The 235236-nt window shown below is 51.2% G+C and overlaps 4 protein-coding genes across 18 annotated transcripts; 1 reads left to right on the top strand and 3 right to left on the bottom strand.

The window, feature by feature from the left end:
- The first annotated feature begins 366 nt into the window (after positions 1-366).
- PAX7 (paired box 7) lies at positions 367-128542 on the top strand. Of its 13 annotated transcripts, none has more exons than XM_053281485.1 (11): positions 367-646; positions 2903-3011; positions 13924-14159; positions 15323-15452; positions 18782-18916; positions 71903-72102; positions 83304-83469; positions 84502-84698; positions 115931-115969; positions 118581-118827; positions 123503-128542. In XM_053281485.1, the coding sequence occupies exons 2-11, from the start codon at positions 2948-2950 to the stop codon at positions 123616-123618; spliced, it is 1530 nt and encodes a 509-aa protein (XP_053137460.1). In that variant the 5' UTR covers positions 367-646; positions 2903-2947; the 3' UTR covers positions 123619-128542. The 13 variants fall into 13 exon arrangements, with proteins under 13 accessions (XP_053137460.1, XP_053137455.1, XP_053137453.1 ...); XM_053281480.1 differs by having other exon boundaries at positions 2853-3011; positions 15326-15452; positions 18788-18916; XM_053281478.1 differs by having other exon boundaries at positions 2853-3011; positions 15326-15452.
- A 26383-nt stretch (positions 128543-154925) lies between these two features.
- On the bottom strand, positions 154926-164363 carry TAS1R2 (taste 1 receptor member 2). The gene is made up of 6 exons (XM_053281204.1): positions 164292-164363; positions 163055-163355; positions 161449-162213; positions 160534-160746; positions 158934-159054; positions 154926-157919 (listed from the first exon to the last, which is right to left on the bottom strand). Exons 2-6 carry the CDS (start codon positions 163313-163315, stop codon positions 156991-156993), a joined length of 2289 nt encoding a protein of 762 aa, XP_053137179.1. The 5' UTR covers positions 163316-163355; positions 164292-164363; the 3' UTR covers positions 154926-156990.
- Positions 164364-164727: 364 nt separating this feature from the next.
- On the bottom strand, positions 164728-184695 carry ALDH4A1 (aldehyde dehydrogenase 4 family member A1). The gene is made up of 15 exons (XM_053281378.1): positions 184401-184695; positions 180268-180361; positions 179656-179748; positions 179289-179336; positions 179012-179167; positions 178124-178273; positions 177195-177269; positions 176192-176379; positions 173941-174014; positions 173089-173285; positions 171721-171768; positions 169462-169614; positions 168631-168752; positions 168197-168315; positions 164728-167150 (listed from the first exon to the last, which is right to left on the bottom strand). The coding sequence occupies exons 1-15, from the start codon at positions 184664-184666 to the stop codon at positions 167038-167040; spliced, it is 1896 nt and encodes a 631-aa protein (XP_053137353.1). The 5' UTR covers positions 184667-184695; the 3' UTR covers positions 164728-167037.
- Positions 184696-186246: 1551 nt separating this feature from the next.
- Positions 186247-226381, bottom strand: IFFO2 (intermediate filament family orphan 2). 3 transcript variants are annotated; one of them, XM_053281078.1, is made up of 9 exons: positions 225188-226380; positions 201739-201799; positions 201076-201171; positions 198864-199004; positions 197388-197530; positions 194564-194684; positions 192994-193083; positions 192688-192818; positions 186247-192473 (listed from the first exon to the last, which is right to left on the bottom strand). In XM_053281078.1, the coding sequence occupies exons 1-9, from the start codon at positions 225910-225912 to the stop codon at positions 192368-192370; spliced, it is 1614 nt and encodes a 537-aa protein (XP_053137053.1). In that variant the 5' UTR covers positions 225913-226380; the 3' UTR covers positions 186247-192367. The 3 variants fall into 3 exon arrangements, with proteins under 3 accessions (XP_053137053.1, XP_053137052.1, XP_053137054.1); XM_053281077.1 differs by having other exon boundaries at positions 192994-193086; positions 225188-226377; XM_053281079.1 differs by lacking the exon at positions 198864-199004 and having other exon boundaries at positions 192994-193086; positions 225188-226381.
- Between the last annotated feature and the right edge of the window lie 8855 nt (positions 226382-235236).

Below are 235236 nucleotides of genomic sequence, written 5' to 3'. Positions count from 1 at the left end.
GCCGGCCAGCAGAACAAGCAGGAGAGACGGCGAAGAGGGCAAGTGGCTGAGAGGCTATGGGGCTGGGCAGGGGGCAATGGGGAGTCACATGAGGTGCCTCTGGGGGGCCCCTCCAGGCAGTGGGGCCCCCAGACAACTGTCTCCCCTTGCCCTATCATTGTTACGCGCCTGATACCCTCCAACCTCGCTTCCACATAATCACTTCTACTCAGGTTTTCCTCCTAGCTTGCTTCCACACAAAATTGGGAGCACAGCTCTCAAACCTTGGTAGAAGACAGTTTTTGATTGTGTGAATGACCTTGTGGAGTTTTTAGCATGGGTTTCTGACTAAAACCAGCCCTTCCTTTTCCCTAGGTATAAAAATGTTTGTCCACATCATCATCAGTCATCAGTTGTGGTCGTCATCATCATCATCATCATCATCATCATGCTATTCCTAAGTGCCCAAGGTGCTTCGCATCCTTTAAAAGCAAGACTCACATAACTACTGGAAGATGCTCCAAATCTGGGGTAAAATGTCGGTTTTAGACCTGGAGAACAACCACCAGCAACCAGATCTACCAGAAGATCCAGATTCCAGTGATCAAACACCACCTTGATGCTCTGATTAAGAGGTTGCCCTCCGCTGAGTTTGGGACCAGTTCAGGTATGTCACTTGTTGCTTGTGAAAGATGCACTGTTAGTTGTGTGAACTGTCTCCATCCAAAAAAAAAAAAAAAAGGAGGCCGTGGAAAGTTCTTTCTCTCACACTGGCCTCTGCGATGAACTCCTTCACACAGGCAAGTCAGCCCAAGCAATGGGGAAAGTGTATGAATCGGTGCCCATAGGAAGCCACAGTTCATGGGAGCCTCTCGCAGTTTTGCAGTTCCATGAAAAATGTTTGAACAGTTAAAAAGGCTGAGGAAGACCTGTGTTGGAATCCCTCCTCAATCGTGATCTCCTCAAGTGGTCCGAGGCCATGCCCTGCCTCTCAGCCTCACTTTCCCTGTCTGTAAAATGGGGTTAATAGTTCTGATCTCCCTTACAGGGCTGTTGGGAGCTAACTAGCTAATGGGCATAACTGTTAAGAAAAACAGCTGAGCTTTAAGATCACCAGCTGGGTCACTGCATCTGGTCTCACCACTCTTAGAGATGGGCCTGATGTTGACCCAGGACAGGATCCTGCAAGGGGGGGCAGTTAATTGTGGGGTTTTGGGGGGTTTATAATTGTGGAATGTTCCCCCTTTGAAGACTTGTCCCTTTGTTGGAGAATATCCCTCCTTTTTGATTATCCTGTGCTGTCAGACAGGATCTCCCTGCCTCCCACAACCAGATTGTTTCAGTTGCTGTCCTGTACTTTTATTGTTTAATTTCCACTGAAATTGTTTTTGTTAACTAAAAGTTTTTTAAAAATTGACTTTTTTTGGTAGAAGGTTGTGTCCTGGGCACACTTCTTAGGGTGTAAGCCCCACTGAATACAGTTGCATTTACTTCTCTGAGTGCATAGGGACTGCACAGGGAATTTGCTGCTTTAATACGAGACGGGGATACAAAAGCATCTCTAGGGCACTCATTAAAACTCATCAGTGATCATTCAAACAAAGTTGTCCAGCTAAGGGAGACGCTTGCCCCCCCCGCCCCCACCTCACGTATATCGGAAGACGTTGCTTGTATCGAATGTTAAACGTTGCGCTAAAATTCAGGTTGCAAAAGGTCAAAACTGATCCCTCAACCAGAAGTATCAATGGATTTCTGGAAATGTCCTTTTATGGAAACAGAACAACTGGAACTCCATGGCATGGGGACAGAAGGCTGGATTTGGGGAGGAGGAGACCATCCACTTTTTTCAGCATCTGATTTCTCCTTTCCCCCCGCCCCCTCTCCCCAACTCAGGAACTTAGTTTCTCCAAGGGTGGGGTGGAGTGGGAGGTGTCAGTTAAATTTATCCCCCAAGAAACAAATCATGGGAAACTCTGGAGAGTTGGTATATGGGGAGAATCTCACTGAAGATGGAATAGGATTTTAAGAAGTTGCAGCTTGATCCTATGTGTGTTTACTTGGAATATAGTAAGCCCTTCTTACTCCCTAGTAGGAACATAAGAACAGCCCGGCTGGATCAGGCCCAAAGCCTCTCCAGCCTCCTGTTTCCCACAGTGGCCCACCAGATGCCTCTGGGAAGCCCACAGGCAAGAGATGAAGGCCTGCCCTCTCTCCTGCTGCTGTTGCTCCCCTGCAACTGGGATTTTTGAGAGGCATTGTGCCTCGGAGGCTGGAGGTGGCCCATAGTCACCAGACTAGTAGCCATTGATAGTCCTGACCACCATGAATTTGCCCAAGCTAGTAGTGGGTCATTCTGGAGTTTTGTGGCACCCACTCCTGGGCAATGAAGAATCTTAGCCATGAATTCCACTGGCTTCAGTTGGGTCTACTCTTCAAGAAAGTGTGCCTAAGAGGTCTTCTTTCTTTGAACTCTTATGGGGAGGGGGTGTATTGGGGAATGGAGGGAGGTTGGCTATTCACTTGATGCCCTCTTATAACTTATTATTGGGGGCGCCCTAGAGATAAAGCGGAAGCTGAAGGGATGTCGTTTAGAATATTTATTGTTCACCCCCTTGCATGCCAGGATGGGACCCAAGCGACATACAGATGTTTTAATTAATTAATGACCAAAATAAAGAGATTTGATTTGATTGATTGATTAATACAAATGTTTTAATTAAATAAATATTGATACAAATGCTTTAATTAAATATTTTCATTCATTCATTCATTCATTAGTGCCACTGTTTTAATGTATTAATGTAAGGCTGCAATCCTAGGCAGACTTACTCAGGATTAAGCCTTACTTAAACGCACTGGGACTTCCCCCTCAGACAGGGGTTCCAGTCTGATGTCGTTGGACTACAACTCCTATCATCCGCAGCCACGGCGGCCTTTACTCTGGAACCGACCTCTGGCTGAAGTCGACATGCTTTGGACTGCATCATTGCAAGACTTCGCTTCACTCGGAAGTCGGTCAGCTCATCTCTTAGGTAAGCCTGCGTGTCGGGTGGTCATAGGAAGGTAGGAAGCTGCCACCTGTTGACTGAGTCAGGCCCTTAGTCCAGCTCGCTCAGGATTGTCCGCACTGACTGGCAGCGGCTTCTCCGAGGGTGCAGGCAGGAATCTCTCCCAGCCCTGTCTGTCTGGAGATGCTGCGGTGCTGGGGACGGATCCGGAGACCTTCTGGACCTGCAAAGCAGATGCCCTTCCAGTGAGTTAGGGCTCCCTCCGTCCCTGTTTAAAGCCAGATGACCCACAGCCAAGCTGAAAACCCCAAACAGCAGATGGCAAAACGCAGGAGGCTGCCTCATTTGTATGGGGCGCACTGAGTCACGCAGTAGGAGACCCCCTCCCTCCCTCCCTCCTTACCTCTCTCTGCTGGAGTGCTCAGGTATTCCCCCCACCCCCATTTTTCATCACACCCCTCTCTCTCCTCTGGCCACCTCTAGATGTGAAATTGGCATTTCATCCCTTTCACGCTGCTTAATTGCTGGGGTGAGGGGGGCGGCGTGTGGGGGGGGGGGGCGGGCGGAATAATTTTTTTGTTTAAAGTTATGGAGGAAATCCTCAGCACACGCCTAACAACCCCCTCCCGCCCCTAAAAATGCCCCCCACTCATTAACACTCCCCTCCCCTGATTTCCTTACGCTGGGGTGGTGTTGTTTTCCCTGAGTGGCTCATGCCCCACTCCTGTCCTCTCCCGCACCCCCCCCGCCCCCAATTTTCCAGTAAAGTAAAAAATCAAATCAAATAAAGCACTCCTTAAAAGACCACCACAAAGTCCCGAAGGGACAGCTGCGAATTAACCCTTCCTGCGGTTTGAACCAGCTGCCTCGCCATCCTCCAGGGGGGGTTTCGGACTCTGGGCCCCATTCGGAATGACGCTGAGGGGTTCATCCTGCTGCTGCTGCTGCTGCTGCTGCCACTTTCCTCTGCCAAGGCCCCAGCGTTCCCACCCTCCCAAAAATCTGGAGTGGCCGTTTTCTTATCACTATTCTTTGCATTGCATCCTGGAATCTGTGGCTAGCATTGTTAGTATCATCAGGATGCACCTTATGGTGCAACTCTTTCTTCTAGGAACATAGGACGCTGCCTTGTCAGAGTCAGGCCCTTGGTCCATCTGGCTCAGTATTGTCTGCACTGACTGGCAGCAGCTTCTCCCAGATTTCCGGCAGGGGTACCAGCCCCCGCTTGGAGGTGCTGACAGGGACTGAACCTGGGACCCTCTGCATGGATAGCTGATGCTTTTTCCACTGGGCTATAGCCCCATGCCCTAAGGGGAACAGTTTACAACCCTCACGTTTGTTTGTTGTTTGATTTATATATCTCTTTTCATTATACTCATCTCAAAGCAGTTTACAATATAGTTAACAGTGCACAGTTAAAATAAAGAACGGACAGTTATTAATATAAATATAAACAATCTCTATTAAAAAATTTAAAAACCCATATAAAACAATAATACGCACAACACAGAGCAGCAGAAGTAAAAACTAATCTCATTTACAAGCCTGGGTGAGGAGCAACGTCTTTACTTGTTTCCTAAAAACTCTGGTGGGAGCTGAGGAGAGGATGCCAGCGGGGAAAGCGTTCCGGGGGGGGGGGCAAGGACTGTAGCCTCCCATCAAAATGCAAACCAAGGCAGACTCTGCTTAGCAAAGGGGACAGTTCGTGCTCGGTGCCATAGGGCCAGCTCTCCTTCCCACTTTAGGAATATTTAGATACCGCTTTTCAACAAAAGTTCTCAGCATGGTTTACCTAGAAACATAAATAATACGTAAGATGATTTGCTGTCCCCAAAAGGCTCACAGTCTAAAAAGAAACATAAGGTAGACAGCAGCAACAGCTATCCCTGAAGGGATGCTGTGCTGGGCTTCTTCTGTACCCTTGGATTAATATAATATAATATAATATAATATAATATAATATAATATAATATAATATAATATATAATAGATGCTTAATGGGAGATTGGTCTTCTCTTGGTATATGATTCCAGAAACACATTATTCCCAGGCAGAAGAGTTGGATTTGTTTGTTTCTGGTCACGACTAACACAGGTAGCAAACTTGGGAAGTAGCATTGTGTATCCTCGAGACTGACTGTCCCCAGTAATAATGTGTGCTTAGTAGCTAGGCTTCGTTGATCACAGGGCACAATCCAGGGGGAAGTTTCTCTGTGCTGTCTCAGTCGCCCGGTCGGAAAGCATTAGACCTGCACCGGATGCTGTCATCTTATGCTTTGCCAGTGCGGTTTTTACCCAAGCACCCTGTGGGTACCATGCTGCCAAAGGTGCACAGCAGCAATCCAGGCATGCTTACTCAGAATCAAGTTCCATGGAGTTCCCAAGACGTGTGTTTAAGAATGCATCCCTCTCAGCTCCATTGGTGCGTGGGAAACTGATTCAGTTTTGTTGCTGGATCAGTCCCAGTTTGGGCCCGGCGTGCCTGAATCTCTTGAGAGCGTATAGATACATTTATTCATGATCTACCTTTCTAATCCATCAATATCATCATCTTCAGAGATCTTGCTCTTTCACGTCCTTTGGGTGTCGTTTGTGTGTGTTTGTGTGTTTGTTGAAATGACATCTCTTGTGCTTCCCCACATTTCTCTCCTCCCCCACCCAAACCCCTGCCCCCAAAGAAATGGGGAAAAAAAAAAAAACTTCTAGCGGAACAGAAGCCAGCTGCCAGCCTGGCATGAATTCCTTCCGTCTTCTTGGTCACTTTCATCAAAATCGGCCTCCCTCTGATTTCTTGAGAAATCCAGCTGTCCTGGGCGGAAGCAGAGGTGGGGGAGGGGTCATGTCAGGCTCTGGCTTGGAGACCCCAGCAAGAGAGATTTCAAATGGGCTGGGGAGGTGGGAAGAGGAACACCTTGGCGGAAAGAAGGCACTGGAGAAAGAAGCGGCGGGCAAGAAAGAGCTGGCGAAAGAGAGGTCCTCCTTTGGGGGTTTCCCTTCTGGCCAGCGCAAAGTCTCTTTCCCCTTTTGTGACCACCGTTGTTGCCCCCAAAGGAACCGCAGTTCGCATTTGGGTATCGCCCTTGTGGGTGTTCACCTCGCTTCGGACACGACACTCTCCTTAAGGGCATCTGAGGCATCGCCTCCCTTGCTTCTCTTCTCTCGCATGGGAAGTTGGGAAGCGTTGGGAAGGAGCCGGGCGCTTTCTGCGGGATGCCTTCTTTGGCTAGGCGGCTCCAGACTGTCCCTTCGGAGAGAGATCGGCTACCGCAGCAGAGGGTGTGTGTGTGTGTGTGTGTGTGTGTGTGTGTGTGTGTGTGTGTGTGTGTGTGTGTGTGTGTGTGTGTGTGTCCTTCCATGCACCTTTGGTGTGGAGGGGAGGGCACCCCCAACCACTGCAACCTGCCTTTCTGGTGGCTGCACTGCCTTTAGAGTGAGGCAGGGTGACACGCAAAATGAAACCCACCCTCTACTGATTCGTTTGCAATCCGCCTCCTTCTCCGCACCCCAAAACTTGATGATCTTCCTTTCCGGGTATGGAAGATTTTGAGAGTTAGCGGGGAGACCAAAGACAGGCAGCTCTGATCAATGGGCAGGATTAATCCCTTCCCTCTCCCACCTCCTGGCGCACCTCCACCTCTCATTAATGAATAATTAACCATCACCACCACCACCCAAGGGGTTAGGGGGGAAATACCTATTGAGCAGAAGGGTGTAAAAGAGGGGGGTTTATAGAAATAAGTGAGTGTAATATTTTTCTAGCCGGTGGTCCAGTAAGATGGAAGAGGGAGAAGACCCTCAAAGCGCATCCTGTGGGCGGTGGGGTTTTGTTTTGCAACCCCCACCCACCCACTCCCAAAAAAGTTTGCCGTTGAAACGTAGAACAAAGCGGAGTCTGGAGTCCTAGTGGCCTCGATGCCTGCTGAGAAGGAGGGAACGAATCCTCCTCCTTCAAGGCGCAGGGAGGCGACAAGCAGCTGCTGTTGGGTGCCCCCCTCCCGGGTGTCTCCTCTGGGGGCGGGCATGGCTTGGAGATGATGGAGCTCGAGGCCGGAGAAAGAAACCCCCAGAAGCCGCCCCGGTGAAACCTCTGGATAAAGTTGACCAAACCCCCGACGTGAAATGGAGAAAACAAAAAAGCCGGGTGAAATCCCGATTCGCGTTTCCACCCAAAGATTGTGTTTTTGCTCCTCTTGTGCTACGCTGAACAGGGGCGCGGGGGGTGTGTGCTTGCTTTCGAGGGCGAATGCAGCCGCAGAGAAAAGCTACCCAAAGTAGGAAAGGGGGGCATGCGAAAGAAAGGCCTGAGCCCCGCAACCCGGGCTGCCCTCCTGTGCGCAATTATGCCGGAGTCCCGCTGACTTCCACCGCCTCAGTAAACCCGCCCAGAAGCGGGGTGCAAATCCCTGCGCTGCACCCTTGACTTGGCAGCAAGGCCTTCTAGACTCCCCGGGGACTTACTTGCGAGGAAACAAGCTCTACGCGCACCCTGAAGACTGTGTACCTTCAGGCAGGACTATTTTCTTCGCTATCAGCAGCGGTGTCTGTCTGCATTCGGAGAAGCCGAGTTTTAGACTAGGGGTTGCGGAGTTGCGATCCGCAAAGGACCTTTCCCGTTGCCCACAAGAGCTACGCCGCGAATGGGTACCCTTGAGTGTTGGGGTCTCGAGAAATCCAAGAATATCTGCCCTCTTTATTTCCTTGGAAGGAGTTGATATTCCCAGCGGCAAAGGAAAGCTACCCAAAGTAGGAAAGGCGAGCCACGAGGAAAGGCCTGAGCCCCCCAGCCCGATGTTCACTCTGAAGCAAGTCGCCCGGCGGGGGGGGGGGGAAGTTGTCTTCCTTCCAAGGAAATCCTTGGCGGAACTTTACTGGGAAGGAAGTCCCACGAAGTAGGCAGAGCAGTGTCGATCCCTTGCTTGCTGCTTAGCTTAAATGATTTGTGTGTGCGCCCCCCCCCCCGCGCTGTGACAGACAGTCATCTGCACTCCCCAGGTGTGGAGAGGGTCTGGTGTGAAGTCATTGACAGAACAACACCTGTCGAAGCTGGGAAGAGAAAGATGGCGAAGAAAACCTTCCTGCTACCGGAAGCATCTGGGACGTCGATGCCGGTGGAGGCAAAGGGAGACACCCATTCTGAGGGGCACGCGTGGGCAGTTCTTGGGCGGCCCCCTTGCATAAGCTGTGACCCTTTACACCTTAGGGGGTGGGGCCGCCGCTCATTGTGGAAGGGAACCTGCCTGCTTGCACGCAGAAGGCCCCAGGTTCAATCCCTGGTATCTCCAAGAGAGCGCTGAGAGAGACTCCTGCCTGTAACTTTGGAGAAGCCGCTGCCAGTCTGTGCAGACAATACTGAGCTAGATGGACCAAAGGTCTGACTCGGTCTATGGCAGCTGCCTAGGTTCTTGTGTCATCTCCTCCTTCCTAAGATCTTCTGTGGAGAGGCATTCTCTGTAGTATAAGCCACACAAGCAGATCACTGCAAGGATTCAGCCTGGATTTGGGGGTCCAGTGAACAACCCACCCACCCCCAACCTCCCCTCTCTGGGTTGGTTGTGGAGGGAGAAGGGTTGTCTTTCAGAGCCCCTGGAAACCACCGGGTGGCTACCATGAATGTGTGGAAACCTTCAACAGAGAAGAAGTGGACCCAGAAGGCGCTAGGGCGTTAGCGAAGAACCGGCGGTGTGGGGCTGTTTTAGGGTCTAGGAAAGGCCGGCGGAGGGTGGGGCTTGCCGCGGCCTTTAGAGGGAACCCCCAAGTCTTCAGTGGTGCCTGCTGGTCTCCAAAAGCGCTCCTCCCGCCTCTTTGGATGAAAGTTGTGTATCCCCCTGGGGGGGGGGGACCGTGACTGGAACAGGCAACCTTCCTGGGAAAGGGAGGGGGGAGAGGGGGCAGAAGAAGCCCCCCTCCCCGGAGAACTTTTCTCTCTCCAAGAGACCCCGCTTGCTCTCTCTCCCTTTCTTTCTCTGGGAGTGTGTTTTTAAAATCCTCGCGATCTGTATCTGCGCGTCTGGAAAGGGGCCCTTCGCGATTGGCTCGCGAGCCTCGGAGTGAAATCTCCCTTCTCTGCCCTCATGAATAAAAAGGCGCTTGCGGGGGGGGGGACCGCCCCTCCAGAGCCTATCAGAGCTCTCTCGGCGCTCTCCTTTCACTCCCCGATGCGCCAAAGTTCAACGCGCCTTCACAACTTCCAGCCCTTCCTATCCTCGCGGCCATCGCGCCCCCCGCCCCAGCCTCCCTCCTTCGCCGCCTCCTCCTCCTCCTCCTCCTCCCCCCCGCCACAAAAACGCGAAAAAGGAGAGGCAACACACGCACACAAAATAAAAGAGTGGGGAACAGGGAGAAAAGCACCCGGCAGCCGCCAACTCCTGCGCCCCAGCAGCCTAGCCCCGCCGCTGCCGGCCTTCTCCTCCGGGGCGCATTCCCGCCGGAGGCGCTCTCGGTTGCAGCCGGCCCTGTTCAAATCTCCTACTGCCCCCCGCCCCCGGGGAAAAGGAAAAAAAAAACACCTCTGGTGGTTGGGGGGCTTCTGGAGCCCGGGGGGGCAGACTGGGCAGAGGCGAGCGCCTGACTCTTGCCAAGAGGGGAGAGACTCCAGGCGGGGTTTCTTCGCCCCCCGGTTTTTGCGAAAGAGTTGAGCCCCTCTCCTTCTCCTTCTCCTTCTCCTTCTGCCTTCTTGCTTGCAATCTTCCATTCCGCCGGCCCGCCCCGCCCCGTCCATCCCAGCAGCCTCGACTGGAGCATGGCTGCCCTCCCTGGGACCGTACCAAGGATGATGCGCCCAGCACCCGGACAGAATTATCCCCGCACCGGTTTCCCCTTGGAAGGTAAGCGCTTCTTTCCTTTCACCTGGGAGACCTGCGGGTCTCTCGGGTCAGTCCCGTCTCTCCCCGCTGCGGGCCTGTTTGAGGGTGCTTTTTCCCCCCCAGCTTCCATCCCCTGCGCGAGGTCGGGGTCTTCTTGTTTTCTTGCTAAGGGGTGGGGGGGACGCCCAAACTATATATGGAACCACTAGGAAGTTCAGTGCTTTTGGAAATTAGCTGAAGGCGGCACACTTAATGGGAAGGAAGCAGTCCTGAAGTCAGAGGGGCTTACTTGTGAGTAGCTACAGTTAGGATCCGGCTGCAGGGCTGACATCCTATACACATTTTTTTTAAAAAACAAAACTGAACAAAGCTTACTTTCGGACTAATATACCCAGGACTGAGACGGAGGTGACTTTCTGATTTTCCCTTCAAGTTCGGGAAAAGAGACTCATTTCCAAATGACCTGTTCTCACTATTTATTTTTTTAAATTATTTTGTGGGTGGGTGGGGAGGGTTTGCGTTTTGACCAACCCCTCACAGCCAATTTCGGAAGGAGCTTGGAAGGAAATAGAGTTGAGAGTTCTGGGGATCTTTCCTTTCCCTTATTGAAGGGTCTGTCGCTTCCCTCGCTCCCCAACCAAGCGGGGAAAGAAAGAATCTCTCTTCTTTCCAAGAGAAAGGAGGCGGCCTGTAGCTGCGCCGGGGGTCTCTCCGGATCTGTTCCTCTCCTGCTCCTGGTCAGCGTCTTCCCTTCTCCACCCCACTCCCTCTCTGAGTGTGTGTGTGCGCGCAAGAAAGCCGAAGATGGCTCTCCAATATTTCCTTACCCCCGCGCAAAAAACAAAACAAAAAACAACCCCCTAGCCCCCCGCCCATATACCCGATTCCTTGCACGAAAACTCTCCGAGCGAGGCCAGCGCAGAATTAAACCTGCCGCAGGTCCCCTTCTCTCTGCATTTATTAAAGCAAAGCTTGCTCAGCCCGCGCGTGCTCAAGTGGCCGAGTTTCGAGGCCCGGGAGGGGCGCGGGGAGCCGGGGACCCACGCAGGCTGCGAAAACCCACACGCCGCGGGGATTTGGGTGGAGGGCCTCTCTTCGGCAGCAAATGAAGTGAAGCAGGCTGCGAGGGGGAAAAGGGATCAAAGGATTACCAAAATATTTGTACAACATGACTGGGAATAATGACGAGGCGGCGCGGGCGCGGGGTGCCAGCGCCGGATGGGCCACTTCAACTTGAGCTGTGGCGAATGCTGGCCATAGCCGAGTGACTTCGAATTAGCGGCGCGTGATTCTTGATTAAACCGCGAGGCGAGGGCTGGAATCTGCTTTTCGCCGCCGTTCGCCAGGGGAGGAGGGGGAGGGGGACGCCAGCCCCTGCCGCCCCCCCCCCGCGCGTTTCTTTATCACCATCTATTAAGCAGCCAATTTCTGCCGTTTTAACTTGTCATTAATCCGCAAAACATACAATGCATGGGAGAAAAGCGCCCCCTCCCCATCCATCTGCTTGGTTTTGCGGTGCGAGAAAATTGAGGAGATATTACCTTAGATAACCCCTCCCAACCACGCAAGGACTTGTTTAACTGTTGGGGGAATTGTTCTGAAATTACGCACCGGCGCCTTTGAGTAGGCATGGGTAAAATCGGTGCTTAAGAACCCGACCAGGACACCAGGCCCTTAAACGAATTTCAAAGTTTAGATCGAGTGGGTTGTTTTTTAAAAAATTTATTTTATGATTTAGTAACTTTAAAAAGCTCTTAGAAATTTAAACATCTGAATGTGTGCGTCTAAATCGTGCTGCTTTCCACAGCCCCCTGGGTTTGCAAGCAAACACAGCCGCATCTGTTTTCTTAAAGCGGGGTGAGAAGGGGGAGAAATGTAAGGTCCTCTTTTGGAAGCTGGTTCCCCGGGAGCTTTGGGAAGAAAAAAAGGAGGGCGGCTTGTCGTCTTTCAAAAGGAAAACGTGTTTCTCAAAAACTAGACCAAAACGCCAAGGCCAGGAAAACCAGAGAGCGAGAGAGAGATCCAGACAGCTGCGGAGAAAAGGCAAGCAGATGTTGGCGTCTGGGAAGGCGCCGAGGGGGAAACTGAGGCTATATATTGGGGCGAAGGTGGGAGCAAACGAGGAAGGCCGCCGCAGTTTGGAACCAGTTCCGAAGGAACGCAGGCAGGGAGGTGGGAATCTCTCTCTCTCTCTCTCTCTCTCTCTCTCTCTCTCTCTCTCTCTCTCTCTCTCTCTCTCTGGGGATGGAAAGGGACCGATTCTGAGCAGAAGCCTTGGAAGCGGGTCCCAAGACTCTTCTGACCGCGGCGTCCTAGGCAGGGTTCCTCGGAAGTAAGCCTCTCGGACTGGAGCTCCTTCCGAGGAGCTCTGGCTAGGATCTTCCGCCCCCGCGAGTTGGCTTGGGAGTGGATGTCGTGGATCATGTCAAAGTGGCGCTGCCTTCCGAGGAAACCTGCCTAGCTTGGTTACAGGTAGACGGGCCAGGTAGGATGGCTCTGATCCCCCGGGCACGGAAGCCGGTCCAACCCATGGTGTTACTTTCAGGCCAAAAGTGATAGGGTTGCGACGTCCGCAGACAGAAAAAAAAGAACTCAAACCTTGGTTAGTTTCACCGAAAGTTCTCAAACTTTTGGGGGGTGGAGCGGGAGATTTTCATCTTCTCTCCCGCCAGTTCAGATCAGGCTGTTTTCTTACTTCCACACCCTTATGCTTGACCCCATTGAGCCTATGGGAGCTTACTTCCGAGGAGACATGGCCAGTCTCCAGCTGCGATCCTCAGCCCTGGCTTCCATGCGGGTCCCTGGAAAGCAGGTTTTAGGATCGCAGTCTTTGGAAAGGGCTGAAAACGAATAATTCATTTAATAAAAGCTTTACTTCTCAAGCATATCGCTTGAATGCAAACTGTTGGTTTAAAATAATACTTTCCCCCCTTGCCTATTAGGAGGGGCGGCGGAGAAGCACTGAGCACCCATTCAGTGTTGTGTCCCACGATGTAGGTCCAGGAGATTTTTGTCCCCTGGGGCGTGGGGGTGCAGGAAAGCTGCGATCCACCGTCACCCTGCTCAGCCGAAATCTTTGGCGACCAAGAAATAAACCCAAGACTCTGTTGGGGGGGACGACACCAAACTTCCTATAGGGAAGGTGGGAAAAGGTCGCCTGTCTCCTCGAGGTCTGCTGCTTAACTGGGTTAAGGATTAGGCCCCTGAAGGATTAGGCTTCGGGTACGGCTCCCTAGAGCACCCCAAGACTCTCCAGCCCAGAGGCCTAGGCGATGGGCGCTTGCTTCTAATTCTATAGCAAAGGGTATAGAATTCCACTTCCACTCCTCTTCTAGAGCCGGGTTCCACTGAGAAAGCCCAAGGGGATTTTCTTACAGGTAAACGTAGTTAGGAGGATTGGGATCCGGGGGTGTGAATCCTCCCGAGCAGGCATCCCCACCAAAACTGGGAAGTGACTTGTAGCCTTTGTACAGTACGGCCCTCTCTGCTCCGGAGCATGCCCCACAAGCCTGGAAATTGGATTTACTAGGAAACAAATCCCACCGGCTCCAGATTTCCTCCCCATCGCCACCGGAGTAAGACCGGAGCCTAACTGCTCCGCAACCCTGTTGAGAATAACAAGGCTATTTTGAGAGCACCAGATACTTCGAATTTATAAAAACCGAAATGGATCCAGCGTGGTTTCTTCTCAGGTGTGGGTTTCAGCCCAAATGGGTGCGGGAAAGAAACTGATCTCTAAGTGCCCACGGACTCTTCCAGATGACAGGATGTTCCTAGATCTGTAGACAGGAGTCGTGCCGAGCAAATGGAGGGCAGAGAAGCCTTCCCAAATGTACCTAATCCGATCGATATCGACACAAATCTACCTTGTACACCCCTATCCATACAGCGACTTACGCACGACTATGGGGATTCGTTTATTCACTTCTGCTTTATTAAATCCGTAGAGGGGGAGAGTATCCATGGGGTGGGGCGAAGAAGGTGTTGGGGGAAATAGATCACACACACACACACACACACACACACACACACACACCCGTCCGCCCCCCCAGAAGGGGAACTTACAGTGGGTCGAAGCGGGCTTTTGGACCGGATTTTGACTTTCCTCTCCCCCTTCGGTTCTCTGCCCCGCAGTCTCTACTCCTCTGGGCCAGGGCCGAGTCAACCAGCTCGGGGGAGTCTTCATCAACGGGCGGCCGCTGCCCAACCACATCCGCCACAAAATCGTGGAAATGGCCCACCACGGGATCCGGCCCTGCGTCATCTCCAGGCAGCTCCGCGTCTCTCACGGCTGCGTCTCCAAAATCCTCTGCCGCTACCAGGAGACCGGCTCCATCCGACCCGGGGCCATCGGCGGCAGCAAGCCCAGGGTGAGTGAGGGAAAGCCAGGGGGGGCGGGTTGCGATTGGGGCGGTCTTCTCTCCCTACAAGCGCCCCATAAGAGACATTTCCCCGCCATGCCACCTTAGGCGCACTGAAAGCTGAGTCCCCCCCTAACCCCTGTTGAGTATAGTGGGACTTACGTCGGAGTCAACAAGCACAGGATCGGGCGCGAGGCTGCAGTCACTCCTAGGAACCCCTCACCCGATCCTTTGTGGCTTTACTCAGCAATGTGCCCCACACTATTAAATGGGATTTATTTCCAAGTCACAATGGCACAGTCTGTTGAAGGACTGCCTTCCGCACACAGGATCGGACTGGGTGGCTCAGACTTTCTTGGGAGTAAGTCGCATGGAAGCCAGTGGGACTTGATTCGGAGTAGGCATCGGTTGGGCAAAGTAACTCCGGTTTACTGGGCTGCTGCTCCGGTTTCCAGGCCGGTACGAATTTCACAAAGGTGGTTTGATGACCGAACACGATGTAAATTCTCTATCTATCTATCTATCTCACACGGTTTTTATACCGCCCAAAATTTATGTCTCTGGGCGGTCAGCAACAATCTAGCCAATATATCTAGCCAAGTAATTTCCTTGGGGGCTTTAAAAAGAAAAAGTTTGAGGAAAAGTAGGAAGGCGAGTGTCTGTTCTGGGCATGTTTACTCGGAAGTAATCCCGACTGGAAACAATGGAACTGACTCTTGAGTATGGCTAGGAAAGAGCTAAATTTGCACCCAAGTACGCTTACTCCCAGGTGGGTGTGCACAACCTGTCAGCCCGATCCTAGCGTGTTTATTCGAAAGTAAATCCTATGGTGTTTTACCAGGTTTCCTCCCCAGAGGACTGCAGCCTTCACGTGCAAACAGACGCTTAAAAACTTGGATTTGGATCCATCGTGGACGGCTTTAAAACGCGCCCCCTCCCCGATTAAAATCTTGCACCAAGGCGTGGGGTGGGGGCGTCTTAGATGGACCTTTGAAAGGGGGAGGGGCTTAAGCCGTCCCTGCGCGAAGTTAGGGCAGGATGAACTTCCTGTGTGAACACCTTCAATTTAAAAGCGGATTGCTCTCCCTCTCCCCCCCCCCCACGCCCCCTCCCCACTTACCCGCCTCTCCTCTTACCCCACCCCGCTCCCGGCCACGCGTTGGTCCCAAAAGCAGGTCGCGACTCCTGATGTGGAAAAGAAAATCGAGGAGTACAAGCGGGAAAACCCCGGGATGTTCAGCTGGGAAATCCGGGACCGGCTCTTGAAGGATGGCCACTGCGACAGAAGCACGGTGCCCTCAGGTGAGAAGGCTGCCTGGCTGGAGGCGGGCGGGGCGGGGCGGGGGTTAAATCCCACAGGAACGGATCTAGGGGGCCGTTGATCTACAAGCAGCCCCGCTGGGGGTCGCCCCATCGTTGCCTTTCAGGCCAAGAGTGGGTGGGGGAGATCCATCCCGGCCGGTTGCTTCCTTTTCCTGCTTCCCAAGGAAGCGTTCTGTGAAACTCCAAAGCCGGCATAGCCTTGACCCAGTCCTGTCCTCACCAGCCAATAGTATTTGGGCCAGGGGTGTATAGCTATAATTAGGGAACCTAGGCAGCTGCCATCTACTGAGTCAGACCACAGGTCCATCTAGCTCCGTATTGTCTTCACAGACTGGCAGCAGCTTCTCCAAGGTGGCAGGCAGGAATCTTTGTGCTTCGGTAACTTACTGCATGCTTTGGTAGTTTGTTGGTTCAATTAAAAAAAAAATCTTGTCCTATTTAAAAAATAAAATAAAATCTTGTCCTATCTTGGAGATGCTGCCAGGGAGGGAACTTGGGACCTAGATGCTCTTCCCAGAGCGGCTCCATCCCCTGAGGGGAATTTCTTGCAGTGCTCACACTTCTAGTCTCCCGTTCATATGCAACCAGGGCAGACCCTGCCTAGCATAGGGGACAATTCATGCTTGCAACCACGAAACCAACTCTCTTCTTTTGAGCAGATGGGTTCAAAGAACCCGGCCCCCAGCTCCACCCCTCCCTGTTTTCTTCATTATCTCCCTCACTCCATGGGGCTCTTGGGGAGAGGGGCAAACATGGCTCCCCTCATCTAGCTACGCCCCTGATTTGAGCTGTGACATTTCTTTGATCCAGGGTCCCCCTCAGTGAATGCTTGGGTGTGAACGCAGCACCCACTGAAGCATTTGGGGCTAACCCTAACCCTCTACCTGGAATGGTCCAGCTCTGCTTATATCAGCCCAAAAGCCCCAGTCCAGCATCCTCTTACCAGCAGTGGCCAGCCTGAAGCGGTACAGTCCAGAATTAAGTGGTATAGTCCAGAAGGGTGCCTTCAGAGTGCAGTCTTCCTCCTCTCCATGATTTCTTGGAAGTAACCCCCCCCACACACACAAACTCATTCAATGGGGGCAGACCTGCAAGATAATTGGTAGAGTTGAAGGGGACAATGGTTCTCCCCACCCTGCCCCCAGTATTTGGAAATCAGAGGTTTGTTTTTTTTAATGATGATCCTTCAAAAATATGAAGGTGATGAATTCATCTCATTCAAAGGTAAAATTTGGAAGTCTAATTGTAACTTTAGCTGTACTGCTACCACCACGACAGATGGCCTTTCAGCAGAAGTTTTCAAAGCAGTTTACATTAGAAAATTAAGAAATGAGATGATATCCCTATCCCACGAAGGGCTCACAGTCTAAACAGAAACAGAAGCTAGACCCCAGCAACAGCCACTGAAGGGATGCTGTGCTGGGGACGGAGAGGGCCAGTTGCTAAACCTCTTTTAAAAGTGCCTCTTTGCCCAGTGAGCAGACTCCAAGGACATTTGTCCAAAACAGGTAACATGTCAAGGGGTCTTCCAAACACGGATTCCAAACATTCAGTGGGAGGAATACTCAGAAATTCCCTATATCCTAATAAAATGTGTATGGTCCTAGATTTCCTATTCGTTCAGGGGTGCTAGAAAAGAATAAGTTCTCTACCATGGCTGAATTAATAGAGAATCTAGGCAAAATTCCCCACCCCCTGCTCAAATAATGGAAGAAAAGTTGGGGGTGGGGGTTAATGATATCCACAAGCCCTATATCCAACTCTCCCCAATTATGGCTTATACCAAAAAAAAAGTTATAAGCACACCGAGCTGTGGAGTATAGGGCCTGTATCAGTGTTAGCATAGACAGATACCTGCCTTCAGAGGGGCTTGCTGGGGACCCCCCCCCCACCTCCTTTGTGCCCATGGAACCATCTTGGGGTGGGAGCAGAGATTTCCTCAGAGACCACCCAGCTAGGCAAAGGGCCCCATTGATTGCAATTTGCAGAATTTGGCCTGTGGATGAAGTCTAGTCAAAGTCCCCAGGTTAGGATGGGGCAAGCCCGAAGGGGTACATAAAGCCCATTCCACTTCAGGACTCTACCACCCTATTCTGCTACATCTCAGTCAGGCCGGACTGTACCACTTTGGACAGCTGGTGGGGAGTTGGATCTTCAAATGTTCTCTTAACTTTTTTCCTTTTCAACCTCCTTGCAGGCATCCGATTGAGCTATAGTATTATTTCCCCTGATATATTAGTTTCCTACATTTCACATTTGATATCTCCCCAGTTGATATCTCCCCAGAAATATCAGCATGAAATGGTATAGTCCTTCACTCTCCCAGTCACTGTACCATCTCACTCCCCTGCATGGGTCCCATAGGGCATGGTTAGTCTCCCCTGCCTGGTTTTAAGTTGTGAGTAGTGTGTAGTTAAGCTGATCAGACCCAGTGAGAGTTCAGAAACAAAAGTGTTTGTCCTGACAGAGGGTAGGATCAACCCTACTAGGGAGGCTATATATATATTTAAATATGGCTGTCATTCTAAGCAGGTTTGTTCAGAAGTAAGCATCACTTAAAAGCTATGAGACAGAGTTCCCTGTAAGTAAACTGGTCTAGGGTCAGGTTGCCAGCTAAAGTAATGTTCTCTCTTCCTGGTGGATGTATGTTGTTTCCAGAGAGCTGCAATCCAAAGAAAGTTAAGTAAGACACAGCCCTACTGAAATCACTGGGGTGGGATCTGAGAATAGAGTGTGTGTTTAGGTCCCATAGATTCCAGTGGGACTTTACCACAACAAAGCTTTCTCTCTGGATTGCCCTCTAGGGGTGTGTGTTTATGGTGTGGATGTGTAGTTAAGATAAAGATTTGGAGAGAGGGGAGTACTTTGGTCTTTTAATTATATGCGTCTGGGGCGGGGGAGCGGAAGATATCTTGTTAATGCGGGCTTTCTGCTTTCACCGAATGCTTCTTCAGCCAGAACACGGCAAAGCATTCTGTGTAACTTGGAAGTCTAGTATGTTTGTATGTTTCCAAATATGTCTGTTTCCAAAGTGCTGTTTTAGGGTAGTAGTATAGCAATACACACGTAGTAAGGAGCTGTGCTGGCTGGGGGCCCCCACGCCTCGAGGGGCCCCCCAGAGGCAAGTCACATGTGAGTGTGTGTGTGTGTCAGCGAGGGGCCCATTTTAAAATTTTGTCTCTGGGCCCACTCCAGCCTTCTTATGCCCCTGGTGTGAATAATGGGCTTCAGCCTCGTTCCCTCTCACTCCCCACCCCCTCTCTTCCATACCAGCTTATATTTTCTTTTTCTGTCTTTGACTGTCTGAGGTTTAGTGAGTTCGATTAGCCGGGTGCTCCGAATCAAGTTCGGGAAGAAAGAGGAAGAGGAAGACTGTGAAAAGAAAGAGGAGGATGGCGAGAAGAAAACCAAACACAGCATTGATGGCATCTTGGGCGACAAAGGTAGAGAGAGTGCGGCTGACTTTTCCTTTCCCACCCACCCACCCCTTGCGCAAATCCCTCAGTTCTGTCCTGAATTCCTCCTGTTACATGCGGACTGTGCTGATTGACAGAGCACCGCAAACCTCCTGTATAGAGTCTCTGCCCCAAGGTCTTTGCAATTTAAAATCGGAACATCCGGGAGGAAGACAGAGGCAAGGGTCAACAAAGGAAGAAATTGACTTATTTCAGTTCCCTTATACTTAAGCTCAGTTTCAGGAGAGAATGCAAACTTGGAGATTGTTTCCAAAGGTTCAGAGAGAAAAAAGGGAGTTTTGAGGAGAATAAATGCTCCCCGCCCCCTTCCCAAAAATCACAAGGTAATTTTTGGACACTTAATGTAAGGCAAGGTTTTACTTTTTAAGACAAGGTTGGCAATGAGAGCCTCGGCCTCCTTTTCTAGTTTCCAAGATAGACTTACGGAAAGGATTCTGTACCTTAGCAGAATGTCTTGGACGTTATGGAACCTTGCCTAGCCATTGAGAGAGTCTCTTTGCGGGGGTTCCAAAAGAAGGCCATTCTAAACACCTTGGCTAGGAACAGAGAGAAATGTCACTGAAATCTTGCTTCTGCATAAACATGCTTAGAATTGCACTGCAAAAAGAACTATATTAGATTCTGATATGTGTTCGTCCTTCAAGAGTAATTTGAGATTTTCTGTGGCTTGCATAAATTATGAATCGTCTTTTCATTAGCATAGCCTCATTTTACATAATATATCCTGGATTTTCTCCTCAAGGGAGAGGCAAGATGCGACACTAACCATACACCCCCGACTACTGATCGTATTCTTTTTTCCTTTCCTTTTTAAAATGTAAATTCTACACCTATTCGCATTCTGCGTTTATTCCTGTGCTTCTGCAAAAATCCAGCATCCCATAATACATCAACTTGTGGTGTGGTTCCCTGTGTGGGAGAGTTTTTTTGACCCAGATGTCTTCCCCCCCCCCCCCGCCTGCCCCCGCGTAATTCTGTGCCTCAAAAAAAAAAAAGCCTTGCATTAAAATGTCCATGGGTTTCTTTAGTGGGACTAATCAATGCCCAAAAAGTGTTTGGCAAGTTTTGGAGTTATGCAGCACTCTTCTTCAGTTGCCTTGGGGGACAGAAAATGAAGCAAACCAGGTTGCTGGGTGGAAAACCTAATTAGGATTAATTAATTAGGATCTTTGGCTGTCTTTTGGTTGTCCAGAATTCTGAAGGTGGTTCCCCCAGCTTGGTGGTCTTTGGGACGTTTGCAAATGAATAGATAATCAGAGAATTGTGCTTTAAAACTGGTGATTTATGGCTAAGACAGGAATATTGAGAATTTTTCAGGACCTGGAATAACGTTGTGTGTTTAAGTTTTCGTTCTGATATGATGTGATGCTATTTTTAAAAATGTATGGCTGGACACACTAAGTGTATCCTAGGCCTGATGAAAACTTCATAATAGCTACTCTGCCAGCATCTGAAAGAATATCATGACAAATCTTCGGCTATCATGCAGAAAGTGGATCAAATATTCTTCTTTTAAAACTCCGCATTCCTTAAGTCAAAGGAGAGGAGAAAACGAACCTCAGGTGTCCCTTTCATTTTCCACACACACCCCGGTCTTAAAAAGAAAATTGCAGGAGACGCAAATTGTCCCCCAGAGAAAAATATCCTTCCTTTTTCAAAGCTTGATTGATCTTTGAAGACAAGTCTTGAATGTTGGGAGGGTGTTAATAAAATTAGAGGACTGCTTGGAGAGCAGAATTGGGGGGGCGGGTGGAGTTGAAGTGGCAGGCAGGCAAGTTGGCGGGGGGAGTTTGAAGTGCTAATTTGTTACCTGTCCAACAGGGATGGTTTGATTTGGGGTGGGTGGAGAGCGAGCGAGCGGTTATTGAAACTCCCTCTGAAAGGCAGACGTGGACGCCGGGGCTTGAGAGCCGGAGTCACTCCGGATCAGTTACTGAAGGACTTGAAGTGCGGGGGGGGAGGGGAGGGGAGCGAAGAGAGACAGGTTCCCTAAATGAATTTGTTAAACAGATCGCTTTCCTCTCTGCCTTCCGCTGTTCGCTAAACGGTCCCCTGAAACCTCGTTTGACAGCTGACTGATGGGGAATCAGTTTCAATTATCTGTGGGTCTCGGGGATATGGGGTTGGGTAAGAGAAGAGAGGAGAGGAGGCGAGCTGGAAAGTGGGGTGAGAATCTCCCCTTACTCCTTTTCTATGCTAAACTCCGTTTATTTAAAACGCGTCTTCTATCGGTCGATTTTGGGTGTGTGTGAATTTGGCTCTCTCTCTCTTTTTCTTTTCAATCCCCAGCCTCCTTTTCCCCTCAAGAGAGGGGACCCTGTTGGATACTGTGGTGGCGGTGGCCCCCTCTCCAAAGTTTTAAAAAATAGGTTGCCATTAACCCTTCCCCAGGAAATGTAGAGAACAAAAGCGCGATGGCGTTTGGGTTTTGATGCGGTGTTGGGGACGGTGCAGCGAGGCGTCGGCGTCCTAGTCAAGGATCCATCCTGTCTCTGGCAGCGAGATCCTGCGTTTGGGGAGGTCCTCAGGCTTTCCTGGTTTTCGTTGGGCGGGGGGAGGGGGAGCTTCGCTTCTCCTTAATTACCTTTTTGGGGACTGTAGGCACACGCAGCTGGGCGCTAAGATGGGGAGAAGGATTTGGAGAGGTCTGCTTATCCCCTCCATTTCCAAAGGAAAATTTCACTTTTAAAAAAATTTCTCCCACACTGGAGGAGTGTGTGTGATATCTTTTATCCAAATATTGCAAACCATGCAATTGAGGTCGCCACCCTATGCTCGCTGACCTAGGAGTAAACTCCCCGCCCCCACCGGCTGACTTTCGTGTAAACGTATCTAGGGGTTGCTTTGTACTTTCCATCGATGGGCTTTACTTCCGAGAAAGGCCCCGGGATGTGTGGCTTCTTTTAACCCGCTTTGGGCTGGGGGGAAAGAAGGAAATCACTGGGTTTATTTCAGGGGGTGTAAATTACCATCTCCCCCCGCCCCCAGGAGAACGCGCCTTTAAATTCCCACCCACCCCTCCATCTCGCAAACGAGTTTGTAACATTAATTTGCCTTTTTGAAAATACATTTTCGACCGTACAGGGCCCGGCTAAAGAGGAAAAATCCCTACCATCCGTTCAAAAATAATTTTTTAAAAATCGTTTAGATCTTCTAAACATTCTCCCGAACTTTACAACAAATACGCATGCACTAATACATCCCGCATTGTGTGTGTGTTGTAGTGCGTTAATTATTATCATTATTATTTTGCCAATTCTACTTCAAACAAACAAAAAAATTAAGACGAAACGTTTTGCAACAAAGAAGCAGCGATCGAGCGATTCTTAACCTTGGAGATGAACTTCAGTGGCAAAGACTTTCCAAGTCCATTGAAGCTTTAAATCAGGAGAGAGAGAAAAGACTCCCCGATCACAAAAGCAAACAGATTTTTTTTAAGGGCGACTAAGCGGTGTCTCTCCCCCCGCTCCCCTTCAACCTCCCCCCGCTTTAGAAAAATGTGGGGCGAAAAAGGAGGGGAGAGGCCAAGCCGCCGCCGCCCCCGCGTCCCATTCAGGATTTTGCAAGGCGCACAGAGAAGTTGGGGGCAGCAGAAAAAGGCGAAGCGCGAGAAGAAAGAGCGATAAATTATGCGGCGCTTCCCGCTGGCCGAGAGTTGGGCGATATTAGACGCGCCGTCTGTTGGAGGGCGAAGCCCCGCGCGGAGCAAAACGGTCTTTCTGATTTCGAAGGACTCGATCTCCATTCGTAAATTAGCCCCTTTGTGCGGCTGAACAGGGATCCTCTCTCCCCACCCCGTCCAGGTTGTGATTAAGCGGGGGGGGGGACACACACACCCAAACGAAGGGGTCGATTTAGTTCGGGGGCCTGGGGGGGGGATAGATTTGTGTGTGCCTCCCCCAAAAAGTTTGTTTTATAAAGGACGCGTCGCTGGAAGTTTTTGTGGCCAAGCGGGCTTGGCTTCTGTTTTAAGGGAAGGCGCGTTTCGGCTCCCGCAATGTCCCGTTTTCTCCAGGGACGGTTTTGAGAAATGGGGGTTGGGGTTTTCAGTGTTTCGGTTCCCCCCCCACCCCCCGTAATAAAATGTCGCTTTCGGCGTCTTGACGAATGCGAAGGCTGCCGGCCTGCGCTGAAAGTTGGTTCTTAAGGCTGGAGTGTTTGGGGAAGGAAATGGAAAATAAAAAGCCGAACTGGTTAGGGCGGAGGAGCGGGCTGGCTCGGGAGACATTCGGCCAGTTAGCACCCCTCCAGAGGAAGAGCGCGTGTCGGATCGTGACCTTTAAAGAGGCTGCCAATGCAACCCGAGACCGGCCTACTCGGAAGTCAGTCCCACCGTGTGTATGTGTGTGCGCGCGCGCGACTCCCTGTGTGCATTTCCTCCCGAGGAAGTTGGATGCAACGGGGCCTCCTCGCGAGTAAGCGTTCCTTCTACTTCATTGCTAAGTGGGCGTTTTTCTCGCCAGTTCCTTCTGCCTCTTGGGTTTGTTTCGCCTTTTAAATAAGGCTCCGATCCGAACCACTCTTACTTGGGAGTAAAATCTCATGGATTCCAATTTGAGGGACCTTCTTCTTCCGTTGTTCGTTGGTTTAAAATATATTTATTTGCACCTAAGACCTAGGTTTTAGGCTACACTCCTAGGTAAGCTTACTCGGAAGGGAGCGACCTTGAGTCGCTTCTTCTCCTCCGGGAAGCGCGTTTAGGATTGCAGCCGAAGAATCTCTCCGTGGATAATTTCAGGAAAACTAATTAAGCCGGAAAGAGAAAACAGCAACACAAAGAAAACTGGTGTGAAGAAAAGAGGGAAACGTTTCGGTTCCAGGGTTCGATCTCGGCAAAGTGGTATTTCCCCCTATTTTCGCATTGTGTTGGCTTAAAAAAAAATATCCTTCCCACAATCCATAAATCTTCATTTCCAGTCTGCCAAAGTTTTAATTGCCCTAATTAAAGTTACTAATCACTATACTTAACTTGTAAAACATTCTGGAGCGTGTTTTCTCTCCCCTTTCCAATTTCTCTCTCACTCTTTTAATCTTTAAGGCTCTTAATCGTATGCACTCTTACTTCCAAGTAAGCCCAGTTGAATAAAGCGGGACTTACTTCTAAGTAAACCTAACTAGGATTGGGCTGCAGACAGTTCTGGTCTCCCACTCAAGTCTTCGCCTGTTTTACTCGGAAGTAAAGCCCCTCGGTAGGAAAGAAAGAATTTACTCTCCAGTAAGGGTGCATGAACTTTCACCAAAACTGGCAGTTTACAAACAGAGAAAGTGGATAGTCCTAATTCTTCTCTCTCGTAGGAATGCACGCTCACACTCTACCAGAATAAACGAATTAGACCTTAAGATAACACAGGATTCTTGACTGGGCTTTCTCATTCCCAACGTGATTTTATTGTATGAATTGTGGGAGGCCAACTTAAGTCAGATGCTATTTTCGATGCAATTTTCTGCCTGAATTGTGTCAAGCCTCCTTGTAAACCGCCTGGGAGGCCACGTGGAGAAAGGCGGAGCATTTTATTTTCTTACATGAAATTTAAATGTCGCAATAACCCCTCAGAACAAAGCAAGAGACGGGATCAGGTCCCAGTCAATTTACTCCCGCCTAGACGCGCATCAAATGGCCCCCTCCGGACCGTCTGGGGCGGGGCTCTTGCCAGGAAAACTCCCAGGTGCACGTCCGCCTCCCAATGCGCAATGGGACTGAGACTTTAGGTTGGCTCCTCAAGTAGCGGCTTACTCTAGGAAAACGTGCCAGCTGTGAAACAGACCCAGTCGGATCCATACTGCCTACCCCCCGCCCCCACACCCATCCTCTGCCGCGGATGCGCCCATGCGCCAAGGAATGCGCATTAGCAACCCTGCGTTGGAGGGTCGCAGGGGCAGAGAAGGCGTCATTTTGGGGCTTCTCTCTCCCCCCCCCTTCTCTCCTCCTGCAGCCTCCCCCCCCCCCCGCAAGGCCTGTGCTGGGTTTTTCGGGCCCTCTTCCTAGGGAGCCAGCGCAAGGGGGCCTTAAACGCTCTCTCCTCTTTGCGCCGTGAAAGAAAAGGCAGCGCTCGGGCGCCGCTCCCCCCCCTCATCCGCCTGGCATTTAATAACGTTAAGACTTATTAGCGGTGGTAATGAAAACTGTGCAGCTTGAATAGAGAGCTGTGTTGGAGAGGGGTGTAATAGCTCCGAGGCATGTTAAGAAAATGTATTTATCCCCAATCAGGACTCACTCTTTGGGTTCTCAGCACAAACGTTAAGTTGAAGGGGTTTAAGGCAGATTAAATTGAGTCTTTATTTTCCTCGCACTTTCATCTTTAAACGGCTCTCTCCACTTGGCCTTCGGCGGATATTCATGAGGTTTCCCGATATATATATATTTTTTCCCCTCCCCTTCCTCGGCTCGTCTCTCGTCCTCTTTCTTCACCCCCTCCTCAAAGAAAAAGAAAAAACCTTGGCTGTTGTGTGTGTTGTATCGTTATTTGCCATTTATTTGGGGGAGAAGTAGCATACTCGCCAAAGAAGGATCTCGGCTCAAGTAGATTCCGTTTAAAAGTGTGTGGGGCGGGGAAGGTTAGAATGGGAGGGGGCGATTCAGAAGATCGAGCGACGTTCCCCTCAATCGGGTGGGCGATGCGCGGGGGGGGGGGGGGGCGTTGAGCCGTGGAAATGCCAACTCTAACTGAACAGATTGGAGGTGTTTAGCAGAATGACCAGGGAGTGGAGGCAAGGGGCTTCCTTGCGAGTAAAATAATACGCTGTGAGCATAGCCAATGGAAAGCGGGCGGGGGGGGTCATGAGAAGTTGAAATTGCGTGACTGGTCATCTCCAGACCGGGAGGGATCCTGTGGGCTAAGAAAGACGGCGCATGTCTGCGTGCCTGGGGGATCTGGGCCATTTGTCGCCACCACCAGACTTACTCCCATGTAAACCCGTTAGAGCGAATGATGGAGGCCTCTGTGTTGCATTGGCTGGGCTCCTGGGCCCCCCAGGGAGAAAAGACTGAGCCGCAGGAGGGGAATCGGTAGCCGGGCGCGTGCGCTTTAAGGAGGCTGGGTCCCCGAAGTACCCTTTGTGAAGGACCCCGCAGCGCCAAGCGAAGGTCTGGATTTGAAGATGACTAAAGAGCTGGTTAATGTGGCATTTCCGGGGGGGGGGAGGGAGCACCCTTGGCCTTGCTCCTGCTCTCGTGTCGGCTGCCCAAGCGTCAAGCTGGCCTGTGTTTGCAGACAGAGGTGCCCTGATATTTACTCAAGAGAAATACGCACGGGATCTCCGCGAGGCGCGCTTACCCTTGAGGTAGCCTCGCGGGGCAACCGTGGCAGCAACCTTTCAAACCGGCACACGTGCGCCCCTAGATCGGCTTACTCGCGAGGAGAGCCCGCCGATCTCCGGGGCCCTTTGTTCCCAGCAGTAGTACTTGGGTCGTTTTCTAAGCCGGAGAGTTGCTCAGTTACAAGGGCCCAATCCGGTGGCGCGCGTGTGTGTGCGCGCGCGCGCGCGCTCCAAGGAAAGGACTTGCGCGGGAGAACTGCTCTTTGCCGCCTGCGACTCGCTTATTCCCAGGCGGAGGGGTACCTGGAGAGAAGGCCCCGATCCTTATTGGCAGGGATTGGAAGCTCTGAGAATGGGCTTGCTTCCGCGCAGTGGGACCTCTTGCAGCCCGTCAGGGCTCCTCGGAAGTAAGCCCCACAGATCTGTGGTAGAAGATGTGACGACTGGAAGGCAATGAATATTTTAAATAAAGGAACGTGGAAAGCTAGGAATTGCTTTTGGGGTGAAAAGAGGGAGGATAAATGAGTAGACAGAGGCCGAATGCACAGGTAGACATGATAGAAATGTATGTTTTGCCTGGACACGTGTAGATCTCATACCAACGCACCCGCGCACCTCTCTCTCTGTCTGTATAGTTGTTCGTGTAAAGAGGGTTCTGTTGCCTGTAGAGATGGATATTGGGCCGCTTTTCTCCTTCAATTGCCGCTCCAGCCACGTGCGTAATGGAGAGGGTAAACTAGACCTTTGCGTATAGATGAATACGCTGCCTTTTAGTTGCCAAACCCATTCTTCCAAGCCGCATACAGTCTATAAAAATTCTCTGGCGGCAATCCTCTGCATACTTTCCCGGGAGCAAGCTCCGTTGAGCGGCAGTCGAGCTTACTTCCGAGTAGGGTGGCGCTGGACAGCTCTCTCCACCACATGTCTGCTGGGCGCACCACCAGCCTTATTATTCATTGCACTGAACTATTGTGTTCCTTATGGAAAGGGGGCTGTTGAGGGTGAAGGGAAGTGAAAGAAATTGGTTTGCCCGGTTAATTTAAAGCGGGGGGGGGGAGGTTTTAGGTTTACACCTGGAGTGACTTCTGCTTCTGTTGTTTTTCTGCATAGAGGCCATAGAGACGTTACACTTGACTGGTACCATTTTTAAAAACACACACACCCCTTTTTGGAATTGCAGAATTGGAGGGAGTGGCCTTTAAAGCCCCAGCAAGGGTGCTCTCCCTTTTCTCCCCCCCCCCCCGGAAAAAAGCAACTTCCAAGAGAGGAAGGGAGGGGAATTGCGTCGCCCACTTCTGTCAATGTATGTTTAGAAGGGAAGCGACACTTCATCAAATCAGTGGGATTACCTAAGGGTTAGCAATCTAATCAAACGGCGAGCAGGCGGGATTTGGCGGTGCTTGGGCATGGGATCAGGAGGAATAATGGGGCGGGGGGGGGTAGAAGGGCTCTGGGTTCCATCCTGCAGCGTAGGGTGCCTGTGCAGGCGGGAGGGAGAGAGCGGACTTGAGGGAAGAGCAAGCGAGAAAGGGGGCAAAGAGAGAGGAGAGGGAAAGGAAAGCCTAGGCGGAGCGAGGGAGGGCAAGGGAGAAGGAGGGAGGGAAAGGTGTGCGGAAGACGAAAGAGAAGGGGCAAAGGCAGGAGGGGAAGAGGAGAGAGAGAGAGAGAGAAGAGGGAAGGGAAGCAAAAGGAGAGCAGGGAGGTGGAGAGGAGGAGGGAAGCCATTGCGGAGTGAGGGAAGGGAGGAAGGAGAAGCACAGGAGAGAACGAGAGGAGGAAAGCGGGCTACGGGAGAGCGGCAGAGACGAGAGCAAAAGGAAGGCAGAGGGCAAGCAGGCGCCGCGGCAGGCAGGCAGGGAAGGAAGGAAGGAAGGGGGTCTGGGCAGGGAGCACACGCGGAGCTTTCCATGTCGCGCGCACACACACGCCTGAGACAAATGAAGTACAACAATAAGCAGAGATAACAATTACAAAGGCAAGCAGGCGCTCTCGGGGAGGCGGGATCCGCGCAACCCCGGTGTACATAAACAAAGTCTGCGAATGTTTGCAAGATAAAACTCCTTCCCAAATCCGCTGTGACGGCGAGGCGAGAAGAGGGGAGCGCGCGAGATAAGGCTGCGGGGGAAATGCACCGGCATAATCTACTACAAGCAGCGGCGGGGCTGGCGCCCCCCCCCCCGCTTTATTTCTCCGAGGGGGGAAAAAGACAGTAGTCAAGACAAGGATGGGGGGGACGCTTAAATTATGCAAGAGAAATCTAGGAGGGGGGAGGAGAGATGGGCAAGATTGCGCTTGGAGAGGGCGGAGGGAGGCTCTCCAAAGCCAGAGGGGGCTTCTCTCCCAATTAAAATGCTTTGGAACAATTGCTCCCGAAGAAGAACTCTGTGTAGCCCACAAAGCCCGCCTCCTGTTGCTGGATTTCTAGCATGAATTCCCATCAAGGTGGCTTTGCCTCTTTGGGGGGCTGCTCTTCCTGCCTCTGGCGGCCGGGACACCAGGATGGGGGAAAGGAAAGGGGGCTACCTGAGTGTTTTCCCACTCACCCATTGCTTTCCGGGTGTACCTCAAGGGAGCTGTGCTGGACTGGACCTGTGTGAATGCTGGACAACTGTGTGTGTGCTGTGCAGAGTGGTGGCAGCAAAGGGTGGCACAGTGTGTCTGGATGGGCCATCACAGGTCAACGGCCATAGACAGACCTCTCTGATCACCGGCATGCTTTTCAATGGCACTTCCACATTCCCATGATGGGGTGTGTGTGTGGATTCGGGTTGCCCCATAAAGGAAGTTCCGAGGCGTATCCACAGCCACAGGGTCCCTGCCCTCAACTGGAAGAATATGTCGCCGAACTGAGCAAGTGCAGCATAATGCAACAACCCCAGATGGTTTTGGACTACAAATCCCATCATCCCCAGCCACTGTAGCTGGGGCTGATGAGAGTTGTAGTCTCAACAGCTTGGGACCCCAACCGAGAACCCCCCGATTTAACAAAAATCGTTGGTGGGGCTGTATTTAGGAGCCAGGTTGCACAACTTTGACTTTCTTGCAGATGTTGGACGACAAACCCCATCATCGGGCACTGTGGCATGGATGAGGGGAGTTTCCACAGCTGGAGGATCAAAGCTGTGCAATCCTCATTTAGCAGGGGATGGTGGTTTGCTAGAAAGTGATGGCTGGTTGCATGGAGAATTGTACCTAGAAAAGAAAGATGTGTGCTGCCCATAAGAAGAATGAAAGGCTTTAGGAGCCGACAGCTGTCTCTGGAAGTTTGAAACTGGTTGGACTCCAGCACACCAATCTGGAGCAAACTCTGCTTAGGATTTGTGGAACTGACTTCCAAAGAGAGAGTGGTGTCTAAGGAACTCTAGAGGTGATTGTGGAGACTGTCATGTGAGGAGAGCTGGTCTTGTGGTAGCCAGCATGAATTGTCCCCTGTGATAAGCAGAGCCTGCTTTGGTTTGCATTTGAATGGGAGATGTGTGAGCACTGTAAGATATTCCCCTCTGGGAAGAGCATTTACATGCAGAAGGTTCCAAAATTCCCTCCCTGGCAGCATCTCCAAATAGGCTAAGAGAGACTCCTGCCTGCAAACTTGGAGAGGCTGCTACCAGTCTGTGTAGACTATACTGAGCGAGATGGACCAAGGGTCTGACTCAGTATGTGGCAGCTGCCTGTGTTCCTAAAGCATTTGCTTTTCATTGGCTGAATGGGATCCTAAAGAAAAGTCTTTTCTAGAGAAAACACAGAAGCGAAACCCATCTGGAATCTGAAAGCCAAGAGACGTAAGTTTGGGCGGGGTATAAATTTGATAGATAAATAAATAAACAAACAAACAAACACAGCAACACAAGGTGATATTTGAACACAGAATTGTGATCTGGAATAAAAGGCTGTTGATTTCTCCAAAATAGGGAAGATTAGTTTTCTAGAACACCAGTTTCTAGTTGTATCTAGAATTTTGGTCTGGGGCACACAGGGCCTGTTCTCTAGAAAGACAATTCAGAGTTGGGAACTGGGTGTTTATGATCAGTTTTTTTGCATTATCTTGAAAAGCCGGGTGAGTTCTGGATTGGTTCTAGAAGGAAAGGCGCTCTCTGGCTAAAAGGAGGATGTACAGAGAACTGTGGTATTGTAGGGAAAATTAAAATGTGGGTTACTTGAGGTGAAACTGGGTTGTCTGTAGGAATCCATGAGGGAATATTCTCAGGCCTGTATTTATGTATGCATTTATTACAGATGTGCAAATTGATTCAGGTGGATCAAGTGATTTGAATTTGATTTGAATCACCCCTTAAAAGGGCAATTCAATTAGAATTTGAATCAAATTTTGCAATTCGATTAGAATTCCATTTGAGGGCCATTTGACACATTTAAAAAAACCACTCAGGCTCCCTGATTGGTTAAAAAAGGCACCAAGACAGAGTCAAATCAATTCAAATTCGATTCAAATTTGAATCGAATTTTCAGACCAGATTCAAATTTGATTCAAATTCAAAATGAATTTTCAGAATTTGGTTTGAATTCAAAATGAATTAAAAAATTCATTTTGGGCACATCTCTAGCATTTATTTTGTCCCCCCACCATGTATTTAGGTTTTTGTTTGTACAGCTGAGCTGCCTTCTTCTATGAAGCGTCTCTCACTTTGGTCTGCCTCAACCATACAGGCAGCCTAGATGCTCTTCAGAACCACACAGTCCTAGGAACCTCCCCCCCTCCCAAATCACCTTTCAAAGTTCTCACAGGTCCATATAGAAACTCTTGCATTTCTCTTTCCAATCCTCTGAGGCATCTAGGATAAAAGATTCCAGATCTGTTGACACAAATTCTCTCAAGGTTAGCCACCCTGTAGGGATAGGCGTGTGCATAACAAAAATTTGCATAACAAAAATTTGTGTGCATAACAAAAATTTCATTTAAAAAACCCCACACTGAACAGGCACTGCAATTACCCCAAGTATTTAGGCTGTGTGGGGCTGTGCTTTTGTGTGGACTCCACCCCCCCACCCCCATTATTTAAACTTAGCCCATTTTCTTTGGGTGCCTACGAGTGTCTTTCTGGATCCCTTGTGAGGAATTGTACAAAGGGAAAGGAGAGGTGTTGGGGTTCCCCCCCTTCCCCAGCGGTGTGGTTAAAGGAATTATATTTACCCACTTTTTTGCAGTAAGCTTGGTTATAAAAAGAGAGAGAGGGAAAGAGGCGGACGTTGGAAAAGATGAGACGAGCAAACACTTCAAACGAATCCATCATCTCTGGAGTTGGTGGAGGGGGAGATTTAGAGACAGTGTTGCGGGGGGGGGGAGTTATTTAGATATTAAAAACCATATTTTCCTGGAGGCGTCCGGAGTTGCTTCCCTCCGCACTTTTCTCTCGCAGCTATTTGGCTGGGTGAAATACTCGAGACCCAAATGTTGAGCAGAGATAACGCCGGCAAACCTCACCGTGGTCCTGTTACTGCATCAGAGCGTTAAACCCGGATTAACCTCCCCTTTCTCCCCCTCCCTCCCCATTCTCCTTCAACTCCCTCCCTCCCCCCCCCCACTCTAGCTTTTCCAAAAAGAAAAAAAATTTTTTTTCCAGTGGAATTTACATGGAAGGATTTCACAGCATATACAATTCTTAGCCTTTAAGCTTCAAGATATTTACTTGAGCGTTAGGGTAAAACCTGAGGGTGGGGGGGGAGGGAGAGAAAAGGGAGATAACTTCTCCCTTCCAAAATGTCTTTTGTTTTATATTAACAAAATCAGCAAATGGTAAACGTATCCCCACACCCGGGACCCTTAGTGCACAATATAATCAATATCCTCTAAGCCATAACATTTGAAACTACATGTAGAAAATGCTACAATTAATAGTTATTTTTGCAAGCATGCCGAGGTCACTTATATGAATCTGTACAATGCTCCTGTAAAGTAGGCCAGTCAGGATTTGGGAGGTGTGGCCATAGCTCCCTAAATTCTGATGACATTGTCTCCCATAATGCAGAGGGCAGGCTGACACTCCAAAAACCATACTGTATCAGAGGCCAAGTTTTCGCCAAAAGCTTAGATTTGAACCTTTTCAGCTGCTATGGTCCATCTGCCTTCTGCCATCTGTTTGCGGATAATAATTACCGTTGTTGCTAATATAACATACACCGCACTTGTCAGAGTAATGCAAGGAAAATCATAGTCCTTTGCCGCAAGCTGCTTACAATTTGAAACTGTGAGAGTAACAAGTGATGGGTCTAACCCTGGTCATGTTGACCCACAATGAACAAATTCACACAGACAGTAAAACAATACCTTTTGTTAGGGCCAATCAAAACCTACAATGCAGTGCGTGTGCACTTTCTGGTGACACAGGACTCTTCCTCCGGTGGATGGTCCAAGAAGAAAAATGTGAGTAAAAGTAGCTTCTTTCCAGCGTTGTTTTGTTGCCGCTGTTATCAAACACTGATTGATCACCAATGTGTGTCAGCCACAGTGTGTCATGTAAAATCCCTGCCCCAAACTGGGCAAGGCAGAGATGATGAGAGAGAGAAACCTGGGGGGAAAGTTAGATCTCTTAGGGCTGGGACAGTTTCTCCAAAGGGACATCTGGAGAAAGTCAGAGCTCCTCCTAAGATAACATCTGAGGATCTTCTCAGGTGATTCCTCCACCCTTCTATGCCATGGATCTAGGCCCCTAGCTTTCAACCAGTCAATCCTGGAACCCAATTTTAATCCCAGGGAGGAATACAAGGTCTCACTTTTAATTATTTCAAGCGTATATACGTGTCTCCTCCTCACTCCACAGTTGTCAAACACAAATTGGGGAGCACCATATCTTTTCATAGTGGGAATTTTGTCAAAATGCCGAATTTCGGAAAGGGTTTGGACATCTGCACTAGGAGAAAGGCACTCGGAATGAGGTGGGAATCCTCTCTGTTCCCTTTGTAGATTTCTCAGCCTTGTTGCTGTGACTGTTTTAGCTCTTCATTTGCTTTTACCTTACTGCAAAATAAGATCACGAGATGTTTGCTCATCCTTGCTTGTCATCTAAATGCGGCTCACATATTTCAAAATATTCAGTGCAGCTGGCTCAGAGCTGAGTTCAAATTCAGTCACTGATTTCCTTTGGAGCTGTCCTGTGTATCTGTCCTGGTTACCTGAAGCTAGAGATTCCCCCATGAGTGAGTTTGAATGGCTTAGTCCTAGGACAGAGGTGGGCAAACATGCCCCTACCCCCAGCTATTGAAGAACTACGACTCCCATCATCCCCAGCCTGGGGATGATGGGAGTTGTAGTTCAACAGCAGCTGGAGGGCAAAGTTTGCCCAGTCCTGGCCTAGGATGTAGGGGAAAGATGCACTTGAGCGTACGCAGATGGCCTCCAAAGCTTCAGCACCCTGAAAAACACAAAGGCATACCGTGCCATCTCCTATGGATGTATATTTTCTCATCATGAGTTAAACGGTTGATATTGTGACCCTTTCATAAAATCCTTGTATCTATTGCTTGAGGCCGCCAGGCTGCTATGCTCAATGGAAGGACCGCCCCAGAGTAAAAGGAATTGGAAAAACTCTTGGAGTGGGAACGGGAGGGCTGGTTGGATCAGAACAGATCCATTTAAAGAAAGGGGAAGTGTGTGTGTGTGTGATTTGACAGAGTGAGGGGGAGGAGAATGAGAAGGTGATATGGCAAGGAAGGCAGCAAGGGGAAAATTGAGAAGCTTAGAGTGTGCTTTGATCCTGAGATGCTTCCCCTTATCTGAAACATTTGTGGTGACACGGCTACAAAGGAAGTTCATCATATTACTGACGGTCCAGGCCTGCTTGCGAGAATCAGCATCTATTAATTAGCAGCCGGGCTCCGTGTCTTGTGGGACTTCCTTGCCAGATCTGAGCTCCTGCTTGGCTTGGGACAGAGCTGGGTTTCCGCCCACAAATTGCCGGGAAAGACGAGTTGGGGGTGGGTTGCTGAGAAGTCTGAGAGGCATGGGCACCAGAGAGGCCTGGGGAAGCCGCCGGGGGCTCAGAAGGCAGTTGCAGAAATAATTCATCACGAAAACCACGCTTTAGACCATTCGCTCTTAGTGTGCAGTTTACTCGGCAACCTTCACAACAGCCCTGTAGGGTAGGCATGTATTGTTGTTACCTGAATTGCAGGGAGTCTCTGCCTCCTAAGCTTTTGTTTTGAGAACGTTACGGGGGAATTATTTGGCAACGACTGGGGAGGGTGCTTAAGGCTTGTGAGTTTAACACCCCCTCATCTCCTAACACACACACACCCCAATTTGATCACTGATGATTATCTCCATTTTGCACAGGGATAGGTAGGGGAACTGAGACGGTAGACCTATCTGCACCTGGGTGGTTTTTCTTCACCTGGCAGTTGGCAGAGAGCAGGGTGCCCCTGAGCATGGGCAGAGGGCAGTTTTCCTACAGCAGTAGTAGCCACTGGCAATCTAGGAAAATAGGTTATCAAGCAGATAGTGAGCCCCAGTATGCCAGTGGCCACATCATATGCAACAGCTTTCCTACAGGATACTTTACTGTTTTACTGACCTGGGACCTCCATCTGGCGGGTGGGTGGGAGGAAGTGCAATTGCTCACACACCTCCCCAGTGTGCTTACAATGCTGTGTGTGACAGAGGTGGGGAACAGAGAGCTCTTTGGGCACTGAAGTCAGGTTTCCATTGGATCCAAACTTTTGCCCCTCCTTTTCAGATGTTTGTCGTGTGGTGGTGTGGAAAACCTCTCTGCACATGCTCAGAGGCCTTGGTGTCATTTTAATTAGTTAGGGTCTTCCAAGTTTACCACTGAGATAAGATCCTAGAGTTAAGCTCTGATGAGCCTGGGCTTATTCTTGTAAGGGTTAGGGTTAGGGTTAGGGTTTAAGATTACCTGTTGGACAATTGAAAGGGAGAATGAAAATGAAAGTTCTATTGTCTAATGTTTTGTTCTGACAGCAGAATTTTGATCTGCTGTCAAAATTCTGCCGTTCAAAATTCCTGTGATCAAAAATTTCATCTGAAAATTCAGTGGCCCAAAATTTCCAATGTAAATTTGTGTGAGATTTGACCTCCATGTTGAATACTTTAGATTTGATTGCATCTCTTGATTCAGTTTGGTTAGGTTTCAGATAGTTACTCTCATCGTCCTAGGAGGCGTATAGATTGAAATGATTAAATCCTGTCAATGGTTGAATACCAAATATTTAACTCCAAGGGCACTGGCATTACTCACCAATCTAAAAGATTTGGTGTCTGGCAAATATTCAGCAGCTGTTGACATCATGAGGTTTTTTTTTGTCGGGGGTGAAAGGAGCAGATTCATTCCAGTTCTGCTAAAGTGGGGACCCAAGGCTTAAGTTGTATGGACATCTACTTGTGAGTAAGTCCCATTGAAATCTGTGGGGTGTACTTCAGAGTTGGTGTGAATAGAATTGGCCTGCAAAGGAGGGAAAGATGATGACCGCTATCTGAAATCACATCTTATGGATAGCCATGCCTGCATTGTAAGAATGCTTGGAAGTCCCACAAGATATTTCACTTGTCTTATAGGAACCCATTTGACTTCCCGTGAAAACTCTCTGGTGTTCTCCTTGGGAGGGAGGAGGCCTAAAATTCGCTCCCAGTTTCACTGTTTTGAAATTTTGTTGATAACCCTTCACTATATAAGGGTGCTTTTAAAAAATTGCTCAGCAACTTCAGTTGGACCAAAATACACCGGTGACCAATACAGGAAGTACGTTGAACTCTGGGGAGGTGGGGTGCTCAGGAATAGCCCCCTTTTCACCTTTTTCTTTTTTGCTACCACCAGTACTGTGAGAACAGTACTTCTCCGGTGGGTGGTGGCATTTCTCTGGTAAGGTGGCAGCTGCTAAGTTTGTTTCCCAAAAATGCCCTAAGAACAAACATCATCATGTATGTAGTGCCACCCACGGCTGCCTTCTGGCACGATGGGGAATGGCCACTACTAGCCATCTTAAAGAGTCGTGCCATTTCTGGTAAGGCCCGCATATCCCAGCCCCCCCCCCCCAATCACCCAAATCTCTTCCAGTTCTGCTGCTTGTGAATGCAGCGTGGCAAAAATGGGTTGCTATTTTCTCTGAAATGTGGCAGTCCCCAGTTTTTCAAAGTGTGTAATTCAGAGACTGCATCCTAGACGGCAGTGACTACTAGTCCAGTTCCGGACCCGATTCAAGGTACCGGCTATTGTCCTGGTCCTGGGCTGCAGAGCTGCGGCCCTCCAGCTGTTCTTGGACTACAACTCCCATCATCCCCAGCCACAGTGGTCGGGGATGATGGGAGTTGTCATACAAAAACAGCTGGCGGGCCAAAGTTGTGCAGCCCTGTGCTAAACGTTTTGGGAGCAGGATTCTTGAGGGACTGTCTCCTCCCTCTTGAATCTGCCTATCCTGGCGGAAGAGCAGCAGTTCCCTTTCTCTGTGTCTTGCTGCCTTGATGGAGAACATGGGATCAATATAGGGAGCTGCCTTATACCGAGTCAGACCCTTGTTCTATCTAGCTCACTGTTGCCCACACTGGCTGGCAGTGGCGCTCTGGGGTTTCAGGCAGGAGTCTTTCCCAGTCTTACCTGGAGATGCTGCCAGGGATTAAACCTGGGACGTTCTGCAAGCCAAGCAGGGACTCTACCGCTGAGCTGCATCCCCACCCAATCTATATTTCCTGTTTTACCCAACTTCCCTGGCCGCAAGGACCCCATCCTGATGACACATGGATGCCATGCAAAAGCTGATGTGCCCGGCCACCTCCTGAATCTTTATTCCCTGGCTTCGTGCATGCGGTGTATCTGCTGCTTATGTGTTTGTTTTGCTTTGCTTTGGACCACGGCTTTTCCATCACGTTGACGTTGGCCATCTTGGTGGGACCAAAAGGCAGGGGATAAATCAGAAGCAGGACGCTGGGCTAGATGGAACTCTTGGTCTGACCCAGGTTGCAAGGAGGCCGGGAGAAGCCCTGCCCAGAAGAGGGGCCAATTTGACAGTTGACTCCTCTAACCTTTTCCAATTTAGGTGTCCGGAGGAGGTTAGGAGAGCAGCAGGTTAGCGAGAGGAGAGCGCAAACCACTTTCAGATGTAGCTGCTGCTTTCAGCTCCTCGGTCCGTGCCCCTAGGCTGGGTGCCTTTTAGAAAGGGAGAGGAAATCTCTCTCGATTCGCCACCCTACTTTTTCCCCCCTGGTTCTAAAATTGGAAAGAAGCACTCTGCTTGACCCTTGAAACAGAGGATGGAGGACGTGGTTGAATTCAGCAGCTCCTTTTCTCCGTTTGTCAGGGGTCTTTCAGCCCTCACTGCTGCCTTTGTCCAAAGACCCTAAAGTTCGCAGATCAAAGTGACCCAGCTTGGCCTTCTTAAAAGAGAGAGAGAAAGGAAGAGAGTAGGGAGGAGACTAGAAATGGGTTTTGCGATACCCTTGGATGCTAAAGTCTTTGGTTTGTGTCTGTGTCCTTCTGAAGGTCATTCCAAGCAGGAGTCTGCCTTTTATCTTTTTATTTTATTACATTCCTCCAGGTTGATATTTGTTTTTTTTTAAAAAGCAGGCCCACCTCGCTGGAATCCTAATGTGCATCTTTCAGTAGGGCAAAGAGAAATTATCCTGCATGGAATAGGCTGTGGGGTTTTGACCATCCTAAGACATTTTGCTTCCCGTTTTAACCATGGTCATCCTGGCTGTTCTGTCAAAGGTTAATCTGTTCTCCTCTAGACTTATTTGAGAGGGTGAGGCACAGAAGGGGGCCTTTGGGCATGATGCTAAAAAGTACTTTTGAGGCTTTTGTGGTGCAGTTTGGGCTCTTGCATGAATGCCATTAACGTAGGTAGGAAGTGTGCCTTTCGGAAAAGAAACCAAAATGTGGATGTGCATTCTGGCCAGTGCTAGGTTTTCAGTTCATGTTGCAAACTGGATTGCCTACATCAGAGGTTCCCAACCTGTGGTACCCCATATGCTGCTAAACTACAACTCTCATCATCCCCAGTTACATCCCCATCTCTTATTGTGGCTGGGGATGATGGGAGCTGTCATCCAAAAACCAAAGGGTGTTAGCCCCTTAAATGCCTGCCTACAGGCAGTAATGGGCTGGGTGAGGGATAATAAACAGGATCTGAATCCAAGCAAGATGGAGGTACTCATTGTTGGGGCTCATTGTAATTTGCAAGACAGGAAAGAACTTCCTGTTCTGGATGGGGTCCCCCCCCTCAAAATAACAGGTTTGTAGCTTGGGAATGCTCTTGGACCCGAGTCTTGCCCTGGTGCCTCAGGTTGAGGATGTGGCTAGGGGTGCTTTTTACCAGCTGCGATTGATTTGACAACTCCCCCCATTCCTTGAGGAGAATGACCTCCAGGTTGGACTACTGCAATGGGCTCTATGTAGGGCTGCCTTTGTACGTAGTTCAGAAACTTCAGTTAGTTCAATCAGCCAGATTGGTCTCTGGGGTATCCCAGAGAGACCACATTATGCATGTTCTTGAACAGTTGCACTGGCAGCAGCCGATGTGCAAAGTACAAAGTTCTGGTTATTACCTTTTAAAGCCCTGGATGGCTTTGGTCTGGGTTACCTGAGAGAGTGACTTTCTCTATAAGAGCCCCACCGCTCATTAAGATCATCAGGAGGGGTCCGTCTTCGGGTTCATCGATGTGGCGACCTGGGATTGGGCTTTCTCAGTTGTCGCCCCTGGGTTGTGGAAGACACTCCCCGTGGACATGGGAGGGTTGCCTTCCTTGGAGGCCTTCAGGAGAGCCTTAAAGACCCATCTTCTTAGCTTGACTTTTAATGACATAATTTTAATCTGGTTTAAATGTTGTTGTTTTAAAAATTAATTGTTTTATGACGTGTTTTTTATTTTCATGTATACTGCCCTGAGCCATTTTAGAAAGGGTGGCATATAAATCGAATGAAGGAAGGAAAGGAATTTTTATTGCAGTCACTGACCAGACAAACAGTGAAGCAATTTATTTATTTATTTATTTATTTATCAATCAATCAATCAATCTATCTATCTATCTATTTATTTATTTCGTTTATAGACTGCCCCATCCAAAGGCTCTGGGCAGTGCACAACAAGTTTAAAAAGACACGCAACAAACACCCTCTGAAACACACTGTTTAAAACAATATAAAAACAATTTTAAAAACCATTAAAATCACTTAAAAACCAATTAAAATACCCCCAAGCAATTTAGAAACCTTGGAAGGCCAGGCCATATGATCAATCGTCTCAGCTGCTCCTGACTGACATGGGCATAACCGCTGCGAGAAAGGAATACCGAGACATTGACCCTCTAAGAGAGCTGAGGGCAGTGCAATGGATGGATGAAGAAAACGGGAGGGCTGAAATTGTGCATTTCGGCTCTACCTGAGGATTTCCTTCAAGGTTTGCAGCATTTCAGGTTCCTCCACCATTTGAAGGACGGTGGATGCTGATGGCTCAGGGCGTGGCCTTCTCGGCATTGGCACCAAGGTGCAAGAACAGCCTTTCCAGAAAGGTCCTTGCTCTGGGCTTTCTAATGGTGGTGGACCAAATTGGTGATGATTTCAGGGGCTGCCTCTTGACTTTCAAGTTACAACCAGCGACATAAGGGGGCAGCTCACTTGGCTCACAACTGCAGGGATTAAACGCCTCCCCGGCCCCTTGCACAGGAGTGAAAAATATACAGATACTGGTATGCTTGGGTGTGGGAGATCCGTGATTGCTTAGCTGCTTCTAACTTGGGTGTGAGCTCTTCCGTTGTGTTTTCCTTCTCGTTCATCAGATGAGTTGCGTTATAGCTTTGTGTTGATTTTTTTCCTCTAAGCCGCCTTGTAATGAGATCAAGAAGGTAAAAATATATTGTTGAATAATAAAGCTGGATTTAAACCTTGCATGTAAAAATATCGATTGCAGAGGTGGATTCCCCTCCCCCCCCCCGCTTTAAGGTGGTGTTTTTTGCAGGGGGGGTTGTTTAGGAATATAGAAAGCTGCCTTATCCTGATTCAGACTCTTGGGCTATCTGGCTCAGTCTTGTCTGCTCTGACTGGCAGCAGCTCTTCAGGGCTTCAGTCAGGGGTCTTTCCCAGCCCTACCTGGAGATGCTGCCAGGGAGTGAACCCGGGACCATCTGCATGCAAAGAACATGCTCTACTCCTGAGCTAGGGACTGATCCCTGAGAGAAGCCAAGGAATTGCATAGGAGCACAGGAAGCCGCCTTACACTGTGTCAAGCCCTTGGTCCATCTAGCTCAGTATTGTCTTCACAGACTGGCAGCAGCTTCTCCAAGGTTGCAAGCAGGAGTCTCTCTCAGCTCGACCTGGAGATGCTGCTGCCAGGCAGTGAACCTGGGACCTTCTGCATGCCAGGCGGAAGCTCTGCTACTGAGCTATGGGCCTATTTCTATCCTTTGATGCTGCCAAAGGTGATGTCTGCTGGTTTTGTATAGCTTTAACGGGGGATTTAGACCAATTCATGGAGAAAGAGAAAGCCTATATTGATGTCTGTTAGTCCTGATGGCTAATCTGAGCCTCCATGTTCAGAGGCAAACTGCCTTAAAATGCCAGGTGGTGGTGGGGGCAACACTCGAGGGTGCGTTGTTCCCTTCACGTCCTTGGGGTTGGCGTCCCAGAGGCATCAGGTTGGCCCCTGCGGCAAAGAGGATGCTGAACTTGAGTTGAACTTTTGGTCTGATCCAGAAGGTTGGACGTATGTCCTAGTCTTGCCTCTTTTGTCGTCCGATTGATTCACTTGCTGACTCCAGCATCCTGCTGGGTTGCACGGGTAACTTTTCCTGCCTCCTCAAACGCCACCCTTTCCTGTAAAAAAAAGACCAATGGGCCCATCCATGAAGCTGCCTTGTAGAGTCAGGCCCTTGGTTCATCTAGCTCAGGATGGTCTGCTCTGATTGGCAGCAGCCCTGCTGGGTTCCAGGCCCATGGCCCTTCTCAGCTCTGCTTGGAGATGCTGCCAGGGGTTGGACCGGGGACCTTCCATATGCAGAGCAGGGGCTCTTCCATGGAGCTGTGGATCAGTTCAGCCCACCGTCGCTGCCCCCCTAGCAGATGTCAGTGTCTGACATCAGACACAGGGGGCGGAGGTTAGCCATGCCACCTGTATCTGACGTCAGACTCAGGGGGCATAGTTTAGTGTGCAGACAGAGCCATGCAGCCCTGTTTATGGGCAAGATCGGCCACGCTATGAGTGTGGCACAGGTCAATTTCCCCCTGCTAATGGGGCTGCACAGTCCCATTTGCGAGCTGAACCCCGTATCTGGCGTCAGACTAGGAGACGTGGCTGGGGTGCGAGGCGTGGCCCCTGAGGGGTGGCGGCCCGGGTTCTTTGAACCCGTTCGTGCAACGGTTCCTACGCCCCTGTCTGGACCTTCCCTTTGCCTCCTTCACTCTTCCTTCTCTCCAAAAGCCAAATGAGCTTTTAATAACACACTCTATATTTATTTGGCACTGAGAAGGCAGGCTGCTTGGCTTGACAGCAGCCTTGAGTCTCGGCCCCTCACTTAAATACTGCAGGGCTGCTGCTAAGTCCTGGATTTAAGGCACATCGCCACACCCTCCCCTGCTCTGCTTGGAGATGCTGCCAGGGATTGAACCTGGGACCTTCTGCATGCAAAGCAGATGCCCTTCCACTGAGCAACAGACCCTCACCAACATCCTATTAATAAGGCATCGGAACACTTCAGATATATTTAATTTTTTTGGCCCAGTCCTATAAAGTGCTCCTTTCCCCAATAAGTGAATCTTGCTTTGCTGAAATTTCATCAAATGATGGAGAACTTTTTCATTTGAGGCTCAAGGCTGACCACATCGCAGCATCAAATGTCCTTATTTTGGTGGTGGTGTTTTTTTTTAAAAAAAAGTTGTGGCCATTTAGCATACTACCTGGTTGCTGTCAGTTTTATTTCCTTCTCCCCACAACACCCCTTAATCTCACGGCAAGCCCTATGTCTCTCCTTTGCATGCAGCTGAATGCATTCCCAGCAGGGACTCTTCAATTTCCATCTTCCCAACTCTCCACAGACACAGCCAGAAAAAAACCTTTCTTTAAAGTGTGTGTGTGTGTGTGTGTGTGTGTTGCTTTTTCTTTTTTAAATCAGACTAGCTCTGGCTTTCTGGAGAGGGGATGAGGGGAGGAATTTTATTCTTCGATTTTGGGGAGTAAAGATTAGATTAACATTTTCCCACTCTAAGAATTAGAAAATTCACCCAAAATTATGAGCTGCAGCAAAGATTTTGGGAACAGATCTCTGGACAGCTCCGACGCCTGCTTACCTGGGAGTAAACCCTCTTGCACTTAGAGGGAGTTACTTATGAGTAAACAGCATTAGGATGGTACCAAGTGTGAAACCAGCTCTGTGCTGACTCTTTAGTAAAATGTATGCTTGTCTACTTGGAAGCAAGTCCCATTGTTTTCCATGGTGCTTACTCTCTAGTAAATGCATGTCGGACTGTAGCTCAATGATCCTGTTTTGAGATTATATAGTGGCCAAGCTATCAAAATTAAAGAGGGAAAATGTGCAGTTCTGATCTATATTTTCTCTGCTTCTCTGAACCGCGTTCATCATAGGTTTTCCCTCCATCAACGTTGGACTTCAGCATCTCCCACTTTGGGATCATCCAGTGGAATAGCAGCATTAACAGTTCAGAGGAGCATTTTTTAAAGCTCCCACCATTCGACTTTCCCCCTTTTCTTTCTTTTGCTGCTGCTGTTCCCTCTCTCTCTCTCTCTCGCCCTGCGATCATTTGAAGCTTGCCTTGATGCGGTTGCTACTTTTTCTGAGAAGGTCTCAATAGGCCTCACTTTAGAAATACAAACAAGTTCTAAAAACTAAAGTAACCACACCAGAATGGGACTTTCAATGGGGGAATAGTTGTCAAACTTTGCCATGGTGTGTTCAGCCGCCTGTTGCTTAATCCACCTTTCATTTTCACCGACAAATGTCAAGAATCTCTATCTGTCGCCAGCCCCTCGGGAGCGCTGATTAGCCAACAAAAGGACACCATTATCCGCAGAAGAGAACAGGGAAAGGGGGCCGGAGGGGGGGGGCTCCCCTCTTGCGGGGTGAGGGCATCTTTAAACTATTGACTTAGAGGATGAAGTCAAAAGCAAACACGCTGGGATCTGGAAAAAAAAAAGGCGGGGGAGAGGCGGGGGGGGCAACGGAAAGAATGGCCGGGGAGAGAAGCAACTTCATGCAGAAGGCAGACTCAGAGTGGAAGGGCCCAGCACGGCAGTCGTCTGCCTTCCACTTGTCCTTCCTATTTATTCCCTTTGGTAGCTTGTCGCGCCTCCAAGGAGCCCATACAGGGTAACGTGTGTTCCTTTGGAGGCCTCCTGCCTTTTGGACGACCCCATAAAGGGGTCTGGTGTCTGTGGTTTGCGGGCGGAATCATGCTTTTTAAAGGCCCTGCTAAAAGGCCCTCGGATTTAAGCAATGCCCATGCAAAGTCCCCCAGAGAACCCATCAAAGGTCTCCAAAAGGGCCTCCCATTAAAGGCCCTCAAAAGGAATGCCCATTAAAAGCCCTCAACTGTTCATTGAAGGACCCCAAATGGAATTTGAAAGGCCCTTGCCTTAAAGGACCTCAAAGTAAACGCCCATGGAAGTCCCTCAAATGTTCATTGCCCATTAAAAGCCACTGAAGGGAATGCCACTTAAAGGGCTGGTTTAAAGGAGGACTTTTCATTAAAGGGTCTTGAGCAGCAGGGTTGTGAGGTGTGTTCCCTGTAGCGGGGATTCCCTGCAGGGATGTGCACAGAGCCGATTCTGCATCCCGTTTGGAGTGTCCCGGCCGTAGGGAACTGTGGGAAAACCTGAAACACTCCATTGCTCCCCGCGGGTAGTTCCTAGGGACACCAAAGTGGGTTGGGTGGTAGGACATGATGGGTGCTACTCAACTCACAAAAGAAATGGGCAAGCGGGTGATTAATGTTTAGTTTTTCCGCAAAACCCCCATAGGAGCCTATGTAGTTGTTTAACAAAAAAACAGCTAAGGATCATGGAAGTTGTAGTGCAACATCTTCAGGAGCATTGGAGTTGTGCAGTCCAGAAACGAAAAGAGAGAGTGGCCATCTCTCCACTCTGAGTGGTGAGGGAGCCCATTGTAGAAGGTGTATCTTCAGTTTCTGGCTAGAAGGATTTCAAGGAGCAAGAGGAACAACCTGTTCATTTTAATTTGGGGTCCGCTTGCCCAAAAGTCTGTTAAAAACATAGATGTTAAAAAAAAAGGCCTAGTAGAGAGGAGTTCCACAGTTCCCTGTTGGTGACTGAGTTTAACCGTCAAGAGGTTTTGCCCAAGAAGCATGACAGAAGGGGGCGAAATGGCCAAGTTAGACCCCAGGACATCCCTCGGAAGAAGAAAGGTGCCATTGTGTAAACCTCCCCACGGCCGGCTGCTAATTTGGTCTGCGCTCGTTTCCTGGAGTTTGAGGCTAAATTGAATTAAGTGGTGCTTTGGAAATGGTTTATTGGAGCACGAGAGGGGACACTCCTTTTAGATCAAAAGGAGGTTTCAGTCATCTGATCTGAAGACGGCCTATGAAAACATCTCCCCTCACCCATCCGCTAACCTGCTATTTGGATCTAGTGAGAAAAGAGCAACCAAATTTGGGGTTTTAAAAAAGAAACCTGGGGGAAATTGGAAATTGGAAACGTGGAACCATGAAGAAAACAATCCCCCAGAATGGCTTTCTCCGACCACCTAAATAAATAACACAAAAATCAGATAAATGTATGTCCTACCTATATTCCAAAGAGTTTAGGGCAACGTGCAAGGGTCTCCTTTCCCAGCCCATAATATACTCAAAACAATCCTGTGAGGTGGGTCAGCTGAGAGATAGTGACTAGCCCAGAGTCACCCCGTGAGGTCATTCACACAATCAAAAACTGTGTTCTACCCAGGTTTGGGAGCTGGGTGTGCTCCCAATTTTTAGTTGTGTGGAAGCAAGGTTGGAGGAAAACCTGGGTAGCTTTTCCTCCTACCTTGCTTCCACACAATCACTTCTACCCAGGTTTTCCTCTTACTTTGCTTCCACACAACTGAAAACTGGGAGCACACAGAGCTCCCAAACCCGAGTAGAACAGAGTTTTTGATTGTATGAATGATCTCAGTGTGTTTCATAGCTGAGTGGGGATTTCAGCTGGGGTTTCCCCGGTCTAAGTCCAACACCCTAACCTCAACACCATGCTGGCTCTCAGATATTGTCTTCCTCATGCTAGAAGCTCTGGCAGGATATTAACCCCCTAACATGTCAGACCAAGTACTGAACCGTGAAAATTCTGCTGGATCGGGGGCCTCTGGCCTAGCATTCTGTCTCCAACAGTGGTCAGTTGATTGCCCGGGGAGGTTCTAGAGCAAATAATGCTGGGGAGATGGTTGATCTGTCCACAACATCTAGTAATGGTTTGAATAGGTTTTGGGATGGGACTGTAGCTCAGCGTCAGCGCATCTGCTTTGCATGCAAGAGGTCCCACATTCAACCCCTGGCAGCATCTCCAGGTAGGGCTGGGAGAGAGACTCCTGCCTGCATCCTGGGAGAAGCTGCTGCCAGTCAATGTAGACAAGTCTGAGCTAGATGGGCCAAAGGTCTGACTTGGTCTAAGCCAGCTTCCTATGTAGTTGGATGCAACCAGGATCATTAGGGGGTTGCCATGAAGCCTACTGGATTTGACCCTGACATGCAGCTGTTAAAATTGCAGGAGCTGATTCAGAAGTTGGAGAGAGGGCCTGGAGGAGATCGGATCTGGATTTGTCATTAATTAAATGGGGGTCGTCCTGTGTGCCATGGTCGTCCTGGAAGGCCCCAGGGTTGGGGGGCTGGTTCAGGGGGGTGCCGCAAAAGTGCCAGTTTCATGACTTAAATCTCCGTTCTGTCCACCAAACTGGTATTAACCCTGGAGGGGGAATCTTACGGGCACAAGTAGCCTGTAAGTTTCCCCCTCCACGGCGAATGGAAGCTTCATGGGGGCGATTTCGGATCCGAGCTGTGGCACAGGGCTCAAAGGTGAGATCAGGGCGGGCAAACCCAGCCCTCCAGCTGTTGTGGAACTACAACTCCCATCTCCCCCAGGCACATGATTGGAGTTCAACGACAGCGGGTGCATTTGCCCACTCCGGGTTAGACTCGCTTTCCCCACACACACCACTGCCCTGGTCCAGACTGCCTGCCCCACTGCTGTCTTGTGTGATGGGGTGGGGAGGGGGAGGAGGGTCCTTCCCACCATGGACCTTTGAGGTCTTGTTTTGCTCAGTTCCAAAGAAATGAAATTGCATCTCCTTTGTCCACTTTGGAGGCATGAACTGGTTCTCTGCAGAGCGTTGTTTCTGGGAAAGGGATCCTGCTTCTCTTTGAACCGTATCTGGAGAGGGAGTGGGGTGGTTTGTATTCCTCCCTCCCTCCCCCCCCATCTTCCTGTCCAGCCACCTGGACCAGCCAAAAACGATCCCCGGCTGCTTCTGAAGTGGCCCCGTTGCTTTAATTATCTGTAATGATTTCCCTGCAAAGAACTTGGCAGAGGAAATTAAGAAGGAAGGAGGGCCTGTTGGTCCTTGGTGGACGTTACCTGGTCAATGGGAGCCGGAGCCGGGAGAAAGGCGGCCCGGGAAGTGGCATTTTTCCAGATCCATAATTAGATGTAAACAAGAGGCAAGGGGGGGCCCTCTGTGGCCCAAGCACTCCATTGTGAAGGGATTAGCTCTTAAATAAACTAATAAAGGGCCCTGGCGTGGCAGGCCAGCCACAAAGCATGCAAGAATATCAAAGCCTCCTGAGGCCCAGACCTCCACTCCCCATTCAGAGGGACGGCAGCAGAAAGGTAGAGGAATTTGCTGCAGGCAGCTCCCAACTGGAAGCGTTTCAGCCGGAGCCCTTTGCTGAGATTTCGGCCACTTTCCAGAATCGTCGGGCAGCGGGAAGACTCTTTTCCGAATCTTCGGAATCTTTTCAGAATCTTTTCAGAATTGTCGGCCTGGGAGGAGAATCTTTTCAGAATCTTTGCAGAATCTTCGCCAGGCTGGGGGGAGAATGTTTTCAGAATCTTTGGAATCTTTTCAGAATCTTTTCAGAATCTTTTCAGAATTGTCGGCCTGGGGGGAGAATCTTTTCAGAATCTTTTCAGAATCTTCGTCAGGCTGAGGGGAGAATGTTTTCAGAATTTTTGGAATCTTTTCAGAATCTTTTCAGAATCGTCAGGCTGGGGGGAGAATCTTCAGAATCGGGCTAGGGGAATGTGAGGCTTCGCTGCTCTGAGGGACCCTCCCCTTGAGATTGGTCCCCTGCCCCACAGTCTTGTTCACCAAATCAAGCCCTTAAAAATCTCCAGGATTGTTGCCAGTTATGAGATACTGTAGGACAATTAGTTACATGGAAAACTGCCATATACCAGCCCCTTGGCCCATCTAGCTCGGTATCGTCTCCACAGACTGGCAGCGGCTTCTCCAAGGTTGCAGTCCGGAGTCTCTCTCAGCTCTATCTGGAGATGCTGCTGCCAGGGAGGGAACCTGGAACCTGGAACCTGGAACCTTCTGCCCACAAGCAGGCAGGTGCTTTTCCCAGAGCAGCCCCATCCTCTAAGGGGACTGTCTTACCGTGCTCCCATCCAAATGCAAACCAGGGTGGACCCTGCTTAGCAAATGGAATGCTTCATGCTTGCAACCCCAAGAGCAGCTTCTCCTCCAGAGGGTGAGCACCCCCATTAAAAGCAGGGCTGGCGACTCTGACGGAAGGGAGGGGAGCTGGTCTTGCAGCATCAATGGGTGACTACGTCTGAGCGCTGTAAGATGTTCCCCTAAGGAATGGGCCCGTAGCTCAGTGGTAGAGCCTCTGCCTACATGAAGAAGGTCCCGGGTTCCCTCCCTGGCAGCATCTCCAAGAGAGGGCTGAGAGAGACTCCTGCCTGCAACCTTGGAGAAGCCGCTGCCAGTCTGGGAAGACAGTCCTGAGCTGGATGGACCAAGGGCCTGATAGTCGGAAGCGTGCAGAAGGTGCCTTAAGACGGTGCCTTATTCTCCAGTTATTCCATTTTTTGAACACTCTTCATCTTTGGTGACTTTTGCACTGTTGTCAGAGCCACCACAAACCACAGAAGGCACTCCCAATATGCTTGATCCCAGCCTTGGGCGTACGGGGGGAAATCGGTCACGGAGTGCCACCCCTCCCTCCCTCCACCCTCGAGAAAAGCTCTTCACATTTTAAGGATAACCGGAAGACCGGCCACTCTCCCGAGCCGGTCAGCTGAGGAAGTCACTTTCAGTCACCTCCTCCTCGGTCTGGCCCCTGTTCAGGCTGTGATGTCCGACCCACCTGAGCGCTCTCACACGTGCAGGTTCTGGATATGGCAAGCGATGGAGAGCTTGGTGTGGACAGCCTTGCAATCTGCTGGTCTCACAAGTCGCTTTTCACGCCTCTCCCCTCCGAAATGCAGGAAGGGGACGCATCCGCACCGAAAGCCAAGCGTTTTCTACTCGGTTTGCGGCCTGCCTCCTCTCCCCTCGCCTCTCTCCTCCTCTTAAAATGTGTGTTAATTCTCTCTTTAGGCATTTAATTCTCATTTTCTCACAGTCCGGGGCTCCTTTTCTTCTTCCTCACTTTTAGCCTTAATCCCAAGAGATCAGAGAGTTTAACCTTTCTGCAAAATCTGCACTGGCGTCCACATAGCTGGTATGATGACTGTATGTCTGATGGGGGTGTGTGTGTGCGCGGAGAGAAATACCTGAGCATTTGATTTCCCTCCACCAGTGGGTTCCCCCCCTTGCTTGAGGCTGTCCCCCCCCCACGTTATGTCCCCATTGGTCTTTTTTATTACCGCATACCTAGGGTGTAACTTATTTCCTCACCCCCCCCTTCCGGCTTGCAGAAAGGCAAAAGATTACCCCTGCTAGCCTGCAGCGGCTGTTTGCCGCTGGGACAATAGAGAGCCCATAGGAAGTGAAACGAGATTGGGAAAGGGAGAAATCCCCCCGCCCGGCTGAACACACTTTCTAATCAGCACGGCTCAAAGTTCATAAAGTCAGATGGCAGGAGCTAAAGCGCCCTTCACATTGCTTCCACCCGCTTGCCGACTTGGAGGGGGAACTTTAATGAAATTCCCGCATTACGAAAAGGGGCTTCATTTCTTTCGGTGGGCTTAGCTTGCAGATCTTTGGCCTATTTGTGTGCTAGGTTTGACCCTGCACATGTATGAAGCTGCCTGCACGGGGTCAGGTCATAGACCCATCTAGGGCAGGGTTGCTTACTCGAACTGGCAGAGGCTCTCCAAGGACGGACATGGCCTTCCAACTCAGATTGGAACTCAGTGCAACTCAGATCTCTTCTAAACTAGAGATGCTGCCAGGGATTGAACCCAGGACCTTCGGCATGCAAAGCAGGCAGATGCTAAGGATGAAGATAAGCTGCTGCCTTATACAGAGTCCGACCACTGGTCTATCTAGCTTAGTATTGTCAACGCTGACTGGCAGTGGCTTCTCCAAGGTTGCAGGCAGGGGGGGTTCACAGCTCTACCTGGAGATGCCGTCAGGGATTGAACCTGGGACCTCCAAGGTTGCAGGCAGGGGAGGTTCACAGCTCTACCTGGAGATGCCATCAGGGATTGAACCTGGGACCAGTCAGGGGCTCTCCCACTGAGCTATATTGCCCCCCTGCCTTCTTGAAGTTGACTCTTCGGTAGGAGCCAGTAGTGGTGGGAGATGTTAATTTGCCAGTTGCATTGCTAGGATGCAAGGTGGGTTGGATATTTAAGCTGCGGAAATGTGTGCGGAACCCGCTCCGTGGGTTACTCTGGAAACTGGGTGGAGCAGAGAAATGCCCTCTTTCCATTCAAGTGGTAGGTCCAAGATGGACCACTTTGAGGTCACATATCAGCCCCCCAAATTAAGAGGGCTGCAATATTGAGTACAGGGGGTGTAGCCAGGGGAGTGGGGGCCCCGTGTTCGCTCTTCTCCTTGGCGGCCCCTTGGGGAGAAGGAGATAATGAAGAAAATAGGGGAGGGTGGGGCTGGGGGCCTCAGGTTCTTTGAACCCATCTGCTCAATTATAGCTACACCCTGACTGAGTTGCCTAAAAGTAGATCCCTACCTCAGATCATTGCTCGCCAAGAAGAAATGAGGGTGAGGTTTTACTGCTGGCCCCTAATAGCTGCTAGCTCTATTATTCCTGGATAATCGGTCTGTGTGATGGCCATGTAGAACCTCCAACTTCAGGGGCAGTATGCCTCTGAGCACCAGACATGGGGAAGGGGGTAATAGCAGGAGAGGGCGACTGCTTTCAATCCCTTTTTGTGGACTTCCTGTTGAGGCAGCTGGTTGCCCACGTGGGGAGCCAGAATGCTCAGCCTGGAGGGACTTTGGTCCGATCCAGCACGACTCTCCTTAAGCTCGGCCTTGCCTTTCCCCAGCTCGGCTCACACTGTCTGGAAGCAAGGAGCCGAAACGAGGCAGCGGCTGGGATCGGAACGCCTGATTAAGTCCCGTGTTCTGTCGTGCTGTCACTGTCTTTGGGATGGGAGGCCCTAATGGATTTGACTCGGAAATCTTGACCGGGTGCAGTTTTTCCTCTTTAAAACCAACTCATTAAACTTGTCAACACTCATTAAGGCCCTTAAACACTGAGCCCGGGTCACTGGGGGAAAGCAGGCTGAGAGGGGAGGAGAGATTATCGGGAAAGGGGAAAGACCCATGTTCAAAATGTGTATTTATATTTTTTAAGTGGATTTGGAGTTTCAAGGAATACAAAGGGAGTTTTTAAAAATTGTGCCTGTATCAGACTCAGGAGGAGGGACTGCAAGAAGAGAGAAAACTTCAGCATTATTTATAACTTTTCTAAACGTATTTGTACGCTTCTCGAATCAGTTTCCCCCCATCTGAAACACTGGAGAGCACTGTTGACAATGTGGCTATGCCCAGTTGCCTTCTAGGGGAACCAAATAATTTCTGATGCTGATGCTGTTGGGATTGCCAACTGACTAGGAGAAAAGCTGGTCATTGCTGCTGTGCATGTCATAGCCGCTTGATCTGCAGAAATTGCCACATGGTGCTGTTCATGGCATTGGGTGAAGCATAACTTGTGTTGCTCTCTGCAGATTATGCTGGAGTAACAATGCAGAGGAACAAGAGACGGAAATTGGCAACCGAGTGTGTTGTGCACTTCTTTGCATTTACTATGTCTAAATTCAGATATAAAAACTACACTAAAAACTATTCTGTTTTAAAAATATGTACATCCACATGTTCATAAATATGTGGCACAAGGGATACATAAAGGAACATATAGTTATATCAAAAATACCTCCTACTGGGCTTGTATATATACTTCAAAGCACAGAAAAGGCTGTGTTGATGATCTGTTCCAACTTTTAAAAGAAATCTGATTCAATCCAATCAATCAATCAATTTTTTAATTTTGGTTTATGACCAGCCTAATACTAACTTTTAACATTGCATTATGATTCAATCCACACTTTTCAAAGTTAGTGTGGAGGTTTTCATAGATTAATAACTGGAACACCAAAGGCTCTGTGCTTATTCTTGAAGAATCCTGTTGATTTTTCTTTGGAGTAAATTGTTCTGGAGTTAGGCAAGAAGCACTTTAAAGAAGTTCGCACTGAACTGGGGATGTTGATTTGCCTTCTTAATTAGTAGCCCGAAATGAGAAAATTGGGGGACAGCCATACAGTTCTGTTCACCTCCAAAAAATAACATTCAGAAACAGACATGGCAGTGCTGTGTCTTTTGTGCTCTCAAGGAAACTCCCACAAAACAGCTCTTATGCCGTTAACGGAACAAAAGACGTTTCTCTTTTAGAAAAGAGAGGTTTCTTATGGATGATCAGATTGTCCCTTGAATTCTCCCAGATCAAATAAGGGAGTATGCTGATAAATTTTCCCTCCCTGTTTTGGACAAAATAATAGAAATGAGCCAAAAAAGCATTTCTGTGTAATCTTTGTGGTTTTTTTGGGGCAGGCGTTGGTTTCAGACATTTTACATAGATAGTTGGAACACAATGAATCTCCATCAGCTTGGGAAAAAGGGATACTTTGCTTTGGGAAATGGCTCCCTTCCTTCTGGCCCTCCCCCCCATTTTAACTGTCCGCACATGCGCCACATCTGGGTTAAAGACTTGCCTGTGGTGCTTGCAGAAAACACCCTTCAGACTCCCAACCTGGCAGGAAATTCACTTGAACACCATGTAAAAAGGAGCTGCGTGTGGTGTCCCAAAGTGGCTGCTGTGTTGAGAGCTTGCTGCACACTGTGTTTCTGCAGACACAAGTCTGCTTTTACAAGTCATGCTAAAAACACTTTGCTTTGATTCGAATCGTGCTGAATTGGAAGAAAGTTTCGCTCAGAACAGAACTTGTTCCTTGGAGTCATTATTTCGACTCTTTAGTCTTAGTTTGGATTCCTAAGCATATTTAATGAGGGCATCGACCCCATTGAACTCAAGGGGCCTTACTTCTGAGTAAACATGCATAGTCAACCAGCTCCTCTGGAAGAATCTGCCACTTGTAAAATCTGATGGAAGAGGGTGTCCATCTATCAAAACTGGTTTTAAAAACCACACACATTTCATTCAAACGACAGATGTAAGAATTATCTAAAAAGGCAGAAGGATGGTGTGAAAACAGCTGTAGAATCTAGTCCAGGCTTTTAAACAGTTGTCTGTTTAAACCTGAAATTTTCGTTTGGAATATTTGAATGATTTTTTAAATCCTGAAGTGTGCTTGTGTGTGGGGGCGGAATAGCTGGAGATAAAAGTATTCCGTTTTCTTGGGACACTTTGCCTGCTGTCTTCTATGAAATGCTTCCCAAATCTTGCTTCTGTGACCTGTGAACATGGCAAAAACCTTTCCTGCCATCCCAAGAGCAAAATAAAAATTTCCTTTTGGGATGCGGACTCTGTTTTGGAGTCCCCCTGCAAAGAAAGGTTCTTGTTCTGGTCAAACATGGGGTCGCTTTTTTCTCTTCTAAAGGGAGTTTTCTGATGCTTTCAACCCTTCTCTTCTTATAGAAAACCTTTCCCTCCTCCTCCTCTTCTTTCTCCTCCTTTTTTTCAAAAATGCCAGCCCTTCTGTTCATCCCCTCCTTCTGACAATGAGAGCATCAGCTATTCAACTGGATTGATTAACTCTCCGAAAAAGTTTATTAAGAGTGGGGAAAACAAAGCCGGCGAGGGCTGGCTGCCGTAGGCCGGCTAGTTTTATGGACTGGGGACTCCTTTGTCTGTCTTTAAGGCAGATGCCTGAGTGGTTTTCAATGGGGGTTTCTTTGGAGTGACAAGAAGAACGCACAGCAGACAACAGCGTGTTAAAAGCAGGGAGTGCCGTGGCTGCTTTTCTCTTCCAGCCCTGAGAGCTGCTCCCCCGGCTTCACTTTTGCATTAATGTACATCTGCAGGAGGAGAGAAATAAAGTCCGTCTCCCCCACCGCTCTGCCGGCTCTCCTCCTCCTCCTCCATCCTTCCCCCCCCAACTCCCCAAGGCAAAATGTCCACCACCATATGTTACCCATCAGACCCCCAAACTTAGACCAAGTCAGGGGAACTGAATAGATTCCACCCTCTCGCCAGGAGGGGGGGTGGGAGGAGGAAAAACAACAACAACAAAAGACCCCAGTATAGGGCTTAAAATAATAATTTAAAAAACAAAACAAAACACCAAGGAAAGCAGTTGTTTTCAGAGCTGATCAACTTAGAGAAGTTTTAGAATGGAAAGGATATTTATTTATTTATTTATTTATTTATTTATTTGATTGCATTTTTATACTGCTTTTCTGCCTTGGCCAAGGCACCCAAAGCAGTTTACAATATTAAGAACAAACACATTACATAAGACTCACAAAGGGTTATCCCTTCAGGCCATCGATGGTCTTTTTAAGAGCATCCGGTCAGTAACGGTGAGGATTCCAAATTCGCTCGCTCGCTCGCTCACTCACTCATTCCCAGGCACATTTCCTCAGAAGCAAGGAAGTCTTGATGATTTCAGCACAATGGGCCTTCAAGGAAGCGTGCTCAAGAGAGTGGTCACCATCTGGGTCGCATCCCCTGGCGGTTCCACATTTGAAAAGGAAGAGACCATTTTGAGTTGGAGCCAAGTTCTACGTTTAGCCTCGTTCTTGTGATGCAGCCAGGATGAGGGGAGAGCTACCTGAGTTTGCTTGGATCTCTGTATATGGGGTCAATTTAGGTAGAACTGTCTGTGGGCAGGATTCTCCTGCTGTGGGTGGGGCCCATGCTTCTCTGGGGTGCTTTAGCCAGTGCACCTAGTCGGACATGTGTTGACCGTATGCAGACGTTTAAGTGAACTCCTTGGTCCAGTGGCCATGTAACAGAGATTCCCAGATGTTGTTGACTACAGCTCCTATCATCCCTTGCTGCACTGGCCTTTGGCTGGGGATGATGGGAGTTGTAGTCAACCGCATCTGGGCATCTCTGTTACTGGTCAGGGGGTGCAGCCTGCCTCTGCGTTCCTGCTCTCCTTTCGACACACATTTATGTGCTTGGAATATGTCATGACCATATGGCTACCATGCAGATAGATGCAAGCGAGGTGATTACCGATTGCTAAGCGTCACTTAGGGGCTGTGGGCTTTGTTGTCGACGGGTATCACAAATGCTTAATCAAGATGACCAGTTGAGGGAAACTGGAACCTTCTGCTCTTCCCAAAGTGGCTCCAGTGCAGTGGTTAGAGCCGGGGTGGCCATCGGAAGCTCTCCAGCTGTTGCTGGACCACAACTCCCATCATCCCCAGTCACACTGGACCAGATACCAATGTAGCCGCAGAGACCTAGCGACAACTGGTTGGACTTTAAAACATGGGTGTGAATTGGGGCCCCGGGCCCCCATAGAATGTAGCGTGAACTTGCAGAATTGACTTTTTTTTTAAAAAGCAGATTTCAAATATGTAGTTGAAAGAACATCAGAAAGAAGATAAGGGCTGTTTTGATGTCATGGGTTGAAACAGGCCATTTTAGGGGGAATTTTCTCCCTCGAATTAGATTTTGTGAATATTCATCTTATGCTTAGTATTCTTGGGGGCCATTTCCCCCACTGCCTGCCCCTTCTTCCTGGATGATCCACACAGGAGATCTTTGCCAACCAGTCAGGGACCATAGTGCAAATGGGGTGGTGACATTCACGTGGTAGGTCTCTGCCAACCCATCAGGGATCCCATCATGAATGGGATGGCAGAGGCAGATTTGGAAATGTGATCCTGCAATGTGAGGGACTCGTAACTGAATCAAATAATCACTTAGTGAATGTTGCTGGAAATATGCATGGAAAACGGAAAGTTCTGACGGAACTCTGGTTGGGATTCTGTCAGACTTGGGGCCAACTTTTCCCTGTCACCGATCTTTTTTTACTCCAACTCCCATCATCCAAGCCAAAGGCCATTGTAGCTGGGGATGATGGGTGTTGTAGCCAAAAGGGAACTCAGCTTGAGGCCGAGGGGATCAGAATCTGGCCCTCGCTCACCCGTGAGATTCACAGGTCAGATTTTCCAGGTCTCATCAGCCTCCTAAGGATGGCTGTGAGGATGAGACAACCACTGTGTATGCGGTCTTGAACACGTTGCAAGGAAGAACTGCAAGGTAACCGTGTGATGCTTGCACCACTTCTCGAAGAAGACTTTGGGGCCATTCCTGATGAGGGCAAGGCCGGGGGTTTCTCCTTGCATCTCCAACGAAAGCCTCCTTTCAATGGTCAGGTCAACCCAGTGGCCAATAAACCCAGTGGCCAATAAACATCAGGTGGATGGGGGAGAGGAGGAAGAGGAGGGAAGCAAAGCAACACATCTCCTCCTCCTCCTCCTCTATGGAACAGTAGCCGTTTCATGGCTGACTAAAGCCGAACGTCCCTCAAGGGAGATCTTTGACATCTGACCCTCGTAACCTGTACTTAGCACTTTCAAAAGGGACACGTCCCCCTGTAGAGATGACCTTAGCGAGGCCATAAATTGCCGGGGCAAAGGGAGGCTATATATATTTTAAAGCAGCACTTGGGAGGAGGAAGGAGATTGAATGTAAAACCAGAAGAGTTCCCAGCCAGGGGCACAGCGGCTCAAATTAACTTGCCCAGTGGCCTGCCGAATAGCATTTAACACGCCTCCCGAGTGCAGGGGGAAGGGTCAAAGGGAGCACGGGTTTTAGAACGGCACCAAGGTGCCTGATGCAGTTGTGGATCTTTCAGCCTGTAGAGCTGCAGCCACAAGCCTAAAAGGGAGGGGGCAGGTCCTAGGCAGTGTTTGGGGCCCTGCAATCTCAACACACACAGAGAGAAACTCTCTCACCCTCAGAACTGCATTGGTGAACAACTCTACTGTCCGGCCATAGAACAGGCGGCGGTACCTTTTGTGACATCATCAGCCACCATTCCTCCAATCCCGTCCCTCCTCTCAAAACTATTGGCATGTCTAGCAACCAATACATGTCTCATCAGACGGCACTGTTTTAAAGGGATCCGGAGCATTCTTATCCTGCCTTTCCATCACAAGGTCTTCAAGATGGCTTGCTATCATGGGGGTGGGTGGGGAAAACCCCTATGTCCAACAAGACCCACAACAATGAAGATAAAAGCATATGAGGTGGCAACAGAACTGGCAGCAGCAAAGGAAGGTCAGGTTTTTACCCATGCGTTCAACATTCTGTCCTTAAAGGATAGAGGGATAATGCAAAATATGAGTGCTAACTGGAGAAAGAGACACCTTTTTAAAGTGGCGATTCTCTTGACTGAGCAGGGGGAGAGCAACTGGCCCTATCCATCCCCAGCACAGCATCCCTTTGTGGCTGTGGCTTTTCCCCTTTTTAGATGGTGAGCCCTTTGGGGACAGGGAGCCATCTTTATTTATTTTTATTTCTCTATGTAAAACCACTTTGGGGGCTTTTGTTGGAAAGTGGTGTATAAATATAGGTCTTCATCTTCGAGTGCCTGGGGTGACGACAATTCCATAAACAAGGTGCAACCACAGAAAGCAGTCTGTCCAGAGGTGCAAGGGCAAATGCTGAGTGAGAGCATATGAAACGGCTAGCAGCTCCCCACTTGGTCCAGGGATCTCAATACAGCCAGCACTAACTGGCAAGAGCTGCTCTCCAGAGTGTTTTCCCAGGCCTACCTAGAGATGCTGCCAAGGATTGAACCTGGCGCCTTCTGCATGCAAGGCTGGTCCTATACCATTAATCTACGGTCGGTGGTGGCACCAGACAAAATATTGGGGGTACAGCAGGGAGAAAGTGCATTTCTGCTGTGTGTGTGTGTGTGTGTGTGTGAGAGAGAGAGAGAGAGAGAGAGAGAGAGAGAGAGAGCTTCATGGCTTTGCAGATTTAAAAACTGCCCAAATACCTGAGATGCAAACAAATGAATTGGCCCTGAATAACTGGAACAATAAATCAAAAAACACCCAGGAAGCTAAAAAAAACCCCAAGAAACCCACACACCCAAACCCAACAAAAGACAACTCACTAACTAGAACATCAGGGAGACTAGATGCCTCATTCAACAGAAGCCTTCCAAAAATGCAGAAAAGGCAAGAGAGTTTCCTTGTGCAGGGAGTTCCGCAGCCCACCCAGAGTTCACCGAGAAAGGTCTTGGGACGGGCAGCCTCCGCCCTTGAAGGCGAGGCATGAAGCTCAGCTCGCTCCCCACTCGCCACCCGCCCCAACCAGCCTCCCTCTCACCGCTCTGCCTCCTCCTCCTCCCGAATTTTGCAAATGGTTTTAGACCCGAATACCGGCTGGTGACTTCTCTCCCTCCCTGCTCTCGGAAGCATCAAAGAAGAGCCGTCTGCCTCCGGCTGGGTCCCCTTCCAACTTCGACGTGCAGATCAACTCAACATTACCTCAATTAATTAACTCAAAAGACAAAGCCTTTTGAGGGCTCACCTCTGTTTCCAAGTGGAGGGGGGCGTCCCTCTGGGTTGAAACGTGCCATAAACCCCTGTAATGAATGGGGACAGCAGAGACCTTGGGGGAAGAGTTAAGTGGCATTCTCGCCTTGTTTTCTGAGGCTATTTATATCTCTCTGTGTGCCTTCCTTCTTCTTCTTCCCCCCTTTTCTTTTTAACTCCTGCACCATGAAAAACTCAGCTGGGGGTGCTATGAAGAAGGGGGGGTGTTCTTTTCCTGCATTCGGCAGGGAAATCAAAGCAATTCCCATCTCGAGGAGAGGAGCGGCCTCCACTTCATAGCTTTTGGTCTCTCTCCCTCTTTTAAACACTGAGCAAAAGTTTTTGTTGTTGTCGTCGCTGAAGCTTTTCAGGTTAAATATAACACATCTTGGCTTTGATGCGTTTTTAAGACACTGTTATGAAGAGCTACAGGCAAAATCAAAGTCAAATAAACAAAGTTTTGCAGAACTTCCCCGAAGAAGTAGAGTTGGGGGATTTGTTGATCTCTTTGGGTGGACCAGGATTTGCTCAGCCCTCTTGTCTTGGGGGCTTGTGGCATCCTAGGACAGGCTAAGGCGAAGAGACTAGTCCCAGAAGTCTCTGTCTGGAATGTCATATATTTTTTGATGGCTTCCAGCCTGAAACTGCCTATGTTTTTTGATGGATGTGCATGCATGCATGTCGACGCAGGAAACTGCCATATCCTGAGTCAAACCGTTGATCTTTCTAGCTTAGGATTGTTTACACAAACTGGCAGCAGCTCTCCAGAGTTTGCACAAAGTAATGTGTGAAGCAACACGTATGGCCATGCAAGATAAGAACTGGATGCCACCTTATAGACATGCATATTGAATCCGCTGGGGCGGGGGGGATAGAAAACTGCCTTCTACCGAATCAGACCCTTGGTCCATCTAGCTTAGTATGGTCTACACAGACTGGCAGCGGCTTCTCCAAGGTTGCAGTCAGGAGTCCATCCCAGCCCTCTCTTGGAGATGTTGCCAGGGAGGGACCTTGGAACTGTCCTCATGCAAACAGGCAGGTGCTCTTCCCAGAGTGGCCCCATCCCCTAAGGGGTGGTGGTGGTATCTTACAGTGCTCATATATGTAATCACCCATTCAGATGCAAACCAGGGTAGATCCTGCTTAGCAAAGGGGACAGTTCGTGCTTGCTACCACAAGCCCGGTTCTCCTCCTCCCATGCTGAGACCAAATAATTTTGCCCGGAGTGTAGTTAAAGGCGAGTGGCATTGGAGGTAGATTTTTATTTTTATTTTTTAAAGGATGCCTCATACATTGGCACAGTGTTCTCTTCCCATCAGGCTCTACTTAAGCCGATGTACCTTTAAGGGCGTTGGGAGGGGCATTTGGAGAGGGGGCCATGGAACCGCTTTAGAAGTGGAAATGTTGGCCAGTTGTTTATAATTTTCTACCCTGCCAGTAACCTGAACCTGATGCCATCAATAAAGGTTCTGAGCTCCTGTATGCTTCCTAACTCCAAAAAATATTGGAGCCAATCCAGAACTCTTGGAAGCAAAAAAGATTTCTCTTTTTTGAAAGAAAGCTGAAAGGAATAGGGTGTGTGTGTGTGGGGGGGTGTTCTCTCTTTCTTTCTTTCTTTCTTAAAAAAAAAAAAAAGAAAGTCCTGTTCCTTTCACAGTCCACAAAGAAGGGCTCATACTTGTGCTCCGACTTCAATGGGCAACCGATATACTTTCCATAGACTAGACCACGTGTCCTGCAAATGTACAAGTAATTACATTTTGCATGGAAGGGTTGAAGAGAGAAGCCGAGTAGGAAAGTCAGGCTGTTGTAGCAAAGTATTGGTGGGAAGAGAACTGGCAGACTGTCCTGCATTGGTTAGGAGAGGTTCGGTTGTTTGTTTTTGAGCTGATTTCTTCTCTCTCCTGATTTTTATCTTTTTCATGGCCTCCTTTGTGTGTTACAGTTCCCCAGAAAGTTCAGTTCTTGCAGAGTTGAGCGGGGCTGGCTAGCACTTAACAGCTCAGCTCTTTTTAGAGATGTGCACAAAATGAATTTTTCAGTTCGTTTTGAATTTGAATCACATCCCGGGAATTCATTTTGAATTTGAATCAAATTCAAATCTGGTCTGAAAATTCAATTCAAATTCTAATTGAATTTGAATCAGTTTGACCCTGTTTGGGCACCTTTTTAACCAATTAGGGGGCCTGAACGGTTTTTTAAAGGTGCCAAATGGCTCTCGAATTGAATTCAAATTGAATTTCAAAATTTTGATTTGAATTTGAATCAAATTGCCCCTTTAAAGGGTTATTCGATTTGGATTCGAATCACCCAGATTAAAGTCAAATTGATTCAAATTCGAATTGACTTGCACATTCCTAGTTCTTCCATCCCATTCTGCCCAGTATTTCAGCTTCTTCACAATAGCTCAGATCTAAGGTCTTGCAGCAAGCATTAATAGCTCAGGTCTACGGTCTCTCTACATCCTCATATGGCACAAGGAGAGCTAGAGAAGCTAGCTAGTTGCGTTAAATTTGTGTTAAAGTGACCTGTGAGCTCCTGTCAGAAACCTGCATATTCAGTGAGAATTTATATACCCAAGTGATGAAATTAGATGAGTGATCATGACTAGTTGCCATTGATAGATGGGTGCAGGGTTCTCTGCAACAGGGATTTCCCGGATGTTGCTGGCTACACTCCCCATCATCCCCACCCAAAGGCCGTTGCAGCTGGGGATGATGGGAGTTGTAGTCAACATCTGGGAGCACGGGATGGGTGTATCCTCCATGCAAGCTGTAGTTTGTCCTGTGAGATCCATCTCTGCACAGAGAGCTGCTGGCCAAGTAGCTCAGAGATGGGGCTGGAAATTGGGAAGTTCCTAATTCGAATGTCATCCCCAGCATGAATTCACTAGCTGGCCTTTGGCAAGCTGCTCTTTCTTGGCCCTGTAATGCCATTCAGTGATAACATTGCTGGCTTTGTAAAATTGAGGGAGGTTTGCAGTGATTCTATGTAAAACTCTGAGTGTTGAGAAAAGGTGTGGTGTGGTGTTTGTTTTTAAATCAACCTTATTTGGGAGTTTAAACTTACCTTTGGGCTTGACCACGCAACACGTACTTTAGCATGTGGGACTCACTGCCACAATATGGGTCCGTTCGGACATTATAACGAACCGAGGGTTCAATGAACCCGCAGTTCTCTTGCCTGTCCCCTGACCTGATCCCAGACGAGCCGTTGCTTTGGTCTTGGAGCCTGGAAGGGGGCAAAAACTGGCTGCACGGGCTTTCAGAGACCCAGGAAGGAAAGCCGCGCCAGCCAATTAGGTTTAAGCAGTGGGAGGAGCTTCCTCCCTTAGCAAGTTGCCCAAAATGGATGACACGATCCAGCCTCCGGACCCTCATTTTGGTAAGTGTAACTTATTTCAAACTAAGGGTTCATCCATAGGTTGAGCAGTGGAATCATAACTGCGGTTGGGTCCTGCACCCACGGTTCCAATAATTCACACATAGCATGGGGCCCATCTGAGGTGGTTTCCGTGTGATGTCTGAAGGCGGGCTATGTGTGATAGCCAGAAGCTTTAAAAGGGGACTAGGTTTGCAAAGGAGGATAAGTCAATCCAAGGCAAATTGCCAGGATGATGAGCGGGAGCCTCCATGTTCAGAGACAGCCTGAGTGGCAGATGTTGGAGACAGCCATGGGGTGCTTGTGGGCTCCCTATTGGAGTGTCCAGCTAGCCAGAGTTGGAAATGAGATGCCGGCTCAGTGGTCCTTTGGTTGAATCCCATGAAGCTCTTCTTATATTGTTGTTAAGCGTGGTGGTTAAAGATAGGTCCTCCATGTCGAGAGGCAGTCTACCTTAAATTCCTAGCTTTTAGGGACATATGGCTAGGGAGGGTTCCTGCCTTCACCTCCTACTTGTGGCCTTCCTAGCAGGATCCAGCTGACCCCTGTCGGAAACACGACACGAGGCAGAAGGACCCGCTTCGGTCTGATGCGGCAGGGATGTTCAGGGCTGCTTCTCCCACTGGGCCACAGAGGGGTCTCCTCTGAATCCAGCCGTGTCCTTTCTTCCTCTCCCCACCCGCTTCCGTTTGGCAAACTTTTTAACGCAGTGTAAGCTTGCCGCGGAGTGTCAGCGTGACTTAATATGTAGCACTAATTAAGAAATAAGTCTCTTGGCTACTTCCACGGCAATCATTTAGCAGAGTTTACCAACCACGGTCGGCTGCCTCAAAAATCGCCATTAGCCCACGCTACTTACGGGCATAAAATTTCTTGTTTTCTGCTTTTCATCGGCCGCACCCTGGAATCTTGGTTTGGCTTTATTTATAAATTTGCACCCAAACAATAGCCATAGACCCATTCCCAGAGTGTTGCAAATTGGAAATTTGTCGATGTTTCTCTCCGCCACCTTCCAGAGGAGAGGCTCCTTTTCTGCTTGGGAACGGCGGTCTCCGCCGCCAGCTGGGGAAAGGGGCCGGGGCCTTGCTCTCAAGATTGATGGGGGTGGAGGCAGGGAGCCGAGAGGGCTGGCAGGAAAAGGCCGCTTGTGGCTACGGGAGCTTTTGTCAGGCGCGGCTCAAGCAGAGCTCGGGGAGCAGCGCTGGGATGGCCGGCCTCTGCAATGCCAGGCAAACGAGTCCCGGAAGCCATTCATGGGGATATTCCTTCCCATTCTCTCCCCCTCCCCTCCGCCCTGCACACACACACACACACACACACACACACACTTCTGCATTTCCGTTCTGCAAAGCGACCGGCTCATTTTGCAGAAACTGTCCTGATCTAGCAGGATAAGACTGTCCTGATTTATCTCCCGGTCCATGTCGCTCTGGAACCCTTCCAGATATTTCCTTCCAGTCCCTGTCCCGGGTTGAAGGCTGCCTTCCTTCATGTGGAAATCTCCTCCTGTCTCTCTTCTCTGGTTCCTCATTCAACCTTCGGGCTCTTCACATGACCCTCAAGAGGGCCAGAGAAGTGCCCAGGCAAGCCCATGCCGGGGAGAGAACACCCGCCCCCCCCAGCTCCCTCTTGGCCCCGACCCCATCGCTCTCCCTCCCTCCCATCTGGATCTTTGCAAACACACAGCTCGGTTGAGGATCGTGTGGACAGCCCCATTATTACCTTGCTGATTGAGGAGATGTTGAGAAAGCCTTTCAGACCTGGTATTTGTGTGCACATATACATGCAAGTTGCTGGAGAGGGCCATAGATAAATGTAGGGATGTGCGAACTGGTTCGGATCCAAATCGGTTCGGATCTGAACCGGTTCGGCGATTCAGATCCGAACCGAACCACCCCCGGTTCAGTTCAGATTCGAACCGAACCGGGGGTGGTTCGTTTCAGCATCTGATTTGGCTCCAGCAGTCCCCGTTTTCTGGGATCTGCCCTCCTTGGTAAATCACTCTCTCTGTTTGGACCTCTTGGGGGTGTCTTGTTCTCTCTCTCTCTCTCTCTCTCTCTACATGTCCTGATAGTTGTCATTCTTTGGTCTCTAGAAATTAAACCTCTAAGTCATTGAGCGGATGCATCGTGCCTCTAAAGTGCCTGCGTGGAAATGGGTGATTAACTCAAAGGCACCGCGTAGTGACCAGCATCTAGAGGGTGGGTCCCAGTCTTCAGCAGAGTGGAATTGGGGTGAGGGACTTGGGAAATCATCCTTGGTGTGAGAATCAATGGGTCTAAGCATATTCCTGTTTTCATCTGCAAAAATATTGGAGGGTCTGATTGGGTCGGCTGAAAACCACATGCTCTGCACACACTTCAGGGCCAGCTTTTCATTGGTGGCATGCTTCTAGTCAGAATTCTATGCCTTCCTGGCCATGCCCCCTATAGATTGTAGCCACGCCTCTGGGCTGCTTGGCCACACCCCCACACATTGTAGCCATGCCTCCGGTGAACTGGCCACGCCCCTGCACAACTGCCCACCCAGGGGCCAAGTCTTACCTTGGTCTGAATTCTATGCATCCCGTATGCTGCTTCCCTCTCGCTGGCCTGGCGGCCCCAATCCCAGCCTGATAGGAGGCACTATCCAAAGATAGAGCAAAAGAAGATATCTATCCAAAGACAGCCCCCGCCTTTTGCACTGGCCGGAGCCTTGATTCATGTGGCTTCCGAGTCTTTGCATGGACTGCTCGGTGCAGAGGAAGGAAGAAGCCTTCCTGCCTCTGGACTGACCCTCCTGTGGCCGCATCCTGGCATTTTAAGGAATACGGGAGCAGTCCGGCCAGATCAGGCCAAAAGGCCATTTTCTTCAGCATCCTGCTTCCCAATCGGGGGTCCTCTAGGTGTCTCCGGAAAGCCACCAAGCGGGCGAGAAGGGAAGATCTCTCTCCCAGGGTTGTTCTGAGCAACTGGTGTAAGATACACTGCTCTTGCACTTGGAGGCTCCACGTGGCCATCATGACAATCAGCCGTGGACTAGAAGCCCGCCCCTCCATTGGTTCCGTTCCAGCTCCTCTGTGAGCTCAGCTGCCTTGCAAAACTGGGGCCATCATTCTCGGCACCTTGCAACCAGACATCCACTTCTGTGTTTTGACCCTCTGCTGCAGACCTCTTCCCCCGCCCTCCCGTCAGTGCCATCTCTCCAGGATAAACAAGGCGCCCACGAGCCAGCTTCTGTCCCCGGAGCACCAGTTGGCAGGTAGACAGCAAACTTTCCTGGAGACGCCAGCCAGGAAAGGTTAAGGACTGGCAGTGGGGAGGGGGAGGGAATGGCCCCAAAGAAAATAATAGCGTGCTCTGTTTGCCAGGCTCATTTCAGGGAAAGCCAAGGGCTTGGGTGAAATGCCAGTGGGCCATCTCTCTCAGACAACCTGCAGCATTCTAGTCACCCAGCAGCTGCTGCTCATGGCTGCTACAGGGAAGCAAGGAGGAAGTCGTGAAAGGGTTGCCGCCGTTGGACACATGAAGCCACCTTCGGCTGTGTCCGGCCCTTGGTCCATCTAGTACAACATGGGGTGTGAAGCTCTCAGTGGCAGAGCATCTGCTTGGCATGCAGAAGGTCCCAAGTTCCGTCCTTGGCAGCATCTCCAGGTAGGGCTGGGAGAGACTCCGGCCGGAAACCTCGGAGAAGCCGCTGCCAGTCAGTGTTCTGAGCTAGATGGACCAACGGTATGACTCGGTGAAAGGCACCTTCCTATGTTTCCAATATCCCAGCCTCTCTGCTTCTTAGCTGGCCTGGTCATCCTTTCCGCCCTGTGCTGTCCAGGGTCCTGGGCACCTCTGACACAGCCCCACACAAGCCCTCCAGGGGATCTCACCACCCCAGAGTCACCCCAATTCAGCCCTTGCCTCCGCCTCATTGCAAGATGCTGCCAGCCAGAGCAGACAGTCACAGGAACCTAAGAAGCTGCTTTATATGGAGTCAGATCCATCAGGAAGTTGGGGCCGGCTCAGAGCTTCCACTGCAGCTAGAAACATTTCTCAGAAATGTTGCCCCAGGCCTGCAGCACCGTCTTTTTAAAATCCTAAAATTGGCTGAATTTAGGAAGCTTAATTCTTTTTTCTTTCTTTTTTCTTTTTTGAGATAACCACGGCTGTTCCCCCTGTTCCTTGATCTTTGTGTGCAGGATTCCGTCTCCTTCTCCGTCTCCGTCTCCTAGACTCCTTCTCCTTCTTCTTTTCCACCTCCCTTTCTTCCTCTCTCTCCATTACCACTGCCACTCCCATTCGGAGCGTCTTTTGCAGCCCGTTGGAGGGAGTTTTAATATTCAAGCCATACCTTCTCCCTGAGCTGCGCGGAGGCGCTGACGTGCCAGAGTTTATTGATATCACTCTGGCCTGTCAGCAACACATTCAGCCATTAATGGCCCCCTAAGGTGCCCGTCCGGGCAGTTCTAAAGAGATCAGCACCAAAAAAAATGCCCTTTTTCCCGTTTTTGTCCAAGGTGAGACAATGCTGGCGAAGGAGCGCTGGTGCGACAGATGACAGGGCTGATAAAGAGCCCGGCGACGCAGGAATATCTTTCTTTTCACTCCTCCTCCCAATTCTTCTTTCTGTCAATTCCATTCTATTCTCCCTCTCCTTGGCTTTCTTCTCGGAGATGTGAAGGGAAGACAGGCCGCAGAGTTCAATCGCGGGCGACAGTCACCCAACTTGGGGGGAAGGGTGGGGAAAACCAGGCCGGTTTCTTAAGACGTTTTTTAATGGCAACCGACGCAAGCCATTGGCCCGCACCCTTCCCTTGGCGGCTTCTGGCCTCTCTGCGATTGGCTCGCTGTGGCCATGCGCTTCTTGAATGGTGGCGAATGGGTGTTCCAGTTGGGAGGGCGGGGGAGGATCGGCAGAATGGGGCCGAACCACCGCGGAAGGCCTTGGCCCGGGTTTGCCTCCCCGGAATCAGCCCTGGGCAGAAACCGTGCTGTTTGACAACATTCTGTTGCTGACGGTTCCCCCTGTGAGCAGTTTAGCCTGGTCACGAGACGTTTTGCTCCTGTGAGACGTCCGATAGAATTACTGGTCTGGGGTCTGGAGAACGAGACCATTGGGGAAAGGTTGGAGGAACTGGGGCTGTATAGCTTGAAGAAGAAAAGAGGGGTGTCCTCTCCTGGAGTTGGGGACCAGAAAGGTTGGGGTTACAGAGAGCTCCGAGGGGTTGGCGTTTGCTCCAACGTGGCCCCGAGGTTGGGTGAGACCTTAAATCCCTCCAGATTCTGCCTCCTTACCTCTGCCTACTATAACTACAAATATTTACATACCATTTTTCAACAAAAGTGCTCAAAGGTGGGATGGAGGGATGGGGGGGGAGAGAGAGAGAGAAATCTCCCTTCTGTCCCAAAAGACTCCGAATCTAGGATCCCAGCAACAGCCACTGGAGAGATAGCAATAGCAATAGCAATAGCACTTACATTTATATACCGCTCTATAGCCAGAGCTCTCTAAGCGGTTTACAATGATTTAGCATATTGCCCCCAACATTCTGGGTACTCATTTTACCGACCACGGAAGGATGGAAGGCTGAGTCAACCTTGAGCCCCTGGCCAGGATCGAACTTGTAACCTTCTGGTTACAGGGCGGCAGTTTTACCACTGTGCCACCAGGGGATGCCACCAGGAGATGCTGTGCCACCAGGAGATGCTGTCCAGGTGTTACCCCTGGGATGCTTCATGAGAGACTGATGATATTCAGCTAGCTGGAGGGACATTTCTGACTGCTCTCCATGAGTTGAAGGGAGTATTCGTCCAAGGATAAAAGAGAATGGCCACTTTAAATGTTGCCTCTTTTCTCAGGTAGCCGGAGAGAGCCCAGAGATGTTGAAGGGCAGCCCGCCAGCCTGGGGTGGAGCACACCACCACGTCAGTCGCCCCTCTTTGGGCCTGTTGCTGGCGGTGTGCAGGCTTCTTACCCATTGGCGCAGTTGAGTCGTGAAACCAGCTCCCGAAGGGGTGGTGGGCTCTCCCTTGCTGGAGGTCTTCAAGCAGGCCTCTGGCTGGGGAGGCTCTCGTTCTGGGTCTCCTGCACCAGATGGGGGTCAGGCTAGATGCCTGCAAGACATCCTTCAGCCATAGGATTCTGCCAGTCGTTGACTGAACTATCATCCTTGCATCCACCCAACCCTTTTTCAAGGCATCTGTGCTTGCGAGCAGAGATCACAGCTCAGAGGTCGAGCGTTGCAGGCAGAAGGTCCCCAGCTCATCCCCAAGAAGGGCTGGGAGAGACCCATGTGAGATCTCAGGCAGCTGCTGCCGGTCAGAGTAGACAATGCTGAGCTAGAGGGGCCAAGGGTGTGACTCAGCAGAAGGCAGCTACCTCGGTCTCTCTCTCTCTGCATGACTTTCCGGCATCCTGCCACTGGCAAGACCTTCTTCATGTCCGCTGGGAAGGGCTGATAACATCATGTTTGGGTTTCCAGGCTGCCCTTGTTTGCTTTTGGCTGTTCTTGTGGTACGGTGTATTTAGCTACTTCAGGGCTGTAAGCAAAACATGGCAAACAAGCTTCAAGATAAACATACATCCGACTTCTGACTGGTCGGTTTCCTAATTTGCCGTGTTATGGATGTGGCCATAGCTTAGTGACAGAGCACATTAGAAGGTCCCAGGTTCAATCCCTGGCAGCATCTCCAGGTAGGCCCGGGAAAGGCTCCTGCCCAAAACCCTGGAGAGCTGCTGCCAGTCAGAGTACAGTCCTGAGCCAGATGGACACAGGGTTTCCTTGGTGGAAGGAAGGCAGTATGCTTTCAGATCTTGATGCTGGCCTCGTCCTTTGCACACCCTCATCCCTTAGCCTTCCCCTTCTTAGCCAAATCTCCCAAGCTGCAAACTCCGCAGCAAACCTGCCTTGCAACCGCAGTTCGGTTACAGCTGACCAGTTCAGTGCCTGACCAGAAAGCCGCCTCTGCGCCTCCAGAAGGCCCCCAACGCTAATGTGGTGCCGGAGACGCCGGTCCCCAGCTGAGCTGTAAATGACTTTTCCATTTTCCTAGGCTGGCCGCCCCGCTCGGCTTGGTATTCTTCCACCGCCCGGCCAACGCGCTCTCTCATTCTGCTCTGGCCGAATTACTAGATTAGAACGCATATCAACGACGGCGCGGTAGCGCTTGCTGCTCTCTGGCTTCACGCTGCCAGACCTTAAACTATGTTAAACTGTAATCAGAACGGGATGAGTGTGGGGGGGGCTTGTGGGTTTTTTGTAGGGTGGGGACATGGCAGGTTGGGGGAGGAGACGCCGCCGACATGGATCTCAGATGGAAGCGACTGGTTCTCTGTTGGCTGGGTTTGCGGCCACGCGGGAGAAGCCGGGGCCACGCTCACCGTCTTTTCCCAGCACTGGAATATTTGTCCATCCCACTCTTGACCGTTAAAAAAGCTTGAGAGTTGCTAGGGTCACTGATTCCTCCCTCAAGCCCCTCTCTCCTTTCTCATGTAGGGCTCCAGCCACTGGTTTCATTCTCACGACCTGGGTAGGACAGGCCTGGCTGATGCAGGGCTGGTCTTCTGGGGCCCTGGGATGGCTCGCGACCCCTGAAACTCCTCCTGTGGGTAGCTCTGATTGGCTACCCAGGTTTTCTTGATACCTCACTCTCTGGTCATCTGGGTCACCGTCGGCCGGCAGCCATCTTTACGATAGAGCTTGGGGGAAGGAGCGGCCAGGCAGCATGGACCTTTCCCAATGCATTGTGGGATGCTTGGAGGCCCCAGCTTGCCCCCGCCCACTCCCAATCGCTGCTGGGCTCACCACCATGTCACTCATGTGGGTGCATGGGCATCCGCGTCCTGATGGTCGCCCCTGCCTTCTCCAGACCCCCAGCCCATCCCGTTGTGGTTGTGTGAGCGGCAGTCTCAAAAGAAATGATGTCAGGGTGGGTGGGGTGGGGCTGGAGTCTGTTCCAGTTTGTCTCAAAAGAAAAACCCTCATTCTTTCCGTTTCTCTCGCTTTTCCCACCTCCCCCAATTAGAAGGTCTTGTTTGCATTTTGATAGGGTTTTTTGTTGTTTGTTTTGCTGCCTGTCCGCTTTGCCCTTTCAGAATGTCAAACCACGGAGTGTTCCTTTCCACAGGGACTGGGGAGGGGCATGGGGGGTGGGGGTGGGCTTCTGCTAGTTTTGAAATTTCAAAATGGCACAGCAAGAATGGCTCTATTTCCACTCCTGGGGAAATGTTCTGATCCGGTCCATCTGGCGAGCAAGGGAGGCCAGCTGGATTTCGAAACCGCAAAGAGGCGTGTGGGGATAAATCGGGTCCTCCTGCACCCCTGTGCATATGAGGAATTCTGCCTCTCTGTAGGACTCCAAGAGAACCAGCTTGGTTCTTGCATCTTGCAAGAAACCTAGCATCTGAAGGGAGCACCACACCACACCTGGCTGCGTGCATCTGCTCGACTGTGTGGGTTTTTTTAAAAAGCCAGCCACCTAGGTTTACAGCCAGTAAACCTCTGTCATAGATGATGGATAGTTCAAGCAACCTCGGTGCTAAGGAAGGTCCCTGCAGGGGAGAGGCACCATCTTTGAGTGGTCAAAGTCCTTCTGGGTGGGGAGCATCTTCTGTTTCTGGAGTCAGCACTGTTATGGACTGGTAGAAAATATTAATGTGGTATTATCGTCTGAAGAACCGCCTTGCCAGACCAGGAGGCCATTCACACAGCCGGAAGCTGTGTCCTACCCAGGTCTGGGAGCTGTGAGTGTTCCCAATGTTTGGTTGTGTAGGAGGAAAAGCTATGGAGCACAGGGCCATCTTTCATGCCCAACAACATTTGACCAAAGTCGGAGGAAAAACTGTTCTCCCCAGCTTTTCCTCCTCCCTTGATTCCACACAACCACTCCTCCCTTGTCCTACCTAGTAGTTTTCTCCCTCACAACCACTTGACCTTCCTGGTTTGGGGCTGTGTAGATGACCTCTAGATCGTGTGCCTGTCTAGTCTAGCGGGGGTTGGAGCGGAAATTTCTCCGAGAGACAATTTGGAAAAGAATGGCAGGTTGGTTTTCCTGTAGGAACCAGAAGAAGTTGAGCCTGAGGAAAGCAGCCAGTACGAAGTGGAGGGTTTGCGTCTCCGGAACTGGCGGACGCTTTCGCCTGGTGGCAGGCACAAGGGCTGCAGGGAGCTTTTCTCCAGCCCTTGGACTTGGTTTGAGTTTCTGAAGACCGTCCAGATGGGACCATGAGAGAGAAGTGCTGGAGAGTCCGAGGAGGAGGAGAGGGACGCATCGGAGGACGGGTCGAAGCGACCCTCCCCCCCGCTTCCGAGACGCAGGCAATCCAATCTCCGGCTTAATGAATGCGCCTCCATGTCTGAGCTGCCTGGTGAATCCTTCCAGACGGAACTGAGGTGCTTGAGGGAAAGACGCTGGGCCCTCAAGGGCTTGAGCAGAGTCTGGAGGGCCTTGCTGTGGCCAATGTCTCCTTAATCCTGTTGATTAATTTAACTCCAAGGCCCAAGAGTCCCCCTGAAGCGACTGCAGGGGGTGATGGGAGCCCGAGGCCAGGGGAGGGAGGGAAGGAAGGAAGGAAGGAAGGAAGGAAGGAAGGAAGGAAGGAAGGAAGGAAGGAAGGAAGGAAGGAGGACCTTTCTTTCTCTTTGGTGGAACAGCACGCTCTACTCCAACGGTGCATGTTGGGTCCCCAGGAGGAGCCAACCAGGTCTCAACTTGTCGCCTTAGGTGTGAGTGGACGTGAATCGTTCTCCCGGATCAGGTCCAAGGTCCGTTGAGCCCAGCGTCCTCTTTGCCACAGTGGGGGATAGGAAGAAGTGAAGCTCTGCCTGTTGAGTCAGCCCCTTGGTCTCCCGTGCTCAGTTAGAGGGGCTGTTCTCACAACTCTATACAGGGCTAGAGTAGCCAGGTGAAGAGACGTGTGTGTGCTCCCAACTGGCCGTTGGGAGGGATCGTGTGGGAGCCGGGTGCCGGGGAGGGCTGACATGGCCAAGCCACATCCCGTCCCCGGCATTTCGCCGAGGGTGGGCAAAAGGCCGTCCCACCCAGCAACCAGGCCCCACACAATCGCTCTCCCCACCTCCTACCTTAGGAACATGGGGAGCTGCCTTCTACCGAGTCAGACCCTTGGTCCACCAAGCCCAGGATTGCCAGCACAGACTGGCAACGGCTTCTTCAAGGTTGCAGAGAGGAGTCTCTCCCAGCCCTATCCTGGAGCTGCTGCCAGGGAGGGAACTTGGGGCCTTCTGCATGCAAGCAGGCAGGGGCTCTTCCACTGAGCTAGGGCTCCATCTCCAACAGGGAATATCTCACAGTGCTCCCATCCAAATGCAGACCAGGTTGGACCCTGCTTAGCACAGGGGACCACTCCTGCTTGCCACCACAAGACCAGCTCTCCTCCTCCTCCTCCTCCTCCTCATGTAGCCCTGGTGGCTTCCAACTCCACCCCGTCTCTTCCCGCGCTGAGCTTCCTGCAGAGGCCAGCGTTCCATTCCTGTCTCTCTCTTTCCTCCCCAGGAAACCGGCTGGATGAAGGCTCTGACGTCGAGTCCGAGCCGGATCTGCCCCTCAAGCGCAAGCAGCGTCGCAGCCGGACGACCTTCACCGCCGAACAGCTGGAGGAGCTGGAGAAGGCCTTCGAGAGGACCCACTACCCAGACATCTACACGCGAGAAGAGCTCGCCCAGAGGACCAAACTCACCGAAGCACGAGTCCAGGTAGGGATCGGGGGCTGGAGCTGGCTTCTGGAGATGCTTTGCGGTTTCTGGCCAGGATCTTGCTTTGGGTCCAAGCAGGGCTGGCCCATCCTCTACGCAGACCTAGACAGTTACCTAGGTAGGCTGCCAATTCTCAGGGGGCACGTAAACACTGCCAGAATGGAGCATGGCCAGTTATTCTTTCCCTCCCTCTCTTACTGAACTCCTGAAGTCCATAGGGACATCAGAAGTTGCTGTATACTGAGTCAGACCCTTGGTCCATCTAGCTCAGGATTGTCTTCTCTGACTGGCAGCAGCTTCTCCAAGGTGGCAGGCAGGAATCTCTCTCAGCCCTATCTTGGAGATGCTGCCAGGGAGGGAACCTGGAACCTAGATGCTCTTCCCAGAGCGGCTCCATCCTCTAAGGGGAATATCTTACAGAGTGCTTACATGTAGTCTCCCATTCAAATGCAAACCAAAGCAGACTCTGCCTAGCACAGGGGAAAATTCATGCTTGCTGCCACAAGACCAGCTCTCCTTCCATGCTGCTCAGTGGTGTAAGAATGTTGGAGGTACATTCTTGCACCAGATGCAACGAAACTAAGAAGCCCCACATGCTGTAGCCTTGCCTCCTAAGGAAGGTGCTCCAGGCCCCTGATCATCTGGGTTGCCCTCTTCAGCACCTTCTCCAGTGCTACAATATCCTTCTTGTGATACGGTGACCAGAACTGCACATAGCACTCCAAATGTGGCCGCCCCCTAGATTTGTAGAAGGGCATTATCATATTTGCATTTTCCTTTTCATCCTTAAGGACTAGAAGCTCAATTTTTTTAAAGCAAAAAGCTGAGATTCTCAGCATGTTGAATGAGGGAGCCAATGCCAGATTCTGCACCCACCAACCAGCACCCATTCTTCACTCTAATGGAACTGTGGAAGGAAGTGATAGTTTGCAAACTTGCTTTCCCCACCCGCCCCCTTTTGCCCAGCCCTCTGAGACGTTCCGCCTGGCCTCCTTTGCCAGAGTTCTCGGAGCAGCTGTTCTCGGAGCCACATTCCTAGTGGCTTTCTCATTCCAGCATCCTGGCACGATCGGTTTCTTCCCACCGCTTTTAAGCCTGCCTCCCCTTGTAAAATTTTCTGGGTATCAGAAGGGATCTCTTTACTGGGCTCTCCTGGCCCTGCAAAGGCGAGTCTGTCAAGTTCTCGCAAGGAGGGAGAAAAGAAAGCCAAGAATAAATCTCGCTCTCGCTCTCTCTCTCTCTAGAAAGAAAACAAAACACTTGTATCCCAAACATGATTTATACTCAGGGGGGTGGGAAACACAGCTGTTTTGCAGGTAGCTCTCCTGAACTTTTCTTTTAAGATTTATGAGTAGTTTTTTTAAAAAAGGCTCTGTGTGTGTGTGTGTGTAATATGGATGCCTGGGGAAAGCTATTCCATAGATGGGGTGCCAGCACCAAAAAGGTCCTCTCCCTAGCAGCCACCCACCTCACCTCGTTTGGCAGGGGCACCTGGAGGAGGGCCTCCAAAGAAGATCTTAAGGTCCAGGGCAGGACATATGGGGCAAGGCGCTCTCTGCAAGGATGCAACCTGGTCCCCAGCCATTTTTTACTCCAGAGAGTGAAATGTCTCTGTCTGGAGGAATGCATCTGAAGCCGTGAGAAGTCCATGTTGGATCTTGCTTGATGCAACCTTGGATGGGGGGTTTAAGGGACGTACTCAGGGGTGTAACTGTAATAGGGCAAGGGAAGACAGTTGTCTGGGGGCCCACTGCCAAAGTCACCTGACTGACTCCCCCAGCTGCGCACCCACCCGGGCTTCCTTCAGTTGTATTCATCCTCCGAAATTGATGTGAGTGTTAAGACCTGGAGCTACCAGAACATCATGTCTTTCTCGAGTACCATTCAATGACTTGCATCGTCCACAATTTATAAAACCTTAAAAAAATAATTTAGAATGATGTTCTATTGTGGCACATAGGTGGTGTATATACTATGCTTTTTGTTACCACCATTCAGCCTCATTTAAAATTTCTTTACTTCATGAGCTGAGCTTCAGTGAGGCAGGGCGGGGGCCATGGGGGGCACATTTCAAAATCTTGTCTCTGGGCCCACTACAACCTTGCTATGCCCCTCGACGTATTTAGTTGTGTTTTGCATTTATACGCTGCTTTCCTGTGCCTGCTGAAAGCAACAGCAATCCCAGGAAAATAAGACTGACACAAAGTGTGAGAACAATTTTGCAGTGTTGCCGAAATGCTAGTATTAATCACAATAACCACCACACAGCCGGGCAGAAAACCGTGCCCCTAGGGAGGAAGTCCAGCTGCTGATGGCAGTGAAAGCAGAGAGGAGAAATTCCTCTTTCTAGAGGGAAGGGGTCTGGCAGTCCTGGAGCCCTGGCCGGAAACAGCTGTTCCTCCATCAGCAAGTGAATGGGTGGTTAACAGGTTGTCGGAATGCAATGCACTGATGCAATGTTTGGTGCAATACTCTTTGCGGGTTATGTGAAAGGGTCTGGATTCTGGCTCAGGCTGGGGGATTGGGACACACACACACACACACAAACACACACATCTTGCCTGCATGGTTAGGGCTGCTGGAGACCGTGAATCACTGACCTGGGGGAGATGGCTCTAATAGCCAGGCAGGGCTATTGCCACTGGAGATACGGTCAGCATTCCCATGGTACCTGCATGCCCCACAGCAGCCTGGGGGACTCTTGCCTCCAGATTGAATGACCTGGGAAAGATGGATCCAGGGAGATCCAGGAAAGGTCCAAGAAAGGGAGATGGATCCAGGGAGATCCACTGGAGACATGGTTGGCACTCCCCATGGCTCCCAAGTGCTCTGTGAGAGTGCGGGAGCCTTGGGGACTCTCAGTTCAAAAGTGGAGGTGGGGAAGAGGCTGGCGAGAGACTGCCCTCCTTACTCATTTCACTTCTGGGAGTCGGGAGGGAAGCCAGAAGAGGAGAGCTTTTCTGAACAGAATCCTAGCGTGCGTACAGAAATATGGCAGTGGCTGATGGACAAAAGATCAGCCGGTGTGGCCTTAAGCACACGCTCCAATGAGCTGTCTTGCTTGGACGCGGCGAAAGGAGTCATGCCTGGACCCTGGAGGGGCTCCTACCCCAATCCATTTCTTATTTTTTTTTAAAGGAAGAAAGAAAAGCAGTTCTCAGGAGAGGGAAGCCTCAAATGGAGGAGGGCCAGGGCGCCCCAAACCCTCCCCACCCAAAAAACTTTGTGCCAGGCGGTGAAACATCTCAGACCACCCGTGAAGGCGAGCTGGAGGCTCGTGGGCGTGAAGCTGCACTCCGGCCACTTTGGGTGCCGGGAAGCTGCCTAACCAGCTGGGTCCGAGGCGCTTTAACTTGGGTCATGGGAAGTGGCTTCGGATCGGACGGGCTTGGTGCCCCCTTGCTTTGATCTTCCCGGTCCCTCTTGGTGTGTGTTCTTCCCCGGGAGCTTGTCGCAGGCAGCCTCTGTCTCCATAGATGAAGCAGAATCCTCCTCCTTCCTCCTGGGTTTGCTGTGTGGCGGGGGTGGAGTTGGCCCGAGGCTTTGGGTGGACAGCTGCCGGGAGAAGATGCTACCGAATCGGCGGGGGTTCGGAAGTCAAAGGGTGGAGGCCGGCCTTTGGAGCCGCAGGCACCCGCTCCGGCGTCTCTCCTCCAAGGGAAGCCTCGCAGGAAGATGAGTCTCCTGGCCCTGTTTCCACTTAAGCAACTCCCTCGCCCTGCCATCCATCTTCCTCCCAACATCAAGTCTGTATTAAGCCACGGGGGTTCCCGGAGGACTGTTCCTTCCCGCAAAAATCTCTCCACCTGACCTTCCTTATTTCCCCTTGTCTGACAAATTGTGGGAGCTGACCCAGAGTTGTTCTCATTTACTCCACGCCCGTCCCAGCAGGGAGAAGGCCCTGCAGCTGCTGAGCTGGGAGGCGGGTACTGGCAGCCTCTCCTCCGGCAGCTCCTCTCTTGCCTCACTGCGTCGGGCCGTGCATGTTCCTCCTCAGACGGCAGCTTAGAGTGCTGAGCATTCCTCTGTTCAAGGAAAACATGTTGCTAAACTGGTAGAGAGGGGATAGGTGCACCCCAGTTAAGTTCCAGGCTGGTTGGGGCATTTTAACAATAGCCATGATTTGCAGTATATAGGCCGGGTGGGACCATCCAGTTATCCGGCGCTTATTTCTGTCCTTGTTTCGAGAGAACAGGGGAAACGGAGTGACTTTGATCTCAGAAGCCCGTTGGAACCCCCTGCCACTTTTTCCTTGAAGGACTCCCATGCAGTAGGATGAACAAATTCAACGGGTTACGCTTTTTTTTTTGGCTTGGGGGTGTCGTGATGAGGAAAAGCTTCACCTGTTGGATTTCCTGCTGCATGATAACCCTCCTCCCTGCCCTGTTCTAGGTTCTGTCTCCTCTCATTGGAGAGGGGGGACAGATCTGTTCCTAAGCCAGGAAATCCAAGGGGGTAAAGCTTTCTTCCAGCTTCTTCTTGTTCTCCCTAATGCTGCCTTTTACTCAAGCTGTAGCTAGAGTGTTCATTGCCAGAAGCTTTGGTGATTCAGGCATTAGCTTAGATGACTGTAAGAAAGGACTGGCATATTCACAAAAACATAGGCAGCTGCCGTATACTGAGTCAGACCCTTGGTCTATCTAGCTCAGTATTGTCTTCCCAGACTGGCAGCAGCTTCTCCAAGGCTGCAGGCAAGAATCTCCCTCAGCCCTACCTGAAGATGCTGCCAGGGAGGGAACCTGGGACCTTCTGCATGCCAAGCAGATGCTCCTCCACTGAGTAAGGGCCCCATCCCTAGCGCCGTCAACAGTTGTGATTGCTAAATGCAGCTTCCTTTTTACAGGGGAAGTATACCTCTGAGTGTCAGATGCTGGGGGCAAACCGTGGGGGATTCTCACCCCCTATGGAGCCTCCAGCCGGGTACTTGGGGTCACCTCTGTTGGGAACTCCACCCTGGACCAGGCACACTTTGATCCAGTGGCACAGGGTCATTCTTTCGTTCGTCAAACCCATCTCGAATGCTCCCGGATTACGCTTTGGGGCATGCATTTTGCAAAAGGACTGGTTTTGCAGAGGAGCAACGGCACCCGTCCTCCGGCGAGTGTTTGATCTGGCCCTTGGAGGATGTTTTCCTAAGAGAGCGGCTTCGCCTTGTGATTTATGCCTGGTCACTCAGGGAAGAGTTTTCCATCTGCCCTGACAGATGGCAGAAACAGAAGTGAGGGCAACGGAGGAGAGGCTGAGGCCGAGGCCGAGAATGTACTTAAAAAACCGAGGAGGTTTGTCCTACACAGTCAGGAAAGGCGGTGTTTCATTCCATTGCTGTGTGCGAAACGCTGCCCGTGTTGAGGACACGGCTGCCCTGTTGTCAAATGAGCCAGGAGCTCTTTTTGGCGGTCTCTGGCTTCTCCGGCAAGGATTTCTCCTCCCAGGTCATGCTAGTGATCCTAATCTGTGGACCCTCTAGGATTAACATGCAGCTTGACTCACTCGCTTGAACCCTGTCGGTGTGTTCCATAGAGTCATCCGTGAGGCCTCTCTTAAGTCCTGTTCACACATTATGCCCAATGCATGTGCAATCAGTATGCAGTTGGATATGTTCGATATGAATATCGGAAGGCTCTAAGGGGATCCGATTGGAAATCCATACCGTATCTGATATTTGCAAGGTTCTCACAATCCAGTTCCGATACTTATTATATTGGATCGTGTCAGATCCAATTGTGTCGTATCGGATCCGATCCAACGTTTTCCATTGTGCACAGGCCTATCAATTGCTGTAGAGGGAGATGGAGATGTTGAGTTTTCAGACCCCAGGACTCTGGCTGTGGCATTAGCAGTCTGAAGATGGAAGTGCTGCCGGTCAGTGTAGACAGGTCTGAGCTAGATAGACCAAGGGTCTGACTCAGTAGATGGCAGCTTCCTCTGTTCCAGATGTGCTACCTAAACAGAACACAACTTTGTATAGTTCGACTGGTATCTTTACCAGTAAAATACAGGTTTGATTGGCAACTCCAGGAACAATAAGTGAAGGATTTAACTGTGAGGTGTGCGGACTGGACGTTCCTAGTTTGAAGTGTGGTCCCCGCCTTTGCAAAAGAATTGAGTAGACTCTGATGGACAGAGAATGAGGCCATCGCTCAGTGAAAGAAGGTCCCAGGTTCCATTCCTGGCAGCAGCATCTCCAGGAAGGGCTGGGAGAGACTCCTGCCCAGCCCTGGAGAGCTTCTGCCAGTCAGTGCAGACAGAACTGAGTGAGCCGGACCAAGGGTCTGACTCAGTATATGGCAGCTACCTACCTATGTTCCTAACCTGGGTCAGGAACCATGCCACAGAGATAGCTAAATTTTTATATGATACAGATGCTTAAATAATAAAAATGTCAAAAAAAACAACAACTAGGAGGTCACTAATGAATAAAGCAACCAATAAATAAAAATTCTGATGGGGGAAAATAACCAGTAGAAGGCATTATTCTAAGGCTGGGGTTGTCTTGTAGGAGAAAGATAACAGGGAAGTTGCCGTATGATCCCATCTAGGGCAGGAGTGTCACAATTTGGGGAATGGTGAGACTCGAAAAACGTTCTCTCCTCCTTGGTCCCCTCTTGCCACTCCAGTTTAATGAGGACTCTAGAACAAAAGCAGATTTTCAAAGTGCGGGGTCTCCAAGGGAACTTCTGAATGGCCACCGTTTTGCCCACTGGCTGAAAAGATGGCAACCTAGCTGGCTGGGAAATGAGGCCAAACTGTCTATAGGTTGCCTCCTCCTCCTTTCTCTTTCTCTTTCTCTTTCTCTTTCTCTTTCTCTTTCTCCTCCTCTCCTCCTCCTCTCTCCTTCTCCTCCTCCTCCTCTTCCTCCTCTTCTTCCTCCTCTCCCCGATCTCCTCCTCCTCTTCCTTCTCTTCTCCTTCTCTTTCTCCTCCTCTTCCTCATCTTCTTCATCTTCCTACTCCTCCTCTTTCTCTTCTTCCTCCTCCTTTTCTTCCTTTTCCTCTTCCTCCTCTTCTTCCTCCTCATTTTCCTCCTCTCCTCCTCCTCTCCTCCTCCTCTTCCTCTCTTCCTCTTCTTCCTCTTTCTCTTAATCTCCTCCTCCTCTTCTCCTCTTCCTCTCCTCCTCTTCTTCCTCTTTCTCTTAATCTCCTCCTCCTCTTCTCCTCTTCCTCTCCTCCTCTTCCTCCTCTTCTTCCTCCTCATTTTCCTCCTCTCCTCCTCCTCTCCTCCTCCTCTTCCTCTCTTCCTCTTCTTCCTCTTTCTCTTAATCTCCTCCTCCTCTTCTCCTCTTCCTCTCCTCCTCTCCCTCTCCTCCTCCTCCTTCCTCCTCCTTCTCTCCTCCTTCCCCTCCTCTTCTCCTCTTCCTCCTCCTCCTCCTCTTCCTCCTCTTCTCCTCCTCCTCTCCTCTCCTCCTCTCTCCTCCTCTTCCTCTTCCTCCTCCTTTCTTCCTCCCCCTCCTCTTCTCCACACAGCAGGCTTGGCAGCTGAAGCAATTGGCTGTCACTCTGGGATTAATATATATTTTTATTATTTTGTCTGTAACCGGATCCCCCTGGCAGGAGAACCTTTTAGTGGCTGATAAAACCTTAACTGTGGTGGAGAGAAAACAGGTTCCCTTTGAAGTGGGTCTTGCATTACCCCGCCAATGCACAATCCAGTATATTTTCACCGCCAATAAAATGATTTATAAGCATTAGGAGGGAATGCCTTCCGCCACCTTTCAAAGGATGAGTGAGAGGGAAGTGTTACTCGGGTGAATCGCCAGGATGGACTTTGAATCTTCGTTTGTGTCTCTCGGCCCACCCCACCCGGCACCGGGTGGGCTGCAAATACGAAGTGAAATCCATCCGTCTGCGTCTTAACACCTTTTGTGTGGAAGTGGGGAGTGAAAGGGTTGCAGGTTTGTGATCATCATTAAAAAAAAAAAAAAGATTAGATACATTTATGGAAGGCGGTGCTCTCTGATGGATATGAGACTTGATGAGCCAAATAGAACTTCCCTGATCAGAGGCAACATATCTGGAGCTGCTGGCTATGGGTTGGTCTTGCAGTAAAAGGTCAAGTTGTGCCCTTGAGTCAGTGTCGACTCCTGGCGCCCACAGAGCCCTGTAGTTTTCTTTTGGTAGAATACAGGAAGGGTTGACCATTGCCATCTCCCGCGCAGTATGAGATGATGCCTTTCAGCATCTTCCTGTATTGCTGCTGCCCAATATCGGTGTTTCCCATAGTCTGGGAAACATACCAGCGGGGATTGGAACCAGCAACCTCTTGCTCGCTAGGCAAGTCATTTCCCCGCTGTGCCATTAGGTGGCTGGTCTTGCAGTAACAGACATGCATTGTCCCCTTTGCTAAGCAGGGTCTGCCCTGATTTGTATTTGGATGGGTGACTGCCTGTGAGCGCTGTCAGATATTCCCTTTCCAGGATGGGGCCATAGCTCAGTAGGAGATCATCTCCTTTGTATGCAGAAGGTCCCAGGTTCAACCCCTGGCAGCATCTCCAGGTAGGCCTGGGAAAGACTCTTGCCTGGATCCTTGGAGAGCCGCTGCCAGTCAGTGTAGACAGTCTTGAGCCAGATGAACCAGTGGCCGGACTCAATATTCGGCAGCTTCCTCTGTTCCATGTGTGAGTGGGTAGCAGAATATTCCCACAGGGTGGAACCTGATATGGCAGCCATCTCTCCAGCAATGCATTTTGAATTAATGTGGTCATCTGTTCATCCGGCAATCGAAGCCAGTGCAGATGTGGTCAGATTCCTCGCCGAGAAACCTGACTTTTCCAAGGCAGATTGCTCTTCCTAATCCAAACTGGATTTTCCATCACCTGGTGCCCATGCATTTTTATTTTTTTAAGGAACATCTTGATGTCAGGAAACATTTATGAGATTCACTGCAACTGATTTCTGCCTCTCTGGAGCCTGAGAGTTCATTCTCTCCCCTCCACCCACCCGCACAAACCCCTTTCTTGCCATCCCAGCCAAATTTATTTATCTTACATTAAACTAGCTGTTCTCTGGGATTTTTCCCACCAGCAGCAGGCTCACCAGCCTTTCGGTTGGCATATCAAAAAACCAAACCTATTCGCTGGAGTTCACTGAAAAAAGAGGGTGCTGTTGACCCACGGGCTGCTCAGTGCATACAGAAGGTTCCGAGTCCAGTTCTGGGAATACTGTGTGGAAGCAGGACACAGACCTCTCTCCTTGAACTGCTTGAATGCCCCAGTGAGAGGTGTTCGTAACATTGCATGCTGCCTGCCAGAGTTGGCAGTGCGAAGCTGATTGACCCACGGCCAGACTCAGACGACAGCTGTGCATGCTCTGCCCTTTTTCTTTCCAGTCCGAAAATGTCTTTGACATGTTTGGATTTACTGCCTTGACCTAGCCTTTCCCCCATCCAGATTCCCCAACTCAACGGCTTATTCCTACCCACCCCCTGCCCGATTCCCTCCCTTCCGTTCTCTCTCTCCCCCACCCCCAATCCCGTTGCTGTGAAATTCAATCATGTCTCTTAGCCCTTCAGGCCCTGGAGAACTCAGCAGCTGCATTCTCAACCATCTCGAAAGCTTAGCCATGTATTTCTCAGCAAACCCGCCTTCACCACCATCACCTGCCCCACCCCTTCTCAATCTGGGGTTGACCCTGGGTGCTTTCGGGTTTTTAAAAAAATACGGGCTGAATCTTAGATCTCAGCTGGATAATGGCCTGCAAAGGATTGGCTTGAATTTTAAAAAATGTCAGGACTTATGCCGGCGGGAGGTGGGCAGGGGAGATAGTCACTTGTGCACAGATGGGTTGAATTTTAATGCATCTTTGTATGTATACATGCATGGTGTTGCAAAGAAGGCTGAGACATTCCCAATTGGCCAGCGTCAGTTCTGTGGTCCACCCAATGGAGTTGTCAAAAAGTCAGTAGTCGGCAGCTGGCAGCTTGCGGGCCAAATCTGGCCCACAAATTGAAGCGGGCCAACTGCTGGGCGGCAAAAGAAATCGGTACTTGGCCACTGCCATCTAGAGGTCGCTTTTGGCACTGCATGGGATGCAACAGGGGGGTAATATGGCCACCACAGTTGGAAGGTTGAAGGCTGCTGATGCCCAGACACTGCCTCCAGCCAAAGGTTTATAAGGAGAGGCCATAACTTAGTGGAAGAGGCTCTGCTGTGCATGCAGAAGGTCCCAGGTTCAATTCCAGGCATTTCTAGCTAGAGAAGGACCCATGTCTAGAGTGCTAAAGAGCTGCTGCTGCCAGACCGAGCAGGCAGCACTGGGCTGGATGAACCAGCGACTTGACTCGGGCAGCTTCACAGTACTATTTATAGGTGGGTGTAAGACCGGAAAGGGCCCATCCCTGAGTCCCCGGAGAGCTGCATTGGGCAAGTTTATCGGACCCACTTGAAAGGCAGCTCTGAGTAAGCGCGATAGAAATCTACAAGCCGAGCTGACTGACAGTGCTGAGGACCAGTAGGGTTGCCTTTATTTCACCATGGCATCTGTGCTTCTCGCCTGGAGGGTACTCAAAGACAGGTGCCCCTTTGGGGAGGTCAACTGCCCACTCCCTTTAGTGGGGACCCCCCCCAAGTTGGTAAAGATGTCATTGGGACAGGGTGCAGTGAAATGGAAGGAGGGACCGTCAGAGTCTTGGAAAGGGCCTGGGAGGAACATGGACGCTCTTGGCATCTCTGCTTACAAGCTCTCCTCTAGCAGCCTGGTGGAGAATCTCTCTTTGGAGAGCCGTTGCCAGGCAGAAATGCCTGAGCAAAGAGGTGATTCTCAAAGTGGTGATTCTGTGATATTTAGCAGGAGGAGAGCAACTGGCCCTTTCCGTCCCCAGCACAGCATCCCTCCAGTGGCTGTTGCTGGTGTCTCTCTTGTGTTTTGTTTTGTAGTGTTTTAAGATTGTGAGCCCTTTGGGGACAAGGATCCATCTTTATTTTTATTTCTCTATATCAACCGCTTTGGGAACTTTTGTTGGACAGCAGTATAAAAATATTCACTGTCGTCGTCATTGTGGTTGCAAGAGGAAAGCATCCCAGACAAGCGGGACCTGAAGTTCTCCCTTGGGTCTCGCTGGTCCAGTAGCTCCTCTATGCCTCTTGGAACAAGGGATGCAATTCTGTTCCAGAACATTCTCAGCACAGCCGAAGGGGCCGTCAAAAGTGGGGCAGAGGGGTCTTTGCCGTGACTCACCCAAGCTTTCCTTCCTCTCCCTGCTCCTAGGTATGGTTTAGTAACCGGAGAGCACGGTGGCGCAAGCAGGCAGGAGCCAATCAGCTGGCTGCTTTTAACCACCTCCTCCCAGGGGGATTCCCGCCGACCGGGATGCCAACTTTGCCCCCCTACCAGCTGCCGGATTCGACCTACCCAACCACCGCTATTTCCCAAGGTAAGTGAAAGCGGGATCAAACGAGGTGGGAGGAACGTCTAACGTTGCATGCACCCTGTTTTTCGTTTCATCACCTCTTCTTGTTTTATCCTCGTTCGTTGTGCCCTCGTCCAACCCTGTGGAGCTGCTGCCAGTCAGAGCAGACACTGCTGAGCGAAATGGGTCAGTTTTCTGACTCAGGAGGAGGCTGCTTCATATGTAGGTTCTGGGGATGGGGCCATAGCTCAGACACAGCTCCTGCTTTACGCAGGTTCGATCCCCAACATCTCCTGGAGTACTTCCAGACAGCAAGCTTTACCACAGGTTTATGGTGAGGCTTTACTCCGAGTTCGAATTCCCCCCCCCACCCACAAAAGGCACAAAAAGTGGATTTTTTTTACCCCGCACATAAATTGGGATAGGCTCTAATGCACAATTAAAAACCCAAATCGTGTCTGGAGTGTTCTCCGATAGCTCGCAGGGACTTTTGGGTACATCTGACTGATATGTGGACGTACACCCTTCATTCTGGAGGAGATGCAAGCTAAAAGCCCCATCTGGAAATGCTCCTGGTAGCGCCGGGAAATATTCTGCCTTGAACCCTGGACAGCTGCTGCCAATCAGAGTAGACAGTACTAGACCGAGGGTCTGACTCAGCATAAGGCAGCTTCCGAAATGTCCGTGAACATATGAGAATCATTTGCAACTCAAGATTGAAGGCCTAAGACCATCTGTCCACAGCCCTTCCAACATCCGTTCAATTCCCCCTTCGTTCAGGCAACATAACTGAAGGCGTGAGGGATTTCCCCCAGACCAATGGACCCTCCATCTCCCTCACAGCAAGATGGTGTGCAAGCCCCTCCTTTCTCCAGTCTGCGGTGTGCAGATTTCCCCTTGGCCAAACGGACCCCTTCGTCTTTATTCCAGTGACCCAAACCCCACACCCTGGTCCAGCTCCCACGTGCGGAAGGGAATGTTCCATGTCGGCCCACTTTAGCTCTTCTCCAGCAAGCCACAGGACCACCACTCCTGACTCTGCTTCTCTCCCCGCAGACGGAGGAAGCACCGTGCACAGACCCCAGCCTCTCCCGCCGTCCACCATGCACCAGGGGGGTCTGGCAGCCGCTGCCGCCGACTCCAGCTCAGCCTACGGGGCCCGGCACACTTTCTCCAGCTACTCCGACAGTTTCATGAACCCCGCGGCTCCGGCGAACCACATGAATCCTGTCAGCAATGGCCTCTCTCCACAGGTAGGTTGCTCCTGGCATTTCCACCTTTCCTGGCCTTTGAATTCATACCCTACCCTCCAAAGTTAACCCCGTTTCAAATCAGTCCACTTACCATGGCACCCAACCAAGGGTCCCTGGGAAATGCAGTTCTTCGGGAGGGGTGGGCAAGGATCTCTAAGAAAGCTCTGCCCATTGACTGAGAACAGGCTAGTTCGCACCCTTGAAATCCAAGCAGGAGAAGCTCCCAGCCAGGACAGGAGATCCAAGTGTGCTCGCAATCGGAGGTGGTCCGGAGCTCCCAAATTACCTAGGTGCATCACTGCTGGGCTGTCAATATCCGGGTTGTTGTTTTGTCTAATCTGATCATGTGGAGCTTTTGCGAGCTGCTGGGAATTGCTTTCAAATATTAATCTTTCCAATAAGAGAATCAATGGATTCCAGTTTGTTGGCCTTCTCGGCACGGCTTGAACGTCCGTGCAGTCTCTGCCACGCTCAAGAGAGGCAACCCGGCCCCTGCTGTGAGTCCCCCATGTTCCCTGCGCTCTCTGTCTCCAGGAAACAATCCTTATCTATGTGTGTATCTACCTGCTTCCTTTTGAGGATGGGTGGGGGAAGCGCGAATCTTGTGCTGTTTCTCAAAGGTTGACTGTGCTGGTGGGACTCCTCACGCGGAACTTTTCAGACTTTGCATGCAGCGCTCTGTAAATCCAAAGATCTCAAGGATCCGTATATTCCATAGGAGATAGTTGCATTTTGTTTTCTGGTTGACTGTCTGCTTTGGGAAATAGCCACATGGTGTTTGCAGGGCTGCATTTTGATAGCAGTCGTGCAGTCAATTGCAGTAGCTACTCTCATCCTTGGTTTTTGCCATTTTCGGCACAGCAGCTCCACGTCTGTCTTGGGGTAGTAATGCTCTGCAAAAGTTGGCATTTGGGAAGGACCCAAATGTGGCGGTGATGGTAACAGCTTGAGCTGATCCTTTGGTATTTTTCTTTTTTTTTTAATGATGAAAGAAGACCTTAAAGGCACTATAAACATAAAAATGTTATTTACTACTACTATTACTACTACTACAAAGAATATTTATATACCGCTCTGCAACCAAAGCTCTCAAAGCGGTTTGCATAGAAAAATAAATACATGAATAAGATGGTCCCCGAAAGGCTCACAATCTAAAAAGAGACATACAGTAGACACCAGCAACCGCCACTGGACGGATGCTGTGCTGGGGTTGGATAGGACCAGTTGCTCTCCCCCTGCTAAATGTAAGAGAACCACCATATATATTAAAGTGCCGTCCAATTGGTGTCGACTCTTAGTGACCACCTAGATAGATTCTTTCCAGGATGGATGATCTGTCTTCAACTTGGCCTTGAAGGTCTCTCCGTGGTGCATTCATTGCTGTCGTAGTTGAGTCCATCCAACTTGCTGCTGGTTGTCCTCTTATTCTCTTTCCTTCAGCTTTTCCCAGCATTATGGACTTCTCAAGGGAGCTGGGTCTTCGCTTAATGTGTCCAAAGTATGATAGTTTGAGCCTGGTCATTGGTGCCTCGGGTGAGAATTCTGTATTGAGTCTCTCCCTCCCTCCCTCCCTCCCTCCCTCCCTCCCTCTCTCTCTCTATATATATATATGAATGAGAGAGAGAGAATGTATATATGTATGTATGTATGTGTATGTGTGTATTCACACACACTTATATATACATACACATGTATATATGTGTGTGTGTGTTTATAGAAATAGATACAGATATAGATTTGCATCTCCCCTGCTCATTAAAGATCCCCACGTGACCAATCACATTCAAGTCTCTTAAGAAGATCATGTTTTAAACTCTAGCCCAGTATGATCTTCTCTGGCTGGCAGCTTCTCTTCAGGGACTCGGGCAAAGGTCTTTCGCAGGCCTCTTCCCCAAGATCTCCGAGAAAAGGTGCTCAGTTTGTGCCCGATGAGAATGAAGGCTGTAGTTCAAGCGGTAGAGCCTCTGCTTGGCCTGCAGAAGGTCCCAGGTTCAGTCCCTGGCAGCAGCATCTCCAGGTAAGCCTGGGAAAGATCCCCTGTTTTACATCCTACTGCTGCCAGTCGGTGCAGACAATGCCAGGCCAGATCTGACTTGGTATAAGGCAGCTCCTTCTGTGCAGTTCCCTTGGCATCCAGACAAGGGTCCCTGGGAAAATGCAGTTCCCAGTGACTTTAGTTAACGAATTCCCCGCAGCAGGGTTGAGGAGAGAAACCCTCTCTGCCAAAGACCCCGCAGAGCTGCTATCCGGTCCGAGAAGTCTGCACTCGGCTAGGTGGACCAGTGGGCCGCTCCGCAGGGCCTATAGCGTGAGGGCCCCTGAGGCGGTCACCTTGCGGAAGGTAGGCAGGTCTATGACCGGTCAATGCCTCGATGGGAAACTGCTTGGAAACCCCACAGAAGGACATCAGAACAGCCCTGCTGGGTCAGGCCCAAGGAGGCCCATCTAGTCCAGCATCCTGTTTCACACAGTGGCCCACCAGATGCCCCTGAGAAGCCCACAGGCAAGAGGTCTGTGCACGCCCTCCCTCCTGCTGTGACTCCCCTGCAACTGGTACTCAGAGACATCCTGCCTCTGAGGCTGGAGGTGGCCTGTAGCCCTCTGAGTAGTCGCCGTTGACAGACCTCTCCTCCATGAAGTGATCCAAACCCCTCTTCAAGCCCTCCAGGTTCTTGGCTGTCACCACATCTTGTGGCAGAGAATTCCACAAGTGGATTATGCGTTGTGTGAAAAAGTACCTCCGCTTGTTGGTCCTAGATTTCCCGGCAATCAATTTCATGGGATGACCCCTGGTTCTAGTGTAATGCGAGAGGGAGAAGAATTCCTCTCTCTCCACTTTCTCCACAGTACCATGCATGATTTTGTAGACCTCTCTCATGTCTCCCCGCAGCTATCTTTTTTCTAAACTGCATGGCCCCAGGTGTTGTAGCCTTGCCTCCTAAGGAAGGTGCTCCAGGCCCCTGATCATCTGGGTTGCCCTCTTCTGCACCTTTTCTAGTTCTACAATATCCTCTTTTAGATGTGGTGACCAGAATTGTACACAGTACTCCAGGTGTGGCCGCACCATAGTTTTGTATAAGGGCATTATAGTATTAGCCGTTTTATTTTCAGTCCCCTTCCTAATGATCCCCACCATGGAACTGGCCTTTTTCACAGCTGCCGCACATTGAGTGGACACTTTCAACAATGCCGCTTTGAGTTTCCCCATGGGAGAAAAGTGGGTATAAATGCAACGAATGAGGAGAAAGCCCTGTTGGATCAGGTCCTTCCAAAAGTGGCCACTCAGGTGACCTTTTGGCCTCATCGGGCAGGGCTTTTCTTACATTCTTGAAATAAGTGGGGAGGGCAGCAGCAGAAGGCAGCAGCAAGCAGGCCTAGCGAGCGGAGGCACCATGCCACGCCGATCGCCCGTGCTGCCCCCCGCCCACGAAGGCCCTGAACGTTTCAAAGTGCTTGTTCCGACACGACGCTAAGCCGCGGCAATGAATCCTGATCCTTGCCAGCCCAACCTCTGCAAATTTCCGAGCGGGCTGGGCTGCTCCCTTTCAGTGGGGGGAAATGGGAAATCCTTAATGCTGCTCCCTGTACAGCCGTAATGCCAGGATGTTCCCAGACTGCTTTGAGGGATGGAAAGATTAAGAATAATAAAAAAAAAAATTGCAATGAAATATGTGTGAACAAGGGGGTAATTGTGGACAAATGCGGCATTCAAATTCATTTTTTCAGCTCTTTTGCACACCATTTCAATCTTATTTTCTGCTTGTTAATGAGATCTTGTTGGCTGGGGTGGGCAGAGCTGCCCAGTTTTCTTGGGTAATTGCACATAATTTCCTACCACCAGCGATTCGCATCTGATCTCTCCCCCCCCCTAATTCTTTTGCTATTTAACCCCCTCCCCACTTTCCAAATCTCTCCTCCCTCCCCCCCCACACCCCTCCCTTCCCCTGGTCTGGCAAGACTCATTTTAAATGCTTATTATACGCAGAGACACTTGGACAAAGAGAGAGAGAAATGAGACGGAGACCGTCCGTGTCAAGAGACGAGCTAACGCGGTGGCGCTCTGAAGCCTGCGCTGTGTTTTTGCGTCTGCCGTTCTCGGAGATCTAATTTGCACTAGTTCTCTATGGCAAAAGTGAGGGGCTGTTGGGGTGTACCTTAAATTCAGGGCATACAGTATTTAATTGAGACGCTGAGGTTCAAGGCCGGAAAGATCCCCCTGAAATCCTGGGGAGCTGCTGCCAGTCCGAGCTCAAAGTACTAAGCAGGATGGACCAAGGGTCTGACTCAGTATATAGCAGCTTTGTCTGTTTAGAGGAGGAGACCCTAGCTCAATGGTAGTGCACCAGTGCTTAGGTCCCAGCTTCAATCTCCAGCACAGTGCCTTGAAATAAAAACTATTATTATCATCAACAGCATCGCCATTTCAAAGATCTCAGGTTGGGGGGCTGGTGAAAGACCCCTGTCCGAGATCGTGGAGAGATGCTGCCAGTCAGAGCAGGCGTCTCTGGGCGAGATGGGTCAAGGGCATGACTCAGTACAAAGTGGCTTTTTGTGTTCTGTACCACTCCCTTCATCATGTTAACACCCACCAGAGGCTACGCCCCTGGATTCAGGTGGTTCTGAAGAAGGATCAGAGTGGTTTCTGTGGGCAAGGACTATCCGCAGCAATAAGTCGCCACAGCTCAGTAGAACCTCAAGGCACAGGAGCAGTATGGCTCTCACACGCCCGAGACGAACGAGGCAGGGTGCCCGGCATTCCCAGGCTCTGCTTGCAGGGGGTCCAGAGGGACACGGACGGCCAGTGTTGGTAGGCAGAGCTGTCATCTAAATCAGGCCTGCTCAACTTAGGCCCCCCAGCTGTTTTTGGACTACAACTCCCATAATCCCCAGCCACAGCAGCCAATAGCCAGGAATTATGGGAATTGTAGGCCAACATCTGCAGGAGGGCTGAAGTTGAGCAGGCCTGATCTAAATGGTCCATCCCAGCCAGGCAATACATTTGGCATTTCAGTGGTCACTCCAGCACAGACATTCTCTTTCGCTACCCAACCTGCAGCCCTGGGACCATTGCTCTATCTGTCTATCTATCTATCTATCTATCTATCTATCTATCTATCTATCTATCTATCTTCCCTCCCTCCCTCCCTCCCTCCCTCTGGTCCTGGGGTAGGTTAAGGTATTCCTGCCTTGCCCCACAAGGAGGGGGTAGGTGGGAACAGCTGCCTTTCCCAACCAGCCCTTGCCCGCTTTAGAAAGTGGAGTGGGGTAGGGAGGTAGGGGGAAGGGGTGTGTGTGGGGAGGCGAGGGTGTAAAGGGGAGAGGGGAGGTCCCCAGCAGCCTCCTCTTCTCTCCTTGTGTTTCTGGCAACCTTTGGAAGGGATGTGTGGAGAGGTGCTTGCCAGGAGCAGTTTCCTGAGCAGCTGCTCCAGGACGCCCCAAGAACCTGCCACCGGAGGCAGCCGCCTTACCTGGCCTCATGAAAAGGCCGCCCCTGCTGTGTCTCCTTCCCCTCTTATTCTCTAAACACCCCCAGGGTGATGGCACCCTCCCTGCTGCCACCCCACCTTTGCTAATTGAGCAGAGAGGCCCCTTTTCAGAGTGGCGGTTCCCTTCTCTTGAGCAGGGGGAGAGCAGCTGGCCCTCTCCATCCCCAGCACAGCAACCCTCCGGTGGCTGTTGCTGGGGTCTATCTTATGTTTCTTTATTAAATTGTGAGCCCTTTGGGGACAGGGAGCCATTTTATTTATTTATATATTTATATCTGTGTAAACCACTTGGGTGGGGGGGGGCTTTTGTTGAAAAGCGGTATATAAATATTCAGCGTCATGGTCGTCTGTGGCCCACATGAGGCCCAGGGTGTGACTTCTTTGTGGGTCATTGAGATACACTAATCGTAGCCCCATGGCCCCATGTGTTCAACCCTCTCCTGCCAGCCCCTGACGCACAACAAAGTTGCATTTTGCTACGGGAGGGATGCTGAAACTGTCCAGGAGGGGAACGCCATGTCCTCTCCATGGACACCTCATGGCCTCTTTCAGAAAGCATGAAACCACACGTGTGATTTAAAAAAAAAACCCCGGATTCCCCACTTCTAAAGACTTTGGAAGAGGGCAGACGGCGAGTCTGACTCTTACCTCCCCCCGCCTTGCAGAAAAGGCGGGGGGAGAGGAAGCCTCACTGAGCTCCCTTTGGCATGCACAAAAGCCCAGTATCAAATACAGCTTTCGCTGAGTAAACTTTTAACCTACAGGATCCCACAAAGCTGGTATTTCTTTCCAGTAAACTTTCTCTCTCTCCCCACAACCCCTCCAGCCATCTGCTCTTGTCAGTTAGATGTCTCCACTACAGGCAGTGGGAAAAAGAGAGCAAAACATGGCCCTCTTTTTTTTTTCCCCTCATGTGAAAAGGGAGCCGTTTATTTTCCTGGTTTGTGCTCCCAGGATTTGAGAATGGAGGGAGGAGAGGGAGTCGGGTGGGTTTCTTCCGAACGTGGCGTCCAAAATGTCTCCTCTTCTTGTTTCAAATGTGGAGTATTCTGAAGTTTGTGAATTCAGTTCACAATGGAAAAAGCCATGTTTAGAGTCACCTTTTTTATTTAAAAAGAGAGAGAGAGAGTCTCAGCACAACTATTAAATTGGAAGGATTTTCTTGTTTGCAGGAGCAGACAGTGATTTAAAGGTTTACGTTGTCAGTTGTCAATTTTAATCGTGAACCATGGCGAAAGATCAAGAAATACCTAGTTGTCCTCCCTTATCGTTGTAGTTTTCATTCCTAACTGTCATGGCTAGTGAGAACTTAGGAAGGGTCCTGCTGGATTGGGCCAAAAGTCCCACTCGTTAAGTGGTCTTCAGCTTGCCAGGATCTGGGACCCATGCTGAACCCAGATGTACAATATGGAAGCCAAGAACCCATGCAACCATGGGTGGTGGCCAGCAGCAAAGGGGTGGAGCCATGCATGATGGCGCTGATGCAACCCACCTGGATTTGGTTGCAACCCACTGCTGGGTCATTGAACACCTCTGTTGCAGCTTAGCACCTTGTTTCCTAGATTGTTCCCTGCAAGGAACAGCAGCAAGAGAGGTGTGGGCGTCCTCTAGGAACCCGATACCAGTTTGTGCCAGATAATTGCCAGCTCCCAACAGGTGTGGCTGTTGCCTCACATGAATCTGAAGGCATTTGACCCCAAATCCTTTGCGCCATAGGCAACTCCCTTCTACAGAGTCCGAACCTCGGTCCATCTAGCTCAGTATTGTCTACACTGGTTGGCAGCAGCTCTCCAAGGTTTCAGGCAAGGGTCTTCCCCAGCCTTCCAAGGAGATGCTGCCAAGGACAGAACCTGAGACCTTCTGCCTATTAAGCAGATGCTCGACCACTGAGCTATGCACCATCCAACCACATCTGGGTCCCCAGATGTTGCTGGATTGGTGGGCATTGTAGTCCAACAGCAGGTAAGGACCGAAGTTTGAGCACTCCTGACTTAATGCAGGACCCCAAACATTTAACGCTCGGTGGGAATTGAGAGATCCCAGGAACGTTCTACCCTGTCTTGTAGGTCTTTGACTCCGTGTCGGTCTTGCAGACTCGAATTTTGGAGGGCGCCCTTGGTTTCTTGCTGCTGGGACCAGGCCGCCTCGCCTAAACCCTGTCTCCCAGCGGCCTTTTCTTTCTCTTTCTCTTTGTGCCAGAGTGCTTAAGTGACCGAGATGCCGCCTTGGCCGGGAGTCGCGGACTGTAGCGAATTGAAATGCAGAATTTTGGTCGTCTTTATGTGATTAATAAGGGAGCCCGAGAGACAAGTCAGGCAGGGCAGATAGAGAGGGAGAGAAAATGAGAGATTAGCAATTAATACCGAAGCGAAGACCACGGCAGGCAGCACTGGGCGACCTCTGGAATTCAGAGGCAGCCGCGCTTCTGATGGGCTGTGAGAATCCAGGGAGAGCTGGGAGACAGGAGGGGGATTGCAGCAGAGCTGGGGGCGGGGGACCACGTCTCTGGAACAAGCTGCCAAGAGTTGAGCAGGTGCAAATAGGACACGGAGAGGAGGACGTATCTGGAGCGCAGACACAGAGCCTCCTTGTTCAGAGATAGTATACCCTTGCATGCCAGATTCTGAGGAGGGCTGTTGTCTTGGTATCCTGCTGCTGAGCTTCCTGTCAGGTAGTCGGTATCTGGCTCACAGACGTTTGGAAACTGAGTTCTGGATGATATGGGCTTTCTCTCTCATCCAGCAGGGCCTTTCTTTTGACTTCAAGAGAGAGTTGGGTGGCTTTTAAAAAGAGATTAGACAAATTCAAAGGAAGGGGTAGCCTATCCACCTCTATGGGGGTGATGGCTGGATGGAACTCCCATGTTCAGGAGCAGTCTACCTCAGAGTATAAGTTGCCAGGCTGGCAAAGCTGCGTAGGAGCCTGCTTGAGGCCTCTACATTTCTAATCCCTCATTTTGTTGTTTCCCACCAGCTGCTTGCAAATTGGCAAATGCTGCAGATTTCCAGTGGCACACACCTTTTTGATGGCAGGGCCAAAGAAACCCTGGTTCAACCTGGGCCCAGGCTGTTGCCTGAAAATCCATCCTAGACTTAGGGGTGGTGGACTAGACTCCCAACCTTCTGCAGTCCTTATCTGGTACAGAATAAACCGGAGCAATTCCCTGGTGCTGCATTCGGGCACAGAGAAGAGGCCCCAGGCTGTCCCCTTCCAGACAACCTCTCCTCCATCCCTCCGCTGACCCACTCCCCACGCGAAACTCGGCAGCGAAACTTGCTACAGTCCTAAGGCAGCGATTCAGGTTTGGGGGCTAAAACTGACCCATGGTTCAGCAACGAAACTGCCGTTTTCTGCATTCGGACTTTGCCGTTATGTGCGTGGGTGGCCATATTCTGACAACAGCTGGAGGACTGGATTTGCCCAACCCTGAGATAGACCGAGGGTTTGGTGCACTGGGGTAGCTCCTAGAGGAGGAGGAGAGCTGGTCTTGTGGTTGTGAGCATGAATGGCCCCCCTTTGCTAAGCAGGGTCCACCCTAGTTTCCTTTTGAATGGGAGACGACATGTGTGAGCACTGTAAGAGATTCCCCTTAAAGGATGGAGCCGCTCTGGGAAGAGCATCTAGGCTCCAAGTTCCTTCCCTGGCAGCCTCTCCAAGAGAGGGCTGAGAGAGATTCCTGCCTGCAACCTTGGAGAAGCCGCTGCCAGTCTGGGAAGACAACATGGAGCTAGATAGACCAAGGGTGAGTCAACTTCCTATGCTCCTCTGTTTCTAGAGTGAGAGAGAGAATTCCTAGGAAATGGGGAATGAGAGATCCAGGCTGGCAGAACTGAGTACAAGAGAATGGGGATGCAATGAAGAACTGGCCGCCATGGGGGTGCTGAGAGAGCCCCCACACATTAGACAAGCATGCAAGAGAACAATCCTTTGGCACCCGAAGAAGATCAGCAGCCCTGCCGGGGTCTCCGGTCAGCAAATGAGTAAATTGATCAAAGGTGTGGATGGCCGGAGCTCTGCCGATAAGCTTGGCTCTCGGAGCTTATCTGGTTTGGGAAATGAGCGGGGGGGGGGTGTCTCATGGCAGTCAATAACGGGCCTGAAAGGGGATCATGAGCAGCTCGGAGAGGGGGGCGTGTGATCTAATCTCGGCTAAGCAGCCCAAGGAAAATCCACGGGGCTCTCCTGGGAGTTGCACAAAGGGAAGCGGAGGGGGTGGTTGCTCCGCTGCCCCACCCCACCCCTCCTGATTTCAAGGGAGCGGTTTCTGGCCTGAGCTCTCTGGAGACGCATTGGCAGCTGGTTCGGCTGTGGTGGGGGAAGCCCTAGGGCCCAGCCCTCCGGGACAAAGGCACAAGGGCCTAGCGGGAGAGGATGGGCAGATGTGGATGGGGCTCCACTTCCGGGACTCCCTTCCCAGTCAACGCTTTGGCGTTTGGGGGCTGAGTCCCAGGGAACAGGCCGGAGTTCCCTGGTGAAGCCCCGGCTTGCCATTCAGAAGGTCCCCGGTTCAGTCCCTGGCAGCACCTCCAGGTAGGGCCGGGGGAGACTCGGACCCGGAAGCCCTGGAGTAGTCGCTGCCAGTCTGGGAAGACCATATCGAGCTCAGTGGACCCAGAGCCTGGCTCGGGAGAAGGCCGCTGCCTATGTCCCTCAGCCCCGCTCCGTACTCTTTTGGGGTAGGGGGCCGTAACTCAGTGGCAGAGCTTCTCCAGGGACTGTGGGATCAATGATGTCGGGACGGACCCGCCCACTTTGTTTCTAAGCCCCTCCTTTCCTCATGTTCCTTGCCGAGCATACAGGCGGGTCTTAACCATCAGAGGGAGGCGGAACCTCCATGCTCAGAAGCAGGGAGCCAAGCCCTTATTCCATCTCCATCAGTGTTGCCTACTCTGACCGGCAGCAGCTCTCCAAGGCAGGAGTCTCAGTCAGGGGTCTCTCCCAGCCCTACCTGGAGATGCTGCCAGGGACTGAAACTGGGATCTTCTCCATGCCAAGCAGGGGCTCTGCCACGGAGATACGGCCCCATCCCCAAAGAGCAGGACTGGAGGCCCCTTTCCTCTGATCCTGCACAGGCGTCTGTATGTCTTGATCAACCACGATAGTTGGGAACAGTGTCCCCTCTAACAGGGATTCCCAGATGCTGTTGACTACAATGCCCAGCATCCCCAGCTGCAGTCGCCTTGGCTTGGGGATTATAGGCGTTGTAGTCAACAACTTCTGGGAATCCGTGTTAGAGGGGACACTGGTTGGGAACTGGACTTTAATACCTCTGAATACTGGGAAGCAACTTCTGGGGTGTGGTGAGGCTGGGGCCGTGGGCCTTCACGCCCTCCTTGTGGGCCTTCTGGGGGTCTCTGATTGGCCACTGGCAAGGAAGGCCCCAAATGGCAACCTCTTGGTGTTGGAAATAATTCTTAGGCCAGAACCCATCAACCCCCAATGGGGCCACCGAAATTTCTCCTTCTCCTGCCTCCGATGCAGCACCGAGGACCCTCACCGGCTGATCTTTCCTCTTCTTCTTCTTCTCCTCCTTCTCCTCCTTCTTGCTCTCTTCCTTTCCCTCCTCTCCTCGCTGGAGTTGCCTCTCTCTCTCTTCCTCCCTCTCTCCTCTCCATTTGATGTCGAGCAGAGCTGTCTGCCACTCGGGCGCGTCTCTACCGAGAAGGGATCAGAAGTTTCAGCGAGCGTTCGGCGCCTGTGCTTTGATCCATGTCCTGAGGCCTGCTTGACGGCAGAGGGAAAAAACCGCGGAGACAAAACGAGTCACTCAAAGTGATTCCTGACAACTGTCTCCTTGCGATAAGGGAAGCGCTGTGTGTCTTGGGTTTTTTCCCCCCTTTCTCCCTTTTTAATACCTCTCCTCCGCTTCCATAAGAAGCCGAGTCGCTTTAAACCGAGGCGAGCCAGGAAGGAACGGCGCTTCGCAAAGAAGAGCAGCAGGCCTGCCTGGAGTCTCACGGCCCACCTGTCTTCCATTTTCCTTCCGCTAATGTCCCCCCACTCCATTCTCTTTCTCCTGCCTAATGCGTTGAGTCGGATGCTGCCGGTTCACCCAGCGCCAGTTTAATTATGCTCTATAAAGAAAAGGCCGACTGGATTTGCAGCTGGACAGGATCACTGTGGGGTTATTATCATCAGCACTCTCCACAGGGGAACACCTGCACTCACAAGGAGGGTTCCGTAATGCGGGGAAGAAGAAAGAGGGGGAAATACAGGATTGCATGAGATCCCGTCCCCGCACCAGCCCTGCTCATCATTACGAGCCCATCACGCTTTGGGCAGATGCTAAGTGTCTCTCAACACTGCTTCCTCACTGCCGAGGAGTCCTGGGCATTCGGCGCACAATGGATCCCTCTGATGTCGGCGTGGGGGTCTGAAAGAGAAGAAGAAAGCACATTTCTGACCGCCGGGTGCCAACTGCCAAGGCCAGGCCGAATCCTCGGCAGGCACCCGTCTCCCAACTTGGAGAGTTCTGGCGTTGGAGGGTTCCTTGGATGCCCCCAAGTGAGACCCTGGCATGAGGCAGGGAATCCAGCACTGGAGTGTCCCCGAGAGATGGCGATCTGCTTGCCGCTGTTTGGAGACCCCCAGTGAGGCAAAGCACCGCCGTCTTTTGCCTGGTAATTGGTTCCACTGCCCAACTGCTCTGTCTTCCCAGAAGTTTCTCCGACTGCTCAGCCAAAATCTATCCTCCTGCAACGTATGCTGATTAGATCTAGTTCTCCGTTCCGCCAAGGTTGTCTTCCATCTTATTCCTCTCTCCTGCGGTGTTAGCCCTCTCCCACTTCTCTACCACCTGCAGATTTGATGGGGATGATGAATTCCCTCCATCCCTTCGTCTGGGCCACTGATAAAAATGTTGGCGAGTGTACCAAGCCCAGGACAGAGCTCTGCCAGTTTCCCAGAAGCCAGCCTGGAGAGGTCCTCTTCTTGATGGGGTGCTCTGGTTTCTGTTCCCACATCACGTCTGCCTCACTGAGAAGGGAGCCGGGCTCAAACTCTGCCTGGAACTCGGACCTGTTGACCTTGGTGCCTTTCCTCTAGTTAGGAAGCTAGAGTCAACCACACGCAGAACCCAAGAAGATCCCTGCCGGCTCAGACCAAAGGGCTGTCATCCGGAGGTGCTCTTATTCCTGAACTTTGGGGCCAAAGTCCAGAGCCTCCACACACCTCCGCTTATGTTATCATAGCTAGCAGCAGATAGACCTCTTCCTCCTCCTCTTCCTTCTCCTCCTCCTCCTCTACAACGTTGTCACTTTTCTAGCATCTAAGTTAATGGCCTCCAACACATCTTGTGGCAAGGAATTCCATAGGCTAATTGTGCATAATAAGTGTATTTGATGGTCCGTGCTTTCCAGCCAATCTGTCTCTATAGCTGATGCCCCCAACTCCTAGCTTTACTAGAGAGGGAGGAAAACTTTTCTCTCCAGTCCTGTGGCATCATGCATAACTTTAAAGACCTCTGTTGCCCCCCCCTCCACTTAGGGCCATTCTGGACCACAGGTAGTTTGTGTGAATGGGTGTCCCTCTCTGTAAATCACCACTGGGCCCCCGATCCAGAATGCACCAGGTGCTCCTTGCTAGGGATGTGCATGAAACAGATTTTGTGTTTTGTTTTGAGCTCGAAACAAAATGCAGATGGCTGAAACATTTTGTTGAAACAGTGGTTGAAGCGGTTGAAACAAAACTCTGAATGTTTTGGCCATAGGAAACAAAGGGGAAACCCATTGTTCCCCATGGGTAGCTCCTAGAGTCACCCATCTGGATGCAAACCAGGGCAGACCCTGCTTAGCAAAGGGGACACTTTGGGAGACCATACATTGGAGCCCTTAAGATATTCCCCTGAGGGGATGGGGCCACTCTGGGGAGAGCATCTCTGTGCTTGCATGCAGAAGGCTCCAAGTTCCCTCCCTGGCAGCATCTCCAGATAGGGCTGAGAGAGACTCCTGCCTGCAACCTGGGAGAAACCGCTGCCAATCTGTGCAGACAATACTGAGCTAGATGGACCAAGGGTCTGACTCGGTATATGGCAGCTGCCTAGGTTCTTGTGTCATCTCCTCCTTCCTAAGATCTTCTGTGGAGAGGCATTCTCTGTTGTATGAGCCACACACGCAGATCACTGCAAGGATTCAGCCGGGATTGGGGGGGTCCAGTGAACAACCCACCCACCCCCAGACCCTGCTTAGCAAAGGGGACACTTCATGCTTGCTAGCACAAGACCAGCTCTCCTCCCCTTGAAGGCAATCGGTGGTGGCAGCAGGGTACTGGGCCGAATCCAGACCCCCAAACTGTTACCTTTGTAGATCTGATCCCATGGCAAGGTGACGAGATTGCACCTGAGAAACCCCCCTAATATATATATATATATAGCTTGCATTTAAACCTCTGCTTGAAATAACGAGCCTGTCCTTTTACTGGCTGCTCCGAAGCTGAATCCCATTTGCATGTGCAGAAAGGGTGGTGGGACATGGCACTGGTGCCACAGAGGCGGGGGCAGAGGGGGGGCGGATATATCCCTTTCCTCAGCCTCCCTCCTCTCCCAGAACTGCACTGCACTGCGCTGATAAACAGGAAATATCGGGGAACGGGATTGCCACATTATCTGAGTGCAGCAGAAAATCAAAATTTCAGTCTAAATCCGAAGAGACGAATCTCTAAGCCTCCTCCAGCTGATACGGCCGGCCCCAGCCAGAGAGGGAGGCTCATGAGGCGTAAATGGTATTTCTGCATTTTAGAAGGGGGGGGGGGATATGAGAGAAGATGATACAATGCAATGGGGCAGAAGCCGGGGGGCGGGGGAGAAGAGAGATTTCCTTGGCTACGTGGTAGGAGAGAAGGGGAGGGCAGACAGAGGGGCGTTGCGGGGTGTGTGTGTGTGTGTGTGTGTGTGTGTATGTGTGTGTGTGTGTGTGGATCCAGGCTCTGGGACAGGGGAGTTCTTCGTTGAGGTATCCAAGTGTAGGGCAGCAAGGCACCAGAGGAACCTTCCGCCACTGTGCGACTGGCGCATGGAACTCTCAACCGTGCCTTTCAGGACCCTTGAATTAACAATAAACCTGCGTGGCTAAACGCAATAACCCAAGTCTGCGCTTAAGGGTCTTCTGGCCCCAAAAGCTAGTGAGCAATTCAGCAACCCGGTCAGGAAGGCTGGGTGGCATTGTCCCGTATGCATTCCCCGCTACCCCGGCCATCTCCTTTGCTGATAAGGGACTGCTTCATGACAGTCTTTGCCTTGAGCTGGATTAACAGTGCTACCTTTAAATAAATAAATAAAAGGCCTTAATCAGACTATTTGGTCTGCATTCTCTCATTCATGGCATGATCAGGTCAAAGCAGGCGACGAGCAGGCCATTCTGCATCATGCCGCCCACCCTGCGGAACTCCCTGCCACAAGATGTGGTGGCAGCTACTGGTTTAGGTGGCTTTTAAAAGGGGTGTGGACAAATTCGTGGAAGAGGACTGGCTCATCCATGGCTGTTAGTCGTGGTGGCTAAATGAAACCTCCATTTGCACAGGTGGTCTACCACTGAGCACCCGCTGAAGGGGAGCAAGGGTGAGAGAGGGGGCATGCCTTCAGCTTCCGCTTGTGGGCTTCCTGAAGGTATCTGGTGGGGCCACTGTGGGAAACGGGATACTGGCCACGTCATCAGTTTTTTTTAAAAAAAAATCGATTCTCTGCAGGGTCAAATGTTAACTGGTTGGGATGCACGGTAAAGGGATCTGGAATTGTGGACTCTCTTTTGGTTCTGGCATGTCCCTGTCCTTAAAATGATTTTGTTCTGACAAAGCAAGGTAGATTTTGTTAAACGGTCAGCTCCCGCCCTTCTCCGGTATCACCAAAAGGTGCCTGTGTGCTGAAGCGCTGGAGGCATGCCCGTGTATTTCGAGGCCCTTGATTGATCGCTCGATACTCGGGTTAAAACGCAGCCGCTGCTCCAGCTGGGAAACCCTTTAGCTCAGTTGACTGCCCTCCGCCCAGCCTTTGAGTGGGGAGAGCGGAAGACCGCCTTGCTGGGCGGCTGGGAACATCCGAGGCCAGACTGGCTGTTGCATCGAAGGAATAACTTTGCAGAGGGACCTTTCTTGGGCTGACCAGCCGGAGGAGGCCTGGACCTCTCTTCTCTGCACCTCACACCGTCCCTGCGAGGCGGCCCCATCGAGCCAGGCTCAGCTTTCCACCTCTCCATTGGTGACGTGGCCACTTTGGGGCTGGATTGCAACCCCCCCCTGCCTCGGCAAGGCTTTTGCCCCCATCCCCAGCAATGGCCCAGCCAAAGATGGCCAGCCAAAGAACCAGCGAGAGACACAGGCTTGTCTGGAAACCGGGCTGGAGAGGGTGGAAGGTCACCTTACCAGCGACTGTTTCCGTTTAGTTCCAGATACCAGCCTGACAGATGTGTGCCTCTTGATTAATTCTCAGCTCCCTGAAATGTCCCTTCCAGCCGGGTCCAGACAAAGCTACAGCAAAGCCTAGCATGGGGAGACACCTTCAGTGTGGTGGGTCCTCCTGGACAGAACATTGGATAACACTGGGAGTGGGCGGCGGAGGGGGAGCTGAGTTCAAATCCTTCCTTAGCTATATAGTCCTCTGGCTGACCTTGGACACATAGTATATCCTTCCATTCTAAGGTGAGAATATTTCTTACAGCCTGGCCATTTCACACTGGAGGTCCGTCTTCCTCTTCTTGGGAATCATTTTCTCTTTCCTTTTGCTACGCAAATCGCTTTGGGAGTTTTCTCTTGCTGTTGTGGAAAAGTGGTAGACAAATATTTTGAATAATAGTCTTGCCCAGGGATCCTGTTTCCATGAGAATGTGAATCCAGATTGCATTCCTTGCCTTCATAAGAACATAAGACCAGCCCTGCCGGATCAGGCCCAAGGCCCATCTAGTCCAGCATCCTGTTTCCCACAGTGGCCCACCAGATGCCGCTGGAAGCCACAGGCAGGAGTTGAAAGGGGCATGCCCTCTGCCCTGCTGTTGCTCCCCTGCAACTGGGATTGAGAGGCATCCTGCCTTTGAGGCTGGAGGTGGCCTATAGCCACCAGACTAGTAGCCATTGACAGACTTGTTCTCCATGGATTTTTCTAAGCCCCTCTTAAAGGCATCCAGGCTGGCGACTGTCACCACATCTTGTGGCAGAGAATTCCAGAGGTTAATTATACATTGTGTGAAAAAGTACCTCCTTTTGCTGGTCCTAAATTTCTTGGCACCACCTAATGGCCCAGTGGGGAAATGACTTGATTAGCAAGCCAGAGGTTGCCAGTTCAAATCTCCGCTGGTACCTATATCGGGCAGCAGCGATACAAGAAGATGCTGAGAGGCATCATCTCATCCTTCACGGGAGATGGCCATGGTCAACCCCTCCTGTATTCTACCCAAGACAACCACAGGGCTCTGTGGACTCCAGGAGTTGAAATTGACTTGACGGCACACTTTCTCTTTAACTTTCATGGCAATTTCTTTTGCCTGGCAAAGGAACAGGTGTAGATAGAGACCTTAAAACAAGGTGTGAGAAAGAGAACAATTGTGTTTCAGGTTTCCTCTTGCACACATGTCTTCTCCTAGCAAGGGCATTGTGAGATTAACCCCTGCTAACTGGGCACCTGCACACCGTATGTCATTTCCAAACATACTGAGTCAGACCCGCCGTCCGTCCAGTTCAGTATTGCCTACACTGACGGGCAGCAGTTTCTCCAAACTTTCAGGCAGAAATTTCTCCCACTCTACATGAAGATGCTATCAGGGAGTGAAGCCGGGAAGATCTTCTGCATGCAAGCAGGTGCTCTGAACCACCCATGAGCTAAGGCCTCATCTCCTGAGGCGAGGGGAATATCTTGCAGCCGTGGTTCTCAACCTGGAGGTCTCCAGATGTTCACCTGCATTTATTTATTGTGTAAATCTGTGTAAACCACCCTGAGCCATTTTTGGAAGGGCGGTATAGAAATTGAATAATAATTATTATTATTATTATTATTATTATTATTATTATTATTAAATAATCCAGAAGGCGTGGGGATCTTTCTTCTCCTGTGGAGGGTGGAGACAGATTGCAGCTGGTGTGACTGCTCAGGCTGGCTGCGGAACTTTCTGCATCTCATTTTCAAGAGGGGCAAATGCATAAACACTCATTTAAAATACAGCCCAGCTGTTTCCATTGTCAATGCAAACATTGTCGCTCTCCCTGATACCATCTCGCATCGTTCTGCTGCTTCGGCATTTGAGTTCGCTCACGTCGGGAAAGACAGACTTGGGGAAAAAGTCTAACCCTATTATCTGCCAGAATCTCTCCTGAGGACACCGAGTTTGTCTTCTTTTTTAAAAAGAGTCTTGTTTGTGTGATTTATATTCTCTCTCTCTCTCTTTCCCCCTCCTCAGAAGTGCCTGCTTTAAATGTGAAGGAGCCATAGGCAATTTGGGGCTAATTTTCCTGCATGTGTCTGGTTTTTATCATCCTGGTGATGTGCCGGCAGCTTTATCCCCCGATAAGTGGATTAGTTGTTGAGCTAAACAAAAAAGGTGTTTGACAACCAGGAAGCTCCAAAGAACATAGTTTTGTTTTCCAAAGAATGGAGCTGTGTTTTGTGTTGTGTGGATGGTTCCCCCCCCCACGCCCGCCCCTGCTTCTCCGGCTCTGTGCAGGGTGGAACAGTTGCTTGCGAATTCCAGGAGCCCAAAGAAAGAAGCTTCCGGCCTCAAAATTGCCACCATCACAAAGTAAAGGGTCAGAGGCTCCCACTGTCTGTTTTATTTATCAGGGACTGTTCCTATTTTCTGGATCCTGCCCCGGTACATCATCTTCCCTATGTGGACGGCGTGTGTGTGTGTGTGTGTGTGTGTGTGTGTGTGTGTGTGTGTCTCCCACTCCCACCAGAGTCCCTAGAAATTCGGTCTCCAAGGACTGCAGGAGTCTTGAGCCTTGAGTGTGCTTCTGTGTCTAGAACCCCTGCAAACTGAGCAGACACACTTTTGAAAGTGGTGATTCTCTTCTATTTAGCAGGGGGAGAGCAACTGGCCCTATCCAGCCCCAACACAACATCCCTCCAGTGGCTGTTGCTGGTCTCTCTCTTATGCTTCTTTTTAGATTGTGAGCCATTTTAGGACAGGGGGCCATGGATGTATTATTTATTTCTCTTTGTAAACCGCTTTGTGAACTTTGGTTGAAGAGTGGTCTATAAATATTAGTAATAGTAGTAGTGGTCACCTTAAGTGGCGTAGTGGGGAAATGCTTGACTAACAAGCACAGGGTTGCCGGTTTGAATCCCCGCTGGTACTATTATTGGGCAGCAGCGCTATAGGAAGATGCTGGAAGGCATCATCTCATACTGCACAGGAAGAGGCAATGGTCAACCCCTCCTGTATCCTACCCAAGACAACCACAGGGCTCTGTGGGGGCCAGGAGTCGAAATCAACTTGACGGCACACTTTACCTTTACTTTAGTAGTAGTAGTAGCAGCAGCAGCAGCAGCAGCAATGTGTCAACATTGAGTTGGGGGGCTTGGATAGTTATCCTTCATACGAAAGTGGGTGGTGCCTCCTCAGTGCCTCTCTCTTTTGATCTGCAAATGGTGGAGGGTCTAACCCTGGCTCATAGCCTTCGATTATCTGGAAATCATCTGCTCTGCATACCAGTGATCTGCTTGTCCATCTCTGACATCTTTGTAGTCAGCCTTGTATGCCACGCCTCCTACATATAGTAGCCACACACTTACACAGTGTAGCCACACCTCCCAGACTGCTTGAGCCTAACATCCTTCCTAACTTTGTCATATGCTTTCCCCTTAAAAGTCAACCAAGGTAGCCAGAGCCTGGAAGGCCGTTCCCTAGAGCCAGTTGTGGTTTGGGGGCAGCAGGCCTGCTCAACTTAGCCCCTTCCCCTAGCTGTTTTTGGACAACTCCCATAATCCCCAGCCACAGTGGCCAATAGCCAGGGATTTTGGGAGTTGTAGGTCAACATCTGCAGGAGGGCCGAAGTTGAGCAGCCCTGAGGTGGAGGAAGGATTTCCTTTGAACCCACCACCCATCAGCTTCCCTCCCTGGCAGCATCTCTAAGAGAGGGCTGAGAGAGACTCCTGCCTGCAACCTTGGAGAAGCCGCTGCCAGTCTGTGAAGACAATACTGAGCTAGATGGACCAAGGGTCTGACTCAGTATATGGCAGCTCTCTATGTTCCTATGAGTTTCATGGCTGAATGGGGATTTGAATGCAGGTCTCCTCAGCCACTGCACTACGTTGCCTCTCTAGGGACTATATGGGAAATGGGAACAAAAGGCCAAATACAGCGTAATATGAAACATGTTAATTTAAGCACATACATCACCCCCATTTTGTTCCTCATGCTGAGGTGCACTCCTGGAGGAGTGCAGAAGGAGCAGTTCCCTTCAAGCACATGCAGAGTGCCTTTTCAGCGCCCACCAGGGCGAAACAGAAATGACCACGTGGCTGGGACTGAAGAACTGGGCAGAAACTCACCCCAAGAGCCATTGGGTTCGCTTTGCACTTGCACCCGGGAACCAGTAGGGGGCTCTAGACTAAAAAAGAGCAGAGCCTCAGGCTGGAAGGTGAGGCCGGTTGTGTGTTTCAAGCCTCCTCCTGACCAAGTGGTGTCTCTTCGCCTTTGGCAGAAAAGAGCGGAAATCGTAGGGGTCGGTGGGAGGAGAGACCAAACACACACACACACACACAGGCTTGTAAAAGGTCCCCAGCTGGCAGTTAGAGGCATCTGTAGTCAGCCCGAAAGCTCCAGCTGAGAGCTATTTCACTATTTATCTACATGTAATTATTGCTATGAGGTGCAGACATTAACACTGTCAAGAGCAATTTACTCTGACATTTTTCACTTGCTTTATACTCTGATGGTTTTCTCCCCCACCCCTTGCCTTCTCTCTCTCTCTCTCCCCACCCCCCCCCCCCACACACAGACACACTCGGCTAAGTACAGCACACGGTTCTGGGCACGGCCCTGGCCATCCGTCCTCTCTCATCCAGGCGGCTGCTTTTTGCAACTCATTAAACTTTGAAATTTAATTCTGTCAGAGGAGGAGAGGCTGGGAGAAATGTGTGTGTGTGTGTGTGTGTGTGTGTGTGTGTGTGTGTGTGTGTCCCCGCCTGCCTCCCCCTGCCGCTCGAAACCCCCCCCACCTTCAACGCAACAGTAGCTCAAGCATTTCCACTCGACACAAACTGAATTTACCGGTTGCTGCGTTTTCAATTGAAATGCAATCTCGGGCATTAACCTTTGCTTTCGAGGCTGCCTTTAAAACACGGCCCTCCGTTTACCAGACGAGATTTAAGTTCCATATTGAAGGAGGCAAACCCTGGAGAAACCTAGGGCTGGAATGCTTGGGTTCCTCTCGCCAGGCCCAAGCGCCGCCTCTGGCTTCCACGCCAGCCAGACGGTTTTCAATCACGTGCCCAACGAACTGGTGACACTTTGAATTAAGGCTCTCGGCCCCGACTTGGGCTTTGATTTAACGAGACAGTTATTGTGTGTTTCCTAATAAATAGCAATTGCCCATTTGAGGCCTGTTTGTGGGAGAAACCAACCAGGACAAGCTCTTCCAGGCCTCGCCAATATGTTGTCTGTAATCTGCTGCTGTTTCGGTGATAAATCTGTAGCAGCCAAGATCTGTGGCAAGCCGGTGGATTATCAAGTGGAAAGCTAGAAACATCAGAAACAGCCTCCTACTGAGTCAGACCCTCGGTCCGTCTAGCTCAGCGCTGTCTACACTGACTGGCAGCGGCTTCTCCAAGGTTGCAGGCTGCAGGAGTCTCTCCCAGCCCTACCTGGAGATGTTGCCAGGAATTGAACCCGGGACCTTCTCCATGCAGATGCTCTTCCACTGAGATATGGCCCCACCCAGTAAGGGGAGTATCTTACAGCACTCACATGTAGTCGCCCATCCAAATGCAAACCAAGGCAGAACCTGCTCAGGAAAGGTAACAATTTCAGATCACTACCACAAGACCAGCTCTTCACCAGAGGTGGAGATTGAGATAGTTATGGAATGTGGTTGGATTTAGATCTGGGTTCAAATTCTGCCTCAAGTCTGGGGTTCTGGGGAAGGTCAGGGTCACACGTCCTTGGATAGTTAATGGGGTTGAGTGGCTTGGGTTGGACATTGGGCTGGAGAGGTTGGAGGTTGGATCCCCAGACGGAGGATCCAGACGGAGGTTAGATCCCCAAGTTTATCATCAAGCCACCGAATGGTGTAGTGGGGAAGTAACTTGCCTAGCGAGCCAGAGGTTGCTGGTTTGATTCCCCGATGGTATGTTTCCCAGATTATGGGAAACCCCTCTATTGGGCAGCAGCCATATAGGAAGGTGCTGGAAGGCATCATCTCATACTGCGCGGGAGGAGGCAATGGTCAACCCCTCCTGTATTCTACCCAAGACAACCACAGCGCTCTGTGGACTCCAGGAGTCGACAGCACAATCTTTCCTTTTTCTTTACTTTATCCTCGCAACAACCTTGTGATGAGTGGTCGAGAGATCATGGGTGACTGTCTCTCAGCCTAACCTCCCTCACAGGGTTGTTGTGATGACAAATAGGGCAACCTGTATCCATGGATGCCACATTGAGCTCAGTGGAGGAAGAACGGGACCCCTGCAGGATTAGACAATGGCCCAGTGGTTAGAGCGTTGGACTAGGAATTGGGGAGACCCAAGTGCAGCCTCCACTCAGCCCTGAAGCTCACTTTGTCTTGGGCTGAGTCTCTCTTTCCCGCTCAGCCTGGATGAAGGAGGGAGGGCCCACCACCCCCTTGGAGCCAAATGCAGCATCTAGAAACAAAACGGAACTTAGCTTCTGAGTTTCTGCTGCTGTCGCTGTTGAACGGGAGGAGGCTCGCCCAGTGCAGGGACTCAGACAGAGGCACGACACGACACTCTCCCAGGAGGGCTGCCGGTCCTGTTGTGTCTGTGGGTTGAGAGTGTCTGGAACACTGAATCATCAGCCAATGTAAGCTTCCCTGCTGCCCAGTGGAGGCTGAGAGAAACGGGAATGATGACCATCCCTGTCAAGAACGCAGAGGGATGTTTGGCTCTTTGTTTGTGGGTTGGTCTGTCGCGTTTCTCAGCCCAGCCAAAGGCTCTGAGGCAGCAAAACATTGGCCTGCCACCTCAGAGGGCCACTGCCAGTCAGAGTAGACCATCTTGGGCTAAATGGGCTGAGGGTCTGATTCAGTAGACGGCAGCTTCATGTATTCTGCAGGGAGATGACCTGGAGAACATGTATCTATTATTAGATATACTCCACCCATCCCTCAAAGGATTCACATAGGGAAGCTGCCTTATGCCGAGTCAGACCTTGGTCCGTCTAGCTCAGCCTTGTCTACTCTGACTGGCAGCAGTTCAAACAGGAGTTTTCCTCATGTCGTCTCCCATCCAAATGCAAACTCAGGCAGACCCTGCTGAGCAAAGGGGACAACCTGTGCCCGCTACCACAAGGACAGCTCTCCTTCCTGTACCGGCTCTCCTCTTCCCCACTTCTTTGTCCTCACAACAAACCTGCGAGGTAGGCTGGCAAGCAAGCGAAAAAGAGCGGCGGGGTGGGGTTGCCCAGTGCGTTTCCTAGAAAAGCAAGGATCCACACTCAAGTCCTCCCCGCCACGGGCCTCCACCGCCGGGCCTTGAGAAGCAGCGGCAGTCGGGCGCGCGACTGAACTTCCCTCGCCACCAGGAGCAAATCGTGGGTGTTGTCATCGCTGGCGAGAGTTAACATCTTGTGAGATCTGGCAGCTTGTTTGCGCGGGTGTTAATCAGCTTTCCCTGTCCTCCTTGTCACTGCCCAGTTGCTGCCACAACCAATCTAGCTCCTAATCTCCCCCAATTAATGAGGAACACTTTATCCGCCTGTCGCGCCGCGCACCCACCCGGCAGCCTCAGCTATCGGGAAGGAACAAGACCCCTCCCTGCGCCGGCCGCATCCTCTTTCCCTTCCTGCTCACCCACTGCACCCAATTAGGCGCCTGACACCCGAACCCGGTGACAAATTGTTTCTGTCATCTGCTTTCTGTCTTTCATTAACTGGAAAGACGGAGGACAGAAGGAGGCGGGCGGGGCGGGGGGAGGGGAGATGTGATCTCCCATGCTTAGCGAGACTAGATACATTAATTACAAAACGGCCATTTGCAGCATGAAAAAGCATTAATTAAATTTATGCAATCATTATCTTTAAATAGTCATATCTCCCAAATCATCAGCCTGCTCTCGTCTCCCTTCTCCTCCACTAAGTAGTTCTAATCCCCCCTTCGCAGGCCTTATCTTGGCATCAGCCGGGTCGTCTCCAACTTCCAGGTGCCCCAAGAACCTTCAGCTCCTGCCTCTGCAGCGCGGCGGCGTTCAGGCGGAGGCCAAGCTGCATGGCGGAAGATTCGGGTTGGCCTCTCCCACCGCGCACACACACACACACACACACGGGCCCATTTTCGAGGAGCCAACGGTAACTCTCCCACCCAGTCAATAGTCAGCTATTTCTGTGTCTCAAGATAAAACTGGTAATTTGGGCCAAGTCTCAAGTTTCTGTTCCTTGAGATAAAAGCATGGGTTCACACGACCAGACTGAGCATCTCCTGTTTGCGTCTTGTAATTTAAGGCCAAGGTTGGAGCGGGAGGAAGGGATCTTGTGGGAAGTAACAGCTGGATTTTGATTGATTGATTAAGGGCCGTCCAGTCAGTGTCAACTCTGAGCGACCACATACTGTAGATAGATTCTCTCCAGGATGATCTGTCTTCCGCTTGGCCTTGAAGGTCTCTCAGTGGTGCCTTCATTGAGTCCATCCACTTGGCTGCTGGCCGTCCTCTTCTTCTCTTGCCTTCCACTTTCCCCAGCATGATGGACTTCTCAAAGGAGCTGGGTCTTTGCTTAATGTGTCCCAAGTATGATAGTTTGAGCCTGGTCATTTGTGCCTTGGGTGAGAATTCTGGATTGATTTGTTCTAGGATCCAGTGGTTTGCTTTCCTGGCTGCCCATGATGTCCTCAAAAGTCTTCTCCAGCACCAAAATTCAAAAGCATCAATACTTTTTCTATCTTGCTTCTTCAAAGTCTAGCTTTCGCATCCATAGAGTGTCATGGGGAAAACCATTGTCTGAAGTATTCTAATCTTTGTAGGTATAGACACACATCACAGCATCTCAATATCCTTTCCAAGGCCTTCATTGCAACCCTACCAAGTGCTAGTCTGCGGCGTATTTCTTGACTGCTGGATCCTTTACTGTTGACAGTCGATCCTAAAAGGCAGAAGGTGTCCACCACTTCAGTGTCTTCATTGTCAATTCTGAGGCTGGTTGCTGTACCCGTTGTCATTCGTTTAGTCTTCTTGACATTTAGTCGTAGTCCCATTTTTGTGCTCTTTGACTTGATATTTTCACTGTGCTCCTTGATCAGAGAGGTTATTCATCCTGCTCAACAGCTGTACCCAGATTGTGTGGACTTCCCTAGTAATTGAGGCAAGGTCTACATTTCTTTTTCCCTGCCCCACAACAAATGACACTTAGATAGTACCAATATTCAGTTTTTCCCCTGGGGACTGTTTGATGGCCATTTTATTTGTTTGTTTATATCTATGTAAACCGCGTTGGGAACTTTTGTTGAAAAGCAGTATATAAATATTTGTCTCATTTGTATGCTACTTCATGGGTGTGATTCCTCACAGCTGCTGGGAATGGGGTTGCAAGGTCTCCGGTTCAGTCACTAGTGGTATGGAGAAGTTCTCCCAAAGTGCAAATAATCTCCAACTGTCAGAGTTCTTCTCAGGGAGAAATGCTAAACGGTGTGTGCTGGTTTGAAAGCATGGCAGCGACGTGGTCCTGATGTGATTGCTCCAATTATCTGGATTCTTTCTCGGATACTCCTGGGTTCAGTCACAGCAAGACTGAAATCTTAACGGAGTTTTTGGTGGCTGTTAATATGTCAAGATTTGCTTGGTGGCAGTGTCATCTTCACAATAGCCCTTTGAGGTAGGCTAGGTTGAGAGGTGATCATGCAAGGAGCTTCATGGCTGCGTGGGGATTTGAACCCGAGTCTCTCTACTCCTAGTCCCACACTCGAATATATCCCACACTATATTTTTCTCCTTCTGTCATTGAACTCAAGTTGACCTACTTGGGTTGGGTCCCTAGGCAGTCGCTTACCCCAGCTTAGCTTCATGTGTCCTTAGACCACACCGTGGGACTCAGGAAGCATAAGTAAGCAACATCCTTCCCTCCTTAAAGGAATCCACCTTTTGGCATTCTGCATGAATCGCCGTTCTTTGGAATATATCTCTGGTGTGGAAAGAGACCAAGCTTTCAGCAGCAACTCTTACAGAGACAAACGTGCCACCTCCTCTTCAGAGTGGGCAATTGGGTGATGACTCAAATGAATGAATAGACCAGTCACACACAAAAAAGTAGGGGAAAGCCCACATTTAGCAGTCCCAGTAGAGGCTGAAAAGAAGGAGGCAGGGCCAGGGCAGAAACTCAACCAGAGATGCAGCAGGAAGCCTCTTCTATGGAGGAACCATAACAACAACAGCAAACATTTATATAGGGCTTTCCCACAAAAGTTTCCAAAGCGGTTTACAGAGAGAAAGAATTAATTAATTAATAAGACGGCTCCCTGACCCCAAAGGGCTCACAGTCTAAAAAGAAATATAAGATAGGCACCAGCAACAGTCACTGGAGGGGTATTGTGCTGGGGATGGATAGGGCCAGTTGCTCTCCCCTTGCTCAATAAAGAGAATCACCACATTAAAAAGGTGCCTCTTTCCCCGGTTTAGCAGGCCGTATTGGGGGCTCACATGAGCCTTTGATGTACGTCTAGAACTTTTTTCTCCTGATACTTTGTTTAAAGATTGCTGGCATAGAGAGTGAAATTGGACATCTTGTAAAGTGACTATTGCATTCCGTGGTAGCTACTGCTCCTTGGCTTCAGCCTCGGTCTTCTTCCCCCACCAAAAACCAAATGCAGCTTTTTGGACAATGGCATCGTGCCGATAACAGAATAACTGAACTGTCCCTGAAGGAACTCTGGCCATTTTCCTCCTGGAAGTGGAGCCCAAATCTTTGAACACTTTGGCTCTCCAAGCGCACAGAAGCAAAGATTGCTTTTGCCATTGGGGTGGTCCATGTGGGGTCATCTGTTCAGGTTCCAGTGATTTGCAGCACAGGTCAGGGGGAGGTCCATCATTCTTCCTCCATCATTTCGCCCCGAACTTTCCTCCTACCTCTGGGCATTCCCTTCCTGTGTTTCCATGCATTAGGAGCTCTCCATGGTGCTGATCGCTAGCATAAGCAGAGGAACACCCTGAGCCTCTGTCCTTTGCAAATGGTGCCTTGTCTATGACGCACAGCTCAATGAGATGGTAGGATCCTAAGGGGGCTGAGAAAACCCCCTTAACTGTGGCAGCTCAGGCAACCGGTGGGGGCCACCACTGATCAAGCCCTGAGATGATGTAATGGTCACCCCCAAAAAGCACGTGGCAGTGATGACCGGATTTAATGGCATTTTCTCTGGGCTTTGAACAAGGGTTCGGAATGAGTTAAACTCTCTTCCTGCTGCTGCACACAAACACGGCTATTTTTCTGAACATCAGCTTGACTCAAAGACACCCAAGTGCATGGGGTTCCTATTTGCTTTGGCGAGAGGGTGTCCCACTGCTCGTACCGTCGCTTCATGTTCAGTCACGCATCGGAGTCCTCCGGTCACGCCAGAAATGGACGCAAAGTGTTGTCCACGAACCCGTTTGAGCTCAAGAGAGTGAGAGAAAGATGCCCATTTAGGAAAAAAAAAATAATGCACCAAACGGCAGGCAGAGCGCGTGAGCCAGTGGTGGGGAATTGGCTCTAAACCTTCCCGTTTCTTTCATTTGCTTTCCAAGTGGAGTTATTAAACGTTTGATTTGGAATCTGGCGGGCTGGCATGGCACTGAATGAACTTTATCGGGCTTATTTCATCTCCCTGAGACCCTCTCTCAATTTTTCCCCCCGATGGAGGACCCCTCAGGCGTTGGCTTGACTTAACTGGTGTATCTTACACTGTCGTTAAGCTGGACGTTAACTGATTGCAATGCCAGCTTGATCAGAAGGAGGTGGGGTGGATAGGCTCCCACAGCAGAGACAGAAGACTATCAGTGAAGCAGGCAGCCTTGCCTGAGGCTGGGATATGCCACTCGGCAGAACACTTTGTAGTCCAGGTCTCTTTCGCATTTGTAGATACTTCGCTTTGCCATCCTGGGAAAGGGAAAGAAAGGCGCGGAGAAGAAGATGTGGGGAGAGGCTCAAAGGATCTCGCGAAATCTTGTTTGGAAGCAATGAAGCAGCACCCTGACTCCATTACTGGTGTCCGCGGGGGGTTGCGATAGGGAGAGAGGACAGATCAGCTTAGCGGAGAAATGGAGACGGGGGGGGATAGAGGGGAGGTGGGGAGGGGGCACTTCAGAGTGGCTGTCCTGATTTGTGCTGGCACGGGGCTGCTGGGGGAAATTCAGATCCATCCCAAATGTCAAACTAATCGCCGTCGATAGGCCTGCCTGTGAATTTGTCTCCTCCTCCTCCTTTTTCAAGCCACCACCACATCTTGTGGTAGTGAGTTCCACTTGTTAATGGGCACTGTGGAAAGGACTGCCTGCCAGCCCTGAACTGCCCACCACTCTGCTTGGTTGGACGGCGCCACGTTCTAGTAGTTCTACGAAAGTGAGAAATTTCTCTCTGCCCAATCCGAGAGAATAACTTCTCAAAATAAATGAATAAACATGAGGTCGAAACTTCATAGGAACCCAGGAAGCTGCCTTCAACCAAGGCAGACCCATGGTCCACCTAGCTCAGTGCCTCCTACTCTGACTGGCAGCAACTTTTCCAAGGCTTCAGGCCGGAGTCTCTCCCAGCCCTACCTGGCGATGCCACCAGGGATTGAACCTGGGGCCTTCTGCACGCCAAGCAGATGCTTCTGACACTGAATTATCCCCTAAGGAGAATATCTTACAGTGCTCACACATATCACCCATCCAAATGCAAATCATGGTGGACCTTGCTTAGCAAAGGAGACAATTCGTATTTACGTTTACAAGTTACTCCTCTGACTTCCCCTGCGTTTCTACACACACACACACACACACACACAACTCAAGTTCTTTCTAAAGTCGGCCCCCTGTGCCAACTTTTCAATGGAACTCAAGTTGAGGGAAAGGCCTCTCTTTTCTACTCTCAAATATATATATTTAAAGTAGACTCTGTTAGCAATCCCCATCATCGGGAGAACCGCTCTGTGATTATGCCGAGGGTATTAACATGAAGGAAGGGGAGATAGGAATTTGCGTTATCGCTGAGAGTGGGATCAGGCGAGGTTTAGGGATCTCAGCGCCGAGATGGAAAATATTAGGTTGGGTACGAGCGAAGCGTCCCCTGAATAGTCTCTGGGGATTAGGGAATGTACTGGCGACCGAGAATGGCGAATCCCTTTTAATGATAGTGAGATCCGTTCCTCGTCAAGGGATTCCAAGAAGAGGAGGGTAAGTTTGAAGGAGGCTCAAGGCAGAAATGACCCGTCGGACTTCTTCTCCACCCTAAGCAGCCACGTTTCCAATTTAATTCCCAAGAAGCTTGGCAAATATTGAGATACGGCGCACCGGCGGAATGGAGGTGAGGGGTTTCGTGCCGCCGTTAAGAGGATGGAGGATTTTGCTCTTGTCTCGCAGAGTCGGGCGGAATTGTACCTTCTTCCAGACTCTGGAGTTTTTGACCCGGAAGCAAGGAGAGGCCTGGAAAAGAAGCTTTCTCCTTGATACCTTAGGTGTATGTTTTCTATTCATCTGTGGGCAAGGTTTGTTGTTGTTTTTAAAAGAGGGGGATAATTGAGAAATGGCACTCCAGCCCTACATCTGGATGTGGTACAGTCTGCTCAGCGTGGACTCTACCACTTTGTTTCGCTGTGTGTGTCGACCAGGCCAGATTCTAAACGGGTTTCACTATCTTCATCCCCATGAATGTACGCCATTCTGAATCCTCATGAGCCTCAAGCTGAGATGAACAGCTGGTGATGTGGAGGCGAACAAATGTGGAGCTGGCCACTTCAAGGGGATGACAGAGCCAGTCTCAATCCCTGGTGTCTGAGAAGGATCTCAGGTTGGAGGGCTGAGAGAGATCTCTCTGTCCCTGAGACCTTGGAGAGCTGCCGCCAGTCAGAGTAGCACTGCTTCTGATCCTGGGGAGCTGCTGCCAGTCAGAGTAGCGGTGTCCAAGACCCTGAAGAGCTGCTGCCAGCCAGTGCCTGAGAATTGCTGTCAGGAAGCTAGCAGGACACATTACAGAAGGAGGGCCCAGAGCTCAGTAAGGCATGCATGACCTGGGGGTCCCAGGTCCCGTCTCTGGTGTCTCCGACCCAAAAAGATTTCAGGTGGAGCCTTCAGCAGCACTCAGCTGCCGGATGGGATAGCACCTGAATGGAGTGGTTGCCATCCGGAGCCTCCCACCCTCCGGTCCATATGCCCACCTCCTCTGCGCGGGCCCCGTGTCTGTGACCCTCTCATTCCCGGACTCACCTGCCCTCCAGACGTGGGGGCTTTCCCCTCCCCACATGTCCGCAACCCCCCAGCCTGAAATAAAGCTATCGATGGCAGCGCTGGGGCCGCCTTAATTGTGCTTTGCTCTCCAAAGCCGCCTCCGTTTATCGTAAAGGGCGCACATTTCTCGGCTTGAGCTTCCGCGGCCACAGGCCCTGAGGGCAAGCTCAGAAATAGAGAGAATTAATTACTTTTTTCTTCTTCCCCAAAAACCCTCCCCTTAAAAAAAAGGAAAGAAAGAAAGAATGAAATATGGGAGAGTGTGATGAAATCCCAGAGGGGGGGGTGTCTGTAGAAGCCGTGGAGGGGACAGACGGTCCCCAGAGAGACGGGGTGGGGGGGGTCTACTCTCTCATTGAAGGCAATCATCTTAGGTCTGTAGAAAAGAGGAGAGCTGGTCTGGTGGGAGAAAGCGTGACCGGTCCCCTTAGCTAAGCAGGGTCCATCCTGGTTGCATCTGAAGGGGAGACTGGATATGTGAGCACTGGAAGATCTTCCCCTCAAGGGATGGAGCCGCTCTGGGAAGAGCCTCTAGGTTCCCAGTTCCCTCCCTGGCAGCATCTCCAAGGTAGGGCTGAGAGAGATTCCTGCCTGCAATCTTGGAGAAGCCGCTGCCTGTCTGTGCAGACAATACTGAACTAGATGGACCAAGGGTCTGACTCAGTATATGGCAGCTTCCTATGTTCCTACGTTCCTAATTTGGTCTGGTTCCTATTTCTCATGCCCCCGACCAAAACAAAAACCCAAACCTGACTGGCACCTGCAAGATGGTGATTTTGGCTAAGAGAGCAAGCTGCCGGTCTGGGATCTTGTGTTTGAAACCTGTCTTGCAAAGCTCACACTAAGTGGCCCTTAGAGAGACATGTTTTCTCTACTTCACAATTGGCGCTGAGCTTACATTTTGAAAGTTTTTCTTTTTCTTTTTTTTTTAAATGTGTAGATTAAGTTTGGAACTATGCAACCCAATTTTTGTTTAGAAGCAATTGAAGCTGCCTTTTACTGAGCCAGACCTTTGGCCCATCTAGCTCAGTATCGCCTGCTCGGACAGGCAGCGGTTTGCCAAGGTTTCAGCCAGGAATCTTTCTAGCAGGAGATGCCACTGGTCAGTGTTGACAATACTGAGCTAGATCGACTTTGCACCACTTTGAAGACTTTGGTGAGTCATTGTTGATTGTGTAAATGAACTTCACCTTTCGTCATTTGTACAGGTTGCAAACGCAGGCTTCCATGATACAGAAGACATGCTAGTACGTATCCCCAAAAAAAACCCCAAAAAACAACCCCAACAACTGGGCTTTGTATACAAACATTTGCTGTTGGTTTCATATCTTGTGTCCTTTTTTGACACAAAGGCAGATGTGCAGTAAGAGTCGGTAAGAGGAAAGCAGGTCTTGTGGCAGCAAGCAAGAATTGTCCCTTTTGCTAAGCAGGGCCCACCCTGATTTGCATTTGGATGGGAGACTGCATGTGAGCCCCATAGGATATTCCCCGAAAGGGATGGGGCTGCCCTGGGAGGAGCCCCTGCCTGCTTGCATGCAGAAGGTCCCAGGTTCCCTCTCTGGCAGCATCCCCAGGATAGGGCTGGGAGAGACTCCTGCCTGTACCCTTGGGGAAGCCGCTGCCAGTCTGTGTTGGCAATATTGAGCTAGGTGGACCAAGGGTCTGACTCAGTATATGGCAGCTTCCTATGTTCCTAAGAGGGTTTCATGGCATCTCCTGCCATGTGTTCGGCCTCTGAAGCCTCCCAGAACAGCAAAGTTAACTTCCTACCTTTATGTGATTGGAGGCTTAAAGAGGCGAATTTGAAGAGATAAGAAGCTGAGCAGGCTGTCAATGGTTGTGATTGACAAGATGACAGATTTCCTTCCCGATTAATTTTTTTTTTTTTAACCACCCCTTTCAGATGCGGAGAGGCTATTGATTTTTCGTTAGCAATGGTAATGCTCCCAGAAGTAATAAATTATGGCAAAGCAAGGTCAAAAAAAAGGGGGGGGGGTTGGCGATGGAAGATAATCCTTCCCTCCAGAGTTTGGCTCTCCAAGTTGAAAACTGTGCAGAGGGATGTTGCCGGAATTTAAGTGGGCGGTCTAGGCCTCACGAGGGTCTGTCCAGAAAAGGACGGCCTGTCTTATAGCAGCAAGCACGAATTGCCCTCTTTGCTAAGGAGGGTCCAGCCTGGTTTGCATTTGGATGGGTGACTATATGTGAGCGCTGTAATCTTTGGCAGATGGGTCCTGAGCTCAATGGAAGAGCATCAGTTTTTCATGCAGAAGGTCCCAAGTTCCCTCCCTGGTAGCGTCTCCAGGTAGGGCTGGGAGAGAGACTCCTGCCTGCAGCCTTGGAGAAGCCGCTGCCAGTCTGGGTAGACAATACTTGTGCTCGATAGACCAAGGGCCTGACTCAGTTTATGGCAGCTTCTGGCGTTCCTGTGGGAAGACCTTGGAGAGTTGCTGCCAGTCAGAGTAGGTGGTCTGGGCTTAGACAGACCAGCTTCATAATCCTCCAGGCCTGTTTCATGAATGAAGAGAGAAGGTCCGCGTTCAGGAGCCTGGCTAGTTGGCTCAGCCCTGCAGGGTCCCACAGCCCAGGGAAGCTGGGGGAGCAATATTTCTGCCCATGCGGACGCCTGTCGTTCGAAAGAACGGAATCTCCCACTCGGAGGTTACCGAGGGATAAAAGCTTCTGTCCATCTCTTGCCGGGCTCCAAATATTTTCAGTTTTGGTGCATTAATTGAGGTCAATGAGATTATGCAGCATTTTCAGGGTTTCCACACTGCCCCCCTCTCAAATCAAAGAGTCTTTTGAGCTCTGCGCCGGCCTCCCAAGGTGACGGCCGGCTCCTTGGCACTGTGCCCAGTGCGGCAGACGGCGGGTCCTGAGCTCCAAAGTCCTCCGGCCTGGGAGTGCCACTGGGGAGGCCGAGGGACTTGCCCACGGTCCCCCCAAGGCTGTCAGTGTCGGAGAACGAAATGGTGAGAGCCACACCTGGCTGACTCCGTAGAATCCCCGCGGTCATCCTCTTGCCAACCTTTGGGGCTTTCTAGAGAAATCAGAAAGCTGCCATGGACAGACGAGGGTTCTGATCCTTTATGACAATGCGTCGTCTTCTTCTTCTTTCTAATTAGCCATTATAACTTAATAGAGCCTCCATGTTCAGAGGCAGTTAACCTCTGAATGCCAGTACACCAAGGGCAAAGAGGACAAGGCTACTGACTTCAGGACCTGCTTGTGAAGTCCCCAGAAGCATTAGATGTCCTGCGTTGGAATCAGAAAACTGGTCTGGATGGGCCATAGTCTTCTTAGACGGGCCTCCCAGTAGCCCCAAGCCATGAGAGGTAGATGGAGCCCGCCCCCCTGCCATGCCCTAAGGCAGTATACCTGAGGAGGGGAGCTGGTCTTGCAGTAGCTAGCATGTGTTGTCCCCTTTGCTAAGCAGGGTTTGCCTTGGTTTGCATTTGGATGGGGACTACAAATGAGCGCGGTGAGCTATTCCCCTTAGGGGATGAGGCATAGCTCAGTGGCAGAGCATCTGCGTGGTTTGCAGAAGGCCCCTGGCTGCAGCATCTCCAGGCAAGTCTGGGAGAGACTCCTGCCTGGAACCTTGGAGAGCTGCTGCCAGTTGGTGCTGACAAGACTGAGCTGGACGGACCAAGGGTCTGACTCAGTATGTGGCCGCTTCCTGTCTTGCCTCTTAACGTCAAATTCAGAAGGCAAACAGGAGAAGACAGACCCCTTCCTTCTGTTGGGAAGCTGGACTCGGCCGGGCCCCGCTTGGCAAGGTGCCGGCCGGGATGTATACAGAACTGTCCCCGCCTGCAGCCGCTGCGGCGTGTCAACTTCCCTCTGCCTTTCCCGCAGGTCATGAGCATCCTGAGCAACCCCAGCGGGGTCCCTCCGCAGCCCCAGGCCGACTTCTCCATCTCCCCCCTCCACGGCGGCCTGGACACGGCCAACTCCATCTCGGCCAGCTGCAGCCAGAGGAGCGACTCCATCAAGTCCGTCGACAGCCTCTCCACCTCCCAGTCCTACTGCCCGCCCACCTACACCACCACCGGCTACAGCGTGGACCCCGTGGCCAGCTACCAGTACGGACAGTACAGCCAAAGTAAGTGGCCCTCGCGGGGGTGGGGGGTCTGGGGCGGGAAGCCCCCCTGCTTTCCTTCATTTCCTGCCCAGTTATTCTCCCTTTCCTGATCTCCCGAGGGCAGCAAATCGCCCGGTTCCCACACACGCTCTTGTCCATACGCCCATGCATGGGGTTGTGTGAAGGGCTGCGCCTGCGTTGACTGGGTACAGGCCCCTGAAACGCAAGGAGAGCTGGTCTGGTGGCTGGTTGCAAGCATGAATGGGGCCCTTTGCTAAGTGGGGTCCACCCTGGTTTGCATTTGAATGGGAGACAACCGGCAGAGGTGCTCTTAACCCCCAGGCTTCCGGGCTGAAGTCCAGGGTCTCCACAGCCCCGGGGGGGGCCCCAAATCCCAGGTGGTCATATGATGATGCTTAATTTGCAGGGGGGGACCCTCAAAGGCCTCTAGGTCCAGGCTCCCAAATTGCCTAGGTGTGCCTCTGACTACATGTGAGCACCAGAGGGGATGAGACCGCTCTGGGAAGAGCAAAAGGTTCCAAGTTCCCTCCCTGGCAGCATCTCCAAGAGAGGGCTGAGAGAGTCTCCTGCCTGCAACCTGGGAGAAGCCGCTGCCAGTCTGGGTAGACAATACTGAGCTAGATGGACCAAGGGTCTGACTCCGTATATGGCAGCTTCCAGTGTTCCGAAGGTACAGCCAGGAAGCGCACGGCTTTACCTGCGTTCAGCGTAACGTGCGAATAACTGTCCCCGTGTGCAGATCTCAGCCGGAGGACCCTCTGCTGTGCCCTTGCGGACTGGGCTCGTGAAATGAAGAGCCCAAAGCAGAGAACCAGGCTTCTGGGAGGCACTGAGCAGGGATGCTCGGAGGTGGTTGACTACAACTCCCCTGCTCCCCTGCCAAAGGCCACTGCCGCTGGGGATGCTGGGAGTTGTAGTCAACAGCACCTGGGGACCCCCGTGCCCAGGAGCAATGGAGCCGGCCCTCCTCTCTGCCTCGAATCCAAGGAGCATCTTAAGTTTCGCTGAGAATGACTCCGGAAAGGGGGGGGCGCTTAAGGGGGCCGGCAGCGGGAAGCCCGCCCCAGGGGCAAGAGGTGAGGGCTTTGGGGTCAGCTCCCCTTCAAGTTTCCGAGGTCAGCCCAGCACGGGAGGCTCTTAACCAAACGGTCCACCTGTTGCTGTCAAAGCCTGGGATGGATGTGCGGCCCGCTGAGATTCGGGAGGGGGCGTCCCTCCCCTCTGGCCGGGGGCCCGTCCTGCGGTGACCTCCCCTCCCGGGCGGTTGTGACTTCTTGGCCCCCTGCGCCTTCTGCGCTCCGCTCTGCGGCCAAATGAGAAACGGCTGTGGCAGCCTGGCCCTCGGCCCCTCCTTCCTTTTTTGGGGGGGGGAGCATGATCTGTGACCCGCCGACCTTCCTCTCGCTTCTGGAGGCGAAGGTTAGCCACATGTGCAATGGATAAAACCCTTAAACAAATTCCAGTGCCGTGTATTTCCAATCAAGATGCCCTGGGGCCAGGAGTTAGTCACACCCCACATGTGTGAGGATCATGGGAGGGAGGGGGAGAAAGAGAGCAAGGAGGAAACAGAAGGGCAGGGGCTGGCCAGAGGGGCGGAGAGGCAGGCTGGGCCCCTGGAGAAGGCTGTTGGCGGGGGAGACCCTTCGGAACATGGGGAGCTGCCATACACCGAGTCAGGCCCTTGGTCCATCTAGCTCAGCATTGTCTTCACAGACTGGCAGCAGCTTCTCCCAGGTTGCAGGCAGGAATCTCTCCCAGCCCTATCTTGGAGACGCTGCTGCCAGGGAGGGAACTTGGGACCTCAGATGCTCTCCCCAGAGTGGCTCCATCCTGCCATAAGGGAAATATCTTCCAGTGCTCACACATGCAGGCCCCCATCCAAATGCACACCAGGGCAGACACCGCTTAGCAAAGAGGCTACGCATGAGCGCCGTCAGATATTCCCCCTAGGGCATGGGTTTTTGCCTGTATCACAGAACTGCTCTTTGCATATGCTCAGAGGACCTCAGGATGCCCAAGGGAGAACAAAGGCAGGAAAGGAAGAGAGGGCGAGAGACAGCGATTCTTGAAAGGTCTGAGAAAAGACCCAGAAACAAGAGACCCTGCACGCGATTGCAGATTAATCTGAGCCTGCAGGAGCAAGCCTCGATTGCCCCATTTGCTAAGCAGGGTTTGCATTGGTTTCCATTTGGATGGGAGACTACATGTGAGCACTGTGAGGTATGCCCCATAAGGGATGGGGGTGTGGCTCAGTGGAAGAGCATCTGCTTTGCCTGCAGAAGGTCCCAGGTTCAATCCCTGGCGGCATCTCCAGGTAGGGCTGGGAGAGACTCCTGCCTAACACAAGAGCCGCTGCCAGTCAGTGCAGGCAATGCTGAGCTAGATGGACCAAGGGTCTGACTCAGTATATGGCAGCTTCCTATGTTCCACTACGGTTACTGTGCTACCCCAAGAAGCATAGTGCAAGATCATTTTTTAAAAAAAAAGAAAAATGGACAAGCAACTCTCCATGAAACGTGAAGAATTTTGCACCCTAACCTCCCCAAATCGTCTCCCTTGTCATGGAGTGTTAGACTGACTGAGGCAGAGTTTATCTCCCAGATTTCTCTGTCCTTTTTGGTGACCTCTTATTTTGGCAGGAAAGTCACCAGAATCAAAAAGAGGGGATTCTTGGAAGGAGGAAAATCTATTTTTTATGATTATAAAGCCACCACATGTTCTGATTGCTAAGTGACGCCTACAGCGTCTCTAGCAAATGTCCGACCACGCTTCAGAATTTATTAATTCCCAAGGCGAATTAATTTCCCCAGCTCATCCTGGTCGGCCTCCTCCTCCTATTATTGTGTCCCTATATCAAAACTCGGCCGAGAAAAGGCCTACCTGATTGCACGTTATGGACCAAATTGGCAGCTCAGCGCGGCTTAATTTGGAGCCCAGGCAGACCTATTTTCGGTGCCAGGGCTGGGTACGGTTGGGCTGCCTGTGTTGCTGCTGTTGTTGTTTAACAGGCATTTTTAACAGAGCCTCCATCTGCTGGGGCAGTCTATCTCAAAAGATAAATTGCCTACATGGCTTTGGTCCTGAGCTTCCCACTGGGGGTCTCTTAGCTGTCCTCCCTTGGAAACAGGATACTGGGGGACGTGGTCCTGGTCCAGCAGGGTTCTTCTGGCGTGTTCATGCTTCTCCCACTAGACTTGAGGGAAAGGCAGGATCCGGCCACCCCCTCGCCGCCTTCCATCTCTCCTGTCTTTGGGTTGGGAGCCAGAGCCACAGTCAAGTGCTGGAAAGGGGTAGCTCCTCCGCTTCTGTCCCAGCTGACAGAGGGGGAGAAGGAGGCAGCCAAGTGCGGTCCTGGCCGTTCCCAGAGGCCGAGGCCATGCTAATGATGCCGGTGATGGAACGCAGAAGCGTGAAAGGATTCCTAATGGATGTGACAAGTCTAATCAGAATTTTTGCCTAGAAGGGACCCCCCTTTGGGGCAGCCATCTGACAGGACGCTGACGGCACAAATTTGTTTACTCCCTGGCACTGATGGTGCCTCTCTTGCCAGCCACTTATTAATCTAATTTGAGGGAAGTGGGCAAGGGGTGGGGGGGGGAGGCAAAGGATTTCACTGGAGCTCAGCTAATCGGGTGTGTCACCATCCAGCTCCTGGGTGCCGGGGCAAAGGAGGACTTCTGCCTGCTAGGCGGGATGGGGGCGAGTGGGTGGGGAGAGGTTGGCGGGCCTCTGAAGCCACCACCTGCTGAGTCCGGCGCTTGCTCCGGCTCGCTTAGGAGGGTCTGGACTGCACTGGCAGCAGCTCCTTGGCCTTCCCAACTGGGTCTTCCCCAGGCGGCCAGGGATTGAAACCGCGGCGCTCTGCATTCCAAGCGGGGCCTCTACCACCAAGCCGCAGGCTCTCCCCCTTGGGTCCTCCACGGCGTGAAGAGCTCCCCTTCTCCGGGCATGTAAGCTTTGTGGGCGGATCATTCCGCCTCCTGGGAATGTCTGCTTTCGTTTTGAAATCAGGCTTCTGGCCCTCAGGGCAGCGAAGGGATGCCGAGCAGCACACTGGAACTGCCAGGTGGTGGGGCACCTGAAGTCCGAGAGGAGGCTGAATACTCGCCTCTGCCGTGCGCAAGGGGTGTGGCTTCAGCCTCCTTGCCCCTCCCTCCATTGGGAGACCAGGATCCGTTTTGCAAAGCAGGATCGTTCCGCCGCCCTCCTGATCACTTGGAGTCTGAGCCCACACGAGAGCCGGGTTTTCTCTCCGTGAGAGTCGTAGGAACGTAGGAAGTTGCCTTATACCAAGCCAGCAGGCAAAGCAGACGCTCCGACACTGAACTAGATCCCCTGAGGGAAATATCTTCCAGGGCTCACGTGCAGCCGCCCATCCCAATGCAAGCCAAGGTGGGCCCTGCTTAGCAAAGGGGGCAATTCCTGCTCGGAGCCCCAAGACCCCTTCCCTGTCCCTTGGAAATCTCCCCTTCCAGCGGTGCCTTGCACATCTGCACGGATTTGGGTCTATTTGGCGACTCGCGGGGACCTGATGTTCCCCCATCTGGTCGTTCTTAAAATAATGTCCATGTAGTACCTTGTGCGCCTTGGCACAACTGCGCAATGCCGTATTTGGGGGATGTGCTCACACAATCACGTCCTGTTTTTCTGTCCACCCCACCCCCACCCCGCTCAGCTGCTGTTGACTATTTGGCCAAGAACGTAAGCCTGTCCACACAGCGTCGAATGAAGCTAGGAGAGCATTCGGCCGTGCTGGGCCTCTTACCGGTCGAAACGGGCCAAGCTTACTGATGGCATTCACCCATCTCGGTGCTTCTACACCTGCCACTAAAGAGAAGAAGAATCCCACCTCAGCCACCGTCCTTCCAAGGATCCACCACTAGCCACACCCTGCTCCTTCCAGAACCCAGAAGAACGCTGGATCCGTGCCATCTTGCGTCCGACCTCGAAGGGCCAAGGGGATGGGAAAGAGGAGAACTCTCCACCGTTCAAATCCTTACTGCGCACACCTGTTACAAAACAATCTGCTCACGGTGACTTTGATGCCTTCCGCGGCCAGAGACGACGAGTTTGGTCCAATGAGTGTTTCGGTGTTTTTGCTCTCTCGGCCAGTTGTGTGTGCAGCCAGTGCTTATGGGCCTTCCATTGATGTCTCATTCGGCTTAGTCGCTGTGGAATCTGTTTACTTTGTAATTATATAGATAGATAGTTAGATTTTTCCTTTCTTTCATGCCCCCCTCCGCCTCCTCCATTTTGTTCTTGTACATGATCAGCTGTGAAGGAGGAATCCTGTTGATTCGTAAGTGTTGATCGGGGGACCAAATCGGAGAGGTCGTGACCAAATACGGAGGACACCCAAGACCGAGCGAGCGAGGGGGCCACCAGTTTTCCTATTGATCCATACCAGACGCCAAGGACCAGGTCACCAGATGTGGGGAGAGATTTGATGTGTGTGTTTTCAGGGACCACTCTAACTGCAAGATCATGGGATGGAGTTTTGAGAGTGCTGCAAGTTAGGAGTGCTGAATGCCATGCAGTTTCCTTCCGGAGACTGACTGCTTATTCCACTGGGATTGGGTGCAGAAAAACAGAAGCCATCCAAACAGCAATAAGACCACCTGGTAGCAATATGGTCAACCAAGATGGGCAGCAATGGTGGGTTTCCCCCCCAAAGTTTCACCTTTTGCAGTCATGTGGAAGAGGCCCATCAAAAGAGGTTGGCTCATGGTGGGTTCCTTAACTCAAACTTGGGTGGCCTACTGAAATCTCAGGTGTATTGAATCTGTTCCTCTAGAAAACACAGCCACTGCCCAATGGCGGGGAATATCAGTATGGTTTGGGGTTGGCGCTGGTAGGGAGGAATCCTTTTGCCGGAGAATCTGTGGCCAGGAAGGTGGGTGTGCCCCTTGTTGTGTGGGAGGCAACCTATCCTTATTCCACGAGAGACCAACCACAAACCACACTCCGTTAGCATCAGGGGCTGGACAACCCAGTTACTGGCCAAGCGCTGCCAGCACAGCAGGTGCTCTAGGGCTGACCCCCAGGGCCCTAGAGGAAGACCTTGTCTAAATGGACCAGAGGTCTGATTCTAAGGAATCTTTCTGGGATGCCCCACTAAAATGACCAGTGCTCCCTCCTGTGATTAAAACCACACACCCAGAAGCATCCACGGCTGGGCCTGTTTAATAAAGAGGAATCATTTCTTGTATTCACAGATTACGAGATCACCAGTGAAACATTTTGTAGGCAAAAATTCAAGTCAGGGATCTGAGGAATAATGGAAAGATGAGGGCAAACGGAACGCGAGAGAGGGGAAAATTAGATTCTCAACCAATTTCAAGTTCAGAGGTATTTTTTTCCCCTCCTCAGATTCATTTCAGCTGTACCTCCAACTGTCTGCCGATCATCTTCCCCTTGAGAAATTACTAGATAGGGTGAAAGGCAGTTTCCAGTAGACAGATTTTGCATTGGGCTCTGTCCCCAGACCTCTCCAAAATCTCTCCCACCCTTCCTACAATAATTTCTTGTTCCTATGGTCATCTGAAACAATACTTTAACCTGGGATTAATTGCCTCCCTCAGAACAGGTACTTGCTCCTCAGACTGGAGCAATTCATAGGCAGCAGTCTGGACAAGGGGCAAGCATCCTCCCTGGCTTTGGGAGCTCTGCGTGCTCTCAGTTTTCATTCGTTTGCGAGTAAAACATGCAATCTCCTGCAGGGAGCATGATGGCCAAGGATAGGACAGATTCTGTCCCTACTCAGATCCAGAGCAAGGGGAGAGGACCAGCCATTCTAACCAGCAGACACTTTGCAAATGGTCACATTCCCTGCCTTCCTACCTGCTCTTTTACTCACACGCTCCTGAAAACTGGGAGTGTGCACAAGCTCTTGGATCTACCCAGTTTACGGTTGTGTGAACAAGCCCGCTCTCTTAGGGACAGGACGGAAATGGCTCCCGATTTCCCACCCTTGTGCCCCGTTCCCAGTTTCCTTGTCTCCTCATATTTGTATATAGACTAAAACAGATGGTGAGACATCCCAGGCCCTGTTCTGTGCAGGATCAAGGATTTCTGAGAGAGGGTTAGGGGCTGGGGAACTTCAGACGAGGAGGGCCCGATGGCCCCAGAAGAGGTTTGTTTTTAAGATGATGTCTTAGCAAGAGAGATACTGCAGGTTGGTTTCAACCAGAAGACTGCCAGGCTCCTTTCCAACGCGGACACTCTCTATGATTCTATCAACACTGAGAATCTTATAGATGCGATGGTACGATGCTAGTCCTCAGTGAGGCTGGCCACTTCCCTTTGCCCTTAGAATGCACAAACATCTAAGCCACTGCTGTTCATAAAGAGCTGGGAGGAATAAGGAGGAGGGGGAAAGGTTCCCAGTGCTAAGGCAGGTAGCTGAGGTCTTGATAGTCAGAAATCACACTTATGGGAATTAATTGGGAACCTCCGTCACGTGGGGTCTGTTCCTAGAAAGTTGGCATTCTCTCTCTCTCTCTCTCTCCACACAGAGCGTGCTGTGCTAGTTTTATGTATATGTGTGTATGTGTGTGTGTATATACACACACACACACACACACACACACACATATACACTTGGAAGGGAGCTAAAGGTTAGATTTTTATTTTTATTTTTATTCTTTTGCATATTGTATCTTTTTAAAAATACATTCCACCAGCAGCTTTGGGGATTGGGACATGCTTGCTTGGGGGAAGAGGAGGAGAGTGCTTCTGGTTTTTTGTTGGTTTTCTTTCTTTTCTTTTAAAGAATATTAAATTAGTGGGTCGAAGCAATCCAAAGAGAGTTGGGGGAATTGACTTCTGTTGTTTTCCCTTCTGAAGGGTACGATGCCAGGAACTCTGGGGCAGATTCCGAACAAAGGTGGAGGGTAGGCTGCCAGCAAAGACCTCTCTCAGTAGAGCCCAAGGTCAAGCAGAGGGCTCGATCCGGACAGAGCGGACAGGGTGCACCCCCCCCCTCCCTGCCCGCTCCTGCCTTGCTGTGGGGCAAACAGTCTTTGAAACTCCTCTTGTCTGCAAAGTGCTTGCTGAGCGACTTGGCAAGGGAGCTACTCCCTGGGAAACACAAGCTGAGTTTTCCTTTTGCATGTGCAGCACGAGCCTCACAGTTCCTTACATCCGGTCCAGCCTTGGCCCTCGCCAGAATATACACAGTCCGAGGAAGGAAATTCAAAATAAAATGTAACATTTATCTGACATTTTTGGCCCCGTAAGACTGAACCAAAATGATCTCAATTTACGCATGTGTAGTGTAGGAACAGAAGGGGGCCACTTTTTAACACCCGCCAAACAGAATGCAGTTTCGCTACTGATCATTTCCCTCCTTCGTCTCCCTCCTCGCCCTCACTGGCCTTCGCTTTCCCTCCCACCTTGCCTTCACTGCCCTTGGCTTCACATTGATTGACCCACATTTGCTGGTCAATGACCGAATGAACTTATAACTTACAGCTTGATTGACCCACGTGCCACATTGCCGGACAAATCCGACTGGCCATGCTGATGCATGTGAACTCTTTTTCTCAGTGCCATCACAGTACCACAGCCCTCCAGTGCGAACGGTTTTGGGTTTGGGTGATCCTTCTTAAAAAGAAAAAGGCTGTGCTAAACCAACAACCCAACCACAGCGATGCATTCCATGTCGATTGACCATTCCAGTGGAGAACTGACCAAGTTCTTACGATGCTTCAGCCTGAATTCCCTGTCCCCGTCCCCCGCCCGGCACACGTTCAAAAGCTTCCCGGCCCAGACTGTGCCATTCATTCCCATAGCGAGTTTCGGTGCCGCCAGTCGGTTTGTGGAGCACGTTCGAGGGTTCAAAGGGCTGCTCGGGCATTATCTGGTTGTAGTCCTTGCAACACCCTCCTTCCCCCACCCCCCCGTAAGGTAAGTGAGCACCATTGCCCCCATGTTACAGGTGGGATGACTGAGGCCAAGAGAGAGTGGCTTCCCTCCACCTGGCTAGAAAGGTCATAGCAGAGTCCCAATTCACGATGTGCACATTTTTAAAAAGCCATGCTTGGATCCAGAACGCCCACAGGAATGAGTATGGATAATGCTCATTTAGGCACCCATGAGTGGCTGCATCCCTACCTATGAAGCTGGGCTGCAGCAATTCACTAGTTTCATTTTTCTTGGGAAGAAACCAGGAACAGACTCTCATCCCCTCCTCCGTGTCTCTCCCCCGTCCCCAGAGTTGTGTATTCTTCTCTCCGCCGCATCTGCCCACCACGGTTCCCCCCACCCACCCCCGGAAGAATCCTCCTGCTCAGAAAATGTTGTGTATTTAATGTTTCTAACGCGTCATCCCTAACACCTCCATATACCCAGATCTGGAGAGATATTATCTGTAGCACATACCTTATTCCTAGTACTTGCAGATATGTTGCTTCCGTGTTCGAGTCATAGCTAATTTTGCTCCATATGTACACGTGCGTGAGTATACATCTGTATGCGTGGCAAGGAGCGAGTGCACACTCCAGGGTGTGGGTGTGTGGGTGTGCGTGCGCGAGTGTGTGTGTGTGTGTGTATGTATATATATATAATCACCCCATAATTTATTCAGCTATATGGAGTACGTAGAGTAGAGAAAAAGAACCTGGTATTTGCTTTAACTACCTGCTGCCTGTAGATGTCTCTCTCTCTGTAACTCAGGCGTAACTGTTATACATTAAAAGATGAGAATTAAATGCTACTTTCGAAGTCGTCGTTTTTTTTAAAAAAATCCCCCCCCCCCATACAAGATGCAAGGAAGAGATTGTGGGTAGGCCATCTAGAAGAGCGTGAAAACGCAGAAGGGTTATGTGTGGACATTGGGTAGGACATGATTGGATTTCTGGCGTTGTGTGAAAACACTCCCAAATTCCAGTCATGTGCAAGGTAAGAGGTAAAGTGTGCCATAGAGTCAATCAATGTCGACTCCTGGAGCCCACAGAGCCCTGTGGTTGTCTTTGGTGGAATACAGAAGGGGTTGACCATTACCGCCTCCTACGCTGTGTATGCGATGATGCCGCCTTTCAGCATCTTCCCGTATCGCTGCTGCCCGATAGAGGTGTTTCCCATAGTCTGGGGAACATACCAGCAGGGATTCAAACTGGCAACCTCTGGCTTGCTAGTCATTTCCCCGCCGCGCCATTAGGTGGCTCAAAGTAAGAGGTGGGGAAATAAAATTCAATCGGCACAACATGACAACAAAGCAAATGCAGCCAAGGAATTAAAAATAGCAGGAGTCAGCTCCCTGGCCAAATGCCTGGGTAAAAAGGGCAGTCTTCCCTTCTGATTGTCTGCTAAGCCCCAGGTGGGTAGGACAGATGTGCGCCCCCTTGCCGAGATTCCGTCCCCAGCTTCCAAAAAGGGAAAGCAGAAAAACCATCCTGACCCCCTGCAACTTAGCAGACAATCACGCTCTCTGCCTCCTCCCTGGTTTCTCACTTGCACACGGTCAAAAATCGGGGTCGCGCACAGCTCCCAAAACAGCATCCTACCCAGTTTCTGATCGTGTGAACAGCCCTAGAGTGGGTGTACAGGATGTGTTTTCAAAAAGCAGGAAGACTCTCTGGGGGTCCACGGGGTAGAGGGAGGGTCCTTCCAAAATCGTCTCCCTCCACATTTATTTTGCATTTCCATGTTGCTGAGTCTTCTTTCAAAAGCGGGATAGGTGCATTAGGCATTCTCCACTGATTTGTCGGCTTGTGTATTTTTTAAAAAACAACAACACCTCAGAATATTTTATATATGTATTTATTTATCTAGAAAATAAGCAACCCTTCAGCACAAACCTTGTGGGGCAGAAACTAGTGGAAAAAATAAAACACAACGAAAGTCCATTTTAAAAAAATAATGGTGAGGAATGTTTATTTATTGTTGCATTTATATACCACCTTTCGTTAAAAGACAACCCCAAGGTGTTTTCTGCACAAGATACATGTTGTCTGCACAAGATACCTGTAGCTTGATAGCAGAGCACTGCTTTGTCTGAAACGCTGTCACGCTGCTGCCAGCCAGAGTAGGCGGCATTGAGCTAGATGGCCCAAGGGTCTGACTCAACATAAGGCACCTTTATACCTTCATATATGAATGAATGCATTTCAGTCACTGAAATAAAGCAAAAAAATGTAGGAATACTGAAGGTTGAATTTCTGTTTCCATGAAATGGAAGGTCGGGAAATTCAGGACTGACAAAAGGAAGTACTTTCCCACACAGCACATAATTAACCTATGGAACGCTCTCCCACTAGCTTGGAAGGCTTTTAAAGGGGGCTTAGACAAAGTCATGGAGGACAGGCCTATCAAGGGCTACCAGTCTGGTGACTATGGGCCACCTCTGCTAAATACCAGTTGCAGGGGAATATCAGTAGGAGAGAGGGCATGCCCTCACCTCCTGCTCGTTGGCTTCCCAGAGGCATCTGGTGGGCCACTGTGGGAAACAGGATGCTGGACTAGACAGGCCTTGGGCCTGATCCAGCAGGGCTGTTCTTAAGTTCGTATATGAGCTTATATGAATGTAATCCACTTATCTTACTCTGGGGAAAATTACAAGCCCACATTGCAGTCACCACGAGAGCATTTCATGTACAGAATTCACGTAGCTCCAGTCAAAATATTCCAACCGCAGCAAGAAACTGGGCAGGACCGCTGGGAATCGAGTCCACCAGAGAAACACAGGCAGATAGGATGCTCAGAATTTGGAGGAGGCAGGCCTGGGAGACAGACCTTGGGGGTGGCATGTTTAGGAGACTGGGACACAGGACATACCGAGGCAGAAAGGACCCTCAGGCACACAAGTGGAACCAGATGTCAAACCAACCCCCCCCCTCCCCCAAATTCAACACATTTTGCAATTTGGATTCTGACATTGAAAACTGTCACCCACCTTTCAGTCCAAAACATTCCCATCCAAAATACAGTTGGCTTTCACCACAGAGAAGTTTCTTGTTGGGTTAAAGGAGCGAATTGACTTCCTCCAAAGCTGTGCAAACGTTCAGCTGCAGACACAGGCCGAAATGCAGACGCCGGTTTCGTTGACGATAACTGTAGTCGAGAGGAAAGAAAAACAAGTCAAAATAATCGACATAGCAATACCAGGGGATAGCAGAATCGAAGAAAAAGAAAGAGAAAAAATCACCAAATACAAAGATCTACCAATTGAAATTGAAAGGCTGTGGCAGAAAAAGACCCAAATAATCCCAGTGGTCATTGGCGCCCTGGGTGCAGTTCCAAAAGACCTTGAAGAGCACCTCAACACCTTAGGGGCCACAGAAATCACCATCAGCCAATTACAAAAAGCAGCTTTACTGGGAACAGCCTATATTCTGCGATGATATCTATAATAATAACAGCAACAACACTGATAATAAATTCAGCCATCTCAGGTCTTTGGGAAGGACTCGATGTCTGGATAAAACAAACCACTCAATAACACCTGTCTGACTGTGTAAACAAGAAATGATAATAAAAAATAAACTTTATTTGTTAGCCACCCCATAACAAATTGTTCTCTGGGCACACAACAGAGGATTAAAACATACAATAAAAACACATAACACATAGAAATTGAATAAATACAAATACACAACACATTAAATCATACCAGACAAAGAAAAGAAAATACAAAATACAATATAAACCAGCTTAAAAATTCATTTTAAAATTAGTTAAAAATAAGATCAAATCTGAAAACCAGAATTTAAAAGGCCTGGCTGAACAAGAAGGTCTTTACCTGGCATCTAAAAGAACGACGTGACGGAGCCAAGGGGACCTCACTGGGGAGGCTGTTCCATATCTGGGGTGCAGCCACTGAAAAGACCTTCTCCCTGGAACCTCCTGCAGGCAAGCAAGCAGAGGCTCTTCCCAGAGCGGACCCATCCTCGAGGGTATTACAGCGCTCGCATGTGGTCCCCCCTTCAAATGCAAACCATGGTGGACCCCACTTAGCAAAGAGGAGAATTCATGCTTGCTGCCACAAGACCAGCTCTCCTCCCCTTAAAGGCAATCAGTTCTGATGTTAAGAACCTCTCAGTCGAAAATGTTCCCATCCAAACGTGATGGTTCTTCAGGTTTCCTGCTAGGCAACCTGCCCAGAGAGCAGGAGGCTGTTGGTTCGAATCCCTGCTGGTGTGTTTTCCAGAATATGGGGAACTCCTATAATGGGCAGCAGCCATCTAGGAAGGTGCTGAAATGTATCCTCTCATACTGTGCAGGAGAAGGCAATGGTAAACCCCTCCTGTACTCTGTCAAGAAAACCACAGGGCTCTGTGGTTGCCAGGAGTCAATGGCACAACCTTTCCTAAAGGAGCAAATTATGTTAATTCCAACTTGACTAAATGCTTTCATGCATCACTTACCAGATGCAGGTAGGTAGAGGTGTGTGTGTGTGTGAGAGTGAGAGAGAGAGAGAATTTATAAAAACTCATGTCCACGTACAACTTTATCTAACTTCCTAACAACATTTCCCAATTAAAAAAAGAAGTTAGTATTATTAACTATCACAATGTAGGAAACAAGTATCGAATATCTTGTGAGGAAGGTGCCTTATTCTGCCAACATTCAATAAACATAATCCAATTTTCCACAAACTTGTTAAGCTTCCGCAACCTTCTTTCACCCGCATATAACTTTGTAAGTTTTCTCTTAACTGCATAATAATCATCTCTGCATAATCAAGGACTATCATACAGCATGGCCAACCTTCTGGGGTTGGTCTGGAGTCCCGACATAAGTCATCCTGGAGATTTTAAGGGCTTGGCAGTGTGTGTGTGTGTATGGAAATATATCAAGGGACCAATCTCCAGGAATCGTTTTGGCCAGCCGGCAGACCTACTCTTTGCTCAAGCTTCACTGCAATGTCTACTTGGTGTCTTCTCAGCTTTGGGGTGGGTCCTCTTCTGGACATCTCCAAGAGGTAACCCTGCCTGCATTGAAGCCTGGGGGCGGGGAGGATTCTTTTCCACACACACCCCTCCCTTTTTGGATACTTACAGGAAGCAACTGGGCCATCAAATATAAGGCTGGAATACTTTCACATTAAAGCATGGCGTGATCAATTTATCTCCGTATCGGCATGGCAGAGTCTATTATCGTCGGCTGTGGGCCTGCATAAAATAAAGGCTTTTTTTTTTTTTTTGCATTATAGGAATCTATAGCAGAGCATTATGGCATGAGCTTAAGCTAAAACAGGGGCGTAAGTACCCCCGCGCAAAAAATAATGCCCCCTGTGAAATGCCATCGCACTAAAATCACAGCTTCCTTTTTTTTTATTTTTTAAAGAAATTCTGGGCTAGATGGGCCAACGGTCTGTTCCTCTGCTTCTTTTTCATTCTCCACAAAAGGAATAGAACTGCCTGGTACAAGAGCAGTGTACCTCTGAAGTTCTGGGAAACAGCAATGCAAGCAGATGGTTGTCTGCTGGTGGGTTTCCCAGGGGCATCTTTTTGGCTTCTGGGGGACACAAGATGGTTGGTGAGATGGGCCTTTGGTCTGATCCTGCAGGGTTTCTCAATGGTACAATCCCTGCCCGTTAGCATTCCTCGGCTTTCAGTGCAACCAATTTCCATTGGCTTTGCCTTCCAGAACAAGATGTTACGGAAAAGGACTTTCTGTACGGCACATCCCCTGATTCGGTTCCCAATTGTCTTCAAAATGCATCCCAACTAATTACTTGTATTAGTAGATATGGGTTTATTTCAGCGAGGAAATAACCAAGAGGAGGGAGGGAAGGCCGGGGAGAGGAGAGGAAGGGGGAGAGGACTAGAAAGAAAGAAAGAAAGAAAAATGGAGGAGGAGGAGGAGGAGGGGGACGCAACCGAAGACCACAAGAAAAACCCGCCCGATTTCCCGAGACGTCCACAAAGCTTTTATGAATATAACTGGATTTTCAACAAGCTACTGCTGGGTGCATAGACGACGCTCAGACAAGGAGACAATTTTACTAGATAATAGACTATCACGCAGGATACAATTTAAATTAAAAAATGCAATTTTCACCTTGAAATGAACAAATGATTACAATTTCTATACAAATTAAGGCATTCAGACTTTCTTTCAGTACTGCCATCAGCCCATGAAATATGACATAATTACCATGAAATACATTTTCAAATATTTTGGTTTTCTTTGTGTGTGTGCGTGTGTGCGTGTGCGCACGCGTCCGCGTACGCTACTTAAAAAAAATACTAAAAGCAAGAAAAAGGAAAAAAAGGAAAGAAAAACACAAACACAATCCTGGCTTGTATGTGTATGTTTGGGGCTCCTGAATAATTCCACTTGCTGGACAAAAACACACACACACACATATGTCAGAAAGAAAACTACCCCAAAGCTTGTGCTTTTTCTCTTTCTCTCTTTCTGCCTCTCGTTTCTCCTCCCTGCTTTCCCTCCACCCCACCAACCTCTTCTCAACTTGCAAGATAAAATTGAAAAAAGAAAATATATCAGACCGATAGAAAAAGGCTGCGAGGCGCTTGGTAATGCCTCCAGAATTATCTAATCTAAATTACTACGCTTATCTGCAAAAATCACATCTGTTGGTTATCTACCAGCTTCGCAGATTCTCTCTCTTCATCCCTCCCCTTCCCGTGCCTTCAAATGATTTTTTTTTTGTTCCCTAGTCTTTTATTTTTTAATTATTTTTCCATTATGCCCTCCTTTTTCATATAAAGCTGGAGTAACAAGGCTAATCGGGGAGATTACTACACAAGGATCAGAAAGGCGAAGAAACTTTTTGTAAAAAAAAGAAATTACATTATCTGTTGGGAGGAAACGGAGAAAAGAGAGAGAGAGAGAGAGAGAGAGAGAGCGCAATGGGGCGGCCATCTTGAACGGCCATTTTTAGGACATTGGAATAGAAACATGGTTTTCAGTTCTGAGGAAACCTTGCGGCTTCTGCGTGATTCTGAAGGCTGGCTGAAAGGGCCCCAGCCTGGATAACACTGTGCCTTTAGGGTTTCCAACTTTTCTGCACACCCCAGCTCTTGGGTGCCTCAAGGGACGCGTGATCAGCAGATACCAGCAGGCTGATAATGCTATCCTCCATTCCCTAAAGAACTTGCAGGCTGCTAGTTTTTGCAGAGGGAGCTGCTGTTTAAAAGGCGGAGGAGTAAGCTGGGTGAGGGTGTTTTCGCTGGTCAGCTGGCACCCACATGAGGTCCCGTTCTGGACAGGCCTGTCCATCCTGTTGATGGAAGTTTCAGCCCCCAAACCAGTTTCACCACCCAGAGCCTTTCCAGAAAGCTGTGGCCCCAGCGTGAATTCCGGGGCGGTTCAGTCCCGTGAGTGAATTTCACCGTTACCGTCTGCTTGTTCTTGGGCCCAAGAAAGAGGCTGCCCCCGATCCAGCCGGACCCTGTGCTGGGGTTCGGAAGTGCTAGTGAGCCACAGGAAATCAATGAATTAATTGATCAGTTTAAATCTCCAAAGAGTCCCACGTCCCCACGGACAAAGGTTTCAACAGTTGCATCCGCAGAAATCTCGCCCAAATTTCACCCAGACCTTTCCAGCGAGAACTTTGGAATGAGCACATATGAATATAGCTAGGAATATAGGAAGCTGCCTTCTACAGAGTCAGAGCCTTGGTCCATCTATCTAAAGATTGTCTACACTAACTGGCAGCAGCTTCACCAAGGTTTCAGGCAGGGGGTCTTTCTTGGACCTTCCTGGAAATGCTGCCAGGGATTGAACCTGGTGCTTTCTGCATGCAAAACAGATGGTCTATCATAGACATAGAGATAGATGTATAGAGAGAAAAACTATTTTTAAAATGGCAAACATCATTCCATACAAATTATTTTCTCCAAAGGCTGCAGTTAATCAAAAAGTGACTGTATCTTTCCTACAACTTCAGCGCAGCTGAAGAAGGTAGAAGCCAAAACTTCTTGCCCATTATGTTAATCAACAATACGTTTATTTACACACACACAACCATTTCCCCCCTTCCAGAACTGAGACAGACAAAACACAAATATTCCCAAGCTGAATTGTCTCTCTGCTTTGGGCCAAGAGAATATTTTGTTTTTTCAATAATGAGGAAGTCCAACCCTCTGGATCTATCTTATGTATTGGCTTATTTGTTTCCTTATTGTTTTTTGTTTGTTTGTTTGTGAACCACTTTGAGAACTTTGGTGGGAAAGCAGTATATAAATATTCAGAGTCGTCACAGGAGTCTTGCCTGAATTTCCTGCCACTCTGTGAGAATGCAGAACTTCTCTCTTTCCACCTCCTGCATGATTTCAGACTTCAGCATCTTAAACAGCATCTCATAAACAACAGCATCATCAACAGAGTTATCATCTGGTGGGCCCCAACTCCCCTGAGAAATTGGGACTGCAGTTCTCCAATTGTTCCCGTGAGGATCACGTTTCAAATGCACTACAAAATTTCACTTTAGACAATGTCTGAGAGAGATACAAGCTCGTTCAAACCGCTGGGCACCTCCATGAAACTCCTTTGGCTTCTCACAGTCTTCTGCAGATTATTCGGCTGAGGAGTCACCCAGCACTGAATTGTGCTCAGGGCGAATTTTTGGTAGTCCCTCGATTGTGTCTTCCGGCATCTCCTTGCCGAATCCAGGAATTGCCCTACTGGAAACTTTTGCAGGGAGGCTCTCTGTCCATGGTACTTGCTCTCTGTGGCAGGCCATTTCCTCCGTGACACGGACATCTTCAAGGGCGCCCCCATGAACTCTGCTACTCCCACTATCCCCCGGCTCCGACCTCACAGCCTTGGGGCCAAACTTTGCAAACACAATTCGGCCGCAGCCCAGACCGCACTCACTGACCCGTGCCGTCGGCCGTAACTAATTAAACGGCACCCCAGCAAAACCGAGAGAAAGAAAGAAATGCTTGCAAAAAGGTAAAGCAGGCATATGGAATAAGTTACCGACACAAACAAGTGGGGTAGGGAACGCAAATGAATTCAAGAGACACCTAGATTGCTTTCCCTCTCCCTAATGAAAAATAAAAGGGCGGGGGGGGGATATTGTAGGAGCCCCATGCAGGGGGGGGGGGAAACAACCAAGCAGGAATTTAGGATTAAAATCAGCCTGACCGACTCTTCCGGTCCTTATCGGAGAGTTGGGAATTATGGAATTCGTTCTAGGGAAATGTCTCGCAGGACCCCAGTTAAAGCACCAAGCAAAGCACTCCCATGGAGTTTTCCCTGGCCTGAATGGAGACCAGGCCCTTGGGGACGGTGCTCAGTACCGCTTGCAGCCAATCAGCTTTGGGCAAGAGCCAGCTCTGTTGGGCTAAGGGCACGATTCGCACTGGGGGCCCAAGGGGGGAGGGCGCAGGTCTGGAAGGTGGACCCGAGTTCACTGCTCAAAGACAGACCGTTTTAACCCAAAGAGAAGGTGAGTCGGACTTTAAGGTGACGCTTTAAAAGATAGAGGCTAAATACTGGTTATTGATTACAGCTTACAGCTGTGTTAACCCCAAAGAAAGAATGATGGCTTCTCCCTGCTTGCAGAGCCAGGGAGAGGTATTCCAGGTCAGGCTGGGCGTACAGCACCGGCTGGAACCTCTCCAAAAACCGAGAGGCGTGAGCAGAGGCGGGAATGCTTGCAGGCTGTGGTCCTCCAGCCGAATCAGGTCCTTGGAGCAACCTTGGTTGGCAACAGTGTCTGGCTGAAGCCCTTTCCAGGCTGGGGAGCGAATCTCAGACCTTCTACGGGCCAATCCCGTACTCACAGTGGCATAGCGAGGACGCCGGCAACTCTGGTTTTTAAGAGGTTTCAGCCAACGCTGCGCTCCCAGCCTGACCAGGAATACCTCTCCCTGCCTTTGCAAGCAGAGAGGAGTCAGACCTTTGTGGGAACCCTTGCCGTCGGACTATCACTCCCATCATCCCCTTCATCCATTGTCATTGGGGATGATGGGAGTTGTAGTCCAACGACCTCTGGGGACCCAAGCTGGAGAACCCCTGAGTCAAAAGCCTAAAGAAGCATCTTAGATGCATTGGCAATGCATTTCGTTAAGCATATAGACTCATTTTTCCATACAGTCCTTGGGGGAAAATGGCAGCCTGTAGATCCCACCTGAGAAGGCCCAAGGGTCTGACTCAGTATGCAGCAGCTTCCTATAATTTTATATGGGGAAGGACCATTGCTGAGTGCTAGAATATCTGCCTGGCATGCAGAAGGCTCCCGGTTCTATCCCTGGCAGCATCTCCAGGAAAGGCTGGGAAACACTCCGGCCTGAAACCTGGGAGAAGCTGCTGCCAGACAGAGTAGTCAGTACTGAGCTGGATGGACCAAGGATGGCCGCTTCCAACCTTCCTATGTTCCGATGCACATTTACTCCAAAGTAAGTCCTATAGAGTCCCCTTCTCTAGGGGTCTCAAAGTCTCTAGGGCCTCCTTCCTAGTTAGGGGTGTTTTTCTGGCGCATCAATTAAAGTGCCCGTTTCCAGAGATTCCTTTGGAGTTGACTCCAGCTGGGGGTCTCCAAGGGGTCATGGAGACAATGCCAAATTAAGCCCCTGCCGCCAACCTAGATGCAAACCCACCGCGCCTTGATATATTCATGAGCTGTGCGGAAGAGAAATAAAAGCATTCATTACCACGCAAAACTGTTACTAATGACATCTACCTGGCGCCCAGTACCTCTGGAAATCTAATGCGACACACTGAGGGAGAAAATGTATTCGCTTATTCAGGGGACCGGCAGCGAATGGAAAATTTCCCTTCCCTTGGCCCAACCTCATTTTGCATTCACTAAAAGCAACATTTACAATTCTTCTGCCATTATGTCCTACCAGGCCCTCTGTGCTCACTGTCACGACCTTGATATTAGCTGAAAATTGGAAATTCGATGGCGTGGCGGAGGGAGGGAGGGGCGAAGGCGGGCACGCTTTCTCCTCCCAGTTGTCCATGCCGGAGAGAGAAAGAAAGAAGGAGAAAGAGAAAGGAAGGCAGAGAAAGGAATCAGGGAAGAAGACCCCCCGTTTCCAGAGAGCGTCGGGAGGGGTCTGGGGGTGAGGAATCCCTTCCCACAGGGAGCGCCTTCCTTCCGGGGCCTTTTCTCCTGGGATGAAACCCAGTCATGAAATCACAGCTACCGCTGGCAGGATTGGCCCCATCTTCAAATGGGTACAAGGCTGAGCAATATGGCCACTGCAGCCCTGCTTGACCCCAGCTAATGGAGCACAGAGTAAAAGGCGATTCTCTGATATTTAGCGGGGAGGGGGATGGCAGGCCGTAGCCCAGTGGTAGAGCATCTGCTTTGCACGCAGAAAGTCCCAGCTTCAATCCCAGGCAGCAATGCCACAGGTAGGGCAGGGAAAGACTCCTGCCTGAAACCCTGGAGAGCTGCCACCCGTCCGTGCTTACAACCTTGAGACAGAGGGACCCGCGGCAGCTTCCTCTAGGCCGTATCCAACCCCAGCACAGCATCTCTCTACGTCAACTGCTTTGAGAACTTTTGTGGGGGAACACTCTCTACATATTTGGACTAGTAAAGCCGACTTCCGCCTGCCTGGAAATCCTCACCTCGCCATCTCGCGCTTATAAAAGAGCAGAGATCTCCTTGTGAAACCCAGATCAGAACTCAGTCGCTGTAGTTCCCCTCACCTGTGCCCTTCACTCTTCTAACCTAACCCACCCAGAGGTGCCCCCCAAACTCTTAGGCAGCCTGACCTAACCCCAGTCTCTTCCCTTGCTGCGCCTTCTACCTAGAACCACCTTCTGAGGCCACCATAGATCTCTTGCTCCTTTAAACCTTTTTTAAAGGAGCCCTTTTGCTTGTTGACTATCTCAGAAGAGACGTTCTCCACTGTTTCTAAGATGGCATTTGCGGGGGGGGGGGTGGGAGGGAGAGAGAGAGAGAGGGGGGTGCAGAGTGCTGATAGATCGATCGATAGATCGATAGATAGATCCACACAGACTCACTCGTTGGGTGTACCATTTTAGGCAATCCGCAATACTGGAGTTGGTTGATCCGATCAGCTGTTCAATGAAACGCTGAAGCTGTAAATAATCAATAATAGTAAGGAGGCGGCATAAAGTCATTAGGGCTGTTCACGGGATGGGAAGTTTCAGGAGCTGTGTGCATGCCCGATTTTCTATCATGGATGAGCAACTAGGTGGAAGAAGGAGGGAGTAGGAACCTAGGCAGCTGCCATCTACTGAGTCAGACCATTGGTCCATCTAGCTTGGTACTGTCTACCCAGACTGGCAGTGGGTTCTCCCAGGTTGCAGGCAGGAGTCTCTCTCTCAGCCCAATCTTGTTGGAGATGCTGCCAGGGAGGGAACTTGGAACCTTCTGCTCTTCCCAGAGCAGCTCCATCCCCTGAGGGGAATCTCTTCCAGGGCTCACACTTCTAGTTTCCAATTCAAATGCAACCAGGGTGGACCCTGCTTAGCTAAGGGGACAAGCCATGCTTGCTACCACAGACCAGCTCTCCTCTCCTGTGATCGTGGAGTAGGGGGAGGGAGGAGCTGGGGAGGACATCCCCCTTCGTTCGACCCAGCAGCATTTTAACAAGAGAGAAAGCTCTTGCCTTGCAATCACTCCTCGCTCCTCTTGTCTAGTTGTCTTTGCTTGCACGCAGATGGAAACTGAGAGAGCACACGGTGCTTCTGATCCGTTCACTTGGCCCCTGCCTTGTTACACCCCGTTTTCAATCGGGTGAGCAGCTGTGTCCCCTCTAAGGCGTGAGAGTGCATACCAATTTTTTGCTGTCCACTCAGGAAATTTCAGATCCCGCTCAGGCTGAATGAGGAAGGCCCCACTCTGAATGCACATGGTGCGCGCACACTGCCTTGATCCTGCCACCCAGAACGAAACTCATTCCGCACACAGATTGGGGGGGGGGGGGAAGGAGAGAGACCGCTGGTGAGCAAGTCCGATTATCTTGCAAAGACTGTGAGCCCTTTGGGGACAGAGAATTGTCTTGTTTTCTTTTTCCATGTAAACACTTTGGTGAGCTTTGTTAGAAAGTGGTGTATAAATATTTGTAATAAATGTTGATGTCGACGACAATGACGACGATGTAACTGAAGTCTTGTAAGCAGCTGCACTTTTACCTAGAGACTCAGGGTGGGTTCAGACATCACGTGGGACCCTTGACTTCATCTAACTGTGGTTGGTTTGTGGCCTGGTTCACACAGTCATTCGAACCTATATTTAATGTCGGTTTGCCCCCTGTTAACTTAGCAAAAAGGCACCTTTTAAAGTGGTGATTCTCTTTATTTAGCAGGGGGAGAGTAACTGGCCCTCTCCACCCCCAGCATAGCATCCCTCCCCTGACACTTGCTGGTGTCTATCTTCTGTTTCTTTTTAGATTGTGAGCCTTTTGGGGACAGGGAGCCATCTTATTCATTTATTATTTCTCTGTGTAAACCGCCCTCAGCCATTTTTGGAAGGGCGGTATAGAAATTAACTAACTAAAGTGGGTCACTACTGTTCATGTGATTGTGTGAGCCGACGCCAAGGCAGGAATCTCAGATTCATCCTGGGATGAACCCTAATTTTAATAGGGTTGCCAGGATGAACCATATAATGATAAACAATACATTTTACGCTAAAAAGGAGTCTTCGGGATTGTGGCAGATGTGAGAGTGAAGCCAATGCTTGAATTATTGGTGTGGGGGGGGCGGGGCAGAAATGGGTCAGTCCCCTCGGGGGTTCTGGGGGCCCATGATAACACTGAGAGGTCTGGAGGCTGCAAGTATGAATTGTCCCCTTAGCTAAGCAGGGTCTGCCCTGGTTTGCATTTGAATGGGAGACTAGAAATGTGAGCACTGTAAGAGATTCCCCTTAAGGGATGGAGCCGCTCTGGGGAAAGCAGAAGGTTCCAAGTTCCCTCCCTGGCAGCATCTCCAAGACAGGGCCGAGAGAGATTCCTACCTGCAACCTTGGAGAAGCCGCTGCCAGTCTGTGTAGACAATCCTGAGCGAGATGGACCAAGGGTCTGACTCAGTATATGGCAGCTTCCTGTGTTCCTATAAAGAGGTGGAGCCTGCAGATTTTACTCAACAGCCTTCTACCTTCTCCCCACTTAATTCAAGAACTGGGGGGAACCAGATACCCTGCTTTTGATTCTGCAAACCACCTCCCCGGTTTCACCCCCAGGGTCGTATCACAACGCAAGCTGCACCAGCTTTTTGCGCCGGGCACCGGGCGCCTTCGCCGCACCTGACGTGGTGTGGCAGCACGATGGAGTCAGGCCGTGACGCCCAGGATGACGAACAAGGCAGAACAGTGCATCTGACACCCTGTGAATTAATCAGGGAGCAGGGCCAGCATGCCAGGCAAACAAGGAGTCCGGCAGCGTCTTTGCAGCTTTGATTAAATTAGAAGGTTCTCCAACTAATACGAAAATGCCCCTCGGCAAATAAGCAGGAACAGGCCTAATGGAGTGGGCGTGAGACGGGCCGGCAAAATGATATGGACTGCAGGAAGGAGAGAGAGAGAGAACGAGAATGAGGGCTGGTTAGAGCATGGATGTTGGAAGATGGGGGAGGCTGACAGAGGGGGCGGGGGAAGAAACAAGAAAACAGAGGTCCTGGAGAAAGATAAAAAGTTGCGCATGAGACTTCTCCCAACATGTATTTGGACTGGCCTGGGGTCTCCAGGATTCAGCATACATAGGCAGCTGCCATAAACTGAGTCAGACCCTTGGTCCATCTAGCTCAGTAGTGTCTACCCAGACTGGCAGCGGCTTCTCCCAGGTTGCAGGCAGGAGTCTCTCCCAGGCCTACCTGGAGATGCTGCCAGGGACTGAACCCGGGACCTTCTGCACGCCACGCAGAGGTTCTTCCATTTCGCCAGGGGCCCCATCCCCTGCGATGACCTTCCGATGGAACACAACTTCTTGCAGACGTCTCCTCTCCCCACACACACACAAACACGCTTTCCTTCCGCCTTTGCCACCTGCTCCCCAGGAAACTTAATACAAATTCCTGTTACATTTTCTAGCCAGTCTATTGAAAGGGTCCCGGAGAAACCTTTGCTTCTGCTACTGTTCCCTGGGTGTAAATTCAATTAGCCAGGAGGTGTGAAAAAGAAACCCGAAGCCCTCCTCTCCCCGACCACCTTTCCAGGGGAGGGGAGGCGAAGATCAGAGCTCCGGTTCCCTGCCACATATTTCACACCTCCTTAAGTGACGAAAGTGGCAGGTAGGACCAACTGGGCTCAGGGAACCAGCGTCTTTCAAATTCCGAACCCGTTTCAGCTCAGCTACTGGGTCAGCTGTACTATTATTTTAAGCCTTTTCTTTTTCTTTCTTTCTTTTTTTTCATGCCCCACTTTTCACGACATATTTGAGATATTTAACAAACAGAACCAGCAATAGCATGCCATATGCTAGCACTCTAACCACTACACCACACTGTCATTCAGGGCTATGTCAAACTGCCGGGGCCTCTTCTCTGCTGGCCGGGTGCTGCGGTCCTTGACTCTGAAGTCAGCACAGAGTTTCACACCCAAGAAGGTGCTTGCCCTCTGAGTTAAAGGGGTCCTGGGAAAACATAACAGCCCTCCCATCTGTTTGCCGTGACACAACACATAGGGACAGAGGAAGCTGCCTCCTACTGAGTCAGACCCTTGGTCCATCTAACTCACTGTTGTCTACACTGACTGGCAGCGGCTCTCCAAAGTTGCAGGAGTCTTCCCCAGACCTTCTCTTGGAGGTGCTGCAGTGCCAAAGCTTGAACGGGGGACCTCCTAAATGCAAAGCGGATGCTCTTGCCCTGAGCTACCGGCCCATCTCCTAAGATCTGAGAGCGCTCATATGTAGTCCCCCATCCAAATGCAAACCAAGGTAGACCCCGCATAGCAAAGGGGACACTTTATGCTTGCTACCACAAGGCCAGCTCTCCTGCCATAATCCTGCATCATGCGTATAGGATCTTCCTCTTGGAAAAGACCTCTTTGTTCTTTTCCTTCCCGTTAAACTCACACCAAGAATGCCAACCACTTTCTTTCTGCTTTCACAGGGGCTCCGTCCCCCAGGGAACCAAGGTTGCTCCCCACCCTCAAAAAAAAAGATTCACACACACACACACACACACCCAAGCCTTCTCCAGGATGTCTCCAAGGCGCTCTTCCAGCAATGGCAAGGAACAGCCTGAAATGAAGCACTGGTTCATGCGAGCCGTCAGTGGGGCTGTGCCAAGCCCTGCCTCACCACACAGACCAGCGGTGTGCAGCACCAGCTGGGGAGGGATGGAGAAGTCCCAGGCCCGGCCACTCCTCCCCACGTCCAGATGATGCGCCTTTCCCAGAAGCGCCAGCTTAGAGCCGAGCAATTCTGCCTGCCAGGAAGATGAGCAGGGAGGAAGGAAGGAGATCTCCTGGGACCCAACCCACAAGGGTGGTGTGGCTGAGGGGGTGGGCAAGAATGACCGCAGAGATCGTCCACCAGCTCTTGTCTTCCTGCAAATGATGGGGGAGGTGGGTGTTAAAGAAGAGCAGGGGGGCTGCATAAAGTAGGGGCAGAATTGTCTGTCTCTCTCTCTCTCTCTCTCATTTGCTCCTCCCTTCCTCCTGCAGAAAAGACTTGAAAGTGAATTCACCAACCTTACAAGCAAAAAGAAAAATCCAACCGAAAAACCTGTCTTGTAAACAGCAGGGTGGGGTGGAGGAAACTATCAGCATTCCGCACCAGAGAAATCAAGAGCTTTCCAGAAAAAGAGAAAGAGATTTGGCATCCCAAAAGTGTGTTAGGAAGAAGCTGAAGGCATCAGGGCAGCAAGGTAGAAAATGGGGACTTGGTTCAGGGAAGAAGTATGAGTCTGTGTTAAGCAGCTGCAGGCATGTGGACCAGGACTTAACTCATTTGAAGAAGGCTTTGCAACCTGGGAAACCCGCCCCCCCCAAAAAATAATAATCCCAGCACCATGACTGAGGATGGTTTGGTTTGCAAGTTGAGGGGGCCTCCTCTCACAGCAGGTAGGCCAAAGTGGACTCCCTGGTCCAGAGGCGTACTTACCCCTGGACTTCCGGGCCAAAGTCCAGGGCCTCCACAGCCTGGCGGGGGGGGGGATTATCTTTAGTCTGTCCACAGCCGAGCATGATGATGCTTAATTTGCAGGGGAGGTGGGAGGCTCCAAAGGCCTTGAGGTCCAGGGTCCCAAATTACCGAGGTGCAACTCGGTCCTGGTGGTCACAGCCCCAACCACACCGGCTTGCAAATCCAAGGCCCCTCCAAGTCCCACAGCTGGAGGGAAAGGAGCTCCAAAACGCCGGAGGAGGAACGTGAGCCAAAGGAAAGGGAGAAAGAATCTGGTCACTCCAACGGCAGGATCTCCACGTTGTTTTCTCCCCTCCTCCGGTTTTTGTTTTGAAGCTCGATTTCCCCCAGCTGTGCCGAGGCCTGGCAGCTGGTTCCCATCCCACCTGGGGAAGGCGAAGACCCCTCCATCCTTGCCCAAGCCCTCCGTGCTTTGTCATAAAAACGGGGAGGGGGCGAAGAGGTGGAGGGGGGCGGATTCTCTCGGCCTAGGCGAGAAAGAGGAACCTTTCTCCTCTTTGCACAGCTGCTGGGTGCACTGCTTTGGCAACCGAAGGCGGGGTTGTGGGGAGGGTCAGCGGAGCCCCCCACGGCTCAACTCCAGGCTGCAGCAAAGGGCATGAATCAGAGAGACGGCAGCCCCGCACCGTGGCAGGGGGGTCTCTTCCAGGAGGCAAGGGAAGGCGCTGACCTCAGGGGCAGGGCCAAAGCCAACAGGCAGGGCTTTGCTTACCCTTGCAAGGGGACTCCCCCCCCCACCGGCCTCAAGGCACCCCCAAAACTGGTTTTCTGCATCAGACGGAGCATTGTGCCGGGTTTGGGGAGGGCAGGGTTCCAACAGGAGCAGCCGCCTTCCACTGAGTCAGACCCTGGGTCCATCCCGCTCAGTTCTGCCGGCTCGGACCAGCTGGCCAAGGTTTCAGGCAGGAGTCGCTCCCAGGCCTACTTGGAGATGCTGCCGGGGAGGGAAGATTCTCAGCCACTCCGCTACGGCCCCATCTGTGGGGGAAGCAGGATTCGGGGTCGGATGGCCTTTGGATTGGCTCCCGGACAACCTGAAGGAAGTGGGGGGGGGTTTACCCAGAAATGCAACTTTCCAATACCCATGACCTTCACGCAAACAGGGAGGGGGGGAGATGGTCCCAGAGGACACCGCAACAGCCGGCGTCTTGCAGTAGAAAAAGTGCTGCTGATTTCATCAGCGGGCTCCGATCTAGCGATAGCACAGCAGAGGCTGCAGCTCATCTCTGTGCTGAGCGCTCAATTTATTCCTGATTCATTTTAATCCACCGTTTGCGGGCAGATGCAGATGGCCTGCCGTTTGGGGGCCCACCGCGGCGGACTCGGTGAGGGAGACGGTTCTGTAAGAACCTTTGGGCGTCATCACTAGCATTATCCAGGGCCCAGATCTGCCCCCACCCCCCAGAAAAGAGGGGCCCCTTTTTGCAACTGCAGCTGGAAACCAGTTTTTCCAGAGGGTTGAAACATAGGAACATCGGAAGCTGCCATATACTGAGTCAGAGCCTTGGTCCATCTAGCTCAGTGTTGTCTTCACGGACTGGCAGCTGCTTCTCCAAGGTTGCAGGCAGGAGTCTGTCTCTCAGCCCGATCTTGGAGATGCTGCCAGGGAGGGGACTTGGAACCTCCTGCATGCATGAAGCTATGGCCCCATCCCTTAAGGGGAATATCGTACATACTCACATGGAGAGGAGAGCTGGTCTTATGGTAGCAAACATGGCCTGTCGCCTTAGCGAAGCAGGGTCTGCTCTGGTTGCATATGAAAGGGAGACTAGAAGTGTGAGCACTGGAAGATATTCTCCTCAGGGGATGGAGCCACTCTGGGAAGAGCAGAAGGTTCCAAGTTCCCTCCCTGGCAGCATCTCCAAGATACGGCTGAGAGAGATTCCTGCCTGTAACCTGGGAGAAGCCACTGCCAGTCTGTGAAGACAATACTGAACTAGATGGACCAATGGTCTGACTCAGTATATGGCAGCTTCCGATGTTCCTAGTCACCCCTTCCAATGGAAACCAGGGCAGGCCCTGCTTAGCAAAGGGGGCAATCCATGCTACACAAGACCAGCTTTACACAAAAGCGTGATGCAGAAATATTGCAACGGAGGGAGGAACGCCGAAGCCCAGAAGGAGCAAAAGAATCTCCCCAGCTCAGCTGCTTGGCATCGGAGCAGATGGCCCCTCAAAGCCCTGGGCTGGCTTGAACCCGCGCCAGGCTGCCAGAATGTGTGAGGAGGAGGCGGGCAAAGCCAACGCACTTCCTCTCGCTCGGAACGCACAGCTGCATTCCCGCGCGTGGGCCAGGAGAAGTCCGTTTGTAGTGGGTGCCCACGGCATACCCGCGGAATTCGTCACGGCCAGGCTGCGGTTCAGCTGGGAGAGTTTCAAGATGGCGGGAGGGTGGGAACGCGAAAAGAGGCTGTTCTACGAGAGCACGGGGGGGGGGGGTCATCCGATGGAACGGATGGGCCGTCGGTTTGGAACAGAGGAAGAACATTCTTTCTTCCCACATGCATGATGAGTTTATGGCATTTCAGCGCCTATAAATCCCGCATTGAGATCGGGTGATAGCTAGTCGCTTAGAAGGCTTTAGAAGCAGGTTATACCGCTTTGTAGGGGAGCCGACGGAGGAGGAGTCTAGCAACGGTCATAAGTCCTCATACTAGAGAACCCTCCATGCTCAGGAGCAGTCTATCTCTGAATACCCAGCAAGGGCCATTTGTGGCCTTGTGCCTCACTTTGTGTGTCTCCAGAGGTGTCTGATCTGCCCCCCGTGGGAAGCTGGGCGTTGGGCAAGATGATCCAGCAAGGCCCTTGTTCTGTTCTTAAGGAACAGGACAATTACAGGGCCGTAGGTCATTGGCAGAGCCCCTGCGTTGCATGCAGAAGGTCCTAGGTCCCCTGGCCCTGCCCATCCCCAACACAACATCCCTCCAGTGGCTGTTGCTGGGGGTCTATCTTGTGATTCTTTTTTAGCTTATGAGCTCTTTGGGGGACAGGGAAGCATTTTTATTTATTTACTTACTTACATCTATGTAAACTGCTTTGGGGGCTTTGGTTGAAAAGTGGTAGATAAATATATCCGTCGTATTCGTATACAGTAGAAGAGGAACACCAAGGCCGAGAGTGAAACCATGAGCACCAGGCCAGCCACGGCAGTGAAGCCGCCACAGCAAAGAATTTGGATTTTTAACTACAATTTTTCAAGGACAGCCAGCTCATCTACATAAAGCCCCATTTTACAGCTGGAGAAGACTGAGGCTCCGAGAGAGGCAACTTGCCCAGGGATCACGATGTCCGCTTACCTGGGACAGGCACCGTTGCCGTGGTTAAGAAACCGTCCGGCAAAAAGCCCATAAAGCAAATCACCCAAAGATTTATCAATAGGCCCAAATCTGCGATATGGCACATTAGATGCTTGATCAATGGTGGCCATCACATTGTTTTTAACTGCTTTCCTGAGCAGCTCCAAATGATTTTTTTAAAAAATGCCATTTCACCCCCAAATTCCTGGGAAACACTTTAGAGCTACGTTCTGCAAAAGTCCTGTGCAAAAAAGAAAACAGCTTTTTAAAAAGAAAGAAAAAAGACTCACACTCCATACTTATGGTCTTCCTCCCCCAACAATGGTTTAGATTTTTGGGAAGAAAGAAAGAAAGAAAGAAAGAAAGAAAGAAAGAAAGAAAGAAAGAAAGAAAGAAAGAAAGAAAGAAAGAGAAATAGTTCTCTTTGCTGCAGTTTGTTCCCGGACTTCTTCATAGCTGGTTTGTGAAGTCAGGGTGATCGGAAGACCAACAGCTGCCTGCAGGCGTCCCATTACTGCCGTGGGATTGCCTGCCAGCCAGCCGAGAGGGGAGAGGGGCCCGGAACACATTCTTTGGCAAAGTACGTAACTTTGGCACTTTCTCCTTCAGTTTTAGGACAGGCATGTGTGAGTGAGGGGGGGTTGCTCTGTTTTGTTTCCTTTTTTCAACTCTCTTCCTCCTGTCTTTGCCAGGCTGCTCATGAACTGGAAACCGACACCACTTAGATTTGAGATGTGAAGAAGAAGGTGTGGGGGGGGGGGAGTCACTCTCTCCAGGGCAAGGACCCACACGATTCAACAGGAGCGGAAGAGGATGAAAAAGCTGGACTGGGAACAGCAAACTATCAATATTTACATACTGCTTTCGTCAAATGTACTCAAAGCAGTTTACATAGAAGAGTAAATAATCAATCAATAAGTCAACTTATTGTGGTCCATAGACCAGAAGAGAAAAAGAGCAGGCATGGCAATAAATAAATAAGATGGCTCCCTGTCCCAAAAGCGCTCCCAGTCTAAAAGGAAAAAGTGCCTCGTTGCTCAGTTAGCAGGGGAGCATCGGACACGAATTCCTAAACCGATCAGGATATCGGCAGAAAGCTGGCACCAAGCAACGGGGAATAAATAAAACCATTTCACTGTTTTTTTAAATATTAACTTCCATTTATGTTTCATAACTGACTTCTTGGCTTGAAAGAAGGCTTGAAATGGGGTCTCTCAATGGACGGATGTTGGAAGAGTTAAATATGCCTCCCAGCCAATCAGGACAGGAGATTGGGCTGGCTAACCAATTAGCAAAGACCAATCACAAGCCATAGAGGCAAAGTCATGGAACGGGACCGTGCGCTTTCAACAGCGCCTCCTACTGGCCGTACCTGTAGGTGAGATAGCCCTACCATGCACAGCCACCTGGCAACAGCTAAAAGCCCCCCATCATGACTGACAGTGCCTCTGAGCATGTCTAGTGCTCTTCTGGCCCTGTGTAGCCAGGCCCCATCCTGGTAATTGCTGGTGCCTAGCAGCAGGTCTCTCTCAGCCTTTTTAATAGCTCCACAATGTCCCATGAGCGCCACAAGAGAGAGTTCTTCCCCACTCGAGGATGTTTCTAGGCACAAGGGAGAAACACACAATGAATCAGGTCCACTCCAACCACAATAAGAATCTTAATTAGTTTTGTTCGTTCGTGATTGTCCATTAAAGGCCTCTGTGTCAACCCAAACGGAAAAGCGATCAACTTGCATTTGGAAGAAATGCAAGTTTCTTCCAAACTGTGAGCAGATCCTGCACAGAACAGAGCAAGGACCACCTGGGGTTAGAGCACGTGAGACCGAGAAACATAGTTTCGGAAAGGCGTTGCTGAGAAGTTGAATGTGTTGTCTTCTGTCCAGAGTATAAGGCTTGGGACCAAGGGGTAGATGACCCCCACTTTGTCCCTGGTCTGTATGCCAAACAGAGATGAGTGTTTCTGGAAAGGTAAATGTGAAATCAAAATTGTGGAGAGGAGAGGAGAGAGAGGAGAGGGAGGGAGAGAAAGAGAGAGAAATTTCCAGCTGTCACACCAGGCAAATCTTCTTAGATTTTTGTGCACCTGGAGATAAGAAACTTGGGGAGCAAAAATGTAGACTTGGGAAGAGCTGATCATACGTTGATAAAACACTTCAGGACGGCACCAGGAGATTATGCAGAGAGAATTGATTGTTTGAGGCAACATCACCAAGTTGGTACTGGAAAGCAAGCTCTGAAATGTCCGTTTGGGGAATCTGAAAACCACAACACTAGAGAAAGAGAGAGCGGGAGAATTAACTGGGGTGGAAGAGAAGATGCAGGAGGGGTGGAAACTGTGGCCGCAAACAAGGCCGAACCTGTGAGGATACCAAAAAAGGTGGAATGGAAGTGTCTGATGCAGGAAAATGAGCTTCTGGGCGCTGTCTATACACACACACACACATATACCGAGATGGCTTATCGCTGGGTAATGAAAAATAGGAGCTGAGATGAAACTTCAGATACATTTTAAGTACTCAAATGAAGGGGACGGGGAAGGAACAGAGCAGCATCCAGAGAAGGACCATTTCACAACCGATGCACGAACGGCTTCCTGTTCCTTCACACTCCAGCACCGCCAGATCGTGCTGACCCATTTCACATCCAGGCAGGCTCCCGGAGAAATATCACAGCCACAGTTTGGGGGGGGGGGGGCAAGAGAAGGCTTTATTGTCATGGCAGGGCTTCCCAACGTTGGCCCTCCTGCAGATGTCGGACGACAACTCCCATCGTCCCTGTATTCACTGGTATAACCTGTATGGAACCTCTATCTTTTGAGGCCTTGCCTTGAGTCCAGGGTCCCCTTCTGTTCGGGGAAATACAGTATAAACTGCACAAGTTGGAAGTAAATATACATTGTGACAAATCACAGCCAGATGGACAGGACAGTCTGCTTGGAAAGACATTGAGATGGGGAGAAAGCAAGAAAAACCACAGGAGAAACTCTGACCTTCCTCTTGCAAATTCTCCTTGGCGGGACCCAGATTTCGCTTTGGAGAAATTCCGGTTCCCACCCTGCACCCCGGAGCATGACGAGACTTTCCCCACAATGCTGCTTGTGTGAATATCAGGTCCAGCGAGCCCCTTCTGGACAGAGAGGTCCAAACAAGGTTTTCTGGCTTTGTGCTCAGGAGTTTTTCCTCCCTTCGCCAAGCTTTTGAGAAAGACATCTCTCTTCCCAGCCTCCTTCCTCTCTGCCAGCCCAGATCCCCATCGACCGTGCAAAACCACTTTAACGCGACAAGCAAGGCAGCCAACACACAGCTGGCGCGGCAAAAGCGTCAACACAAGGCACCCGTGGGGAACACAGAAGGCTCGCCAATGTGGGGGTTTCGCCTTAAATCTGAGCCGCTCCAGGCCAACTTGCCTGTGATTTCCTTGCCTGTCAGAAGCCCCTCTTTCTCTCCCCCCCCCCCGGCCCTATCCCTCACTCCCTCTCTTTTTATTTTCTGCCATGTGAACCAACCTTGTGGACTCGAGACAATTGCAAATAATTTATCTCCTGGGGGGTTTCCCCGGAGAGCCATAAGAAGAGAGCTCTCTAGGATGGAATCCACGGGCTGCGGCGCCAGCTCCGTTCACCTGTTCTTCTCCTCAAACTTTCCTGGCTCCAAATCAGGAATATTTGGTCAAGTTCTCCCTGGAGTATCCTGAGAAATGTGGGGGTCGGTCTGTTCCCTTCTCCTCCCGCCCTCCACCACTTTTCCCACTCCGGCTGCCACCCGCGAGGTTCCCCCTACCTACACGCTTGGAGACGGATAAGAGGCGTGCCTAGAAAGCTCAGATCTTCTTTCGGGTGGGTGGTTCAGGATTGGCACCGTGAACCTCCCTTTGGTCCTCTGCCACGGCCTTTTGGAGCTGCAAATCCCTACGAATACAAACGCATTCCTGAGGCCCGGTTCACGCCAACAGCAGATTGCGGATGGGGGGGGGGGAAGGGAGTCAAATCGCCCCATCCTGCCCCAAACACACCAAATTTAATCCCACGTGGCTGCTTCACACAAAGAGCCGGGGAGAACGTTGTTTCTGAACTTGCATTTTGCTGCCCCATTAATCAGCCATCCGAGGCCACTGCCTCACAAGAGGCCTGCCCTTGCAAGAGGCCCCGCTTCGAATATCGCCTCTACTACTGTCTTGTTCAGTGGCCATATGCAAGTCCTGCAACCTGTCAGCCCATCATCTTCCGGGATGCCCCTGCAGGATGGGCAGCCTGGTCTACCTTGCAGGGCCGTTGTGATGACTGTAAGGCTGGTCACATGGCCACAAAGGGGTGGCCAGGGGAGGGGAAGGCAGGGGCCTATCTGCCTTCCCCCGGATGACCAGAGCCTGATTAGGGCTCCACTGCCCAAGCGACACAGCAAAGAGACAACCGACGATCAGGGGTGGGGGAGGAAGCCAGGCCACCAGGTATCCCACAATGCACAGTACGGTGCATTGGGAAAGCTCCCTGCTGCCTGGCCACTCCTTCCCCCCAGCTCTATGACCAAGATGGCTGCCGGCAGGTGCGGAGCGGCTGCCGGCACCGTTTCGGCTCACGGAGCGAGCTTGGAGGCGTGCGCACGTCCTCTTTCCTCGCTTTTCGCCTGAGTTTAAATCGAGGGCTACTCGCAGGAGGAACAGCGGGATCGGGTGTGATCTCGGCGCTTCACACGACCAGCCCTACCTGGGCTAACCCTGTCCGACCAAGGCTTTCATGTGTGCAAAGTGGGCGTTTAGTGCTAAGGAGGACTGGTGAGAGCCGGGTTCAAAAGGCAGCTATCAGCAGGTAGCTCCTCAGCACGGAGGCAAGCCACGCCACGCCACGCCACGCCGACTGGAGCACCTTCTCCGATGCAGCCACACGTCTCCCAACTTGGAGCTTTCTGCAGGCAAACGAGAAAACAGCAAAACTTGGGGGGGCACAGGGGAAGCCAGATCTGCTGGAGGATGAATGAAAGAGCACCATCTACCGTCCGATTTCAGGGCTAGCATTTTGCAACTGGATAATCCCAACCGGTTTGCAGTGCTGATGACATTTCAGGGAATAATTAAAGGCCTGCGATGGTTGGAGTGGGGGGGACCAAGACCGGAAGGGTGGACAACAGAGCCAATCGGCACAAGGAAACCATGCCCTGCCCTGTGGAATAATCGGGGAAACGGATCTGCTGCGAGAGGGCCTTGTCTAGAAGGCAGTGGGGAAACCTGTCCCCGGCCCGCTTGGCATCTGTTGACGCTGTGTCACCACTTCAAAAGGTGCCGTTTGGCTCAATGAGGAGGGAGAACTCCAAGGACAGATGATGCGGAGACTCCCGCTTGTGGGCTTCCCAGAGACAGCTTGGCCAGCCGTCGTGGCAAGCAAGATGCTGAACTAGCCCGGCCTCCCCTTGACCTGACGTATTTATATCATAAAACGTTGTTAAGGCATTCCCCGCAACATTCAAAGGGACTCGTCTAACAGCGAAAGTCATTCAAAGCAAAAAGAAAGCGCAGCGAGAATCCCTTGTTAGCCATGTCTGTTCGGAACAGGTCCTCCACTTCCAGAGGTAGTCTGCCTGAATGTCAGGCGCCGGAAGAGAACCTCCATGTTCCAAGGCAGTCTGTCTGAATGCCCAGTTCAGGAGACAAGCACCATGGGAAGGCCGAGGGCCTCTTCTTCTGGCATAAATTTGGTGGGCCTCTGGCCCAAGCCAGCCGGGCTCTCCTTATGGCCTTACCTTACATCTTTAAAAACAGGTCTCCTTCGGTCTGGGCTTGGGTGTGAAGTGCATAACAAGAAACTCACCCAAGAGGCAAGAGCGGTTCAAAGCACTCAGTTCCTGTTTGCAACATGTAGGCCCGCGCGCCCCGTCCCCGCCCCACCCCATCCAGGGTTGCCAAAATGGCTCTCCCCCATGTGGCTTGCGTTAGCACCTTGAGCGACGGAGACAGGAGGGGAGGAGAGAGAGCAGAAACCCCAAATTTGGTCTCCATCCAAGAAGCGTCACACATCATCATGTGGCCTGTAGTAATAGCTACTTATCTAACAAGGGGACGTCAGACGGTTTGATTTGCCAATTAGCCGCACACTGGGCTGCTAACTGAAAGCAGATGGACCACTATGTTATCGCAATGTCTCCCTGGAAGGCGGGGCAGGGAACCCACTGCTTTTGTGATAATGCACCCAAAAAATAAATGTTGACTTTTAGAGCGTGGTAAGCCTTTGGAGGAACCGCCTTCTTCCCTGTTTCGGCATGAGACCAGGGCGGCAATTCAGAAAGAGATGCAACGGGCACCCTCCTCCATCCACACCAGGGTGGAGAACATTGTTCTTTCGTTGCAACAGGAGTTATGTGCAGATGAAATTGACTGCCAGGAAATCCAGGACCAGCAAACGGAAGGACTTTTTCACGCAACGCATCATCCACTTGTGGAATTCTCTGCCCCAAGATGTGGTGGCAGCCAACAACCTGGATGGCTTGAAGAGGGGTCTGGATAACTTCATGGAGGAGAGGTCTATCAACGGCTACTAGTCGGAGGGCTGTGGGCCACCTCCAGCCTCCGAGGCAGGATGCCTCTCAATCCCAGTTGCAGGGGAGAAACAGCAGGAGAGAGGGCAGGCCTTCATCTCCTGCTTGTGGGCTCCCCGGAGGCATCTGGTGGGCCACTGTGCGAAACAGGATGCTGGACTAGATGGGCCTCCTTGGGCCTGATCCAGCAGGGCTGTTCTTAGGTTCTTATGGATCTTCCTGCACATAAGCCCAACCAAGCCAATCAAAGATTATTTATTGCAGTGGGAGGGGGCTCCAGAAGGCATGCACATTCATTTTGGGGATGAATACATTGACCCTATTCAAATTCGACTGAGTTTGCACCAAAATGAATGCATTTGGGGTTGGGGGTGTTGTTTCTAATTTCTGGAAACAATTTTTTCCCCATTTGGTTTGATAGGATATATTTCTTCAGAATAAGGTGCCGTATCTTATTTTAGTTTGTAGCTGCCGGTAGGCACACCACCACATGGCCACTACTTTGCAGTGTCTTTTCAATTCCCCGTATGCCTCAGGAGGCAGAGGCATCCCCACGATACAGTCCCTACCAGAGTTACGGGTGGGTAGAAGTTTACACACTACCTTTTGAAAGAAACACAACAAATGTGAATGTTAAAAGACACACGAAGGAAAACCACCACAACAGGGAAACAAAGACAATGACATGAAATTAACAGGAAAAGAAAAAAATGTTGCACACTATGCTTAGCCTCTGCACAGACCCCCCCCCAACAGCCCCTTCCCCAAATAAAACTATTTATTTATTTAAAATATTTCTATACCGCTCAAAACTTGCGTCTCTGGGCAGTTTACAATTAAAAACTATGCATGGGGGGAAAGAGGAAATGTCCTAAAAGAAAGAGGAAATGTCCTAAACTGACAATCCAAAATGAGGTTTGCTATTGATTTTTTTTTTTTTTTAAATTTAACCCTCTGATGCATTTGCATCAGAGTCATTTCCCCATCTGTGCTCCTGGCAGAGATCAGGAGGTCACCTGGATCTGAGTCATCTCATTCTAAATTTTATTTATTTATTACATTTATATCCCACTCTTCCTCCAAGGAGCCCAGAGCGGTGTACTACATACTTAGGTTTCTCCTCACAACAACCCTGTGAAGTAGGTTAGGCTGAGAGTGAAGTGACTGGCCCAGAGAGTCACCCAGCAAGTCTCATGGTTGAATGGGGATTTGAACTCGGGTCTCCCCGGTCCTAGTCCAGCACTCTAACCACTATACCATGCTGGCCCTTTCAAATGCAAACCAGGGCAGACCTTGCTTAGCAAAAAGGACAACTTGTGTTTGCTACCACAAGACCAGCATACCTCCCTTGCAAGTTAAATGTCCAAGTCACAGGTGGAAAACTTTCACCACGTCTGAGTTTGGTAATATTTAGGAGTTTTCCGCTTAGAGTGAAGGCAAGTAAAGAGTGACATGGTGCAAAATTAGAGGGGTGTAAAATTATCCATGGCATGGATAGGATTGGTAGAGTGAAGTTTTTCACCCCCTCTCATAACCTTAGAACCTGGAGTTATCCATTGAAGCTAAAGCTGACAGGAAAAAAAGGAAGGACTTCTTGAGCGAACATACGGTTAAGCTTTGGAATTTACTCTTGCTGGATGTGGCGATGGCCCACCAATCTAGACAGGGGATGATGGGTGTTGTAGTCTGGCAACATTTAGGAGCCCCTGTTATCCATTGTCCTTCTCTGCATTGTTCCAGTTCTACATTTCAGAATATTCTTTATACAGAATATTCTGAAGATACAGAATATTCTGAATCTAGATTTCAGAATATTCTTTATACGGAATATTCTGAAGATACAGAATACTTTGAAGACACATTTCAGAATATTCTCTATAAATAATATTCGGTAGATACAGAATATTCTGAATAGACGTGTCAGAATATTCCTGATACAGAATATTCTAAATATACATTTCAGAATATTCTTTATAGAGAATATTCTGGAAATACAGAATATTCTGAACACACATTCCAGCATATTCTTCATACAGAATATTCTGGATATGCATTTCAGAATATTCTTTCTGAAATGGACAGAGAACAACACACACACCCCCCCCACAAACACCCCAATATAGTCACACCGAAGACTTAAGCAGCATTAACTGTAGCATTATACAAATGTTCCATAAAGTCCCCAAATCTGACCTCACACCACCTCTCCGGGAAGCAAGAAGTAAAGGCCCCTGAGTCCCTCTCAGTTGCCGAAACTGGCAGATCCATCGGCTCAATTCTACAGTACTGACATGCCAATAAATCGGGGTGCATGTGCCAATGCGTGAAGCCCGTCTTCCCTGGTGGATGCTCCTCACTAGTCCTGCCTCATGGTGTAGCTCTGGATGGCGGTCTGGAAGAAAGCCGCCGTGTTCCGTTCGGGGTGGAAGAAGATCACGTAGCACCTGAGGCCAAAGTAGCCCAGAGAGATGCTGAACAGGTTGAACAGCACGATGGCCGCGTCGAAGACGGTGACCACCAGCCCTTCAAAGAAGGATATGACGAGGAAGAGGGAGACCCAAGAGATGAAGTAGCAGGTCATGCACAAGGTGGTGTTCTTGGCCTCGTTGTAGTTCTTGGGGAGTGCTTTCCCCATGTAGGCAAAAACGAAACAGAAGAAGGACAGGATCATGTCAAAAGCATTGTTGACGACCATGGCGGATCTGTAGCTGCGGTTGCAGATCAGGATAAGTGTGGCTGGGTCACTGCTAACCATCGGTTCAACCGGTGCAGGTTGGTGGGAGGTGATGTTGACGACCACGATGATGACCTTCGCAAGAGAAACAGTGGCGATAAATACCCTCTGCCCGTTGTATTTCATCCACGCGTCGTAGGCCCTGGGCAGCTGGGTGGCCATCTTGAAGGCGCAGATGATCTGGAAAGAGCGGACGGTGATGCAGGAGATGCAGACGGTGAAGCAGATGCTGAAGACCGTCTGGCGGCAGATGCATTTCAGCTCCGTCGGCATGCCGATGTAGAAGGGGATGCTGCAGAAGCCGACGAGGAGGGAGGCGATCATGAGGAAGCAGAGACTGCCCCCGGCAGATTTCACCACCGGCGTGTCAGAATGACGAGCAAAAGTGGCCAAGATCCCAAGGGTGACAAGGACGCCCAGCACAGAGCAGAGGATCAGTGCAACGGCCACAGGATCCTTCCAGTGGAGATACGTCACGAGCCTCATGAAGCATTTTTCTTGTCCGTCTTTGGACCACATGTCCAGGGGGCAGTTCTGGCAGGTGAAATTGTCTGCAAAACAAACATTCTATCTATTCATTCATTCATTTAAAATCTATATACACCTCCCCTCTAGAACACTACTGCTCGGAGAAGCTTGCAACATTTACAAAAGAGAAACAATATAAAACAATCAAAAAATAATAAAATGAAGCAAGTTAACAGACCAAGATAAAAATCCACCTTTAAAAGTGGCCCATTTTTAAAGTTTCACATTAAAAGTTATAAATAGAAAGCTAAAAATGGAGAACTTGTAGTTTCTGGACTATGTACAAAGGCAGCCCCACATACAGTGCATTACAGTAGTCAAGCCTGGAGATTACCACCATATGTACCTCTGTTTAAAGATATTTTACCTCCAGAAATGGACATAGCTGATGTATCAGCTGAATCTGATAAAAAGCACGCCTGGCCACTGCCTCAACCTGAGAAACTAGGGAGAGCTTTGGGTCCAGGAGCACTTCCAAGCTATGTACCTGATCGTTCAGGAGGAGTGTAACCACATCCAGAACAGGCAGATCTAAACCATCTCTTGGGTCCCGGCCCCCCACAGTCAGAACTTCTGTCTTATTTGGATTCAACTTCAGTTTGTTATCCCTCATCCAACCCATTACCACCTCCAGGCAGGCATTTAGGGAAGATATGCCATTTCCTGATTAGCTCAACATGGAGAAGTAGATCTGGGTGTCATCAGCATACTGATAACACCCTGTACCAAACCTCTCTCCCAGCACTTTCATGCAGATGTGAAAGAGCATTGGAGACAGTATGGAGCCTTGAGAAACACCACACTTCAGTTCTCGCGTAGTGGAACAGTCTCCAAGCAACACCATCTGGAATCTGCCAGAGAGGTAGGAGTGGAACCACTGTAAAACAGTGCCACCCAATCTCACCTCCCTTGGGCGGTCCAGAAGGATACCATGGTCGATGGTATCGAAAGCCGCAGAGAGATCCAAAAGGATCTCTCTCCTTATGCACTGTGCAAAAATATCCAAGATATTTTAGGGGCAAAATCTATTCATATACCACTTTTATTGAGAAAGGTCCCGGCTTCACATTTCACACACTGGAAACAGCAAGTGCTTTGTCCGTTCAGTTTTTTCTTTTCGCCCGGTCCACATTGTTCCGAACAAATGGACACCGGGGCCTGCAAAGGAGAACAACACAAATGATTGCAATTTTTACAGCTATGAATACTGTATTAATATACAGCTGTTCAACAAACGGTCTCAAAGCGGTTTGCACAGGAAAAATAAACAATACATGAATATTTCTGCACATTCTTCCAGTTTTGCCAAAAGCAAAACTCAACACGATTCGGGACAAGTTCTTCTAAAGCGAATGAAATTTCTCAAGGGTGTGTGTGTGTGTGTACTCATCCCATTGCAACTGTAATAAAAGGAAGGTCTCTCTCAAATACACCTACCTGCTTCAGACTTTACCCTTACAATAAAAGGTTTAGAGCCACAAGGGACCCACCTATGATCCGAGACCGATACGAGCAAGATATTGCAAGGAAGATACAACCCCAATGTGACCAGGAGTTCTGCTGAAGTCGGACACCAGGTGGCGCTCTTGCACCAATGTCAACGCATTCTGGCTTCCATCTGGTCTACATAAACTGAAGGGGGTACATCCAGCATTCTAACCAAATCATAGGAGCTCAACAGCAGAGAAGTGAATTCTGAAGGTTTCACTGCCAGCAGAAAGTTCGAAAGCCCAACTCTGTCTGCGTTCCTTGCTCGGTCATATCAGATTTTCTTCTGCCTGGTATGCATGCCTCATTTAGGAACACAGAAACATAGGATGCTGCTGCCTACTGAGTCAGAACCATCAGTCCATCTAGCTCAGGATTGTCTGCTCTGACTGGCAGCAGCTCTCCATGGTTTCAGGCAGGGGTCTTTCCCAGATCTACCTGGAGATGCTGCTCGGGAGGGAACCTGAGACCTTCTACATGCAAAGCAGATGTTCTGCCACTGAGTTACAGCTCCATCGCCATGATGGACATTTACACATGATCAGCATAGGAGATGGGGACCGAAGACCTCTCCCCGTATCCTCCCCCGCTAGTCCTGCTTTGAAGGACAAAGCTGCCTGCTGGTCATTTGCATGTCCTACCCTTTCCCATATGCAAAACCAAGAATTATGCACATCCCTCACATTGAGGCTGGGCTGGAGACAAAAGCCAAGATAAACAAAAGACAGGCCTGGCTGCCAGGGGTTCAGTGAAGGGTCTTTCCTAGCACTGCCAGGGATCAAACATGGAACCTTCTGTGTGCTAACGCAGCAAAGAGGCACCTTTCCAAAGTGGCGATTCTCTTGTTTTGAGCAGGGGGAGAGTAACTGGCCCTCTCCATCCCCAGCACAGCATCCCTCCAGTGGCTGTTGCTGGTGTCTAACTTCTTTTTTTAGACTGTGAGCCCTTTGGGGACAGGAAGTCGTTTTCTTTATGGGGAACTTAGCTGGAAAGCGGTACATAAATACTCATCGTCATCATGCAAAGCAGGGCTCTGCCACAGAGATACGGGCTGATCCCCTGTTCCCCAATAAACCGCTCTGGGGTCTGCTTCCCCGCTTTAAGAAACCCCACCTCCGCCAATCACGACCGTATCTGTTTATGAAGTACCGTGTTATTTTCCGTGCGCCAAACAATCTCTTTGTCATAGACATGAAGCTGGCCCAGCAGGGAATTATAGGTGGCGATTTTCTTAAAAGGCAGGCCGGGTACGTCCCACTGCCACTGAATGACCTCGAAGCCATTGGGGGGGTCTCCCTTCTCGTCGAAGTTGATGGTGGTGTCCAGAAGGGTGAAGTTCACCCGGCCCACCTCTTTCAGCAGCTGCAAAAGAGAGATGCGAAAGGGAACCCGAGAGAAATCTGCAGGGCAGCCTCACCGGGAAGTGGACACCATCAGTTGATGATGATGATTAGAGTAATCCTGCCTTAGCCACCTAATGGCGAAGCAGGAAAATGACTTCATTAGCAAGCCAGAGGTTGCTGGTTCGAATCTTCGCTGGGATGTTTCCCAGACTATGAGGAACACCTCTGTCGGGCAGCAGCGATCTAGGAAGATGCTGAAAGGTGGCATCATCTCACACTGTGCAGGAGATGGCCATGGTCAACCCCTCCTGTATTCTACCAAAGAAAAACCACAGGGCTCTGGGGACACCAGGAGTGGACCCTGACTCAACGGCACAACGTTACCTTTACCTAATCCAGCCTTGCAAAGCAGCTTAGAAGACACACACACAACAAATTAAAACACATTTTACAAGATGGATCCATAAAAAGCCACAAAACACAATCTAAAGCAGCAGCTAAAGACATCATCACTTGCAGAATCAGAGACGGCCAGGCTATCTGGCCAAACCCAAAATGTTATGATTATTATCTTACAAGACACCCCGCCCAAAGGGGTCTGGCTCTCTAGGAAGGGCATTCCAGCATCACAGGGTCACCACCAAGAAGGCCCTGCTGTTGGTCGCCACCGATTCTCCTTGCCCACAAGGGGGCAGGCCTCCCAGTGCTCTTGGGAACCCACCTGCCAGGGGTAAACTGTCCGCTTGTGACACCCCATGTTGGTGCAGCCCAGCAGCCGGTGCAAGGCGTGAGCCACCACGTAGACAGCCGAGTAGACGTTGAAGTCAATGCGGTCGCCCGTCCCCCGGATGTTCTCGTCGTAGAGTCGGGCCACCGCGAGACACTGGTCGCAGACCTGGTTGCACGTCGGGCTGGCGGCCGGTGTCTCGGGGCCCTCTGTCGAACCGGAGGGCAACCTGGTGCGGAACTCATTGAGCCCCGGGATAGGGGTGTTTTGGGCGGCGACCCCCATAATGGTGCCCACGCTCGAGATGCCGGCCATGTTGTGCAGATCCGGGTCGATGGCCCAGGCTTCCGAGGCGATCCACACCAACTCGGTGACGTTCTGCCGGATGACCTCCTGGAAGAAGCTCTGAAGGGGCAGCTCCAAGGTCAGGACGAGCACCACCTTGGCCGAGCTCTGGGCGATCTTGGCGACGATGTCCTCGAGCCGCTCCTTGAAGGGACGCGAGTCCTGCTTGGCTCGCGTCACCGGGATCGTCTCCTGGAAGGCGATGCAGGCCCACGAGGCTTGGGAGCGCAGCAGCTGCCAGTTCTGCTGGCCATAGTCGTCGTCACTGCAGACCACGATGACCCAGTTCCACCTGAACCGCCGCAGCAGCCTCAGCATCACCGCGATCTGCTGCTCAGTGCTCGGGATGGTGCGGAACGCAGCGGGGAAGACCTTGGGGTTGCTCAGGGCCTCGGTGGTCGCACTGTAGGTAATCTGGAGGCAGGGAAGGGGGGAGCAGGAGAACACAAGAGAGCTGCCTGATGCTGAGTCAAGCCCTTCCTCCAGCTAGCTCAGCCCTGTCTGCACTGACTGGCAGCAGCTCTCCAAGTCTGCAGGCCAGAGTCTCTCCCGGCCCTACCTGGAGATGCTGCCCGGGACTGAACCGGGGACCATCTGCCTGCAAAGGAGGGGCTCTTCTACTGAGCTGCAGCCCCATCCCAAGGAGTAGCACTCACATGTAGACCCCCACCCAGCCAAGAGCTGCCAATGCTACGTTTAACAGGGCGCCCCTTCCCTCCAAGATTGAGCTGGCGTCTCCAGAAATCAGGATCCCTCTCCGGGGAAGACGGAAAGGCAGTCATGGGAATGCTGCTGGCGCTGATTGTTTTAAACATTTTAAATTGTCGTCGTGTTTTGAACTTTTTGTTTTTGCTTGAATGTTTTGCTTTAGGAAAGGCAATCGCAGGAATGCGACTGGATATTTATGGTTTTGAAATTTTTAGATGGTCATGTTTTGAAACTTCTTGTTTTTGCTTTAACTAACGTTTGACTTTCTGTTTGTTCTGTTGTTGTAAACCGCCCAGAGACGGAAGTTTTGGGTGGTATAAAAATAAAATAAAATAAAATAAAATAAAATAAAATAAAATAAAATAAAATAGGGTGAGAACTGTTGGGGGAATATCAGGAGGGGAGGGGACGAGCCTGGGGAGGGTTCAGGCAGAGATGACAAGGACTGAAGCTAGCAGGCAGGTCCGTCTGCCCGCGATATCCCACTTGGGCCCCCCTGGCCGTTGGCCCCATTCTCCCCCGAGGGAGGCGCCCCCTCCCCACTTACCTGCGGGACGAGGAACTGGCTCAGGATGTAAGCCATAGAGACCGCTGCCGGCGAGGAGTCCGGCCCAATCACTGCCAAAACCCGGGGCCGGTAGTGGGTGTAGTTCCTCTCGATCGTGATCCGAAAGTGCTCGTCGGAGAGGAAATAAAGGACGGGGTGGATGGTGTTGGTGAGGTAGCAGACATCCACCATCTCGTACCCCAGGGAGACGCCCGGCAGGAGGCAGCTGGAGTTGTTGATCTCCGCCACGGCGAAGCGCATGGCCTGCAGGTAGCAGTAGCTGATGACTTTGAGCTTGTACCTGAGAGGTGGGCGAGACCCAGAGGTCACCCGTCGGCCCCAGCTGGGAGAGACCTAGCAAAACGGAGTCCTCTCCGATGGTTTTATTTTATTAAAAGGGCCATATTGCTTTTTCTTTTTAAGCAGTATAATAGGTGCAGATTTTTTAAAAAGTCTTTAAAGATGCATCTGTTCACCCAGGCTTTTAGTTAAATGTTGTTGTAATAGTTTTAACATAATTTTAAAATATGGTTTTAAATTGTGTGTGTGTGTGTGTGTGTGTGTGTGTGTGTGTGTGTAAATAATCTGTGAAATATCACAGATCTAGCCAGAAGACCTCAAGGTGGCTTCCAGCCATTCAAACCCCCAAAGCAACAGACCTCTGAATTCTGCAAAGCCCAAACCTTGGCATCCGAGCAACCTTTGGGTTGCTCCAACCGTGACGCCTTGCTAGTCAAGACTGAAACCACCTCAGCCACCTCCGGCAACCAGAGACGGGCAACTGGCCACTGATTTGGAGTTTCGCGCACTCATTAACTCACACACACCCCGCCACCCCGGATACTCACTCTTTACAGAGAGGAACCTGTGCATCACTGAGGTGAGGGCTGCCCACGGCCTCGGCATGCAGAGAGAAAAGCCCCCCCAAGATATAGTCTCCCGCCAGGTGGAAATGGGAAGGGGGCGTGGCCGGGAAGCTGGCCACCGCCACTAACGCCCCGAAGCAGGCGGCCACCACACTGGGGAACCTCATGGTTCTGCGGTGCCGTCATAGCTGCGGTTGTCAGGTATGAAGATGGATGTGCTGCCTGCCCCGCCCTCGGCCAGCTGTCAGTGGCTCCTGCCAGCTCATTTGCGTGGATCTCAGGGCCCAGCCTGCCGAGGGGGATGCACTGATTTGTGTGCATTTGTGTTTTTTTGTCTTTTGCATGCATTTCCCTATTCATCAGCATCTTACCGTCAACAGAAAATTTGGAAGCGAGGGGCAGGGGAGAGACTCCAGTGCCACACCTGTCTGCTCTGCTCTGTAAGTTTTGATGGGGCTTCGCAGAGTTCTTGCCAACACACCCACCAGCAACAAGAACTGGACATGAATTTGGCACCATAAGCTCCGTGCAGAGAAGGGCCACGATTCAGAGGCAGCGTCTCTGCTTTTCATGCAGAAGGTCCCAGGTTCAATCTCTGTGTCACCAGTTAACGAAAAGGGTAGCTTTATACAGTCAAAGATGACCCTCAACCCGATGCAACAGCCCCACTGGGGATTTCATAAAGATGGGTCTTCGTTCCGGTGAAAGCCCCCCTTGACTTCTCAAAACACCATCCTTCGACGCAAAGTTTGAAAAAACCCAGCCCGCTCACGCACGAACAACAAGGATCAAGCCCAGAGCGTTGGCGGATTTTAAAAAGACTCTTTTATTAGCAATCATCATCTAACAAGCTGCAATTCCTGCCCACTACAACAGTATCCCCCTCTGTCTAGCCATCCAACATCCTCCTAGTAAGGCGGCCAAATAGCAACATCTGGAGTCCACGTCAACAAAACCCGGCATTGCAGAGATCAAGTCCACGTTTATCCCGTGTCCAGGCCACGGTGCCCTCTTGTGGAGCTGGGGGATCACGAAGAAGCCAAGGGGGAAAGTTCCCAGCCACCCATTCGCACTTGGAATAAATTCAGTGTTGAGACTTTTGGTTTAACCCCCAGGGCCAAACTGAAAGCAACCAAGAAACTGTGGGAGTCGGGCCATTTGAAAGGGGGCTGGGGAAAAGGAGGAGAGGTCTTATCCATTCGCCCCCATCTAATTCCCCAACTTAAATTGCCCCCTGCTATTAGCCGCAAGGGGTGAAAATTTGTTTTGTTCTCCTGTCTACGGCAAATGTGTGTGTGGGGAGGGTGTTGATTGGAACCACAGCACAGGGGGGAAATCAGTTAGGCACCCCTCCCTCTGCAGCCCCGATCCATCCCCACCTCTCCCTGCAGGTGTGGGAGTTCCAAACACAGAGCTTGCACACCTCATTTGACCCACAGTTATGGGGCAGCCAGGTGAGACCCCTTTCTGTCCCAAAAATTCGTAACAAAAGCAGTAGTATTCAAGAACATTTGGCAAAGATATAGCAGCATTCAGATCGCGGGGGCAGGCTGTCGATATATATGAATGAAAGTGATTCTTGGGGAGGGGGTGTCTTCTCAAGGACACCTTCAGGGGGGAACAGCTGGTGGACCCACAGAAGCTACTCCATGAGTGAAGAACTCTGTAAACAGCTGACGCTGATTGAATAGGAAACCCATTAATTTACCAGGAGAACACATTACCAGTTAATCTGTTCTACTAAATTAATAGGTTTCCTATTAAATTTAATAAGAAACCTATTACATTTTAAGAGTCTGAGCGCTTCAGAGCAAAGGTGGAGCCCCACTGAATGCAAAACACTTCCCCCTTGAAGAAATTCCAGGCTGCGGAAATCTAACCTATCACAGAGAAGGCTTCGCTTCAGCCCTTCTCCTTGATGTGATAATTTTCTCTATATATATTTTTTCTTCTTTTCTGTACAGTAACACTTTCAAGGGCACAATCTCCCCACTAGCAGCCAGGACCCAAGATCATTTTTGCCTCTGACGTTCATGAGCATGGGACCGGAGAGAGCAAACGCTTTGGACACTGGACCCAAACAGGCTCAATCTTTCTCACATGGGCTACGACACGCCACAGTCTCTCTCTCTCTCTCTCTGCTCTGAAGATCTCCTCTTACCATCTCTTCCCGTAGGAATTAACACCCTGTTATGCGTTATATGCCTCTATCAGACCCTATGAGCATGTAAAGATCTCTCTTCTCTAAGCTGCAAGTTAGTGGCTAACAGATCTTGGCTCAATTGCTTGGTTTTGCATTTCCACTACATGCCTTTTTCCTGGTTTTTGTGTCTCTCTCTGTCAGTTCCTGTCCCTCCGAGAGATGTTCTTTAAAACCTCACCTGCTCCTTCCTGAACGTTCAAATCTGCAGTGGATGCATCTTTAAAAACGAGACCTCCGTTGTCCAGCATCGGAAAGGCGGGTCCTACATTGGCCAATAGGGAAAGAGCAGGGATTCGAAAACTATCCTACCCACAATTCCCCAGGGCTCAGAAGAGGAGGGTCAGGAGAACATGCATTTTGTAGTTACACGTTGACCCAGGTCCTGCTTGAAATGCTTTTGAGTCTCCTGCGGTTCTTTGCGCTCACGATCCGTTTTCTCTACTCCAAGATGGCCGAGTCAGTTCCGGCTTGCACAGCAAGAAGATGCCTCTCTAGGAACCAAACTTTGCTGCATGTGGCGGACAGAGAAATTAATGTTTCCCCTCCAAGTGGGAGGGTGCTATTTGGGATGGGAAAAAGAAGGGTGTGATGTTTTAGGAAGGCAGGTCCATGAACGTCATTGGAGCTTCTTTGACGGACGGTATAAAAATCTGGCAGGCGGGCAAGATGGAAAATTGTTATTGGGGTTGTTTAAAAAAAAAAAATCCAAGGCAAACATTACAATTAGTTCAGACAACCCACTCACCCGACTCCACCTGCAAAATGGGGAAAACGGGATCCTAGTTCCCACTGCGGGGAAGAAAACCAATTCCTAAATACTTGAGTGCATTGCGAGACATTGCTCTGGAGAGTGGCGAGTTTGTGCGTCAGTAGTACAGCCACGGCCCCAACGTCAAAGGCACTGCTGAGTTGCTTCACTGCATGTAGGGGTATTTCCAGTCCCCCAAGGGCACGTGGGTCTCTTTGATCGCCTGAGGAGACGTCCAGCGTAAGATGTAGTGTGGACTCCCGGGTTTGTCGTTGGTTCCTGTTTTGAAGGGGGAAAGGGGGTTATGGGAATCTGAGAAGAAGAGTTTTCTTTTAAAGAGCACACCCAAGTTGCTAGACCTCATGGTTTAAGGCAAAAAGGTGTGGGTTCCAGAATGGTTCCCAACCCAACTTGGGTTGATCAGAAATTGCAGCGGTGTTGAGAAGAGGCTGTGGGCCCACCCTCCAAAACAACTTGTCATTATCCCCTGTGGCCTCTGAAGTTTTCATTTCTAATTGGAACAGAGCTCTTTTTCCAAACGCCATCCAAAACCATGAACAAATAAGTGAATTCCAGTAAGTCAAATCAGTATGAAGAAGTGCTTCCTTTATGTCACCAGATAACCCTTAATCGTAGGCGTTCGCCTCACCCAGTTTCCCGTTTCTATCGGGGGACAGCCAAACACCTCTGGCACCTGCATGAGGGCAACACTCATCTCCTCCTGTTGATCCCAGCGTCTGCTACTCAGAGCTACACTGCCTCCATCCAAGGAGGTGCCAATCCTATTGTGGCCAATGAACACTGCCCTGAGGGACAGGACCAGAAGTCCAGCATCCCACAGTGGTCAGCCAGGCACTACGGGAAAGCCCACCAGCGCATGGCATGAAGGCAACAACCTTTCCTTGCTTATTCCCTGAGCAATGGCATTCAAAGGTAGACTATGCTGGAATCTGGAGGTTCTATTTAGCTAACAGCGAATAACCACCGATAAATCAGAGCCGGTTATGGTTAGGGTAGCCCTTCTGAGTCTCTTCGAGCCAATGTCTGTCCAGCACCTCCATCCTGTTTCCAGCAGCAGCTAACCACACGGGTCTGGGAAGCCCATTGGCTGGGCAGGAAGACGCAGACAGCTGTCCTCCGCCTCTGACAGTCGGAGCTGCCTGCCTCTGAACTGAGGAGGAGGAGGAGCAAGGGAGTGAAAATCTCCCTCTCTCCACTGAGACGCTCCAGAATAGGGCAGGGGAGAAATTTGCCATGGAAGAACTCGCCACCCCAACCGCCCCACCCCTGGGTCCCAGTTCCCGCTCCTGTTTGCTCCCACACACCCGAGGCCCGGGAACCGCCGAACGGCTGCTGGGCCACGACCGAGCCGGTGGACTTATCGTTGATGTAGAAATTGCCCGCCGCATTCCTGAGCACCTGGGTCGCCTCGGCAATGACCGCTCTGAGAGAGAAAGGGAAATAAACTGAACCCCGCACGGCACAGGAGGTCAGCGCTAAGGGGTGGGCTGCTATTGCACGGTCTGCAGGTCTTCTGAGACCAAGGGGGACTAGAAAGGGATGGTGTTCAGCGCCCCTGTCCCGTGGCCGAAAACAAGACTGCAGTCCACCGGGAAAGCCACACGGGATCTCCCCAACACACCCGCCGCAAATCCAAGGCAAAGGAGGGCTCACACCCCCTGCATAAGCCGGCCTCACCTCCTCAGCACCTAACGGTGGTCAGGATGAGACCAGAGAGAGCGAGAAATCCGGTGCTTACTTATCCTGGGCGAACACTGCCCCCGTGAGCCCGTACGGGGAAGTGTGGTCTATCAGTTGGAGGATGTCTTTGTACTGCTTCTCCGGGTAGACATACACCGTCAGGACCGGGCCAAAAATCTCCTGTGTTCAGGGAAGCAAAACACACAAAATAAGAGTCAGCTCTTCTATGAGAACAGCGTTCCCCAGGGTTGTCAAAGCTTCTGCATGCTTCCGACTCAAAATGGCATGGTGTGGATTTTCGACCCTAACACTTCACAAGACAGGGAAAGCAGAGAATTGCTATTTTTGAGCTCCTACGACAGCCATGTTTCTTGGGGCAATTCTTCAGTTTTGAAGAATCGTCATGGCTGCATTCAGACATGGCTGCATTCAGACATCACACCAAATCACAGTCTGTGGAGTCAAATCATGGTTTGTTGTGATGTCTGAACCTGCACCGGCTTATAAAGTATAGGATTCAAGGGGCTGCCAAGTCAGGGTAAAAATGATAGAGTGCAGTGGCTACAAATCAGAAAGTCCCCTGTTTGAAACTGCCATGGACTCAAGCTAGCTTTCTCTCAGCTCAATAGTGTTCGCTGCAATTCAAGGATGATAATAATTCACCTTACAAGATCACTGAAAGGATTCCAAGATAGTTTATGTGAAAACTTGAAAGAGCAACAAAATGCTATTATTTATTACAACAACTACTACTACTAAACCTACTCTACAGCGCCACCCTGATCATGGCTGAGAGGTGTATTGCAGCTTGCTGGCCCAGCCAGATCAGGAGATCCCGGACCACCAAAAGGGGCTTTTTCTAGCCTGTGGAGCATTTCCCAAGTCTCACCTCTTGCATGATGGGATCTTTGGGGTCTTTCGTCTCTATGATGCAGGGTTGGACAAAATAGCCCGTCTTATCATCACACTTCCCCCCAGCAAGGATGCTGAGGTTCGGCGACGTCTCCGCGTGTTTGATCCACTTCTTGATGCGCCCGAAAGACTAGAGGATGCAAAGGGAGGAGTGACTGTGACCGCTGGAATGGCACTGCCCGCTCTCTACGAAGAGTCAGGTCCCACTTGCACAAACTTCTCTTTATCCACACACTCTGCCAAAGCACGCCAAGTTCGAAAGCTGGAAGAGCAGTAACTTGGTACCCCAATTAGGAACAGAGAAAGCCGCCTTCTACTGAGTCAGACCCTTGGTCCATCTAGCTCAGTATTGTCTACACTGACTGGCAGAGGCTCCACAAGGTTTCGGGCAGGAGTCTCTCCCAGCCCTACCTAGAGATGCTGCCAGGGATTGAACATGGGACCTTCTTCAAGCTGAGCTACAGCCCTGTCCCCTAAGGGGTGTATCTTACAGCGCTTGCATGTAGCCCCCCATCCAAAAGCAAACCAAGGCAGACCCTGCTTAGCAAAGGGGGTTAATTTATTGCTTGCTACCACAAGACTCCACTCGCATTGCATAACTCATCTTTACTAATTAATCGTGGGTTAGCCACTGGTTAAAAAAAGATCCCTGGTATCACTGGCGGTCAAGCTCAGTTTGAACTTTCCACGTTGGGTGTAATGCCAAAGTTTAATATGAAATGAAAGGAGAGGAGAGGAGAGGAGAGAAACCAAGGGCATGCAGGGGACAGGCTGGTAGCCACACTGAGCACAAAGAACAACCAACATTTGGAAAGGCAAACTAAGAAAATAAGAGATGGAATTTATAGCTCAGTGGTCAAGTCCCTGTTTTGCATGCAGAAGGCCCCAGTTTCAATCTCTGGCAATAAGACCCAGGAAAGACCACACTGGAAACACTGGAGTGCTGCTGCCAGTCAGTGCAGACAATCCTGAACTAGATGCACCAAGGGACTGACTCAGTAGACAGCAGTTTCCCATGTTAGAAGCCCTGCGGGGTCAGGCCCCAGGAGGCCTTTCTAGTCCAACCTCCCGTTGTCCCACAGTAGCCCACCAGAAGCTCCCGAGCAGGAGATGAAGGCAGACCCCTTCCCGCCACCCCCCCCCACGACCCAAAAGGAAGGACAGTTTGGTCCCCAAACTCAACAGGCACCACGAGGGAGCAGCTCAGTCCAACAGGAGGAGAAGCAAAAAGAAAGAGCAACTTCAAAGGAGTCCCAGCCCTGGAAAGGGATGGATGGCGATGGGGGGGGGGGAGGAGAGGAGGGGGGGGGGATCGGAGGGGTTATCATTATTGACAGATGCCTGCGCTTAAGCTGTGAAAATGTGTTTTTAAAGAAAGCTTTTGCCGGCTCAGCCGTAATCTCAGCAGGGTTCCTCTCCGCAAAAGGGAAGCCAGGCAGTCTCAAGCTCCTGGGAGGTGGAGATAGCAAACGCTGGGAGAAGGAGGACGCAGGGAGAGCCGGTAATTCGGAACGCGCAGCAGCCGGAGCCGGGGAGGGGCCCAGGTGCAACGGGAAAGGGCGCCCACGGGGCGGGCTGGGGGTGCGAGACCCACGGTCCTGCGCCGGACGGAAATAAAAGCAGGAGGAGACTTGCGTGGTTGATGAGCCCGGCACCGAGACTGGGGGTTCATAAGCCCTCTCTCCAAGTTGCCCTCCCAAGTTTCAGGTTCAAACTTGCCAGTGAGCTGAGTTTGGGACAATGAGAGACCACCCCAACTGAACCCCTGAGCTTTTCCTGGAAGGAAAGAGCTCCGTTCCTGGCAGCCAGAACCAGCCCCGGCCAAAGGCACCCGGCTTTCTCCGAAAGCAAAATCGGAAAGGTTTGGGTTAAAGGGTTCTAGCACCTTGCGGCTTCCATGGGCCAGAGTCTGAGGGAGGGAGGAAGGACGGAAGGAAAGAGAGAGAGAGAGAGAGAGAGAGAAGGAAGGAAGGAAAGAAGGAAGGAGAGAAAAGAGAAAGGAGGGAGGGAGAAGGACAAAAGAAAGACGGAAGGGAGGGAGGGAGAACGGAGATGCTCCCTGTTTCCTAGGACCAAGTTGCCAATGAAACCACAGACTTTCAAGACCCGGCATGGTCTGAACAGGTGTCTTGACATCCCTTTGGGAGTTGCCAGAGAGGCACCTCTGTGGCCAGAAGGCCAAAGGCAGAGGGGGTGTGTGTGGGGAGGGTGGTGGTGGTGATAACGAGGCCCTTACCTTGTCGTCGATCACTGCAGAAAAGAACGTCTCAAAATCCTCCACCGGCTGGAGAGAGAAGCACAGGGAGAAAACGTGGCATGCCGGTCCAGCTCCCAGGAAACCAGGAGGAAGCATGCCCAAGGCCCCAGGCGCAGTCTGTGGCAGCACCCCCAGGTCGGGCTGGGACAGACCCCTCTCTGCCGGGGACAGGGCTAGCCTCGATGGGCCAGTGGGCAAGGGAGCCTCATATGCCCAGCAGAAGGATAAATGACAAGAGACAGCAGCCCCAACTAGCAGAGTGGAGGCTGCTCTGCAGGCGGAGGGTCCCTCCCGGGGCTGAGCCTCAACAGCTCTTGGGCGACCGGGCTGGGGAAGACCTCTTCTTCCACCAGAGAGCTGCTGCCAGTCAGAGCAGACATTACTGGGCCAGACAGACGGATGGTCTTGACTCCGTATTGCTGGGGGGAGCAAGAACCCCGCCCTGGAGTTACCACAAGCTCCTTTGCTCTGGTTCGGTCTCCGGCTAAAGGGCTGCAGACAGCAGGGGAAGACTCTCTCTGTCTGGGACCCTGGAAAGAGGCTGCCAGCCCGAGCAGACGGTCTTAGGATCAGATTTATTCTTACATGTATACCTAGGCAATCTCGGAGCCTGGACCTCAAGGCCTTTGGAGGCCCCCTTCCCCTGCAAATTAAGCATCATCGTGCCCCACCAGGCAACGACACACCCCGAGACAGACTAAAGAGGAGGTGGGGGCCCCCAGGGGCTGTGGAGGCCTTGGACTTTGGCCCCGAAGGCCAGGGGTAAGAGCCCCTCTGACGCCCCACTCTTCTTCCCAGGAGCCCAGACTGGCGCATGTGGTTATGCTCCTCCTCCTCACAGCAACCCTGTGAGGCAGGCTAGGCTGAGAGAGAAGTGACTGGCCCAGAGGCACCCAGCGGGTTTCCTGGCTGGACGGGGTTTCGAACTCGGGTCTCCCCGGTCTGAGGCCAACACTCCAACCACCACACCCCGCTGACCCGTCTCGGCGGTACGACTCCGTTTGAGTCCGTGCCTTAGCTCTGAAGACTGGGGGGCGGGGGGCTCTTCCTTTATCAGTGGGGCAGGGAGGGCGGAAATCCCCCCACGTTTAGAGGAAAGGGAGCAGGGGACACCTCCCGATCTCTCCCTGGCGATGGCGGCTGCACAGCACCATCCCTCCTCCGCTGCCTTTGCTACCCGTTCATTTCTCGCCGCCGCCGCCGCCCAAAATAGCGAGAGTACTTGGGGGGCAGAGTGTGGGGAGGGAGCAGCGCCAGATAAAGACGGCCCTTCAGTGGGAATCCTAATCCCATCAGCCTCCCGCTGAGCGGCAAAGGCCCCTCCGGAGGGGAGCCGCTTCCACTCACGTCGCCCACTTTGATCTTCCGGAGCTCCTCCAGCAGGCCGGCTTTGATGCGGGGCCACAGCGCGTCGGGGGCGTAGAGGCGGGAGCAGGCGGAGCACTTCTGGCCCCCGAACTCGAAGGCCGAGCGCAGCGTCCCGCTCACCACGCTGGGCACGTCGGCCGAGGCGTGGACGAAGTGGAAGTTCTTCCCGCCGCACTCTGGGGGGGGGAGAAGACGCACAACGTTCCTGCTCGGTTGCCTCCTCTCTGTGCAGAAATGAGTTTTGTTCTGGGCGGCAGGATCAAGGCAGTGTGCGTTGCGCACCATGTGTGTTCATCGGAGCGGGGCCTTCCTGATTCAACCCGAGCAGAGCCCAAAACTGACTGAGCGGAGAGCTGGTCTGGTGGCAGCAAGCAGGACTGGTCCCCTTAGCTAAGCAGGGTCCACCCTGGTTGCTTATGAATGGGAGACTAGAAGTGTGAGCCCTGGAAGAGATTCCCCTTAGGCGATGGAGCCACTCTGGGAAGAGCAGAAGGTTCCACATTCCCTCCCTGGCAGCATCTCCAAGAGAGGGCTGAGAGAGACTCCTGCCTGCAACCTTAGAGAAGCCGCTGCCAGTCTGTGAAGACAATGCTGAGCGAGATGGACCCAGGGTCAGACTCTGTATAGATAGAGTTGCAAATAAAAAGGAAGGAAGGATAGACAAATGTGCAGCATTTCGGTCCACTTATGCAGTCATAATGACATCTCATGGGCAAATTTACAGCAGCTTCTATGAGGTGGATGAGAGAGAAACCCTTTGGAGGAAGAGACAACAGGACCCCCTGCGCCTTTCCACCTTATGCAGTGAAGGAAAAAGCCCCAAGAACTGACCTCCAGCCATCCGCGGGAAGGTGCGGTACCGATCGAGGTTTTCAGAGACCTGCTTCCAGAGGCGTTTGAAGGTCCTGAAAATGGGGGAGAGAGAAAGGAGGCGAAGGGCCCCTGACAAAAGACGACACTTTCTCGGACTGCAGCCAGAGGTGGACACAACGGACAGGATCCCACACGCCCTCTGCCCCCCATTCCTGGAACCATCTCTCCCCACTGGTCAAGAGAGCCATTGCTGGCTTGTATATTGACTAGGCCTCCGCTAACATGCCATCAGTTAAGGAGGCTTTGAGCTCTTTACGGCAAAAGCTGGGAGGCACACTTTGCAAAAGAGAAACTTAAAACCCAGCAAGTACAAAGAGCTAAGCTTTCAGGGTGGACGCGTGTGCCACAGGCTGAGAAAGATTTCCAGGAGGGTGGATAATCAAGAGATGAGAAGGAAAGCCGGGAACAGAGGATTTCTGGTTGGTTTTGATATTCTGTGGAGTCTCCGGGGACCTTTGCCCGGGAAAAGTTAGCAGGAAAGAGGAAGGAAGGTAATAAGTCAGTGGAAAGTCCCCAAACCTTAGAAATAAACAACCTGGGTATAAAAAGGGGGAGAGACTCAGTGTTCTGGGGTCTTCAACCTGACCGTCCAACTGGACTGGTGACCTGAGGATCAGATCTGTCATCAAGTAACCAAGCTATCTGGAAATCTGTGCAACTCCCTGGCTGAATTTTCTTTACTATTTTCTACTACTATTCTTTACTATTTATTCAAGTAGCTCCCAATCTATGAATGCTTAAATAGAAGTTGTATAGAATAGAAGAGGTTGTTTAAGAATAGATAGAAGTTGTTAGGTTACTGTGTCATTGTGCCCTTTTGCTGGTCAATGATCAGAATAAACTTTGATTGACTGGCTGACACCCAGACTAATTTATCTATTCATTTATTATTTATTTAGTACATTTCTATACCACCCCATACATAAAAAAGTCCCTGGGCAGTTCACAATTTTACAGTATGTGTAGTGAATAACTATTTGCGTTTGCAACAGAGAAGAGGTGACTTTGGCCAATTCCCCCCTTCCCTCTGCAAGCCTCTGTGCCTCTTGAAAATATGTCCCCGAGGGCTGTGGCACCCTCAGGGACCTATTTTTGGGTGGACTGCAGATGGAAGAGAGGACTGAGAACCACCCCATTCCCACTGCATGTGTGCAGCACTACTGAGCGCATGAAATGTTAGTCTGGATGTCAATTGCAAAAAAACCCAGAATCTTGTGGGACTGCACTCCGACATTTCCAGACGCCCCAACCCTCCAGTTAGCCAAGGGACTAGAAACTTGAGCATCCACAGCCGTAAGCCAAATTCCTCTCCTGTTCCTAGCCAGTTACAACTTCTCTGAGTAGGTGCTTTCTTCCTCTAGATTTTTTTTTAGGGCTACCGTTTCCACCCCACCCGTCCTCCTCGCATCTCAGCCTGCCCACCACCTCCGACTCTCCAAGACTGCAAAGTCTATTAAAACCACAGAGGCCTCCACTAAAACTCCGAATGCCACGGTCGGATGCGCCCTGCTCCTTAAAGATGGGGAGCTCATAAATTAGCGGCAGCGAGTGGAACTCCTGGTGCGAGGCCATTAGCATTTTTATTGTTTTGAAAAGCAAGAGTTTCGTCACACTTGGAATCAAAAAGAAGAGGCGTGAGAGAGGGGGAGAGAGAACGAGCCGAAGCACTTCTCTCTCTGCCTCTTCTCTTTCGCGGCGGACAGGAAGTGGCAGCTCTGGACAGGAAGTCGAGTCGGGCGCGAGCCCATAACTACGGCTCCCAGGAAGCGGTGGCCGGTAAAGAGGAAGCTGAGCAACTTGCGTGCCTTCAAAGATGGCTTCCAGCAAAGACGCAAGGAATCTCATCCTTCACTTACCAAAAAAAAAAGCCCCGAGTTCAGACTCAAGTTAAGTTTCTGTAGTGGCGCAAAGCCCTGGCAAGGGGTCTTACCGCTGTAGCTCAGAAGTAGGGCATCTGATTTGCATGCAGAAGGTCCCCGGTTCGATCTCTGGCAGCATCTCCAGGGAGGGCTGGGAAAGACCCCTGAGCCTGAAACCTTGGAGAGCTGCTGCCAGTCAGTGTAGACAATACTGAGCCAGATGGACCAAGGGTCTGACTCGGTATACGGCAGCTTCTTTGCGGCGTCTCGACCACCCCTGCTCACTACCAAAGAGGCTCCCAGCTCCACCCCACAAGCATCAGGGCCCTCCGATGGGGCTCCCTACTCACGGCACACTCCCGGTGAAATTCAGTCCGCAGAAGTGCTCTGAGGCCGTCACCGTGTCTCCAAAAACGGGCCCGCTGGCCGGAACAAACTGAACGACGTTGGGAGGCAGCCCGGCTTCCAGGAGGATCTTGTAGACGGCGTAACTGGACAGGAGTGCTGTGTCGCTGGGTTTCCAGAGAACCACGTTCCCCTGGCGGGAGAAAGAACATGGACAGGGTCACGTTAGGGGAGAAGGAGGCAGGAAGCAACGGCCGTCTTCCCCTGCACGTTTCTCATGAGCTTCCACCGCAGGACTGCCTTTGCAAACCCACTGCAAGGTTCTAGTCCTCATTGAGGCAGAGGAACTGCATGCAAAGCCAGCCTCTGGAAATATCTTACCGAGCACAACTGTAGTCACCCATCCAAATGCAAACCAAGGCAAGCCTTGCTTAGCAAAGGGACAACTCACGCTCGCTCCTGCAAGACAACCTCTCTACCCTCAATGGAGCTTTGGTCCAATATAGCAAAGATATTCTCAAGTCCGGAGAGTGGCCCATGAAGAACACTTTGCACATGCTCTTCTAAAGGTTCGTCTGCTTGGGCAGATGAAAACGGATTCTAGGCTGGGCTCCTACAAATCTTGGCTAAAATCTGGAGGGTGGTGGGTAGGAACCTGAATGCAGACATACAGAAAGGGGGCAGACCTTTGCCCCAAACAAAACACACACACAACTTACGGCGTTCCAAAATATTTCCTCTGGCCACCCTCCCCAATTCGTCTCCAGCTAACCGTGGTGGGTTCCGGCCCGTTACAGAACTTTCTAGCTACGACCTGCCGAACGCTCAGGGGTTTTTTAAAAGAAGAACTGGAACGTTTCTCTTTGGATGTGCAGCTCAGCCGCCAGCAGGAGAGACCCCCCAGGGCTCCCAAGCGCCTGGCTGGTTCCGGCAAGATACACCGTGCAGAGGGAGCCGTTCTCCTTGAAATGCCGCCCGGAGAAACGAGGCGCAGTCCCGGACGCTCACCATCAAAGCCGGAGCTCCCGCCAGGTTGCCTCCGATGGCGGTGAAGTTGAAGGGGGAGACGGCAGCGACGAAACCCTGAAGGAGCAGAGAGAAAGGAGATCATCGCACCCCGCAACTGGCGGTCTCGGGAGGACGGGGAAAGCGTCTCAGAGGAACTTGGGAAGCTGCCAAGTTTATGCCGAGTCTGACCCTCGGTCCACCCAGCTCAGAGTTGTCTACACAGACTGGCAGCAGCTCTCTAACGTTACAGTGTTATGTGCTTTGATGGGATGTTTTAATGTTGTGTTGTGAGCCCGCCCAGAGAAGAATTTGTTACGGGACAGCTAACAAATAAAGTTTATTATTAAATAAATAATAATAATAATAACATTAACAAGTTACCCTTTCCCCCCCCTTTCCCGCCCTCCCCCACTGCGCTAAGGGGCTCAGGTTTGAGAATGGCTGCAGGCATAAGGGACAATAGGGAAGGAAGTTGTTTAAATGAGCAGGAGATCTATGGGGTTTTAGAGGATAGTTCTCTGTATTAGGGGCAAGATCAGAGTCATTTATGGGAGGTCTATGGGTTTGGTGGTGGGTGGCAGGGAATACAGCTTCCTGGAGAAGGTCTATGGGGTTTATGGGGTTTGGTGGTAGCCATGTCCTGGAGGGACACAGCTACCACGGCTTCCTGAGCGCCGAATTTCAGCAATGGTAAAAATGCCCGAGCTTTTGTGGCAGCTACAAACAAATTCTTAAAAGCTCAGCCATAGCTGGCTCCATATATTCCAGAAGTGCGTTTAAGATCTTAAGCTGGCAAATAAATACCCCTGATCTACTAAGGTCCAGGAGCCAGCCCTGCTGGGCTGCCTCAAGAAGTCGTTCCCCAGCTGCGTTAGAGCAAAGCAGCAAAACGGGCCCATTGGAAGAGGGTTCCCCGTCTTGGGCCGTACCTCTAGCCCCCGATAAACCATGCTGTTGGTGCTGGGAGGCACGCTGAGAGGCTGCTGGTCCTCCAACCCCACGGCGTATTTGGCGTTGAACCGGAAGAAGTCGATCAGCTCCGCGGCCGCGTCGATCTCTGCCTGGATGACCGTTTTTGCCTGGGAAAGCAGAGACGGGTCACAATGGCTTTTTTAAAAAACGGAGGACTTGCCTGGACGCTGCTATGGCAGGGGTCAGGAACCAGCAACCTCTTGGCAAAATTCTGCCCAATCCAGGTAAACCAAGCAGGTGTTCTGCTGCTGAGCTGTGGCTCATAGAGCGCTAGTGAGTTCATGGCCAAGATAAAAATCTGGACCAGAAACTTCCAGCTCAACACTCAGGCTCTTAAGTGTTACGGCTAACCACATAGGATCATAGCAAGCTGCCATATACTGAATCAGATCATTGGTCTGTTTAGCTCAGTATTGTCTTCACAGACTGGCAGCAGCTTCTCCAAGGCTGCAGGCAGGAGTCTCTCTCTCAGCCCTATCTTGGAGATGCTGCCAGGGAGGGAACTTGGGGCCTTCTTCATGCAAGCAGACAGGGGCTCTTCCCAGAGCGGCCCCAGCCCTGAGGGGAATATCTTACAGTGCTCACAAGTCATCTCCCATCCAACTGCAAACCAGGGCAGAGCCTGCTTAGCGGAGGGGACAATTCATGCTTGCTACCACCAGACCAGCTCTCTGGTTTACCCTGGCCTCCTCTTGCCTTAAGAACAACCACCAAGGTGGACGCATTCTGTATTTTTTAACTCAGTTTTCATACAAACACAGCCTGGGGGGGTAACCCGTGAAATCCTAGCACCAGCTTCTGCTGCCCTGGTCCCTTGCCACGGTTTTTGGCCCACGAACTCTGACCTGTCCAATCATGGTCTTGGCCAAGATTTCTGCTCTCCGGGGCCCGCTCAGCAAGTCTGCCGCTTTGAAAAAGATCTCCGCACGGTCCTGGACGGGGCGTAAATCCCACTCCGTCCGGGCGGCCATGGCCGCGTTGATGGCCTTGTTCAGCAAGTCCTAGGGGGTGGAAAGAAAAGGTCACGCTCCTGACCCGACCAGCGCCCGGAAACACAGGAATTGGGAGTCACCAACACAAAACCGCCCAGGTCAGACGGACTGCGGAGCAGACGGTACTCACCTTATCAGCATAACAGTATTTGGCCACTTTGTGAGAATGGTTAAAAGGCTGTGGAAAGAAACAGAAAATTGCATTCCAGAGCAGAGACAAGAGGAAGGACTTTTTCACAGAGTGCCATATTTCCTCTATGGAATGCTCTGCCACAGGATGTGGCGATGACCACTAGCTTTAAATCAACGAGATTTTAAGGTTTTGGTTTTTGAAGCATCTTTCAAAATGAACTTTCAAACCAAATGTTCAAGAGCACATATGAATGCTTTCTTTGGCCAGCTCTTTCAAAAATGTGGTGACATTTCATTACCGCTCTATGGAGTACTGCTATTGAGAGATGGAAACAAAAAAGGTGATGCACGCCAGTGGAACTCACCGACACTTGATACTGCACATCAGCCGTCCACACCTCCTCGCCCCCAACGACACACGGGATAGCTTCGGTCTTGCCCTTCAGGTCGTTCAGAGCCTACGGAACGGGGCAAAAGAAAAACCAGTATATTCTTGCCATTTGCTTCTTATGTGGTTAAGAGCACACACTGAATTCATCTTTGATATGAACAGAGGGGAAAGGGAGGGCATGTAAAGTTCAAGCTGTTTTTAGGGCACTGTCTATAGGTTGGGGTCACCCCACCCGTGGTTCTCCAGTAATTGCTGAACTACAACTCAACTGAAACTGAACCCTAACCCAACTCAACTGAAACCCCTGCTAACTGGGCAAAGAGGAACCTTTTAACATGGTGATTCTCTTTATTGAGCAGGAGGAGAGCAACTGGCCCTATCCACCCCCAGCACAGCATCCCTCCAGAGACTGTGGCTGGTGTCTATCCTCGGTTTCTCTTCAGATTGTGAGCCCTTCGGGGACAGGGAGCCATCTTATCTATCTATCTATTTATTATTTATCTATGGAAACCGCTTTGCAAACTTTCAACTTTTGTTGAAAAGTGGTATATAAATATTTGTTGTTGCTGTCGTTGAAGCACTGTACCTTCTGGAGAGCGGCTCGCTCGGGACTGCCAGCCTTGAACTCCAAGACGGGCTCGTTGGCCACCTCGATGGCGGCCCGGTGCTGCCATCGCAGCCTGGGGAAGGGGACAGAGAGAGAAAGAGAGGAAAGAGTCGGGAGTTGGCGGGATTTGTGAGAGAGGCCCCTTTGGGATTCTTCGGTGCCTCAAGGACACCTGGTCTGCTCTGGCATCATCATCACCTGGTCATCATCGGCGGGAGCTCTCCGCCCTGCAGGCCCCACAGCGTGAAAGGTGCAGGTGGCTTCCCCCAAAGCAGACGGCATCAGAAAAGAACCCCAAGCAGCAAAGGTTTCGGGCAGAGAAGGGTCTTTCCCAGCCCTATGCACAGACCCTGCCAGGAACTGAACCTGGGACCATCTGCTTGCAAAACTCTGCCTCTGAGCTATGGATGCTGAACACCTACAGCTGCCATCCGAGTCAGACCCTTGGTCTAGCCAGCTCAGTATTGCCTACACTGACTGGCAGCAGCTCCCCCGGAATCGAATAACTAACTAAATACATACATTTCCAGGAGGGATCTTTCCCAGCGGACGCTCTACCATTCAGCTACGGTCTTCCCCCAAGAGTGTCTTTCACTACACAGGAGCATAGGAAGCTGCCTCCTACCGAGTCAGCCCTCGGTCCATCTAGCTCAAGCTTGCCTGCACTGACTGGCAGCGGCTTCTCCGAGCTTTCAGGCCCAGGGGTCTTTCCCAGCCTATGCGGAGACGCTGCCAGGGATTGAACCCGGGACCATCCACAGGCCCAGCAGAGGCACTACCACTGAGTTACGGTCCTGTTCTCAATGGCTCAAATTAAGCCAGGAAATAGACCGATCACAGGGGTGCTTGCTTCGTTTCTATAATTAGGTGCATTTTCCACTTTTGCTTACAGCCATTAAGCAGCTAAACCAACAGTCCCATAAGAGCAGCCAAAGCAAACAGAGGCGGCATGAAAGCTAAGCAAGATAGTCTCAGCCCTGTCCAATGGGAGGGAGATGTGAAATGCTGACAGGTATCACTAGTGGCAAGACACAGAAACGCAGGGCAGAGAAAAAGACCAGGGCCGCTGCTTTCTACTGAGTCGAGCGCTTGGCCCATCTAGCTCGGGGCTGTCCACACACTGACAGGCAGCCGTTCTCCGGGGTTTCGGGCAGGAGTCTCTCTCAGCTCCGTGCATGTTTGGCAGTGGAACAGCCTGCCTCATGAAGTGTGGGGCTCTCCTTTTCAAAAAGGGGCTGGGTGCCCATTTTTCAAGGATGCCCCGGCAGACCCCTCCACTGAGCAGTGGGTCAGACTATAAGGCCTCCAAGGAGCCCTCTGACTTAAAAAAAAGAATTACCATTCTACTAGGTCGCCGTAGCGTTAGCGTAACGCGGGTCTCTCGCACATGAAGCAAGCCATCCCTCTGCACAAACTATCCTGACGGGCTCCTGCTTCTTAAGTCCAAAGTTTAAAACTTTGGTCAGTAAACGGCACGTTTCAGGGAGCTCCGTTCTGGGACAAAGTGTGTGCTCTTCTCTGCATCAGCAGATTTCGGGGCCAGCGGGTCGCCAGGCACAGCCCGAGCTGAAGCCTTGCTGCAAATTCAGGGAACGAGGTTCTGAAGGACGCCCACGTGGAAAACACAGCAGCTGTTGTGCGTGTGTGTGTGGGGGTGTGCCTTCCCAGGAGGGTGGCATGGCTTACTGCTTTCCCTGCTGGAGCTTTCCTATCTCTAGCTCCGCTGATAAGTCCAAGCCCTCCTCATTAGCTCCGATAAGGGCCGCCAGGAAAGGTGTGCGGCCGATAAACAAAGATAGCATGCACCCAGGTTCTGTTGCAGGGTGGAGGCGAAAGCGTATGAAGAAGAGAGGTGATTCAGCGTGGAATATATTGGACGGGGTGGGGTGGTCCCCCAAATCACACTCCGAAATCTGCCTTTGTATTACATCAGTGGGGGATAATCTCTGGGAGGAGCGTAAGAAAAGCCAGCATAACAAAAATCATTATTATGGTTAGAGGGGCAATATTGACTCAGTTATTTACAAGAGAAAGACAGCACCAAAATGTTCATCGTAAGAACAGAACAGCAGCCCTGCTGGATCAGGCCCAAGGAGGCCCATCCAGTCCAGCATCCTGTTTCCCACAGCGGCCCATTAGATGTCTCCGAGAAGCCCCCAGGCAAGAGGTCTGTGCATGCCCTCTCTCCGGCTATTTTTGCTCCCCTGCAACTGGGATTGAGAGGCATCCTGCCTCCGAGGCTAGAGGTGGCCCACAGCCACCAGACTAGTAGCCATCGATAGACCTGTCCTCCGTGAATTTGTCCAAGCCCCTTTTAAAGCCATCCAAGCTGGTGGCCATCGCCACATCCTGTGGCAGAGAATTCCATAGAGGAAATATGGCGCTCTGTGAAAAAGGGCTTGTTTCTGCTCTGGAACGCAGTTTCTGTTTCTTTCCACAGCCTTTTAACCATTCTCACAAAGGGGCCAAATACCTCCGCTAAGCAGGCTCTGCCCCAGTTTGCATGTGGATGGGAGACGACATAAGGAAAACTCCTGTTTGGAACCGCGGAGAGCTGCTGCCAGTCAGAGTAGAGAAGACTGAGCTAGACAGACCAAGGTCTGACTCAGCATAAGGCCGCTTCCTACGTGAATCCTTGGCTTCTCTCAGGGATGGGGCCGTGGTAGAGCATTTGCTTTGTATGCAGGAGGTCCAGAGTTCAGTCCTTGGCAGCATCTCCAGGTAGGGCTGGGAAAGACGCCTCTCTCAGGCCCTGGCCTGGAGAGCTGCTGCCAGCCCGTGCAGGCGACACTGAGTCAGATGGATTAAGTGTCTGACTCAGTGTAAGGCAGCTTCCTACTATGTTAAAGAGGCCACTAGAACAATCCGTTTAATTCATTTTGGGACTACTGCTAGCTTGAGCAACCCTAACGTCTGATGGAAGAGCGGGAAGAGGAAAGTTTCCACCAGGTGACGACATGCCAGAAAAAGTTCATCACAGGCACCTTCTGACAAAGCTCTTACCCTCCGGCTATCTTGCAAAAATGCCGGTTTCAGCCTCACCCACCTGCCCTACAAGGGGGAAGTGCAAGGGTGGGGGTGGGGGGGTGGAAGTCTGTTTTTTCCCCAAAGTTCAAACTATCTGGTTTTGGGGGAGATGGGAGATTTTCCGGGCCTGGATAAAGCCCTGGAAATGGAGGCCCTGCTGCTGGCGGAGCTGGGAAGCCGGTGACTGTCCGAAGACAAGATTTAACAGAGCTGCAGCCCCCCCTGCAATTTCAAAGACCCCCACCCCTGTACTGATGCACAACAGTGCAGTTCAAACATGCAAAGCCTTGCAGCAGCAGCAGAGACGAAAGGGGCGATCCAGGAATAACTCTCCCTAAAGTAAGGGGGTGATTGCTCCTAGCACTGGACGCAAAGCAGGGGGGCAGGAGGAGAGAGAATAGGGTGATTTTCTTTGCCTACGTTGTGCTCCAAGAATACTGCTTGGGTGGGAGCAGACTGGTCTTGGAGTTATTTATGGGTAGAAGGAGCAAGCAGTTCTGGGGGTGGGTGGGAGGGTGTTGAGGGGATGCCCCATAAATGAAGGGAGAAGTGTCATTTCCTGCTAGGGGTATATTCGGTGGGGGTTACCCCAGATGCACATCCCCAGAATAAGAGGCTGTTGGCCCACGGGAAAGAGTGACTGGAAAAAAGATCCCCCCCACACACACATACACCCCCCCCCCCAAACGTGGAGAAAGAAACAAGGAAAATCCCCTTCCTACAGGGCAAGGGTTCGCCAACGTGGGTCCCCAGATAGTGTGGGACTACAACTCCCATCTTTCCCCCACCCCAGCTGCTGGGCATGCTGGGAGTTGTAGTCCAACGGCATCTGGGGACCCGAGTTCGAGAACGCTTGCCCTGCAGGAACCTCCTACTGACAGCGGGTGGGGGGCGGTGTTAGGGTTCTCTGCCCCCCAGAAACAACCCCCGAGGATTAGCAAGGGGTGTCCTGGCATTGCAATAGCGGGGAGGGTTGCAGCCGGGCTCCCCCTTGGCAGTTCTGGGGGGCAGGAGAAAGGGGGAAGAGCAGCTGTGGCCCCCACCCCGCCCCACCCTCACCCCGCCCTCACCCCCCACTCACTCACCCCACCCTGGGCAAGGCTCTCTGCAAGCGAGGCAGCAGCAACATGGTCTGCTCTGCAAAACAGGAGTTGCAAGAGGGAAACTGAGCCCGGGAGCAGCTGCAGAGCGCGTGCCTGGCGCCCCCGCGAATGTGGACTGGACCATTCTCATGCACCGAGAGGGGGGAGCTGTTTGCAGGAATGCAAAGGAGCTCCCTTGACTGCAGGGGGATGGCGTCCCCCCGGGGAAGAGAGTGGGGCTGCAGAGGCGGGTCGCTCGGGAACATCATCGAGGCGACCCTCCCCACATCCTCCAGAGGCCGGATCCTCCCCGATATTTCCTAGCTGGAAAAATATCCCCCCCTCCTTTAAGAGCGGCAAATGGTCTAGCCCTTTCCCTCTTCGAGGAAGGGGCGGGAGCCGCCGCAGCCAATCAGCACGCCGCGCCGCAACGTCCCGGCCAATCGGACGCCGCCGGATGGATTGAAGGACTTAATAGGAGAGCCTGAACTTCTGAGAACTCACCAAAGAATCCACGCTGAGCATGGCCGGCCGGTGGGAGACCCGAAGGCTTTCTCTTTCTCTTTCTTTTTCTCCAAGGGCTGCCGGGAAGCAGGCATGGAAGGCAACAGATCCCCCCGCCAGTTGTTTGCGCCCAGGCTTTCTCATGCAGTGATAGACTGCGCCTGAAGATGGAGGTTTCCTTTAGCTGCCATCTGGTGGCAGCACCAAGCGCTAGATGGACCAACAGTCTGACTCACTATAAGACAGCTTCCTAGGTTCCTAAATATCAGTAGCACTTTTCCTCCAGGCTGCTGGTGTGCTGTTTTATGACTTTATTGTGTATGTATTTAACTTCTTAAAGAGATTTATTTTTCTTATACTCCAATGTAATATTTGTTATTGTTAACTGTTTTAACAATTTTGTGTTTTTTAAGTTGATTGTAAACCAACCTGAGATTGTTTTAATGAAAGGCAGTATATAAATCTAACAAATCATACCTTACACACTATGGAAGCTTTCTACACGGCTTTCCATTCTGCAGTTTGAAATGACTTTTGGACGATATTCTGACATTGCTGCTATTCCTTTTTCAGCCCTTTCCCTTATCCATGTATTGTAAGCACCTTAAAAGTTTATTTTAATTCCTTGATACACTGCTTTTAAATCAATCAGAAAGCACACCTTCCGGTCCCATTCTGCAAGAACTCTGATGCTCTGCATGCTAGGAGGTGGCCTGCCTGGTGAGTGACTGTAGACAGAGGTGAATGGAGAGGGCTGGCTCCCACTCTGCCAAGGAGCTGGACAAGAGAGACTTGTGGTGCACATACCCGTGATAACATGCAGATGGATCTGTTCCGACACTTCCCCTGCTTTTGAAGGCGCGTTGGAAATTGCAGCTCGGCGGCTAATTGGCACTAACAACAGAGAACACATCTTGCCAGTGTGCAGAGGGGAGAGACGCTGGTTCACATCCCAAAGGGCACGGGAGCCATTTGAAGGACCAGCTGCACCCACAAGAACTTGCCTGCAGTGTTCCCTTTCACAGAGATTCCAAGATCCTCTTGGCTACAACTCCCAGAATCCCCAAGCAAAAGTCATTGGAGCTGGGAATTCTGGGAGTTGTAGTCAACGTCTGGGACCCACTGTTGGAGGGAACCCTGCTTGCCCACCCTTTTTTGATCTTCTTCGGGGGGGGGGGGGAGTCCGTTTGGCCACGCACACCCCCACCTTCTGAAGCAAGATGCCTCCCGCTGCAAAGCTATGAGCCATGAGAGACTAAAGTGTCTGCACTGGGGAACAGAATTAACCCTCCTCCAAGGTCAGTGTAGGGCTGGGAACGCAGCGAGAGAGAGACACGGGACACACTTTCAGGAACCAGGAAGTTTGGCATTTATTGTCAGGGGTTTCTTCCTTTGAAACAAAGAATGACCATAACCCGTTTTCCCCACCAACAAGCTTCAGAGCATCCCCGTTTCACAGAGAAGCCTGTTGGACATGTGGGAAGAGGAAAGAACAGAACAGAACCAACACAGAGTCTTTTGCTAGAATCTGAGAGCTGAAGGGTGAACCAAAGGCCAGAGCTCCTCTCCTAGAAGCAGTACCAATAGCACAGGACGGCCAAACAGAAGCGGGGAGAACTCCGTGGAGTGTTCTGGGGAGCCGGATCAGGGCTGTGTTTGGTGTGTGCAGAGGCTCACAGCTTGTGCCGAGTCCAATTTCTGGGTGCCTTCTCTGAAGTGAAAGGCCTGCACGCAACACACTGCTGTCCAGCTAAGGAGACCGCGGGGAAGTGGGGAGGAAAGCCACTCCGATCCAAAGTGGAGGCAAAAATAAAAGAAAAGGGCCCTTCTGGAGGAAGCTTAGGAACTGGTTCACCCTTGGACCTCTCTCTCTCAATCAGAGCGCAAATACATTAATCCGATTATATCCCCCCCACCCCCTTAAAATATGCTAATATACAGAATACAAAGCACAATATGTACAATACAGTAAACAGGGTCATTCCCATTCTTAAGTTGTCAGTTTTGCAATTGGAAAAGGAGTCCTTAAGTGACTTCCGTCAGGAGGGAGTGGGGAGAAGGATGATCTAAAACAATCACCATTCCCCTCCTCGCCAAAAAAAGAAAGAAAATGGAGCCTCCTTGGAAAGGCACCCGTGCCTGCATTCCGAGGACTGTGTCAGTTTCTTCCAATGAAGCCTGATTATTTGGAACACACACACACACACATATCAAAACACCTATGCCCAGATTTCTAATCACAAGTTTCTCTGCAGCGCTTGGCTGATCTTTGCAAGCAGCGAGGCAGATTCTAGATCAGTGGCATGGCGAGACCTGCATGCTCCCTTTGCTGGAATCTCCCAGCCTGTGATTTGCAAAAAGCCTCCCAAACTTCAGGGAGTATCCGCGGGGGACCACCAGATGCACGGCTAGTCCACACTGAGCAGTCCTCGCAGTGCCAAGAGCGTGGCACGGCCTCCCTTTTCAGATACGGCCATGACCGTTACTACCTCACCAACGTTTCTAGCTGCCTGCCCACGCTTCCCAGGGCCGGGGAACTGGGAGAAGGAAAGAGGAAGGCCCAGCTTGGGTGCAGGAGTCCCTGCATGGCTGCTCTCCAGGGGAGACAGGCCGTTTCCTAGCCTTTCCAAGGGTCACAGCAAAGGAGGGAAACCGGACACAGCTCATGCATCTCTCTCCTCACTCCTTGCCTCACCTGCCCAAGCTCTGCAATCCCGGCTTCTTCAAGTAGACAGGCCTGTCAAAGGAGACGGAAACCTTCCAGCCAAGCAGAAACGCCCAGACCTTTTTTTGCTCTTTTGATAAAGCAGGCTGCTTAAAATTGGCCCTGCCTTCCGTCTCCTGCCAAGACGGGCACACAGCGGCCCTCGCTTCCTGGTCTCTCTTGCAAAAGAGTCAGAGTCAGCAAGGCGCCGGGTGCAGCGCTTGGCAGGCAGAAGTCCTCCAGTTCACCTTGGCAAGGGATCTGGAAAACAGGCCTGGAAATGCGTCGGGAGGGAAACCATGACCACGTCCATCACCGACGGGACGGGGCAGCAGGATTTCCAGAGGCAGGGAAAGAGCCAGGTTTCCACTCTGGCAACAACGTGATCCCATCTCAGTCCAGAAGAAGCTGTTCCAATGCCTGCACCTGTTTGGTCCCCCAGCCTGGTGGAACGACCCAGTGAGCCTGTTGAAAGAGCCCCGATGCCCAAGCGCAACCTCTCCCCACCCATTTCTGAAACCCACACGCTCTGCCTGCAGAGTCTTCGGCATGTGCTGCCTCCCATGGAGAGAGGAGCCAATGGCAAGGAGGGCCCCCACGAGCTACGTTTGGACAGGCATGTGTTGAAACCAAGGGGGCAATGCATGCCGCGGTAGAAATGACCCCCTGCTTCTACAAGACCTTGTCGGAGACTCTTCTACCCACCAGGGCCAATTCACCCTGCCGGGAAGCTTCCTGCTGCTGGGAACCGTTTCAACTTGTGAGCACACCAGTTTGCTCTCCGAGCCCAGCGCCACTGCAAGGGACATCAAAGCAGAGCCTTATTAGAACAGCCTCTTCGGGAGAGGGGGACTGGGCACGGATTTTAAGCACAATTCGGCAGACAGGCAGGCACCGCTGCCCCGTGCCACTCAAAAAAGGGCGCCCTGGGAGAACGAGGCCCCCCGCCCAGGCCTCCATCCTGCAGATACTCTCTTGCCAAATGCTCCCAGGCAAAACAAACAAAACAAAACACCATGCCTCCATTTATAACAATCCTTGAGCTCGGAAATATCCATGCAAGCTAACAGAGCTGGCTTAAAAGCACGGGAGAGCTGCAGTTCTAGTAACTCTCCAGCTTTTCCCTTTGCTGCAAAAACTGCATTTTGACCTGTTTAAATATATATATATTTTTTAAACCCAGACACAACACAATCCCAAACTGAATACCAGATTCTTATCTCGGTTTTAGCTTCCGACTGACACAATGGGGGCGGGGTGGGGGGGGGGAGATGGGAGCATTGGCCTCCTGAATCATGCATCTGGAGAGCGGTCCAGGAGAGATTTGCCGCATGCTTGCCCTCTAGTGGGAGGAGGGCACCTTGGCCAAGTTCCCACTTGAAACGGCCTCCCCCCCCACCCCAACAACACACAGAGTGAGGGAAAGGACGGAAAGCACGTTTTTCTGGCCTCTGCACTCTGTTCCAAGCTGCCAAACTTAACATCTTTAAAACACAGCAACTTATTGTTTCTTGTTGGGCCATTAATGAAAATATATTAAACCCTTGGACGGATTCCACAGAAGGGCTCGCTGGACCCAGCCACCCACCCCCCACCCCCACCATCCATAACGCCGATGCAAAGACTGTCCATTGAAAATGTCCATTTCTGTAGAAACCCAGGAAGGATGGGACGGATCGCCACCTTGCTAATAAGCAAACAAATGTTTGGCTTTTAAAAACAAAACACCCTTAAAAAAACCCGTGAGGAACAAGATCCCACCCACCCCATTTTAAATCTTCTTTTTAAAAGTGTCAATATGACACTGCCGTGTGGATCAAAAACATTTACAGCTTTACAGGAGGAGGGCCTCGGAGGGCATCAAAACCAGGTGCAGCATTTTCACCACGTTGATCCCTGACAAGCGCGGAGTCCGGCCACCGCGCCAGGGCTCCACGCAAACCCAGCGGCGTCACCACGGTCTTCCAAGTCAGCAGCACCAGCTGAAAGCGGCCCCGGGTGCTACCAGCAGCTCGGGAGGGGCGGATCGACTCACTGCCTAACCCGAACCGGCTCCCTTCGACAAAGGAGAGCCTCACCTCCGAAACGTGAAGAAGGCAAAATGCAAGAGAGAGACAGGCGGCATGTGACACAAGGGACACCGGCCACCGGCCTCCCCACTAGGACCAACCCCACCCCCTTCTACTGATTCTTCCCCAAGCAACCCTCACTTCCCTCTAGACGTGCGAAAAATGCAACTCCTACTTCCCATTACAGCTATGAGACGAACCCTTCCGTCAGCTCTGCCTCCCCACTTACAAAACCCCACCAGAACCTTCCCCCCCACCCTAATACTCTCCGTCTTAACATGCCTGCCACTAACAATCCCATGCCGCCACCCCCCCCACCACCCCAAACCATGCTCCCGACATCTAAAAAGAAAGTACGAAGAAGTTTAGCAGCAACACAATAGGACGGCTCTTTAAAACTGCTCAGCCTCTCTGCTACCGAACGAATCCCAGCGTTTCAAGGAGAGCTGACCAGCGGCGAAGTGGGACAGACACGCCACTGCCCATCCGAGCAGGTGGGCTCCCACCTTTGGAGGTGAAGTGCCTCGAGCAGCGACAGTTCAGCATTGGCTTGGGAGCCGCCAACGGGGCCTGGGGGAGAGTACTGGGTTCCAATCCCTGCAAAGGCTGTCCCCCAGTCCCCTAACTGGCAAAGAGAAAAAGAGATGGCTTTGGCGAGAAAAGGGATGCAAGGAGCACGCACTTTGGAATGACAGCTTCCCTTTCCAAAAGGGGGGGGGGGTGCTTGACAACACGTTTCAAAAAGGTCACTACGCTACGGGACAAAGCTCCTGACCTGAGAGCAGCAGCAGCAGCAAATGGAGTGTGTGGCAAGCAGCAAATCAAGAGACACGCCAAGGAGCCGGTTTTCTGGGGCCTCTCTCGCGTGGACGGGGATGCCACCGCTCTCCTCCGGATTCCAGAGACATCATCCCCTGTAGCAGGGGCAGGTAGCACAGAGAAGCCAGGCTTGCCGAGGGGGCCTGTGGCTTTCAGGCGCCGTGCGGAGGTTTCCTGATGCTCCCTCGCAAAGCAGAATCTTGGGCTTCCCCGGGGGATGGACTCAAGAGCACTCCAGAGGCACCGAATCAGGAGCCCTCCGGCTCCACAGCGGCTCCGTCAGGGTCCGTTTGCGGAGCCACCTGAGAGGAGTCCGAGTCCCCTCAGACTCGCTTCAAGTCATTAGGAAGCATTTTGCAGGGCAGAGAAATACCTGATCCCTCCCCTCCAAAAAAAAAGGGGGGGGGGGAATACTTAAAACTCAGCAGCTTTAACCACTAGTAGTCCGATTCCTCCTCCAAGACTTAACCAGCAAAAATATTCCCTCCTAGCTATCTTTCCCCCCTTCTGGCTAAGGCACCAGAAAAAAAATTAACAGAGGGGAACCACATGCCACCAGCCCTAAGGACTATTTGGCAAACAAGTCTAGCCTCACTCACTGAGAGAGAACGAACACACACATGGCTGTCCGGTCTTAGTTCCAGGAACCATAGTAATACTCTTACATTCTTTTTAAGCAGTTCCTCACCCTATACATAATACTTACATCCAGTCGATCTGAGGAGGCGCCATGGGGCCGCAAGAAGGCCACGCTTCCAGTCTACAGCTAGAGCTGTGCTCCTCAGGAGCCACCCCAGCAGCTGGCGCTTGGGGTGGGCGGCAGCCTCCCCCGCCCCCCACATCTTGCCCGCCCCACCAGTCAGTGAACACCGATTCCAAGGATGGCGGGCAAGCGCACCCTGCCACCCCAGCAACCGCGCTCTGCGTTGAGGAGAGCAGCACAGAAACGCAGGCCTCCCTCAACAGCAACGTTTGTAGAAAAAGAAGAAGTTGCCTGAAAGCATGGAAGGCCTTTTTTAAAAAGGGACAGACACAAACAAGGGGAAAGGAGGTCACTGGGGAGCGGCAGGATCGCTGAACAGACACGGCGGCCGGAGGGGCCGTCTCCCAAACACGCCACAGACAGCTCCCGTGTGCAGAATGCGTGTTCAGCTCCCCTCCCAACAAGAGACACAGAAGCCCAGCGGTGACCAAACATTCCACAGAAATAAGGCGAGTGCTTTGCTTTTTCTGGGGTTCCCCACCCCCCCTTCCTGCTTTTTGTTTTGCATAGTAGTGAAAGCGCTGGAGATGCCCACCCCGCTGTCCTTCTGCCTGCTTGCCTTGCCAACCAAGCCGAGACCCGCTTCTCTTGGGACTCTGGACAACCGGCAGAAAAAGGGGCGGCTGGGTCCCCAGAACACACTGGGGCACCAAGAGCTCCCCGGACACGGCCCTTCGGACCTGGTGAGCCGACCGGGGGTGCCACGCAAGGGTGAACTGTGGGCTGGTGTTTGCTCCGTCAGCAGTTCACGCCACTCCAGACTTTTGCAGCAACCCATTTCTGCGCTCCAAGTTGTTGGTTTGTCCGTTTAATACATATATAAAGCACTCGGATATGCAGGTGGAGCACCAAGTGGCTCAGCTTGAGGCAAAGGCACAATGAGAATGTCATCGTCTGTTTTCTTACAGAGCTCCACATCTGTAGAACAGCAGAAGTCTGGACAGCACCAATCCTTGGATGGGGTGGGGAAGCACACAACGACCCCAGTCCTTGGGGATCCTGGACCAGGGCTTGCAATCTCTGTCTTTCTGATCTCTCTCTCTCTCCTTTTTCTAGGTTTTCTGTTGCTTTTCTTCTCTGTCCCCTTTCGCCGGGATGCCCTGGTTCTTCATCAGCTGACCATGGGCTCAACGTCTGCTTCTCTGTCAAATTCGTCTTGGATCTCGTCCGTGTTTCCTGAGTCGCTGCTGGCTAACGAACTGGGAGACGGAGAATTTCTGTGGACGGGAAAGGAGAGGAGTTCAGTGATGAAGGAGAGCGTGCAAGAGGAAGAAAGAAAAAGAAAGAAAGAAGTTGGAATTTGGAATTCAGCCAGTTCAAGAGTTTCAGCTTAATCATGCCCAAGCTTTGCCCAGGAACGCTTTCAAGTGCCTCTCCCAGTCTGCAAATCAAGTGCTTGAAGAGCGTCAGGAAGAGCAGGGTGCAGGTTACCTTTCCGCAGAGCCTTTGATGAGCCGCCGGCAGGTCTCCATCTGGACATCCAGGCCCCGCTTCATGCTGCACATCTCCATGTATTCGTGGAGGTGGCGGTTCATGTCACTCTTGGCCGTAGCCAGCTCCAGCTGCACACAGGCAGAGGGAGAAGGCAGTCAGGGGCTGGGCAAGAACGCCATTCTCTGTGCCCTGTTCCCTCCCGCTCCTGCCCAGAGAGAGCGGCCAACTCTGCACCCTTTGTCCACAAATATCTGGGCTGCACAGAGAGAAGCAGCCCTCGGGAAAAGCTCTGCCGGTTCTTACCTCAATCTGTCCTATCGTTTCCTGGTATTCTTTGTCTCTCGTTTTGAAGAACGATTCGGTTTCATGGATCAAGTTGCCCAAGTTTTCCTCCTGCTGGAAAGGAAGGCGAGGAGCACGTGAGCCAAGGACTCTTTCGTCCCCACCCGCCACTAGAGCTAGGAAACCATCTCAGTCCCAGGCAGGCAAGCTCGCTTATTCCTTAAATACATTCCTCGCATGTGTGACCTGCCCTTCCAGCTAAAATCTAGCCGCCAGATTTGGAACCAACGGACCTTTCAGAACAGTCTTCAAGGCCAGTACCATGAGGAGGCCTACAATAAACCGGAGCACAAATGACTGATACCTAGCCCAGTATCCCAATCTGCATGCATTCTACATGCTCCCCCCGCCCGCGGCACCCCCCCCTTCATATGATCAGAATGCACCCATCCATCATGGGGATGGGGCCACAGCTCAGTGGCAGAGACCCTGCTTTATCTCCAAGACAGGGCTGGGAGAGACTCCTGCCTGCAGCCTTGGAGAAGCCGCTGCCAGCCGGCATGGACAAGGCTGAGCCAGACGGACTCGTGGTCCAATGCAGCAGATGGCAGTGTCCTATGATCCTTCCAGGAGCAGTGCCCTTGGGACAGAGTGAAGACTCGCGGTCCTCACACAGCTTTACAGTCAAAATCAAGGAAGCCTCCAGTGCAGAAGAGCAGCGGAGAAGTTTGGCCGCCGTCTGGGGAGCCAGAGGCCTGGAGATAAGGAGCTGCAGCGCTCAGCGCCAGGCAAGTCTCTCCCCCCCCCCCCCCCGCCCCGAGTCAATTAGCTTTTATTCCCGATCTCCATCTACAAGGCAAATCTACCCTCTCCTTGTGTAATTTTCAGTTAGAAGGGACTTAAGCCTCTTAAAACCTTGCGCACTGCAGCCTGGTTGGCCTGAAGATGGTAATGCTCCACTGATAGCTGTACGTCCGCACACGCATCGGGCTGTATGCAAATAATCTGTCACTAATTCCAGCCCGGCGCTCAACGACTTTTTATCACAGCTCGCTGGAAGACGCCACATTTTGCAGCCTTAGCACTTTGGAGTAATCTCTCGCCGTTCCGGAGCGCGCCACTCCGGGAGGCAGCACATTAACATGCGCTCCTGGCAGGCGGGGCAAGGCAGTGCTCAGGAGCGGCTCCCCAGAAGAGGAGGAGGAGGAGAAGAGCCGGCCGACCCCTGCGGCTGGAGGGGAGGGACCATGGCCCACATCCAGCCCTACAAGGGCTGCTCCCGAGGGCGGGCCAAAGTGTGCTTGAGGGCAACCTGGAACAGAAAAGCAGCACACCCTTTCAAGGTGGCACACCGGTGGATTTTCCAGGTTGGATCTCCTCCTCCTCCTCCTCGGGAAAGCTGCTGCAGCAGGAGCCTCCTGTCCCCTGCTCACTGAGCCAAGAGGCACCTTTTCAAAGAGGCAGCTCTCTTTTCTGGGCAGGGGGAGAGCAAGTGGCCCTCTCCATCCCCAGCAGCACCCACAAGAGGGAAAGCATCCAGCGAGCGGTGGGTGGCAGGCCATGCCCTGCAGGGCCCAGATCCAAGACTCACCTCCCCCTGGAGCTCAAGAGAGGGGTTGCAGTTGGTAAAGTCCTCCCAGAGGAGCAGAGTGTCCTCGTTCTCCTCCCACGTCAAGCTGTCACAGTCATCATCAAAGTCAAAGGTCTCACGCCTGTGAGGAGAGAGCATTTTGCATTAAAAGGCCCTTGTCCTCCTCCTCCAAAGCAAGTTCAAGGGACTCACGCGGTGCCAGGACAGAGGCGCCCGCCCCACAACCAGTGTTCCCTCTAACAGGGATTCCCGGATGTTGTTGACTACAACCCCCAGAATCCCCAAGCAAAAGCCACTGCAGCTGAGGGTTCTGGGAGTTGTAGTCAGCAACGTCCAAGAATCCCTGTTAGAGGGGACACTGCCCACAACCAAGTTTCCTGGCCACCTTTTGTTCCACAGCAGGCTGTGGGCAGAGTCACACAACTGCAAATGGCAGGGCCACCACTCGCCTCCAGATGGCGCTGTCTGTTCAACCAAGGGCACAGAGCTGGACACAAAAGCCTGAGGGGTTCGACTCAAACGACTTCTCCTCTCCTCCCCCCCCCAAGTCAGATTCAGAGGAAGTATGCAGCACTCCCAAGATGTACACAGGCACGTGGGCACTCCCAAGAGGTTCGCAAAAAGGTACTGGTTTTATGAGGACCACTAAAATGTCAAAGCAGTGAGCAAGCTTTTCAGAAGGCTATAAAAGCATTATTCCGATCCCAGCAGCAGAGCACAGCTTTCCGTTAGCCATCTCCAAGGTTTGCGCTGCTTTAGCTTTATAGATCATCCCTGCCCTCTTCGGGAATTCGGGGTGTGTGTGTGTGTGTGTGCCCTGCCTGCTGCCCCGTTTTGAAGACTGCAGGAGAAGCAGTGAGAGCACCAGCACTTGAGAGCACAATTGCGAGACTTAGAAATTAACCCGCGTAGAAGCAGAAAAGAATACCACGCAGCCCTGTTCTCGATGCCAAAGTCATGCTGTGCTTTGTGTAGCTACAGACCGCAACTAGTTATGGAAGGAAAGCCATTCTCTCCACCTGTGATTCTATCACACTTGGTAAGTCAATATGACCAGGCTGGTCCCAGAGAAGACAAAAGCATCCCAAGATATGCCAAACAAAGGGATACTGGGACATTGACCCCAGTCAAGACAACCACGCCTCCGTTTTAGGCCGAAGGCTTGAGAGAGAGGGAAGGGCAAGAGCTCATAGGCAGAGCGCCTGCTAATACAGAAGGTCCCAGGTTCAATCCCCAGCAACTCCAGTTCAAGGGATCCCAGGTCGCAAGGCATTTGCCTCTGACAATCGATGGCGGAGTAGCCAATCCTGAGCTAGCTAGAGCAGTGCTCAGACTCAGAAGGTGGCAACTTCCGATGTCGGAAAGCAGAACAAGGCCCTGGCGGGTTTTCAAGCGGCCCGAGAGAAGGCTGCTTGAGTTTGCTGTGGCAAGTTTCACAGCGAGACATTTTTGTCCCCTGAGTTCATTTCCTTCCCAGCAGAGAGCCTACAAAGCAGGAAGTGGGGGGGTCAACACTTATCTTATGATGAATAGGTTCAAAACTTGGCAGGAGCAGAGAAGAGGCCGCGTGGGAGGAGATGCTGGCTTCCCAGACCAGCCAGGACATCGCTACGTTTCCCTCCGGGGCTGCCCCTGCCCCTCGCCTGCGCAGACTGCTAGCAGAGCCCCCTCCGGGAAAGCTCCCAAGACCCCCCCCCCGGCAGAAGCTGCTGCCCACTTCAGCTGTGTTGGGTCTTCCAAGACACCACTGCTCAGTTAATCTGAATGGGGTGAACCCTGCTGGCTAGAGAAAGAGTGCACCAGCCTCGTTCCCTGGGGATTTAAAAAAGGGATGGGTTTTCACTCCCAAGGAACTGGCCTGTTCACTGGGATACCACTACAACAGCCAGCACAATCCATGGTGCCGAAACCCAGGAGAGGCACACTGCAAATGCACCTGAGAAACTAGTCCTCAGCAAGGACTCCAGGGGCCACATTCAAAGTGGGGGCCAGATCCCTGGGTGGGTTTATGGGTCTGGGAGCGGCACGCAAGCACACTCTCCAAGCCTGCTGCTTGTCAACAGGTAGCAAGGCAGGGCCAGGTCTGCCGGGGGGGCATGGCAGGAAGGAGAGCGACTGACTGCACTTCTCTCTGGGGCACGAGTCACGGCCCGGCGGATTCGTTTGCCTTCAAGAGCCTTCGCCCTATAAAAACAGGCATTAAGCCCAGGATCTTGATTATGAAGCTAGCGATTGACTCTGGGCCATGATCCGGAAGGGACGGACAGACACACAGAGTGATCAATGCCAATAAAAAGAGCCCTCCCAGAGAGAGTTGCCGAGTGGAACCATGAAGAGTTCCAGGAACAATCGACTTCAGTGAGCAGAGGAAGCAAATCTTTAAGATGAGCAAGCAGGAGAGCAGAAACACACCACCACGTGCCCCCACAGTGAATATTTGGGGTGGGGGGGGGAGTGCCAGGCATGGCCTGCCCGCAGCCCTTAAGCCCAGGACAGCTTTGCAAAGGCTGCAGAAGGGATAGAGAAAGGGCTCTCCCTCTCAAAGGCCACTCTGTCACCCCCCCCCCCACCCCCCCACCCCAAAACATGGAGCCTGGCGACCACAGAAAGCGACAGGCCACCTCTTCGCAGCAAATCCTGCTCATCTTCTCAAACAGCTTCCCAAGGACGGCTGCAGCCAAACGGGCACAGTATATAGCCTGGCCACGACTTTATTTCAAGCAGGGGGAGAGCAACTGGCCCGATTCTCTCTCTCTGCAGGCGCGCAGAGTTGGGCACCCGGAGGGTCTCGGCCACAGTCCTCGCAAGCTTCGGAACTACTCACAGCTGATTAAACATCCGCTTCATTTCATCCGTGATGTTCAGAGAACAGCTGACTTCGTCGTCCGAGAAGCGAGTGTTGTCCGGATCCTGCTCAGAGGGGTCGTCCTCCACAGCCAACTTCCGCTCTTTCTTCTTGGAAGCCACCTTAAGGGGGGGGAGAAGGGGTGGGGGTGACTACAAGGCTCGTTGGCTGAGCAGCTGTGCCGAGAGGGGCAGAGAGAAGGAAGGACAGGGTGCTGTTAGGCGGGGGGGGAGGGAATGGCTGCTCCCCCACCCTCCGCTTCCCCCAGTGAACCGGGCACACGAGGGGCAGCTCACGCCGAGGGCCATTGAGTGACAGGTGGAGGAACACAGAACACAGGAAAAGCAGGCCAAGATGGGAGACGGCAAAGCAAGCTGCTAGCGCTTGAGACAGGGCATGCCTTGGCGGCCCGGCCAGTTGGGCTACTGCCGGCCATGCGCAGGCTAGGAGGGCGATGCACAAGCAGCCGGAAGTGCCCGGGGCGAGAAGCTGGAGCGCAGGCCGCCCCCCTTCACTCTCCCCCCTCCCGGGCCTCAGCTAGCATGGCGGGCAGGGAGAGAGGGAGGCCCACTCCTCTCGTGTTCCCACCCCCAAAGAGAGCAAGCTGGCCACCCCTGTGGCAGGAAAAGGGCAATGCAGAAGAAAACTGGACAGAGGGAGCTGGAAACACGTCAAGAGCTGGCCTTGGCATCACTCGAGCCCCACCCCCCCACCCCCGCCCAAAGGGGAGGGGAGGAGGCCCTGGCCTCACAACGGGTGTCAACCAGCCACCACCTAGAAGCTGGTTGCCACATGCATCTGAGTCGCCGGAACAGCTCTGCGTGTGGTCAGAGCTGGACCAGATGCCACTCGCAGCAGGGGCCGGCCGAGGCAGTCTCTGAAGGGTGGCTGGCCGGCCGCTCCCGAGGGCACACCCAAGCCGGCCTGCAGATGGAGCTTTCCTAGCCACTGCCTACACACCTGCAGCCCTTTCCTTCACACGGACTAAATGCTGAGCACACTCCTGTAGTGGAAGCAGAGGGTCCCCAGAATCGGGGACCAGCCGGCCCCAAACCACAGTGCCTTTTGGTGATGCTCCGGCCTGGAGCACCAGCACATACTGGGCCTCCTCTGAAAAGGGGCACCTTGCCATTCGGCGGCGGCTTCTCAAGATGTGGAGGCATGCCGGCTGCACAATGTGAGTGAGTGAGTCTAAGACCTGGAGACAGATGCCACCTGCGCAGGCCTTTGGAACAGCAGGATCTGATCCCGGGCAAGGTCAGCTTCCTGCTTCATTTAACCTTGTTCCCAACATGGGAACAGCAGCACGTGTGTTATCTATAGGATAACAGGATCACATCCTAGTCAAATCAACTCTGAGCGTTCACAGGAGCCTTCTTTCTTTCCTTCCTTCCTCTCTCTCTTCCTAACACAGCCATGTTCTCCATCGGACAGGACAGGAGGGGGCCGAATCACCTGGAAGATCTTGGAAACATCCTCAGAGTTGCGCTGCTGTGCTACATCGCACAGCTTGGCTGTGATATCGATTCGCCGGCAGATGTCCATGTCCACCTTCATGGCTTTCTCTTGGATCTTTGTGTCCAGGTCTGTCATAGGCTGCAGGAAGGACAGCAGTGGATTATCTCCCATTAATACAGTGCAGAAGAGAAGAAGAGATACTGCCGGGTATCTCTGCCAAGGCAGACCATGCCAGACTTCACACTCACACTGTCCACCACGGCTCAAAGAACTGAGGACAGGTCATACCACAGGAACGGCAGCATTTGAGAGGGTGGTCAGAGCGCTGCAGGTGCAACACTGATGTCTAACCAATGCAAATGTTCAGGAATGACTACAAACCCCCTACCCAAAATCTCACTTTGATTAAGCTGATGTTTTAAAGAGTCTACAGAGAAACCAATTCTGCAGATCTCTAAATCCTACACTCTCTGTGTAGGATGCAGTTTCTGTTTGAAGCTGGAAGGTAGTACTTAATGTCAGAAAATTCCTCTAGAAACCTTATACTAAAAATAGTTTCTCTCTTACAGTATGAGACATCTAAATTCTAATTACCTTCTGCCGAAGACAAAATGAAGACAAAATTTAGCACATTACACGTCTTCAGCTAGCAAGGGGAAGGACCAACAACCCCAAACATTTCATCCTAGGGGGAAACAAGTGTCCTTCCAGATTTCCCAGCTTTGTTGGGCAAATTCTCACTTCCTAGATGAGTCAACTATAAATGGGGGCAACAAAAGTGTAAGTACATCTACTAAATACCCTGTTACATGGATTTTCAAAGTCTGAGGGCGGATAATGTGCAAGAGGCCCTCGAAAACTGCTCTTCGGAAAGGCCATCCCTGAAAGAGAAGCTAAGCAACTCTTTGGGCCTCAAAACATCCACAATACTTCCCACGTACTGTTTCTGCCACTCCAGCTTGCGTTACTCGCACGAGAAAGACATTTTTCTACGTCTTTTCTCTAGACAATGTGCTTGGACTCACTTTTAACGCTCCTCTCCATCTGCACTAGGAGCATGCTTAGAATAATTTCGTTTCACAGTCCTTAACGGTGCCACTTACAAATCAAAGATAACCTGTTATGCCCTGCGTGTTTATATGATGAGAGTCCAAGGATGTGGGAGGAGTGTGTGAGAGAGAGAGAGACTGCGATCTCGCCACCGTTTCCCTGCCCTCTGCCCAATTCCACCCGTGTGGCCATCCTCCCGTGGTCTAAATGGCTTCCCTCTGTACCAAGCCGAGCACAGAGGTGTTTGTGTGCCTCAGTGCCACCCTACTGACATTCTCTTTGGGGCCTGGATGCAAGCACCAGAATGTGCCCTGACAGGGGAGGAAAAAACCCAAACACCCAGGAGTATCTTCCGTTCCCAGCACTAAAGACCAAAAAACTGAATTGAAAAGCAGACAAGGGGTAGCGTATGTGAGTGTGAGCAGAGAAGGAGCAGCTCTGCTCTTTCACCACGCAACAGCCAGGCTTTGAAGCAAAGTGGATGGGACCTCTAGGGGGTGGCTTTTGTTCACCCCAAGCACAACCTTTGTACTCCGGGTCAGCTTGATGGTTTCCACATTCGCAAGACCCGCCCCTTCCTCTCTACCTGCTCCAAGCCCCTCTTAACAGCTTCCGTGACACCCCAGCATACTGCAGCTCCAAACACATACACTGCTGACATGCAGGAAAGGCATCAATGACAGGCTTGGGATAAAGCAACCTGGGGAGTGGGGGAACGGGTCGGAGCTGGAGTCCTTAGAAACAGGAATCTGAAGGAAGCGTGGCCCTTTGTCTGACTGACGGCATCTGCAGAGTGCCGCTCAAAGCCGGCACGTCCCAGAACTGACTAAACCCCTGAAGAACTCGGGGATCCTCCAATGCATTCTTTCCACAGGCCGCTACATCGGGGCGGCAGCATTGCTAGCTGGTGTGAAGGGGTCTGGGGTTGGTGGAAGACAGTCAGGAGTGTGTGATAAGCAACAAGTTAATGCGTCTACACAGACCAAACGGGAAGCAAGGCGAGGACACGGGGTGATGGGCCCGATGCAGCCGATCCTACCAGGCAGCCGTCGTAATAACTGCAAGCAGCGCTCCCTGAAATCAAGCCTTTTCCATTCATGAAGCTATCTTGTCGAAAGAGAGCGGAGCTGGGCACAGACCAGTCGGCCAGGCTACTTACATCACTCATCAGGCCCTTGAAGACAACCAGCTCTGCCTTCAGCCGCTCGATTTTCTCATTTAACTCTTCCTGGAGCGCTTCAGCTTCTTGTGCTTCCTGGAGGACAGAAGGGGGAGAGAAGATGGTGGAAAGGAGCCCACATCCCTCAGACACAAGCCTCCAATACCCCTGCCTGCAACCTTGGAGAAGCCGCTGCCAGTCTGTGTCGACCAGGGATTCTCAGCGTGTGGGTCCCCAGATGTAACTGGACTTCATCTCTCATAATCCCCAACCAAAGGCCGCTGGGGCTGGGGATTATGGGAGCTGAAGTCCAATAACATCTGAGGACCCACATGTTGAGAAACCCGGGTGTAGACAATACTGAGCTAGATGGACCAATGGTCCGACTCAGTAGATGGCAGCTTCCTATGCTCCTCGATGCAGAACCAACAAGTGCCAATGGGGGAAGCAAGCTATCTTCCTTCCTCATGACCGAATAAATACAACAGAGCAGTATGAGGATTTGCCTCTCACTTAACATACATGTGGGATAAGGCATCACTCACTAAACCCAGCAAGGTTTCAAGAGTTCAAGCCATCAGCAGCCAACAAGAATCAAAGCTGACCCCCATCCCCAGGAACCTCCAAAGAAACCTGAAAGTCCAGGTGCCTTTCAAAGCCTACCTCTTGGAGCGTCTCTACCATCGATTCAAGATGCATTCGCTTTGCCAACTCCTCTTCCCATCTGGAGGGAGAAAGAAAGAAAAACGGGGTGGGGAGAAATGTTGTGAATTAAGAGGAAAGTATCTTAACACTTAATATAGAACACAAATTTTAGTGAGACTGCTCAACCCCCAAACTAGTATAAAAATAGTTCCATCCTCAGTCATAATGGCTGGTAGCAAGAGATGATAGAAGTTGCAGGTCAACATCTGCAGGGGGGGCTGCAGTTCTGAGACTCCTGCTCTAAGGATTAAGAAGTAGTCTGAGTGACATTTCCGTTATTTCGCCTTCCCGCCTGCAAATCCATGCAAGTCAGAACCTTCAGATATTGAATTATGCTACCGGTTTTTGAGTTATAGGAGGTTTGCAATTGATTGGGAGGGGGTGGAATCACACCTGTTCACTTCTGGCCTGTGGATGTGTTCCTTTGCGGTTCTGGGCAGTGCCAGCACAACCCCTTGCCCCACATTTCGATCAATATTGCACCTCGCTCCTTGCAAACAGCAGCACACTGCTCTAGTCAAAACACTTTAGACACAACCCGGTCATATTGGGTAACAAAAGGCTCTCCTTCTAAACAATGTCATGCTCTGAGCAGAAGTTTGCCTTTGGACACAGTAGCAGGCACGGCTGCTGACTCCACCGGCAAAGCATTCTTCAGGAAGTTGACTTGGAGTGAGCCTGGAGAATGCATCAGGGCAGGTTTGCAGAGACCTCTCGCTCCACAAATCCCTGGGCGGAGCTGTGAGAGCTTGGTTGCAAAACCACGATTGATGACTGCCATTAGACGCTGGTAATCCAGGAGAGAGCATCTACGCAAGGCTGATGAAAATGCTCCCGGTTGCCTAATTCTAAGGCGGCGTGAAAGGGAAGGGACACTCGCCGTTTCTTCCATTGCCCAATATTTAAAAGGCTGCTGAGTGGAAGAACAGGCACACACAGACAGACGAGCTCCAACCATGTCAACCGAGTTCGGTCACAAAAGGATGAGGGAGTGTTGGAGACAGGGAAACGGGCCCCCGCCCCACCGGCCAATCTGGCAATGCCATCCAACCACATCCCCCTGAAGCTTTCCATAGGGAACCCGTACTGACAAGCAGAGTTACCCCACCCCACAAAAAGGCTGCATTTAGAGCGCAGCTGCATGCCAAGAGGGTCATCTTGGAAGGAAAGGACAAAGGCAGCAGCTGTTCTAGGGCCATCCCTGGTCCTAATCCTCGGCAAGCTGCACCGGAGGAGCACGTTGCTTCCCAGAAGCAGGCACACTTGCAAGCTGTCAACACCCCTCGTGGGACGCACGAGGACCATTCCCACAGTAACATGTGCCAGCCTGAAGCGAACCCTCCCCAGGAAGTAACTGTGCCCTCTTGCAGAAAGCAGGCCAGGAAGAGATATTTCTAGCCTTGTTTCCTCCCACCAGCCCTTTATAGGCAGAACGAAAATATTTGGCCTGGAGTTTGTTTTTGGCACAAGCACTTGAGGACAAACTCTAGTGACCCAGCCCGCATGAACTATGCTCTCCCAAGCCCTTTCCAGCTGCTGGCTCCACGGGATGGGTCCAGAGCTACAGAGCTTTTCGCCTTTCGCCATACAAAGCAGCATCTCGAGCATCAAGATGGGAGGCACGTCTTGGCTAGCCCTCGCCTACGCATCCCTGGGAGGTCTGAGGAACGGGCCGCTCTTCCTAAAGTGACCGGGACATGGCAAACTGCAAGGGCAGTTCTGGCTGCGTGGCTTGCCCAAGGCCACACGGTGAGCCCCTGGAAGGGATGAGCACCAAACCCCGCTCACCGGAGCTCTCAGCCAGCTTATGGCAAGGCAGAGGATCAGCATTCACAAGAGCATCAAGCAATGCATTCACAAGAGCAGACAAACGAGGTACACACTGCTGGAGGGTCATGCAGAAGTGCCTCACGCATGTAGATGCAGATTAAAGCAACTATAGTCATCAGTCAAGGCTCTCTCTCTCTCTGCTTTCAGCCAAGAAGCAGCGGCAAGGGAACGCTTTCAGCCAAGGGGGGCAGCTGCACCTATCAACAGTTCTGGCTTGCAGTTCTGACTATAAATACGTGAAACCACCATCCAGGATGGTCAGGTGGGGAGGGGAAGAGGCTCCAGCCGCCAGGAATGGAAGGCTGATCGCCTGGTCCCCAAGAGCACCCTGCTGTATAACCCCACCCTACACAGCGGTGCTGTATGCAAGATGCAAATCTAAATCGCTTCAGCTGTGGGTATTCAGGCGGTCACTGTAGTTTCTGACCCACAGGAAAGGGGTTTCTGAAGTTGTGCCTCCAGGATTTAAACTGAGAAGGCCCAGTTGCTGTTCCCTGAAACTCAGCCCAGCAATTCCAGTCTCCTGCAGTACACAAAGCAGAGAAAGACCAAGCGGCCGTCGAGTGAAAGAGCGGAAAAAGGAAAAGGCAAGAGGTCCCTTCCCCAGCACTTAAGTCATTCTGACCTTGTGCCAGAAAAATGACACAGCTCTATGCCAGGACAGCTTGTGGGAGGTTTGCTAGCTTCTGTCACACCCGTGGAGAAGCCCCAGATTTCACCATCTTTGTTCAGAACCAATTAGTTTGCTTGAAGGGGGCGAGATGGCCCAACCTCAGCTCACCTACTTCCTGGGGACATAGAGGTGACAAGGTAAATGAGTCGTGTGTGTGTGTGTGTGTGTGTGTGGGGCTTTCCACTGCGAGGACGGTCAAGCCAGATAAGCAGTTTTTTCTATCCAGGGGAATTTCCCCCCCCCCTTTGAATGTGAGCCAGCTGCTGCATTTCGCTAATGGGAAGTCTGGGCTCCCCATCATAAGTCATCCGAAGAGCTCTCTTGTTCCTGGCTCTAGATTAATCAGTGTCTTGGGAAGGTCCATGACCATGAGAGTCCTGCAAGTGAACACATTTCAAAAACCAAGCGCCCCCGTCTCGGCGGCACAAGCCAACGATGGGGCTGCCGGGCCACGTGACACGGGAGCCCAAGAAGCCCACCAGCTTGCCCTTGGAGAGCCACGCGCTGAAACGGGCACGGCTGGACTTGTAAGACACAGAGGGCCGAGATGGGGAAATGCCCGCAGCTCCTCCCGGTTCTGTCCCGACTAGGCCTCCAGCTGCCTGCTTCCTGGGCCAAGAGAGCACAGCTGCAAGCCTCTGCTGCTGCTGCAGGGTCCCGCTGTCCTTGAACGCTCAACTTCGAAGCAGCCCACGGGCCCTGCGTGCAAGCACGGCTGCTGCAAACGAAGCAGCACAAACAGGAGGGTGAGGCAGCAATTCCGGACGGCAGAGGCAGAGCTCGCCCCGAAAGCAGAGGAAGCGCCAGCAGCAACACCAGGAGCCTGGGAAGGGAAGGCGGGCCCGCCCCCAGCCAGCCTGCAATGGGTCGGAGCAGACTGCCCAGAAGACGGCCGGTCTCACACTTCCGCTGCAGACAGCTGCTCTCGCACTCGCTTCAGCTCCTTCTTGGCCGTTCCCACAATGGCCAGCTGCAGCCAAGTCGGGATATTTCCGCACCAGAGCAACACTCTGCCAGCGAGGATTTCTAGACGGCAAAAATGCCATTAGCAGCCTGGCCACAGGCTCCTGGGATTATTTTTAAATCGGCGTATCCCTTCCAAAACACTGAGGCACCAAACAGGATCCGAGCTCCTTCCTCGACAAGGGCCGGCCTTTCAAGGGCTGGGGCGACTATCAACACTCACGTGTTAACTGTTAATAGTCACCGGGAAATAAAGGAGTCGGGCTGAAGCTGGGAGCCCACGGACTGCTCTGTTTCCACAGGCAAGACCGCATTCCACAAGGATGCCGTCACTGCAGCCTCAGACTACCTTCGCCAGGGTCAGACGCTGCTCTTACGGAGGCTGGGGAGGGAAGGGCGGGGAAGAGAAGGGAACACTTTCTAGAGGTAGCGGACGAAGGTAAGTGCCCTGCTGATGGAAAGTGTGCAGACCGTAGAGGTGAGTCAGGGCTTAAATATGCGCGAGAGTCTGAAGAAAGTTATCTGCAAGCTGAACTGCCGCCCTAGAAAAAGAAAAGTGGACGGTGACGGCAGAATTAGAAGAGGAGGCCATTATGGAAAGGTTTCTCTTGCTCTGGAGTTGCCACAGGGCCATTTCCATAAGTAGGAACATTTGGGACCATAGGAATTGTACTATTCGGCTGGGTGGACTGAACTGTGGGTTCAAGTCCAGTTTCCCAAGCAGAGGAGGAGAGCTGGTCTTGTGGCAGCATGCACGAATGGTCTTTGCTAAGCAGGGACCACTCTGGTTTGCATCGGAATGGGAGACTACGGGCCCACACTGGCAACAGCATCTGCACGTTGCCTGCAGAAGGTCCCAGATTCCTGCCCTTAAGCACTGGTACCACCACTGGAGAACCCCTTTCAGTTGCATGCATGATGTGCTGTAGAACGATGGGCGAGTTCATTTGGCTGGAGTTTGCTTCTACTGTGAACCAGTAGAAACAGCCAGCCATGGAAAGGAAGGGAAACCCCCACTCCAAGTCCCAACCAGAAGGATACCCCACACAGCGGATGCTGGTAAAAGAACCCTGTTGCCGTGATTTCTAGGACGTCGGGGATGCCTGGATGCACATCTAGGTGCCGAGATTAATGACTCAGTTTGCAAGCATGAATGAGAAACTGCAACAATAGGAGACGTCCCTTTCTCATGTGGGCATGAGGGCAACACCTGTCTTTGCTCATCGCTTCGGAGGAATTCTGTCAAGATCAAGTGGAGAACAAAGAGCATCTGAAGCCAGGCACAGGTAATTGCCTTCTGGGCGGTGCCGCCACTCCAGCGTCACAGGCCGGAGACATGTTTTCCCACTTGCTGCCCTGTGGCAATATGTCGTCGGCTATCATTTCAGATCTGTTGATGCCCATGCTTTTCCAAGGTGTACCCAGGCCAACAGGGTGTGCCCCGCCGTTTGCTGATGTTGACAAGAAGAGATTTGGTGTTCCGCGTGCTCAGACACCACCGCTTTGCTTTCTTCCCCTGAAATGACTCATGGCAGCCACATGTGCTGTAGGAACGTGCCCACTAATCCCACCTCCCTGCATTGATCCAAAAAGGCAACAGACATCTACCAGCCATCAGTTCTGGTAAACCAAAACTGCCAATTGCTTCTCTCTCACCGGTTAACGTTGCAATCACCACACAAAGAACTCCGACTGGAAATCCTCCTCTTGGGGGATCTACACCTCTCAACTACATGGATGTCATTTCATAAAGGGATTGTACTTCCCATTAAGAATCATGGACAACATTCTGAACACTATATGGAGAACGTCTGCCAAGCAAAGTTGCCAGCTATGTTCCCATATTCCCTCCCGGTACTACTGTATATGGCATATACAGTAGTACTGGGAGGGAATAAGAGAGATACTGGCTTTACTCAATCCACAATAGTATCTCTGAAGTGCGTGCATCAGAAAGACAGGTAGTTTTCGAGGATGCCAGTCAGTCTTTGGGAAAGGCTGTAGCTTGATAACAGAGCACATGCTTTGCAGATAGACGTCATTCCTGCTGTCTCCAGTTGAAAGGATCAAGCAGTAATGGGAAAGGCCTTTGTCTGACACCTGAGAGAGCTTCTGCCAGTCAGAGTAGACAACCATGGGCTATTATGGACTAGCGGTATCACTCCGTAGGAAGCCTCATAAGTTTTATAACCTTTAATAAAATATGCACAGGATTGTGCAACTCCCACACAAACACAAGCGCACTCATGAAGAATATACACTATGAGAACCTCTGCTTCCACTACAAAAAGAAAAAAGCCTTGGAAGCGAGTGGGCATGCACAATCACCAGCCAGAAATTCATTCTTCTATATAACTCTGCCTCCCCAGCTAAGGAGGAACCAAATTATGTAAAAACGGGCAAATTCTTAGTTTGCATGGTTGCTTAGAATGTAGGTTATCTTGGCGCAAAATTCAAGCTGATGCAGCATCTCGAACCAACAGATCCAAGGACCCTGCATACCTTTAGCCACTCTCTCAATCCCTCACTGGTCGAGGATGTAACCGCAGAAAAGAGCTGTTCCATGCCCAACAGATGTGGCTGCAGGAGGGAGGGAGGGAGGGAGGGAGAAGCAGCACAGGAGAAGAAACAGCTGCAAGTATCTGGAATGACTGGATGCATTTCAGGGCGGTTCTGATTCTGTTCAGCCACTCCCAGTGTATCCCAAGGCCAGGGCTTCTCAGTCCCCCAAGTGTCTTGGGTTTTCAGTGAAACACAAAATTAAATGCTTCCTGAACAGCTCCATGTGAAATGTTTTAATCTGAAGGGCAACATCCGATTCCATTAAGAGCTGGCTCCAACGCAACGGCAGTCTCAAGTGAAGCTGCCCAGGGCTTGCAGCTTAGATGCTGTGGCGGTTTCCCCCCCAAACGAAGGCGTTAATGTCAGACACTAAGCTACTAGCAATCACGCTCTGCACTCGGGAGACTTAAACAGTTTCCTGAAGAAACGCAGACAGGTCTTGTGGCTGGGAAGCAATCCCTAACAGTGCGGCCCCAAGCACGCTCACTTGGCACCCCTGAATTCAGTGGGGTTCATTCTCTGGTTAGTGGGCTTAGGACCACACAGCCCTGGATGACTAATTAAGACCCACTTCTTCCCCCACACTTCCTGTGTTATTAGGTTTACTCACGGGGGTGGGGGAAGGCGCCCACACATCCCACCATTTGCTGGCACAAGGCAGCCAAGTTGGTTTCCCAGACATTATTCTCACTAATGATGCCCCAAAATGGAAATACTATTTGTCCCGACGTCGCTTGCGAAAGATTTCATGGGCATGGTATGTACACATCAGAACAATAGCGATGCCTTGGAGGTGAGCTAGTACCTTGTCAGCACTGAACAATTATACATGGCGATTAGATTCACCTGGGGGGAGTGGGGGGGCTCTGAGCTACCGGCAGCCACAAGACGCACACCAGCCAAGACTGAGGCTGTTATTCATTCCAAAGCACTTTGACAGCAACGTTTATGCAAGCGCTTGCCGGAATGTGCTGGGCGGTGGGTTTGGCTGCATTCTTCTGGCCTGTAATCCGAGGAGCTGCACACACACACACCCCGACATGCAGCTCCTGTGCAGCACTTGCAACTAATTAAAAACATCCCCCCCCCACCCCATTGTGGCCAAACGGGTACGCATGCTGTGGATCTCCCCTTGCTAAGAGCAAAGGAACGGCCCTGAAATCGGAGCGGGGATATTTCTGCCCCAGCCTGACCCACGCACTCTCGCCAGATTCTTCCGATACAACGCGAGTGAAGTTGATTGCCTGGCATTCCCGAGGGGGAGTTCCAACACATTCCCTTCCATGGACTTTTGAGTGGAACAAGCCAACGCTTCCAAGAGTCGGGCATCTCTATACCTAAACATTCCTCGGCAAAAGGGCTGCCGAAGCTCCTGCGATGAAGCAGCCAGAAAGGGAGACGCCGGACTCTGCTCAGAAGCTGGACCGGAGAAAGGAGAACAGAACAGGCCTCCTCCAGCGTGTGCAGTTCAGGCTGCCAGAAGGAAACAACCACCTCTCTTACGTTTGCTGAAGGACATGCAGGGTGTTACTGGGATGAAAGCCACAAGGCCTTTTATGTTGCTGACCTCCAGATTCAGCAGAATGGAACTTAATTCCAAGGAGGGGGAGAGAGCCAGACAAGACAAGCTCCAAAGCTGCTGTTTGTCTCAGATTCTCCACCCCTCCAAGACATGAGCCGGTCCTGCAGCAAACAGTTAGTGTGGGAACTACTATTAGTCAGTTACCATCGGAGGGCTTAAAAAACCCAAGGAGGAATCTTCAAAAAGTTGTTATTGGGACAAATGTTTTGAAAGCTAAAGAGCTGTTTACAAAGATTTAGAGGAGACAGTAAATATAGTGGCTTTCTTCTTTTGTTCTCCCATTTAAAACAAAAGACAAATTTAGACATGGAAGCGCCCTAGATAGTTTACAATAAACTGGTTTAGAAGGCAGTTTCTTAGAGCGTCCAGCAAGAGTGACATCTTGAACAGATATGGACAGGTGCGCAACTGCTCACTTAAAGTCCTTCTCAGTCTGGGCGCACACACACTGCCAGAGAAAAGAGTAGCCGTGTTCTTCAATGAGCAGGGAACCAAACCTTTGTCATTTTGAAGCTCAGTGCCTCTACAAGAGCCTCCTCTTGCAGGCTTAGTCTACCTTACACGGATACCCAGAGAGGGGTGCCAGCCCCCATCTGACCTAAACTAGCTGAAGAGGTGCAGCAAGCTCTCCTTTCTACAGACTAAATTTGCAGTATAACACTTTTATTCCAAAAATATCCCTTAGCAATCTGAACATTAACTGCTTTCATATGATCTAAGTCTTACTGGAAAAAACAATTAGCAGCAAGGCTTATGAAACATCTGTGGCAAAAAAAAAGAGAGAGAGCTATTCTTTGCTCTCTGTAGCAGTGTAGTTATTATAACTGGAGGTAAAAACAGAATTCTTTTGGCTCACTTTTGAAAGAGGTAATTATTTTGGCAATCTGAAGGGCAGAGGATTAGCTTCCTGAAAAGAGCTCCAGGGTGCACGATAATTAAATACAGAACTCATGTTTTAGAGAGCATTTTCTTGCCTAAGCAATATCTGTATCACCACATTGTAAACTACCTGTTAGACTAGCTGTGTTACATTAATGCTCAAGAATCTCGACTGAATTTTAAGCAACGCTTCCGTGTGATGCAAGATTTTACACACTACATACATGTTGCTGGCAAGTTTAACCATTTGAAGATCCTTCAAATGTCTGCTGGGCGGGGAGACGTCCATTTAAAACCTTCTGAGCAGAACTGAACCCGCCTTGGCTATTTGTTTAACCATCTTGTGGGAAGAGGGGGCCAGAGTTCAGGAAGAGTTTTCGTTCCGTCTCTACTAGCATCTCCAACTAGAAGGATCTCGGGGAGCAGGAAGAAGAGCAGACTCTGCCTGCCATGCAGAAGAGCCGCTGCCAGTCAGAGCAGACAATACTGGGCTAGAAGATGAACCGCCTGACTCTGTATTGGGCAGATTCACACATGTACACCACATTTCCCTGTAACATGTACTCAGACGGCTACATTACTCCTGCTCATTCTCCCCAACAAAAGAGGATACTTCCTCCCAGCCAAGCAAACTATCCACTTTTTTTTTAAAAAACCAAGCGTGTCTCAACATGTTAACATTGGCATACCTTTGTTCTTCAATACCCACAGGTTGAATGCCATCCATTAAGAATAATAATTAATGATTCTTATTTATTTACTTATTTTACGGAGCGTGCTTTCAGAAGCCCAGTGAGTGGGAAACTACACAATGCTCTATTGATGAAGAGTTCTTTAAACTCACACCAGCAATTCATCTCCAGGGCCAACACTGCCAAGAGCACATACTACAGGGACACAGAACGGAGGAGCCTTGGTTCGCTTGAAATATTGTCACAGCCTCACACATTGGTCCCTCCTCTGCCCCCGTCTGCTGAGAATCAGAAAGTGGAGTTGGCTGTCAATAGGCTGCCATTGCGATTGACAGAGACAATGAAACATTTTACTGGAAGCATTAAGTGTATGAAACGCTCACTTTTTAAAAGTGGTGGGAGCATTTTTTTGGAGCAGCAAACCAATATAAATACAGCCAGCAGCAGTGCCAGTGTTCGTGGAAGGTGGAAGTGTCCCAAATAATCTGCCCCCTAGCGAGTAGGGAGGTGCACGAACCGGTTCGGTGCTCCTTTTCTGGAGCACCAGACCAATTCGGAATGTCAGCGTTCAAGCCGGTTCGGAGGCGGGGGGGTCCTTTAAGGGGTATGTGCACCGACCATTTCCGATACGACTCTGATTGGGGCTGCAGGGATGTACACTGCAGCCCCACACAAACACTTTTGGGGAGAGCGCCGGTGGGGGGGGGAGCGGTGGGGCAGGTAAAGGCACCCTCCCTGCCCCTTAAAGGGACCCCCCCCACACACCTCCTGGGAATGCACAAACCAGTTTGTGCACATCCCTACTAGCAAGAAGAGAACTCTCCACCACCATCCCATGGAGACAGGTTCTGGAACAAAAGCATTCATGCTACTCAAGAAAGCTCCCCCAAACTGACCTCCCTTGAGGAGGTATCAGCTTCAGAGCTCTCTTTCATTTACACCTGAAACCTCTGCCCTAGCTGGGACCTCCAGGGCAAGAGACTCTTCTTCCTTTAAGGACTGGCTGCATACTTTGAACGGAGCTGCCTGGTCCTCTCTCACCCTTTCATTACTGGGCAGGCCTTAAAATACCAGAATGAGAACCACTAAAATGAAGGGGGACCCACCGTAGCCCTCAAAACGCCTCCCACATACCAGCAGTTTTGCTTCCAAGCCAGTTTCTCTACATCAGCCAGGTACAGCAGCTGCTTAGTAATGTGCTTGCAGAAGCAGGGAACAAATGACAGCTCTGCAGGCCAGAAGCTCTGCATTTTAATGCAAAGAACCAGCCACCGGGAAGGGAACACACTGGCAGGCGTCTTTATTTTATTTTATTTATTTATTTATGAGCTCATTATTCCCTTGTCTTCACAGCAACATGCAAGGCAGGTGTCTGCATCCCCTTTCAACCACAGGGAAAGCCAAGCAAACAGGAGAGCCAAACTAGCAAGAGAAGGAACCCCTCAACCAGGCCACCAGACACCTCCCAAAGCAGTTTTGCAGCGCGAGGGGGCAAAGCAGGCACACACATCATGAGCCTCCTGCTGTTCTTGGAAAGAAAGAGTCACTGGTGCACCTGAAACCAGAACAGAAATAGCAGCGGTTTGCTGCTGCCATCCAGACTGAAACAGAGCTAGTCCTGCAGAGCAACTGAAGGTAGGCAAGCCAGGGCCTGAGCTGCCAAATGCCCACTCTGGAGCTCTGCAGGCTCATTTCTACATCAGGCCTCTAAGTGGATTTTAAAGGGCCCTCCCTAGACCAGGCTCAGCTCTGCCACTGCTGCTAGAACCTACCCCACAGTATTGGGCTAGGGAGAACATTGGGCCTCTCATGCTGGCAGAAAAGAAAGAAAGAAGGAAGGAAAGAAGGAACTTGCTAGTCTGAGTTCAGGCAGTTCTTTTAATCCACCAACTCTATTGCATCCATGGAGAATAAACACGGATGTATTTGTAAGGCTCTGTGGAAGTATACAAAAGAACAGCCCTGCTGGATCAGGCCCAAGGAGGCCCATCTAGTCCAGCATCCTGTTTCACACAGTGGCTCACCAGATGCCCCTGAGAAGCCCACAGGCAAGAGCTGAGGGCATGCCCCTGTCTCTTGACGTTGCTCCCCTGCAACTGGTATTCAGAGGCATTGTGCCTCTGAGGCTGGAGGTGGCCCACCGCCACTAGACTAAGTAGCCATTGACAGACCTGTCCTACAAGCCCCTTTTAAAGCCATCCAAGTTAGTGGCCATCACCACATCCCATGGCAGAGAACTCTATAGACTAACCAGTCTCCACAATCTTTGACCCTTCAAATACAGCCTGTGACAGGAAGGTCTGGTAGTAAACCTGCTGTTGGCAACAGTACCCATTATAGTTACTACATCTCTCTCGGGCCTTTCGTCCAACATAGGCTGGGTTTCTTGGTGGTCTCCCATACAGGCACTAACCAGACCCAGACTTACTTCGTTTCAGCAAGGGGGCTGTACCATATGCCTTCAGACCATGTCCTGGGACCCTAGTGGATGACTAAATATGGTATGCCAACAGGGTCTGCCAGCCTCTTCTTGGTTACCTTGTCAATAGCACTTTTGATGGGACCTATACTTCAAGGATCGCTTTGCAATTAATTTAACTCCCCCACTTCTGAGTGGGTGAACATTTGTAGATGTGCCTGGTTCCTTTTCAAAGGCTTGCTGCTGACAGATGCAGGAATCTAGGCACTGGGGTGCACCATTTTTTGCTGAAGCCACTGATTCAGAACAATAAGGAAGAACCGACCCCTTGGGTGCATCCATCCCAGCACCTAGTGCTGAGTGAAAGGAAATCAATTCTGAAGGTAAAGAGACCACCCTATCAACTTAGACATCTTTGGCCTCACAAGTGCCTTTGTTCTCGACTGCTGTAATTCTGCTCACATAAGGAGATGACAACTAACTGAGGCATTGAATGATTTTCAGTCATTTAACAAAGCCATCCCAAAAGAGAAGCCATTAAGGACTGCAATAGATGGTGGCTTTTATTCCAATTAGATCTTGTGGGTAGCAACAGGATTGGAATAATCTGAGGCACCTAGTCGTCCAAATGTGTAACAATTCAATTATTGTACCCGAAATTGTCGACTTTTCCTCCGTCCCTGCATAGGCCAGGCACTCATATGTTTTTAAGGAAATATCAGAATGTGTTTAAGCCTCAAGACACTCCCTTCACATTTCAGACCTTAAAGAAGGTCATAGCACAATCCTATACTTTGCTATGCAGCATCACTGGATAGCAAAGTATAGGATTGTGCTGTGACCTTCTTCAAGGATGATAGTTTGGGAAGTCTGTAACAGAGCCAGACCTCAGAGAGGAAGACCCTAATTACTTTGAACCCACACAGAGATAGCTAGGTGGCCCAAGCTTGCATGCCGTTTTAAAACTCTCTTTCAAAAACCCTGAGAAAACCAAAGAAGACGTATTCCCCTTCACTAGCACGAGTTAAATGTTTATTCCAGGCAATTATCACAGGTTCAAGAAGCCTACGCAGAACCGGGCAGGATTACAGAGCCCAGTGAATGACTGTTGGCCACATGAGTGCAAGTCACCCTTTGACAAGCTCATACACTTAAAATGCATCCTCCATTACTCACTTTTGCACAACAATGCAAGGAGAGGACAGATCTGTGTTATTAACAAGCAAGGCACATCATTAAGGGACACAGAGCGCCATTCTCCGGCCTGCCCCAACGTTGTTCTTGTTTGTGAAAGAGATTTAGGGACAGAACTGATGTAATAGGCTGTAGATGAAACAACGCTTGTGTTCATGGGATCAAATTATTTCTCCCCACAGAGATTAAGGGAACACATTCCCACACATTTTAAATTGAAGACGGAAAAGTAATCAAGATAGCATTTCAAATGAGTGACTAGAGAAGAAAATAAAGCTTGCCAATTACTGGATTTTGCTGAGCACTGCCTGGCCAGGATCCAAAGGGGCAGGGAGGAATACTCCATCCGTGGGGGGAAATGGGGCACAGGGCTAGGCATCACTTCTCAATTGCCATGCAGCCATTCTAGTGCTGAAGAAACAAGCTGCTCTCGAGTTTAAAAGCAACTTGTCTCTCTGGCAGCATTTCAGATATTAACATCCTATGATTAAGCACTAAACGGGAGAGATAGAAAAACAGCAATAGACCTTAGGCCAGACCTAGCTTCGAGGGGGACAGCCAAGGGCAAAAGAAACCCCCGTTGGCTAGAGAGCGCCGCCAGCAGCCGTTTTAAGAAAACTCACAGTCCAGAGCCAAACTTCACAGTACCACCGAAATATATTGGTTTTGCGAGATCACACTGTGGAAACTGTTTGAGGGAAGAGCAGTGCATCAGAACCTCATGCTAAAAAACAACAAAAAACAGTGGATTGCGTTTTTAAGAAGGCTTGCATAAAAAGCCCACACTTCAACAAAGATCCCCATTTTAACCAACCCCTTTCCACACAGCTGCTGTTTCACTGTTTCTCACAAACTCACATTTTAAAGCACAGCCCTAAGATTGATCATCAGCCCTGGGGGGAAACGGAACTGCCTAGGGATCAAAAGGCAGAACCCTGGCAGTGCCCCTAGCAAGCCTGACCAACAGTAAGAAAGCAGCTGCTGAGTCCGACATCAGCCTCCTCCTCCTCCTCCCTATAGCCACAGACAGCCCAGCATTTGGACTGCATCATACAGCCTTTTAAGCCTATGATTACACATAATGAAGAGCTCGAAATATCTTGTGCCGAAGTTTCTATTTTCACCGTCGCCTCCCATGCTCATGTCTTCAGATGCTATTTGAGTTGAAGATTTTAAAGCCTGCTTCGTTTGCAGAACTGCTGCCTTTTACAAAATGAAGGAGAGCAGAGCTGCTTTGGAAACCGGTCACCAAAACACCCAAATGGCGGCTCTCTCAGGCACTTGATGCCATGTAACTGTGACTTTCTCCATCCAGCTCAAGATTGCCTTGTGGCCCCTGACACTGACCGCCTATTTCACCATCTACTTTGAGGGACAGGCCCCCACAAGCTTAGCCACAAGGGCCTAAGCTATGCCGCCTTTCCAGCCCACTTGGTGAGTCTGGGCTAACATCAAGAGGCTTATCTGTACCAGACTTTGACATGATTAGCAGACATATCTTAGTAATGGCCGATTATCACCCTTCTGCAGATAAGCACAAGAGGTAGATAAGGTCCAAGTGAAAGGAGGGAGATTGACCCTTTGAAACCAGCATGGAAGCTGCCCCCCAATCAGGGGACTAGAAGAGGCTTCCCTGCCAGTTTATTCTCCATTCTGTTGAGCAATTGTTACTTTTTAAAGCGTAAACTTTAATTATAAGTCTAATCTATCCTTGACTGAGGCCTTGGTAGAAATAGCACAAGCAAACTGTGGGCGAGCATACAGGAGGAAGAAGAGCACCTTTATATGGCAAAGGGTTTTCTTCTTACTCCTCCCTTGTAGTCAGGCAGCCAAGATGGTAAGGAAAGAGTTACTGCTGTGCAGGAATTTCTTCCCATATCAAAAATCATTTGTTTTTTATTGGTCTCTGCTAGTATAACATTTGCATCTTGTTACTGTGATATTTTAACTTAGAAGTCGATTTAGACATTCCTCTCAGATTGCTTTTAAGCACATTTTTATTAAGTTCCTTATTTTTTAAAAACAAGAGTTGGTGAGTTTGGTCACGCTTTCCCTTTGGCAATGATAACCTTTCCCCTTCCCAGCTGCAGCAAATTTGAAATAATCCTCTCCTCAACTGGACTTTATTAATCTGCCAAATCAAAGGGCAACCTGAGGAAAAGCAATTATTTCCAGCTCAACCATTATTAACAGTTAGTTTCTCTCCACTGTCGCAAGGAAAGCCCAACTGCCTGATAAACACTAAACGTCTGGACCAATTAAAGACAATTTTGGAACCATAATATACAAATCCAGTCAAGTGCTGGAACTAAAGTTCCAGACAGACTGATCAATGGGCTTTCTGCAGCAACTTTCAAAAGAAAAGGCCTCTTCAGAGAGGAGAATACAGAGCACTCCAAAAGGGATTTGCGCTAACGAAGCCGACTTTAGCCGGCCACACAGAGTTATAATGCAAACCACACAGCGAGGCCCGATTGCAGTATTTACCAACAGACAGTGCTGTTGGCAAAGATGAGAATCTGCCCTGTTTTAAAGCCGCCGCCACCACGCCCAGAGTGCAGAGGCCTTTCCGGACAAAATGCCACATTAGAAGTGCCCTGCATTGCAAGGAATACTTTGTTCTCCTAACATGCAGTTTAGAAGCAGAAGGTCCCACAAATGCCTCCATGTAACCCAGACAGTGGAGCCCTATATTGCACTGGAAACAAGAGAATGAAAGACTCTCCTGCAGTCAGTGTGGTCAGCTAAGAGCCTCTGGCTGCAATCCGAAATGCCCTCACCAGAAAGCAAGTCCTGCTGAACGCATTCGGACTGACTTCAGGGTTCCCACGCATTGGTTCAGGCTGCAGGGGCAGTACTAACAAGGTGACTATGCCAGGGATGGACCAGCTTGGACACAATGTTGGATTTGTTCACAGTTCCACGTTTTCCCAGAACAGGGTGAGGATTTCCCTTAAGACAGAAGAGCTTCCATTTCCGCTCTTCAGCGGATGGCCACAATCACATCAGTGCAAGCTGCAGATCTTCTTTAGACAGGCAGCAAAACGGATTCACCTTAAACCGTAATACAGACCTGTCTTTTCCAATCAAGGATGCAGACAGATGGTTTGCATTTTTCAAACTGGAAATGTTCTGCAGAATTCATAGTTATTCAATAAGGGGATCTTTTTCTCCAAGTGTGCATACTCAGGATCAAAGGAAGTCCTAGGAACACCCAAGGAAGTCTGTGTACTCAGTGAGAATGTCCCTCATGCTATATATCAAATGGTTTCTGAAACTGCCCTGACTACTGCTGCTCCAGGAAGTTTTACACCATCCTCTGGATCATATGCCTGGGCCCGTAGGAAGGCCTTTTCTGTGCCCCCTCCCCCCGGAACACTCTCCCCCCCCAGATTTGTTCAGCCCCCTCCCTAGCTGCTTTTAAGGCCTTTCTTAAGCCCCACCTGTTTTGCCAAGCGTTTGCCCTTTTATTTATTCATTCATTCATTCATTCAATTTATTTTTAGTGGTATTGTTGTTCACCACCTAGAGTCTTTGGAGGAGGCTGTATAAGAAAATTGTAACAAATAAATAAGAAAATGTATGGATATGTTCAACTATATTTAGGTTTTCTAACTTTTGTTTCAAGATGGTTTTCATTCTCCTTAAGACTTGCTTGCTTGATCATATAGCCAAGCCAACTGAAGGCAAGGATCAGGTTTGCCATGGAAACCGAAGTGCCAAAACAGCAAGATAAACAGAGGTTGCTAAAAGGCCCAAGTAGCTTATTTTTCTGCCCCCTCCTCCCCCAACATGTGTGTCGGTTCCCCAGTCCTAACCACATCCGGGGCAGCCCTACAAATAAGGCCACAAAAGTTACTCGACTGCCTTTAGACACAGTACCTCCATTAGTCATTTGGGGCACACGTAACAGCCTGGAGAAGTGGGCAGGAGAGAGAAAAAGAAACCCACTCTTTTCCATTTTATAAAAGCTTCACTGCCTGGTGCTGGACGTCTAGACCAGGGAGATCCAAGATCAATTCTTGGTTCAGCCATGAGGCTCCTTGGATGACTTTGGGCCAATCACCAGCCCCCAGCCTAACCCACCACGCAGGACTGTCGTGAGGATAAAACTGAGCGGTGGAGAGTGGAGGGGGCAACAACCCAAGCACCCTGGAAGGAGGGTGGGAAAGAAATGTAATTTAAAAGACTGACTGAACAAGTGGCCATTTACAACTCTCTACCAAGAACTCTCTCATGTTACCGTATTGAAGTTAATCCAAGCATTTTACTGACCACGAGGTGCCAGAAGAGACACCTAGGTTATGTTATACTGTAACATCTCGTATGTTATACAATAGCACCAAATGAACAACAACAAAAATGCTAGCGTGTGAAATTTCTTAGGATGCTTGAAAATTCGTTAAACAATTTTAGAAGAGTCTACATACTTTTGATCTCCCCTCTTCCCTTTAATTTCCCCACCAAGCCTGTTGATCTCAGAAGCACCAATTTAGAAACACAGACGTGGTACCATTTTCACATGTGTTCTCAGAACGCTGTGTGTGATGCAATTTTCCTCCCAGCAGTAAGCCACCAAAAAAAAGCATGCTCCGTAATCCAGGAATTCCATCCAGGGAGGCTGCATTTCAGAAGTCTATTCTGCCTGCTGAGACCTTTTCATTCTGCAGCAAAGTTGACTTCAAGCAGCAGGATTTCTACTCCAAGGTCAGGATAGCCATGGCAACAAACATTTCTGAATTTGTTCCTGAGAAAAGGGAAGGAGGTATCGCTGCGAGAAGAGGCCCACTAGCAATTTTAGTTGTGGTTCAGTCTCCAAGGCAAGAATGTCAGGCTTTTCCGTTTGTGTGTTTTAGTTTATTTGCTTTGTGGTAAAAGGAAACAGACATTCTCTGCACCACCAAGGGAGATTTTCACAGGCTCTTACTCTCTAACAGCATCTCCGGGGCCATGAAGCATTGCAACATGTTTTCGACATCCTCTGGTAATCCCCTGAAACTTTTCTCTCCCCCCCCGCCCCCGCAGATTTCTGAACCCCTTTGGGACAGAGAACCATTTTGCTGTGTAAACTGCTATGACGTTTTTGTTGCTGAAAGCCAGGCTGTGTCAATAGTTACAATATATATTTACAATGACACTCACTGGACAGGGAAACAAAAAACAGAAGAGAGTTCGGAAGCTAGGAAGTTGCCTTATACAGAGTCAGATCAATGGTCCACCTAGCTCAGAACTGTCTACTCTGACTGGAAACAGCTCTTCACGATTTCAGGCAGGAGGGAGTCTTTCCCAAAGCTACCTGGAGATGCTGCCAGGGAGTGAACCTGGGACCTTCTGCGTGTCAAGCCGGGGGTTTTCCACTGAGCAATGGCCTCACTGAGTTACAGTGCCCAACAAACAAGATGTTGGAGAAACAACGCCAGAATGAAGACTCCCTGGCATCTAGAAAGCAAGCACAACCTGGTTTTCCAAATAAGTATGTGTGTGTGGGGGGGGGGGGGAACAGTGCCAGAGACTGATCCCCCTACAATGAAGCATGGAAAAATGAGAATGATTTTTATGAGCATCATGCTTTCAGTATCACATAGCAAAACACAGACATGGCAGAGGGGCCTCTTGCTCTTTAGGAGGTTAAAAGCCAACATCTCCCAGCCTATCTGCTTCTTTTCATTGCACTGACCCCTCAACATCACCCCAACCTTGTTGTGCAGGGGTTGGTTGGTTTTGTTTTTAAATATGGAAACAAGAGTTTCCAGTAGGCCTCTCACTGGGCAGCGGCTCCAGACGCCTGGGCAGATTGAGCACCATGGTTTCACGTGTGGCCCCCTCAGAGAGCAGACTTGGCTATAGCAGAGAGTTGCTGGAGGAAGAACTGTCTGTGACTTCACAGGCCTGGGATCCACGGATGCCTTTTGCTTTTGCTCAGTTGTCGAATCAGTAGCCACCACATTTCCTGTGATCACTGCCAACGCCTAGGCCCCACAGTTTACAGCAAGATTTTTCTTTAACGGAGCTAAAAAGAGAATGCTAAAATTGGCTTTTTTGCTAGAAGAGTGAGCAAAGTCCATTAAATGTTTGTGAGTCTCGCTGCACGCCTAGTCCAAGCGGGACTTGGAAGGTCAGGGTGAATTCACACAGCCGTACTATTCAGAGCGGCCAAAAGAAAGCCAAGCTATTTGTTGGATGTGTAGACAGAAACCACCCAGGAAATGTGGAAGGGGTGGCTGAGATTGCAGGTCCTTCCTTTCATATTTAAAAGAAGTGCAAACAATATCTATAACACACTTCAAAATAAGATAATTTTGTGAAGAGAATCGCCCATTTCTAAGAAGACGCTCCAGTCTGCCACAGAGAACTTGCAACGGGCAACATCTCAAGGCCCAAGCCCGGGGCGGGGTGTGTGTGTGTGTGTTGCCTACCTCCCAGAGACGTGAAACCCTTCCAGCTCCGGACCCCTCTCCCCACAGCAACTGAAGACCACTCTAACAAAGGGCTGCCTCGTGCTGCTCTCTGAGGCAGTTCGTTAACTACGGATGCAGCAGTATTCCTACAGATGCTGATTCCCAGCTCCACGCAGACATATAAAAAGCTCAAGGAAAAGAAGGCAGTGCATTTAAGAGACGAGCCAAGCTGACGTCTATGCAGAGAACGAGGCTGCCCAGGTAATTTTGACCCATTTGTTTGGTTTTCTTAAAGCAAGCATTCCATTAAAAGAGCGCTCGGCTTGGATGCAATCCTTTCCCTGCAGTGCTCTCAGCCCAAATACTGCACCACCGCTCATTCACGAGAGCCAGAAAGCAGGACTGGCGGAGAGACATGCCTGGCCGGCCTTCGCCAGCAAACTGTAAACGCTAGAGCAAGAAAGCAGATGTCTCTCAAATGTCCTTGCCAGAGTTCTCTTTCTGATCAGACTGCCCCCCATCTCTCAGACCGCAGGAAATTCTAGCGGCTCCTCTGGTCCCAAAGGGCTCGGTGGAGCTGAAAGCGTGTTCAGATCGACTCCCTTCTTCCCTCTCCCACCTCCACTGATGCTCCAGTTCCAGCCAGCCTCTTCCACCCCTCCGCCTGGCACGCTCTTCAGCTTTCCCTGCAATGACACCCTGGATAGCCAGTTCAATGGGACGTGGCTTTCTGGGAGCAAGAGACCTCCCACCCGACCCCAGCAATCCTTAATCACCCATTTCCCTGTGGATTGCTGTTCTCTCCCCCTCTCTCTCCTCCGCACATTCCCCTGCAGTGACAGTCAAGAACCCTCGACAGGAGGCAACACTCTGGGAGACCCCAGTCCGCTACCACCCTGCCCGGAAGAAGAGAGGGAGCCCTTGAGTGACAGCAGCCGGACTGGAGCCCCATGCAGAACCTCCCACCCACAGACCTCGGCCTGCCAAGGCTCACCTCTCCTGGCCTTCTCACCACGCTGCACTGGGGGATGCCGGCCTTCAGCTGGGGGGGTGGAAGCCTGGCTCTCCCTGCCACACGCACCCACTCGCTCCCCCTCCCCTCCGTTCCAGGCCTTCAGAGAGGGGGGAAAGAGGAGGCCAGAGGTACTCCTTCCACCACGAAAACCCTGCAGGCATGCAGCTGGCCAACCCCTTCCAGTCCATGGGCAATGCAGCCCCCCATCCCCACTGCCTCCGCTGACAGTGCTACAGTCAGGGCAGAAGGCACAGTGCTGGCAGGGCACCCCTGAAGGTTCAGGGGCTAGCCCTGCAAGGCCATCCTCCCCAGCCCTCAGCCTCCAAGCCTCTTCTTCAGACTCCTCTGTTGGCTCCACCAACTCTCCCCTCCCATCCCTCTAGGACCCCACTGCCCACAGCCTCCCTAACCCTAACCCTTCCCCACAGCACTCCTCCTCCTGCAGGGCCCCCCCCCCGGAGGATTGACCCCACCCCTTCCACTGAACACCATGTGGCCAAGCAGCTGGACCCCAGCTCTGCCCATCAGCACAAGGGATGCCACTGCTACAGGGGCAAGACAGTGGCCTCTCTTTCCCCCTCCCGATAGGTACATCTAAAGATCTCCCCACCCACCCACCCCACAAGAGCCACAAACAGCTTCGCCCTTTGCAGAGTGGCAATTCCTGTGCCAGCATCCCTCTGGGGCCACCCACTTCTGTCCTTCCGGACGCTTAGCTTCTGGGTGCTCAGAGCTCCCTTCCCCAGGCCTTTCCTGTACAAGGCCTGATGGAAAATACTTCCACCAGCCTACTGACAGCCTATCATTCATGAGGCCTGCTCAGGACTCATCCGCCCTCCTCTCTCTCTCTCTCTCTCTCTTCCCCACAATCCCCATTTACTCCTGGCCTGGGGGCAGAGGGGGTGTGTGTGTGTAATCCACCTCAACACCCCCCCTCTCTTTTTGTCTCCTGCCAATCAAAATGCCAACAGAGCAGGAAGGAAGCTTGCCATTCTAGCCTGCATGCCTCCCCTCCCCTTCTGATCCCCTTCCCCACCTGATGCACCGCCCCCTCCTGCTACTAAGGGTCGGGGGGGGGGATTTACATGCCAGACCCCCAGACGGCCATCTGCCAGCTCCAAGGCCTGCCCTTCCAGCTCCGCTCCTCCCTACTGTTGCCTCTTCCCACAGACCCTCCATTTCCCCAAGAAAAGCAAAGAAACCCAAAGGGCCAACCATGAGGAGCCTTTCGGAAACAGGACTTGGGCCAGACAGGCACTCTGCTCCTTCCTTTTGTTTTTTGTTTTCTAGGATCAGCAGTGGCCAAGTCATTGGAACCCTGGAGAGGAAGAGTCCATGTGGCCCTGCTGATGGTTACTGACCGGCTGCTCCCTCACACACGTGTAACTGCCTCCTGCCCCAGGATTTATCCCCCTCTCTCCCCCCTCACACATCCTCCATTATGGATTCACTCACCTCCAGTTTCTACGGCCTGGATACTTCTGCACCATACCGCAAGCACCTGGCTGCCCACTCTGGGAGGCAGAGGGCTAAGCCAGGTAGCCCTCAGGCAACTCTAGTGGCCTCCCTGTCTCTCCCCAGGCCATCCTGGCCTCACCTCTTTATTTGGCTTCCTCAGATCCCCCCATTTCACAAACTCCTTTTCCTCCTGGAAATGGCCCCCTTTCACATCCCTCCCCAATTCCCTTCAAACTTGCTCAACTCACTCGTTCTGCGTCCCTATCCTTGACCCATTCTTATTATTCATTTCCTCTCCTTCTCCCCACTCCACCCATTCACTCACTTCCTCCTCGCCTTTCATTTACTCACTTCCATTCCTACAGACTCTTATCCCCCCCCCCCATAATACTGTTGGCTGTCTTCAGCACGACAAGAAGGAGGAATATATCACTAATCACAGATGAAACTATACTGTGAAAGACACAGAAAACGCCTTGGCCAGCCCTTCATCCCCACAAAGGACTCCCCCCTCACTCCCAATATCCACCCAATGATGGTTTTGTCAGTCGCCTTGAACAAGGAAGCGGAAAGGTGGGATACAAATCCAACAGGCACATTTCTAATGGGGCTGCCATATTCCCACGGACAGATCTGTCAGTTACTTTGAGCCAACTAGTGGAAAGAGGCAAACAGATCCAACAAAGACATTCTTCCTTCCCCTACAAGGAATTCACTCCCCCACCCAACGGGTCGGTCGTTTTGTTGGCTGCCTGGGCCACACAAGTAGACAAAGCCGCATACACAGTCTCCAAATACACCCTCCCCTCCCCTGCTCCATCCAATGCGGGTTTTGCCAGCTGGCTTGAAAGGCGGCCTACAAATCTGGCAAAGAACTCAACTGACTCGCCCCTCCATTCATTCCCCTCCGACGCGGCTTTTAGCCATCACCTTGAGCACACCATGGACACCCAAGAAACCCACCCACGGGCGGGCTTTGTGACCCGCCTTGAGCATGAGAACAGAGAGGTGCATTACAAACAGAACAAGTCCCTTCCTCACCACACTGCAAAGGGCCCGCTTCTCTCCCGTTGTGGCTCGGCCAGTTGTCTTGCGTGGGCCAAGAAGCCCAGCCCAACACCCAGGGGTGGCCTCGTTGAGCCCCATATTTCTTTCCCCACTCCCCGCTCTGTCTCTAAAGCATCTGGCATAGGTCAGAAGCACACTGGGCCGCCTAGCGCAGTGCGGGCCAGCGGCAACCACACCGCCCCGGGACAGACTGAAGAGGACTTTGGGGGGGCCCCCAGGGGGTGTGGAGGAGAAGGCCCTGGACTTCGGCCCCAGAGTCCAGGAGCCAGAGTGCCACTGCTTTGAACCCACCTGCCCAATCATAGCTATGCCCCTGGGTGGGTTTGGGGCACACCCCCAGGGGCATAGCTAGGCGAGAGGGGACCCATGTCCACCCCTCTCCCTGGCGGAGTGAAGGAGATAATGAAGAAAGTGGGGAGGCCTGGAACTGGGGGGCGGGGGGTCCTTTGAACCCATCTGCCCAATCACAGCTGCCCCACCCCTGGGTGGGTTTGGGACACACCCACCCACTCTCCCCTGTGTAGGCCAGCCTCTGCTGAGAAGCCCCGCCCCAAGGTGGGCGGGGCGGGGGCGGGGCCGGCCCTCTCGCCTCCTGCGCCGCCTGGACCGAAGAAAGAAAGGCGGCTGACAAGACCCCCCCCACACACACACACACCCCTCCCTCCCTCACTCACCGCCTCTTGTAGTCGTCGCGCTCGCGCTTGACTTTGGCCAGGACGTTGTAGAGGGCGCGGATCTCCGGCGTGATGGTGTCGATCTGGACGCCGACGCCGTCCGGGTGCACCCAGGAGACGCCGGGCCCCTGCAGGGTCTCCAGGCCGCCGCCGCCCGTCCGCCGCACCTGCCGGTAGCTCCAGATGGTGCCGGGCAGGCGGCTGTAGTTGTGCGCCGAGGAGGCGGCGGAGGAGGAGGCGCAGGCCGGAGGGTGCGAGTGCGAGTGGGGCAGCTGGGGGGCCGGCGGGGAAGAGGACGGGAAGGCCCCCAGCGAGGGCGACGGGGCCGGCGGAGGAGGCAGCGGCGGCGGCATGGTGGAGGCGGCGGGGGCGGCGGGCATGGCGGGCGGCGGCGGGTCGGTCTGCACGGCCTGGTGGCGGGGGAAGCGCTTGTAGCGGAGGCGGCGCTCGCGCTCGCTCAGCGTCTGCTGCGCCTGCAGCTGCTTCTCCAGCAGCCGGTTGCGCCGCTCCAGCTCGTGCACCTTGGCCAGGAAGCAGCGGAAGCGCACGTTGAGCCCCTTCAGCAGGTGCAGGTTGGAGCCCAGGTCGTTGCGCAGCGCCGCCGGAGAGCCCTCGCCGCCGCCGCCGCCGCCCCCCTCCGCCTGGGCCGCCGCCGCCGCCGCCGGGGAGCCGCCGGAGAACGCCCGCGCCGCCATCTCGCCGAACAGCACCGAGTTCAGCATCATCCTGCCGCCGCCGCCGCCGCCGGAAAGGGCTGAGGTGAGGGAGGAGGAGGAGGAGGAGGAAGGAGAAGAAGAATGCGGGTCTGCTGTCTGGTTTACTGGAGGGCAGCTCCTTCTCCTCGCCGCCGCCGCCGCCTTCCTTCTGAGGTCAAGCTCTTCCCTCAGCGCTGGGGGGGGGAGGGCAGGCGGCGGCCGTTAGGGAGCGGCCGTTGGGGAATAACGGCCGCCGCCGTTGCCGCCGACGCAGGACCCGGACGCCGGGACGTTCGACACGGCCATCTCCTCGGGGCGGCCCGAAGGTGCAGAGCGGGGTGAAGGAGGAACCAAGCCAAGCGGGCCCGGGAGGGGGGGTGCTCGCGCGTGCGTCCGGGCGACGCTGCCGCTGCCGTCGACGCCGCCTCTGCAGTGCTCGCCGGGGAACTACTCCAAGGGCGGCCACGGAGCGGCTCTGGGTTGGGGCGGGGGCGGGGACTGCGGGGGAAGGCCCGCCCCTTTTCCCTCCACCCGCGCCCCGCCTTCCGCTATGCGTCCGCTGGAGCGCCGGCCACGCCTCCAGGCCCTGGGAGGGCCCGCATTGGTCCAGGGCGCCGCGGCCGGCCACGCCCACGCCGGCTCTCAGCTGGGAGGCCGCGGCTCCGTCTCTGATTGGGCGCCGCGCGCCGCCTGTGGCCGCGCCCACAGCCGCGTTGCGGGCCTTGGGGGGGTGTGAAAGAGAGGCGGCCACGCCCCCATCCTGCGCTGCCCTGAGCAGACGCCGCCCCACGTGAGCGCGGCCCGGGCCACGCCCACGCCTCCGCGTGGTTCCCGCCATGTGCGCCGCGGAGGGGTTTCCTGCTGAGCGGGGCGGGGGGGGGGTTGGAAATGGCTGGAAGAGGCATCTGGCGCGGCGGTGGCAGGAGCCTGCATGCAAATCCTGCGCGGCGGTGGCTCACTGCAGAGGGAAGCGTACTCTGCAGATGCTCAGAGAGTCCCTGTGCAAGGGGGTGGGGGGTTGCCTTCTCCCGCCCCCGCCCCCAGGGTCCTCCTGCCCGGCTGAAAGCAAGCGAGGCCAAAAAAAGGCGCTTTGCTCAGAGTTCACAACCCAGAATAGTTCACACAGCCTAGAATAGTTTGCCGTGTTGGGAGAGGAGGCCATTGCTCAGGGGCGAAGCGTCTGCTTTGTATGCAGAAGGTCCCAGGTTCAGTCCCTGGCAGCAGTGCCGCTGCCTGCAGGGCTGGGACAGAAAGACCCCGGCCTGGAACCCTGCTGCCAGTCAGTGCAGACAAGAATGAGCTAGCTGGACCAGGAGAAGGCAGCTCCCTCTATTCCTAACATCCTCTTGTGGTCAGAGGGGTCCAGGCTCTCCGCTCTCAGGGTAAGGTGTCGTTTAGAACATCTGGAGCCAAACCTGGGAGTGGAGGGCAAGAGATACGAAGGCATACAATTTCCACAGTTGAATTTTGTATCCCACTTCCCCATAAAAGGAAATATCTATCTCTCAAAGCCGCCTGCAAATGGATACAATACTCATAACCTAAACAGCATTCCGTGCCAAGAGTATGGTAGCCATGCAATAAACAAGTTGGCAAAGGTTCCAATTCAACAAACAATTTCCATATTACACTACTGTTTAAATAATATCAACGAGTCAATACAGCAACCTCTCATATCCATGGGCATAATTTCAAAATTCCCCTAAACTGTTCAAGAACATTGCATTTAAATTAGCATTCCATCATCATCTCGTGCCCTTGCAGAGAAGGTGAGGCGTGCTGAGAGAAACTGAATAACATGTGCCCCACTAAGCTGAATGTAGCCCACCAGGCGTGGATCGAGCCCTGCCAGCTGTCGAGCATCTGTCCACCTTTTTATTTGTTCCTTTATTAAACTTTAACTGAAAAATAGAGCACAACTTCGTACAATCAAGAAAATAAAGGAAAAGACCACACTCTTGCAAAGAAAATCAGAGCCATTAATATATTTTATTTATTAACATATTTTTATACCACGCAAAACTCATGTCTCTGGGCAGTTTACAAAAAAGCAAACAAACAAAAAGTTAACACACTTAAAATAAATGACAACAGAAAACTTAAAACATTAGTTAAAACAAAATAAATGATACAGTAAAAGTTAAAACTTTTTAATTACAACACTTTAAACTAATTACAACAATTTAAATTTTAAAACAATGTTAAAACTGCTAAAACAATATTTAATTAAAAGCCTGGGTGAATAGAAGCGTCTTTAAAGACTTTTAAAAAGCTGTCAGAGATGGGGAGGCACTTATTTCAGCAGGGAGCGCGTTCCAAACCCTCTGGGGAGCAGCGGAGAAGGCCCATCCCCAAGTAGCCACCAGACGGACCTCTCCTGATGATCTCAGTGGGCAGTGGGTTCATGACAAAGACGACGTTCTCTTAAATCCCCAAGGCCCAAGCCATTTAGGGGTTTATAGGTTATAACCAGCACCTTGTATTTTACCCGGAAACTTATCGGCAGCCAGTGTAGAGCTTTCAGGATGACCCAGAGGGCCACGTTTTGGGTCGGTGGGCCCCACATATGAAGGCCTGCCGCACTACCCTAAGAAGAATCCCGTTCTCAGCAGCAAGCCGGGCTTTGCCACCCAGCCTGCGGGCCATCCGTCATCACGTCCTTTGTTTCTCTTCTCTTCCCCCCAGTTGCACAGAGGGTGCATTGTGTATCACGGAGAGCCTGCTTCTTGCTGCTGGCCGTTCTGAAGCCTCCCGCAGCCACCGCTGCTGACGTACAGGGAGTCAGACAGCGTGTGCATTGTGAGCTGACACGGGATGTTGGGGGGAGAAGGGAGCTGAAAAGGGGGCTTGTTTGGAAAAGCGGGCCTGGCCTGGCACGGTTCACTGCAAAAGAGTCGGTGAAGTTGATCTGAGCTCTGTGAAGATGAGGCTTTGATTCTCATTAAAATCCTCATGGTTCATTCCTCCAGCTGCAAACACATACACACAAGGGCTTCCTCACAAAACAACACACATACACACACACCACTCTTTGCTGGCATCCAGCACTGGCTCGTAGCTCCATTCATAACAGCTTCCTGTGCTCTCCCTTGTCACTTTTTATGGAGTTCCTAAATGCCAGTACAACTGAAATATAAATGGTATGGGGAAACAGCTAAACAGCACTCTGTTCCCCGAGGCTTGTGATCCGTTGGGAGATGCAGCCAGTCGCTGGAACATCAAGCATCTGCTTTTTTAATGTAACGCATCAGTCCAATAAGGCTAAAACCTGTCAGCCCCTGTACCCGGTTATTGGCTGACCAGCTGTGACGTCATGGGATGTTCACAAAGGCTCCAACTGCTCATGAGGAAGAGTCAGAAATGGAATGTTGGCACAGACAGTGTGCAAGTGAAAGATCATCATGTTGGTTGAGGGGAAAAACAATTCAAGCTGGACCTAGTGATAGGAAAGACTGGGCTGTGGCCAGGCAGAGAGATTTGGCTGTTGGGGATCCGTTGGCCACGGGAAATTGAATTGTGGGTTGCTGTTCATCCAGGGTCCCACGTTTCTTGTAGGCTAAGAAACGTAAAATTGCCATTCACTATATCACAGCGCCATGCATATGTTTCTTTTCCCACTTCACTTATGCCTTTTTTTTTGGTCACCCGGCTTTAAAAAGTGAAGCATGAATTGTCTCAAAGACATTTTAGGCTGGGCCTTCTTTGGAAGGTGCAGCACTTTCTCTCAGGTGGCCAAGTCGGGTTTGCCTTGTGTGTTCCCGGCAATGCAAGCCTTTGTCATAGCAGGGCTTGTTCTGTCTGTTTGCTGAAATAATTATATAGGGCGGGTGTCCTAATCCAAGTGAGACGAGGAGGCGCAAGGCCATAAAGAGTCATTATGGTTTCCATAACATGGCAATCCTAAGTGTTTGCACTAGCCGCGTCATGCTCTGGCATTTTGATGGCCAACCACCAATTTTGCTGATCCAGATTTCAGGAAACATAGAAATGGCCATTGCTGGCCTTGCCTCTGGCTAAAAATCAATCCCAGCAAAAACATATGCAAAGTAAAATAGTTAGGCAGTCCTGGTCTGGCAAATAGGTTTGTGGCAAATGTTCCCCATGTGAAAAAGTGCTCCCAACTGATCTTGGCTCTTGAGTTCGCGAACAGCTGCCTGGATAGTGACGGGGATGGGGGAGAAAATGGCGGCAACAGCCGGCTGGCCATTGAGCAAAGAAAACAGTGGGAGCAGGCAAAAAATTATCGGCGAACTAGAGGTGCAGATGTTCTGCACCCAGCCCAGCTAGTATGGAATACACTTCCTCTGTTGTAAGGTGTTCACTTTCAGTGGAGTTACCAGCTTGTCCCCACGATGTCGCAGGATATTCCTAGAGGGATCCCATTAAATGTCTTGTCCTAAGAGTCTCTTCTTTTGCCAACTGCAGATAGAAGTACTGATGTCTGCTACTATTACAATGAAGGCACCACCGAGAGACCTGAAAGGCCAAGTGGAAGACAGATTGTCCTGGAGAGAATCTTTCTAGGTGGTCGCTCAGAGTCGACATGATGGCACTTCATCAATCAGTCAATCACTATCCAGCAAGGGACTGGATTCCCAAACCCAGCCACATGAGTTAAAACTTTCGCTTAGTGGCCAGTTACATGTTAGGGCGGCCAAGAGAGTAAATAATGCCTTGAGCTGTTAATGGTGATTAGTAGCCAGAGGTAGGAAGGGAACCTTGATGTTCAGAGGCAGCACTACTGCTGCTGACCAGGTGACGCCTATGCATTGCCCTGTGGCAATTCTGCAGGGGAGCTGCGGTTTTTCCTCGCATGGCAATTACCGTCTTTTACAGCAGCACTGTAAACTTGGCCTCAGCTACAGCCTAGCAACGTATCCGTCATTGCGCCTGTACCCAGCTCTGACTGAGCACTGCCCAGCAAATGCTATCGCTGAGGCCGTCAGGAGCAAAAGGAGACGGCGGGAATCAGACACCTCTCTATCGTGCTGCTTGGCCCCAGCCAGCCACACACACACACACCCGCAATGTTTTTATTGCATTTACATTATTTGTACTGGACCCCATATCAGCCGCTTTGGATACAATAAGGATGGAGACTGGGTTCAGCAGAAGGCGGAATCACCCAGAAGACCAGGTCTACAAGAAAGACGAGATGAATTCCATTTCTAAAGCACATGCTTAGGGGCCATTAGCCCATAATGGGGTCCCAGATGGTGTTGGACTACAACTCCTAGGAACAGAGGAAGCTGAGTCAGACCCTTGGTCCATCTAGCTCAGCGTTGTCCATTACACTGACTGGCAGCAGCTCTCCAAGGTTACTGGAAGGGCTCTTTCCCAGAGATGCTGCCAGGCAGTGAAGCCGGGACCTTCTCCATGCAAGCTTGCAGATGCTCTTCCACTGAGCTCTGGCCCCATCTTACAGCACTCACATGGGGTCTCCCATCCAAATGCAAACCAAGGCAGACCCTGCTTAGCCAAGGGGGAAAGGCACACTCGCTCTCCCAAGGCCAGCCCACCGCCCCCAGCCACACTAGCCAAAGGCCAGGATGGGAGCTGTAGTCCAACCGCACCTGGCTGAGAACCCTTGCTCTCGCCATCCGGCTCCAAAAGGCTCCCTGGCCTTCCTTGCAAGTTCTTCTTGCACAGGGAGGATGTTACGCAGAGCAGGAAGGCAGGCAGTGCCCAGAGAGGACGGGGAGGCAAGAACCTGCAAGTCGGGGAAGGTGACTTCATAGACGGTGACTCAGAGGCTGCAGCCCACAAAGCCATGACTTCACCAGCTCAAGCCAAGGGGCTGCGCCTTCACGCAGGCCAGGTGAAAAGGAGGGAAAGCGGGTGAGTCAGCCCGTGGATCCTCCTGCCCTGCCCTATAAGGAGCAGGGCCTGGTGGCCTCCTCCTCCTCACTATTCTCCTGGAAGCCTCGCAGGATTACAAGGACCCCACCTGGTTCTTTTGCCCAAGGCAGAGAGGAAAGAGGACAGGTGACATCACCGCTTGACTCACGGCGAATCGGGCTACCAACATAACAAACAGTCCGTCGGCAAGCTGGCAAGCGGCCCAACCGAGAGCTGCAAAGGGGAGATTAGGGCTCTCGGATCACAATCGGGCTTGCAGCCCTCAGTCAACTAAATTGGCTGGATGGTGCTGTTGAAGCCCTTTGGGCAAAAAGGTGTTCCCTCTAATTGACTGAGCAGTGGTGGGTCACCCCACCCACTAAATCTATACTGCAGGCGACAAGCAACATTTTAGCAGAGGTATCCCCCCCCCCCCGGCTTCCCATGCAGGAGGGAACACCTCTACAATGATGCATGTCTGTGTGGGAGCAGGCATCATTGTAAAGACAGAGGAAGCAGGCCTTTTGTTTCAGAGCTAAGGGATGTCCCCAAGGCCAGTTGGGTGCATTTGTGGCCCCCAAGTGAGATTCAGACCAGCCACTTTCACAACTGACATCCTTTTTTGCCCCTGTGCGCTCCATGACAGCGTCAATGACACCCGAACTTGCTACCCCTACACACATCCATTCACACGCTGACCGCATGTGCTGAGGGCCACTTTCCCCATCTCTCCCAGCAGCCCTGGAAATCTTGCCCCCACAGACCTTGGCAAAACATGGCCAGAAAGCAAATCGCCGGCATCTCAGCTGATGGTTGGCCGGTCCCCGCAGGGGGTCTTCCAGACTGTTGGGAAGCATTTCTGCCCATGTCCCAATGAAGAGCAAATGAGGCACCGCTCTTCAAGAGCTGCTCATTTGTGGCAACACCAGGTATAGGGGGTGGACACCATGTCTTCCATCACAGCTGTCGGAAATCGGAATGGATTTGGGCCACAACGTCAGTCCTTGCCTTTGAGGGATGAATGTATTACCTTCCAGACCCGCCTGATGTGTTCAGCATTGTCCCAAACAGTGCTGCTCCGTATTTGGCCCAAGCACACCTGTCAAAAGCTTTGCATCAGCAGACTGAGTCAGTGAGATTCCAGAGCGGGTTCCTTCAGAGCATTTCCTAATCTCCCAAAGTGGTTTAGGGCGACGGCCAGGGTGGAGCACCAGCCACGCCTCTGATTATTATTCCACAGGATATCATTCCCCCGTCCACAAGACTGAAATCGGCCTAGCAAAGAAACAAAGACATTTGCCAGCCACACTGAAAAGCCAGATTGAGTCTCTTTCTGAATGAGAGGCTTTGCATAAAGGAGCACTGAGCTTGCAGTTTTGAAACACAAGTACAATGAGGAACTGTCTTCTCACTCCTGGCTCTCTCCTCATGCCCAGCTTTCTGGGTCTCTGAATGGGGACTGACTCTCTCTGGGGAAGATCAGAAGTGCTTGCCCCCTGCCTTCTATCTGACGCGGCTTCTTCTTATCCCACAGGGTTATCACCTTAGCCCAATTCAGTCTCTCTCGGCATCCTTCTTTCAGCCCGTCCACACATGTAGCCACTCACACGTCGTCTCCCATCCAAATGCAAACCAAGGCAGACCCTTCTTAGCAAAAGGGGGCAATTCACACTCGCTACCCCAAGGCCAGCTCTCTTCCCTATCACACAGGGCTTGGCTCACGGAACTTGCGGCCACAAGACGTTAAACGTGCCATTGCCCCTGATGCACTTACACAATGGTTTACTAAAGAGCAGTCGTCGGGAGGTGGGGGGGATCCAAAGGGGGAGGGAGTCTGACCCCTTTGCCCCCCGCTATGGTCCTGACCTAAACCCCCTCACCACCACCACCCAATTCTCCCACTGGCACCAAGAAAAGCTTTCCTCCTGGGGCAACCAGCAGCTTTTCCTGGTGTGGCTTGCCCACGTGGTGTGAGAGAAGGAAAGAAAGCCCGAGAGCCCGTGGGCACACACCTTTGGCTTCCCGGTGGTCTGGAGAGTGGCCCGAGCAGCCGCTGACCCACATCTGTGGGGAGAGACCTTTCTGGAAGAGCCAGGTCTTCTGCTTTTGTGAATTAGTCAGCTTCCTTGGAAGAGGAGCAGTCAGAGCTTTTTTTCTTCCAAAACGGTCGAGTTTCTCATATCTTGAAACTTCTTGGGCTACTAAACCAGAACAGGTTACGTCAAGTAACCTTATTTAATAGTACAAGTCCCTAGCAAGGCTGAGTCTGCCAGGATACCAAACACCCTCCACACGGCCCTGTGCAGAGTCAGACCACTGGTCCATCTAGCCACAGTGTGAGATACTTTTATATTAATCGTTCACACACTGATTGTATTAGTGATATTAAAAATAAAATAACACCACCACCACCTGTCTGGCTGTGTGTGTAGATAGATAGATAGATAGATAGATAGATAGATAGATAGATAGATAGATAGATAGATAGACAGATAGACAATATATAAATTGACAATATAATTCAGCCATCCCAGGGCCTTGGGAAGGACTCCATGTCTGGATAAAACAAACCAGTCAATAACTCCTGTTTGACTGTGTAAACAACAATATTGGTTGGGGAGCTGGGCACACTTTCCTCCCCACTTCATTCAGCAGCTAGGCAGGGTGGAGCTCTCCTCTCCCGCAACCAAGGATCACTTCCCAGGCCTCCGACTGTGTTCTGCACTCCTGAGCAGCAAAAAGGAGCACGCCCAGCCCCTGGATGTGGCTAGGAGGCTTCTCCTCCCCTATGGCATGGACAAGCCTAGTGTCTGTTCTAACCTAATTAAACAAGGTTACTTGATGGTGTTACCTGTTCTAGTTTAGTAGCACAAGAAGTTTCAAGCTATGAGAAACCTGACTGTTTCAGCGGGGTGGGGGGGTCTGACGACTCCTCTTGCAAGGGAGCTGACAGGCAGCGGCTCTCGCGTCTTCCTCAAGCCTCCCACCCAAGATCTCGTCAGCTGGAGCTGCCAGGGACCTTCCACAAGCAAAGCATCCTGCCAGTTTGCCACGTTTCTCCCTCCACGTATGCTTTTTTGCAAACCAAGCCTGGAGTAAGTTCTAGAGAGGATTTTGCCTGCCACAGTGTTCACCAAAACCACCATTACCCATTAAACAAGTCTGTATAATTATCCAACATGTTTGTGTTGTTTGTGCTATTAAATAAGTGCACCCACTTAAGCCTCACTTGGGAGGGTGTGTTACAATCTCCAGTTCCCACTTGCCTCGGGAATGAAAAGCCCAATAAAGCCTAGATCTTAATTACTCCTTAACTGGGATCAAAAGACATCTTGGGAAGCAGGCAACTCCCTTTGATATGCCCAGATGCAAATTAGGGGAGGGGAAAGATGGGGAAAACAGCTGACATAAGTCAAGAGATGTTGCCCTAGTCCTTCAACCTGGGGCCTGGGCTGGGTTTACAAACAGATACAGTCGTCCACCCTCAGGATGAATCCAACCCTGGAAACCTGCAGA

This window comes from Hemicordylus capensis, chromosome 16, assembly GCF_027244095.1.
Source record: "Hemicordylus capensis ecotype Gifberg chromosome 16, rHemCap1.1.pri, whole genome shotgun sequence".
NCBI classification, from domain to species: Eukaryota; Metazoa; Chordata; class Lepidosauria; order Squamata; family Cordylidae; genus Hemicordylus; species Hemicordylus capensis.
The sequence above is the reverse complement of the archived record's forward strand: the minus strand, read 5'-3'. Positions and strand labels throughout refer to the sequence as shown.

Coding starts and splice junctions, on each gene's coding strand:
- PAX7 (XM_053281477.1), top strand. CDS start 2,870: ATGTCGTTGGACTACAACTCCTATCATCCGCAGCCACGGCGGCCTTTA. Junction 14,160..15,322: donor TCGGCGGCAGCAAGCCCAGG/GTGAGTGAGGGA, acceptor TGGTCCCAAAAG/CAGGTCGCGACTCCTGATGT. Junction 84,699..115,930: donor GCAATGGCCTCTCTCCACAG/GTAGGTTGCTCC, acceptor TCATTTGTACAG/GTTGCAAACGCAGGCTTCCA.
- TAS1R2 (XM_053281204.1), bottom strand. CDS start 163,315: ATGCGCTTCGCCGTGGCGGAGATCAACAACTCCAGCTGCCTCCTGCCG. Junction 160,747..161,448: donor GGACAGTTTACCCCTGGCAG/GTGGGTTCCCAA, acceptor TCTCTTTTGCAG/CTGCTGAAAGAGGTGGGCCG. Junction 159,055..160,533: donor GGCGCACGGAAAATAACACG/GTACTTCATAAA, acceptor TCTCCTTTGCAG/GCCCCGGTGTCCATTTGTTC.
- ALDH4A1 (XM_053281378.1), bottom strand. CDS start 184,666: ATGATGTTCCCGAGCGACCCGCCTCTGCAGCCCCACTCTCTTCCCCGG. Junction 177,270..178,123: donor TGGTTTATCGGGGGCTAGAG/GTACGGCCCAAG, acceptor CTGCTCCTTCAG/GGTTTCGTCGCTGCCGTCTC. Junction 168,753..169,461: donor AAGATCCCATCATGCAAGAG/GTGAGACTTGGG, acceptor CCCTGAACACAG/GAGATTTTTGGCCCGGTCCT.
- IFFO2 (XM_053281077.1), bottom strand. CDS start 225,912: ATGATGCTGAACTCGGTGCTGTTCGGCGAGATGGCGGCGCGGGCGTTC. Junction 201,800..225,187: donor CGCGACGACTACAAGAGGCG/GTGAGTGAGGGA, acceptor TTCTCCCTCCAG/ATGGGAAGAGGAGTTGGCAA. Junction 192,819..192,993: donor AAACGATAGGACAGATTGAG/GTAAGAACCGGC, acceptor GCCTGTGTGCAG/CTGGAGCTGGCTACGGCCAA.